At 39.1% G+C, this 288,358-nt stretch overlaps 16 protein-coding genes and 10 non-coding genes across 34 annotated transcripts in view; 16 read left to right on the top strand and 10 right to left on the bottom strand.

Annotated features, from left to right (window-relative positions):
* pkn2a (protein kinase N2a) overlaps positions 1-957 on the top strand; it is a 37,596-nt gene extending 36,639 nt beyond the window's left edge. The window contains exon 22 of the mRNA XM_026935004.3: positions 1-957. This exon is cut by the window's left edge and continues 896 nt beyond it. The gene's annotated coding sequence lies outside the window, so the exon portion shown is untranslated.
* Positions 958-1,908: 951 nt separating this feature from the next.
* Positions 1,909-13,759, bottom strand: gtf2b (general transcription factor IIB). Its single transcript, XM_026935030.3, has 7 exons — positions 13,632-13,759; positions 11,453-11,559; positions 6,910-7,043; positions 6,622-6,768; positions 5,209-5,338; positions 3,403-3,684; positions 1,909-2,394 (listed from the first exon to the last, which is right to left on the bottom strand). Exons 1-7 carry the CDS (start codon positions 13,646-13,648, stop codon positions 2,261-2,263), a joined length of 951 nt encoding a protein of 316 aa, XP_026790831.1. The 5' UTR covers positions 13,649-13,759; the 3' UTR covers positions 1,909-2,260.
* A 2,164-nt stretch (positions 13,760-15,923) lies between these two features.
* trnak-uuu (transfer RNA lysine (anticodon UUU)) lies at positions 15,924-15,996 on the bottom strand. Its single transcript has one exon. It is a non-coding gene; the product is annotated as a tRNA-Lys (tRNA).
* Positions 15,997-16,129: 133 nt separating this feature from the next.
* trnak-uuu (transfer RNA lysine (anticodon UUU)) lies at positions 16,130-16,202 on the top strand. Its single transcript has one exon. It is a non-coding gene; the product is annotated as a tRNA-Lys (tRNA).
* A 1,227-nt stretch (positions 16,203-17,429) lies between these two features.
* Positions 17,430-17,502, bottom strand: trnak-uuu (transfer RNA lysine (anticodon UUU)). Its single transcript has one exon. It is a non-coding gene; the product is annotated as a tRNA-Lys (tRNA).
* A 177-nt stretch (positions 17,503-17,679) lies between these two features.
* On the top strand, positions 17,680-17,752 carry trnak-uuu (transfer RNA lysine (anticodon UUU)). Its single transcript has one exon. It is a non-coding gene; the product is annotated as a tRNA-Lys (tRNA).
* A 1,473-nt stretch (positions 17,753-19,225) lies between these two features.
* Positions 19,226-19,298, top strand: trnak-uuu (transfer RNA lysine (anticodon UUU)). The gene has a single exon. It is a non-coding gene; the product is annotated as a tRNA-Lys (tRNA).
* A 1,492-nt stretch (positions 19,299-20,790) lies between these two features.
* Positions 20,791-20,863, bottom strand: trnak-uuu (transfer RNA lysine (anticodon UUU)). The gene has a single exon. It is a non-coding gene; the product is annotated as a tRNA-Lys (tRNA).
* Positions 20,864-21,040: 177 nt separating this feature from the next.
* On the top strand, positions 21,041-21,113 carry trnak-uuu (transfer RNA lysine (anticodon UUU)). Its single transcript has one exon. It is a non-coding gene; the product is annotated as a tRNA-Lys (tRNA).
* A 1,672-nt stretch (positions 21,114-22,785) lies between these two features.
* On the top strand, positions 22,786-22,858 carry trnak-uuu (transfer RNA lysine (anticodon UUU)). The gene has a single exon. It is a non-coding gene; the product is annotated as a tRNA-Lys (tRNA).
* Positions 22,859-25,448: 2,590 nt separating this feature from the next.
* Positions 25,449-25,521, top strand: trnak-uuu (transfer RNA lysine (anticodon UUU)). The gene has a single exon. It is a non-coding gene; the product is annotated as a tRNA-Lys (tRNA).
* A 446-nt stretch (positions 25,522-25,967) lies between these two features.
* trnak-uuu (transfer RNA lysine (anticodon UUU)) lies at positions 25,968-26,040 on the bottom strand. Its single transcript has one exon. It is a non-coding gene; the product is annotated as a tRNA-Lys (tRNA).
* A 7,021-nt stretch (positions 26,041-33,061) lies between these two features.
* Positions 33,062-40,034, top strand: lrrc8da (leucine rich repeat containing 8 VRAC subunit Da). Its single transcript, XM_026935005.3, has 2 exons — positions 33,062-33,316; positions 36,583-40,034. Exon 2 carries the CDS (start codon positions 36,585-36,587, stop codon positions 39,072-39,074), a length of 2,490 nt encoding a protein of 829 aa, XP_026790806.1. The 5' UTR covers positions 33,062-33,316; positions 36,583-36,584; the 3' UTR covers positions 39,075-40,034.
* Positions 40,035-42,464: 2,430 nt separating this feature from the next.
* On the bottom strand, positions 42,465-55,629 carry znf644a (zinc finger protein 644a). 2 transcript variants are annotated; one of them, XM_026935000.3, is made up of 6 exons: positions 55,491-55,629; positions 49,903-52,294; positions 48,184-48,741; positions 46,059-46,184; positions 44,151-44,250; positions 42,465-43,666 (listed from the first exon to the last, which is right to left on the bottom strand). In XM_026935000.3, exons 2-6 carry the CDS (start codon positions 52,277-52,279, stop codon positions 43,495-43,497), a joined length of 3,333 nt encoding a protein of 1,110 aa, XP_026790801.2. In that variant the 5' UTR covers positions 52,280-52,294; positions 55,491-55,629; the 3' UTR covers positions 42,465-43,494. The 2 variants fall into 2 exon arrangements, with proteins under 2 accessions (XP_026790801.2, XP_053095570.1); XM_053239595.1 differs by lacking the exons at positions 42,465-43,666; positions 44,151-44,250; positions 46,059-46,184 and adding an exon at positions 46,397-46,981.
* Positions 55,630-55,673: 44 nt separating this feature from the next.
* hfm1 (helicase for meiosis 1) lies at positions 55,674-90,530 on the top strand. The gene is made up of 39 exons (XM_053239575.1): positions 55,674-57,444; positions 58,337-58,449; positions 58,635-58,878; positions 59,290-59,516; positions 61,154-61,195; positions 61,270-61,340; positions 61,442-61,574; positions 62,476-62,627; positions 62,717-62,794; positions 62,887-63,042; positions 64,365-64,565; positions 64,881-64,969; positions 65,139-65,182; positions 65,303-65,404; positions 66,236-66,381; positions 68,279-68,373; positions 69,885-70,018; positions 70,101-70,148; positions 70,235-70,315; positions 71,990-72,081; positions 72,299-72,405; positions 72,499-72,546; positions 74,610-74,707; positions 74,861-74,995; positions 77,130-77,215; positions 77,633-77,716; positions 79,472-79,629; positions 79,725-79,828; positions 80,447-80,635; positions 81,753-81,830; positions 81,913-81,932; positions 83,811-83,893; positions 84,840-84,898; positions 86,549-86,641; positions 87,288-87,527; positions 88,736-88,793; positions 88,893-88,950; positions 89,766-89,902; positions 89,999-90,530. Exons 1-39 carry the CDS (start codon positions 57,371-57,373, stop codon positions 90,060-90,062), a joined length of 4,221 nt encoding a protein of 1,406 aa, XP_053095550.1. The 5' UTR covers positions 55,674-57,370; the 3' UTR covers positions 90,063-90,530.
* Positions 90,531-92,038: 1,508 nt separating this feature from the next.
* cldn18 (claudin 18) lies at positions 92,039-97,445 on the bottom strand. Its single transcript, XM_026935032.3, has 5 exons — positions 96,022-97,445; positions 93,930-94,094; positions 93,644-93,797; positions 93,417-93,527; positions 92,039-92,519 (listed from the first exon to the last, which is right to left on the bottom strand). The coding sequence occupies exons 1-5, from the start codon at positions 96,239-96,241 to the stop codon at positions 92,438-92,440; spliced, it is 732 nt and encodes a 243-aa protein (XP_026790833.3). The 5' UTR covers positions 96,242-97,445; the 3' UTR covers positions 92,039-92,437.
* Positions 97,446-101,428: 3,983 nt separating this feature from the next.
* On the top strand, positions 101,429-130,013 carry septin2 (septin 2). 2 transcript variants are annotated; one of them, XM_034310453.2, is made up of 13 exons: positions 101,429-101,542; positions 104,471-104,514; positions 105,326-105,431; positions 109,624-109,710; positions 110,018-110,141; positions 114,873-115,007; positions 116,731-116,848; positions 117,407-117,508; positions 117,969-118,114; positions 118,792-118,875; positions 120,413-120,473; positions 121,173-121,269; positions 127,294-130,013. In XM_034310453.2, exons 2-12 carry the CDS (start codon positions 104,491-104,493, stop codon positions 121,257-121,259), a joined length of 1,074 nt encoding a protein of 357 aa, XP_034166344.1. In that variant the 5' UTR covers positions 101,429-101,542; positions 104,471-104,490; the 3' UTR covers positions 121,260-121,269; positions 127,294-130,013. The 2 variants fall into 2 exon arrangements, with proteins under 2 accessions (XP_034166344.1, XP_034166343.1); XM_034310452.2 differs by having other exon boundaries at positions 118,792-118,914.
* A 2,724-nt stretch (positions 130,014-132,737) lies between these two features.
* Positions 132,738-144,000, bottom strand: stk25b (serine/threonine kinase 25b). The gene is made up of 11 exons (XM_026935029.3): positions 143,079-144,000; positions 140,772-141,002; positions 139,466-139,522; positions 139,235-139,343; positions 138,325-138,482; positions 137,848-138,033; positions 137,622-137,767; positions 135,636-135,744; positions 135,041-135,112; positions 133,756-133,892; positions 132,738-133,019 (listed from the first exon to the last, which is right to left on the bottom strand). The coding sequence occupies exons 1-11, from the start codon at positions 143,103-143,105 to the stop codon at positions 132,974-132,976; spliced, it is 1,278 nt and encodes a 425-aa protein (XP_026790830.1). The 5' UTR covers positions 143,106-144,000; the 3' UTR covers positions 132,738-132,973.
* A 2,932-nt stretch (positions 144,001-146,932) lies between these two features.
* On the top strand, positions 146,933-152,961 carry bokb (BCL2 family apoptosis regulator BOK b). The gene is made up of 4 exons (XM_026935033.3): positions 146,933-147,915; positions 149,809-149,937; positions 151,230-151,393; positions 152,232-152,961. Exons 1-4 carry the CDS (start codon positions 147,711-147,713, stop codon positions 152,349-152,351), a joined length of 618 nt encoding a protein of 205 aa, XP_026790834.1. The 5' UTR covers positions 146,933-147,710; the 3' UTR covers positions 152,352-152,961.
* Positions 152,962-155,193: 2,232 nt separating this feature from the next.
* thap4 (THAP domain containing 4) lies at positions 155,194-159,170 on the bottom strand. The gene is made up of 5 exons (XM_026935036.3): positions 159,005-159,170; positions 157,658-157,814; positions 157,108-157,217; positions 155,869-155,972; positions 155,194-155,770 (listed from the first exon to the last, which is right to left on the bottom strand). Exons 1-5 carry the CDS (start codon positions 159,027-159,029, stop codon positions 155,633-155,635), a joined length of 534 nt encoding a protein of 177 aa, XP_026790837.3. The 5' UTR covers positions 159,030-159,170; the 3' UTR covers positions 155,194-155,632.
* Positions 159,171-159,927: 757 nt separating this feature from the next.
* On the top strand, positions 159,928-168,599 carry zgc:161973 (uncharacterized protein LOC556635 homolog). Its single transcript, XM_026934686.3, has 10 exons — positions 159,928-160,178; positions 161,061-161,171; positions 161,255-161,359; positions 161,494-161,724; positions 163,740-163,934; positions 164,093-164,219; positions 164,327-164,409; positions 165,438-165,583; positions 166,739-166,863; positions 168,037-168,599. Exons 1-10 carry the CDS (start codon positions 160,048-160,050, stop codon positions 168,313-168,315), a joined length of 1,533 nt encoding a protein of 510 aa, XP_026790487.3. The 5' UTR covers positions 159,928-160,047; the 3' UTR covers positions 168,316-168,599.
* Positions 167,265-176,760, bottom strand: agxtb (alanine--glyoxylate and serine--pyruvate aminotransferase b). Its single transcript, XM_026935028.3, has 11 exons — positions 176,411-176,760; positions 176,098-176,290; positions 174,844-174,908; positions 174,606-174,706; positions 172,900-172,970; positions 172,706-172,790; positions 171,616-171,714; positions 171,450-171,519; positions 170,351-170,446; positions 170,145-170,273; positions 167,265-169,822 (listed from the first exon to the last, which is right to left on the bottom strand). Exons 1-11 carry the CDS (start codon positions 176,678-176,680, stop codon positions 169,715-169,717), a joined length of 1,287 nt encoding a protein of 428 aa, XP_026790829.3. The 5' UTR covers positions 176,681-176,760; the 3' UTR covers positions 167,265-169,714.
* A 5,146-nt stretch (positions 176,761-181,906) lies between these two features.
* On the top strand, positions 181,907-241,478 carry kif1ab (kinesin family member 1Ab). Of its 7 annotated transcripts, XM_053239593.1 has the most exons (49): positions 181,907-182,383; positions 187,962-188,120; positions 191,172-191,245; positions 191,561-191,740; positions 192,587-192,652; positions 192,806-192,984; positions 193,792-193,903; positions 194,759-194,836; positions 197,951-198,016; positions 198,142-198,159; positions 198,387-198,465; positions 199,152-199,230; positions 199,951-200,093; positions 201,303-201,341; positions 202,961-203,094; positions 203,696-203,775; positions 204,745-204,820; positions 204,914-204,993; positions 205,069-205,259; positions 206,489-206,669; positions 206,830-206,902; positions 206,983-207,076; positions 208,701-208,849; positions 209,517-209,695; positions 211,083-211,220; positions 214,094-214,333; positions 218,479-218,597; positions 219,118-219,203; positions 219,298-219,433; positions 220,201-220,375; positions 221,609-221,699; positions 221,841-221,959; positions 222,394-222,449; positions 222,643-222,751; positions 222,836-222,902; positions 223,306-223,390; positions 223,729-223,834; positions 225,261-225,284; positions 226,585-226,699; positions 227,821-227,954; positions 228,384-228,445; positions 229,165-229,310; positions 230,675-230,854; positions 232,152-232,223; positions 234,113-234,231; positions 234,398-234,511; positions 234,747-234,939; positions 236,130-236,248; positions 236,969-241,478. In XM_053239593.1, exons 2-49 carry the CDS (start codon positions 188,015-188,017, stop codon positions 237,009-237,011), a joined length of 5,304 nt encoding a protein of 1,767 aa, XP_053095568.1. In that variant the 5' UTR covers positions 181,907-182,383; positions 187,962-188,014; the 3' UTR covers positions 237,012-241,478. The 7 variants fall into 7 exon arrangements, with proteins under 7 accessions (XP_053095568.1, XP_034166299.2, XP_034166301.2 ...); XM_034310408.2 differs by lacking the exon at positions 201,303-201,341 and having other exon boundaries at positions 181,909-182,383; XM_026934992.3 differs by lacking the exon at positions 214,094-214,333 and having other exon boundaries at positions 181,912-182,383.
* Positions 241,479-241,626: 148 nt separating this feature from the next.
* On the top strand, positions 241,627-261,683 carry espnlb (espin like b). The gene is made up of 10 exons (XM_034310562.2): positions 241,627-242,667; positions 243,454-243,644; positions 245,167-245,353; positions 246,495-246,677; positions 248,311-248,436; positions 257,133-257,279; positions 257,664-257,781; positions 258,262-258,374; positions 258,871-259,044; positions 259,345-261,683. Exons 1-10 carry the CDS (start codon positions 242,377-242,379, stop codon positions 260,824-260,826), a joined length of 3,012 nt encoding a protein of 1,003 aa, XP_034166453.1. The 5' UTR covers positions 241,627-242,376; the 3' UTR covers positions 260,827-261,683.
* Positions 261,684-263,563: 1,880 nt separating this feature from the next.
* On the top strand, positions 263,564-280,391 carry rab6bb (RAB6B, member RAS oncogene family b). The gene is made up of 8 exons (XM_026935037.3): positions 263,564-263,783; positions 267,730-267,788; positions 267,866-267,919; positions 272,790-272,895; positions 274,223-274,334; positions 276,002-276,095; positions 276,754-276,820; positions 277,430-280,391. The coding sequence occupies exons 1-8, from the start codon at positions 263,714-263,716 to the stop codon at positions 277,492-277,494; spliced, it is 627 nt and encodes a 208-aa protein (XP_026790838.1). The 5' UTR covers positions 263,564-263,713; the 3' UTR covers positions 277,495-280,391.
* Positions 280,392-284,353: 3,962 nt separating this feature from the next.
* Positions 284,354-288,358, top strand: part of aire (autoimmune regulator) — a 13,713-nt gene continuing 9,708 nt past the window's right edge. The window contains exons 1-8 of the mRNA XM_053239607.1: positions 284,354-284,752; positions 284,907-285,058; positions 285,431-285,605; positions 286,368-286,514; positions 286,649-286,714; positions 286,839-286,937; positions 287,204-287,343; positions 288,071-288,192. Coding sequence (XP_053095582.1) covers positions 284,912-285,058; positions 285,431-285,605; positions 286,368-286,514; positions 286,649-286,714; positions 286,839-286,937; positions 287,204-287,343; positions 288,071-288,192 — 896 coding nt within the window. The 5' untranslated portion in view covers positions 284,354-284,752; positions 284,907-284,911. The remainder of the gene's footprint in view (positions 284,753-284,906; positions 285,059-285,430; positions 285,606-286,367; positions 286,515-286,648; positions 286,715-286,838; positions 286,938-287,203; positions 287,344-288,070; positions 288,193-288,358) is intronic.

Here is a 288,358-nt window from a genome sequence, read left to right as displayed (position 1 = left end):
TTATAGTGAATTCGTCGTATAATAGTAACACCGATGTTAATGTTAGCTACGTTGCATTAGAACTTTTGACTTGTGGTCAAAATAATTTACCCAACATTACTTCAGTAGATCACTAAGTTAGCTAGCTTGCTAACACATTGCTAGGAGATCTGATTTTAATTTTTTAATTTACCCGTTTTAATAGTTAGCCCAATGTTAGTTAATTTGCTAGTGAATTTTGTTTTAATTACATGAAAAATTTTGCCGAATGCTAGCCAGATTTGTTTAAATTACATACAAATTATTTGTGTGTATTTTCATAATATAATCATAATATCATCATAATAGTTTTTACTAGCGCACTATATATAAATAATTTCTGAAAGTATCCGGATGTCCCACAATGCACTGCAGCAGGTTGGCATCTGATTGATATACTTGGAGCATATAATGCACCCACACTAATACAGCAGTATGCTAGCTAGTAAATTTAGCTAGCTAGTACATAGCTACTACTGAAACATTAAAGTTGCGTGTTAGCTGGCTAATGTTAGTCCGGTGCTGCGTTTAGCTAGCTGGCTAGCTTAGCTAATGTTGCTAAGCTATTGTGTTGTGTAGTTAAACAGTATTTTATGGTAGTACACCTGAATTAGCGTAACCTTGCTCTTGTTGACGCAGTCGCTTAGCGAAATCAGGACGTAGATAAACAGATACAGCGACTCCGAAATCACGGACAGAACTCTCCGCTGTGGGTCAAATCGCCACGGCATGAAGCGATGAGTTTATTCCGGCTGGTAGAATGTAAGGATTAGCGGAGGATAGCGTATGTTGGAGTAGCTGTTGGCTATAATGTAACATTCTAAGCAAATACGGAAAACATTATAAAGTTTTGGATGTTGATTGATTATTATTATTATTATTATACTGTGAATGTACACCGAGTCATTGAGAATCATCATGTACGGGGTGGGGGAGGGGGGGGGGGGTCAAAACATTGTACAGAGCAACAGATTGTCAATAAACATATAAACGTAGCTCCGAAGTGAGTTAACCTAAAACTTGTACTTCCATGAAATTCTGAAATAAACACTTTGTCATCGTTTTGAGTCACGAAGCTTTCTGAACACTGTTTATTGAATGAAATGAAGTACGAATTAAGACGTAAAGACCTGAAGATCAGCTGTGTTTTTATCGTCTTTGTGAAAAAAACGGACCGTGTAAAAGTTCTCCAGGAGACCGCTAGTACATAGCTACTACTGAAACATTAAAGTTGCGTGTTAGCTGGCTAATGTTAGTCCGGTGCTGCGTTTAGCTAGCTGGCTAGCTTAGCTAATGTTGCTAAGCTATCGTGTTGTGTAGTTAGGAGACCGTAGTGTTACGTTGTTTATTTCCACGTTGTAAACTCCTCCTACACACGAATACGTAAATGTTTGAAAACGATTTTTTCTTTCAAAGATAGTTTTAGTTGTTTTTTTACGCATTTCCGCCTCCTCTCCTGCTCAATACGCACCTGTTAGTGTTATTTCTGAAACATTTAACGTTTAACTGTTTATGGCACACTACCGCCACCTACTGGACCGACGGACTTTCAAATCGTTTTCATGTGAACAGAAAGTTTAAAAACATATTTAAATTAAAAAACTTGTTTGTGTGGATGGAGATGTTTTCAAAAGAGTTCACATACACAGATTCTTCTGAGAAAGTGCTGTTCTTGTGCGTGGAGAAGTTTTCAAAAACACATTTGGTGCTTCACTGCATGAAGATTTTTTTCAAAATACTTTGAGATGTTTTTCGAAAACGCCATTTGTGTAAACGTTTTCAAAAACGTAAACGAGGGGTACCAATGTGGATGGGGTCGTAGATGTATATCCAACATTTAAAAATAAATAAATAAATAAATAGATAAATAAATTCACCAGACACTTGATGTGCTTTTCTGAAAAGCATTTATTGTTTTAAATTACTAAATACAATGCAAACACACTAAACAAAATAACTCACTCGTTTCCTACAAAAGAAAATGTTTACAGTATGAAATCGGCTTAGTTGTGTCCACCAATTAAATTCTCACGTGATTTCTGTACAGTAATATATACACACAAATGAAACGTGGTTTCAGTACGGTCTGAGCTACGGTTAGCGCTAAACCGTGGAATGTGTCTCCTGTAAATCTCAAAAATCGCCACATCGGGGTAAAGAGCAAAACCTTCGCAATCAAATACAAAAGAAAACCAGAATAGAAAGAACAGTGTGTGTGTGTGTGTGTGTGTGTGTGTGTGTTTCACAGCTGAGGCAGTTTATCCACTGGCGTATCGAATTTGAAGTCTGGAGGGAAGAGATCAGCGGCTCGTGGGTAGATGAGACGGTACGACTGGCGGATGGTGACGTCAGCTACTCCGGCTATATCTCCGATTTCTATACAAGGGGAAAAAAATATAAATAAATCGTAAAGTTCCTCTACGGTTCTTATCTTAACAGCTTTCACATACAACGTAATGCAAATGTCACGTGACGGGATGGTGTGATGAGGCGGAGATACTGTTACTTTCCTATAAAAGCACATCCACCGGGGTTTGATTCCTCTTACACCACAGCAATTTACCAATTATCGCAATTTGATTCGCTTACGTTATAGCAGCTATAAACAATCTTTTTTCTCTTTAAAAAAAAAACAAAAAAAACCGCAGCTTGTCATCGTGGTACCGAGAAACGTAACATGCGTAGCGTAAACTCCTGTCCTGAAGACGTCGGAAAACTTAAACTTACAGCTTTATCTCTAACACTGGAGACTCCTTCCATAAATGTGATGAAGCAGAGTTAGTGTTACTGCTCTGAATTTAATTATTTTCCTCTAACAGCACGTCCCAAAGTGTTCTATTCCTCTTACTCCACAGCAATTTACCAACTGTTACACTTTTTATTTATTAACAAATCAAAGGTCATAGTTTTCATACATTTATTCTTGTGGAAGCTAGTTCCTGTTCTCACTTACGTTATAGCAGCTATAAACAGTCGTTCCCTCACCAGCTTTTCTTTCTTTCTCTCTCTCGAATTTAATAAGACAAAAAAAAAAAAAAACGCAGCTCGTCATGTTACCGAGAAACCGCGAAGAAGCGTAAACTCCTCTGTCCTGAAGATGTCGGAAAAACTTAACATTTTTTAAAATCTGTTTATTATTAGTGCAGCGTCTGCTGTACACGTCCCCGTGAATGAGCTGTTACTATAGAAACGATAACGTATCAGAACGAGCGCGTTAATATAAACCCGCGCTACTGTTAGAGCTGCTGTGTTAGAAAATTAATCAATGCCTTCTGACCAATCAGAATCCAGAATTCAGCAGCGCCGTGGTGTGGAAATGCCGTCTACTGGTGCGGTTCTTAGACCAGAAAGACTAAAATCAACAACCTTTGTACGGAGCCTCACCTTTCTGCGTCTTCTTCTCGGCCGAGGCCTGAGAGGCCATGTAGATGGCGGCGGCGGCGACGCTGATCGGGCTGCGTCCCGGGACCAGGTCAAGCTCCACGGCCTTCCTGGCGATGAAGGTGGCCGCCATCTGCACGTGCTTCGGCAGGCCCAGGTTGGAGCAGAAACGGGACATGAAGTCTCCGGTGGTGATGAGGTCCACGCTCGTCTCCAGAGCCTTCAGGATGAGCTTAAAGCAGCGGCCGATCTCCTTCTTGGAAATCCGGGACACGGCGCAGATCTCTGGACAAGGAGGAATTACAGACAGCGAACGTTAATGATGCTATAAAATATACTCAGAATAAAGTGACTATAAATATATATATATATATTTTACTATTTTGCTAATTAGCAGACATTCACACAACAATGACTGATTAGATTCAAGCCTCAAGACATAAAGATATAATATGAACAAACCACACAAACCACGCGCTCTTTTCTATAAAGATTACAGAGTCTTTCGTCGGATTTGTTGCCATGACAACAAATCTTATATAAAATAAACATGATTAGCTCGTTCATTATCATGCGTTTTTACTTCCTCGTGCTGTCGATCGCTACTGCAAGTCCTTGAGTTAATAAGTTTGGGCCACATTTTTGGTTGCGTTACACTCATCTAAAAAAAAAAAAAAATCGTTGGATGAAATGCATAAAACGCAAGTCACAGCTCGAGATTTATTTATTTATTTATTTATTTATTTTTCTTTTAATGCCATGTCAGCAACAATGGCTATTTTCATGGCAAGATCACGGTATGTAAAACAGGATATTCCGTAAACTCTTACAGTATTACAGAGATAAAATTTTACAACATTCCAACAGTCTCAACAACAGCAGCAGCTATAAAAGGTCCTTCACTTTGCTCGAGCTGTAAATAAGATTTTATAGAACATGGGGATGTTAGACATATTGTGAGAAGACATTTTATATATATATTTTTATATATATATATATAAACTAATCCAGAAGTCTCAAACTAGCCCATCGTCAATTATCTTTATTTATTAGTAAATAAATTGAATATACGTACCACCAATTTTTTTTTCCATCCAAACTTCCAAAGCCTTTATAAACACTTCCACCGTTGTAGATGTTCACCAGATTAATGCTGTCAACCAATCAGCATCACGCAGCACCTGCTATGCTGCCTTTTCATTGGCTGAACATACATTAACCAGAGAAAATACTAAACTAACAACTAGTAAGCTGATTAGTAATATCGATGTCAGGACTAGAGGAGTTAAACCCTCCACTAACCATCAAACCCTGAGAAATAAAGTTCTCACAACAGGAAGTTCTTACGTCTTATTCGAATTTTGTTCACATACTTTTAATGTGGATTAAAGATACATGCTCTCGTGTCATAAAAACAGCGACAGCGTCTCATTGGGGATTCAGCGTCATGTTTCACAAACCTTTCAGGAGTCAAGAAGCTCTAAAATAAACTCTACAGCCGCCTTCAGTACAGATTTAATTCAGGAACATTTTTAAATGTGCGATATTAATATATATATATATATATATTTCGTCTGTTAATTAAAACTGTAGATATTAGGGTGACGTTATTTACAGGCTGCTTATTTTTAAGTTTGGATTCAACAGATTCGAGTGACAATAATAAAAATAATCGTAAATATAATACTGTGGATTGTGGTTTTTTTTTTTTTTCTCCCGCCGCGTCTATACTGTATCACGTTTACGATAAATTGTTAAAAAAACAAAATAAATTAAAGTATTTCCTACAGAGACAGGATAGTTTCTTACCTTTAAACGTTCGGGGGACTCCCTCCTGTCTGCACGCGATGTAGAGGCATGCTGAAGCGATAGCGTCGTTACTCCTGCCCTTCAGACTCTTCTGTTCATAAACCTGCTTAAACAGGTTATTCGTACGATCCTAGTGGACACACACAAAAAAAATTACAAATACCCTTATTTCTTTGTTTAAAAAATTAAATTAATTAATTTATTGAATAAATAAAATAATTAATTAAATATTTAAATTAAATAAACTAATATTTAAATAAAAAAGTTAATTAAGTAATAAATTATTTAATATTTAATTAATAAAATATATTCCATTTCATTTTTTAACCATGAAAAAGAAAAATTAGAAATTAAATAAACTAATAAAACTTGAAATATTTACATTTTTGTTGTTTTACACTTTAAAAATATTTTTAACTTTTTGAAAAATAAATATTCTATTTTCTATTTCATTATTCACCATTTTTTATTTATTGAATTTTTTTTTTCTTCATTTTATTCCATGTATTTTTAAAAAATTTAAATAAAAATTTTAATTAAATAAATAATTTAATATTTAATTAATAAAATATATTTCATTTCATTTTTAACCATGAAAAAGAAAATAAATTAGAAATTAAATAAACTAATAAAACTTGAAATATATAAATTTTTCTTGTTTTACACTTTAAAGATATTTTAACATTTTGAAAAATATATATTCTATTTTTATTTCATTATTCACCTTTTTTTTTTAATTTATTGAATTCTTTTTCTTCATTTTATTCTGTGTATTTTTTAAAAATCTAAATAAAAATTTAAATAAATTAATTAATATTTCATTAATAAAATATATTCTATTTCACTTTTAACCATTAAAAAGAAAATGAATTAGAAATTAAATAAATAAATAATTTAATATTTAATTAATAAAATATATTCCATTTCATTTTTAACCATGAAAAAGAAAATAAATTACAAATTAAATAAACTAATAAAACTTGAAATTTTTACATTTTTCTTATGTTTTACACTTTAAAAATATTTTACACTTTTTGGAAAATATATATTCTATTTTTATTTCATTATTCACCATTTTTTATTTATTGAATTTTTTTTTCTTCATTTTATTCCGTGTATTTTTAATCATTTCATTTTACTACTTGACTGTACAGCACTTCAACTTACCACCATGTGTATGAGAAGTGATCTATAACATTATTATTATTATTATTATTATTATTATTACTACTACAGTCATTAATATAGCAATTAAAAAGACTCTTTTTTCCTCCTAAATATTTCTAAAGCAACAACTTCCAGTTCTCAGAGATCTCACAATAACTGAGAAACATTTAGAAAATATTGCTAAATAGTGCGCGCGAGACAAACGGCACACTTTGGGGTAATTCTAAGGGTCTAGACGACACTCACGACGATGTTTCGTGGCAGGTTTATCCTGTCCGCCATGGTGCTGATCTCTTTAAAGGCGTTCAGCATAGCTCTGTCCGAGCTGCTCATCGTCCTCCGGTTCTGATATTTCGAGTTGCCGAACTCATCGAAACTCGCAGCACCCGTTCCCTGAAGAGGGGGGGAGATTAAAATTTTTTCATACGACAGCATTTTTATACCATAATCTGATTTTTCGCAAATGACACACACACATTAAGTACAAAAAAAAACACTACGTAGCTAACAGACGTCTTCTCCGAGTGTTCGTACCTTTCCGATCATCGTAGTGAGGTCTCCTCCGTTGAGGAGCGGGTTCTGGGCGTCACCGACACGTGACGGGTCTTTGGTGGCTTTTTCGTTCGTGAACGTCCTCCACTCCGAGCCGACGTCGATCACGCGGTCACCTGCCGAGGATGAGGAACACGGAGGGGGTTACGCTCGCACATCCACGTCGTTTTAAAAGCTTTAAACGGAGGTGTGAAGCGTCTCGTACGCTATTGGCTACTGGGGAAATCCTGTAAGATCTTCGACACGCTACTACGTGCTAATTTACACGCTAATTTCCAGCACACGTGGAACCCTTTATCATTGTTTTAAACACATTTGATGCATCATCGGTTGTCTTGACACTATCGTAACATAAAAATGTCGTAAAGACAAAATTATTAGCCCCCTATGAAATATTTCATTATTTTTCAAACAATTCCCAAGTGCTGTTTAATGGAGTGAAAAATTTTTTCAACACAGCATTTCTAAACATGATAGTTTATTTAGGAAACTTGGAGTTTTTGTAAAACGAATAGAAACGAAATTATAACCAAGAATTAAAAAAGTCTACAGGTCAAAATTATTAGCTTTCTGATGTTAATAGTCAATAGCGTATCCCTTTTGTGGATAACAGCCTTTAGTCGTTTGCTGTAGTTCTGAACAAGTTTCAGGCATGTCTCCTGAGCAGTTGCAGCCCATTCCTCCATAGCAAATCTCTCAAGATCCTCCAGATTTGTTGGTCTCCTGGCATGGACTCTGGTCTTCAGTGTGTCCTGCAGATTTTCTATTGGACTCAAGTCTGGGCCAGTCCAGGACGTTCACTTTGCTCATTTGGAGGTAGTTCTTCACCAGAAGTCAGGTATGCTTTGGGTCAATATCATGCTTGAAGACAAAACGTCGACCCAAACCAAGTTTTGTTGCAGATTGTCTTTCAAAATCTTCTTGTAGTCTTCCTTTTTCATGTTTCCTTCGACCCTGACGAGATTCCCAGTTCCAAACGCACTGAAACATCCCCACAGCATTATACTCCCACCACCATGCTTCACTGTGGGAACGGTGTTCTTCGGGTTGAGTGCCTCTCCCTTCTTTCTCCAAACATAGGCAACATCTCTATGGCCAAAGAGCTCTAGTTTTGTCTCATCTGACCAAAGGACGTGTTTCCATTAGTCATCATTTTTATCCAGGTTGTCCTTGGCAAATTTCAGTCCAGCCTGGAGGTGTCTCTTCTTCAGAAGTGGAGTTTTTCTTGGTCGGCAACCTCGCAGTCCATTCCTGTGCAGGGCTCTAGTGACCGTCTTCGTTGAGACATCAATCCCAGACTTGAATAAATCATTCAGTAGTGTCTTGGAAGTTGTTCTTGGGTCTTTGGAAACCTCTCTCACTAGTTTTCTTTCCAAAGTTCTTGAAATCTTTCGCTTCCTACCACTGCCAGTCTCGTTCTCCACGGTGTGGGTGTCTTCAAACCTCTTGATAATACTTCTCACGGCAGTTCTTGACACTTGACAACACTTTGATAAACGTGTATATATCCTTCTCCTCCCTTGTGAACATTAACAATTCTAAACTAATTTCTTTTGTCTTTGCCGTGATGACAGTACAAATTATTTTACAAGTTGTTTTGCAAGATACTAATCCTCAGCTTAAAGTGAAATTTAAAGGCTTGAAAGATTAATTAGGCCAGTAATTGGAAGTAGCCAATCAAACATCATTTCTTAAGGGGGCTCATAATATTGACCTTAGCAGTTTTTTATTTTTGTTAAATAATTCTTTTATTCCAGGCAAATTAAAAGAAATAAGGCTTTCTCTAGAGGAAAAATATAATATGAAATACTGTGATAAAATTCCATTACTCTGTTAAACATCACTTGGGGAAATATTTGAAAAAGAACTGAAATTTCATAGGGGGGCTAATAATTTTGTCTTCAACTGTATATCGATATTATTGCCGTGCTGACGTACGACACGAAGTGGAGTCACAACCAAATACAAACTGCATTATTTTCGTATAACCGCAGTCTGGAGATGTTGGTCCATCTATATCATGGCAAAATGTCAATAAATACAATGTTTAATTTATTAATGAAATGAAATGTCACACATTTTAACAGTTTATAGTTAGATTTAATGTTGTGGAATGTCCGAGAGACGAGTTAGTTTCTGTTCTCATTTACGTTGTAGCTGCGATAAACAGTCAATCCCTCACCAGCCTCTCTTTTCTCTCTCTCGCTCAAAAAAAATAAAAAAGAAAGTAACAAAGAAAGAAAGAAATGCAGCCTGTCGTGTACTAAAAAACCGGAAAGCGCAAACTCCTCTGTCCTGAAAACTTTCCTGTGCTGTGAAACTCTGAATGTTACAAGCGCAGCTCCTATGCGAGCGGCAGTGTTTACATGCTCGCTTACGTATCTTACGTAAATCCAGAGGATTAAAAGCGGCGTCCCCTAGACGCCACGTCAGAGCCGAAACATCTCTGTGTGTCATCTGGTTTCCAGGTCGAACTGTAATGTTTAGCGATTTCGTGCGCAGTGACGTTAAACACGAGATCTGTTTCTCTTTAAAACTTTCTGCTGTCGTTGTGATTGTCGTCATGATCCGCATCTGAAATCAAAAACACTCACCGTACATTCAAAAGTATTTATTTATTTTAAAAAATCCAGAAGACTAGCATTCAAAACAGAGCTTTTGTTAAGATTAAGAGTATTTAAAATTCAAACACTACCTGTAATAGGAAAGCCGTTAGCGTTAATGGTTTGGAATAGTATATAAGTATGCGAGACATGATGTTAGTTTGTTCAGTAGTGGACACAGTGTCACATGATGCTACTCTGCCTCCACTATTTAATTTGGTATTGCATCATGCGGACGTGTCACGTTCATTTCTTGCAAAGAGACACACCAAATGACTGTGGCGGCCATCTTAGGTCACGTACACGCAGATAACAGCACGTATAAATCAGCTTTAACCCTGTAACAAGCAGCTGAGAGACAACAGCATGCATCCATCCGGCGTACAATAAAGCAGCTCATTCTGAGAGGTTTTAGACGTACCTTTGCGTGAACTGCGTTCAAGGTAAAATCATTAATGAGGGTTGGAGCCCAACTACATCTCAAGAACCAGACAAAAGCCTGACACTCGCCCAATGCTACAGTGTTAGTACTCAATAACAGTCTAGAAGAGTATATACTGTCAGAACGCGATTTGAGACAAGACGTTAATTTGTTTATTCGGTATTTATTTTGGTATTGCATCACACGGACGTAACGCATCACGTTCATTTCTTGGACGTACCAAAAGAACGCAGGATACATGCGGCGGCCATCTTGCGTACGCGTAATTAAAGATGCATTAGATAAGATTAAGTTTGTTTTTTTTTTCAAGATTATGGCTCAAGATTTTTTTTCAAGATTATGGTTATATGGGTTCGACATTTGGATGAATCCCGCCCACGTTCACGAAGCTCCGCCCCCAGGAACTTAAGTGTCTTCCCAAACAGGTTTTATTGTCGACTTTTGACTACGTTCTACAGATCTTCCAGGTTATTTCTACAAGTAAGGAATAAAAAAATTGACCACTGCACCTTTAACAGCAAGTATAAATCGGTCTTATGATCTATCACAGTGGTTCTCAACCTTTTTTTTTTCAGTATCATTTACATACGACGTCACCAGTGCAAACTAACCAGATATTAAGGTATCTAAATGCTTACAATTAGATTTATTATTATTATTAATAGAGAGTATAATTCTACTTACCATTAATGGGACACCTGGCGTTTGCATGTGTTCTTTCATTAGTATTTTCCTCACATCTTTTTTTCTCCACTAATAACAAATTTGTCAAATTTTTGATCATAAATTGATGACTGTTTTAAATCTGCCAGAGCGCGCTCTTGTAATTGTGTGCGTAAAATGTGCGCGTGTCTGAAAACAATACGTGATCACCAAAATTATTTTATATGATAAAAATTACTGTTCAAACTTTCATTTGTTTAATACATTTAAAAATATATGTATGAATTGTAAAACTATAAGTTATTAATTAATTTTTTTTTACGTGGTCAGCGTCTTGGGCCGCATTTGCATTTGCGACGGGCCGCGGGTTGCGAACCACTGATCTAGCAGCCGTTAATTCATCGTAGCGCGCTATACAGGGCGATTAGGAACGAACCACCGGTGAGTTTATGAGACGTTTTCCAGACATCTTCCCAATTTCCCTGAATGTACACTGAACACTTTTTATAGACACACACTCTCACACAAAGACTCAGTCTGATAATATATGTTTACTTGTTCACTGCACTACGCGCTGCTTCCCCTAAAATATCTCTTTTGCACAATTTCATGTAAAGTATCTTATGTAAAGTTTTGAATAGTTTTGTAAAGTTTTTGTAAAGTGTGTATAGTCACCTAAATTGATTCTTATACTTCTATGTTTAACTTGTACGTAGCACCGTGGTCCTGCGAGACACGACATTTCGTTCCACTATAAGTCCACACGTGTATCAGAATGACAATAAAGCTCGACTTGACTTGACATCTGAGTACGTACCGACGACGAGGCCACACTCGGGGCAGATCATGTCGCCGGCGCGGTAGTCCTCCACCAGCAGGGCGTCGGGGTGATTAGGGCACTGCACCTTAGGAAGAGCATCTCCACTGAGGTAAAGAGGAAGAGACACGATCGTTTATTTATTCATACGACACACCACGATGTCTAACACAAGGACACTTCGGGTCAAAATCAGTGGAGGTCACATGACCCTGGACATCCATATCGTATTTATATTTGCATCTGATTTACAGGATTTGTATTTTTCCCTTTACACCCTGTTCACCTCATCACAGGACGTTCGGCCTGTGTGCTGCACAGCTGTCATTTTAGCACATTTTATTTCTGTATTTATTCGAATGCAAGTTTTATATCTTTGTGTAAAACATTTAAAAATGTGAGAAAAACACTAGGGCTGTTCCTAAAGAAAATGAAATCGAAACCAAAATTATAAGTGCTGATCAGATCGTTATGTCTGTTGTCTAATGAGCGCTAATTAATATAAATTATCAGGATGTATTTTTGTGAAAATGTATTTATTCCATTTTTTTAAATTACAACTTTATTTTTTTTTTTTTTATTCTAAATAAAGATAAAACAATATTTCATATATTCTAATATTACATATCTCACTACAGTGGAGAAAAAAAGAACGTATTTTTATTATTTCTATTTATTTATTATTATTAAAATGTAGTTTAAATATTAGTTTTGTTATTTATTTGATATTTTATTTACACATTATATATTTTTTATTTGTGCTTAACAGGACACATTTCTCTTACATTATTAGTTCTATTTATTGGTTTATTTTAGTGTAAGTTTTTTTTGTGCTTAGCAAGACACACTTCTTTTAAATAATATTTTTTATTTACTTATATTTTAGCATTATTACTTATTTTTTATGCTTTTATTTGCACTTAGAAGGACAAATTCCTCTTTTGTATTAAAAAAAAAATAGATAAAGTGATCCGGATCTAAAAAAGAAATTAAAAAACATCTTCGTAAACATTTTTGATTATTATCATAATAGTTAGAGGTATTTTATAGAATTTATTTAATTTTATTCTAATAAAATCTGCTGTACATTTTCAGCCTGTCAGTCTATTGTACTTCTCTATTGACGACAGTGACAGTGGCTGTGTTCCAATAACCCTATTACGGATCACGTAGTGCACTTAAGTATGTAACGGTTGTTATTTAAATGTAGTGCACTATGTAGGGCGCGAGCGGACATTTTGAGACGCAGCCACGGGAGTTGCGCATGAAGAATGTAATCACGTAACGCCAAACAAACACACAAATATATCGGGGTGGGGAAAAAAAACAACACAAACAAAACTACAGACGATTTATAATCATGTTTAGCTTCCTCGAGTTTTTCAGATTTTCATCTTAAAATGTGACATATGTAAATATTTCATAAACGAGTTTATTTAATGTGAAGTTAGCCGGTTAGCCATTTCTTATTAGCCACGTTAGCAAGCTAGCAAAAAAATAAATAAAAAAATACAACAACAACAACCGGGTTTGTCGCATATCAGCTCTCATTAACTTGTCAGACAATTTCCTGAAAATAAAAAAATCAATAAATGTACATAAATTTAGTTATATAGTTAAATATTAACGTGCACGTGCATATTTGTTTAGCTAGCCGCTTAGCTTTTTTTTTTTTTTTTTTTAAACACATCTTTGCGTAATATTTATAAGTTTGTTAGCTAGGTTTTATCGTTTTATTCGTTTTTTTTAGTCGGATTTTAGTTTAAATACAGGTGCCTCTGAATTCATTCTACACTATACTATTTTCCTATTTTTAAAAATATATATATATTTTAAAACAACTACCATTAGAGTAGTACAAGCCGAGACGATGGCTGAGTCCCAAACGGCTCCGCTATTAGCCGCGAGTGCACTAGATAGGCTGCACGCGCCATTACGACGCGCCCTACATAGTGCACTAGGATAGTGCCAAAGGAAGCCATTTGGGACACGACGCCGTTCCTGTTGTTCGCCACGACATCCTAGCTCTTTTATTCCAAACAGAAGCACCACTGATTCTCATAATCACCACGAAGACAGAGGTAAATGTCTGTATTTTTCCTAATAATATCAGATATAATGGGAAAACAAACTATTAGTAAGAAACCTGGCATAAAAGAATGTTTAAAAATGTACTAACCGGCTGGTGGACGCCATACTGTCACTCTCATCTGCGCTCGAGCATAGACGGCTCGCGCTGCACCTCTATTTATAACTTTTCTAGACCACGTGACTCGCTTCCGGAAAGCCAGAAGGACCAAAAAGGTTTTGTTTTTTTGTGTTTTTTTAATTTTTCGCTTTCGTTTCCTGAAAGGTTTAAAAATTGCACTCATTTGTTTGACTTTCGTTTCCTTTCCAAATAATGAGACTATCCAACTGGAAAAAAGCCCAAAAAACTAATGATTTGATAAAATAAAATAAATATCGCATAATATTATGTTTGATACATTATTAAGGAAAATGTCTTTTCAGTATTATCTATCTAAATTTACAAAAGTATGTGCACCCCAAGCAATCTCCAAACTGTTATCACAAAGTCTGAAGCTCACAATTGTATAGAATGTCTTTGTGTGCTGTAGCTTTACAGTTTCCCTTCACTGGAACTCAAACCTGTTCCAGCATGACAATGCTCCTGTGCACAAAGCGAGCTCCATGAAGACATGGTGTGTGAAGGTTGGAGTGGAAGAACTCGAGTGTCCTGCACAGAGCCCTGACCTCAACCCCACTGAACACCTTTGGGATGAACTGGAACACCGACTGAACCCCAGACCTCCTCGACATCCCAACATCAGCGCCTGACCTCACTAAAGCTCTTGTAGCTGAATGAACACAAATCCCCACAGCCACGCTCCAACATCTAGTGGAAAGCTTCCCAGAAGAGTGGAGCTTATTATAACAGCAAACACAGGGGAATAAATCTGGAATGATGTACATTCTTTTGGCCATATAGTGTAATTTCCCTATTGATGAAAATAAAGGGAAAGAAAAAGACTAAAAAAAAGACTCTTTACACCAAAGGCCACATCACCTCTGCTGTTATTCAGTATTTAAAAGTGCAATTCATGGAAGGAAGATTGACAGGCAAGTGAGCATTTAAATAAGTTTAAATATTGAATATATCTGTGGAGTGGGTGTTACCGTTTTATTTAACATTGTTAAAATAAGCTATTCGTATTTCATTGTTTTGGTTTTTGTTGCAATGGATTAAGACCCTCTTTTTCAACCATTTTATGGGTTTTATATCCTCAGCCAGGTAAAATGTCAAGGCATTAGTGATTCCAGTACTTACTTGTTTTCTTTGCTTTTTTTTCGAGTGTGTTTGTTTACTTCAGTGCTGTTTCTGACCGCGGTGTTGTTCACATGTTCTCCATATCCTTGTCTGCACACACACATAGTTTGGGCATATAGTGTAAGGACATAAGTGCGTAAAATCATTCATGTGAATCTCTCTAAAACAGTATGGTACATTGATAAGCTGCTTATATAGCAAAGTTTTGGTCTTTCTGGTAATAAACTAGCAACAATAACAACCACATTTATCCATATATTTAATTATTTGTTTTATATGTTCAAGGTCAGTTCTGTGAAGTCAAGCGTGGCACACACAGAGGGTTTAATAAACAGGATATGAAATATACAGTTTAAACTCTTACTTCCGGTGTTATGGTCGAGGTGAACAGCTGCAGTGTTTCAGAAATGAGATGTAAAGCAGCTTAGTGTGGTCATGTGTCTATCACTTTATATGGCTTGAAGGACACTTTATAGTGCACTGCATCACGTGTTCTGTATCTATTAGAAGGCAATAGATTAAAAAAGGCTCTAGATTTGACCAGATCCTGAGTCATTACAAAATCCCAAACCAGTAAATACAATTTTACAGAAGATGTGCTGCTTGTAAAGTTGGGAAGAAAAGTGAAATATTTTGACCTACAAGTGATCATTCTCACACACTGTACTGTATAATCTTTTTATATTCATTTCTTCTTTTTACATAATTTTGCACTAATGCATTTTTTTATATAAACGTTCATGTCATCTGTCTTTGAAAGTTTTTTTTTTTTTTAATATTTAGAATATAGTTAAGTGTTCTTCATTTTAGAGCTCCTCAAACACTTTCTTTAGACGCAACTAGAACCTGGATAAGAAAAACAAAAACTGATTTTATCCAAGAGTCGGTGTTTTAGCAAGAACCCAAGAAAAACTGCATTAAAATTACAATTTAATAAATTAACAAAAATATTAATTGAATATGTTCTGGTTAAATGATCATATAAATATTATTAGAGACACAGATTAAAGTCTCATTTCCGGTGTTATGGTGGAGGTGAACAGCTGCAGTGTTTCAGTGTTTCAGTGTTTCAGTACTGAGATGTGAAGAAGCTTCAGCACTGTGAGTTAAAAGTGTTATGGTGGAGGTGAAAACTGTAATTTCCGCCCGAACAGGGACTTGAACCCTGGACCCTCAGATTAAAAGTCTGATGCTCTACCGACTGAGCTATCCGGGCTCGTGCATGAACGGAAACGGGGAGTGCTCACGTACATGACGCATATATATGACGCTGTATCTCACAATATCACACAAACATACTTTAAAGAGGCGTGACCACGTGACAAATCCCTGTTTCCGACCCGTCACGAGCCCGGATAGCTCAGTCGGTAGAGCATCAGACTTTTAATCTGAGGGTCCAGGGTTCAAGTCCCTGTTCGGGCGGAAGTGACGTCTTTTAAATCACTTCTAGAGTAAAAAGGCTCTAGATTTGACCAGATCCTGAGTCATTACAAAATCCCAAACCAATAAATGCGATTTTACAAAACATGTGCTGCAAGTGATCATTCTCACACACTGTACACTGCTGCATGATCAGTTCTTCTATTGATTTCTTCTTTCTACATAATTTTGCACTAATGTATATTTTTATAAATGTTCATGTCAACAATCTTTAAAAGATTTTTTCTATAGTTTAGGGTTATTTAAGGCTTTCTTCACATAGTTAAAGGGTTCCTCATTTTAGGGTTCCTAAAACATCATTTCTAATATGGAAAAGTTTTGTTTGTTTTATACATAAAATCTTTAAGTGTTCTGCCGGAGGGACAACCAGAGACAGGGTCTAGATTTAGTTATTTTTCCCTAAGAATATGACATGATCATACAGTAGTCTACATTGCTGGCTTTTATTTTCGCCTCTGAAAAGTGTGTTTATGTGGCAAAAAAAATTTAATCTTCATATAAACGAAACGACGTGTGATTGACACGTGACCATGCATCACGCACACGTGAAATGCACGAAAACAAAATAGCCAACTGATTTTATCCAAGATTCGGTCTCTTAGTAAGAACCCCCCAAAAACAGCATTAAACTTACATTTTAACAAATTAACAATAATATTTATTGAATATTTTCTGGTTAAAAGATCAGATTAAACTCTTGTTTCCGGGGTTATGGTTGAGGTGAACAGCTGCAGTGTTTCAGTGTTTCAGTACTGAGATGTGAAGAAGCTTCAGCACTTTTGGAATAATAAAATGCATAACATAGTTTGAAAGGAAATTTAATTGCTCAGAAAGATATATATATATATATATATATATATATATATATATATATATATATATATATATATATATATATATATATAATCATCTCATTAAAATATTGTCCCTTAAAATGATTCCTGAACTGCTGATCAGTGAACTATCCAAGATAAATTAGATTAGAGTAGATTAGATAAGAAAGATTAATCTCTTTAAACTCTTATATCTGGTATTATGGTCCAGGTGTACAGAGGACAAAAAATGACTTAAGTATAAAATAAATAAGTGAATAAGTGCATAAATGAATGAATGAATAAATAGTACTGATGTTATCCAAGATAGACAGAAAGACTGTACTCTTGAAAGTCTTATTTCCGGTGTTATGGTCGAGGTGAAAAGGGTCACTCCCGCCCGAACAGGGACTTGAACCCTGGACCCTCAGATTAAAAGTCTGATGCTCTACCGACTGAGCTATCCGGGCTCGTGCACGAACAGAAACGGGGATTGGTCGCGTGGTCACGTGCCCCATTTGTTTTCTGCGCTATAATGAGCACTAGCTTCTACTTCCGCCTCTGTAAAGCGTGTTTATGTGAGATCTTCATATATCGTCATATATGCATCGTGCACGCGGGCAATCGCCGTTTCCTACTGTGCACGAGCCCGGATAGCTCAGTCGGTAGAGCATCAGACTTTTAATCTGAGGGTCCAGGGTTCAAGTCCCTGTTCGGGCGGAAGTGGTAGCCTTTAAATGACCGACCTGATCCTTCTAGATTAAAAAGGCTCTAGATTTGACCAGATCTTGCATCATTACAAAATCCCAAACCAATAAAGGCAATGTTACAAAAGATGTGCTGCTTGTAAAGTTGGGAAGAACTTTACACTTTGTGGTAAACCGTCTGTATTTACATTCATGAAAGCGTCTCTTGATTGTAGATTTTGACAATGATACCCCTACCTTCTCCAGAGTATTCTTGACTTCTGTTGATGTTGTGAAGGGGTTTTTCTTCACCAAGGAAAGGATTCTGCGATCATCCACTTTAGTTGTCTTCCGTGGTCTTCCAGGCCTTTTGGTGTTGCTGAGCTCACCAGTGCTTTCCTTCTTTTTAAGAATGTACCAAATTGTTGATTTGGCCACTCTTAAAGTTTTTTCTATCTCTCTGATAGGTCTCTTTTGTTTTTTCAGCCTAATGACGGCCTCCTTCACTTGCATTGAGATCTCCTTGGACTTCATATTGGTAGCTCCAGTTGAACAGCTGCCAAATGCCAACTCAATACCTGATATCAACTTCAGACCTTTTATCTGCTTCATTTATTTTGAAGTAACGAGGGAATGGACCGCACCTGGTCAATTAACTTCTTGTCAGTCAATCGTCCAAATACCTTTGAGCCCCTGAAAATGGAAGTACTTTGCTTAAAATGGCTGTAATTCCTAAATGGTAAATGCCATATTTTTGTGGAACCTCTTAAAATAAAGCTGAAAGTCTACACTTCGATCACATCTAGGTTCTAGATTTAGTTTTTTTTTTTTTTTTTTTTTATCTATCTTGGATAACATCAGTACTATTTATTTATTCATTCGTTCATTTATGCACTAATTCACTTATTTATTTATACTTAAGTCATTTTTTTCTTCCATACGCCTGGGCCTAAAATTCCTTCTTAACTACTGTATGCTGTGGATTTTTTTATTCTAAAAGTGAACAGATCCTAAGAGTCCTAAATTCTTAATTAAAAAAAAAAAAACACACTGTTGTATGAATAAGCTGGAGGTGTGAAAAGAACAGGATGGATTCATCTGTCTGAAATCATGCTTTGGAAATTTGAGCAAAGACTAAAACACATTATTCAGCAGTAACTGAAACTGAAAAGACAGAAAAGCATAATGATATTATCCAAGATAGATTAGATTAGATTAGATAAGAAAGATGATGACTTAAGTATAAAATAAATAAGTGAGTAATTGCATAAATGCATAAATAAATAAACAAATAATAATAATACTGATGTTATTCAAGATAGATAGACAGATGAAACTCTTGAAAGTCTTATTTCCGGTGTTATGGTGGAGGTGAAAACTGAAGTTTACCCTGGACCCTCAGATTAAAAGTCTGATGCTCTACCGAGCATATCTATGTGATATCATCATATAGCGTCATATATATGCGTCATGTACGTGAGCAGTCCCCGAAGCGCCTCGTGCACGAGCCCGGATAGCTCAGTCGGTAGAGCATCAGACTTTTAATCTGAGGGTCCAGGGTTCAAGTCCCTGTTCGGGCGGAAATTACAGTTTTCACCTCCACCATAACACTTTTAACTCACAGTGCTGAAGCTTCTTCACATCTCAATACTGAAACACTGAAACACTGCAGCTGTTCACCTCCACCATAACACCGGAAATGAGACTTTAATCTGTGTCACTAATAATATTTATATGATCATTTAACCAGAAATTATTCAATTAATACTAGTTACTTCTAAAGAAAGTGTTTTAGGAGCTCTAAAATGAAGAACTCTTAACTAGTGCATAAATGAATGATTGAATGAATGAATAAATAGCACTGATTTTATCCAAGATAGACAGAAATTATTTTTTCGAAATATATAATCTTTCGATTCAAAATATTGTCCATCAAAATGATTCCTTATTGTTACCAGTGAACTTTTGATGAACCCTGGCAAGCACTTCATCATGTTTCATCACCTGGAGAATAAGTGATGCAGTGCCCTATAAGGTCCCCATACAAGCAAGAAAATGAGATGCAGCGCCCTCTGTGCTCCTGATCTTTATGCTTTTTGCCCCTCAGACAGCTTGTGTGGTTTGTGATTATTCATAACAGCTGTGAAAATGTACTGATTCATTGTTAACAATAAGGAATTAATTTAAGGGACACATCTATGATTGTAACAGAGAGATTTTATTTCTTTCTGAGCAACTAAAATTCCTTCTTAACTACTGTATGCTGTGGATTTTCTTATTCTAAAAGGAAACAGATCCTAAGAGTCCTAAATTCTTAATAAAAAAAAAAACACACACACTGTTGTATGAATAAGCTGGAGGTGTGAAAAGAACAGGAAGGATCAGCAGTAACTGAAACCTGGATAAGACACAAAATCTTACTGATATTATCCAAGATAGATTAGATTAGATTAGAGTAGATTAGATTAATCTCTTTAATCTCTTATATCTGGTATTATGGTCCAGGTGTATGGAGCACAAAAAATGACTTAAGTATGAAATAAATAAGTGAATAAGTGCATAAATGAATGAATGAATGAATAGTACTGATGTTATCCAAAATAGATAGGAAAAAAAATAAAAAAATATCTAAATCTAGAACCTGTCTCTGGTTGTCCCTCCTGCAGAACACTTAAAGATTTTATGTAAAAAACAAACAAACAAAACTATGAAGTGTTTCCATATTAGAAATGGTGCTTTAGGAACCCTAAAATGAGGAACCCTTAACTATATATATATATAAAACTTTTAAAGACAGATGACATGAACATTTATTATATATATATTAGTGCAAAATTATGTAAAAAAGAAAAGAAATGAATATCAAAACAGATCAGTCAGCAGTGTAGAGTGTGTGAGAATGATCACTTGCAGGTCAGAATGTCTTGGGTTTCTCCCCAACTTCACAAGCAGCACATCTTTTGTAAAGTTGCCTTTATTGGGTTGGGATTTTGTAGGGACTCAGGATCTGGTCAAATCTAGAGCCTTTTAAATTTAGAAGCTTCAGGTCGGTCATTTAAAGGCTTCCACTTCCGCCCGAACAGGGACTTGAACCCTGGACCCTCAGATTAAAAGTCTGATGCTCTACCGACTGAGCTATCCGGGCTCGTGCACGAATGGAAACGGGGATTGCTCGCGTGCACGATGCATATATGACGATATATGAAGATCTCACATAAACACGCTTTACAGAGGCGGAAGTAGAAGCTAGTGCTCATTAATGCGCAGAAAACAAATGGGGCACGTGACCACGCGACCAATCCCCGTTCCTGTTCGAGCACGAGCCCGGATAGCTCAGTCGGTAGAGCATCAGACTTTTAATCTGAGGGTCCAGGGTTCAAGTCCCTGTTCGGGCGGATGTGACCCTTTTCACCTCGACCATAACACCGGAAATAAGACTTTCAAGGGTACAGTCTTTCTGTCTATCTTGGATAACATCAGTACTATTTATTCATTCATTCATTCATTCATTTATGCACTTATTTATTTTATACTTAAGTCATTTTTTGTCCTCCATACACCTGGGCCCGTATTCACAAAGCTTCGTAAACCTAAAAGTTGCTCATAGTGAAGAAATTCTGAGAAAATTCTTAGAATTATGACGTTTTCTTAGAATTTCCCCTTAAATTTAGGACTAAATCTTAGTAAAGATAAAAATGATTCACGAAACATCTTAGCCCTAAAAACAGCTCCTAAGGTAAAAATTGTTAAGAGTAGAGAGGAGGACTTTTAAGAGGCTGAAGAGTTTCTAAAGCAGAGGACAAAATGGAGGAAAGAAGAAATATTCTCCAAACACTGAAGGATTGTGAGTTAATTAAACGCTACAGATTGGATGGTGATGGGATAATGTTTGTGGTCGAACTTATTGGAGATGCGCTCACATCTCCCACCCAATGTAGTAATGCCATGAGGCCAGAAATTAAAGTGATTACAACACTGAGGTATTTGGCAACTGGAAAAATGCAACAGTGCATTAGTGATATAAATATAATAAATAAATAGAAAAATAAATATAGTAACTACTGTGTGGAAATTGGTTGCTTCAAAAGTAGACACATTTTCAACATTTGGCTGTTTTAAATAACTTTAAGATATTTAGCCGATAACAGAAACTTTGCATAAAGTAGCCTGTATTCATTATTATACAATTTCTTAATACAAACATTTTATGATTTCACTGTCCATTCTATTATCATATATTCTATTTTCACAAAGAGCACATTTTAAGACCTTTACAGATAGTTTTTATCAACCAATCACAGTCCTTGAATTGCTGCGTCATCCCTAGCAATGGGGTCAACCACACCTCCTCACTAAGATAAAAGAACAATAAGGAGTCATTTTAAGGGACAATATTTTAATGACAAGATTATATATATATATCTTTCTGAGCAATTAATATTAATTAATCCTTTCAAACTATGTTATGCATTTTATTATTCCAAAAGTGAACAGATATCCTAAGAGTCTTGACAAGAAATTTCCTGTTAGTAAAAATTTTACTGAAAATTAAAACACATTCTTTAGAAGTAACTAAAACCTAGATAAGAAAAAAAAAAAAAAACACTCAGCTGATTTTATCCAAGAGTCGGTCTCTTAGCAAGAACCCCCAAAAAACAGCATTAAACTTACATTTTAACAAATTAACAATAATATTAATTGAATATTTTCTGGTAAAATGATCAGCTGGTAAAATGATTGCTCCTCAGATTTGCCCCTCAGACAGCTTGTGTGGTTTGTGATTATTCATAACAGCTGTGTAAAATGTACTGATTCATTGTTAACAATAAGGAATTAATTTAAGGGACACATCTATGATTTTAATGGAGAGATTTTATTTCTTTCTGAGCAACTAAAATTCCTTCTAAATTACTGTATGCTGTGCACGACACATATATTTGAAGCTATATGAAGATCTCACATAAACACGCTTTAGAGAGGCGGAAGTAGAAGCTAGTGCTCATTATAGCGCAGAAAAAAATGTGGCACGTGACCACGCGACCAATCCCCGTTTCCTTTCGGTCACGAGCCCGGATAGCTCAGTCGGTAGAGCATCAGACTTTTAATCTGAGGGTCCAGGGTTCAAGTCCCTGTTCGGGCGGTAGTGGTAGCTTTTAACTCACAGTGCTGAAGCAGCTTCACATCTCAGTACTGAAACACTGAAACACTGCAGCTGTTCACCTCCACCATAACATCTGTGCCTCTAATAACATTGATATGATCATTTAAATAAATGATGATCAGTAAATAAAAATATACATTAGTGTAAAATTGATCTAAAAAGAATAAATGAATATAAAAATAGTTTAGACATTACATATTCTCAATCTCAATCCTTCTCATGGAGAATATGTGACGTAGTGCCCTATAAGGTGTCCTTCTAATATTGAATACATTCACTGCATTTAGCAGATGCCCCCTGTAGCTTCCTGCACCCTATCATCCCTTCCAGACCCTGACTGGAGTTAGCCACAGACACTTTCCTCTCCTCACTTTCCTTATCTATGGACCTCCTCTGCCCTCTATCTTCTAAACCCAGGAAAATTTCTTGTCCTGTTCCTTGGCTGTCAGATGTGTTGCACAGCAATCAGAGAGAATTAAGAACAACAGAGAGAAAATGGAAGAAATCACAGACCTTGCCTCTTATCACGCTCTCCTGTCCAAATTCTTACCTGAGGTAGCTTGTACTAAGACTGCCTTCAACAAGGAAAAGACGGAAACTTCTGCACAAGACCCTTGCAAGCGCCACATCTTTTCTTCGCTACTTAACCTGCTGGTTCCTCCTGCTCTGTCCTCCCTAACTGCTGAAGACTTTTTATGATGGGAAAAAATCTGCCAGAACTTCGCATTTTTCTAATCTAGCAACAGAAGAGATCTTGCAAGTCATCTTGTCCTGCATTCCTACCACCTGCCTGCTGGATCCAATACCTTCCACAATGCTCCAGACCATCTCACGAGACCTCTTCCCCTTCATCACTACTATCATTAATGGCTGCATAACATCTGGTCATGTACCAGCTGCGTTCAAGAGAGCAAGGGTTATTCCCATCCTGAAGAAATCCACTCTGGATCCCTCAGAAATCAGCAACTACTGAACAGTATCACTTCTTTCTAAGATCCTCAAACACACCATCTACAATCATCTGTCTCTCTACTTCTCACAGAACAAACTCCAAGATCCTAACCAGTCTGGCTTCAAAGCTGCACGTTCCACTGAACCTGCCGTTGTGGCCATCATGGAGAAGCTCCATGCTGCTGGATCAGCCAAATTGTCATCAGTCACCAATCCTCAGCCTTTCAGCAGAATTTGACAAAGTCAACCACAAGACATTCTTGTCCATCCTCATGAGTTTGGAATTTGTGCCACAGGATTCCAGTTGTTTGCTTCCCACCTGGAAAGTCAGTCATTTCAGGTGACTTGGAGGGGATCAACGTTTGCTCCACACAGATGGTATTATGGTCGAGGTGAAAAGATCTTGTCCTGGCAGTGTGTAGTTTTCTTCAGTGTGCAGTTTGATTCAGTGTGTAATTTGACGTTTTGTGCAGTTCATTTTTTTAGACTTTCAGCTTATGGTCGGGCTGCACACTGGTTTTGTGCCACAGTAACTGATTGAACTTCTGATGTTTTAAGATCTGCCACACCTACTTTGATCAAAAAGTACAGGATCTTTGTTGGTACCTTGAATGAATGAAGGCTACAGCAGGGGGCAGAACTTTCTCTTACAAAGACCCACAATTATGGATCAGCCTTCCAATTAGTGTTCAGGACTCAGACACAGTCTCAGGGTTTAAGTGTAGGCTGAAACCGTTTTTGTTAGTCAAGCCTTTTGTTAATAGTTTTTTCTTAGGTAAAGGAGCAGTAAAGTTAAAACTATAATGAATTCAGGAATGACTCTGATGCTCCTACTCAAGTTCCTGTTAACACGCTTAGCACTTTTTGACTCTATAGTACACAGTTATAGAAGGGAATTATTTAGAATCGTGCTATCCAGTCACCCAGATGAGGACGGGTTCCCTGTTTCCTCACCACCGTCGCCTCTGACTCGCTCATTAGGGATAAAATATTAATAAATTTGAAGTTTATATCCAGAATTTATATATTTCTGTAAAGCTGCTTTGTGACAATTTCCATTGTTAAAAGCGCTATACAGATAAATTAGAATTGAAATTGAATTGAGTTAACTACGCCAAATCTTTATCTTGCTGTCTATCATCAACTAAAACATTGTTTTTAATATTTAATATTTCATATTTTTACTTAATTTTTTAAGAACAATTAAATAGTATAGCTTTTAATTGCTTTTATTTATTTATTTATTGAAGAAACACTTCTTGTGATTTGGGAGAAATGGTTGAGAATCGTTTAATGTCAACTGTATTTACATTTATTTTTGGCATTTTTATATTCATAAATGAAGTTTTAATTGCATTGAATTAGAAACTAATGCAAAAAAATTGTTTTTGTTTTTAGTTAAAATAAAAATATATATAATTAAAGAAAGATAAGAAAGAAAGAAAAACTTATGGTAATTATTGCGTAATTATAGCACTGCTTGCTAATTGCTAAAGAGGAGTAGGTCAGGTTTTCAGTTCCCTGCAGGTTACATACTGTATATACTGTCTGAGGGTGTATGACAGGTAGGCAGATACACGTGACCACGTGACCACGTGACCAGGTGGTATGCGCGTGAGCCCGGATAGCTCAGTCGGTAGAGCATCAGACTTTTAATCTGAGGGTCCAGGGTTCAAGTCCCTGTTCGGGCGGAAATGGCAGCTTTTAACTCACACTGCTGAAACTTCTTCACATCTCAGTACTGAAACACTGAAACATGTAACAATAAGGACAAGAAAGATAAAAAAAATTATATATCCTAAGAGTCCTGTTAGTAAAAATTTTACCGAAGATTAAAACACGTTCTTTAGAAGTAACTAGAACCTGGATAAGAAAAACAAAAAACCAACTGATTTTATCCAAGAGTCGGTCTCTTAGCAAGAACCCCCCAAAAACAGCATTTAAATTACAATTTAACAAATTAACAATAATATTAATTGAATAATTTCTGGTTAAATGATCATATAAATATTATTAGAGACACAGATTAAACTCTTGTTTCCGGTGTTATGGTGGAGGTGAATAGCTGCAGCGTTTCAGTGTTTCAGTACTGAGATGTGAAGAAGCTTCAGCAGTGTGATTTAAAAGCTGCCGTTTCCGCCCGAACAGGGACTTGAACCCTGGACCCTCAGATTAAAAGTCTGATGCTCTACCGACTGAGCTATCCGGGCTCACACAATACAACCTGGTCACCTGGTCACGTGGTCACGTGTCTCTGCCTACCTGTCGAGTTTTATTTTTTTAAACGATTCTCAACCATTTCTACCAAAATCACAAGAAGTGTTTCTTCAATAAATAAATAAATAAACAAATAAATAAAAGCAATTAAAAGCTATATTATTTAATTGTTCTAAAAAATAAGTAAAAATATGAAATATTAAATATTAAAAACAATGTTTTAGTTGATGATAGACAGCAAGATAAAGATTTGGCGTAGTTAACTCAATTTCAATTCTAATTTATCTGTATAGCGCTTTTAACAATGGAAATTGTCACAAAGCAGCTTTACAGAAATATATAAATTCCGGATATAAACTTCAAATTTATTAATATTTTATCCCTAATGAGCGAGTCAGAGGCGACGGTGGTGAGGAAACAGGGAACCCGTCCTCATCTGGGTGACACTGGATAGCACGATTCTAAATAATTCCCTTCTATAACTGTGTACTATAGAGTCAAAAGTGCTAAGCGTGTTAACAGGAACTTGAGTAGGAGCATCAGAGTCATTCCTGAATTCATTATAGTTTTAACTTAAAGTCTGTTGTATCGAACTGAAGTTATTAACTGTTCACTGATGGAGACTTGAGTGCAAATTGTTCTTAGCAATTGCAGTCCTGAGGCTATACAAAGAGGAACATCCAGTCTCCAAACATCCAGTTCACCAAAACACTCTACGCCTGTGAGTCCTCCAGATCTGCTCCTTTACCTAAGAAAAAACTATTAACAAAAGGCTTGACTAACAAATACGGTTTCAGCCTACACTTAAACCCTGAGACTGTGTTTGAGTCCTGAACACTAATTGGAAGGCTGATCCATAATTGTGGGTCTTCGTAAGAGAAAGTTCTGCCCCCTGCTGTAGCCTTCATTCATTCAAGGTACCAACAAAGGTCCTGTACTTTTTGATCAAAGTAGGCGTGGCAGATCTTAAAACATCAGAAGTTCAATCAGTTACTGAGGCACAAAACCAGTGTGCAGCCCGACCATAAGCTGAAAGTCTAAAAAAATGAACTGCACAAAACGTCAAACTGCACACTGAATCAAATTACACACTGAATCAAACTGCACACTGAGACAAACTGCACACTGAATCAGATTACTACTCAATGTGTTATCTGATTCAGTGTGTCAGACTGTACAATGAATCGAACTGCACACTGAAGAAAACTGCACACTGAATCAGATTACGCATTGAGTCAAACTGCACAATGAGTCAAAATGCACACTGAGTCAAACTGCACAATGAATCAAACTGCACACTGAATCAGATTACACACTGAGTCAGACTGCACAATAAATCAAACTGCACACTGAAGAAAATTGTACAGTGAATCAGATTACATACTGAGTCAAACTGCACAATGAATCAAACTGCACACTGAATCAGATGACACAGTGAGTCAGACTGCACAATGAATCAAACTGCACACTGAAGAAAATTGTACAATCAATCAGATTACACACTGAGTCAAACTGCACAATGAATCAAACTACACTGAATCAAACTACGCACTGAGTCAAACTGCACACTGAGTCAAACTGCACACTGAATCAAACTATATACTGAATCAAACTGCACACTGAATCAAACTGCACACTGAATCAAACTACACACTGAATCAGATTACACACTGAGTCAGACTGCACATTGAATCAAACTGCACACTGAGTCAAACTGCACACTGAGTCAAACTGAACAATGAATCAAACTACACACTGAATCAGATTACACACTGAGTCAAACTGCACACTGAATCAGATGACACAGTGAGTCAGACTGCACAATGAATCAAACTACACTGAATCAAACTGCACACTGAGTCAAACTGCACACTGAGTCAAACTGCACACTGAATCAAACTATATACTGAATCAAACTGCACACTGAATCAAACTGCATACTGAATCAAACTGCACACTGAATCAAACTACACACTGAATCAGATTACACACTGAGTCAAACTGCACACTGAATCAGATTACACACTGAGTCAAACTGCACACTGAATCAGATGACACAGTGAGTCAGACTGCACAATGAATCAAACTACACTGAATCAAACTGCATACTGAGTCAAACTGCACACTGAGTCAAACTGCACACTGAATCAAACTGTATACTGAATCAAACTGCACACTGAATCAAACTGCATACTGAATCAAACTGCACACTGAATCAAACTACACACTGAATCAGATTACACACTGAGTCAGACTGCACATTGAATCAAACTGCACACTGAGTGAAACTGAACAATGAGTCAAACTGCATACTGAGTCAAACTGCACACTGAGTCAAACTGCACACTGAGTCAAACTATATACAAACTATACAAACTATATACTGAATCAAACTGCACACTGAATCACAGCAAGGTTCTTCTGCTATTAAACATGCATCTTAATAAAAAATAATGTTAAATTCAGACATGATAACTTTACAAAACAAACCAAGACATCTTGATTTTATTTGTTATCATCCACATTAGCATTGCTTTGAGCATACCATCTTTCTGGAAATAACCCAGCATTAGGTTTTCTGAATAAAAAAATAAATAACAAATTATACAACACTGAGAGACACACAGTGATGCACTTCAGCAGACGCTGCTTGTGGCTGCTTTCTACTTTTAACCAAATTTGTAATCTGATCTGGAGGCGTACAGATATTTCTGTTCAGAAGAAAATCTGCCTAAATATAGTTCCACACATATTAAGATGTTTCTCATCATCTTATCAGCTAATATGTGTGAGATATCAGACATGCCCTCATTTGACCTTTTAATAAGCCACTGTTCACTAGAAAAGATAATCTGACAATATATTTTTCGACTTATTTATTAATAATAATAATAAATCCATGCATTTTTTTTTTTTTTTTCATCAAAAAGGTAATTTCCAGCAGCTCTTCACATTTAAAGGTGCAGTCAGTGATTTATAAACCCGAACACTTTTTGTAATATTTGGTAAAATATTAATGACATGTACACTCAGGAATGATTTTTTTTTTTTTTGCCTCTGTTGCACCTTGGACTCTGCAAACAGGAGAAAAACACATGATGTCATCCAACCAATTCTACTGATTATTCACAGCACATAGCTGGAAACCACTGAAGGATCAGGCTGTACTTCTTTAATTTCAGAACAATTATATTCAACTAACGTTGACAACAAGTGTCTCATTATACAAAGAAAATTCAACTAAAATCTGTAAAGGTCCAGAACAATAATTTTTTTTACTTATAAAGATCTGGAGAAGTGACTGAAAGGCCTTTTTATTTGAATGTTTCACCATTATTAGTTTATTAGTTGAATAAGACAGTTTAAAGTAGTTGGTTTCGCTTCGTTTGTTTCGTCTTCTGCGGTTGTTAATTGTTGATTGTGCCTGCCTGTGATACTTTCGAACAAACCTAGTTGGTTCTATTTCCATAATATAAGCAAATTAGTAATTTAAGCCACTGTGACTCACAGACCCGCACAAACAGTCTCATGTTGAGATGATGAACGTGGCCTCGTCCACAGCTGTTTTGTCCAGATGCACGCCTTTACTCTGAGACACGTTTGTTTTAAGCTTAAATGTATACATCTCTGTTAATTTGTCTTTAAACATTCTGCCTTTGTAAAACCTTCCCTTTCTGACCTCTCTAACACTCTCTGGCTTGATGAGCTGCCTTCAGCTAAATGATTTACATAAATGCATCTGATTGGCTGCAGTAGAGGACGTGCTACAGAAACTATGATGGACTGTTTAAAAAAAGCTGCTTCTAAACTACGAAATTTTTTTTCATATGTTATCTGGCTTTGCGTCTGCCAGTTGACAGTTGACCTGCATTATAGCCTTAAAACACCAGGTCTGTTAAGAAAACAGAAAGTGCTCGGTTTGTAGAGGTGTGAAATAAACAGTAAGAGCAGTGATGGTGCTGGAAACTTCCAGAAGCCCCTCAGGAGACGTGCCAAAAGACGTCTCTGTTACCTGGACACCTTCTGCACCATCGCAACGGCCTTCCACTGAGACACAGAGGAAGTATGATGCATGTATTAATGCAGGCTGTTCTGTCCTCCATCCCTTTAGTTCCATATTAAACAGTTTCTGTTGTCTCACGTTACTGAACAACAGCTTTAGAAGTCATGAGGTCACAGTTTCACTCTCAGTCTTACTCTCAGTCTGTCTCAGTCTCAGGTTTTGTCTAGTTTTTGTTTATTATCTCCATTTTACAGGAACAGAACAGTCCCTACAGTCCTCTTATTAAAATTTAATCACAAAATATTCTTTATCAGTTAAAACAAAAACTAAATAACAAAACTAACCTAAATAAATGAAATTACAGTCAGCGCAGTCAAGCCTTAACACAGCATCTGTCAGAAGTGAGCAATGATTAACTGAAAGCTATAAGGTTAAAAACTCATACAGTACGGATTAAACATTCACAGTGTTATATTAACACCTTCAGCTCTGGATTATTGCAAAATTAACACATATTTCTAAATTAACACCTGTGATGCTCATCACTGCAAGGTAGAATTAATTCGTAATTAATTAAGTCGTGTTTATTAAACACCTTTGTAGTTTATTTCAGCTTACAAAGTTACAGAAACACTTTTGGTGCTGAATTAACACATATATTGTCAAATAAGCAAAAAAAAAAACAACAAAAAAACACACAACAGGGCTGAATTGACACCCACACCGTGTCAAATTACCAGCAGTAACACAAACAAACACCTATAGTGCTGAAATAAAGCCTACAGCATTGAATGTGCCAGAACTGTGATAAAGAAACACGTATAGTACTGAATTTATGCTTACTGTGCTGACTAACACTTTAGCTGTTGAATTACAGTGTTGAGTTAGCAGCAAAAGAGCTGCATTAATGCTTACTAACGCTTAACACCTTCAGTCTCTAACTCTTATAGTGGTAAACTAATATGAGCAGCACTTAACACCTCCGTACATCAGTGAATAAGTCTTACAATGCTGAACAAACACCAGTAGTGTTACTGAAACACGCAGTGCTCTAACACCTTTAAATAAAGTGCTAAAAGAACACCTACAGTGCTGAATCAGCACATACCTGCATAATGTTAACTCAGCTCTGTAAGTGTTAACTCAGCTCTGTATAATGTTAATTCAGCTCTGTATACTCTGTATAATGTTAATTATAACTCTGTCAGTGTTAATTCAGCTATTTATTATGCTAATTCAGCTCTGCATAATGTTTCAGCTCTGTATAATGTTAATTGAGCTCTGTATAATGTTAATTCCGCTATACAGGTGTTAATTCAGCTCTGTATAATGTTAATTGAGCTCTGTATAATGTTAATTCAGCTCTGTATAATGTTAATTGAGCTCTGTATAATGTTAGTTCAGCTCTGTATAATGTTAGTTCAGCTCTGTATGTGTTAATACAGCTCTGTATAATGTTAATTTAGCTCTGTGGGTGTTAATTCCGCTCTGTATAATGTTAATTTAGCTCTGTGGGTGTTAATTCATCTCTGTATAATGTTAATTCCGCTCTGTATGTGTTAATACAGCTCTGTATAATGTTAATTCCGCTCTGTATAATGTTAATTCAGCTCTGTATAATGTTAATTCAGCTCTGTATAATGTTAGTTCAGGTCTGTATAATGTTAATTGAGCTCTGTATGTGTTAATTCCGCTCTGTATAATGTTAATTCAGCTCTGTATAATGTTAGTTCAGGTCTGTATAATGTTAATTGAGCTCTGTATGTGTTAATTCCGCTCTGTATAATGTTAATTTTGCTCTGCAGGTGTTAATTCATCTCTGTATAATGTTAATTCCGCTCTGTATAATGTTAGTTCAGCTCTGTAGGTGTTAATTCCGCTCTGTATAATGTTAGTTCCGCTCTGTATAATGTTAGTTCAGCTCTGTATAATGTTAGTTCAGGTCTGTATAATGTTAGTTCAGCTCTGTATAATGTTAGTTCCGCTCTGTATAATGTTAATTCAGCTCTGTATAATGTTAGTTCAGGTCTGTATAATGTTAATTGAGCTCTGTATGTGTTAATTCCGCTCTGTATAATGTTAATTTTGCTCTGCAGGTGTTAATTCATCTCTGTATAATGTTAATTCCGCTCTGTATAATGTTAGTTCAGCTCTGTAGGTGTTAATTCCGCTCTGTATAATGTTAGTTCCGCTCTGTATAATGTTAGTTCCGCTCTGTATAATGTTAATTGAGCTCTGTAGGTGTTAATGCAGCTCTGTATGTGTTAATTCAGGTGTTAGTTCAGCTCTGTATAATGTTAATTGAGCTCTGTAGGTGATAATTCCGCTCTGTATAATGTTAGTTCTGCTCTGTAGGTGTTAATTCCGCTCTGTATAATGTTAGTTCAGCTCTGTATAATGTTAATTGAGCTCTGTGGGTGTTAATTCCGCTCTGTATAATGTTAGTGCAGCTCTGTATGTGTTAATTCAGGTGTTAATTCAGCTCTGTGTAATGTTAGTGCAGCTCTGTATGTGTTAATTCAGGTGTTAATTCCGCTCTGTATAATGTTAGTTCAGCTCTGTATAATGTTAGTTCAGCTCTGTGTAATGTTAGTTCAGCTCTGTGTAATGTTAGTTCAGCTCTGTATGTGTTAATTCAGGTGTTAGTTCAGCTCTGTGTAATGTTAGTTCAGCTCTGTGTAATGTTAGTTCCGCTCTGTATAATGTTAGTTCAGCTCTGTGTAATGTTAGTTCAGCTCTGTATGTGTTAATTCAGGTGTTAGTTCAGCTCTGTATGTGTTAATTCAGGTGTTAGTTCAGCTCTGTGGGTGTTAATTAGACATTATGCCCTACACACCCTCTTCTCTCCGGCGCGTTTGGACGTTGAACTCTGTTTATCATCCACTACTGTCACGCACACGCACGCGCGCAAACACACACACACACACACACACACACACACTCGAGCGCGCGCGCAAACACACACACACACACACACACACACTCGAGCGCGCGCGCAAACACACACACACACACACACACACACACGCTCGAGGGCGCGCACAAACACACACACGCGCGCACACACGGTGGCAGGGCACGATGGGGCGCTCGCGCCAGCACTTTTATCCGTTTGTGTGTGCAGCTGCGGGTGACATGGTTCGACGCAGGACCCGCAGTGGAACCGTTCCGCGCTTCTGACGCGTTCTTACACTCGGAGTTCGGCGGAAAGGCGGTTTGGGTCGCAGTTGTGTAACGTGACAGCAGGAAACGACACCCGAGACGCGGTAAGTTTCCTGTTTCTGTGGCGTTATAAGCGCTTTCTGAACTTTCTGAGCTTGTTGATCGCGAGCTCGGCGGTCTACCAAACAAAAGTGTAACTCCATCCTCCGCTCTGGTTAACTCTAAAATATAATTTAATGTGCTGGTGTAAGTCGTCGTGTAGCTTAAGCATGCGCAACGGTATGATGCTTATTCAATAAAACGCCGGGGGGAAAAAACGCACGCGGACTAAATGAGGGTCAATTAACGCTTGACTTACGCACGCGCCCTGATCAATTACAGTAACGCCGTGTAATTGTTACAGCAAATTACACAACACAACATCCGGTGTTTTTATGTTCTTAAAGGAGCAATGTAATCATTAATACCAGTCAACTTTAACACGTGTGTGTGTGTGTGTGTGTGTGTGTGTGTGCCCTTGTAGTGACATTTTACTCAAACTGCAGCTTTGCTTTCGGTTATTGAGGTTAATATTATGTTTAGATTTGGGTAAAGCTGCATTAAGAATTATGTTAGTCCTCACAAGGATAGTAAAGCAAGTGTGTGTGTGTGTGTGTGTGTGTGGGGCCACTTCACCTTTTTCAGTAGCTATAGAGATCCTACAGGTGTGTGTGTGTGTGTGTGTGTGTGTGTGTGAGCTGCCTGTTTCTTTACAGACACAGTGGAGATGTTTATATTATCAGCTCTCACACATGTTACACTTAACACCAAACTTGACACACACACACACATGTACACACACTTGTCTGTCTTTTTCCCCCCTCACACAGTTTTATCTCAGTTTAATCATTTCCAATTTCCACCCTTTCTCTCTCTCTGTCTTTCCTTCCATCTATCTCTCATGACTCAGGTTTCTCGTAAACAATCTGGAAAACTCCAGAATCCAAGATTACTCATTTCCAGACATGGAACAATATAGTACTCTGCATTCGCACTAGCAAGTGACGGGTCTCTCGTGTCGCTTGTAATTTGGCTCAAGCCAACAAATTACAGCCTTCAGCCCACTATATGATCTATACACCACTATATGATTTATACACATCACTATATGATTTATACACATCACTATATGATTTATACACATCACTATATGATTTATACACATCACTATATGATTTATACACACCACTATATGATTTATACACCACTATATGATTTATACACACCACTATATGATTTATACACATCACTATATGATTTATACACACAACGTTAAATGTAACATTAAATGTAAACAGTTAAAAAGTGCAATATGTCGTCTTCAAACAGTGCTGTTATATGAAAATACTCCCTGGCATGGATTATTTTTGTACAACAGCACGGTCTTGTGTGTTATTCCTTACACAATGCACATCTGATCTTAACTTTACTTCCACAATGTGTATAAATCATATAGTGGGCTGAAGGCTATAATTCTTTTTCTAAAGACAAATTACAAGCGACACGAGAGACCCGTCACTTGCTAGTGTGAATGTAGAGTAATATACTGCTCCATGTGTGGAAATGAGTAATGCTGGATTCTGGAGATGTATGTAAGTTTGATTCACATGTTACATGCTCGTCTTTGTACTAGCTTCGTTGTCAGATTAGATTAGCAAAGTGAGCTAACCGTAGCTACGTACTAACTGTAAATACACACACTCCAGATGCACCAGCGATCTCTGCTGCTTCTTTCCAAGCTTTATTTTTCTTTGTAATGTTTCTACACACGTTTAATGACCAGTCGTATGTGACAGGAGAAGATCAAACCAAGGCAATACTGTATGTTTTTCTTCAACATTTTCAATAATCCATGTCAGGGAGTATTTTCGTATCACTGTCGGAAGTGTTTTATTCCTCTTACACCACCTCTTACAACTACTCTTACAGTTTAATTCATTAATGAACGACATATTGAACTTTTTAACTGTTTATAGTTACATTTAGAGTTGCAGAACATCCTTGAGAGAAGTTAGTTCCTGTTCTCACTTACGTAATAGCAGCTATAAACAGTTGTTCCATCACCAGTCTCTCTTTTTTTCTCTCCCTCTCTTGAAGTTAATAAAAGAAACAAATAAACAAACAAACAAAAAAAAAACGCAGCTAAATGATTATAACTTTTTAAATTCATTTCTTCTGGGTTGGTTGGAAAGAGGTTAACAATGTAAAAATTATTGTCTTTGTACAAATAATTACAGTCATTCTTGCAAATAAAAAAAAATAATAATTAAAAAAAAGAATGAGCACATTAATATAAACCTATAGTTTATCTTACAGCAGGAAATACTGTCCAAGTTGTGCGGTTATATAAAAATAATTCTGAGCAATCAGATTAGAAAAAAAATTCAACCATGCTTTGCTATAAATATACTTACACCACACAAACTCAGCTCAGTGTATGTAAAAGAAGAACTGTTGTAGCTTGGCTCCATCTCCAAACTGAAGTAGTGAACATCTTGTTTGTGTAAATTCTTAAAAAAAAAAGGATGTTGCGGGATGTCTTCAGGTTTCACACTTTCTTGTTACTGGGTATACACACATCTTCTGTGTGGCACGGCTTCTTTAAAAAAAAAAAAACATCTCACTGCTGCTTTGTCATTTATTCTGGCTACTGTAAGTAATTACATTTTCATATGGAATTAATTAATTAAGCAGAATTAGCTCATTGCATTCTTCAGAGCGTTGTTCTGCCATCCATTTTACTGCTCGTTTTTGCATTATGATAATCTGTGTTCATTTTACACAGTTTGTGTTGAAATGAAATGCAGTTTATTGCATTTGTATGGTTGAGAAATCACCTGAGCAGCTCATGTGACCTTGGAGGACTCCAGCAACACGTTTTGCTTGTTAGGCATTAAAGCACACTTGTGTGAGTAAATCATATTCTCTGCAGTTTTCAGTGGCAAATTACGGAAGCCCTGAACCACAAGTTGCATTTAAGAAAAAAAAAGCTGATGTGCAGATATTATGACATTATTTCTTAACTTAACATCTCACAATTCTCTCTTAAATATTCGTTATTTCAAGATATTACGTTATTATTTTGATGTAGCATCTATTTTTAACATCTACAACTTGTTATTTCAAGGTTCATTATTACAACTTAATGTCTCATTTTGACTTAATAAGTCAAGAAAATAATCTTTCAATGATTCCTTATTCTCTGGACTACCATCTTAAAAAGATTCAGTCTAGCGCCCTTGACAGTTGTTCAGTTTGTTTCTGAACACAGCATTGATGAATCATGATATAACTGATTGTGATTTTATTATTATTATTTTTTTTTTTGCAGAGATGTTTACCCTAACTGAAGTGGCCTCGCTTAATGACATCCAGCCAACATATCGAATACTGAAGCCATGGTGGGATGTCTTCATGGATTACCTCGGTTTCGTCATGTTGATGATAGCCATCTTTGCTGGGACGATGCAGTTAACCAAAGATCACGTGGCATGTCTTCCCATTCTAGAGCAGAGTAATAAGACATCAAACACAAACTCGTACACGACACCTAGCCCAGTGGAGACCTCCACGTCATCTTTAGGAACTGTCCCCGTAGCCACTCGGGATCTTCCAGACAGCGCAGTGCACGAAATCAGCGTCACTGCTGAGCCTCAACCCAAAGGACGCAGAACAAACTTGGACTTTCAGCAGTACATTTTTGTCAACCAGATGTGTTACCATGTTGCCTTGCCCTGGTACTCTAAGTACCTCCCTTACCTTGTCCTGATACACACCATCGTGTTAATGGTAAGCAGCAATTTTTGGTTCAAATACCCAAAGACCAGCTCAAAGATCGAGCACTTTGTGTCCATCCTTGGCAGGTGTTTCGAATCACCCTGGACTACAAAGGCATTGTCCGAAACTGCATGCGAAGACTCTGAAGAAAACAAACAGAGACTCATTGCTGGTCAGTCTGGTTCTAAGCAGCTGTCCTCAGATAGCCGAGACGAGCGTGCCGATTCATCCCAGCCTATATTAGGAAACAACAGCGTGAAGTTCTCAGCTGAGAAGATCATTCCTGAAGGTCCAAGTATGACCATTTTGGACAAAAAAGATGGTGAGCAAGCAAAGGCTCTTTTCGAGAAGGTTCGGACTTTCCGAGCTCATGTTGAGGACAGTGAGTTCATCTACAACCTCTATGTGACGCAGACAATCATCAAAGCGCTCAAGTTAATCGTTATCCTGGGTTACACATCAACATTTGCTGCAGACATCAAATTTTCTCATATATGTGAACCCAAAATCGAGCACTTAACCGGGTATGATCGATTCTTCTGCACCCACAATATGGCCTTCATGCTGAGGAAGCTCCTTTTTACATTCATGGCTATAATTGGCCTTTATTGCCTCATGTGCCTTTATGCACTTTTCTGGCTGTTTCGACGTCCACTCAAGGAATACTCATTTGAAAAAGTCAGAGAGGAAAGCAGCTTCAGTGATATTCCTGATGTCAAAAATGACTTTGCATTCCTCCTCCATATGGTCGACCAGTATGACCAGTTACATTCCAAACGATTTGGCATTTTCCTATCAGAGGTCAGTGAGAACAAACTTCGAGAAATTAGCCTTAATCACGAATGGACTCTGGAGAAACTGCGTCAGCATGTAATCAGCAACGCCCAAGACAAGCAGGAGCTGCACTTGTTCATGCTCTCGGGACTGCCCAATGCTGTATTCGATCTCACTGAGCTTGAAATTCTGAAGCTAGAACTCATCCCCGAGGTCCGGATTTCAGCCAAGATTTCCCAGATGACCAATTTACAGGAACTCCATCTCTATAACTGTCCTGCCAAGGTGGAACAAACAGGTTTCACTTTCCTCCGAGATCACCTTCGGTGCCTTCACGTGAAGTTTACCGATATCGCAGAAATCCCTCCATGGGTTTATCTGTTGAGGAGCCTCAGGGAACTGTACCTGATTGGTAGCTTAAACTCAGAACACAACAAAATGATTGGTTTGGAATCTCTGAAAGACTTAAGGCACCTAAAGACATTATATCTCAAAAGCAACCTCAACAAATTACCCACCAACCTCACGGATCTCTCTCCACACCTCGTCAAGCTGGTTGTGCACAACGATGGGACCAAACTGCAGATGCTGAACAGTCTTAAGAAGATGACAAGTTTGCGCGAGTTGGAGCTCCATCACTGTGACCTGGAGAGGATCCCTCATGCTATTTTCAGCTTGACAAACCTGCAAGACTTGGATTTGAAATCCAACAGCTTCCGGACCATCGAAGAGGTCATCAGCTTTCAGCACCTGAAGAGACTGACGTGCCTCAAGTTGTGGCACAACAAGATCGTCAATATTCCGCCAAACATAAATCAGGTGAAGAACCTTGAGTCACTCTACCTCTCCTACAACAAACTGGAGACTCTACCAGCTGCTCTGTTTTACCTGCCAAAACTCAGGTACCTGGATCTCGGCCACAACTCCATTTTGTTGATTCCAGGCGACGTGGGATTTCTCCAGAATCTACAGCACTTTGATATCACAGGGAATAAGGTGGAGGTTCTTCCCAAACAGCTGTTCAGATGTACCAAACTGAAAGTCCTCTGCGTAGGGAACAACAGCATCACCATCCTTCCTGAATCCATCGGACAGTTAACGCAATTAGTTCAACTCGATGTGAAAGGGAACTGCTTGGATCACCTTCCGTACCAACTTAGTCAATGTCAACATCTTAATAAAAGCTTATTCATTGTGGAGGATCACCTTTTTGACACACTTCCCCTTGAGGTAAAAGAGAGTATGACAGAGGTGCCAACATTTACAGTTTAGCTATAGAATTTGCAATTTTTGATCCCTTGTTACTGTGTTAAGGGAGACACCTGAAAACTACACTTTTCTGTTTTTTCAGCTAAAGCAGTGTTCAGAGTGAAAGCATTTAAATTCACGAGGCAGAAAAGCTAATTCACTGAAGGGGAAAGGACACATGATGTAAAAGAAGCATATTTGCTTCTGGTTACTAATTCCATGCCGACTTTTATATAGAACCCTGGTTTTGTTAGCCAATAGAAAATAAGTGGAAGGGACTGTGGTTTTATTTGTTTGTTTAAAAAAAATGGTGGCTTGGCACATATCTGAAAGAAAAAAAATAGCCGTCTCATCCCCCACCATCCGCCAGGGTTTTTTTTTTTTTTTTTTAGCAATGTTGGCATCTCTGATATGAGTACAGATAATAGCATGTCCTTTATCAGTGTATAATTGTTAAGCACTTGGAAAATATCAACGTTGATGATAAATGAGATCCAGATCCCTCATTTTGTATGGATTTTGTACTTTTGGACTTCAAGGAAATATGCTGATGCAAAATTTTTGTATCAATCTAACTTTTGCTGTTTAGGATTACCTATGGTCACATTTGGTGATTATTATTTTCCCCCCCATTTTGGTCACCTGTCAATTACCAGGTGCTTCCTCAGAGGTACGTGAAGCCAGCTAACCACATATTAACGATCTTTTGCTGCATCACAGAGCAGCGTAACACTCAGCAGAAAGTGCTATTCACCCTCTTCTGCATACCTGAGCTCAGAGACCCCCGTGACTCCTAGTGTCACTGTGATTGACAGGAGAGAGAGACCATGCCGATCTTGCTCCCTTGACTACCTGTCATGGATGGCTGTGGCATTGTTGGGATTTGAAATTGTAATCGTCTGACAATAGGGTGGACCTGTTTTCTGTTACACCACATGAGTTTCTATCAGGTGACATTTTAAAATTAAACAAATCTCGCCAGTGTCTCATTGTACATCATCATTGCTACATGCCATTCCTGTGATATTTATTGATAGATAGTGCTTTCCTCTGAATGTGTTACTCAGTGCTCAGTGACTATAATTTGTAATAATAAGGCGTTGAATTATGCGATAAATTATCTGACCGATTATCAGCACATGCTTGTCGCTAAAGCCAGTCTGCTTGCTGTACACTGAGGAATTTAATCTGAAGAACTTGAACTCGTGATGGTCAGTGCTTCAGCATGTATTCATTTAAACATTTCGAATGTGAATTCTGCTTTGGAAATGTGTTTTCTTACAAAAACCTGTTTTATTTTTATACACAAGTATTTATCTTAACTGAATCCTTCGGTGAAAAATCAAATGTAGACAATTTTAAAACACTTCAGGACATGCTGTCAGAGGAAAATAATCAACTTTGATATGGTAACAGTAACTCTGTTTAGTCACAACACCGTCTTTGATTATTTTATTGTAACAGTATCACACACAGTTGTTTATTTCTTACTTAGAAACATGAACAAAACATCAGCAGTTTGGCATTACGCCATCCCTGGAAAATTTTCCCGAAGCTATAATAATAATAATAATAATATAGTTCCACTTTAGACTTGTTTGTTATTATGTATTATAATGGTTATTGTACATAATTGCTTATGTAAAATCGAGACAGCATAGGTTTGTTACAATGACGGAAGAAAGTATATGAAGATTTTGGCTTGCATTTATGGAAAAGATTTTGCGTGCTTGTTAGCTACATTAACCTAAAGCAATGAACGACAGATACTGAATATAGTGAAGTGACTTGTGGCCAAGTATGGTGACCCATACTAGGAATTTGTGCTCTGCATTTAACCCATCCAAGTGCACACACACACAGTAGTGAACACACACACACACAGTAGTGAACACACACCCGGATAAATATATCTACATTGGGCATAAAGGAGAAAATTGTGTATGTTTTAAAACGCTGCTTTAAATTACTGGAAATGTTAAACGTGACATGTAATGATGATCCAGGTTATCTATGATGATTTGTGATTTCCCATCCGGGTGCGATGCTTTTTACGACTTTTTATTACTTCTCTTTACAACTTTTCACTCCAAAAGCTCAGTTTAGGTTATTGTTCTGGCCGCCGTGAACTTTCTCTGACAGTTCATAAAGGCGGCAAAACTGGTGGTGGCTGATAAGGAGGATATCTGAAACTGGAAAGGTCACAGAGTGAACACACACCCTTTCACACTCGAAGGACTCGTTTCATAAGGCAGTGTTTATGTTTGTTGTATATTTAAGACATCTGGTTATATTTTAGCTACACAATAATCATAATAAAATAAAAAAAGATAGTTTAATTTCAAAACCAGTTCATTCAACGTGGGTTGCTTTGTTTTTGTTTTTTTTTGTTCTAACGTTTCAGTATTAATGTGATTATGATCACTGAACAGCTAACGAACCGCAACAGTGTTTCACAAACTGTTGTAAATAAGTTTTTGGCAGAACTGAGAATTCATAGTTTTGTTGATCACTTTTGTGCTACCAGCTCGTGAACGGAAACACAACAGGAAAGAACCAGCACGGTGCTGCAGGGCAGGAAACCATTTCTTCCTCTCCCAGAACTCAGGATTGTCTGAACCTGTTGTTACGTTGAAATAACGCAACAAGTTTGTTACAACTAAAGTGAGAAATTGAATTAAGCTAAAGGAACGGGTTTCAGATGAAACGCTGCATGGTTAATTCAGTAATTTTATGTTTATGTACAAATTAAATGATGTTACTGAGCCAAACGATATCTTTTAAGGGCGAGTGTGTGATTAAAGTGTGCTTAACTGGTAGCTATAAAAAAAAAAGTACTATGTAAGTTAAAAATAACACTTTGGGGCTTGCTATTATATGCAAATATTCAAGGACAGGATAGAGTGATAGTTGATTATTTTCCTTTAACAGCATGTCCCCAAGTGTTTTATTTCTCTTATACCACAGCAATTTTCCAACAATTATTATTTGTACTTTATTTAATATTACTGAACATCCGAGAATCAAGTTAGTTCCTGTTCTTACTTATGTTATAGGAGCTATAAATACTCGTTCCTTCACCAGCCTCTCTTTTCTCTCTTAAACTTAACAAGACAAAAATGCAGTTTTTCATGCAAACTACTCTAATTACAGCATTTCCTTCCATAAATGTTAAATAAACGTCTCCTTACAGAAAACTTCACCCTATCACTATTAACACGTTTATTTAATCTGTTTATGTGGCACGTTTGTCTTACACGTCCTGGTTACTATAGAAACAATAACGTATTAGAACAAGCCCATTAACATGTTCTGACCAATCAGAATCCAGCACTCAACAGTGCTGTGGGATAATTAACATTAACACGATAAGGAGGTCAGTCTGACTGTTTTCTATCCAGTAAGCAGAAGACATCGAAAAATTCTTTTTATTCCTCACAACAAAAAAGAAAAATCTTTCAACATTTACATTTCAACATAAATTATTTAAAATTGTTCATAATAAAAAATAACAGTAAAAATAACTGAGCATGAGTAACAGTTGACGGCTTTTTTTTTTTTTCCAGCACAAATGGCAGAACGTTACGTTACAGATTCATGGATGATGTTCCAAATGAGGGGATGAGACCAGCGTGAGCTGAATCTGACAAAAAAAAACCTGGAGTCATAACTAGGAATGTGCTGATAATAGTTTGTACGATACATCACAATATTTAACGTATAAGTATAGAGGTATAAAAACTAAATTTGCAGAAAATTCTGGAAAAGGCTGCAGAGGTTTGTCCAATTCAGCACAGCAGCCATGCTCTTTATTTTGAAAAAAAAATGAACAGTTGTGATAATATCGTAAATTGCGATAAAATATCCTGCAGATTCTGTGATATGATATTTATCATCAGCACATGTCTAGTTATAACACACACTACAAGAGTGACAAGTTTTTTTTTTAATTTCACATTAATCATAAATCATATGAATCCAAAAAAAATTTTATATGGAAATATATCTACTATTTATTTTTATACATTTGCACCATACATGTTCAACAAGTGTGAGGGATAAAAGGTTAAACTGGGTCAGAATTTGTATTTAAAAAAAAATTTAACCGCAATAAAAATCCATACAGGTTTTATAGCGCCTTTTTTCTTTTCTTTTTTTTTTTAAAATTCCTTAAATAAAACCCACCGTATGTCAAGCGTCTGAGGTAACAGTTGTGTTTTGGTGTCTTGGTCGCCACTGAAATCAGAATATTGTCAATAAATGAGTTCTATAAAATACCAGGACGATGTAACGCTATATAAAAAACGGTCGTGTTAAAGAGCTGAACGTCACCGTGAGCTGATGAGTGGAAAAATTCATCGACTCGTTACTCAACACGTAGAAACTCCCGCGGAGGTAAAATTGAAAAAGTCGTTTACACGAATGACACTAGGGTCGGTCATCCTTAGGAGGACGTCTGTGGGTGCGTGTGCGTGTTTGCGTCTTTCGGGAAGCAGGTGACCTCCACCATGGCCGCGCCCGTGTGTGGCACCGCCGTGTTCATGATGTGTCTCTGTAAATGCTTCACCCAGTCCTCCTGCACCGAGAGCGGGCCCTGGAAGACCAGATCACAAAACCTGCACACAGAAAAAAAAATGCAGGAAAAGACATTTATACTGAATTAACCAAGAAACCAAAAATTCATGAAACTAGTAAAGCTAACGTTAGAGATAAAAGAGATAAAACACTGCGTCATGCTGTTATACGAAAAGTATTTTGAAAAGGAGTTTTTAGTTTCCTATTACAGCACATCCCCAAGTGTTTTATTCCTCTTCTACCACAGCAGTTTGCCAAAGATTACCATTTTTATTTATTAAAGAACAAGCCATACTTTTTATATAAATTAGCTCCTGTTCTCACTGTGTTATAGCAGCTATAAACCGTATAAGGCTATTTCCTGCTGATTTAAAATAAGACTTTAAGATGGAAATAAAACTTATAAATGTTCTTAGGTTGACGGAATAATTGTGATCATTATGATTCCAGCATAACAACAACAACAAAAAACTCTATTATATGTTGTTGTTAATATGTTAAAATCATCATCATCATCCACAGTACCTGCAGGTGAGTCTATAAATCTCCTCAGGTGTGTGTAGCAACGGATGAGTTTTCTTCTTAGACCCAGACCGTGACCTCTGCTTCCTTTTACAGTCATAAGCTAAAAAAAATAATGAGAGACATTAACAAAGAAAAATATACAATGTTTAGTTTACGTTTTACATCATTAGGGGTCAAAGCCCCGCGACGCGCGTCATTAGGGGGTCCAAGCACCGCGACGCGCGTCATTAGGGGTCCAAGCACTCAGATATGGGTTCTGTCCCAAATGCTAAAATTCTAGTTAGTGTTCTTACTAAAACATAAAAAACATAGGGCAGAGAATTCGATTCAACATCTGACTTCCTGATGGATGGATTTTTTTTGGCAAATCCAAAAAGTTCTAGTCATTTAACTGTATTAACTATAACGCACTTAACGTTTCTGTGCCATTTGTTAGACTTTAGCTGAGTATGTTGATCTAGGTAAAATGTTAAATCTTATATCGTTTTCTAAACAACCATTGCTTGCATTTGGGATAAAACCTTACTTGCTCAAATCCACTTATCAATAATCTCAGTTTTAAAAAAGTATTTATAACATTTGTTGGATTTTACTTTACGACATGCCAGCAACTCAAACAAACAAATGTATCTAATGTATTATTGTCTATGTATACATTTTTAAAATGTACATATTTTTGTAGTTGTTACTGTGTCCTTTTTAGATTGTTATAAAATCTAAAAGATAGGGTATAAAAATCACTTCGCTTTAATTTTTTACTTTGCTTTACTCACTTCTCAAACTAATTCTCAAAACAATACAAAAAACAAAATTCATTCTGATAAGCAAACTGCAAATAGTATATTTAATACACAAGTATGTTATATTTAAAATAAAATAAGGTAAAATATAAGGAATGTCCTTATATTTTTGTGGACAGGCTGTTAGGATGCACCTTACAGATGTAGTACATTCAAGTTATTATGTATTAAAACAAAACAAAAGCATAAATTAATTCACACTGGTGCTCAATGTACCAGAAAATAAATAAATAAATAAATAAATAAATAAATAATACAAGAACTAATGGGAGATTGTACCAAATTGGGACAAAAATATCTTCACTGTACTCTGTCTTCAGGTTAATGTAAACTACACCACAGAAACATTACTACTAGGCCATTGTGCTGTTAAGACATTTTTCTTGTCACACGTGAGAATGGCAGAGAGGAAGTGAGAAGTTATATGCGTTAGTTCTCCTCCAACTGCAGACTCACATCCGTTCACCAACGGGATCTGAACTCATGAGCTTCAGAGGCAGGTACACATCCTGATACAGACTCTAAACTGTATACTGCTGTCAAAGATTGATCTAAATTCATCATTTTCTACAAATTAATGTCAAGTCTTATATTATTTTTACAACACGAGATATATGTCTCATAGTGTCTTTATAACATCAAGTCATTTTTACACAAATGAATTAATAAATAAAATAAACCTTATAATTTCAGGGTGTTGGTCATTTGAATTTTAACTTGAAAATTATAGTAGTAATCAAAAAAATTACAGAACAGTGTCATTATGTACATAGATAGGTAGAAAGATATTGGTGAAAATTGAAAAGATTAAAACTTCAAGGTTTTTTTTTTTTTCCCCCCGAAATCCATAATAAAGCTGATTATTCATATGATCTCTGAGATTTACAGATATCCTTTTAATCTAATGATCATCACATATCTTCTAGCTCCTGTGTTTGTGACCAAAAGGCTACGAGTTCAAATCCCAGGACTGCCCGAGATCCACGACCGAATCTTTATTCAGGGTGAACAACATGGCTAACAACAAATCAAAGCATACCTACATTCTCAGGTTTACATTCTCACGTTATAGTGCTATTAGATTTCGTAAAAATGTAAAACGACTCACTTGTTCCTTCCAAAAGTGCATTTCTTTTTCTTCGTGCGTAAGCCCGTAAGTGATTGGAGAGGCTAACTCCGCTGTGGAAAGTCGCGTTACAGTGAACACAAACTTTTCTGTTTAGTTCACTTTTCTCTGAAACAGAAAGAGAGTCAGTCGTTAAAAAAACAGCCAAATTCTTACATTATATTAAATAATAATAAATCATTTCTGCTGGTGTTCCAGAGAATAAACTCAATATCAGAGATTTTTTTTTAAAATAAATGTGTTTGTGTTTACTCTGGCCGCATCGTAAGTCTTTATTCTTCCTAACAATAATTTTAAATAATAAATAAATTTACAGTTAATCCAAATTAATCCCATCAGTCACAATTGCAATCAAAAATTTTTTTTGGTTTGTATTGTCTTGATTCTGTGATGCAATTGGTCACATGACCACAGTCTGGCCGTTAAAGCATTTTACAGCTCTATCAAAGGAAGTAAAACATGTTATAAAACAAATACAACTATCAGATTCTGTATATATAACCTTTAAAAGTCTATTATTGATATTTTACTAAGATAAATGAGAGAACACACAGCCCATTGTGACTATAAGAAAATAAAAAGGTATAGAAATTAAAGTTTTATTATGCTTTACTTCATTCCCTTCTTGAGCGTATGTTGAATTTTAAGTATAAATCCAAAAAAAAAAAAAAAAAAGGTGTACAGTCCTAAGAGAAAAACTCGTGTATTCAAATAGGGAGGAAAAATTCAGAATTAAATGAATTGACTAAATACGAATTGTAAAATCCTATTAACTCGCTCTAACATGAATATCTTGTTTAAATCTTGGGTTAGTACATGGCTCATTGTAAATGTAACAAAATTAAAAGTTGCAAAACTTACATTTTTATTATGCTTTATCCTTTCCTTTCCTTGTTGTGTGATTACTGAATTTCAAGAATAAAATTTTGATTTTTATTTACATTTTCAAAACATTTTGTAAAAAGAGGGCTGTCATAGGAATAAAATTCAGATACTCGCATATGTCAAAAAAATAAGAATTAAATTAATTACTAAGTCAATCATTTTAGACAGATTACTTTAGCATGAATATCTTGTTTAATCTTGGGATAACACATAGCTCATCATAACCGTAAGAAAATGATCAGTTATAAAACTATTCTTAAAACAAGAATAAAAATTTCATTTCCGCTGACATTTTCAAATTAATTAATTCACAGTTAAATTGATTAATTATTAATAGCTATAGACTATTTAATTCATGCCCCTTTAGCATGGACACTGTTTATTCATTATGGAACAATGAGTTAGTTTGGACTTAAATTGATAAAATGTTTATATTTATATATATTTTAAGGGACATATATTAGAAAATGAACCTAAAATTCTTGCATGTTTTCAGTCAAGTTTAGCTTGAAAAAATACATGCTGTGCAGTTATTGTTCTGAGTTTCTCAGAGCAGCTGCAAACAAATTTTGTCATGTTGAATTTGACTAAACAAATCAAATGTTCAGTGCTGAGCATACAAATCAGAGCAAAAAAAACAAAAATCCAGAAGTTTTAGGTCAATATAGTGTATACAGGATTTTTTAAAGTGTTCATATTAATGAAACAACATAAGATTACACAGAATGTCCTGTGTTATTAATAATACTAAAGGTTTTTAAAGGTACTTTTAAAACCATAAGTGCTGCATGGCCTTATAGTAGACCTTGGCAGCACTTTAATTTACATAAATTTACATAAGATTTAGATAATCAAAGCACTACATGAACAAATAGTTGCTATAAAAACAAATGCAAATGTATTTTTTTTTTTTTACTAAAAAACACCCTGCTCAACTTAAAAATATTTATATCCAAAGAGTTTATATAAAACTGTTCCTGATCAGGTGATGATGAACTTGATTCCTTACATCTGTACATTAAACAAGGATAAAATAAATCTACGGATGGATATATTTAAAAAAAATACAAAAAACTACTAAATCTAGTTTTCTCTTTGAATTAAAAAGTTAACGTTAGCTATTTAACGTAAATTTAACATAGTTAAACATATTAGCGTAAACTTTAGCAACACCAATGCAGTATGAATTTTCCAAAATAAGAAAAAGAAATGAAACAAATACCTGATACTGAGTTTGGTAGTTGTGCTGATGCATCACGCTCTTTAACTGCGTTAACAAGAAGAGCTTTCCTCGCAGTCTGGGGCAAGGTTTTCACTTTGGCCTCCTCGTGAGCTCTCCTCTTTTTTAGAATTCCTATCAGATCGCTCGATGGTGATCCTTTCATTGCATCTTTATTACTCTCTGTCCTTTTCTTTTCCTCCGCCGATCGAGAGGAAACATGTCCGTGTCGTTTGCCGCCTTGTGCAAAACGCTGCACTTTCGCTGTAGAAATAATGAGGCCGTTACTAAATTTGAAGGGATATATAGAGTTCCTCGAGCGGCACTTCTTTTCAAGGGCTTGTAATTTAATCTGGAACTGCTTCTTGTCACGCATCAGTTCCTTCAGGATGATCACGGGTGATTTGGTCGTAGACGTCGAGCATGGCTTCCCCAGCCTCTTCAGATGGCCCCGAACGTGATTGGATAATCCGGTCTTGGTGTCGAACCACTCCCTACATAGTGGGCACGTGAGCTCAGATTTCGGCTCTGAAGGCTGCTCGATCAACGGCAAGTCAACCTCTGTTACAGCAAGAAATAAATAAGTCATAGGAGCACGTAATCAAATCATTAGCACTACATTAGTTATGAATTTAACGGTTTTGTAAACACAAAAGATCCTCTGTTGTGGCATTTACACTATATGGCCAAAAGTATGTGAACCTCTGACCTTCACACCCATATGTGGTTGTATAGAAGATTGTCTTTGTCTTTGCATGCATTACAATTTCCCTTCACTGGAACTAAGAGGCCCAAACCTGTTCCAGCATGACAATGCTCCTGTGCACAAAGCGAGCTCCATGAAGACATGGTGTGTGAAGGTCGGAGTGGAAGAAATCGAGTGTCCTGCACAGAACCCTGACCTCAACCCCACTGAACACCTTTGGGGTGAATTCAAACAACAACTTTGCACCAAGCCTTCTTGCCAGACATCAGTGCCTGACCTCACTAATGCTCTTAGGCAAATCTTCACAACCTAAACCTAAAACTCGGCTTCAAATCTAAAACTCATCTGTTCACACACTATGGCAATAGTCAAAGGTGTGTAACATGAAAAGTGAACGTAACCACTCCAAGCTGTCTTCTTTATAGCCATAAACTAATCATTAATGGTTACACATTAAAAAGGAAAAAGTTAAAAGGTAAAAGGTCACCATTTAGACATGTTAGTTGCTTATCCAAACCTTTGTAAACAAGGAATTTTAGCTAAATACACCTGTCCTATTGCATTAGTAGTATTCTCATGATATAATCATCCAGAATTTGTACCATTCATTAACTCACTGCCTGACTGCCTGAGGGAACAGGTTAAAACAACCAAAGATGTACTGTAAAACAATGTTACAATGGGAAAACAAAAGGTTTTTACCAAGAATTATTTGATTGCCCAAGTCTTATACTTGACCAAACTTTGAGAAACCATGGGAAACCTTGCAAGCAAGTTAAAAAAAAAGGTATTATGGGAACAGTAAAAGGTCACCAGGATTTACCATGCATGGGGAAAGACTTTGCAAGCAAGTTTCTTTTACATGGTGTCTAAAGTATGTATCTTCATTATAGCCGAGCTGTACAGGATACAAGCCCTTGAATTGGAAAGCCCAAGTCTTGGACGTGACCGTACTTTAAGTGAATGGGGCAACTGGAGAAAACTTAAAGGTTAAAAAAAAAAAAAAAAAAGCTTACCTGTTTTAATTTGAGGTATCGCTGCCATCCTCCGTCGAACAGGAGGCACTTTATCTTGGGAAGCCACTTGGGCTACAGACACAACATGACGTGCTTTATAGCTTACGCCCACCCTGTGCAGATGCCCTCGTATATGGTTGGAGAGACCGATCCCTGACTGAAACACAGCGGGGCAGTAGGGGCAAGACTTTAGATCGACCTTGACGTCCCCGTTTTTCACTACGGGATCCGATATGTTGGTATCACCACAGACTTCTGTTTCCATGCATTCTTCTTTGATAGAAACTGTCTGCAGCAAACCTGATTCTTGCTTGGAGAGCTCACACGAGGCATCTGGGCTTCTAAATGTGGTGTTGCTGATATGTATGCCATCTTTAGAATCACATTTTTTAATAAGATAAAGATTAGAGTTTTTCTGGAAGATTTGCCTGCATTTGGGAAAATCTATCAGAATATCTTGGCCTTGTAGGTTGTGGAATGGAGTGGACATTTTTCTTTTGGAAGGGGACTTCTTTAAAGTCAGCTTCTCCGAAGGTAAGCGTTTGTGGTTAGTGCTCGAGTTTTCTCCTTTAGAACAGTCATTATTACAGCTGAATCCTTGACCATTACCATCAGATTTTAGAGTGCAAACCGAGTTGTCATCCTTTAGTGCAAATAGTTTCCCCTTGCACTTGGCAGGAGATGGTGATCCCTCTTCTGGATTGAGGGGATCATCAATGCAGCATTTACCAAGGTCTGGACTCTCAGCCCTAACACTAATTTCTTCAAAGTTTGGAGTAGACTTGCTTTCTGAGTCACGATTCCTCTTCCGGGATAGCAATGTGTGAATCGATTTGTCAAGTTTCGATTCACTTTTGTCCATTTTATCATCGGCAGTGTCTTTTGATTTTGGTTTATCCGTTTGTAAAAGACCGTTCGAGTCTTCGGGTTCCATGGATTGTTGTGTATCGCTCTCAGGTGAAGATGAACAGTTGCTATTTTCTGAGTCGTGTAAGAATAGCAAATCTTTGTCCAAAGATTTGTGATTCCTTACCAAGTTTGGTTTTCTACCTGACTTACCAACTTTTTGTCCCTGTAGTACATCTTGCCTTCTGATTATCGTACACTGAGCATCAGTGACAGGATGCTTGCTAAGCATATGAGCAATTAGCTCATGTTTACTCGCTGCCAAGAAGTTACACTTTTGACAGGGATAATATCGCTTGTCTTTCTCGTGTGTTTTTGCGTGTTGGACAAAGGTATTGGGGCAGTTGGTTCCGAAAGTGCACTGTGGACACTGTAACCTTGCGTCTTTGCCCTCGTTTGTTATTTCATCTGTTCCTGTAATTTCCTCAACAGTTTGACGTCTTTTTGTCTGGTGAACAGTTATGTGTTTCAAAAGTGAGGTGTGATTATAAAAGTCCTTTCCACACTCTTTGCATATGAATGGCTTTTGATTCGAACAGTTTTTTGTGTGCGTTTGTGAATGAGCTTTGTCCTTAAAACTGCTATTGCTGGGAAATAATGCAGGCTCTTCCTCCGAACCAGAGTCTCTAGACAGATTTTCTCTAACATATCCAGACTTTTGACTATTCTTCACGATTTTTGCTGGTTTCTGTAAAAGGTGTTTGAAGGCCACTGCTGTTCCGTTTGAGTACTGTGACTTGTTTGATCTTGATGAATGCATTTTGGATTGTTTAGTTTCAGGGTCTGCTTCTTTTTGACTGGCCTCTCCAAGGTGATAGTTTTTTGAGTTTTCTGTGGGACTTACCATCATCACCTTGTCCAATTTACACTTCCTTCTAGATGAAGCAGCAGGTATTTTAGCCTCCGTTTCAGAACAGTCCTGATCCTCCAGCAGAAGCTTCATGAACTCTTTCTGGGGAGTCCACTCAAGATCATCTCCATCATCATAACTGTCCAATGAATTCTCTGGAGAATCCACATCAAAGCCCCATATGCCCCGATTTTCCACATCTTCAGCCGTTACCATCTGTCTTAAGGCCATTTCTCCATCTTTTCTAAGCGTCTCGCAGTCTTCTAACTGGATGATTGGTTTGTTGGTAGAATTTTGTGTGTGCATTGACTTAGGCAGCAATCCCGTTACATTTTTGGAGATGTCCAATAACATTTCTTGTGAAATGCTGGGTGAAGCTGATCCATTGACATAGGCAGCTTTGGCAGGTCCATCAGCACATTTGGAGTCAATAAAACTAACATGCTTTAGAAGATCTGCTTGGTCACTGTTTGGTGTCATGTTCTCATGTGGGCACTGCATTGATGCTTCTAATACACTTCCTTCAGAAGAGAACGCTGGCTTGCTCGTTAGAGGCCCAGAGATTTCTGACATGGGCTTGTCATTTTCCTCTTTCTTGATATTCTCCTTCAAAGCAGACATGCCTTGGGACTATGTCTGGGAGATTAAATAAAAAAAAAGGCAGAATTTAATTTGGATGTAGATCAAATTTTACCTTTCTGCACTAATAGAAACTGATCAAAATCTGATCCGTGCAACTGAAATTAAATGATCAGAATCAGTATTATAATTTTATACCACAGCACTGTTGAATTCTGGATTCTAATTGGACAGGAGGTGTTGATTAATTTTCTATAACAGCAGCCCTGACAGTAGTGCAGCCGCGAATCACAGGTTTACATTAACACGCTCGTTCTAACACGTTACTGTTTCTATAGTAACAGCTAAACCACAGGGACAGTACCTCTGCCTCATCACACCACCCTATTGTTGACTATTTTATTAGCCTATTGTTAGAGTTCATGCTAGCTAACGTGTTCAATTAGGGCTCATTTAGCAGCTATCTGCTAATTACCAATTACTTGCTAAATACTGCACTGGAGGGTTTCACTGTAAAGACTGATTGTTGATTCATGTCCTAGATTCTAGCACAGCGACCATATCTATAGCCGTGTAATACTTATAATACATAATTATGACTTTGTGTAAAGGTCTAATTTTTACAGCTCAGTATGAAAAACATGGATTAGGATTTTAATTTCTGAACAATTTATCACAGTTTGGTGGTAAAATTTCCAGACATGTGTGTTGTCAGAGGACGTCTGTAGCAAATCTGATCAATTCATATGGAATAGGCCCTGTTCAGAACCTGGTATTAACATCCGTCTCGAGTGATTCGATCACAAGTGGACAACCGAAACGGACAGCAGTTTACACCTGGCATTATGAATGCATCTCTAATGAACACTTGTGGTTAGATTTCAAATATATCGCTTCCGCTGGGTGAAATGTCGCACACATTTATTATAGCAGTCTTCTACTGCGTTAGTTTTCAGGCAGAAACGTCCAGCGAATCCTGTCTCGTGTACCTATACAGGCTGTTTCTGCCAATGAAACTTATAAATGAACGCAAGATGAGATGACAAAAGAAGCTACAAAAAGCAGCTGCTTTCGTATCTGCTGTTATAGCATCGCATTTATCCATTAAACTAGTGATGGAGAACTCTACATTTCAGCGCAATTTCCACGGCTCGGGCAATGATGCAGTCGATTAGGGGATCCTTGACTGCTGTCCGTGATGCGTCGTTACATGTTTGTGTTCAGGCTACAAATGTTATGTGTTCAAATACGTCCTAGATCACCTCCGAACGTGGTTTGAGTGAGCGGATCAGAGTGCGTCTCAGACACATTGGACCCCGTTCACACCTGTACTTAGTGTGGTCCACTTATGATCCGATCACCCAGGACACATGCTTTTTGCTTTTTCTTTTCCCCCCAATTTTCTCCTTAATTTAGTCTTGGCCAATTCGCACCCACCAATTAGGTCTCCTCTATCATATGAGGGCTACCAACTCGTGAAGGTGAAGACTATCACATGCTTCCTATGACACACGTGAAGCCAGCCAACCACATCTTTTCGAACTGCTGCTCATGCTGTGTCATGGGGCGGCGTAACACGCATGGAGGAAAGAGCTATCTGCCCCCTTCTGCATACATGAGCTCACAGATGCCCATGATTGGTGCCTCACTCAGGAGCATAAACACATATTAATGCCTGGTATGAGAGGGACTCAAAGATAGGTGTGTCATACATACATATATACACCTACATATTACATACGCCTACATATTACATACGCCTAATTTTATTAAAAACTGATTTTGTTCTTGTCCTTTATTATAAGCACTTGTCATAGGGGGCGTGTCCATGCAAATCATGCTTAATCACGAGTAGGTAACATGTCTGTATGCTGTACCTGTGCTAGGAACACAATAACTTACCTAAAACTCTCGGAAGCGTCGCTTCTCCGAGACGTTGTCTATAATTTATCGTCGTGCATTTTAAACTCGCTTTCGTTTTGGTTTCGGTGGCAGATGATAGAAAAGTGCAAGCACTCCCTGGAGTGTCTTTATACTAATGAAAAAGCCCAAAACCTCTTTTCCCACAGGATATAACGCAATCTTTACCAACATGTCAATTCAGACGGGATATATAATACTGCTGATTTTAGGTAAAATACAGCGTAATCATTTGAGACGCTTATACGCGCAGCCCGTAAGAAATACTGACATGATGGAATCGGATGATCCCAGAGATACCTGGGTAATAATTACATTACCCATCTCCACGTATAAAGCTAATCCCGTGCAAATAGGGCTATTGTCTGAGGAGGATTTATGTTGCCATGGAAATGACGCTGTCAATCAAATGTGCAATCTGCCATCTGACACAGTCCTGATAACGTAATAAATAATAAGAGGTTTTAGCCGGTTTATTATAATGACAATTGCATTGAATGCATGTTGTGACATCGTAACATATGTATGTATGATGAAATCATCTTTGCAGCATCTTTAATTAATCTAAATTAAAATTCAGTTCATATTTGTTTAACGCCGTTTCGGTGCATAGAATTGTATTGACTTAATGCATTCATGTTTTCAGTATTTTTAGGATCAATTACTGCACTAGTACTGTACCTGGAGCTACAGAAATGCTATACAATGCCAAAAATGGATCAGTTTGAGTTTTCCATCAGTTTCAGAATGTATTATACCATGCATTCATGTTCCCCACTGCCATCTGATTGCAAAAATCAACTTATATTGTGGTTTTAATGTGAAAAAGAGTTTTAAAAATTACAATGGACAGCAAAAGGAAAGTTTACGCTCCCGTGCTATAAATCCCCTGTCATGAGGAGTTAAAGAACTTAGTGCAAGTGCATAAAGGGATCATAAATAAGCATGCATGACGAATTCACATGAACATTGCACTCATTAATCGCATGTCTTGTTGATCAAGTCACATTTGCCATCTTGTAGAAGAGCATTCAGTCCTGCATCTTGTACCACGTTAAACCATGCAATTCCCCAGCATGCAAAAAGTCTGGAAAAAGCACCACAGCATCTTTAATTGTTCTTAAGGCACGTCTGACACATGAGTTTGTTTAGGTTTATTTTTATTCCTACTGCTAATGCATGCTGTGAATAAGAGCACTAAGTGTTAGCAAGGTAGCAATGATTGCCTATTATCTCTCTATATCAAGGCTAAGAAAACAGCTATTCCAGAACCTGGACAAAAGAGGGATCTTCTCACTCTAAAACAAACAATAAAATTACTATTTTAGCATACCTTTCTGTCGCTGAAACCGAGAACAATAACACCGAAGTGAGATCATTTCATTTTTTTGAAATGCCTTCCATCCATTTCGAAGCCGCCATGTTTGCGCCGATGGTCCACGGACGATACCACTGTACGTCCTTATGGGGGAAGACGTGTGGATGTAAAAGAAAAAAGTACGCCATTTTCACTTTTAGAATTCGCAAAGTAAAATTTATAACCTAAACGCGGCTTAAACATGTTATGACATGTATATATTTTTACTGAATGTCCAACGGAATCGTAGTGTTACGGACAATGTTAGACATGGTATCACCTAAAGACAAGTGGAACAGTCCAAATAGCTGGCACTAAACACCCGAGTCGAGAGAGAGACCAGTGTGGCTAGTACAAGACACGACAAAGAAGCTGTCATTTTGTCGTTTTTTTTAATCAAATAACATTGTACTAACGCATTAAATATATATTGTAAAGTTAAATTAGCGTTAGGGATTGGGTAAATTCACAATTAAACCAGAAAAGGTTGTATTTTTTAGGGTGAAAAGGCAACTCGCCGGTGCCCCTAGCTAGCAAACCATGAAGCTGACTTTAATAAGATAAAAACTGAAGCGAGGTATAAATGCTCTCAGAATATTTTATAGCGATTTCCTTGTAATATTACACGCAAATATATATTTATATATATTTATACAATTGGCTGAGGTACAAAACTGAACGTTTATTACATCTTTCTCTCTCAAAGTTCTGTCAAGCTTTATTTATTTATCTCCATAAATTTCCAAACTCCTTAAAGATGAGGTTTATGATCTGTTTTATTACCAAATCTAATGTAGATGACAAAAAGTGCAGGTTAATATAATATATAATATAGTATAATAAGTTAATTCATCAATATAAATGCTAATTAACCTTAATCAAGGGAAGATGCTCAAAGGGTTTGTGCTTTTTTTTTTCTTTTTCCATATTGTTTTATCCCAACAGCAGTCTTCACACGTTTTACAACGCTGATCTTTCCTTGTTTAATTCAACTTTTAGTGTTTTAAACATCATTTTTTCGGACATTGCTTTCAAAATAGGATTTGTGCCTGTTGTCAATCTCTGACGGGCCGCGTCCCAAATTGATCCCTACTTCTCCTAAACGTACACTACGCAGTGTACAAACTCTAACGGTGTACACGTCATATCTAGTGCACTAGGAAGCGGTTTGGGACACAGCCACAGGTTTTTCTCCCCTCAACCTCGCCCTTGGCTTGATTTTAAGCCTTCAGTACCCTTATTTATGTATTTGTGACTGTTCATTATGCCATTTGACACTTAAAAGCTTTATTAAAATGAAATAAAACTGTTTTGAACCGAATTAAGATTTAAAATCGTTGAGCTAACGTTACACATCCTTGCTAGATAGCAAAATTAGCGTGGCGCGAGATCGCGTCGCGAGACCATTAAAAAAAGACAAGCTAGGTAGGTTAGCTTAGCTAGCTATTTTCATGAAACTCTCACAAAAACTTTAGTAAGGTATTAATAAATGATACATTCAGCATCAGAATTACGTCCTACAAGAAATATATCGTGTCTCAACTGTAGTGCAGTCACCAATTTATGTAAAATATGTATAAAAATGATATAAAAATATTTTAATAACTTTTTGACGGTTGCTAGCTAAATCTGAGTTGTTAGCTAGCTATTATCAAGTTTACAGGTTTTATTGAGTCACTCAAATCTTTAAAGGCCTGTTAAATTTGAAAATGGTGCCTCTTTATTGTATAAAATGGTTCATATTTGAATGTCACCTCTATTTCTAGAGGTGTGGGAGATTTTAGGAATTGAAGGCTAGTTGAAATAATCTAGATGCACACCTGTGCTTTGCTTTCAGATTACTCTGAACCCAGAAGATGGTAGACTCATCCTCAGAGTTCTCCTTTTCCCTGGATAACCTGTTCTTTGACAGACCAGTGGTTCATAAAGTGTGAGCTGATGGTTATATTTAAAGTGTCCCTGAAATCAAACTTGGTGTTTCAGTTGGTGTTATAGTGTTTTACTTCCAGAAAAACCATTTTTGATGACTCATCCTGTACTTGTCTTGTGTTCGTCCAATTAAACACTGTCTAGAAAAACGATATGCCCCGCCCCTGGGGGTGTGTCTCGCTAAGCTTGTTAGCATGTAACATGGTTTGTCGGTGTGTTTTTTGGCGGCGCACGCTATTCCTTTTTTCCAAACATCACTTGAGAGAGAATAATTGTTTGGAGTGTGTGTGAGTTGGTGGTTCTGTGAGCCGTAAGAGTCAGTAATATGATTTTATCTCCCATTCAGACTCGTTAGATGTCTTTTGTTGATGACCCTTCGACTCTCCATCACCTTCAGCAACGCTGATGCTCGACTTCACCTCAAATAACTCCAAAAACACGCAGCATGTTGCCATTTATCGTCCATATCGTTCTGGTTAATGTGGAAAGGCGTGGGTGAAGGCGGTGGTGAGAAATCCTCCACAGATGAAAAAAAACACTCGTTATAAACTCTTCTTAGCTAGCTCGCTAAGCTACTATCAGGTTTTATTTAGATTGGGCAGGGGGGAGGGTGTGTGTGTGTGTGTGTGGCGTATCTTGAATGCTATTGGCTGTTGTGTAAATCAGTCAAGCACTTCGACACGCCATCGCTCTGACTTCCTAAAGAAAATAAGTCTACGTACGGTAACAGATCACGTCATTTTATGGTGAATTTCAGGGTTCATGCTGACAGCTGATGCATCCATGATACGTTTCTGGTTCTAGAGCTCTGTAGATCTCAATTCAGCTCTAAATCTTTATGTAGGTGGGATTTTTTTTTGTATTTGATCTTCTGGTTGTTCGTAATCGTACAGGAAGCCACTATGTCAGGAGCAGAGGGTGTGGAAACTGGATGCCGCCCCTGAAATTTCAGCAATCCCAGCGACTCAGGAGCTCCAGAAAGAGGCAGAAAGCTTGGCTTCTGCTGGTCAGTGTAGTTACATCAGTGTCTCATGTCTCAAAAAAAAGTCATTTATACATCATCATAGTTCAAATCTTAAGAAGTTCGGCTTTAGGTAGCGCAAGGTTAATAGCTACCAGGCTAACATTGTGCATTAACTGTATGCTAAATTTTTTTTCTCTAATGATTAACCTCACTCGCTCCCTATTAAGCTTACTCTCAGAAGCCAAAGAAGTTTTTCCCGCCTTTCCGAAGACCAGGCGTCAGCGTAGGACGGTGTGTCCAAAGTCAGACAGGTGAAGCAGAAGATCAGCAGGTGATTGAAGTGTGGAAATCTGAAATATCTGTGTCTGGGTTCCATCCCAGTGTGAGTAGCCATCAGAGCTGCCCTGCTGCTTCGCAGAATTCAGGAGAAACTAGACATTTTCATCCCACCGGCGCTCAACTCAAAACCCGGTAAACGATTTAACGCGACATTTCTGTTCACTTCTGCTCAAACAGATCATGATTTTTAATTTATTTTGTTAATCGTATACTAAAATACACAAGCATTACAGCTTACGTAAATGTCACCCAGATCGTTACACGTTACTGACTAGAGTTTGCGACTTGTTGCTATGGTAACCATGGTGACGCCTAGCTAGCTCAATTACCACTTTGATATGTGCTGTCTATCTTTCTGTGCTGATCGAAGTGTATCACGGTTCTCAAGCTATACTATAAATGCAGATTTAAATACTATGGTATTTTAATACTTAGGTAATACCAAGGTAAGCTACTGTTATTGCTCTGAAGTTGATTCATTTCCTATAATCGCACATCCTGGAGTGTTTTATTCCTTCCGTATTCCTCTTTACAACCCTGTAGGTTATTTAAACCTCCCATGAGGAAGTTCGACAGCGTTTCCATTCCAGCGACGAACCATCGCAGCGTCAGTTCGGTCGCTATGGTGACGGACTATCCGCTCCCGCCTCACGCCGTGGCTGCTTCCTGTAGCCCTTTCGGAGAGCTCAGCCAGACGGAGGGATACAGCAATCCGCAAAAAACCTGCTCTGTTGTTCGCCCTCTCATTCCCAAGCCTCTTCAGATACAAGGTGATATAGAATCAACATGCACAGGGTGTCTAATAAAGTGTTTAAAAACCCAACAGCGCTCCTGAGTCTGATACACACACACACACACACACACCATGTCAGTGTCACCAGTGAGGAAATAGCCAATCACTGGTGGACAAGTCATAATTTAATTATCTGGCTCACTATAACAGTGAACTCTACACTGTGTTGCCCGGAACCTTAACTGACTAATTGGCTTAAAAACAGAGGTAGTTAATGTAAAAATGTACAGTGAGTACGTTTAGCTAATTAATCATGGTTTGGTTTTCTGTCCTTCCATCACACATAAAAGAGACCATTCTAGTCTTTAATAAAAGGCAAACATCAAATCAGTGTATGTGTTAGATAGATAGATAGATAGATAGATAGACAAAGAAGTAGGATGGATGGATAGATGAATAGATGTATAGATAGACGAAGAAGGAGGATAGATAGATTTATGGATACATTAATAGATTTATAGACAGACGAAGGTGGATGGGTGAATAGATAGATAGATAGATAGATAGATAGATAGATAGATAGATAGATAGATAGATAGGCAAAGAAGTAGTATGGATGGATAGAGAGATAGAAAGACAGACAAAGGTACAGAATATATGGATAGATGAATAGATGGATAGACAGATAGACAAAGAAGGAGGATGAATGGATAGATAGATAGATAGATATACACAAGTAGGATGGATGGATAGATAGACAGACAAAGATGGAGGATAGATAGATAGATAGATAGATAGATAGATAGATAGATAGATAGGCAAAGAAGTAGGATGAATGGATAGAGAGATAGAAAGACAGAAAAAGGTAGAGGATAGATGGATAGACAGATAGACAAAGAAGGAGGATGAATGGATAGCTAGCTAGCTAGCTATATAGATAGATAGATAAATAGATATACACAGAAGTAGGATGGATGAATAGATAGATAGATAGATAGATAGATAGGCAAAGAAGTAGGATGGATGGATAGCTAGATAGATAGATAGATAGATATATAGAAAGACAGACACAGGTAGATGATATATGGATAGATGAATAGATGGATAGACAGATAGACAAAGAAGGAGGATGGATGGATAGCTAGCTAGCTTTGCTAGCTATATAGATAGATAGATAGATAGATATACACAGAAGTAGGATAGATAGATAGATAGATAGATAGATAGGCAAAGAAGTAAGATGGATGGATAGTGAGATAGATAGAAAGACAGACAAAGGTAGAGGATATATGGATAGATGAATAGATGGATAGACAGATAGACAAAGAAGGAGGATGAATGAGTAGATAGATAGATAGATAGATAGATAGATAGATAGATAGATATACACAGAAGGAGGATGGATGGATAGATAGACACACAGATAGACAAAGAAGGAGGTTGGATGGATGGATAGATAGATAGATAGGTAGACAAAAAGACAGAAAGACAGACAAAGATAGATAGATAGATAGATAGATAGACAGACAGGTTAAGCGTGGTGTGGTAAAAACAGACCATTCTAGTCTTTAATAAAAGATGAACATGGAATCAGTGTATAAGTTACTTACAAGTTAATAAACGAGTGTCATAATGTTGAGAATTAAATAAATCGTTTTTTCCACGTCGTTTAAGGCGAATCCGGATCAGAAATCCTCCGTCCCGTGTCTGAAATTCGTATCCTTTACCAAACTGCCTACTTTATAAACGTCTCCTAGTGTGTGAAGATTCCCTTAGTGATACCTGCACAGCTGTTAAATTCAGGAGCATCTTCAGCGACTTCCCGTACTTCAACTACGTGCAGTCTAAAGCACTGGATGATGTGAGTGTCGTTCGTTCCTTCATCACTTTCATTACGTTTACTGATAATACACTGCTTTTTAAATGTATTTTTATTTAGAGCTGATTACTGCTGTGTTTCAGGTTCTTTACAGCAGCAGGAACTTTGTTGCCTGCGCTCCCACCGGCTCGGGGAAAACGGTGCTGTTTGAGTTGGCTATCATTCGAGTGTTAATGGAGACGACTGAACCTTGGCGTGATGTCAAAGCCGTCTACAGTGGGTCACAACGTGTTTAAAAAGGAATGCATTTATTTTTTTTTTTTTTAAATCTTTTCTTTAAATTAAAGCAATCACCTCACAGGCTTTACACATGTACAAGTCTGGATGTTTGTTTACTCTGTTTTTATTTTATTAAATTAACGTGAAATAGGTTTGAGGAAGGGATGGTTTTCAACAAGCTAAAACCTTCAATAATTAAGGAATAAAACACAACAGAGCGCGCTGTTATTGGAAAATAATCAACGACAGAGTCTTGCAGTGAAGTGGAGTTACTGTTACCAACCCAAAGTTGATTATTTTCCTTTAACTGCATGTCCTGAAGTGTTTTATTCCTCTTATAACTCAGCAATTTACCAATGATTACGTTTTTTATTAATTAAAAAAACGACACTTGAAACTTTTTATCTGTTTATTGTTGCATTTAATGTTACAATGCAAGTTAGTTCCTGTTCTCACTTACGTTATAGCAGCTATAAACATATCTGTCTTTCTTTCACAAGCATCTCTTTTTCACTCTCTTGACGTTAATAAGACAAAAAAAACCCTGCAAGTTTCTAATGTTACCGAAAAACCTGAAGCTGAAGATGTCGGAAAACTTTACCTCTGACTGTTACAAACCGCTGACACTGGAGACTCCTTCCATAAATGTTAAATATAACATTTGTAACATTTGATAATAATAATGTAACATTTAACGTCTCCTTACAGACGTTAAAACTTCATTGTATCAACGATCTCACGTTTTTTAATCCATTTATTTGGAGCGTCCGTCGTCCGCCGTACACGTCCCTGTGAATGAGCTGTTACTATAGAAACGATAACATATTAGAGCAAGTGCATTAATATAAACTTGTGATTTGCAGCAGCATTACAGTCTTCTTTCTTTTTTAACCCTCAGTGGCACCCATTAAGGCTCTTTGCAGTCAGCGATATGAAAACTGGAAGCAGAAATTCGGGCCACTGGGACTGAATTGCAAAGAGCTGACAGGAGACACCGAGATCGACGACTATTTCGAAATCCAGGATGCCCATCTCATCATGACAACACCAGTAATATAAAACTAACGAGATTTATTTCAGAATAAATCAAAAACCTGACAGAGTGTGCGTCATTAACGCTCCATGGTTCCTCTGTGAAGGAAAAGTGGGACAGTATGACGAGGAAGTGGAGAGATAACGTTTTACTGCACTCGGTCCGGCTCTTCCTGATTGATGAGGTCTGCAGGATTTACGTTTTTACCAGTCCTTTGAGCAACAGTGGCAGTGATTCAGAGATTTAATCCCTCTGCGTTTTGGCACTGTGTTGTAGATACACGTGGTGAAAGACGTGACCCGAGGAGCGACTCTGGAGGTCGTGGTCAGCAGAATGAAGACCATGCAGTCGTACCGCACCGCTGAAGATCCACACTCAAAGACCTGCATGAGATTTGTAGCAGTTTCAGCCACCATCCCAAACCTACAGGATGTACGCAGCATCAACAATGGATGAGTGGATGGACAGAGACAGACAAATAGATAAAGATGAACAATAAATAGACAAACAGACTGATAGATAGATAGATGGACAGACAAAGATAGACAAAGACAGGATGGATGGATAGATGGATAGATAGATAGATAGATAGATAGATAGATAGATAGATAGATAGATAAAGATGGAGGATAGATGGCTGGATGAATAGATGGAAGGATAGACAACGAAGGAGTATAGATGGCTGGATAGATACATAGATAGATAGATATATAGATAGACAAAGACAGAGGATAGGTGGATGGATGAATAGATGGATGGATGGATGGATGGATAGACAAAGATGGAGGCTAGATGGATGGATGAATAGATGGATAGATAGACAAAGATGGAGGATAGATGGATGGATGAATAGATGGATGGACAGACAAAGAAGGAGGATAGATAGATAGATAGATAGATAGATAGACAGACAAAGATGGAGGCTAGATGGATGGATGAATAGATTGATAGATAGACAGACAAAGATAGAGGATAGATGGAAGGATTGACAACGAAAGAGCATAGATGGCTGGATAGATAGATAGACAGACAGACAGACAAAGATGGATAGATAGATAGATAGATAGATAGATAGATATACAGACAAAGAAGGAGGGTAGATAAATGCATGAATAGATTGATAGATAGACAGACAAAGATAGAGGATAGATGGATGGATGAATAGACAAACATATAGACAGATATACAAAGATGGATGGACAGACTGAAAAAAGAGAGATAGACAGGTAGGAATGGTAGCCAAACACACGGATGGATGATAGATATATGTAAAGATGGATAGACAAATAGAGTGATGGATGGATGAATAGAAAAAACACAGATAGATAGATAGATAGATAGATAGACAACCATGGATAAGAAGCAGATTGAAGGACGGGTAGCCAAACAGACCAATATATAGGTACATGGATTTAAAAGATGGATGTTGGATAGATGTAAGGATGGATGGAGTGATGAATGGATGAATAGAATGACAGACAGACAGACAGACAGACAGACAGATAGATAGATAGATAGATAGATAGATAGATAGATAGGCAGAGAGATTGGAAATAGATAGATCAATAAAAGATAATGTATATAACTCCAGTAAATGATAAAGTAAAAAATATTTCCACAGTATATTCTTATTTTTTAAAACTGGGATAAATGCAGCCGACTGCAGTGTACGTGTGTTGTACGCTGTAGAGTAGATTGAATGTGAATGACAGTTTATTAAGAAGCGTTGCTGCAATGATGGACTGATTGTGCAGATATCCGAGTGGCTGTCGGATGACTCGGGTCCAGCCGCTTGTTTGAAGACGGACGAGAGCCACCGACCGGTGAAGCTGAGGAAAGTGGTGTTGGGGTTTCCGTGTGGAAACAACCAGAACGAATTCAAATTTGACCTCTCTCTCAACTACAAGATGGCCAGCATCATTCAGACCTACTCCGACCAGAAACCTACGCTGGTGGTGAGAGAAACCGAATCAGTTCTTCAGTCATCACGTTATTGTTTCCACACATTACGTAGCGCTGACACTGGAGACTCCTTCCATAAATCCTTCATTAAATAAGCATCTCTTTACAGAAAACATCACCATATCGACGATTACACAGGAAACCATAACGTATCAGAACCAGCGCATTAATATAAACCTGTGATTTGAAGCTGAACTAATGCTGTTATAGAAAATTAATCAACACTTTCTTCTGACCAATCAGAATCCAGAATTCAGCAGCGCCGTGATGTGTAATGTTATTATTTTTTATATATATGTGCCTCAAAGTTTTGTTCCACGAGGAAAGGAGTTCAACAGTCTGCTGCTGTGCTCGCCAAGGACGCCAGATTCATTATGAGTATTGATCACAGACAGAGGTGCGTTTACTTTCTCACACTGTCTTCCTTATATATCATTTTATATATATATATATATATATATATATATATATATATATATATATATATATATATATATATATATGTATATAGAGAGAGAGAGAGAGAGAGATTCATAATCAATATTAATCACTTTATTCGCTCACAGGCTGATGAAATATGCCAACTCTATTCTCGATACCAAACTCAGAGGTATGTGTTTGTAATTTATTATTCCTTGAGATAGAGATCTGTGTGTGTGTGTATGTGTGTGTGTGTGTGTGTGTTCTGTGCACTGATGCTAAATTTTCTTTCCCGTCTGCCCGCATTAAGATCTAATAATGTGTGGTGTGGGGTATCACCATGCTGGTGTCAGTGTGTCGGACAGAAAACTGGTCGAGGATGCGTTCACGGTCGGCGACTTGCCCGTCCTCTGTGAGTGCAGCTTTCACTTCAACACATTGTTTCCTTTTCTTGCTCTAAACAATATATATTTATATTTATAAACACCTATAAAGTTCATAGTATAAAAAATGCATTAGGTTACATTCCTTTATACCACAGCACTGTCAAATTCTCAATTCTGATTGGTTAGAATGTGTTAATTAATTTTAAAAAAACAGCAGCTCGGACTTATTAATGCGGATGTTTTATATATGTTATCGTTTCTATAGTAACAGCTCATTCACAAGGTGCTGTATGGCAGACACTCCTTACAAACAGATTAAAAACCCTGTGTAATGGTTGATATGGTGAAGTTTTCTGTAAAGTGATGTTTATTTAACATTTACTGAAGGAGTCTCCAGTGTCAGAGGTTAAAGCTGCTGTAACTTTAAGTTTTCCGGCATCTTCAGGACGGAAGAGTTTCTCGGTAACATGACAAGCTGTCTTATTTTTGATTTATTAACTTCCAGAGAGACTGGAAAAGAGAGGGAACGAGTGTTTATAGCTGCTATAGCGTAAGTGAGAACAGGAACTAACTTGTTTCATGGACGTTCCACAAGAATGTACATGGAATGTAACTATAAATGGATAAAAAGTGTCATTCTTTAATAAATAAAAATTGAATCATTGTCAAATTGCTGTGGTGTAAGAGGAGTAAAACACTTCCGGATGTGCTGTTAAAGGAAAATAATCAGCTTCGGAGTCGTAACGGTTACTCTGCGTCATCACACCACCCTGAAGTTGATTAATTTCCTGTAACTGCAGGAAATTACACAGTCCTTTTGTGCAAACATATATAGTGTATGTTGCGTACTTTCTCAGTCACTACCAGCACTTTGGCGATGGGTGTGAACCTGCCCGCTCACCTGGTGGTGATCAAATCCACCATGCACTACGTCGGCGGAGCGTGTGAGGAGTACAGCGAAGCCGACATGCTGCAGATGATTGGTAGAGCAGGCAGACCACAGGTAACGACAGTAGAAATAACAATATGGCTTACACTACATTCACATCATAGTAACCTACAGACAATATACAGTTTATACACACCGCATTTGTTTAAAATATTTGACGGTTGATTTATATATTTCATACTTGGCTTCATTCTAGCTTCGTTTTCAGATTAGATTAGCAAAGCAAGCTGACTGTACTAGCGACATACACTCACCAAAGGCACCAATTATCTCTGCTACTTCCTTAAAAGCTTTATTTTAGTTCGTTTGAGACAGGATGACGTAGGTGAAACTACAATTATACGTTTTTCAACATGCTTCAACAGTAAATGAGAACTAACTGCAGGTAGGAACTAAAGTCGTGAGCGGGGAACTGAAGAAACGACGGACCGCACGTGTCACGTATCATTCAAGTCACTGGTTTGGATTTGTCGCTTTACAGTTTCGTATGTTCAGATGTCGCTTGTCGCTTAAAATCATCAGCCACAAAACAAGTTTCCGCTTCCAGTGAGAGTACGCTGTGAACGTTTTTGCTGCCGCTTCCTTGCTGGAACTTTTCGTTGGTTTGTTTTGTTCTGTCGTGTTTCGCGTCTATCGTTTCATCTCCTTTCCTGCTCTTCCGGATACCTGACTTTACTGGATTATAGTTTGGACTTTAGTGTTGTCATTTTACCGTGGATTATAACTCTGACTGGATAACCCGTGCTCATCGCTGGCTATTCATCCACCTAATCACACCACTCTGCTGCCAAACACAGCATTAAATAAGCTCCAATATATCCAGAACTCTGCAGCTAGGGTTCTCACTTTTTCTAAGAAATCCTCTCATATTACTCCCATCCTACACAGGCTTCATTGGCTACCTGTTCGCTTCCGTATTCAATACAAGATTCTCCTCATCACCTTCCCCATGCATTTCTGATCTCATTCATACTTACTCCTCAGTTCGCACATTACGCTCTTCAGATCCTGCTCTACTGTTAACTCCACGCCACAGGATAGCATCGTTTGGTGGACGAGCGTTTTGTCTCTCTGCCCCCACACTCTGGAATTCTCTTCCCAAAAACATACGTGAGCTTTCTTCATTACAGGATTTCAAAACCCACCTTAAAACACATCTTTTGCTTTCTTGTTTTTCTGATCTCTGACTGTATGATCTGATTCATGGCATGGATTTCTTGTTTATTTCCCTTTGTTCTTTGTCTGCTGTCATGTTTATCTATTTTCATATTGTAAAGTGACCTTGATTTTGCAGAAAAGCGCTATATAAAATAAACTTTATAACTTTATAACACGTATGTAGAAAACGATCACCTTTTGCTTTGTCGCTTGCTAGTGTGAGAAGAGTTACACGGTGACGTTCAGGATGCATAATATTGTTATTGTTATATGTTCTACTTCATTCTGTTTATGGTATACAGTGAAACAACAATAAAAACACTTAAATAAACGTCGTCGTATTTAGAATGCAGCCAAATCCTTTGCAAAATTGCCAATACGGTTATTCAGTTTGGTAGAACTGCTCCTCATGTTAAGGAGTTTGTTGTAATATTGTAACGTGTGATAAAATAATTTTAAGGATTTATTGTAACATACACTAACTAAAACTAAAACCGCACTAAACCTCAGGATGCGGAAAATAGAAATCACATCAAATACCGTCTACAGAAATACATTGTGCTCTTTAACACACGTGCGTTTATTTATTGTAGCTGCTTATAGCTGTTGTTGGTAAATAATTCATGAATTTATAAAGTATATATTTAAAACAGAGAATATACTGTGTGACTCCTCATGTGTTTCATCATGATAGTAATAATATTCTGAAACACAATACTAATGATCGAGTGCTAGTGCTCATAACCTTTTATCCTTGTTGTTGTTGTTGTTGTTTTAAATTTATTTGTTTTAGTTTGACACATCAGCCACTGCTGTGATCATGACTCGATCTCAGACTAGAGACAAGTACCTGCAGTTAGTGAGTGGTTCAGAGACCATAGAGAGCAGGTACGGCCGCATGTGGACTGTCTCTTTGTGGTTCTACTTATATCTGTGATCATTAGATAAGGAAAAAAAAGGACACAGAAGATGTGTCTCGCCTGTTGTGGATGATCTAAAAAACATTTATGCCAAAGTTTCACTTTTTCTTCAGTGTATAAGCTCAAATGGATTCTGTAGATTTTTACACAAGCGCTGCTGCTGTAATCGTAAAGACAGTCGTGTGCTCATGCCAGGACACACAGGAACATCCTTTAAACACACTCAGTACAGTTTGTCTTTACTCTTCTACACCTGGGTCAGGGATCTACACAGAATAATCCATAACAGTAAAGTGGGAGGAAAATTTAATATAGTTTACCAAATTATTTACAAATCAAAACACATAAAACTGTTCAGCGCTGTTGCTGTAAAACCCCTAAATGAACTCAATTCAATTCAGTTTTATTTGTATTGCACTTTTCACAACGGACATTGTCACAAAACAGCTTTACAACAATATATAAATTTAGGATATACATTTTAAATTTATAAATTCATCCCTAATGAGCGAGCCAGAGGTGACGGTGGTGAGGAAAAAACTCCCTGAGATGATATGAGGAAGAAACCTTGAGAGGAACCAGACTCAAGAGGGAACCCATCCTCATCTGAGTGACACGATAGTGTGATTATAAATCATTCCCTTCTATAACTGTGTACTCTAGAGTCAAAAAGTGGAATTGTGTAACCAAGAAAATTCATTATAGTTTTCACATGAAGTCTATTTTGTTGAAGTTATCAACTTATTAGGGAGACTTGATTTCAAAACTGTTTGTGGGAATTGCAGTTCTAAAGCCTTAGTAGCAAAACTGTTCATATCAGTTGAAGTAAATTAGTTCTGGTGCAAGCAGTTTCCATCAGAAATCATGTGATTAGTTGAATGGAGTTGACTTGTGTGTGCTTAGAGTGTCAAATGATCTCAGGATAAATACTCCTGTTGCCAGAAGAACCTAGAATTTACCTAAACAAACAGCATCATGAAGACCATGGAGAGATTAAAACAAGTCCAGGAGTTTAAATTTGGTTTTGGTTTAAAAAAAAATGTCTCCAAACTTTGAACCTCCTGCAGAGCGACATTATATCCATTATTACTCTACAGCGTCCTGTCTAGAGGATATAAGAGTCAGGTGAGCGGGTAAAGAGAGGATTAGTCAGAGAAGCAACCAACATCATGCTACCACCACCATGCTTCACTGTAAGGTGGTGATCTCTAGGTGATGAGTATCGTTGGCTTTTTCTGTCGAATATCTCACTATCCAGAAGAGCATGGGTTCCCTTTCCATCTAGAAATGCAGATTCTATGAATATGCAGATAGGAAACGCCCCCAGCCCTACACACTGGAGCATGATAGACTGTTATATACAATCACGTGTTCAGTACTAGTTAGATTTTCTGATTTTTATAAATCATTTAAAGCTCATTTGTTGTGTATTGATCTGTATTCCCATTATTGTCTTCTAATTCAATAAACTGTCTTAAGCTTGCACACAAACCTGGTAGAGCATCTGAATGCTGAGATTGTCCTTTACACCATCTCTGACGTGAACATGGCTTTAGACTGGATTCGTTCCACGTTCCTCTACATCCGAGCTTTGAAGAATCCCAAACACTATGGTAATATGGAAAATTGTTATAAAAGAAAACCTAATATACACTTAGCATGTTGTGAAAATATCGTTCAAATTCAACTTTCCAGGTTTTTCTCCTGATCTCGACAAATGTGGAATTGAAACCAAACTGCAAGGTGTGACAAATCTCTCACATTCTTATCTCCAGTGATTAAAGATTGCTTGACTTACAATTACGGTTGTAATTTGTGCCATATTTTAGAGCTTTGTCTAAGAAACTTGAACGCACTGGCTTCCTATAATTTGATCACAATGGATGAGGACATAAACATCAAACCTACAGGTGAGGTATTGTTTTCAGGGTTGTGTTGAATTGTGCTGCCTTCTTGGCTAGGATTGGGTTGTAAAATGGATTTGTTCCTCCAATGTAACCACCTTGGTTAAATTAAGGATAAATAATGATATTTATTTTACAGCCATGTCTGTTAAACTTGCTCCTTATCTAACTAACATGACTTCTTCAGGCAGAAAGTACAGGCAGAGTTAAAGTAAACAAAAACATTTCTGCATCATTTTGTTTTTTATTAAACCGTAGACACCTGACCATCACACCCATATGTGTTTGTTGAACGTCCCATTCTATTGCTGTTATAATAAGTTCCACTCTTCTGCGAAGTCTTTCCACTAGATTTTGGAGCGTGGCTGTGGGGATTTGTGTTCATTCAGCTACAAGAACATTAGTGATCAGTGTATTCAGTGGGGTTGAGGTCAAGGCTCTATGCAGGACACTCGGGTTCTTCCACTCCAAACTTTAACTGTCACTCATTAAAATAGGTGATGAAAAAAATATTTAAACATAAATACCTATTACTAGAGCACCAAATAACAATGTCTAACAGTTGTTTTTTTTTTTCATAACTTGACCCTTTTTTAGAAATTATAGACCACCGTATGGTTGAGGTCAGTTTATGGTAAAAGATGCTATTCACAAATTGCTATATTTCTTAACATTTTTCATGAAACACAATCATTTTAATCTCTCTTTAAAACCTTAATCAACATGTTGTTTTTGGCCTGTAAATGTCCCATCAGTTACAATGGCTGGGTACACACATCTGTATATATTGATATATACTTCATCATATGGCATTTCTGCTTTAAAATCAGGCATTGTTTGTCATTTTATATGTTTAAACTATTTGGATTCTATGAACAAAACTGTAAAAAAACAACATTAATTTCAGGTATCACTGAGTTCATTTTGATTACAGATTTCATATCAAACATATCAATAACTGCAGTTTGGAACAAACATCTGTGTTTACTAACATATCTATGTTACATAACATATATCTGCATAATAAGGCATATGCTGACATACAATGTAATAGGATAATATTGTGTTTTAGTAATATAATCTAATTTCATTGTATTTGTTTGCTTTTTCCACTCAAACATCTTCCTACCATACCATCTACTATGCTAACACCTGCCCTGCCTCATGGTCGTTTCTACACTTTACAGACATATCGACCGCACGGTTGAGCATGTTTTTGTAAAATTCTGGCACAATGGATTTAAAACATTTTTGATATTTAATATCGTATTCCTATTCTTTAAGGTCTCTCTTATCTGAAAAACATCATGCTTTATCCCTTACCTATCAAATTCCTGCTTTATGCGCTAATCTTTGCGGAGTGATTTGTGGTGTTGCCCCTGTCGTAGTGCAGGAACTGCTGCTCCACACAGTTGTGATGAAATGAGATACTCTTTATGCACATTGATTAAGGGGGGATGGAGCCCCATGCCAATCAGGATGCTGGGCAGATTCTTCTCATAGGTTTTTTTCACTGTCGAAGTCAGCTCTACTGCATGGTTGAGAAGTCAGTTAAAGGGTTAACACACCATGTCAGCAACATCTGATGGGTTTTCTCAAACTGTCACACATTTAACAGTAGCGTTAATTACTAGTGACAGATTTTGCTGATTAGATAAATGAACGGTCTCTTGTGCACAGAGAGTGGGAAGCTGATGGCGCGATACTGTGTTGCATTTGACACCATGAAGCAGTTTATGAAGGTGACGGGTACAGAAACCTTGTCTGAATTGGTGAGCCAGTCGCCATTTTATTCTCACCTACTCCAACATATCAGGCTGTTATAGCATTTATTATATCACAGCTATATTATTGTATATTATATATGACAATATTGATTTGTTAATCATGGTAGATGAAGTTTTTCATATACTGTCTGTACATTAGAGTTCACACAGACAAAACTTCACTTAAGTACCAAACATGTCGTTTAATCTGTACTTGTGGCAGGTTGATATAATATCGAAGGTGAAGGAGTTCAGTGATGTCCAGCTGAGAGTCAGTGAGAAAAGAACCCTGAACATGCTGAACAAGGATAAGAACAGGGTCACTATCCGGTCGGTACAACTATTTCTACACATTCATCTTAGAAATTACGCTTCTCGGACTCTAATTAAATAGTAACGAACTCTCTCAATCTGTTTTTTTAGCTATCCAATGGAGGGAAAGATCAAAAGCAATGACATGAAAGTTAACTGGTATGAATCAAATTCTCCATTTGTTTTGAGTACAGCTTTTGAATTACGTTTATAGCCAAAGATTTTCCCCAATCTGAATGAATTAATTCTGAACAGGATTTTGAACGATCTGTTTATATGGATTCTGTTTATACACATCGGATTACACGTGAACATTATGTGTAATCCGATCCAAAGTTATGCACAAGTGCTCCCATAACAACTATGGAACGTGTGAGTCCAGTTACCATGTTCAGCTTTTAAAAATTTTAAATTTCCATCACAACAAAAATTCATCCAAGGTTGATTATTAAACGGACAGCAGGAAGAAGCGCTTGTGAGTGCAGTAAAGTTACTCAGCATTTCATATTTTCCAGAGATTCAGGAACAGGATGCTGTAGTTGTTGAAAATAATTTAAAATGAGCTTCATTCATTGGTATATTTCCTCATCATCTAATGTAATATTTACATCTTCTATTGTTACCAACATTAAAAAGCCACTGTCTGGAAATTACTGCACAAGAAATATAGATTTTATTCAAATTTTTACCTCCTTTTATACCGTGTGTATGTTCTGCATCCTCACTGAATTTCTGACAAACTTTGAGCCAAATTTATTGAGGTGAATTCCCATCCTACAGCTGCAATAATTTGGTGCCTATCTATCTATCTATCTATCTATTTATATATCTATCTATCTCTCTCTCTCTCTCTCTCTCTCTCTATATATATATATATATATATATATATATATATATATATATATATATATATATATATATACATACATATATATGTATGTACAGTACTGTGCAAAAGTCTTTACATCCTGTATTTTTTTTTAGTACAAACTTTGTTATAGATGTTTATTTTCTGACTTCTACATTATTGATTCAGTACAAAACCATTTTAGATTCCAAACATTAGTTTTCCAGCACAAAATGAAATGTTACAGAAAAATGTTTGTATGTCAGTAAAGAAAGCAGCAGATTCCATAAGAGACACTTTTCAGATAAAAACATAATGAAGGCTGCTGGGTTTCGCTGCAGAAATAAGAAGCGAGTCGACAGTCAAAGTCTCCAGAAGAACTGTGGCTGCTTCTGCAAGATGCTCAGTAACACTTACAGCTCATTTCCTTATAAAACTGCACACACTGCACCTCAGATACTGCTTTATTTATTTAAAGTGAAGGATCGTCACATTAAATACTGACTTTGTTTCATTTATTACAGTTTACTGCTCTTTATAGTATTTTTTTTATGTAGAAACATTTACAGAACAAACATATACAGCATTTCTTTGCATGTGCCTAAGACTTTTGCACAGTGCAGTATCTATCTATCTATCTATCTATCTATATATATATATCCACCATTATCCACATGCACAGATTTCGATAGTCAAAGTAGTCAGAGAAAAACCTTTACACAGTGATTAATCTTCTATTTAACAGATTATTAAAAGGATATTATCACACCTTGGTCAGTTGGATAGGAATTTAATCTGGACTGGCCTCAATCAATTTACTCTAGTCTGATTGAGGTGTATAAATGAAAGTTTTTGTTCCAGTAGAGCTCTGTGTTGGATTATTAACAGATTATTAGGCTGCAGGTAAAAAAGGACACTGCCTAGCCTCAGCTTAGCTTAGCGTCATTAAGACAGAACACATACTTGGTCATGTGACCTTGTTCAACATTATGATCTCCAGTTGACATTTATAAAAAAATGTGTTGTTAAACAAATGAGTCGTTTCCAAGCCGATTCATTCCAAGTTGGATGACTTTGAGAAATGGCAGTTGTCTTACTGTACTTGTGGAAATTGTCATGAAAGTTTAATAGCGCCACCTGCAGTACTGGAGTACATGTATGCTACGACCAGAACGAATCCGCAGAGAGTATGTGAGCTTTTAAGTAAGTGAAGATGTCTTCGTCTTTGCGCAACCCTTGTAGACATCGTCTCTGCATTAAATAGTGCAAGCAGTCATGCAATGAACTGACTTTTAATACTAATTCAATACTAATTTATTTCTGATGCCATTCATTTTGTTCTCTTTTATTTTTCTGATGATTCCCTTCTCACCAGTTTGATTCAGGCTCAGCTGGGCTGCATCCCGATTCAGGAGTTTGGACTCACACAAGACACTGGGAAGATTTTCAGGAGTGGAATCAGACTAAGCAGATGTAACCTGCCTTTACTGAAACTGCAGTGTGATCATGTCTTTAGTAATTGCCCTGATAATGTGGTTTTAATTGCCTCAGTCTGTCAATGTCGAATCGATCGGCCCACATGATCGAGTGTTTGAGCAGCGTGGTGTTTTGTGTGCTCTGTGCCAGGCCTGGTGGAGTTTCTCGCTCAGCACTCCAAGAAGAATTTCTCAGCCCAACTTAACGCCGTGATTCTGGCCAAGTGCTTCAGAGCCAAGCTGTGGGAAGATTCACCCTACATCTCCAAACAACTGGACAGGATTGGTGAGATAATTATACAGATAGATAAATAGGCGGCTGCCAAACGCTTTAATAGATGGATGTATGGATGAATGGATAGAACATTGGGGTAGGTTATCTGGATGACAGATGGAAGATGGAAGGATGGATTGATGGAAAAATCGATGGGTGCATGGGTAGATAAATATGTGGCTGCCACATGCTGTAATAGATGGATGTAAGGATGAATGAATAGATAGATGAAGGTTGGAAAATGGAAGAGAAATGGATGGATGGATGATACAGTGGATAGAAAATACATACCCTTTTAAATATGCATGTGGTTGGCATATAAGCTGGAATTAAAATATAATTTTTTTTCTAGCTAATCTACACACAACACTTAACAATGTCAAAGTGAAAAGCTAACGATAAAACATTTCTAATATTATTTCAAAATGAACAACTACTATATCTTGGTTTGATAAGTTTACTCCCCCCTTTAATATAACATCCCTTAATCAATCTCAGGAATAACCAAGGTTCTTCAAGGTCATCCAATAACCTTCAAGGTCACATAGTCACTAAATTTTCAAAATTTTTAAAACATTTTTCACCTGTGTGGAAAAGATGGGCTCCAAAGACCTCCCAGAACAACTCCACAACAAAGTCGTGGAAAGGTACACATCATATAAAACGTTTCCAGGCTTTGAAGATACTGCGGAACACTGTGAAGTCCATCATTAAGAAGTGGAAAGTGCATGGCACCACCCGGAGTCTGCCAAAATCTGGGCGTTCATCAAAACCAGATGACCAGGAAAGAAGACACTTGGTCATAGAGGCCACCAGGAACCAAATGGCAACTTTGAAAGACCTACAGGATTTTATAGCCAACAGAGGACCACATGTGCAACACACAACAATGCCGAAGTTCTTGCACACATCTGGCCTGTATTGAAAGGTGGCAAGAAGAAAGCCATTTCTCAAAAAGGTCCATCTGGTGTGCTGTATGAAGTTTACACAAAGACACCTGGAGGATTCTGCAACAAACTGGCAAATGAAACCAAATTAGAAATTTTTGGCATGAATGCCAACACGGCTCATCACCAGAACAACACCATTCCGACTGTGAAGCATGGTGATGGAAGCATAATTTTGGGGATTGTTTCTCATCTGCAGGGACTGGAGAACTTGTCATGATTGCGGGGAGGATGGATGGAGCCAAGTACAGGGAGATTCTGGAGAAGAACCTGATGAAATCTGCAAAATGTTTGAAAATGGGTCAGAAATTTATATTCCAAGAGGACAATGACCCCAAGCATAAGGGCAAAGCTACCATGGAGTGGATGGCTAGGAACAACATGGATGTTCTGGAGTGGCCTAGTCAAAGCCGTGACCTAAATCCAATTAAAAATCTATGGAATGACTTGAAGGTTGCTGTCCATCAACCAACCTCTTTAAAACCAACCAGCCAATGGGGGAAGATCTCCAAATCCAGGTGTGCCACTCCAGGAGCTACCAAAAAAGACTGGTAGCTGTAGTTGCTGGTAAAGGTGCCGCTACCAAGTATTGAGTCTGGTGGGTGTTCCTTCAGTTCTGTCAATTAAATGCTCTTTTTTTTTTAAATTAAAATAATTTTACTGCATTTATATCGTATGCTTGTTGTTTGGATCGGGAAAAGAAATCTTATTTAAATTCATGAATTTTACAGAACCTGGTGCAAAAAAAATTTAAAGAATTTGAAAGAGTATGTATGTATTTTCTATCCAATGTATATGGATAGACAGAGGACAGACAGATGGATGGATGGATGGATGGAGAAGTGAATGGATGAATAGATAAAAATGGAGATGGAGAAAGGGATGGATGCATGGTTAGATAGAGAATTGAGTTGGTGGGTGGATGGTGAAATGGATGGATGGGCAGTATGTAAGTTGGTAGATGGTTGTAGATGAATCATGTGTCACTGAATTGGTGTGGATTAAAATGGAAGTTCATCAGTTAAGTGAGACAGGTGTGAGAGAGGTGTGAGACAGGTGTGAGACAGGTGTGAGACAGGTGTGAGACAGACAGCTTAAATGCTTCTGACATACCTTTTGGAGTGAACTGGAATTACAATGATGTGGCATCGTAGATCATGTCTTTCAGTTAAATATTCAGAACATATTTTGTGTTCTAGGTTTATCTCTGGCTAATGCAATGGTGAATGCAGGACTGACTTCATTCAGCAAGATTGAAGCCACCAATGCTCGAGAACTGGAGCTGGTACAGACTAACCATCACAAACCATCACTAACCTTCACTAAACATCACAAACCTTCACTAAACATCACTAACCTTCACTAAACATCACAAACCATCACAAACCATCACTAACCTTCACTAAACATCACAAACCATCACAAACCATCACTAACCTTCACTAAACATCACTAACCATCACTAACCATCACTAACCTTCACTAAACTTCACAAACCATCACTAACCTTCACTAAACATCACTAACCATCACTAACCATCACTAACCTTCACTAAACATCACTAACCATCACAAACCATCACTAACCTTCACTAACCTTCACTAAACATCACTAAACATTCAAACTGCTGTCTCCTCTAAACACATATCTAATGTCTCAGTCCTATAACCGTGTAAATGACCGATATGTGTTTTCGTCCAGATCGTGAACCGACACCCTCCGTTTGGAAACCAGATCAAAGAAGCCGTCAGCAGACTCCCAAAATATGAAGTTAGTCTGGAACAGGTGACATATTTATGTTTATTTTTAATAGCAACTCATATAAGTGAACATTTCCACTGGATTGGGTCAAATTTAATCATACAGACATTTACCCTATTTTTAATAACGCATGTAGGGCTGTGTATATTATTCTGCAATGATTCGATGAACAAAAATCATAAGATTTGTTTATGCAGTTTCAGGTTTTTTTAAACCTATTTTTTAAACACTTTTTTTCTCACATTAGTGCTTTGGCAGTTCTGAAACTGCTGCAATGGTCACAGCAAAAAGCTCACTGATTTGAATTACCAGGATTAACAGACTTAGAGACCACACCCTGCTGGACAGAGGCCACGCCTCCATTACTGCGTTTGACATGAACTTAGGTCACAAGTACTTCGCTGAAACTCAGAGACAGAGGCCGTGCTTTCTTTACAAGGACTGACAAGCACAGAAACCACACCTCTTTTTATTTATTTATACACACAGACATCACACCTCCTTTACTCTGACTGACAGGCACATAGGCCACGCCTCCTTTACTAGGATTGTCACACATGCGCTGAGGCCACACCTCCTTTACTCTGACTGACAGGCACATAGGCCACGCCTCCTTTACTAGGATTGTCACACATGCGCTGAGGCCACACCTCCTTTACTCGGACTGACAGGCACATAGGCCACGCCTCCTTTCCTGGGATTGTCACACATGCGCTGAGGCCACACCTTCTTTACTCTGACTGACAGGCACATAGGCCACGCCTCCTTTACTAGGATTGTCACACATGCACTAAGGCCACACCTCCTTTACTCTGACTGACAGGCACATAGGCCACGCCTCCTTTCCTGGGATTGTCACACATGTGCTGAGGCCACACCTTCTTTAGTTTGACTGACAGGCACATAGGCCACGCCTCCTTTGCTGGGATTGACACACATGCACTGAGGCCACACCTCCTTTACTCAGACTGACAGGCACATAGGCCACGCCTCCTTTCCTGGGATTGACACACATGCATATTGGCCACGCCTCCTTTACTAGGATTGTCACACATGCGCTGAGGCCACACCTCCTTTACTCTGACTGACAGGCACATAGGCCACGCCTCCTTTACTGGGATTGACACACATGCACTGAGGCCACACCTCCTTTACTCGGACTGACAGGCACAGAGGCCACGCCTCCTTTTCTGGGATTGACACACATGCACTAAGGCCACACCTTCTTTACTCTGACTGACAGGCACATAGGCCACGCCTCCTTTACTGGGGTTGACACACATGCACTGAGGCCACACCTCCTTTACTAGGATTGTCACACATGCGCTGAGGCCACACCTCCTTTCCTCTGACTGACAGGCGCATAGGCCACGCCTCCTTTCCTGGGATTGACACACATGCATATTGGCCACGCCTCCTTTACTAGGATTGTCACACATGCGCTGAGGCCACACCTCCTTTACTCTGACTGACAGGCACATAGGCCACGCCTCCTTTGCTGGGATTGACACACATGCACTAAGGCCACACCTCCTTTACTCGGATTGATATGCACAAAAGCCACGCCTCCTTCATTAGACCTGGCATACACAGAGGCCACGCCTTCTTAATTGTGACAGACAGGCACAGAGGCCACACCCAGTTTACTGGGCGGGACACACACAGAGACCATGTCTCCTGCACACCTCTTTTACTGGGATTGATGGATACAGATGTCATGCCTCCTTCCCCGGACTGACAGTTCTCAATGCATTAAAACAGAATTTTGTTTTTTTCTAGCTTCCCCGTTACAGTGTCTCCACAGCAGAGATCGTTATCACAGTGAACTTGAAGAACTTTGAGGAGCTCATGTTGAAAAGGACTGCACCGGACCATCATTATATCACACTCCTAATCGGAGACCGTGACAACAATGTCGTCTTCCAGCAGAAGATCTCGTGAGAGACGCAATAATTCTTCATCTTTTTGCTCAGAGGCCTTTTTAGTAAAATGTAATGTAATATAATATAGATATTAATGTTTCAATGAGCAGAGACACTTTACTGCTGAAGTCTGGAAGCTGGTCGAGAAGGATCGAGGTGACGAGAACACCTACTGGAGATGAGATCAGCATCAATTTAATCAGCTCTGAGTACGGTGTGTGTGGTTCAGTCACTCTTCTACACATTTACACAGCTCAGAAGTCAGAAGGTTAACTGATTGATTAGTTTTCTACAACAGCAGCTCTGACAGTAGTGCAGCTGCACATCACAGGTTTATATTAATGCGCTCGTTCTAATACATTATCGTTTCTTTAGTAACAGCTCATTCACAGGGACTTAAAAATGTAGATTTTTTTATTATTAACTTCAAGAGAGAGAAAAAAAGAAAGGTTGGTGAGTTTATAGATGCTATGACGTAAATGCAAACAGGAACTCACTCCACAACATTAAATGTAACTATAAATGGATTAAAAAGTATGATGTGTTGTTCTGTAATAAAATTAAACTGGCAATTGCTGTGGTGTAAGAGGAATAAAACACTTCACATCATGCTGTTATAGGAAATTAATCATCTTCGGGGTGGTGGATATAATGGAGTAACTCACATCACTATGTTGTTGATTATTTTCCTCTAACAGCAACATGGAGTATTTTATTCCTTATATAAGCCTCGTATAAATGTAATTTTTCTTCACTGCATACTGTAAAATTAAGTGATATATGAAGCAGTGTGTGTATTTCTGAGTGTGTGTGTGTGTGTGTTGATGTGCAGTGGGACTGGATATCCAACAGAAATTCAGTGCCTTCTACTCAGGAGCAAAGACGTTTAGAGCTGAATCGTGTGGAGCAGAGAGTCCAGCGTTTATGAGGAACACGAGAGAAACCCCACAGAGAAGAAACACCTCCACTGAGAAACCTGCCACAGCACGAGCTCCAGTCCAGAGAGATCGATTTAAACCAGGCAATACAGACGTGGTGATCTTGCAGATACATACCTTTCACATACACTCACTTATATATATATATATATATATATATGTTTAATATCTGGATCAGAACACACTCAGCAGGTTGTTGCATATCCATTTCCATAAGTTCATTTAAATACAGGATGGTGATAATGTCCAGGGTTTTTATCCATAAGCAGAAATCCAGGAAACTGAGAGCGTGTGTAAGACCTAATGAGCTTCATGAGGCATCACAATTTGAATAATTGCATACTATTCTAGTAAGAAATGTAGTACAGTAAATGAAGTCCTGAGGGCGCAACGAAAAGGGGAAAAGCGTTTGCATTATTGTCCAGAAATGGCTTCATGTGTCTCGGAGGCATCACATGTTAGCCTTCTCCCACCCGGGTTGGTAGTTGTCGTATGATAGATTCGTATGAAATAGCCACGACTAAATTAGGGGGGAAAAAAACCCCAAACCAGTGGACACTTTTTATTTCTGTGACATCAGAATGTATGCAAATACACACGCTTTTCATGCTAGACAGAACCGACATGGCTACCGATTCATTTGTAGCATTTACAGTGTGATACAAGAGACACCAGAAAACAACAAAATTAATTCCAGTTCACTGAGCGGGAAAGGACATGGGACGTGAAACGTTTGTTTCTGTTATTCTTTACATTTACATTGCATTGACTCGGTCTTGTGAGCCAATAAGAATTAATAAGGCGAGACGGTGGTCCCTTTGGTTTTGTTGAAAAACATGGAGGAGCTTCTAATTATTACTTAGCACCACACCAGGCTTACGCTCGACGTTATCAGGACATCAGTTAGCGTAGCTGGATCTAAGTGGGATTGAAATTGTCCATCAATTGAATTGAAATGTCCATCAGGGTGGAATGTATTTAGCATTTCTGTATCAACAGGCAGGTCGTTCAGTAATAAACACACAGGGTACGATGTGTAGCTATTTAATATTTTTCTTATTGCCCTCTGGTGGACAGAAGAGGTACTGCAGTATGTTGTGTTTGTGCATCAACAGCATAATTGCGCTGTGCTCCAGGACAGTCTTCTACTAACTGTTAAATACAAACTATAAACTATTTAAAACTCTGTCCTCACTGCAGATCCCGCTCAGATAGATCCCAGCAAACGGCAGTGTAACCATTTTTGTAAAAACAAGCAGCTCTGTGGTCATGAATGCTGTGAGTACCAGAACAAGTAGATTTAGATTATTAAAATGAAATTTGGTTATCAAATGAGATGAATTAACTCCTCTCACTTCAGGCAAATTTGGCGTACAGAAAAAATAATCTGAGTGATTTTTTTAGCTCCAGAATTATTGGCCTCCTTGTTAGGTTATAGGTTAAAAAAAAAAGTTTATGAAATAAACATTAGAGAAATCTAAGCTTATCAAAATTTTAACAAAATCACATGGTCCAAATATGGGCATTCCTGTATTTTGTACTTTGTATAACCACCATTTCCCAAAATAACACTGAATATTCTCCTGTAATATATATACACATATACAGTATATACAGTGACAGTATGTATTAATCAGAGGGCTTAGTCCACAAACACATGGATATCAGTTCTGTTTTTCTTTGTACTGTCTTTATACAGATTTGAAATGAATCAATCAAGATGTGATTGAAGTGTAGACTTTCAGCTTCAAATCAAAAAATATTGCATTAACCATTTAGGAATTACAGCCATTTTTTACAGAGTCCTTCCATTTTCACAGGCTCAAAAGTAATGGGACAAACTAAAATAATCATAAATATTAGGATTATTTTTATTACTTGGTTACAAATCCTTTGCAGTCAATGACTGCCTGAAGTCTGGACCCCGTGGACATCACCAAATGCTGAGTTTCCTCCCTTGAGATGATTTGCCAGGTCTTTACTGCAGCCGCTTTCAGTTGCTGCTTGTTTGTGGGTCTTTCAGCCTTCAGTTTTGTCTTCAGTAAGTGAAAAGCAGCTCAGTTGGGTTGAGGCACAGGTGACTGACTCGGCCATTTAAGAACATTTAATTTCTTTGCCTTATGAAGCTCTTGGGTTGCTTTTACGGTATGTTTCAGGTCATTATCCATCTGTATTGTGAAGCGCTGTCCTATCAGTTTTGCAGCATTTGACTGAATCTGAGCAGAAAGTATAGCTCTGTACACTTCAGAATTCATCCTGCTGCTTCTATCAACAGTCACATTATCAATAAACACCAGTAACCCAGTTCCATTGCAGCCATACATGCCCATGCCATAACACTGCCTCCACCATGTTTGACACATGATGTGGTATACTTTAGAACATGAGCCCTTCATTTCCTTCTCCATACTTTTCTCTTCCCATCATTCTGGTAAAAGTTAATCTTGCATCAGAACTGGTCAGGCTTTTTTTAGAGGTTTATTTAGCAAGTTTAGTCTTATCTTTCTGTTCTTGAATGTTACCGGTGGTTTGCATTTTGAGGTAAACCGTCTGTATTTACATTCATGAAGGTGTCTCTTGATTGTAGACATTGAGAATGATACGCCTACCTCCACCAGAGTGTTCTTGACCTGGCTAGATGTTGCGAAGGGGTTGTTCTTCAATAAGGAAAGAATTCTACGATCATCCACTTTAGTTGTCTTCCATGGTCTTCCAGGCTTTATGGTGTTGCTGAGCTCAGGAATGTACCAAATTGTTGATTTGGCCACACCTAAAGATTCTACTATCTCTCTGATGGGTCTGTTTTATTTTTTCAGGCTAATGGTGGCATCCTTCACTTGCATCAACACCTCTTTGGACCGCATATTGAGAGTTCCCATGAACAGCTGCCAAATGCAAATTCAACACTTGGAATCACTCCAGACTCTTTATCTCCTTAATTTGTCATGAAATAATGGGGAAACAGGCCACATCTGGCCATGAAACTGCTCATCAGTCAAGTGTCCAATTACATTTGAGCCTGTGAAAATGAAGGACTGTGTTAAAAACGGCTGTAATTCCTGAACGGTTAATGCAATATCTTTGTTAAAGCCCTTGAATTAAAGCTGAAAGTCTACACTTCAATCACATCTTGATTGCTTCATTGCTTGATTGCTTCAAATCCATTGTGGTGGTGTACAGAGGGAAAACTCTGCCCAAATACTTGTGGACCTGACTGTATATCTATCATTTTAGTAAATTGCATGTATTTTCTCATAGATGAAGATGAAGAGTGAGGAAGAGGCCATCACCCTGCAGCAGTTCTCCTATACACCGAAAGAACCAATGCCTGCTGCTACATGGTATCTGTGATTAAAAACTCCTTCCTGAACAACTTGAATATTAATCATTATATTTCACACCTGATCCTCAGTGGCATCCAAGATTTATTTTATAATGACACTCAGAGTTGGGTTTTTTAGTTTAAACTTCTTTCATCGACATATTGGTCTCTTTGGTTAACGGTTTCCTACATTACCCACAATGCCATTCGACTCCCTGCTGATAGTCGTCCAGTGGTATTAATGCTGCATTCAGCTAAAACTCGTAACCGGGAATTTCCAACCCCCCGACTATGAAAAACACAAAGAAACGCCCTCTCATCTGGGAATTCCTACTTGGGAACTCAGGATGGTTTCCTCAACCCCGAGTTCAGTGAGTGATATCAAATCAACATGGCCGCCTACAGTAAAAAAAAGTAGCATTGCTTACATTTAAGTTATTTGAGTTATACTGTATATACTGTATAAAGTATTAGCTTTGGACCCATCAACATACAGACATTCACTGGTTAAATCTAAATCTGAATCTTAAATAAACCTACATCACGCATCACAGTTAGCTGACCAGCTTGTTGCTAACAAAATACGAACATGGAGCGATATATTTTATCGCTGCTTTGCAGCTTGAAGGCACAGTCGTCGAAAATGAATAAATCGAATGCAGCATTAGTCCCCGACCTAACGAGAACGATGCAGCGGTGCTTTAGTCCTTTAGTCCAGCTCTCTCACCTCCTCATCTGTGCAAAGCTTCAACTTTCATGCTAATATCGCTAATATCAGCATCATCTCATAGATCGTTAACTAGAATAAAGAATAAAGTAGGTCCACTGTGTAAGCATCAACTCCTGAGTAAATAATGTCCTTAAAGTTTAATGTCTGTATAAATCTAAATTCCTTACTGAGTAAGATGTTTACTGCCTTGGAGTATTTAACAGTTTGTTGCTTGTTTTGATGTTTTTTCCTTTAGGATTCAGAAACGTCTTGCTACACCTCAGCAGCAGGCGTATTTTGAGCCACATCATGATGGTAAGCGTGTATTTTAAAAGACAGTAAGAACTCCAAAAGTGTTTCGAAGAGTGAGATATAAAGCAGGAAGATGAGCTTTTTGTCCAGCAGGTGGAACTCTAAAGCATTGACCCTGTAGTTTTACCGGCGACTCTTTATTCGGTGTATAATTAGGGGTCGTATTCGATCTATAATTAGGGGTCGTCTAATGGTGGACCAACAAAGTATTTCAGCAGATTGAAGCGAGCACTTAGAAAGACACTGTTCAACATCAGGAACAAAATCTGTCCATAATTCAGCCACTCCAACTTTCTAAACATGAACCATCACGTTTTCTGTAGCAGATTATCTGTTGTGGCATTTATAAAAGTCATTCGGTAAGTAATTATAGTATTTAATATTCATTAAAGAAGGAAGTGCTCACAGACTTCCACTGGTTTGCTCTCTCTTGTTTAATTAGTGAACTGACAACATGGTTAACTAACTAACTATCTAGTTTGCTAACAAATGCTTCCAAAGTGATGTTAGTCTTAGCCCTTTAATGTCTAATACCTTGTGCAAATGCTTAAGATGGCGGCAGGGATTCAGATAAAAAAAAAATAGGATGGAGTCAAGGACATGCTAGCTGAGTACAAGCTTCAGAATCTGATTGGCTATCCACAATTTTCATGAAGCACTTTTTGGCAAGTGGGCTCGGGAAAAATCTGTGATTGGTCATCTCCAGTATCAGTTAAATGGCCTTTTTTGTGAAAGCAGGACGTTTTGTGGTCACATTTTTAGTGACAAAAGTGTCAAAAGGAATGTTAACTCAATCCCTAATCTAAAGAATGACTCAGAAATGGATAATATTGACAGCTACAAATGATCTGTAACAGAAAACATCCCCTGTACTTGTATATCTAAACGTAAAGCTGGCCGTCTACAATCCGACTACTGTGCAAAAATAGCTTTCATATGAAGAATATAGTGACAATATCAATAAAAGCTGCATGTCATCATTCAAAGTAATAAAATGTCTATCTGCATGTGAAAGTTGAGCTTTCTCTGTCTCTATGTTGTGGAGCGCTCAGTAACTGAACAGACGTGTCGCCTCGGGACTCGTTTACAGACCGCCGGAGCTCCTGATGTAACGTGGCAAACACTTTTATAGTTAAAAAAATCAAAAGTGTTCCAACAAGACAACAATAAAGTACAGCTGATGGGTACAAACAGTTATATCATAGTTTTTTTAGTTTATTAATCAAATGAAACAGTTTTAAACCATGATCTATTTTGGTACATGTCTGTCCTTTCATTTAAGGTGTCCATCGCTTACATTTTCAAACAGTAAGACTTAAACTGCATTGTTGAAAAACAAGAAATTATAATATTTTGCCCTCTGAATAAAGAAACTGGTATAATTCTGTATTGTTGATGTGTTATATAGAAAGCTACTGAATGAGAAGAACTGATGAGAGTGTAACTGTGTTGTCTTCCCATTTTTACTTTCATCTGTTTTCTGTGTTTCATTTTAAATTTCTTATAATGTTCACAAACTAAAGAAATCTCAGAAGTAAAGTAGCAAAAGATAAAGAAATAAGAGTTGCTCTTAAGACTTTGTCAGTAGCTCTACATCTTGCTTGTTGTTTGTTGCTCCGTCATGATGCGTGGTTTATCCGAACCAATCTGCAGAATACAACGAGAACACTGAAGATTTTTATTCCGAGATGCACGACGCAGTGGAGGAGCAGGTCTTCCAGACTAACGCTAACACTGCATGTCACAGTAAGTGTTTAATTTTATTTTTTTATTTAATTTATTGTGTATCTGGAAATCCTGAGACTGGATTCCACTTAGCCGACATGCATGTTATTATTTATTATTGCGATAACCAGCAGTTAGTAGAGTGTTAATGAGAATACATCAGTTTAAATATTGATCAAATATATCATGAGTTTATCTTGTATTTAGTGGCTCGATGCTAGTCTCTAAGACTTAAGGAATAGTTTAATAATATATATAGTTTAATAAGGAAACTTCCTCGTATTCAGAGTCGGGTTATGCAGCTGCTTCACTCACATTTTGTTTCCTTAATTCGGAGGATTAAAATCGCCTGTGTGTAGTTCACGCCTCTGTGCCAAACACTCACCTTTATTTATTTATTTATTTATTTTTATGTATCATTTTTTTATGTGGCCGTGAGGTAATAAAATTGAGGTCTTGAACTTTTAAATGTGTATCATTGTACTCATGAAGCATCACAAAAGTGTGGGAGAGAGAGAGTGTTCAATGTAATGCTCGCTCTACCATTTAGCGATGATCTTTGGGAAACTCGACCCAGATCATACGCAATTTTCCCCAAATTTAATTCACCTGTAAAAGCGTTTGTGTGTTTGAGTGCCGAGCTAACCCGTGCCGGTCGTTGATCTAGATGTTTCCATGAGGACAGAAGCCACAAAGAGAGCACTGAGCAGAATCCCTCCCAGTGAAGCCACAGCTCACGGCTCCGTCTCACACGCTGACCTCAGCACCGACAGCGGCTTTTCACCCGAAGTCCTCAACGTGACCTTTGACCTAGCGCTGGACGACTGGGATGATTTCAGTGATGATAACTTCATGACAGCTTGTGAGGATTCGTACCATCAGGGGCGTGGCTCTGCTCAGACAACAGGTGCTTCATTTTTTTTGGATTTATTTGGTTTGAATAAATCTGTAATGAAAATATTGGTGACAATACCAGGGCTGGGCGATATGACGATATTGTTAGTATCGATATCTTAGATATCATGAACTTTTTAATGATTTTTTTTTTTTTAAATGGTTACAAACTTCTGTTTTGCCGGCAGTTTGTTATCGTGATACATATGGGGCATTCTTTACAAATGTTTTCAAGTATCATGATGTGATATGAGGAGGTTTGGAGAGACGTTTGACCCTTTTGCTGTAAGATTGTGAGGTTTAAATCCCATCAATAACAGAGAATATTAATTAATTATTAGCCATTTAACAACAAACCTTCAAACAATTAGTCAATTAGTAAAATAATAGCATGATGTGTGTGGATTAGGGCTGAGCAATTTGACGATATAATATCGATGTGATCAATTATGTCGCAATACAATTTTCTGATGATGATGATAATAATAATAGTAATAATAATAATAATAATAATACAGGAAAAAAAAAAGAAGAAAACATTTTTATGCTGTGCTTTTCATCTGAGACAAATCTCAAAATGCTATAAATTAAAACCAGAAGATAAGACAAACTTTAAAACTAAAAAAAGCTAAATATTTGGAAGGTGTACAATTACAATAAAATGCCGAAATTATACTTAGATACTAAAACAGGCACTGTAAAATTTATTAATACAGCAAATTATAAAATATTAAAGTTAGAAGTAAGCCATTTTAAAAAGAAATGTTTTCAAATTTCTCTTAAAAAACATATTATGGTATCATTTTATAATATTTTCATTAACGTTTTTAGAAAATGTTAAAGTTTTGTACTGATTTGAATCTTTAAAATGATAAACGTTAGAATTTTTTTAATAGATTTTTAAAAGAATTTTTCCTCCTGAAGTTTTCGGTGTTAATTTGCGTATTTGTGTAGAAATAAAAAAATAGAAAAATAGAATAAAAATAGAAATCATTAAACTCAGTTTTTCAGACTTTTTAAAAATAAACACTGTGATTTAGCTGGTGGTTTGTTAACAAACCTGAATATCATCATATATATTGTGTATTGTAGAAATGTCGAGTATCATGATATGATATTTTTGTCATAATAATTATGATCAGAAGGAAATTAAAAAATGGCATGTCTAAAAAGGTGAAAGGAAAAGAAAAGGTTTGTTAAACATTTAGTTTGTGTGTTTAGATCGTCTGATTTCAGCTTCTCCTAATCCAGGATCACTGAGACCTCAAACACCATCAAGGTCAGATTTAACAGATTTATTTGTACTGCATTGTTTTGTTTTGTTTTGTTTGTTTGTTTACTTTTTAAGAGCAAATCAGATTTTCATTTTTATTTTCAGGGTTGGATGTGCAGCTCTGTCGCCACAAAATACCACAAAAGTGAGTTTTACTACAAAGGTACGCTTTAGCCTTTTTTTAAATCTGATATAACACACCTCAGTTTATTAACACACTCATCAGCTACCGCAATGTTTTAGCAATTATTTTTTTTAAAATAAAGTTCGCATCTGGCACTCATGTCCTGGTTAGACTGTGAACCGTGAATAAGTATTAATTACCTAAAGAACAAAATTCTTCTTCAAGATTCAAGATTCAAAGAACTTTATTAATCCCAGGGGGAAATTGCTTTGCCATGTTACAGTTGCTCTCAAAAAGAAAGAAAGAAAGAAAGATAGAAGAAAATAAAATAAATATATACCTATTTTATAAATATATATGTATATATACCTAAATTTGTATTACACATGAAAGTCCCTTATTGCACATGAATCTCCCAGCACTGCTGGATTCTGATTGGTCGTCAGGTGTGGATTAATTTTCTATAACAGCAGCTCTGACAGTAGTGCAGCTACGTTATCGTTTCCATAGTAACACCCATTCAGGTGAGGTGTTCTATAAGGAGAAACAGGTGTCTATTTAACATTTAGGGAAGGAGTCTCCAGTGTCAGCACTTTGTTATAGTCAGAGGTGGGGAGTTTACGATCAACGTTCAATAAACAACTTTAAATAAATTGTTGAAAAGTGTAAGAGTTGGGAAATTGCTGTGGTGTAAATGTAAAGGAGTAAAACACTTGGGGACGTGCTGTTATAGGAAAATAATCAGCGTTGTTGTGGTAACAGTAACTCCACCACCTCATCACTCACACATTTCATGTCTGTGAAATTACAAATGTGATTAATGTTATTAAAAATTGTTTTTATTTACCTGACAGAGAGCGTGTCCGGAATTTTCTGTCAGCTCGGTGAAACAGCCGCTAAGAAAACAGAGCGAAAATTTCTCCCAGGGGGAACGACTGAGGTTTTTCACAAAGAGAGATTCAGCGGACGAGAAGCACAAAGACACCGGCAGGTATTTAATAAAACTCTGTCACTCATTCAATACTTACGTAGAAATTACTGATTTATTTATTTATTGTTCTAATTATTATACATCTGTTTTGTTCAGGAGTCAGACGGACGAGGACAGAGAGGTCGACATGTTCCTCGGTATATTTGATGGAATTTTCTAGACTGTCTTGTGGTTGTTGGTAAGGTTTATTATCTTAAACAGTAATAAAGTTGTTAGTTAATTAATTAAGTGGTTAATTGGTTAATTAGTTAATAGAAATGTTCTATATTACTATACAAGCATACAGTATTTCTATAGCGAAAATTATTTTTCATGAATTTGTTTATTCAAAATGTCATGTAAGTTCTTCGCCTGTGAAATGAGTCATGTTGTAAAGTTCATAAAATTTTGTAAAGTTTGTAAAATTAATGCATTTATTTATCTAAAAATTTTACGCTAGGTATGGTGAGGTTATGTTTACACGCAGCAAGGATAAAAATACATAAATAAAAATTCTTTTATGTAATATAACACTAATTTCACTGGATTAATTTAACATTTTACGTTGTTATTGCGTTACGTAATTTTTAAAAATTTAATAAATTGCATGTTTTAAAAGTTAAATAAAAGAAATAAATACAGCAAAGTTGTGAAGAACCTGAAATCTAGGAATGAAATGAAAATCAATTTGAAATGAATCTTTTTAACATAAAAAAATAAAAATAAAAAAGATGGCCAATTCCAGAAAAACACTGCACTAAAGTAAAAAAAAAGAGTAAAAAGCATGTAAATGTTACTAATATTACATTAATTATTATATTAATATGAATATAACATTGATGTGAATCGTTATATTGTGTAGTGAAAACAAATTTATTGTGATTTATGTATTGATTAATTATACAGTGTATAATATCGTAATGATTTATCAACACAAAGAGAACACACTGTTCACACTCTGCACCTGACATCCAGGGTGTTAATGTGTGTTAGAGTGAGGTGTGAGGTGTGAGGAATGAGACACACGACCACGAATTATATTCCAATTTCATTTACTGTTTACAAAAAAAAAAACAAAGCAAACAAAATATTGATTATGAAAATACATTGAGAGGAAAGGCAGTGTGTTAGTGTGAGCAAAGAAGCATACAGCAGTTTACCACAATGACTCATTTAATATCAAAGCATGACTGAGAGAGAGAGAGAGAGAGAGAGAGAGAGAGAGAGATGGGGAGGGTGGGAAGAGAGAGAGAGAGAGAAAGAGAGAGAGAGAGAGAGAGAGAGAGAAAGAGACAGACAGAAAAAAGAGATTAGAGAGAAAGACAGAGAGAGACAGAGAGACAGGAGGATAGAGAAAGACGTAGAGATGGGTAGAGAAAGACAGAGAGAGAGACAGAGAAAGAGATTAGAGAGAAAGACACAGAGAGAGAGAGATTAGAGAGAAAGACAGAGAGAAAGACAGAGAGAGAGAGAGAGAGAGAGAGAAAGACAGAGAGAAAGACAGAGAGAGAGAGAGAGAGAGAGATTAGAGAAAAAGACAGAGAGAGAGAGAGAGTTTAGAGAGAAAGACAGAGAGAAAGAGACAGAGAGAGAGAGATTAGAGAGAAAGACAGAGAGAGAGAGATTAGAGAGAAAGACAGAGAGAAAGACAGAGAGAAAGACAGAGAGAGAGATTAGAGAGAAAGACAGAGAGAGAGATTAGAGAGAAAGACAGAGAGAAAGACAGAGAGAGAGAGAGAGATTAGAGGAAAAGACAGAGAGAGAGAGAGAGAGTTTAGAGAGAAAGACAGAGAGAAAGAGACAGAGAGAGAGAGATTAGAGAGAAAGACAGAGAGACAGAGAGAGAGTTTAGAGAGAAAGACAGAGAGACAGAGAGAGAGTTTAGAGAGAAAGACAGAGACAGAGAGGGGGGGAAGAAGGGAGACAAGGTTAAGGGGAGAGAAACGGGGGAAAGGTATAGAGAAAGGAAGGAAGGAAAAAGGCGGATGAGTGAGAGAGATTAGAGAGAAAGACAGAGAGAAAGAGACAGAGAGAGAGAGAGATTAGAGAGAAAGACAGAGAGAAAGAGACAGAGAGAGAGAGAGATTAGAGAAAAAGACAGAGAGAAAGACAGAGACAGAGAGAGAGAGATTAGAGAGAAAGACAGAGAGAGAGAGTTTAGAGAGAAAGACAGAGAGAAAGAGACAGAGAGAGAGAGATTAGAGAAAAAGACAGAGAGAGAGAGAGAGTTTAGAGAGAAAGACAGAGAGAAAGAGACAGACAGAGAGAGATTAGAGAGAAAGACAGAGAGAGAGAGTTTAGAGAGAAAGACGGGGGGGAAGAAGGGAGACAAGGTTAAGGGGAGAGAAACGGGGGAAAGGTATAGAGAAAGGAAGGAAGGAAAAAGGCGGATGAGTGAGAGAGACTGTAGAGAGAAAGACGTGTCTGTAATGAATATGTTTATTTCCTGATAAATTCTGTGCGTATGTTCCAGATGAATAAATGAGTAAATGAAGGTAGAAGAGCACAGAGTCAGTAAGAAACATAAGTCTCAAGTCCTGGAACAAAGGAGGTGTTTTATACGTATTTCTGCCCGCGCTCACTGCTCTCGTCCGCTGATCTCGACTGAGCTGGTACTTTATACGCCACCGACTTATAGCTGCAAAAATAACCGAGAAAAAGAAGAAGAAGAGAAGAGTAAAGTGAGCATTCGTTCACCTTTGGGTCTGTTCATATAAAGCTGATTTACAGCAGTGATTTATAGAAAATTCTACACTTACGTTTTAGGTCAATATTTAATTCATTATTGAATTATTATTCAAATAAAAAAATTATTAGATGTTTATTTTTTAAATTCTATTTAAATTATAAAAAGGTATTTAAAAACCTTTGCCATGTATAATTTAAACTCTAACTAAACAGAGCAGTTTGTAATAAATCAAAGATAAAATAAAAAAAAATTAAAAATCCTTTAAGGAAATTTGTCTATTTAAATACTTTCTGATTATTATTCTGATTATTATTTTTGTAATTATTATTATAGTCCCTTTTAAACTTTTATTATTAAAAAAAAAAAACTTTTAAAATTTTATTATTATTAGTCATTTTACTATAAACACACTATAAAAATTGTCTACATTCATAATAAAAATATAGACAATAACAGCACTTTTATTTTAAGATAATTTGTTTTATTTATTAATTATTAGTAATTAATAACAATAATAATGATTATAAATAACTATAGGTAATAATTTATACTACTTCTTCTTATTATTATTATTTTAATTTTATTAATTATATACTCTTGCATAAAGTAATAAATTATTTTATAAATATACAATGTATAATTAAGTATAATAAATCATTCATTGTATTTATTATTTTTACTTCTGTTATTATTTTAGGATTGAAATATTATATTTTTATTGAATAGTATTAACCAAGTGATCAACAGCACAGCCGATCGTATTAGATGTTATAATGAAAGATAATTTTATGATCATTATTTTTGCTTTGTGGAATTATATTGTTATTGTGAGTCGTCGGTGCTTACGGTGTCGACTCGGCGTGCAAGCCTCTGAAAGCCACACACTTCAGAACTCCTCCTATGAGCAGCATGCCTCCTCCGATCCAGGCCACGAAGAGGGCCGGTCCGAACGTGAACCTGTCCGTCAGATAACGTACAGCACGGTGAGGTGACTCACTGAGACGACGCCCTGCCTAAGCAGATAAGCACAATGTGTTACGCTGGAGTGGAGCTCTGCTTCACTCTCTCATTACCTGTTAGCCATGGACATTCCCATTCCTCCCATTCCTCCCATTCCTTCCATCTGCATCTGGTTCATCCCACCATAGTTAGGGTTGTAGGTGGTCATCATGAAGCTGGCGACGATCTGATTGGCATAAATGGAAGCTCCGATGATGCCACAGATACCTAAAAACACATAAGTTGCATGTATTGCTTCATTAATAAGCAACTAATCATGCGGTGACAAATGAATATATCCATGTGTAGATGTCTGGTTGATTTATTTATTTGTTTGTTTGTTTGTTTGTTGTTGTTTACCTGCAATGACGAACATGATGCCTGCCGTGAGCGTCATTTTGGCTTTGGTCGAATCCTCCGTGTTTCCCATTTTGAAGCATTTCAGAGAGAACAACGAGATCACGCTTGCAATCACACCCAAGATCACGCCGACCACCATCATCGCTCTCACGGCCTGGAACTGACCTGAGACACACAAACGGGATCCGTTATGAAATATAACTAATAATAATTTCATTTCATTTACACAGTGTCTTTATGAAAGCCTGAGAGTACTAAATAGCAGTTATGAGAAGAGGTTTAGGAAACTCTGTTCTCTATACAGGCCACATTAAAAGCTGTTAACGATATATTATATACTCTACATTCAGTAACTATAACTGTAATAGACTGTAATTTAACCGTTTTAGCAGACTGTATAGTTTGATATAAGTTGATAAAGCATAAAAATGATTTTGTATCCAGCAGTTTTGTTGTAGTTCGGCGAGTAAAAGCTTTTCGAAGGGGAATTTTTTGCGCTTATGAGTCAGCCTGCTGTGTTTGTTTTATTCCTGATAACAGTGTTGACCGAATGTGGACGTGGACGTGGTTGCTTTAGTTCTGCATTCATCATCTCGATGTGTGGAGTTTGTGCCTGACACAATGAGACGACTGTTCTTTAGGTTCCTTGACGTAAAACGTTGACTTGCACCGCCATTTTCTGTATGAGAACTTTTCACATATTACTGAGCATTGAGTCCAGTTGTGAAGGTAATGTTTTTAATATTTAAGCGTTGTGTTTAACTCACATCAGACAACCATTGAATTAAATATCCTTGTGGATTTGGGGTTTTCCACAACAACAACAACATCACCAGCTGTGTTCAGTTAATCTCCAGTGCGCACTTTAAAATGTCTCCAACATCCACTTTTAGTCCTTTCCATCGACTCTTTATTTACTCAAACTGAACTGTTCCGCTTTATTCTACGTCAGGGAGTGTTCAGACATGAGCGAGAACAGGAAGTGTTCAGTAAAAATCTTTGGTACATTCAGTTGAGTGTAAAAGCTGTTTTTGAACCCAGGTGTAGTCCTGATTTCTTGCTCACCTGACCACAGTAGACTTCTAGTGAACTTTGGTGCAACCTCATCATGAGTGTCCACCTTAGCCCAGTTCAGTCACTTAAACCCACCTTAAACTCCTCTTAAGTCCAGTTTAGTCCACTTTCCATCCCACAATCCACCCCATCTACACCCACCCAAGTCCAGTTTAACCATTCTAACCCATTTAAATTGACTTTAGCCCACTGTAGTCAGGCTCAGTCACTTAGACCCACGCTCTATTAGTTGAGTGTAAAAGCTGTTTTTGAACCTGGGTGCAGTCTCAGGAGCTGAACTCTGTGAATCTGAACACGTCGGTCTGGAGTCTGAGTTTCACTTCAAGTGAAAACCCAATCACTCTGGGGACCAATTATTATTATTAAGTAATGATAATGAGTAATAATTAGTAGAACATGCCAGGTTATTTCCTTGTTTAAGTTGCACAGTGGTGATCCTTTGTGATGCTTAAAGTGAAGAAACTCATAAAAAGGCTGATTTCTTATAAATAAAGTATAACATTGTGCAGTTGCTCCACAGCTTGGAATGAATTCAGCTGAATAAAAAACAAAGATGTGCTGGTCACGCCCTTCTCCAATCAAGCTTAGAACTGATCTCGGGTACAGAACTGAGTACTGAGGCCCGGTGTGAAAGTGGCCTACTTTACTCTGTAGTCCACTATCATTCACTTTAGTAACTCAAATCAACTTCACTATACTTTAGTTTAGTTTATTCACTCCTACCCCACTGAGTACACCGTAGTTTGCGCATGTTAATGTTAGTCTACCTTAAAAACCAATCTGTGTCCAGTTTAGTCCAGTTTAGCCAATACAAATGACCTGATTTTAATTTAATTCAGTCACTTAGACCCACGCTTTGACCCAGTTTAGTAACTCAAACCCACTTTAGTTGAATTTACTCCCTCATATCTATCTGAGTCTGCGTTAGTCCAGTCACTTAAACCCATCTTACTTCACTTCAGTCCAGTTTTTCACTCAAACCCACTTTACTCTTTACAGTTCAGTCCCTTAAACCCACCTGAGTATCCCAGAAGGCCGTAGAACGGCCGGCACTCGGTGAACCCAGACGTGGACACCTCGCAGTCCTGCCACAGGCCCTTGTACGTGTACACGGCGGTGACGACGTCGCCCTGGCGGTCCTGTGTGCTCCAGTTGTTCATCGCGGTCGCGGCGATGACCGCAGCCACACCGATGAGTCCTAACAAGAATCCGCCGATCTGTAACCCGGAGGTTGCCATGTTTAATCTTCTCTTAGTCTCCTGTGGACAGCTGAAGTGGACAGCGAGAGACTCTCGGATAAAGTAAGGCTGAACAGGGAGGGACCTCGAGGTTTAATCTCGGAGTGAGTGCGAGCGTTCATGTGGACGTGCACGTGCACGCTCGTGTGTTCGTCTGAACACTTTTGATTGACACTTCATGTGAAATCAAAACTGTATTATTTCTAGACAGTGTGCACACATTTCTACAGTGTACACACCTGGAAACACACGTGAGTCAGGATATTTTATTAAAATATACATTTTTAAGGTCAGGACTAGTGTTAATGTGTTATTTGTTGAGATTTGACTCAGTGAGTAAACAATTCTGTTCAAACCAACTTCACCTTCCCTCCAGTTTCAGTCACTGCTCATGACACACTGCTCCAGGTTTCAGTACGAGCAGCTCGACGGTTAAAGAAAAGATCTGGCACAATTTTTCCCTTTAACTTACATGTTTCAAGATGTCTCGTGTCCAACATTCAGTTTTTCAGTTTTGCACTTGAGCAACCAGGCGAATGTGAATCTAACTCACCTAAGATCTTTTTCGTAATTGAAGTCTGTCTCACCCCAAATATTTTTTGTAAAGATCTCACCCAAAATCTTTTCCATAATGAAAGTTTACCTTTGCTAAAATCTTTTCATTATGGCATTCCCTGTCAAGCAAAAGTCAAACTCACCCAAAATCTGTTTGTGTAATAGCAGTCGGTGTCACCCAGGATGTTTTATAATGGAAGTCAATCTCACCCAAACTCTTTTCCATAAACACATGCCCAAATCTTCCCTCACCCTCATAATTTACACTACACAATTAAAGACAATGTAATGTCTGTATTGTGAGCTGAAACGTTTCTGCCTCTTGCTGTCTTGTGTAAAATGATACCAAACTGCACAGGAACAAACAATTTTTCTGGTTTTCCAAGATGGTGACCTCCGTAAATAACACTTCAGCATTTATCTAAACTAAAGGATCAAATATCAGACGCTGAACGTGTCTTGGCTGATCAACTGCACTGGAGGAAAAGATAACGTTGTGGAAATATAGATTATTTTTGCCAAACTATTTTAAGGATATATTCTAGTGACCAGAAGGTTGTGAGTTCAAATCCCAGGACTGCCAAAGAGCCACTGCTGGGTTCTTAAACAAAACCTTTAACCCTCAATTACTCAGTTATGTGTTTGGACTGGATTTTACACCTTACACATAAGTTTCAGACAGTGTCTGTTAAATCAGTAAATGTCGTGGACATTTCCAATAGTGTTCTCTTTTGTAATTAATTTTTAGATTTGTGGTGAAGATATTTTTTAAAATACTCCATAAAATAACCTTTATGCCCATCAGTAGAAACGTCTTTTCATCATTTTCTCGTCTGTCGGACTGAGAGCACGTCCTGAAACATTAAAGAGGAACTCAAACAGGTATTTGCAGAAACCATAATTGTTTTTTCTGCAAATAAAAAAAATCACATTAAAAAGCTGGCAGGTGCAATGATTAGAGAAACTAACAGCGAAAAAGGAACCACACGTTCATCCTTATCACAGTATCAACAAAGAGCGAAACAGAGAGCCGGCCGTTTCTTATCAGCCGTGTTACATTGTGAGAGTGCGACATGCTGTTTCCAAATCGACCAATCAGAGTGCTGGCAGGGAGAACAGCGCAGCCGATTGGCTCTCCATCAGCTCCATTCTCTTCAGCATGGCAACATTCACAGAAGCTAACAATGGAAGCAGGTTATTTTTCAACGTCATGGACCGTGAGAAGGTTTTTATTTGAGTGTAAACCTACCCACTGGTGTATCTGATGATAAACTACACACACTGTGTACACACAGCGAAGAACAAACAATGTCCAAACCTTATTTCTCTATGACTCGTTAATGCTAAAAAATTTAAATTCATGTCAGTACACGCAAACCACATAGCTGAGGCAAACTGATAAATCATTTTTATGGTAAAACATGATAAAACAACAACAACGTGCACCTATTCATGAAAGTTATGTCTCGAAGTTACACTGCTACAACATATTTAGCACTTTGATTTTTTCTAGTTGTAATGATGTACCTAGTTACTTTGCTACAGCGAAACATTGGTAATCAGGGAACATTGTTTCTACCTAATGAGTAAGTAATTTGGTTAGCTGGATCAGTGAAGAAGTAATAAACACAGTATGTCACGCTGTTCTAGTAAAATACTGAGTGCCGGAGCGGTGTGATGTAGAGCAGTTACTGTCACAAAGGTGATCATTTTCCTACAACAGCACGTCCCCAAGTGTTTTATTCTCCTTGTACCATAGTCATTTGCCAATGATTACAATTTTTTATAAGAATGACACATCATAATTTTTATTTGTTTAACTCTTTCAGAGGTCAAAAAATGGAATTTGCGTCTGTCTTGTGTATGCCCGAGTTCAGCACTGAATTTATTTGCGATGTCACACTCCATGGTAGTTCATTGTGGCTGTTGTTTACGATGTTTTACTATCAAAAAAGCTTTAGTTGTGCTGTCCGTTTATCTCTGTACCAGTGTTATTGTGAGAGGTGTGAATTGTTTGCTCAGCAGGAGGCTCACACTCTTCCCTTTTCCCATCGCCTTGCTCACCAGCAGCTGATCACTGAGTCATGATACTCTACACACAGAAACCCAACAGTGTCCTGACTAACCTTATAACAGACTTGCTGCAATAAAGTAGTTCATTTGTTTATACTGATTGAAAATGTCTGATAAGTCGAGTTCCATTCCACCGAATGGAATGAAACGCCAGTGTTCTGCTAGACAAGATTAACAGCAGCTATAAATAGTCGTTCCCTCACCAGCCTTTCTTTTTATTCTTTCTTTAATTTATCTCTTACGAGTGATCTCTAATGAGTGATTTAAAAAGTGTTGCTTTTTTGACAGATATGTTGTCGAGATGTTTTGAGATGTCGTGCAATCGTGGAGCAGAAAGCTCTCTGCCCCTTTTAGCTCCATACACTTATTGTTGCACCTAGTGGTCAGAAATAGGAACTGCAACAAGCACTGGTCTTGGCCACTGGGGCAGGAATCACGCTGCCCCATTCTCAATCTATAGACGTTTTCACTGGGGGAGGAGCAGTGAGATTTTATAGAAAATCATCTATAAAATCATCATTTTATAGAAAATTGAAAATCTCAATTCAATTTTATTTGTATAGCGCTTTTAACAATGGACATTGTCACAAAGCAGCTTTACAGAAATATATAAATTCAGGATATAAGTTTTAAATTTATAAAATCATCCCTAATGATTGAGCCAGAGGCGGCGGTGGTGAGGAAAAACTCCCTGAGACAACATGAGGAAGAAACTCTGAGAGGAACCAGACTCAAAAGGGAACCCATCCTCATCTGGGTGATAACGGATAGTGCGATTATAAATCATTCCCTTCTATAACTGTGTACTACATGGACAAACAGTACAATTGTGTAAACAGGAAATTCATTATAGTTTTCACATGAAGTCTGTTTTGTTGAAGTTATCAAATGTTCACTGATGTAGACACTGATGTAGATGTAGCTATCATAGCAAACCAAAACCAAATCTAATAAATTTCTGCAACAAGGCAAAGTGTAAGTGCAGACAGTGTGTGTATGATGAACAGATCTATTTCTATTGTAAAATGTATTACAAAGATTGGGAGAAGGAAAGAGGGATTATGGAGTGGATAATGTATGTACATCAAAACTATGTGAAAAATTCTTGTTTAAGCATGAAAAGACTGAGAAAGAGAAGAAAAAATGCCTCCCTTTTCCAATTTCTGGGTGAGTTTTCCAACTTTTTGGGCGAGTGTCAGGCTTTTGTCTGGTTCTTGAGATGTAGTTGGGCTCCAACATGTCAACCCTCATTAATGATTTTACCTCGAACGCAGTTCACGCAAAGGCACGTCTAAAACCTCTCGGAATGAGCTGCTTTATTGTACGCCGGATGGATGCATGCTGTTGTCTCTCAGCGTGACCTAAGATGGCCGCCGCAGTCATTTGGTGTGTCTCTTATGCAAGAAATGAACGTGACACGTCCGCATGATGCAATACCAAAATAAATAGTGGAGGCAGATTAGCATCATGTGACATTGTGTCCACTACTAAACAAACAAACTAACGTCATGTCTCGCATACTTATATACTATTCCAAACCATTAACGCTAACGGCTTTCCTATTACAGGTAGTGTTTGAATTTTAAAAACCTCTTAATCTTAACAAAAGCTCTGTTTTGAATGCTAGTCTTCTGGATTTTTTAAAATAAATAAATACTTTTGAATGTACGGTGAGTGTTTTTGATTTCAGATGCGGATCATGACGACAATCACAACGACAGCAGAAAGTTTTAAAGAGAAACAGATCTCGTGTTTAACGTCACTGCGCACGAAATCGCTAAACATTACAGTTTGACCTGGAAACCAGATGACACACAGAGATGTTTTGGCTCTGACGTGGCGTCTAGGGGACGCCGCTTTTAACATTTACATAAGATACACAGGCAAGCACGTGAACAGTGACGCTCGCTTAGCAGCTGCGTACGTACAAAAGTGAAGTATATTTCCAGCGTTACGCTAAAGATTCACTGGATTGTAGCCTGTAGCGTACATCAGGTTGCCGATAGCCTCTTGACTTCATTTTCTTCGAGGCTTTCATTGTCGTCATTAATGTCGTCCTGCGACACCAAAACACGTCCACGAGTCGCTGCTGTTGTCATGTTACTGAGAACCGCAAAGGCTAAACTCCTCTGTCGGAAAATTTAAAGTTACAGTTTTACTGTTACAAAGCGCTGACACTGGAGACTCCTTCCATAAGTGTTCAGAAAACTGCACTATATCAGTGTTTACGTGGGGCGTCGACCGAACAGCGCCGTATCTGTGAATGAGCGGTTACTATGGAAACGATAAGGCGAACGCATTAGTATAAACCCGTGAGTTGCAGCTGCTGTTATTGGAAAACTAATCAACATCTTCTGACCAATCAGAATCCAGAATTCAAATGATTTTAATTGTTGAAATCTGATCAGTTTGAATGCTTTCTGTCTCACAGGCTCTCTCACACACACGCGCGCGCGCCCTCTTGTGGCTCTGTTACGTATTGCTGTTACAGTTTCTCCCAGCGTGGGCGGGCTTTCCGTGAGCTGGCAGCCAATCAGAGCGCAGTGTAGCCCACCAGCGCCTCTGATTGGTCGGCCACAGCAGACGCAGGAGATGAAGCTGAGAACTTCCGCAATCTGTGGAATTTGTGCAGTTCGCAGCTTCGTGTCTGATTCCCACCACTCCAAAGTCTCGGTATGTCACCTTTATTTCATACTTTCGCCTTTATTTATGTTATTATATCATTATTTAACCCTTGTCCTGATCTCCCTGGTGTTCTGGAAAGCTTTAGCATGTCGGTTACATTGGAAATTATTTGTTTATTTTAGTTCATTTCCTTTATCGCTTTTTTCCCCTCGAATCATCATAAAGATTATTTTTTTAACCTAAATCACTCTTTTAACTAATGCATTAGTGCTTTAAAAAAAGAAACCCCTCATTAAATGATTGTGCATGCTCATTCAGTGAACTAGCTAGCTAAGCTAACTGTGTGTTAGCATCAGTTTTATTTGAAACAGATTAAAGTTGCATTATTTTACACCTGTAACCTTTCATGCATGTTAGACTATCTTACTGATTAAAGACTATCCAGGTGTGGAAGTGTTGAAAAGGAGCACATTTCTCTCTGACTAGCCCACTTCCGGTTCTCTTCAGGCTTTACTTCACACACTTCAACTGCATACCAAACATTTTTCTCCAAATAACTAGAATAACATGTGTGCTTCCTGTTTATTTAAAGATATAACTGTGTACACATGCTCTTTATAATGCACATCACCATGCCTCATTAGCATAATCAGCCTAGTAATTTAAATAAAGGGAATTTAAATAAACTTCATGATTTATTTAAACCTATGTACATGTGTATGATAAACTTACATGCACTAAGTCTTCAGCACAGGACTGAAAGATCAACTTCTTCTTAAATAAACCATTTTTTTTTGCGTTGGAAGTAAATGTACACAGAGTAGAGTCGCTGTGGAGTATTTGCATTTCATCTGCATCAGCTCAGACCCTAAAACAAGTTAAAAAAAAAAAAATCTGAAGGTTTGCAGCTGTTGTGAAGAGTGAATCCAGAAGAGCTGTTCAGATGTGTGTCTGTTTCTTTAGTTTTATAAACTGTTTAACGTTTAGGACGTGCACATGTGATGAGGACGTGTAAAGGGTACGACGTATTCAGCGGTATTCGGATCAGTTAAAATGAAGTGCAGGATGTGTGTTTTTCTGTGGTGAGACGCTTTTACACGCTTCCTGTGTGTGAGGACTTTCTGTGCTTTGTGACAGTCTGGATGGCTGATTCTTATTTTTCACTAATACAAAACAAATCCATTTAATCCAACAGAAATGTTTTTAATCTCCTTCACACACACGGGTCTTTCCACAAGTCTTATTCACATGCAAAGAAATGCTGTAGAGCAAAGATCCTTGAAAAATAATGAAATTAAATGTTTCTACAATTTAAAAAATCCTATAAAGAGCAGTAAACAGTAATAAATGAAGCAAAGTCAGTATTTAATGTGATGATCCTTCACTTTAAATAAAATAAAGCAGTATCTGAGGTGCAGTGTGTGCAGTTTTCTAAGGAAATGAGCTGGAAGTGTTACTGAGCATCTTGCAGAAGCAGCCACAGTTCTTCTGGAGACTTTGACTGTCGACTCGCTTCTTATTTCTGCAGCGAAACCCAGCAGCCTTCATTATGTTTTTATCTGAAAAGTGTCTCTTATGGAATCTGCTGCTTTCTTTACTGACATACAAACATTTTTCTGTAACGTTTCATTTTGTGCTTTAAAACTAATGTTTGGAATCTAAAAGGTTTTTGTCCCGAATCAGTAATGTAGAAGTCAGAAAATAAACATCTATAACAAAGTTTGTACTAAAAAAAAAAAAAAATAGGGTGCTGATACTTTTGCACAGAACCGTATTTACTCAGTTGTTGTTGCTTGGTGAGATTTTTCTACTCGTACATTTGTCCTGTTTTGCCGTGCTGTACTCTCGCATATTCAGCTCTGTGTCTGTCTGCGTGAGTGTCTGATCTGATCTGATCTCAGTAAACGTCTGCTTCCTTCACACACCTGCAGTGAAATGCAGAAATTACAGAGCTTTCTGTTTTTACACACAGTCGACATCCCCATGCACTTCAGATACAAGAAACAGCAAAACTTCAATTGGATTTATTTTTATTAATAATCATTATATATTTATTTGACTGAGTTTTATCTACATTATCATTTTTTAAGCTTTTGAGATTAGATTTGCTTTTTATTTGTTTAATTATTTATAATTTGAGAGGCTTTTATTTATTTATATATTCTTCTAAAGTACAAGGGGGAGTCAAATGAAGACTTTAATTATATATATATATATATATATATTTTATTTTGCATTGATTATTGCAAATAGAGGACACAAAATTATATAGTTTTTGTACATAATCTCCATTTTGTTCAATGCAAGTGTTCCAGCACTTAATGAATATTTGGATTCTTCAAAGTTGCACATTTGAGGTTCTCCTTCATCTCACTCTTTATATTTTATATATTATATTTTGCCCGCTTATTATTTCTCCCTAATTTGGTCACCTGCTAAATCCCACCCACCAGCCAGCTCTCTAATAATGTGATAATAAACACTTGATAATAAACACTCCTCTTATCACGATAATAAACACATGCTTCCTCTGAGACACGTGAAACAACCTCCACATCTTTTTCGAACTGCTGCTCATGCTGCATCACAGGGCTGCGTAACAGACTCAGAGGAAAGTGCTGTCTACCCTCTTCTGCATACATGAGTTCACAGACGCTGTAGTGCAGCTGTGATTGGCAGGAGAGAGAGAGAGAGAGAGAGAGAGAGAGAGACTCTGGACGATCCGCCATGTGAAAATGAAATGTGCATTTAAAAAAAACTGTTATTGTTTTATCAATGCAAATGGAGCTGTATAAATCTGTAATATTTTTAAAATTAGAAAAGATAGATACTTTAGTTTATAGACTGTATCTGGGTTTTCTGGAAGTCCTCTGTGTAAGGCTATATGTTCTGGATGCTGTTATTATTATTATTATTATTATTCTCCTCGTACCGCTCGTCCTGACGGCTGAAAGTGCTTGCGATTGTGTTTTTCAGGTTTTGGATTGCAGCTCATCATGTCTCAGGCTGATAAAGCGAAGGTAAGTGCTTTACCATCCGTTCAGCTTCCTGTAACAGCGCTCAGCACGTTCCGTTCCAGCTAGACTGTGTGTCTGTAATCAGCTTTACATCATCATTTCATCTTTATCCTGCAGAATAATACCTGAACACTTAAAATGTCTCAAAATGACTGTTTAACATTCGACACGAGGCTGCTTAGGTAGCGGATGTTGTTCTTCGCTCCATCGTTAGATCAGTTAAGACTAAGTTATATAGTCTGCTCTTTTTAAAGACTTCTGTTAGACTCTGATTTATCAAAGCAAGTCCTAGGAATTATAAGGTTTTATCTAAAAGTTAATAACAGAGATGCTACTGTGTACATGACGATAGTTTTACATCAGAAGTTTCTGCTTTGTTCTTATTGAGGCTCAAAACTTTAAGGCTCATGATCGTAAAATGACAGAAATGCCACATCAACCCCCAGGTTTTGTTAGTATAAGTATGAGAACAAAACCCCCAAATTATTAACTCTCACTCGTTACAAAATGGCGGCCATTTCAAAATTTGGCCTAGCCACGCCCCTTTTCCTTAATAACTCACAAAGTAGAAATGCTATGAAGATGAAGCTTGGTATGTTTATGTAACTGATGATGAAGAATCAGAATCTGTGATCAGTCTGTAGCTCCTTTTTGGTTTGCTTATCCTGCTTTAAGCTCCTTCATGAGATTTTAAAGAATTATTAAACTTGGCATATCATGTATTTATGTCTGTGAACATGTGATGTCATGGTGTGTGTGTGTGTGTGTGTGTGTGTGTGTGTGTGTGTGTGTGTGTGTGTGTGTGATGGGACAGTTCACCAACCCGGAGACTCCTGGCTACGTGGGATTCGCCAATCTGCCCAATCAGGTTCACCGTAAATCGGTGAAGAAGGGCTTTGAGTTCACGCTGATGGTGGTGGGTGAGTAACGCCACACACACACACACACACACACACACACACACACACGCACACGCACACAGTCAACATTCTGCATGAAACCAGAGCGTGAGTGTGCTGAAGAGGAGACATACATCATTGTGTGTGTGTGTGTGTTGGGGTGACATTCCAATGTGGTTTTTCCCTCTGAGTGGTTTCCTGATTATGGGAGTCAGTGTGGGAATCCATCCGCTGCCAGATGTTTGTGTGTGTGTGTGTGTGTGTGTGTGTGTGTGTGTGAGAAAACAGTGGAACGTTGTTTGTTTAAGGCCTTTAGGGCTTCATTCCTCTGACTGACTGCCTGCCCACTGCAGATCTGCTCTAAAACACACAGAGAAAAGAGATAAGATTTGACTGTTTTAAAAAAAGGAGGGATTTGATTGGGTGAAGGATTAAAGGAGGGACAGTGGTAGCTCAGTGGTTAAGACGTTGGACTACTGATCGGAAGGTCATGAGGCCACTGCGACTGCCAGCTTAACCCTCAACTGCTCAGTTGTATAAATGAGATAAATGTAAGTCGCTCTGGATAAGGGCATCTAAATGGGCTGATGGAGAAGTTTGTGAGTGAATGATTGGAAACAAGGGAAGAAGGTGCAGTAAGGGAGGAGGATAAGTAAAGGAACAGACAGGTGAGTTAGGGAGGAAGTTTGTGATGGAGGGAGTGATGAAGTGAGGGAAGGAAGGAGTGAGTTTGGTACAGGAGGGAATGAGTGAGGAATGTGCCATGGTAGGAAGCCAGGGAGTGAGTGAGGGAGTGACATAGTGAGGAAAAGAGGGACAGCGTGAAGGAGGGATTGAGGGGTTCAGAGGTGAGAGAGAGTGTGTTACAGAGGTGAGAGAGAGAGAGGCACAGAGGCAAGCTATAGAGTCATAGAGGCCCAAAGGTGAGGTGCTGAGGCGGGGCACAGTGGCACATGGTTGAGACGCAGAGGCGAGGAATAGATAGACAGGGGCGAGGCGCAGTGGTCCATGGACAAGGCATAGAGACACAGAGACAAGGGACAGAGACACAGAGGCGAACCACAGTGGTGTATGGGCGAGGGATAGAGAGACAGGGGCGAGGCACAGAGAGACAGGGGCGAGGGATAGAGAGACAGGGGCGAGGGACAGAGAGACAGGGGCGAGGGACAGAGAGACAGGGGCGAGGGACAGAGAGACAGGGGCGAGGGACAGAGAGACAGGGGCGAGGGACAGAGAGACAGGGGCGAGCCACAGTGGTGTATGGCTGAGGCACAGAGATGCAGAGGTGAGGCAAAGAGAGACGGGGCGAGGGATAAATAGACAGAGGCGAGCCACAGTGGTGTATGGCTGAGGCACAGAGAGACAGAGGCGAGGTGCAGAGAGACGGGCGAAGGATAGAGAGACAGAGGCGAGGCGCAGAGAGGCAGGGGTGAAGGATAGAGAGACAGAGGCGAGCCACAGTGGTGTATGGCTGAGGCACAGAGATGCAGAGGTGAGGCACAGAGATGCAGAGGTGAGGCACAGAGATGCAGAGGTGAGGCACAGAGATGCAGAGGTGAGGCACAGAGATGCAGAGGTGAGGCACAGAGATGCAGAGGTGAGGCACATAGAGACAGGGGCAAGCCACAGTGGTGTATGGGCGAGGCACAGAGAGACAGGGGCGAGGGATAGAGAGATAGAGGTGAGGCACAGAGAGACAGGGGCGAGGGATAGAGAGATAGAGGCGAGGCACAGAGATGCAGAGGCGAGGCACAGAGATGCAGAGGCGAGGCACAGAGATGCAGAGGCGAGGCACAGAGATGCAGAGGCGAGGCACAGAGATGCAGAGGCGAGGCACAGAGATGCAGAGGCGAGGCACAGAGATGCAGAGGCGAGGGATAGAGAGATAGAGCTGATGCGAGTTAACGTGAGAGGGAGTAAAGCGGATGCGAGTTAACGCGTGAGGGAGTAAAGCTGATGCGAGTTAACGCGTGAGGGAGTAAAGCTGATGCGAGTGAACGCGTGAGGGAGTAAAGCTGATGCGAGTGAACGCGTGAGGGAGTAAAGCTGATGCGAGTGAACGCGTGCGGGAGTAAAGCTGATGCGAGTGAACGCGTGCGGGAGTAAAGCGGATGCGAGTTAACGCGTGCGGGAGTAAAGCTGATGCGAGTTAACGCGTGAGGGAGTAAAGCTGATGCGAGTTAACGCGTGCGGGAGTAAAGCGGATGCGAGTTAACGCGAGAGGGAGTAAAGCTGATGCGAGTTAACGTGTGAGGGAGTAAAGCTGATGCGAGTTAACGTGTGCGGGAGTAAAGCTGATGCGAGTTAACGTGAGAGGGAGTAAAGCTGATGCGAGTTAACGTGAGAGGGAGTAAAGCTGATGCGAGTTAACGTGTGAGGGAGTAAAGCTGATGCGAGTTAACGTGAGAGGGAGTAAAGCTGATGCGAGTGAACGTGTGAGGGAGTAAAGCTGATGCGAGTGAACGTGTGCGGGAGTAAAGCTGATGCGAGTGAACGTGTGCGGGAGTAAAGCTGATGCGAGTGAACGTGTGCGGGAGTAAAGCTGATGCGAGTGAACGTGTGCGGGAGTAAAGCGGATGCGAGTTAACGTGTGCGGGAGTAAAGCTGATGCGAGTTAACGTGTGAGGGAGTAAAGCTGATGCGAGTTAACGTGAGAGGGAGTAAAGCGGATGCGAGTTAACGTGTGAGGGAGTAAAGCGGATGCGAGTGAACGTGTGAGGGAGTAAAGCGGATGCGAGTGAACGCGTGAGGGAGTAAAGCGGATGCGAGTTAACGCGTGAGGGAGTAAAGCGGATGCGAGTTAACGCGTGAGGGAGTAAAGCGGAAGCGAGTTAACGCGAGAGGGAGTAAAGCTGATGCGAGTTAACGCGTGCGGGAGTAAAGCGGATGCGAGTTAACGCGTGAGGGAGTAAAGCGGATGCGAGTGAACGCGTGAGGGAGTAAAGCTGATGCGAGTTAACGCGTGAGGGAGTAAAGCGGATGCGAGTTAACGCGTGAGGGAGTAAAGCGGATGCGAGTTAACGCGTGAGGGAGTAAAGCGGATGCGAGTTAACGTGTGAGGGAGTAAAGCTGATGCGAGTGAACGTGTGAGGGAGTAAAGCTGAGGAGTTAACGTGTGAGGGAGTAAAGCTGATGCGAGTGAACGTGTGAGGGAGTAAAGCGGATGCGAGTGAACGTGTGAGGGAGTAAAGCTGATGCGAGTGAACGTGTGCGGGAGTAAAGCTGATGCGAGTTAACGTGTGCGGGAGTAAAGCTGATGCGAGTTAACGCGTGCGGGAGTAAAGCGGAAGCGAGTGAACGCGTGAGGGAGTAAAGCTGATGCGAGTGAACGCGTGAGGGAGTAAAGCTGATGCGAGTGAACGCGTGAGGGAGTAAAGCTGATGCGAGTTAACGCGTGAGGGAGTAAAGCTGATGCGAGTGAACGCGTGAGGGAGTAAAGCTGATGCGAGTGAACGCGTGAGGGAGTAAAGCTGATGCGAGTGAACGCGTGAGGGAGTAAAGCGGATGCGAGTTAACGCGTGAGGGAGTAAAGCTGAGGAGTTAACGCGTGAGGGAGTAAAGCTGATGTGAGTTAACGTGTGAGGGAGTAAAGCTGATGCGAGTGAACGTGTGAGGGAGTAAAGCTGATGCGAGTGAACGTGTGAGGGAGTAAAGCTGATGCGAGTGAACGTGTGAGGGAGTAAAGCTGAGGAGTTAACGTGAGAGGGAGTAAAGCGGATGCGAGTTAACGTGTGCGGGAGTAAAGCTGATGCGAGTTAACGTGTGCGGGAGTAAAGCTGATGCGAGTTAACGTGTGCGGGAGTAAAGCTGATGCGAGTGAACGTGTGAGGGAGTAAAGCTGATGCGAGTGAACGTGTGAGGGAGTAAAGCTGATGCGAGTTAACGTGTGAGGGAGTAAAGCGGATGCGAGTTAACGTGTGAGGGAGTAAAGCGGATGCGAGTTAACGTGTGAGGGAGTAAAGCGGATGCGAGTTAACGTGTGAGGGAGTAAAGCGGATGCGAGTTAACGTGTGAGGGAGTAAAGCGGATGCGAGTTAACGTGTGAGGGAGTAAAGCGGATGCGAGTTAACGTGTGAGGGAGTAAAGCGGAAGCGAGTTAACGTGTGCGGGAGTAAAGCTGATGCGAGTGAACGTGAGAGGGAGTAAAGCTGATGTGAGTTAACGTGTGTTCAGTGCTTTAATGGTCACTGATCAGACTGTGTGTTATTTTCAGGTGAGTCGGGTTTGGGGAAGTCGACTCTGATTAACAGTCTGTTCCTCACTGATCTGTACCCAGAGAGGATCATCCCCGGGGCCGCAGGTCAGTGACACTAATCAACACCACACTCAGAGCTAGGAGATGATCTACATCACAATGCACAGATTTACTGTCGAACTGCCAGCAAAAGAAAATAGAAAAGTATGAAAATATTATTTACCATTTAACTGCTGAAAAGGAGAGAAATAAAAAGCAAACAATAACGAAATCTCTATCTAAACAGCAGTTTATTTAAGTTATCAGCTGATGTCGGTGTGTAAGAGACGCTGGACTTGTGTTATTACGCAGAGACATGTGGGTTGTCCTGTGGCGTCCTGACGTCTGTGTGTGTTTCCGTGGTGTGTTTTAGAGAAGATCGAGCGCACGGTGCAGATCGAAGCCTCCACCGTGGAGATCGAGGAGCGCGGAGTGAAGCTGCGTCTCACCGTGGTGGACACGCCCGGATACGGAGACGCCATCAACAGCCAAGACTGGTACTGATCCTGTTCACGCTTTAATACAGAGCGGATTAGAGTGTGTGTGTGTGTGTGTGTGTGTGTGTGTGTGAGCTGATTTCAGGTTTGTAGTGATGTAATACAGAAATGATAAGCAGACTCTTTACTTCACTTTTTCTGTTTTTCACACTCCGTAACTGTCAGGTATCACAGTCACGATGTTCAAGCTTTGTCTAATTTACCTTGAACTTTGACGTTTTAAACTTTAATTTTCCCAGGATGCACTTGTTCACGCAGGACGTGATGTTTATAGTCCCACGTGCAGCACGTCTGGTGGATTTTCAGATATTTGTGTTTGAGGATTAGCTTCTCTCAGCTCGTGATGCAGATGATGTGCTCGTGAATAAGTGCTTCCCTCTCACAGTCTGGAGCTTGGAAGCTGACTAAAGAGTTTTATTATGAATTTTTGTGTATTTGAATTATGTACATGTCACTTTAATTAGTTTTTTTTTTACTGTGGTGTATTTAATAAATGTTTTTTTTTTATCTAGTGGTAAGATTGAGATTTTTAAAAAGTCAGAACCATAAATACAAATGTCAAAACCTCAAATCTCAGAAATACAGATTTTATGTAAATCAGGCCAAAAACGAAGCAAGTAAACAAACAAACAATATATTGATGTCCTACTTAAATACCCAGTTTTCCACAGAGATGTTAAACACTCGATAAGTATTTATGTAATGTTGTAGCTAGCTAGGCTGTGATGATGTTAGCTAGCTGGGAATCATTAACGAGCTAACAGCCAAAGTTAATAGGAATTGAGCTACTTCAGCAGAAATAAAAACATTTTTATTTGTTTTTATTTCGTTTGACCAATCTGAAAGCGTTTACTTTTCCCTGGGAATTGTGGAAGCTTCATCTTTGAGCTCATTTACATTAAATCTGTTTTTTGTTTGTTTGTTTTTCTGAGATTGGTATTTAGGTTTCTGACTTTATTTTTTTTGTTTTTAAGATTTTAAAAAAGTTTGTAACCTGTAATTTGAATGAAATGTTTTTAAAGGCAAATTTTACTAATATAGCAAGTTTAAAAAAAAAAAAAAGTTTGGTGAAAATTTTAAATACACCACTGAGGAAAAAAAAAAAAAAAAAGATTTTCTATAATGCTGAGTCAGTTTCTACACGTACAATACAATCACGTCGTAATGCTCTAAATCAGACGCTCGGTGCGGCACAGGATGAATATTCATCAACATCTCGTCCTCTTTCCCTGCCATCATACACCTCGACTTTCATCTACATCACATAACCGCGATCAGTGATTTCTTCATCTTCATCATCATCATTTACTCTGTTTTCTTTTATAATAGAAGTATAATGTCGCTGTAATAATGCGCACACACACACACACACACACACACACACGTTTCTCAGCACTGCTTTCTGTAGTAACGTTACGCAGGTGATTGTGTCGTAATCGTGATGTTCATATGCTGCTTATTTTCAGCTTTTCATGCTGAACCACTTCCTAACAACAGTTCAGTTCCTACATACAAGTGTGTGTGAAAAGTGGCGATGGCTCTGATCCGATACTCAGGATCAGAATCAGAATCAGAGCGAAACCAGCAGAAAATGCCGGATCAGAATCAGATATCATACAAACAGAAGAAGGAACTGGATCCAATCCTGTAACAAATGGAAAAGACTGGACTGGAAGATTTTTTTTTTTTTTTGAACTGGAAATTTTTATGTGTATAGAGACTTGATGACTGTATTATTTTCTTAGAATTGATTTTTTTTATATATTTATACCATATAATTTATTATATTTTAGTTTTGCAATGTACACAATTTTTGTGAAAGAGGGAAAAAGCTGTGGTTTTGTGTAAGTTGTGAATTTAGCTGTCTATTTTTTTTTTTCCTGCATTTTTTTTTAAAGTGCTTCAGTTTGAGAAATATTTTAAAGCTTCGTAGATTTTTAAAGAAATCAGTATCGGTTGAGTCTGGATGTGGGCTCATGCTGAAGGTTTCGGTTTCGTAAAGCGCAGTCGTGTCGTCTCTGTTAAAAAGCAGTTCAGACAGTAGACACACACACACAACGAGTTCAACCTGCCAGGAAACGTTTCCTGAGAGCCGATCAGCCGTACAGCGTGTGTGAGACGAAGCAGGAAACGTTCACTCATGTTTCCTGTCTTTGTTCTGCTCTGAACTTCCCAAACACAGCCGTCATGCAGATCGTCCTCACTTCCCGTTTTCTCTTACTGAAAAAACACCTCGTATTTTAATATTCTAATTCACTGTAAACCTCATATGCTCATGTTATCAGCGTCTACACGTCCAACACTTCTGCTTTTCCTGATAAAAAGTCTTTTTTTAACAGACAGGAACAACGCTGAAGCTGCAGAACCTTTAAAAAATGGAAGCAATGCATTAAATCGAATACACCGCAGCCCTGTTGAATTCTGGATTCTGATTGGTCAGAAGGTGCTGATTAGTCAGTAGTGCAGCTGCAAGTCACGGGGACGTGTACAGCGAACGCTCCACATACACAGATTACAAATCTTTTACTATGGTGAAGTTTTCTTTAAGGAGAAATGTGTTTATTTAACATTTATGGAAGGAGTCTCCAGTGTCAGCGCTTTGTAACAGTCAGACGTAAAGCTGTAACTTCTCAGACATCTTCAGGACAGAGGAGTTTACACATTTTTGTTTCTCTTATTAACTTTGAGAGAGAGAGAAAGAGAGGCTGGTGAGGGAACGACGGTTTCTAGCTGCTATAACGTAAGCGAGAACAGGAACTAACTTGCTTTACGAACATTAAATGTAACTATAAGCGGATAAAACACACCATGTATCATTCTTTAATATATAAACACTGCATTCATTGACAAACCACTGTGGTGTAAGAGGAATAAAACACTTGGTTGTGCTGTTATAGGAAATTAATCAGCTTCAGGGAGGTAGCAGTAACTCCGCTTCATCACACCGCCGTATCACTTATTATTTTCCTTTAACAGCACGACACACACAGTGTGTGTTTCTTCCTTATCTTGGTGCTGGTTAAAATTTACCTGAAGTGGTGGAGCTGATAAAAAAAAAAGTCACCTTGAAAAGAAAGCACAAATGAAAGCAAACCTGTGACTTGGAGCACAAACATTATTTCAGTGTGCGCTAGTTTCTCAGGGATTGGCTACGCTTTGCTAGCGTAAATATGATGATATTTTTGCTAGCTAATCAAATGATGTTTTCAGGATCGATACTGAAGTCTTTACGTCTGCAAAAATTTTATATGTGCATTTATTTTTACGTGTAGAGACGCCACTGAGACGCTGATGTTGTGATGCGCTGTGATGTGCTGTGATGTGATGCACTGTGATATGTTGTGATGATACGTTGTGATGCGTTTTAATGTGATGTGAGGCGATGCGTTGTGATGTGATGCGATGCGTTGTGATGTGGTGATACGTTGCGACGCATTGTGATGCGATGCATTATGATGTGTTGTGATACGATGTGATGTGATGCGTTGTGTTGTGATGCGTTGTGATGTGGTACCTTGTGAGGCGATGCGATGTGTTGTGGTGATAAGTTGCGATGCGTTGTGATGCGATGCATTATGATGTGATGTGATACATTGTGATGCGTTGCGTTGTGATGTGGTACCTTGTGAGGCGTTGTGATGTGACGCGATGCGTTGATGCGATGGGTTGTGATGTGATACGTTGCGACGCTTTGTGATGCGATGCATTATGATGTGATGTGTTGCATTATGATGCGTTGTGATGTGTTGTGATGTGATACGTTGCAACGCATTGTGATGCGATGCGTTGCGATGTGATGCGTTGCGATGCGATGTGATGCGTTGTGATGCGATGCGATGTGATGCGATGTGTTGTGGTGTGTTGTGATACGATGTGATGCGATGCGTTGTGATGTGATACATTGTGATGTGTTGTGTTGTGATGCGGTACCTTGTGAGGCGTTGTGATGTGATGCATTATGATGTGTTGTGATACGATGTGATGCGACGCGGTGTGATGTGATGCGATGTGTTGTGATGTGTTGTGTTGTGATGCGTTGTGATGTGGTACCTTGTGAGGCGTTGTGATGTGATACATTGTGATGTGTTGTGTTGTGATGCGGTACCTTGTGAGGCGTTGTGATGTGATGCATTATGATGTGTTGTGATACGATGTGATGCGACGCGTTGTGATGTGATGTGTTGTGTTGTGATGCGTTGTGATGTGGTACCTTGTGAGGCGTTGTGATGTGATGCGTTGTGATGTGGTACCTTGTGAGGCGTTGTGATGTGATGCGATGTGTTGTGGTGATACGTTGCGACGCGTTGTGATGCGATGCATTATGATGTGTTGCGATACGATGTGATGCGATGTGTTGTGACGATACGTTGCGACGCGTTGTGATGTGATGTGATGAGTTGTGATGTGGTACCTTGTGATGCGATGTGTTGTGGTGATACGTTGCGACGCGTTGTGATGCGATGCATTATGATGTGTTGTGATACGATGTGATGCGATGTGTTGTGGTGATATGTTGCGACGCGTTGTGATGTGATGTGATGAGTTGTGATGTGGTACCTTGTTAGGCGTTGTGATGTGATGCGATGTGTTGTGTGGTGATGCGATGCGTGATGTGATGCGTTGTGTCGTGGTGCGTTGTGATGTTTCTGATGTTAGATATTAAGTGCTCAGCATGGCTCCTTGAGGAACTCGTCTGATAAACTCTCCACATCTCTGCTTTTTATGTTTCAGCTTCAACACCATCATCGCGTACATCGACGATCAGTTCGAGCGTTACCTGCATGACGAGAGCGGCCTGAACCGCAGACACATCGTGGATAATCGCGTCCACTGCTGCTTCTACTTCATCTCTCCACTCGGACACGGGTGAGGAATTAAAACATTTCGGTGTGTGTGTGTGTGTGTGTGTGTATATATATAAAACTACCACACAGCTCCTGAATCAGGGGTCAGTGTGTGATTTACAGCTTTATTACAGCTTTATTTACACACACTATTTTATTCTGAAGTAGCGATGCGTGTAATGTGAATAATCAGTGCTGAGTTTAGAAATGTTTCTGTTTAAAGCAGATTAAATACAGAATATTTACATTTCCAGGCTGTTTGAGCAGGAACCGGGTTTCACTTTCATATTCACACAATCAATAAATAAGCAAATAATTAGGAGTGTACATAAATAAAAGAAATAAAAAGTTTCTTGTCCAATTTCTTTTTAAGTGAAAAAATAAGTACACACATAATTAAATAAGTACATATATAAGTTAAAAACTAAGTTTGTCCATAAGTAACCAAATAAAAAAAGGAAATAAGTACACAAAAGAGTGAGTAAATAAATAAGTAAATAATTAGGTACAGAAATAAAAAGCACTTGGACAAGAAACAAAGCTTCATTAAATTTGATGCTTCAATTAAATTTCAGTAAATAAATGAATAAATAAGCATGTACATAATTAAATAAGTAAAAAAAAATAAAAGTAAACAAATAAATAAGTACATATATAAATGTGTGGGTGAGTAAATGAGTAAATAAATATATGCATAAATAAGTAAGAAAATATGCACGTTAGTAAGTAAATAAATACGTAAATAAGTGAGGAAATAAACAAGCAAACAAAGAAGTAAATAAGTATGTACATAAATTAAGAAATATGTACATTAGTACATAAAGTGAGTACATAAATACTTAAATAAGTGAGTAAATAAATAAATAAGTAAACAAGCAAGTGAATGCATAAATAAGTATGTAAATAAATATATAAATATGTACATATATAAATATGTAAATAAATATGTAAATAAATGAGTAAATAAATATATAAATATGTAAATATATAAATATGTAAATAAATGAGTAAATAAATATATAAATATGTAAATAAGTATGTAAATAAATAAGTAAAGAAAATATGTACAATAGTAAGTAAAAAAGTGAGTAAATAAATAAATATATAAATATATAAATGAGGGTGAGTGTGAGGGTGAGTGTGAGGGTGAGGGTGAGGGTGAGTGTGAGGGTTCAGGTGAGTGTTCAGGTGAGTGTTCAGGTGAGTGTTCAGGTGAGTGTTCAGGTGAGTGTTCAGGGTGAGGGTGAAGGTGAGTGTTCAGGGTGAGGGTGAGTGTGAGGGTGAAGGTGAGTGTTCAGGGGAAGGTGAGGGTGAAGGTGAGGGTGAAGGTGAGGGTGAAGGTGAGGGTGAAGGTGAGGGTGAGTGTGAAGGTGAGGGTGAGTGTGAAGGTGAGGGTGAGTGTGAAGGTGAGTGTTCAGGGGAAGGTGAGGGTGAAGGTGAGGGTGAGTGTGAGTGTGAAGGTGAGTGTTCAGGGGAAGGTGAGGGTGAGGGTGAGGGTGAGGGTGAGTGTGAGTGTGAGGGTGAGGGTTCAGGGGAAGGTGAGGGTGAGGGTGAGTGTGAGTGTGAAGGTGAGTGTTCAGGGGAAGGTGAGGGTGAAGGTGAGGGTGAAGGTGAAGGTGAGGGTGAGGGTGAAGGTGAGGGTGAGTGTGAGTGTGAGGGTGAGGGTTCAGGGCTTTGTGGTGTTAACAGAGAAGTTATTCTGAGCTCTGTAACTCAGCGCTTTAAAGCTCGTGTCTCTTCTGCAGTCTGAAGCCGCTGGACGTTCAGTTCATGAAGGCCATCCACAACAAAGTGAACGTCGTCCCCGTCATCGCCAAAGCCGATACGCTCACTCTGAAGGAGAGGGAGAGGCTCAAGCGCAGGGTAACACTCCTCCTCTAATCTCCTTAAGCTCTAAAACCTCAGCTCTTCATCAGGCATCAGACAACGTCACGACGTCTTCATGGCGTTATTTACAGCACAGGCTAATTTCAGTCCTGCTTTCACGCTAGCAAGTAACAAGTCTCTTGTGTCGCTTGTGGGCGTGGCCTGTCCAGCTACATACACTCACCAGAGGCACCAATGATCTCTGCTACTTCCTTCCATGCTTTATTTTTCATCGTAATGTCTCGCAGGATTGAACCGATTTGTGACGTTTGTTTGGATTTGTTTCTTCTTTACAGCATCGTACCTAATTTGTGTATAATTGAGAAAATCTCTCGGTGTCACTTACGCATGCACGCAAGTACGTAAAAAATAAATAATCATCATTCTCTCTGTGGCTTGATAGTGTTACCAATTCTACATTCACACTATGTTCACACTAGACAGCTTTCTCATCAGAAAAATAAACAGCCTGGTAAGGCCACGCCCACAAATGACACAAGCGTCATGTGACTCGGTTGTGAGCGTAGAGTCCGACTTCCTGTTTCCCACCTGCAGATTTTAGACGAGATCGACGAGCACGGCATTAAGATCTACCACCTGCCCGACGCCGAGTCAGACGAGGACGAGGAGTTTAAGGAGCAGACGAGGATTCTGAAGGTACGTCACGTGTTTAGCAGCTCTGCTCAGACGTCTGCGACGAACTCGTTTCACGGACATTAAATATAACTATAAACGGATAAAAAAACGTGACGTGTCATTCTTTAATCAATAAAAAATATTGTAATTGTTGGCACACTGCTGTGGTATAAGAGGAATAAATCTGCTTTAGGAAAAGAATCAGCTTCAGGGTGGTAACAGTAACGCAGCCTCATCACTCCACCCCGTCGCTGATTACTTTCCTCTAACAGCACGACACGCAGTGCTTTAGTTTAGTACTTCCTTAATGTTTAATCATATACAAATATAAGATGATGAACAGTATAACCATGACTGGACACTTGTGGTCTGTGGATAACTCTCTCCCTCTCTCTCTCTCTCCCTCTCTCTCTCTCTCTCTCTCTCTCTCTCTCTGTGTGTGTGTGTGTGTGCGTGTGCGTGTGCGTGTGCGTGTGTTCAGACCAGTATCCCGTTTGCAGTGGTGGGCTCTAACCAGCAGATCGAGGCTAAAGGGAAGAAGGTGCGAGGGCGTCTGTACCCGTGGGGCGTGGTGGAGGTGGAGAACCCCGAACACAACGACTTCCTCAAACTGCGCACCATGCTCATGTACGACACACACACACACACACACACACACATGTACACACTGTCCATCATAGAGACACCAGTGTAGAGAGACATTGATGGATGGATTAATAGGCAAATGAATAGATGGATTGATGGATGATTAGATGGTTAGATAGACAGACATAAATAGACAGATAGATGGTTGGATGGACGGTTGGATGGATGGATGGATAGGTAAATAGACAGACAGATAGACTGTTAAATGGATGGATGAATAAGTAGGTTCATTGACAGATGGATAGATGGGTAAATAGATAGATAGATAGTTGAATAGACAGTTGAATAGATAGTTGAATAAATAGGTGTATGTCTTGATGGATGGATAGATGAATAAGTAGGTGGATGGTTTGATGGATAGATAGATGGATAATTAGATAGACAGACTGTTGGTTAAATGGATGGATAGGTAGGTGGATGGACTGATGGATGGATGGATAGATAAATGTTATATGGATGAATAAGTAGGTGGATGGACTGATGGATGGATGGGTGGGTAAATGTTATATGGATGGATGGATGGATGGATGAATAAGTAGGTGGATGGATAGATAGATGCATGGATAGAATGTACCAATGTAAACAGCAGTCAATACAACAAAATAACAGTGGCTGCAATGCACAATGTTTACCTGACGTGTGTGTGTGTGTGTGTACAGAACCCACATGCAGGACCTACAAGAAGTGACCCAGGACCTGCACTACGAGAACTTCCGCTCCGAGCGCCTGAAGCGAGGCGGCAGGTTGTCCTCCCACGGTTACATTCTGCCTCTGTCGCCTGCGTACGTACTGCTGTGTGTGCTTTATTCCTCCTCCCCCACCTCAGACCATCAGAGAGACCATCAGAAACCATCAGAGACCATCAGAAACCATCAGAGACCATCAGAGACCATCAGACTTCACTATTCAGTCAATATCTCATCCTAAACCCTCAGACACGTCTGTATGGAGAATATCTCATTAACCAGCACACAGCTCTAAACCAGATAAAGCTGTAGACTTGAGTACTAATGAGTCGTTCATAAATGAATCGACTCTTTGAACCAACTCCTTTAGCTGAACGTTGAGAGCTGACTCGTGTACTTGAGCGTTTGTTTCTTCTTCTTTTATTTAGATGTTACTCCTGAAGTGTAATTTAATCGCAGCGCCTCCATTTTCATATGTTCGTTAGTGTGAATTCATCGTTCGTCTTCAGTAAGAGTATTTTCCTGGTCAGGGTCGCCGTGACGACTGATGCTTATGATAATTAAATCAAACAAAACTTTTGTTTCTTCTCGATCTCGACTTCAAACCTGATTTGTGTCACCTGCGTTATTATGAACCGAAAAACCCGTTCGCGTGCTTTTTCTGGTGTAGGACAAAATGGCAGTGAGCCGTTTGGGAGTCGAAGGAGTCGACTCTTATTGGTGAGTCGAGTCAAATGATCTGACTCACTGAAAAGAGTCAGAATTCACATCACGAGTAGATACGAGACTTATTCCGCTTCGGACACAAATGAAACAGGAAGTCGTTTATGTTTAACGTAGAGTCACACAGGGAAGCAGGGAGCACTGTCTCTCTCTCTCTCTCTCTCTCTCTCTCTCTCTCTCTCTCTCTCTCTCTCCGATTGCGGAATTTTCAGATCTGATCGGAAAGATTTTAATAAAACAGTGTCTCGCTGCGAATAAACTAGAACTGCATCACGACTGCCACTAGGGGGCGACTGCTGGCAACTAAACCCGGTACATCGGAGTACAGTAGGTGTGTGTAGGTTAGAGAACAGGAGGGGGAGGTCTGTCTTTCAGCTTAACGCTTGTGCTGCCACCACATCTCTCACACACACACACACACACACACACAATACGAATGCACTGTGGTTTGCTAGCTAACACACTTACTTGCAACGCTCTGCCTCACAAACTTCACACGTAACTGTTCACACTGCTGTGCACACACTTATTCTTCCACACTGTCTGCTGCTTCTGTTTGCACTAATATATCTCTCTCACTCACACTCACTCACTCACACTCACTCACTCACACACACACACACACACACACACACACACACACGTATACTGTGGTGAATTGGGTTGATTCACTTTCATGTTCACTGCGAACAGAATTCAATAACTGAAATTAAGAGTGTTTATCGTGTCTGTGTGTGTGTCTGTGTGTGTGTGTCTGTGTGTGTGTGTCTGTGTGTGTGTGTCTGTGTGTGTGTGTCTGTGTGTGTGTGTCTGTGTGTGTGTGTCTGTGTGTGTGTCTGTGTGTGTGTCTGTGTGTGTGTCTGTCCTACAGGAAGGGTCCGGAGCCGGAGGAAATGGACAAGGACATGATCCTTCAGGAGAAGGAGGCTGAGGTACAGCATTAATATTAATAATAATAATTGATAGAGAGAGAGAGAGAGATCTTATCTCCAGTAGTAATAATTGATGATAAATAGTGTTACTTTCTGTTTAATTTATTCATAAACGCTGCAGTAATTTGTTAGATATGATGCAGAAAATAAAAAAAAAACATACATTTCTACAAATATGAGGTAAAAAATAAAAAAGCAACATGTCAAGAAATGCTTTAGAAAAAGCTTAATTCTGTAGATTTGTGAAAATGTGGTGATTAATTTTATACTTTTTAACACTTTTTTTCAGTATCTTTCAAATATGTCACTGTCTTAAAAAAACAAACTGATATAAATAATGTATATAAAATACATGAAATAATAATATAACATTCTGATCCTATAAAATACTGACAACTAAAAAGTGCATAAAACTACAAATAAATAAAAAAGCAAAATAGATTTCATATAAATAACAGTAATAGATGACGGATAAAACAAACCTAAACACTAAATAAATAATCAAAACATAAGTAAATAATTCTCAAAATATAAATAATCAAAATAAATAATTCTCTGACTTGTTGATTTTAAAGGAAATGAAGGCAGTGAGAATGTGTTCAGTGTGTTTCTAAAGCTTTATATCATCAGTAGTAAAGCTCTAAAGAGTTAAGACTGGAAGTGTGTGTGTGTGTGTGTGTGTGTGTGTGTGTGTTGTAGTTGAGGAGGATGCAGGAGATGATTGCGAAGATGCAGGCGCAGATGCAGAAGCAGGGTGATGGAGAGGCAGAAGGACAACACGTCTAAACACCCCGAGGTAAAAAACCCCCGAAGTTCGCAGCACGTCACACTTCACACAGATGTTTTCTTTTCCAGATGTTTTACACAGCAGCCATGAAAAGCTCACGTGTGTGTGTGTGTGTGTGTGTTTGTTCATGCGCTTATGATGCTAGACTCGTTCTTTATAACACTCGTGATTTTATTTCTTTATTATTATACACTATACAGCCAAAAGTTTGTGGACACCTGACCATCAGATCAATGTGCTTGTTGAACATCTCATTCCAGATTTATTCCCCGTGTGTTTGCTGTTATAATGAGCTCCACTCTTCTGCGAAGTCTTTCCACTAGATGTTGGAGCGTGGCTGTGGGGATTTGTGTTCATTCAGCTACAAGAGCATTAGTGAGGTCAGGCGCTGATGTTGGGATGTCGAGGAGGTCTGGGGTTCAGTCGGTGTTCCAGTTCATCCCAAAGGTGTTCAGTGGGGTTGAGGTCAGGGCTCTGTGCAGGACACTCGAGTTCTTCCACTCCAACCTTCACACACCATGTCTTCATGGAGCTCGCTTTGTGCACAGGGGCATTGTCATGCTGGAACAGGTTTCAGCCTCTTAGTTCCAGTGAAGGGAAACTGTAAAGCTACAGCAGACAGAGACGTTCTACACAACTGTGTGCTTCAGACTTTGTGGCAACAGTTTGGAGAAGAACCACATATGGGTGTGATGGTCAGGGGTGCACATACTTTTGGCCATATAGTGTATATAAAGAGTGGGATTTGTTTCACTTCTGTTCAGCTGGGAGTGAAGTAGGATTCCTGTCGGAATTCCTCGACAACCGATAACGACTGATCATCAGGAGCAACACACTGCATCAGAGCTGTTACGTTCACTCACCGAGTTTATGTTTAAGATGTTTTATCAGGTTTTATTGTATCATTAATGCTGAAATACGTCCAGATTTCTGTCATTTCATGTCGTTTGTTCATTAACACAACGGTAGAATTACGTCACTTTGCATCACACAATATCGGATTTTAATATCAGAGCATATTTTACAAGCATGAGGATATGAGCACGGTATCGGACCAGTACCCGATATCAGTATCGCTGCATCACAGTATCGGACCAGTACCTGATATCAGTATCACTGCATCACAGTATCGGACCAGTACCCGATATCAGTATCGCTGCATCACAGTATCGGACCAGTACCTGATATCAGTATCACTGCATCACAGTATCGGACCAGTACCTGATATCAGTATCACTGCATCACAGTATCGGACCAGTACCTGATATCAGTATCACTGCATCACAGTATCGGACCAGTACCTGATATCAGTATCACTGCATCTTTACATCACAGTATCGGACCAGTACCCGATATCAGTATCACTGCATCACAGTATCGGACCAGTACCTGATATCAGTATCACTGCATCTTTACATCACAGTATCAGACCAGTACCCGATATCAGTATCACTGCATCACAGTATCGGACCAGTACCTGATATCAGTATCACTGCATCACAGTATCGGACCAGTACCTGATATCAGTATCACTGCATCTTTACATCACAGTATCGGACCAGTACCCGATATCAGTATCACTGCATCACAGTATCGGACCAGTACCCGATATCAGTATCACTGCATCTTTACATCACTGTATCGGATCAGTACCTGATATCAGTATCACTGCATCTTTACATCACTGTATCGGATCAGTACCTGATATCAGTATCACTGCATCTTTACATCACAGTATCGGACCAGTACCCGATATCAGTATCACTGCATCTTTACATCACTGTATCGGATCAGTACCTGATATCAGTATCACTGCATCTTTACATCACAGTATCGGACCAGTACCTGATATCAGTATCACTGCATCTTTACATCACTGTATCGGATCAGTACCTGATATCAGTATCACTGCATCTTTACATCACAGTATCGGACCAGTACCCGATATCAGTATCACTGCATCTTTACATCACTGTATCGGATCAGTACCTGATATCAGTATCACTGCATCTTTACATCACAGTATCGGACCAGTACCCGATATCAGTATCACTGCATCTTTACATCACAGTATCGGACCAGTACCTGATATCAGTATCACTGCATCACAGTATCGGACCAGTACCCGATATCAGTATCACTGCATCACAGTATCGGACCAGTACCCGATATCAGTATCACTGCATCACAGTATCGGACCAGTACCCGATATCAGTATCACTGCATCTTTACATCACTGTATCGGATCAGTACCTGATATCAGTATCACTGCATCACAGTATCGGACCAGTACCCGATATCAGTATCACTGCATCACAGTATCGGACCAGTACCCGATATCAGTATCACTGCATCACAGTATCGGACCAGTACCCGATATCAGTATCACTGCATCACAGTATCGGACCAGTACCCGATATCAGTATCACTGCATCACAGTATCGGACCAGTACCTGATATCAGTATCACTGCATCACAGTATCGGACCAGTACCCAATATCAGTATCACTGCATCTTTACATCACAGTATCGGACCAGTACCCAATATCAGTATCACTGCATCTTTACATCACAGTATCGGACCAGTACCCGATATCAGTATCACTGCATCACAGTATCGGACCAGTACCCGATATCAGTATCACTGCATCACAGTATCGGACCAGTACCCGATATCAGTATCACTGCATCACAGTATCGGACCAGTACCCGATATCAGTATCACTGCATCACAGTATCGGACCAGTACCTGATATCAGTATCACTGCATCACAGTATCGGACCAGTACCCAATATCAGTATCACTGCATCACAGTATCGGACCAGTACCTGATATCAGTATCACTGCATCACAGTATCGGACCAGTACCCGATATCAGTATCACTGCATCACAGTATCGGACCAGTACCCGATATCAGTATCACTGCATCACAGTATCGGACCAGTACCCAATATCAGTATCACTGCATCTTTACATCACTGTATCGGATCAGTACCTGATATCAGTATCACTGCATCACAGTATCGGACCAGTACCCGATATCAGTATCACTGCATCACAGTATCGGACCAGTACCCAATATCAGTATCACTGCATCTTTACATCACAGTATCGGACCAGTACCTGATATCAGTATCACTGCATCTTTACATCACAGTATCGGACCTGTACCCGATATCAGTATCACTGCATCACAGTATCGGACCAGTACCCAATATCAGTATCACTGCATCTTTACATCACAGTATCGGACCAGTACCTGATATCAGTATCACTGCATCTTTACATCACAGTATCGGACCAGTACCCGATATCAGTATCGCTGCATCACAGTATCGGACCAGTACCCGATATCAGTATCACTGCATCACAGTATCGGACCAGTACCTGATATCAGTATCACTGCATCTTTACATCACAGTATCGGACCAGTACCCGATATCAGTATCACTGCATCACAGTATCGGACCAGTACCCGATATCAGTATCACTGTATCGGATCAGTACCTGATATCAGTATCACTGTATCGGATCAGTACCTGATATCAGTATCACTGCATCTTTACATCACAGTATCGGACCAGTACCTGATATCAGTATCACTGCATCACAGTATCGGACCAGTACCTGATATCAGTATCGCTGCATCACAGTATCGGACCAGTACCTGATATCAGTATCACTGTATCGGATCAGTACCTGATATCAGTATCACTGTATCGGATCAGTACCTGATATCAGTATCACTGCATCACAGTATCGGACCAGTACCCGATATCAGTATCACTGCATCACTGTATCGGACCAGTACCCGATATCAGTATCACTACATCTTTACATCACAGTATCGGACCAGTACCCGATATCAGTATCACTGCATCTTTACATCACAGTATCGGACCAGTACCCGATATCAGTATCACTGCATCTTTACATCACAGTATCGGACCAGTACCCGATATCAGTATCACTGCATCTTTACATCACAGTATCGGACCAGTACCCGATATCAGTATCACTGCATCTTTACATCACAGTATCGGACCAGTACCTGATATCAGTATCACTGCATCTTTACATCACAGTATCGGACCAGTACCTGATATCAGTATCACTGCATCACAGTATCGGACCAGTACCTGATATCAGTATCACTGCATCACAGTATCGGACCAGTACCTGATATCAGTATCACTGCATCACAGTATCGGACCAGTACCCGATATCAGTATCACTGCATCACAGTATCGGACCAGTACCCGATATCAGTATCACTGCATCACAGTATCGGACCAGTACCCGATATCAGTATCGCTGCATCACAGTATCGGACCAGTACCCGATATCAGTATCACTACATCTTTACATCACAGTATCGGACCAGTACCTGATATCAGTATCACTGCATCTTTACATCACTGTATCGGACCAGTACCTGATATCAGTATCACTGCATCTTTACATCACAGTATCGGACCAGTACCCGATATCAGTATCGCTGCATCACAGTATCGGACCAGTACCCGATATCAGTATCACTACATCTTTACATCACAGTATCGGACCAGTACCCGATATCAGTATCACTGCATCTTTACATCACAGTATCGGACCAGTACCCGATATCAGTATCACTGCATCTTTACATCACAGTATCGGACCAGTACCTGATATCAGTATCACTGCATCTTTACATCACAGTATCGGACCAGTACCTGATATCAGTATCACTGTATCGGATCAGTACCTGATATCCGTATCACTGCATCTTTACATCACTGTATCGGATCAGTACCTGATATCAGTATCACTGCATCTTTACATCACTGTATCGGATCAGTACCCGATATCAGTATCACTGCATCACAGTATCGGACCAGTACCTGATATCAGTATCACTGCATCTTTACATCACTGTATCGGATCAGTACCCGATATCAGTATCGCTGCATCACAGTATCGGACCAGTACCTGATATCAGTATCGCTGCATCACAGTATCGGACCAGTACCTGATATCAGTATCACTGCATCTTTACATCACTGTATCGGATCAGTACCCGATATCAGTATCACTGCATCACAGTATCGGACCAGTACCTGATATCAGTATCACTGCATCTTTACATCACTGTATCGGATCAGTACCCGATATCAGTATCGCTGCATCACAGTATCGGACCAGTACCCGATATCAGTATCGCTGCATCACAGTATCGGACCAGTACCCGATATCAGTATCACTACATCTTTACATCACAGTATCGGACCAGTACCCGATATCAGTATCGCTGCATCACAGTATCGGACCAGTACCTGATATCAGTATCACTGCATCACAGTATCGGACCAGTACCTGATATCAGTATCACTGCATCTTTACATCACAGTATCGGACCAGTACCTGATATCAGTATCACTGCATCACAGTATCGGACCAGTACCTGATATCAGTATCGCTGCATCACAGTATCGGACCAGTACCTGATATCAGTATCGCTGCATCACAGTATCGGACCAGTACCTGATATCAGTATCACTGCATCACAGTATCGGACCAGTACCTGATATCAGTATCACTGCATCTTTACATCACAGTATCGGACCAGTACCTGATATCAGTATCACTGCATCACAGTATCGGACCAGTACCTGATATCAGTATCGCTGCATCACAGTATCGGATCAGTACCTGATATCAGTATTGCTGCATCACTGTATCGATATCGACGAGTACCAGAAAACATGTAGCACATCTCAGTCTGAAAAACTACGGTATTGAGGCGTCTCCCTAGTCCTCACTATTTTTTAAGCTGTGGTGTATAGGGACTAAATTCAGTACGGGTACTTGCGTGCGTGCGTGCGTGTGTGTGTGTGTGTGTGTTTAATGCTTAGTTGTAGAAATAGCAACAAAACAGAGGATTAAATCTTGGCTTGGATTAATTGTCCGAGCCGCGGCATTGAGTGTAAAAGTGCTAATGGACGTGATAATTGTCCAGTGTTTATTAACGACACGACTTTTTGTTTCTCAGGTGCAGAGCTGTGGAGGAGACGATCCGAGACACCGAGAGAGAGAGAGAGGGAGGGAGAGGGAGGGAGAAGAGAGAGGAAAAAAAGAGGCGTGTCTGGTGTCTCGTCACGTCTCACTGTATTTTGCCACTTTCTTAGTTTTTTTCTACTTTTCCTTGGGATACAAGTTTAGCTTTTTTCTTTTTTCTAATCAGTATTATTATTATTATTATTATTATTATTGTTACTTTTTCTATCTATCCACGGAGACATGTGCCGATATGAAGCGTCTTACTCGATAACCGCCTAACCTTCTTATCACAGTTTACGATATTATCACCACGTTGTTTTAAATCATTTGTAGCTCCTGCTCTTGGATCGAGGTTTCTTTGGGATTTACAGAAAAAGATATTTTTTCCCTCGATGCCACTTTTACACATTTAAAGTGTCCACAATAACAATATTTAGTTGAATATCGTGATATACTGTATACCGTATAACTGATTATCGGCACATGACTACACAACGAGCTGTTTGTTATTTCGTTGCACCATACTGACGTGTGTAACCTCTGTGTGTGTGTGTGTGTGTGTGTGTGTGTGTGTGTGTGTGATCAGAAATGAAGTGATTTAAGGGTTTTGTAGGTGTGTTTGGTAACAGAAGGACGCTCGCTGCTCTAGAGGAACGATTTGGGTTCAAAGTGCTAGCAACAACAAATTAGCTATTAAATTAAACTAGCTAATGGTGAAATTATTTACGTTATTTGCAGAAACATTCATTCTGGTTTATGATATTATCATGATTTTGTGTTTAGAAACGATTTAACTGATTATCAGCACATCTGTTAGCAAATGTAGCATTTCTGGCTGAATCATTTCTTCAGAAATGTATTTAATGCCACAAATTTCTCCTAATGATGTAAAAACGGCAGCAGCAGAACTTTTGTGTCCGTATTGCGTGAGAAATCCTGCGCTCACACCATCAAGAGACACTTCCACAGATGATCGTTATGTTCTTTTGCGACACAGAGTTAAGATTCCAGTGAAAAATAATTTTAGATTTTGTCAATTTTATGCAAATTAGCCACAAATCCACATGATTGGCTCTAGTAAATTCTTCTGCTCATTTCAGTCGCATTAAATTCTTTACAACTTTAGTTTTACTTTCCTGTCAGTGTTTGGGGCGTGGTTTCATGTTTTAAAATTTTATTATAATATTAATACATTTAAAACTTCAGGAACAGTCACATGTAGAAATTATACATTTCAGTTTGGTTTGTTTCTCACAGGCCACGCCCACAAGAGGCAGTACTACCTGTTAGGCCACACCCACAATGGCAGTGCTACCTCACAGGCCACGCCCACAAGATGCAGTACTATTGGTTAGGCCACGCCCACAAGGAACAGTACTACCTCTTTGGCCATGCTGACAAGAGGCAGTAATACCTCTTAGGCCACGCCCACAAGAGGCAGTACTATATGTTAGGCCACACCCACAAGGGGTAGTGCTACCTCTTAGGTCACGCCCACACTGGACAAACCTGCAGTGACATCACTGACTTGTCGCTTGCTGGTGTGAACACAGTGACAGGGTTATTCTGCTGTCACACTTAGTGAGAACTTTTTGTGCTGATGTGGGGGGGGGGGGAAGCAGCTCACTGTAACCATGACAATGCTCATAGCAGTCCTAGCTAGTATTGGCTAACTAGCCTAGCTCACTCTCTATTATTCTAACTAATGCCCAACATACACAGTTACATTAGCTACAGTAACGCTGGAGATTGGAGACTCAGCGTGTCGTAAATCTCATCTTCGACTCATTTTGTCCTCCATGTTTGATTTTCGCGTTCGTCCCCCAAACACGTGACCTGATGTACCTCAGGACTTTTCTGAAAAGATTCATATTGTAGTTTCGCTGTAGAGAAAAATGCTGCCGGCGATGCACAGCCTTACAGCAACCTTCAGAATATCGAGTGACTGATGCAGAGAGTTGCTTTGTGCCGCTTTAACTCGAATTGACCTGAGCAGGTGAGTGAGAGCGTAAACACGTGGACGTAGACGAGGCGTGTGTTCAGCAGCTCTTTGTGATGTTATAATGTACGTGTGAATGCTGTCACGTGAAAATGACTCGCGCAACGACTAGGCATGTGCCAAAATTAAAGGAATAGTTCACGTTCCCCGTTTTCCACTTTACGCCAAATTGCGGTCCAGCAGCGAAGACGGCTACGTTTGGGTTTAGAGGGAAACTGCAGATTTGTTGTTGTTGTTGTTGTTATTGTTTTTCTTGAACTATCCCTTTAACACTTCATATCATGAGTAATTGTAGTACATTGTAGATATGTTACCACAATATTTTTTTAACTTAAAAAAGAAAGTAGACTGAAATGTGCAGAGCGGTTTAACGTAGCTTAGCTAGATATTTATGCTAGCTCCTGAGCTGCAGCAGTGGTTTATAGAGATAATTATCATCTAATGACTGATTATTGGCACGTGCCTGGTGATGATGTGAAGTTTTAATCCTGTTCTCTTTGCTAATGCATGCTAACTGTGTCCTTTGCAGTGTGTGTGTGTGTGTGTGTGTGTGTGTGTGTGTACACTGTTCTGTAATGTTTAAACCCAGTCTTTGTCCAGTTCTTCCTTAAAATGCTCATCTGTTACCATTTTATAGTTTTATTCCAGAACTTTCTAATAAACCTGTCCACCGTTATCTTGTCTTGTAATAAAGTTTTGATATGAAAGATTCAGTTTGTTGTGTGGATTCAGAAATATTTTCCTGAGCTTTTTTTTTTTCACACCTGATGTTCTCACAGTGACGCCTCAGTCACACCAGGACGTGGCTGCAGTTCTTTAAATTCCACCTGAACGCCATTTTGAACAAACTACAGCATTAATCTAGGAATAATAATTAACTAATGTAAATATTAATACCAAAGAAGTGACTAATAATTGCCTTGAATCATCTCTACATTTTTATCCTCAGTAAGTTCCAGAAATTATGAATATACCTGAATATGTAAATTCATGTATATACATGTATATTGATGTAAAACCACCCTGTCCTCCTGCTGTCTCAAAAAAACCTAACCAGTTAACTAGCTGATATTAAACTAGCTAACCAGTTAACTAGCTGGTAATAAACTAATCGGTTTGCTGTTATTAAACTAGCTAACCAGTTAACTAGGTGCTATTAAACTGGCTAATCAGTTTGCTGACTTATTAAACTAGCTAACCAGTTAACTAGCCAATACTAAACTACCTAACCAGTTAATTAGCTGATATTAAACTAACTAATCAGTTTGCTGACTGTTATTAAACTAGCTAATCGGTTTGCTGTTATTAAACTAGCTAACCAGTTAACTAGCCAATATTAAACTAGCTAACCAGTTAATTGGCTGATATTAAACTAACTAATCAGTTTGCTGACTGTTATTAAACTAGCTAATCGGTTTGCTGTTATTAAACTAGCTAACCAGTTAACTAGCCAATATTGAACTAGCTAACCAGTTAATTAGCTGATATTAAACTAACTAATCAGTTTGCTGACTGTTGTTAATCTAGCTAATCGGTTTGCTGTTATTAAACTAGCTAACCAGTTAACTAGTTGCTATTAAACTAGGTAACTGGTTTGCTGTTATTAAACTAGCTAACCAGTTAACTAGGTGCTATCGAACTAGCTAACCAGTTAACTAGCTGCTATTAAACTAGGTAACCGGTTGGCTGTTATTAAACTAGCTGGGATGTTTGGATGTTGGTGGTGGTGTGACTGGCCGCTTCATGTCTCTGCTAATCGGAACAACTAGTGAGACAGCGAGCCTCGTGATGTGCACACGCCGCCATCTTGGTCTTCAGCGCACCATCATTCTATTTATTGCATTTACCTTCACTGGCACTGGCACTGGCATTACTGATACACGTCACACTGCTCACCTTTACACTGCTAACCTCCTGCACCAGAACCTTGTTTCCTCATTTACCTCGTTTGATATTTGCACTGCTGGTTGGATGTGAACTGCGTTTCGTCTCTGTACTCGTCTTCTGACAACGACAATAAAGTTTAACCTTGTACCCGTGTTACCTTCTGGTTCTCCCTTTAGTTATGCTGTCATAGCTAGTATTACTAGTCCCTGCATACTACCACTCTGCACACTATATACATATTATTACACCATTACACGACAAGAGCACGCCTAATAACCTGTGCTCTCTCCCCCTCCCTTCTCTCTCTCTTCTCTCTCTCCCTCCTTTCTCTCTCTCCCACCTTCTCTCTCTCCCACCTTCTCTCTCTCCTTTCTCTCTCTCCCTCCCTTCTCTCTCTTCTCTCTCTCCCTCCCCACGTTCTCTCTCTCCCACCTTCTCTCTCTCCCTCTCTCCCTTCTCTCTCTCCTTTCTCTCTCTCTCTCCCTTCTCTCTCCCTCCCTTCTCTCTCTCCTTTCTCTCTCTCTCTCCCTTCTCTCTCCCTCCCTTCTCTCTCCCTTCTCTCTCTCCCTTCTCTCTCCTTTCTCTCTCTCCTTTCTCTCTCTCTCCCTTCTCCCTCCCCCTTTTCTCTCTCTGCCCCCTTTCTCTCCCTCTCTCCACCCCCCCCCCCCCCCTTCTCTCTCTCTCTCTCTCTCTCTCTCTCTCCAGATCAGTGAGATTACTGAGGATGGAAGCACCAAGAAACCATGAAGTCGGCTGTGGATGTTCTTCCTGACAACTGCAATCGCTATGAACAGTTTCCACTCAAGTCTCCATCACTGAACAGTTAATAACTTCAGTTCGATACAACAGACTTTAAGTTAAAACTATAATGATATGAATTCAGACATTCACTTCCTGTTAACACAAATTGCACTTTCTGTCCATTAGAAGGGAATGATTTATAATCGCACTATCGGGTGTCACTCAGATGAGGATGGGTTTCTTCTGAGTCTGGTTCCTCTCGAGGTTTCTTCCTCATATCGTCTCAGGGAGTTTTTCCTCACCGCCGTCACCTCTGGCTCGCTCATTAGGGATAAATTCATACATTTCTGTAAAGCTGCTTTGTCCTTGTTAAAAGCGCTATATAAATAAAAATTTAATTGAAATGTTTAGCTAAATAGCAATTAGGTAACTGCTATTAAACTAGCTAAGTCTTTAGCTAAGTAGTGGTTAGCTAGCTGCTATTAAAGTATAAATAGCTGATAAATAAGCTATCCAGTTAAATAACTGCTATTAAACTAGCTCGCTGGTTAGCGAAATAACAATTATTTAGCTAAAATTAAACTAAGCTAGTTAGAAGATGGTCATTAAACTAGCTAGACCATTAGCTAAATATCAGATAGCTAGCAGCTGATAAAGTAGCTAACAAGTTATATCACTGCTATTAGGTGGAGGCCACACCTCCACACCTCCTGCTCTGTGATTGACAGGTAGAGAGCTCACTCAGCAGTAGTAAATTGTAAACAATAATTTGGAAATTCAGAGTTAGAATAAAGGTCGGAGGCAGAATGTAGATGTGTGTGAGGTTTTATGAGGATTTGGGTGTAAGGGGTGTAACAGGTGAACACAGCTCAGTGGCATGGCTTTGTCTCTTAAATATCTCCGCTCTATAAAGAACCTGTAAAAATATTTCATTACAACTCATTAAAACATCTGCACGGTGGAGACAACGGGAACACGGGGTGCACCAGGGGGTCATGAGCAGGCGGGCAGGGGTCAGAGGTCAAGGCCGGGGTCAGGAGGGGCTTCACCGTGACGACGGGGTCGTGTTTCCGTTGCTGTTCAGTGCAAACCTGAGGAGGGGAAAAAAAAAAAAAAACAGGAAGTGACTAAGCACAAAGTTCCACTAATTTTTCATAATAATAATAATCTCAGTCACCTGTACCACAGCGCTGCTGAGTTCTGGACTCTGATTGGTCAGAAGGTGTTGATTAATTCTCTATAACAGCAGCTCTGACAGTAGCGCAGGTTTATATTAATGCGCTCGCTGTAATACGTTTTCGTTTCCATAGCAACAGCTCATTCACAGGGACGTGTACAGCAGACGCTCCACATAAATGAATTAAAACCGTGTAATCTTTGATATGGTGAATTATTTAGCATTTATGGAAGGAGTCTCCAGTGTCAGTGCTAACAGTCAGAGGTAAAGCTCTAACTGTAAATTTTCCGACATCTTCAGGACAGAGGAGTTTAGGCTTCTTTGCGGTTTCTCTGCGTCGTTTTGAGAGAGAAGAAAGCGAGGCTGGTGAGGGAACGACTGTTTATAGCTGCTATAACGTAAGTGAGAAATGTTGGTCTATAATAAATAAGAAATCGTAAATGTTGGTGAGTTGCTGTGGTGTAAGGGGAATAAAACACTCAGGGACGTGCTGTTAGAGGAAATGAATCAGCGTCAGAGTGGTAACAGTAACTGCGCTTCATCACACCACTCCGTCACTCAGCATTTTACTGTAGCAGCGACACTGTTCACTGTTACCGATACAATTTATATAAAGGGCGCCAATATTTATGGAGTGGAGTGGAACTCACCGACACACTCTCTCCATCACGTGTGTGACCAGCAGGTCTGAGATGCCGGGACACGACTCCTCGGCCAGGTTAAAGGCGTTCTCCAGCTCCTCTATGGCCCCGATTCCTCCACCGCTCGCCCTCCGCTTCTCCTTTAACTACACACGCGCACACACGCGCACACACACACGCGCACACACACGCGCACACACACGCGCACACACACGCGCACACACACGCGCACACACACACACACGAATTAATGAGCCGAGACGTGTTCAGCATCAGAAGCTTCTTTACTTCTGCACTGGAGCTACTGAGAACTACTGCGAAGCTAATGCGAGTCTAACACGAGGCTAATGCGAGGCTCATTCGAAGCTAATGCAAGGCTAATGCGAGGCTACAGTGAGGCTAATGTGAGACTCATTCGAAGCTAATGCGAGGCTAATGCAAAGCTAATGCGAGGCTAATGCAAAGCTAGTGTGAAGCTAATGCGAGGATAATGCAAGGCTAACGCGAGGCTACTGCGAAGCTAACGCGAGGCTACTGCGAAGCTAATGCGAGGCTACTGCGAAGCTAATGCGAGGCTACTGCGAAGCTAATGCGAGGCTACTGCGAGGCTCATGCGCAGCTAATGCAAGGCTAACGCGAGACTCATTCGAAGCTAATGCAAGACTCATTTGAAACTAATACGAGGCTAATGTGAAGCTAATGCGAAGCTACTGTGAGGCTAATCCAAAGCTAATGCGAAGCTAATGCGAGGCTACTGCGGCTAACAAGAAATGGAAGTTTATAGCTACCAGTTTAGCACGGTGCACTAAATTAGTTATCTTATTTCTCTATTAATTTGTTAATTAGTTTGTTAATTTTTTAATATTTTTCCAATTATTTGTATTTATATTCTATTTTATAATATAACTGGTTTTTATTTTTAGCTTTTGGACGATAGGTTGAGTTTTAGTTGTTCATTATTTAAAAATATAAAATGATGACATGATTGCTTATGCCACTTAACTATGCATAGCTTTTTTTTAAAAAGGGGGCGTGGCCTAAACTTTTAAACTTATGTATGATTAGAAATGCATGTTTGATTTGCATATTTTTAATAGCGACTATGAAGGCAGTGTAAGCTGCGTTACAGCGGCGAGTGTGTGATGGTTTAGACGTGCAGTTTACACAATGCTAACTGGTAGCCATTAGCTTTCATGATGTGTTAGCGACATTAGCCTGGTAGCTCCGGTGTTATGGCTGTTTCAGATCCGGCGTTTGAGTCTGATATTAAGATGGAGGTGTAGATGAGTGTTACCTCTCTGAAAATGGGTGAGACGAGTGCAGACAGACACTGAGACCTCGGCTGCCTCTTCACCGTCTCCGCCGCCTGCGTGGAGAATCAGTCACATCATACCAGCTTCCTGAACCGCTTTATTTATTCAGGGATATACAGGATTTTACAGCTGTCGTGTGTGTGTGTGTGTGTGTTATCCCTTTTAGTGAGTGTGTGACGTAATCACTTTTACGTCATCTTCATAAACTCAGAAACTCAAAACTGTGAATCATCTGAATCCTTACTTTCACTTTGGGAAGTGGTCACGATAAGATATTTGAGCGCTAGCGAGTTTTTTTGTTTGGACTCTCAGCTGCCCCCTAGTGGACAGAGCTGATAATACTTCAGACATACAAAACGTACGCAGGCAAGTGTGTGTGTGTGTGTGAGAACAATGCTGTCTGGCCATTAAGGACAGTAAGGAACTGAGACACAGGAAGGCTTAAAGCCCGGCCTTTCGGTGCTAATTTGGGGGAAATGACACATATTTGTATCGCGTCTGAATCGGCCAATCAAATCACTCCCCGTTTAGCTTACTGAGCCTAAAACTAAAGACAAGCGTGAGGTCGTGTCTCACCTCCGAGTCTGTGTTAGTGTAGTCTTTCTGTAGTTTATTCATGGAGCTGGGACGCACTGTGGGGAACGTCCACATAGGACACTGGTCCCTCTCGTCACCGTCTCCGTCCCTGTTCACGAGAGAAAAGAGGAGAAGCAGGACTTGGCGTAAAATCTCCTCGAAAACTAGATCAGACTTAAATACCAACTCGATACATAACATAAATAAATATGCACAGACTGATGGGCAAGTTCAAAACTTACTCAGTACATTCACTTAATATCAACACGACGCTACGCTACACGATGCTACGCTACACGATGCTACGCTACGCTACACGATGCTACGCTACGCTACATGATGCTACGCTACACGCCAAAAAAGTGATTTGAAGTAAAGAAATATGAAATGAAATAAGACAAAATTCAGCACACCATCATGATGGAGGCGACAGAGTCAGTGACGGTATTTCCCTCTAAAGCTGTGTGTGGACAGACGGATGGAGGAAACTTAGTGGATGGACAGATTAATTGACAAAGACAGATAGGTTCATGGATGAAAGAATCAAAGCGTAAATGAACAGATGGATAGACGCATGACTGAACGATCAGTGAATATACAAATATATATGATATTTAAGATATATCAATAGGTGGACAGATTTACTGATGGATGGGTGGATGGATGGATGAATATGTGGATGGATATATGAATATGCAGATGGGTGGATGGATGGATAGATGGATTTATGAATATGTGGCTGGGTGGATGGATGGATAGATGGATTTATGAATACGTTGAAGGGTGGATGGATGGATGGATGGATGAATATGCAGATGGGTGGATGGATGGATATATGAATATGCAGATGGGTGGATGGATGGATTGATGGATGAATATGCAGATGGGTGGATGGATGGACAGATGGATCTATGAATACGTTGAAGGGTGGATGGATGGATGGATGAATATGCGGATGGATATATGAATATGCAGATGGGTGGATGGATGGATAGATGGATTTATGAATACGTGGAAGGGTGGATGGATGGATGGATGGCTGGATGGATGAATATGCGGATGGATATATGAATATGTGGAAGGGTGGATGGATGGATAGATGGATTTATGAATATGTGGCTGGCTGGATGGATGGATGGATATATGAATATGCAGATGGGTGGATGGATGGATATATGAATATGTGGATGGGTGGATGGATGGATATATGAATATGTGGATGGGTGGATGGATGGATATATGAATATGTGGATGGGTGGATGGATGGATATATGAATATGCAGATGGGTGGATGGATGGATATATGAATATGTGGATGGGTGGATGGATGGATATATGAATCTGTGGACGAATATATGAATATGCAGTTGGGTGGATGGATGGATGAATATGTGGGTGGATGGATGGATGGATGGATGGATATATGAATATGTGGATGGATGGATGGATGGATATATGAATATGTGGATGGATGGATGTATGTATATATGAATAGGTCATAGGACTGATGAGTCAGTGGGTGGATGGACAGATGAATGGATATATAGGTAGGTGAATGGATGGACAGACATGAACAGGTGGATGGATGAATGGATGAGTGGATGAATGGATGAGTGGATGGAGGGACAGGTGGATCAATGGGCCAAGAGGTAGATTGATGGACAGATGTATGTTTGGATTAATGGATGGATGAATGGATGGATCAGTGGATGGGTATATGGATAGGTGTGTAAATGGATGGACAGATTGTTTGGATGAATGGATGGATGGATGGATGGAGAGGTATATAAATAGGTGGGTGGGTCAAACAGAGGTGGATTAATGGATGGATGGGTGAATGGGTCAATGGTTGGATGCATAGATGAATGAATGGATCAATCAATCTATGAACAGCTGAGTAGACAGACAGATGAACGAACGAATGGACGGACAGATGGACAGATGAACGGACGGACGGACGAACGGATGGACGGACAGTTGGCGTACATGTCCGAGTCGTCGGAGCTGGACTCCTCTCCGTGGCCCTCAGATTTCCAGCGGCGGTAGCGGTCGATCAGCTCCGTCAGGTACGACGTCTTCTTGGTGTAGCGTGTGATGAACTTGTGTTTCAGCAGCTCTTTAGCTGTGGGTCTCTGTGTGAGAGGAGGAATATTCTCTGTAGCGTCTGCGTACCACTGAACACCAGGAAACCTGCTCCTGCGTGAATACTTACGAATCGCGGGTCTTTATTCAGACACGCCTCCACAAACTCTTTGAAGGGTTTGCTGTAGGAGCCCTCCAGCGTAGGGGGCGTGTTTTTAGGGATGTGGAAGAGCACACGCATGGGGTGCAGGTCCGAGTTCGGCGGCTCTCCTTTAGCCAGCTCGATGGCTGTGATGCCCAGCGACCAGATATCAGCCTGCACATGAAGAGAGGAGTTTAACCTTCAGAGCGCTGCGTTGTTCAGCGCGTACACACGTATATTTCTCTAAATCAGTGTGAGCACGCGCCACGACGAGCTCTGCGTCTACAGATTACATTTCACTCTTATTTTACTGCTACAGCTTTATCACCATTTGTTGTTTCATAATACAAATACTAATTTTAAAAAAATTTAGTTCTACTGTAACCAAAGCGACCCAAATACACCTCATGTAGAATGTGTGTGCGTGTGGGCGGAGCCGTTGACCCGAATCGACCTTTGACCCACCTTGAAGTCGTAGGACGACTGTTTGATGACCTCCGGGGCCATCCAGAACGGAGTTCCCACAAACGTGTTCCTCTTAATCTGTGTGTCTGTGAGCTGACCGGCTACGCCGAAGTCCGCCAGCTTCACGTCCCCCTGCTCAGACAGCAGCACGTTGGCAGCTGTGAGACACACACACACACACACACACACACACACACACACACAGATAAGCTAGTGTGTGTTACAAGGCTTTTACACATTAAAGCCCACAGGTTGTGCTGAATTTCTGAATTTAGTTCCCCTTCATGCACGATAACAAAAGAACCAAACAGAGGCATGTGGGCGGAGCTAGAAATGCTGCAGATCACTGATTGGTCAAACACACGGACCGCACGTCCTCATTTCCCACGGTGGATTTAGGGACCTGTCCCGTCACTGTAGTGGCCTTAGTACACAGTACAAGAAGTGACTGTGTTTTTTGTTGCAGTTTGCACTCAAACATCTTCTTAAAGTATTAAAAATATTGGCACCCGTCTTCATTTAGTGGTACCATACACACAACTTAAAACCAGGTGTCTGGAGATGGTGTTTTTATTATTATTATTATTATTTTAGGAGTAAAACGTTGAGACGTTTGCGAGGTTTCTTCTGCTCCAGGCTGCATGTACAGACATTTCATCCTTTTCCTTCATCTCCGCTAACGAGTGTGTTTGTTTGGTTTGCCACATTTCACAAGCCAATCAAATTCTTAAATCCCGCCCACTCAAACATTTCCGATGTTTAACTTGGACACATGCCATTTACGTTACATCCCAGTGCCAGCTGATGTTAGGTAAAAACTGCGACCGCCATTTTTTTATTCTGTAACTAAAATGACAGCGCATGAACACTTTCGTTTGTACGTCACCACGTGTGTGTTCACGAGCGTCACCTTTAATATCGCGATGAATCTTCCTTTCCGAGTGTAAATACTCCAGACCCTTCAGAATTTCCCTAAGAATAGTGGCGATGTAGGTCTCCTCCAACGGCCCAGGGCGGAGCTGCAAAACACACACACACACACACACGTTCACAAGGACAAGTTCAGTCTCTTATTTTATATCCTACTTTTATTTTTGCAGTTTCTATATAAAGACAAAAAAATCTTTTTCTTTTTACTTACAAGATCTAAAGCAGATCCTCCTCCCAAATATTCCATAATGATCCACAGTTTAGTTCCCTGTAAAAACACACACACACACACACACACACACATTACAGACATTTTGCTATTTGCACTTCTAGTTACTGCATTTCAATGGCTCTGTACTTGTACTCTGCACAATGACAATAAAGTTGAATCTAATCTAATCTAAAATATCAGAATATCAACAATCTCGCCTTGTTCACATCTGTTCACCCGAGTCGGGGAAAAATCTGGACTTTTAGATCAGTTTCGCACTACACAGTAACGATGTGTCATTTGCGAAAGAGTCGACTCTTTGAGCCGAATCATTTAGCTGAACATTGAGAGTCGACTTTTTTGTAGATGCAGAGAGTTAGTATATTTCATCCTGAATATGTTAATGGAAATGAATCTTTTTAGTGAAGCACAGACACATGATAACAACGATTACAACAATTTAAATAGATCTTTATAAATGTAATGTTAATTTGTTCATTAGATGGTAGAGTAAGAATTTATTAAACAATTCCAGACATAGTGTGTCAATCAGGAACAATCACTGGTCAAAATATCTCCAGTTTAGGGGAAAATAAAAGTCAGTGAATTATTTGGGATTCAAATGAGTTGACTCTTACTAGTGAATCAAATGATCTGAGTAAATGGAGTCGAAATTCCCATCACTACTGTACAGAAATGAACAAAACATTGGCTGAGCAGCGTGTAGAAAGGGGCGGGGCTTACAAAATATTCCTAAAACTATTCCTACAATTAAATCTTAATTTTTTTTAAAATCATGAAATCACCTGAGCACATTGCTTAATAAACGGTTTAAAAATAATATTATAACTGATTTAATAATAATAGAAATAACTAGTTTTGTTTGTGTTGTATCTCGCACTTATTTTATTGTTTTATTTATTTATTTATTTATTTATTTATTTTTCCTTCATTGCACCAGAGATATGTTGAATATGCAGAATATGTCGATTTCTTGCAGCGCTCTGGCTCAGGGCGTGCCTCACGGGTCAATCTATTAGCCTGAATAAAATACAATAATATAAAATAAAATTAATACAAAAATAAAAAAACTTTAAAAACTTTAATAAATAAATATAATTAAATTTTAAAAATAAAAAGTTTGCATCACGTCCTGCAGTCGGGGTCCGGACTAAAAAAAGTCTCGTTCCATGTGATGAATGAGCGAGAACACTATTTAGCGTTTGAGACACAGCCGATTTCTGTAGATACATTTTAGCTCACTAATGTAGCACCGCTCTGTGTGTGTGTGTGTGTGTGTGCGCACCTTGAGATAGGAGCCATAGTACTTCGTGACGAAGGGGCTGTCACACTGGCTCAGGACGGTGATCTCCTGCTGGATGTCCTCGATCTCGTCCTCGGCCTCCTCCAGGTCGATGATCTTGATGGCCACCACCTCTTTACTGCGGTTGTTGATGCCTTTGTAGACTTCACCGAATGAACCCTTCCCAATTCGCTCCTGCTTAGTGAAGTACTCCTCTGGGTCCAGACGAACGTTCTGCACACACACGCGCACACACACACACACACACACACACACACACACACACACACACGAATAAGAGGCAGGTGTTCCATTCTGCAGTGATCCTGTACCCTACTACCATCAGAACTCTGAAGGGTCCCTTTGTAGGTCCCTTTGTAACAGCCATTTGGAACACAGCATTTTTCAAATCTGAGGTACTTTATATTATAGCAGTTGGGATATCTACACACTCTTGCACCCTCTTACACCCTGCTACACCCACCTTCACCCTCCTACAACCTCTTGTAACCTCCTGCACCCTCCTACACCCTCCTGTACCCTCCTGCACCCTCTTTGTGCCCTCCTGCACCCTTTTACTCCCTCTTACATCCTCTTACATCCTCTTGTGCTCTCTTGTGCTCTCCTACACCCTCTTGTACCATCTTGTACCCTCCTGCACCCTCCTACACCCTCCTACACCCTCCTACACCCTCCTACACCCTCTTACACGCTCTTACACCCTCTTACACCCTCTTTGTGCCCTCTTGCACCCTCTTACATCCTCTTACATCCTCTTGTGCTCTCCTGTGCTCTCCTACACCCTCTTGTACCATCTTGTACCCTCCTGCACCCTCCTACACCCTTTTTTGCCCTCTGGCACCCTTTTACTCCCTCTTGCTCCTGCTTACACCCTACGCCTGGCTCCTACACACTATCTAGTGCACTACATGTCCGATAGGAACTCATTTTGGATTCAGAAAGTTACTTTCTAAAATAGTGACTTCACAGAGTTTTAAAAAACTTGCTTTTGCACTCGATGTCCACCCTATCTAGTGCACTACATTTTAAGCCAGCTGGCATTCAGCACCTTATATACAGACTAAACAACCTTTCTACTGCACTGTTTATCCAATCATGAGCATTTCAGTGGCCTACACCCTACAGAGTGCACTATGCATCTAATATGAAGCTATTTGCACTACTCAGGGTATGAAACAATGGCCTAGCGTTATATATAAAACCTTCCTCCACACACAGGGTACACATCAATGCCGTCTACACCCTATGTAGTGCACTCTATGTTTAATAGGTAGCAATCCAGGACTTTTGGGCTGCACAGGGAATGAAGAATGGTCCCTACACCCTAAATAGTGCACTGTGAGCCATACAATCTACACTACTCCCTAGATACACTATGTAGTGCACTATATGTCCAAAAGGAAGACATTCAGGACCTAAATAGCTAAATAAGGTACAAAAGTAATGAGTTCAAATCCCCTATGTAGTGCACTATTTATCCAAAAGGGAGCACATGACATGCAGCACCTTACTCCCTATGTTAGTGCACTAGATAGGGTGTAAAATTATGGCTGGTGAACTATATATCTAATAACAAGCTGTTTGGGATTCTGCACCTGACAGGAGTTATACAGTTATACATATTCAGAGCCGTATTCACTACATACGGTATGAGAGAATGGCTCCTGGACCCTAAATAGTGCACTACAAACCATACCAAGCTCAGCAACCTCGCAGTGAAGTGCACTAGATGTCCACTCCGGGCTTTAGTTCCCTCCTGTCTACGTCCTACCTTCTCAATAGTGCACTACGGGAAGTCACATGACACACTCCTTATATTAGTGCACTAGATAGGATGTAAAATGATGAAAGTGTCACTTCTGCACCCTATCTAGTGCACTTTTTTAAAGATCAAGAAGACATTTGAGACACTAAACCGTATTGTCCTTATAAACACACTACATAGTGATGATTAAATGATGGCTAGTGCACTATATAGGGTATCAAATGCTGCCGTTTACACCCTATGTAGTGCACTACATGTCCAATAAGCAAGACATTCAGGACACAGCACCCTATGTAGTGCACTACATGTCCATTAGGAAAGCTACATGACACACTTCCTATGTTAGTGCACTAGATAGGATGTAAAATGATGAAACTGAAATGCTGTCACTTCATTAGATCAGGAAGACATTTGAGGCACTGAACCTTATTGTCTTTATAGACACACTACATAGTGACGGATACATGATGGCTAGTGCACTGTATGAGTGATAGAGAGAGTGATTTGGGACGGAGCCCGTTTACCTGGTTGATGGCCCGGAGGTGCGCCATGCTGAAGGCTCAGGGCAGCTTTCAGCCCTTTATTCCCTCAAATACACCAGTGTGCAGCAGTGTAGTGTCCAGCGTTTTAGCCCTGCAGCCTGAGAGAGGCAGAGAGAGGCAGAGAGAGAGAGGGAGGCAGAGGGAGAGAGGGAGAGAGAGAGGGAGCGAGAGAGGCAGAGAGAGAGGGAGAGAGAGAGAGAGAGGCGGAGAGAGAGGCAGAGAGGGAGAGAGAAAGAGAGGCAGAGAGAGGTAAAGAGAAGGAGGGAGAGTCAGAGAGAGAGAGGCAGACAGAGGCAGAGAGAGTCAGTGAGAGTCTGAGAGAGAATCATTGAGAGGCAAAGAGAGGCAGACAGAGGCAGAAACAGAGGCAGAGAGAGAGTCAGAGAGAGGCAGAGACAGAGGCAGAGAGTCAGAGAGAGGCAGAGACAGAGGTAGAGACAGAGGCAGAAACAGAGGCAGAGAGGGTCAGTGAGAGGCAGAGACAGAGTCAGAGAGAGAGGTAGAGAGAGTCAGAGCCAGAGGCAGAGGCAGAGGCAGAGAGAGAGGCAGAGAGGGTCAGTGAGAGGCAGAGACAGAGGTAGAGAGAGTCAGAGCCAGAAACAGAGGTAGAGAGAGACAGAGGCAGAGGCAGACAGAGGCAGAGAGGCGCAGAGAGAGGCGCAGAGAGAGCCGCAGCTCCAGCAGCACAGTCGCCTCTCCGCCGTGTTTTCGGCCTCCGCTCTCTTTCTGTCCAAACCCGGCGATATTCACGCGCTCAGGTGTCCTTTAACTCCATGAACGGCGGCGCTCCAGCACACTGTCAGTGTCCTCAGACGTTATAAGCCGTTATAGCGCGTCGGGGCGAGTCCTCGCTCAGCCTTGTTGCTTTGCGGCTTACGTGAGGACAAAAAAAAATAACAGTGCGGAAAGACGCGCATGCGCAGAACGGCGCTGGTGAGAGAAGACGCGCATGCGCAGTCGAGTGAGGTTTGTGGGAGTTGGAGTTCCTGAGAGAAGAGTCCTTTCCTTCGCAGTAAAATGACTGATTTATTTGTTTGTTTGTTTGTTTAAAATGTGTAGAATAATGAAAGTGAGTTTCAGATTTACAGTGTAAATTTGTTTTGGTTTGAGAGAAATTAATCAAGAATGATTTAAATGACAGACTTCATACTCTACACATATCATCATGCACATGTTTCCTTTTTTTTATCATGTGCAAGTTTTAAAACATCATCAACAATGCTGTACAATTTCACTGAAACTGAAAAACACGTCCTGGCACACTGAAAAAAAAATACTCTGTAGACTTACAGCTTCAACAGGAAATTAGATGTTAAACTCTCATGCATTCCTTCATCACTGTGACATGACTCTGAGGCTGGCTTGGAAAATATTAAATCATTTAAAAAGCTCACTGTGTGTCTGAGAAGAAGCACACAGAGCATCACTCACTGGGGTGATGCTGCAGAGCTCATAAACACTTCACACCTGTTTCTCACAGTCACCGTGATTACTACAGTGGTGTGTGTGTGTATCTTAAAGCCATGTGATATGGGTAAATAAGTATTACATTGGAAGAGATGTACTTAACTGGAGTATTATTGAAATGTAATATTTGTGCTTTTACTCAAAAAAAAAACTTTTTTTACTCTTTACCTTTTCATTCAGATCTTCAAAATGTCCCCTGTTCCAAACCTCAAAGGCCAGTAAACCTTTCTGTTGTTTTTTTTTTTTTCTTGTCAATCAGTGAAGTTCCATGCATTTTAATTTATTATTGATATTTTTATTATTAAAACACACAATCAAATCCATACTAGTGTAAAATGAAACTGCCCACCACTATAATCATTCATTTTTGTGTAAGGTCCGACCCCGGCCTTCATCAGTCGCAGTCTTCAGGAGTCAGACGGGAGATCTGTTGTGTTGGAGTCCATTAACACGGCTTCGTACGGACGTGGACAGGACGCTCGTCTGCCAGGAGCGATATTACACACGGCTCTTTTTGCCCAGGGCTGAGAGGGCTCCATGCCCAACAACTGACCCTCCAGTTTTCCAGTAAAATTTTACATGAGCCTGTAAACGTGTGATACACTTTTGAGATGTCTCATATCTCTTTAAATGCATTCAGTCGTAACTTTAAACTGAATACTCTGAAATGCAACAAAGAATTATTTTATAATCAAATAATCTGTCACCTGTTTGTTCTAATGATGACAACCAGTTCATACAAATGAGGTAATTGACAACATTAAATAATCACACAGCAGGCTAAAATCGAAATTTTAGATTTAACAAAGATTTAAATGGAGCAGTTTATCTCTCTTAAGTGTAACTTCTACGCCTCCATACTCACCTCCTCCATCACCAATCGTGTCTTTCGCTCTGCTGAGAAGGTGACTGGCTGCAATCTGCCACCTCTTCAGGACCTGTACACTTCCAGGACACTGAAGCGGGTAGGTAAGATAGTGACTGATCCTTCTCACCCTGGACACAAACTTTTCGAGGCACTTCCCTCCTGCAGGAGGCTGCGGTCCATCAAGACTAAAACCTCACGCCATAAAAACAGTTTCTTTCCATCTGCAACTGGCCTCATTGACAATACCCAGGACCCACCACGGTCTCTTATCCGCCTCCATGGACATTACACATTACATTAACGCAAAACCCCACTTTTGCGTTACATTAACACACACAACTCAGATTGCTAAACTGCACCTTCTTACTTCAAACTGTGAGCATTTGCACTGACCCACTTCCTGCACTAACGTACAGTTAATGTCTATTTTTATTTTCCCAAATGTTTATATTTCTATATTTTGTTTATTATTATTATTTCTTTTATTTTACTGTTACTGTATTAAGCACCAAGTACACACAAATTCCTTGTACATGTAAAAGTGAGAAATGTTCACACTAAACACACACACAGTCTAAGATGATGATGAAATTTTATTTTTTAACTCGTTACTAAAAACTTTACTCTTAAATAAACTGCCTTGTGTTCTTCAGCTACACTGTTATCTGCTGAGATGGAGACTGTTTCTTTAAACTGAGTCCATTTTAATGAGGATTAAACATGTCCTCTTGACAGGGCGGGTTAAAAATAAGACAAGACAGAGATAATTTTAGATTTAATCCAGCAGCAGCAGCAGAGCATGAATGAACGGCTCACCTCCTGCTGATGAATTGCTTTAGACAAACCCAAAATAAGCTTTTTATACAGGTTAGTTCAGGTTCATGTGAACATAAAAATCTTCAAAACAATCCATTCAAAATGAAATGTACATCAGAACTCATGAGCAGTGAGCTGCGTTACACAATCCTTACACGTCTGATTGAACTCATCAGCTCATTAACACTCTCACTGAGGTTTAAGTGAGTGCGTCATAGCAGGAAGAGTGTAAACTGTGCACTGAGGATCTACAGGAACAGGAGAGTCAGTGAGGATCTACTACAGGAACAGGAGAGTCAGTGAGGATCTACTACAGGAACAGGCCTGAGAGTCAGTGAGGATCTACTACAGGAACAGGCCTGAGAGTCAGTGAGGATCTACTACAGGAACACGAGAGTCAGTGAGGATCTACTACAGGAACACGAGAGTCAGTGAGGATCTACTACAGGAACACGAGAGTCAGTGAGAATCTACTACAGGAACACGAGAGTCAGTGAGAATCTACTACAGGAACAAGAGAGTCAGTGAGAATCTACTACAGGAACAAGAGAGTCAGTGAGGATCTACTACAGGAACAAGAGAGTCAGTGAGGATCTACAGGAACAGGAGAATCAGTGAGGATCTACTACAGGAACAAGAGAGTCAGTGGATCTACAGGAACAGGAGAATCAGTGAGGATCTACAGGAACAGGACTGAGAGTCAGTGGATCTACAGGAACAGGATTGAGAGTCAGTGGATCTACAGGAACAGGATTGAGAGTCAGTGGATCTACAGGAACAGCAGAATCAGTGAGGATCTACTACAGGAACAGGAGAATCAGTGAGGATCTACAGGAACAGGAGAATCAGTGAGGATCTACAGGAACAGGACTGAGAGTCAGTGGATCTACAGGAACAGGAGAATCAGTGAGGATCTACAGGAACAGGAGAATCAGCGAGGACTGAAATGGAGCTCAATCCGTTCAGCAGTGTTTGCTAATCAGACCTCAATCCTGTGCACAAACTGACCTCACATGCCATTTCCACTGATTTGCCTGAGAAGACAGAAATCCTGCCTGGAAGAAAACCTCAGTTCTGGGAATAAAACATCTTTTTCCGGCGTTATTCTCTGAAATGATTCAGTATTTTGGTAGCAGATTATTGTTTTATTAACGGAAATTAACGTTTGCGTAAAAAGTATTTTTGTTCCCGACCGGCGTGTTAAAGGAGCACTGAGCAGAGCTGCTGGAAACCAGAGCCCCCTCATGAGCATAAAGCGGACCGGAGCTTCACTCCTCTCTCCCTCCGAGTGGCATGAAGCTGCAGGCTGTCTGTGCTCAGTCCTGAAGCCGAGCTGCTGACAAGCGACCCAGCAAACCCAGTAAACCCAGCAAACCCAGTAAACCCAGTAAACCCAGCATGGCCTGTGAGAGCTGAGAGCTGAAACCGCTCGGAGACACTGAAAGCGCTGTTCCGCAGGAGTGATGGAGGTGTTGGAGCAAGTGCCCACGGAAAGTGAGCTGGTGTTCCAGGCTAAAGTGCTGTGCCGGGAGTTCATGTACTCCAGAGTAACTCGGGAAGGACTGAGCTGGTCCCGGGTGGAGGCGGCTCCTCGTGCGGCTCCTCGTGCGGCTCCTCGCGCGGCTCCTGCAGCTCTCGCGCGTGCAGCCCTGGTGCTCCTCAAGCTGGGTAAGAAAGCTGACGGTTCAGATCCTGTTCACGAGCCTGGACGAGTTTAGTGTCTGATGCAGTAACAAAGCTTCATTAACTAACCGTTCATGCGGTTAAAATGGGTGGATTACTGAGCAGGGAATTCTGAAGTATGGAGTTAAATATGTGCCAATAATCTGAAATAAAATCCGCAAGCAAAAGATCAAATGTAAACCTACATAATTAATTAATTCAGTCAAGTCTTTAGTGCTTCTTTATATATGAAATGATTACATCTATGCTACATGTTTCTTTTTTGATATGAAAGACAGAAGAGTTTCCATCCCTTCACTCTCAGGGTGTAATCTGGACCTTTCCTTCTCACTGGGCTCGTACCTTCATCTTCATTACCTGCAGTGTGTAGCTCTCACCTGGACATGTGGATATAGTGTACTGTAAAAACAAGATTTAAAGTACAAGACTGGACCTATTCATTCCCTTCAGAGGAAATCTTTATGTGTACACTGCATGCAGGTTTCTGGGTGAAAGATGGATAGTAAAGGAATAAAAGGTGGACGCTTGATGGTAAAAACCCCAGAGACAAGGAATGATACAGTTTAGTACCTTTTTTTTTCTCAGTATTTCATCAAATGTAACGTTTGTCTGTCACTTAACGTCTTCTGATTATTGACTGTACAATTCATCATGCATGTAAAGATGGGAAATAATAATAATAATTATTATTATTATTATTATTATTATCAGTCATTGTTCAGAGACAAATCAAAATCAAGTCATCCATCAGCCTTTCAATTCTGTAAGCTCTCCTGGACATCTGTAAGGTTACTGAAGAACAAATGCCTTCCCAGTCTGCAGATTTCCTTTGGCTTAGATGTGGAGCACATGAACAGCATACAGGACTGAATGATGGCATAAATCTGGCTCACATCTGTCCAGCCAGAGCACCACCAAAACACAACCACGCCTCTACAAGACGTGAGCCTTATTAAATAAAGATAACACGGCCCACATCTGGGCCTTACACGGTATGTTTATAGGACTGATCTCTGGCTCTTATGTGGCCTACAGATGGCTGAAGCAACCCCAGATCTTAACCAAAACTCCTCCAAGCCTTCATGAATCTTATTTTACCTGTGGGTAGGTTAAATATATGGGATACTTGTATTTTTATCAATAACATTTTTTTCAGTAGCAGCATAAACAGGTAAATTGTCATAAGATAAATCTGTCAGGAAGTGGAACATTACATGAGACATTTAACCAAAGGAAAAAAAAGACCGCTTGGATGGATCATGTCTTGTTCAAGAGTTGTCAGCAATATTTCTTTTCTAACAAATAACATTTTTCGAGCTGAAGTTGAACAACTACATCATCCGCGGCTCATCTTCACAGGTGATGTCAAAATCGATCAGTGTCTGTCTCCTTAAACTGCAGTAAAAAATTTAAAATACAGTTTTCAGAAATGGAATCAGTGATTGGACCAACAACAATTATCCCCCGCCCCCTGCTGCAACCACATTATTATTATTATTATTATTATTATTATTATTATTATTATCATCAATGCCATGTACCTCAATGCCAGAAGTGACCCATAAGAGAAATTCCTGAGAAACTTTGTAGGTATGATGAAGCATATATGGCTCACATTTGGCCCAGATGTACATGCTCTCTGGGTTATGATTTCCTTTTCTTGTTGTTTTTAAGAGTTTGTCATTCTGACCATTCAGACTTTATTAGTTACAGTGATGACTACTGCTGCAACTACTACTACAACATGCTGCAATATTGTCCTAATATTGTAGAATGGGATTAAAAATTAGTCATTATGATATGAAACTAATTTCAGCCTACTCTCAGTTGAGTGTTTTTTTTTTTTTAATATGAAATCTCCTGTGCTTTATTTACCAGGTGATGAACTGGAGAACATGCGGCCACACGTCTATCGAAACATCGCCAAGCAGCTGAATATCTCGGTGGCGATGGAGGCTGTGGTGTTGGATGCTTTTCTCTCTGTAGCGACTGAAATCCTCTCCCTCGGTAGGTTGCTGATCATATATTTATTTAAAAGGTTTAACCTTGTTACGTTTACCCTTATAACACCTCTTTACTACAGCAAAACAATGAAATCAGCCACATACGTTTTTAATGTACACATCTTATATTAATAATTAATATAATGCACATAATTAAATAGGATTTTTTTGCAAAATAAACATTTGGTGAAATAACTTCAGTGAATCCTTTCTTCCTAAACCCTCACATATTCCAGCACCTTTTAATTTTCAAGGGAGAAATTGTTATTTTCTGATTCTTTCAGGTGTTCTTGTGAACGAAACCCATAAAATTCATAAAACATTCACAGAAAGATCTGAAGACTTAATGTATAATTAGAAAATGGATACAGAAGTTGAGAATTCAGGCTCAGTGATGCTCGAAGTCCATCTGTAGTAAAGCAGTTGTTGAAAACTGCATCAATGGGACGTCCCTGTAGACCACTTTGGGAAACCCCCTTTCTTGAGTAATTTATTAAATGATTTTAACCACTGTGTCATGATGAAGAATAATTACTTTAACCGTATAAGTTACTCTGCATAAGAACTGCAAACCCATCCTTATTCAGATGTAATATTCTGGAAAGTTCTTTCAGATAAGGCCATATAAGGCTGTGCGGCGTGTCCGCTGTTGGCACTGGTGGTTCTGCGTGTCTTTCTTGGCTCAGGACTCGATTCTCTAAAAGGTCCTCTTTCCCTAAACGATGTGCTGCTCTGTGACCTTGGCAGCTTTTCTTTACTGCCCTCTTCTCACAACCTCGTAACTTTTTTATTCCGTCATCTCCTATTCTAGGACACAGAGACTGGTACTGAGGACGTGCCCGAGATAATCTTACATCACAGTAGGACGACTTGCTCTTAGTCTAAAACCCTGAACGCTCATTTTAACACGTCCTGATCAGCTTACACTTACCGTTTCCCTTCAGGGAACCCCTGACGCCATCTTACGAGCCGCTCTGATAGCTCCAGTGAAAGTTGAGGTCCACTTGGAGGGTGGGTGAGGGATGGAGTCATAATGTAGACTTCATATGACACAATATGGACACAAAATGGAGGACAAAATGGACACAAAATGGAGGACAAAGCTGTTTATAATAAGTATTCTTTCAGTACTTTGAATACTACCAAGAACCCACAAAGTGCGAACTCCTCTATCCTGAAGATGACGGAAATCTTAGTTCCAGCCGTACTGCACAGTACTGAGTGCTGTATTTGAATTAATAACTGTCCTGATTGATTGAATTATTAATATATTATTGCTTTATTTCTTCCTGTCAGGGATCACGTGGGGGAAAGTGGTGGCCATCTTTGCGGTTGCTGGTGGTCTGGCGGTGGACTGTGTGCGACAGGAGTGTCCGGCTGTAGTGCACACTATAGAGGAGAGTCTAGGGGAGTTTGTGAGGAAGAGCCTAGTGCCCTGGCTCAGGAGGAGAGGAGGATGGGTAATTCCTCATCTTTTATGATTTATTTTTATGCAATTCAAAATTGTATGTTTCCTCTGTTGCATAAAAAATTATAGTAGAATGTACAAGAAAGTTACAACATTTTAACTGTTGTATGAGATACTATCTCACCATTATTCCCAATGACCAATCATTCATCAGCATTATTCCTGATAACCAATCACCGATCTCCATTATTCCAGATGACCAATCACTGATCTCCATTATTCCAGATGACCAATCACTGATCTCCATTATTCCAGATGACCAATCACTGATCTCCATTATTCCAGATGACCAATCACTGATCTCCTTTGTTCCCCGTTACCAATCACTGATCACCATTATTCCCGATAACCAATCACTGATCATCATTATTCATAACAACCAATCACTGATCATCATTATCGCGGATAACCAATAACCGATCACTGTTATTCTCAAAGACCAATCACTGATCTCCATTATTCCCAGTGACCAATCACTGATCACCATTGTTGTTGTTCTTCATTTTAAACTCTCTTCCTGGTGATATTTACAGTAATAAAAGCGAGTCATTCCATCCTTTACCTTTTCCTTCATGACTATTTCCTGACTCCGCACTACCACTGCTCATTTAATCTGAGTTCTTGATAGAAATTATAGAGTTTTTTAAAAATATGTAAATAGTTAGTTTGTGACCAAAGACAACTTCTTTTGTATAAGAAATCTCTTCTAAGTGTATTCAGAATATTGTCCTCCTTCCCTTTTCTCTGGAGAAGAGTCAGTAAGACTTGCCACAGCTCATTAACAGGGAACGTGTCTGATTACCTGGCTGGACTCTTCCTGTCTTTTTCAGGGGGACATTTTGAAGTGTGTGAGGAACGTAGAGAGGCGCACTCAAACACACTGGCTCTCATCAGTCGTACTGACCTGGAGACACCTTGTGAAGATGATCTACATCTACCTGATGAAGTAACTGTGAGGCATGAAGGACATTTTACCTCTTTAGCTCTCCAAATGGACAGATGGTTGTGCCCTCTAGTGGCTCCACTCTGTACTACACTCTTAAAATCAGTGCTCAGCTTCAGGTCCACACATTCTGTGCAAATGCAACAATATGCACAGCATATAATAATGACTGAGTTTTAAAGAAAGCTACATTTTCTAGTGGCACTATATAATCACATATAAGAAATATAAATATATTAATATTACAAATTATTTCTAAGCTCCTTTAAGCCACGCCCCTTACCTGAGTCAAGAAAGTGATTTGTCTTCAAGGCTGTCTCTGTTTTTAGCACTTTTTAAATAATATTTATTTTTATATATTAATATTTAAATATATTTTAGTGCAATCTTGTTGCTCATGTGTTGGTCTGGATCCAACACTGACTGACTTTATACCGTGTGAACACTGTGTTTGTTCTGAGTGATGACTTTTTTAACTTTTAACTTGATTTTTATTGCATGAATGAACTTTTATTTATTATCTGATTTCTCACACTGATGTGGAGAACCATGCTGCACTTTTGCTTTGTGTTTGAGCACGTTTGATATATGCATGCTACAATAAACATTCAAATTTCTATCGCTGTAATAGAATTTATTGAACGGACGTAGGATAGAACGGTGAAATGAGCAAAATGGCACCACAAGGAATCTTCAATCCTGTGTTCACACCAGCAGATGAGGAAAAGTGGATAATATCTAATGTTTCATTCTAGGATCGTAATGATCTGTGTTTTTATATTAAGATATTAGGATTATTTATTTATTTTTCCTGTGTGAAGTATTTCCTCAATATTACATTTAGTTTTATATAAGTCTAGTCATAAACCACAAATGTTTTTAACTGTAGTTTGACTAGCTAGGTAGAATTATTCAATATTTTAAAAAGCATCCCATAGTAAAGCATCTGAAGGTAAATTTAACCAAAAAAAAAAAGTATTTTCCTTTATGCAGTATATGAATAAAAAAAACACTTCAATTTGATTTTGAAGTTCTAATTCTTAATTATAACCCAACCCCTTGTAAATGTTCATGCGAGTTGAATTTTTCCACATTTGCGATGTCAATTTGCTGGATTTTTGATAAATAAAGTGTAGGAAGAGTTATAACTGTTAACTCGGCCCCTTGTAACTTTTCCTATGTGCTGATTTCCTACAAATTTGCACTCAGGGTGTGTTGATCATTCTGAATCACACAGACACGTGAAGACTAGTTTTCAGATAGAAATAATTCTGTAAATAATTTATACAGTGTGCCGAGGACTGCGCTATGCCATCTCTTTACGGCATGTTTCAGGCTTTTGTGCCGTAACAGAAATAAAAATTAGCCCAAAAAAAGCTTGTGAAGCAGTTTATTAGTTTCTTTAACTCATCATCATTACCCTGTTTGTGCTAATCGCATTTTCCATCATGTTTACAGTAAACAGGGGACGTGACATCAGGAGAGTTTTCATTGGTTTTAATGGTTTATTATTAATCTGTTTAGTGTGTTTAATATTACAGTATATTCCATTATTCGTCACTCAGCACTCATACAGCAGCTTATAATACTAATAAAGTACAACAGTGTTTACAAAAATAAAAGAAAGCTGCCTACATGTAGAGATTATTAACCCTTCAGTCCAGAAAACCACAAAACGTGAAGCATACAGAAGCCCTGAACTCGTCATCTAACTCATTATATCTCATTATTCCGTGTTATCTCGGATATTAAGGGATCATTTTCACTGTCTGAATTTAATGTACTTGTTTAAAAATGTCAACAAATGTAAATTCTAAATAATTAGAAGTTTTGATTATTTAATTAATCTATAATCGTGCAGTAGTAATGACGTGCTATATCAATATTGAGACATTACGTTCAAATACTGAGATAATATCTTGAAAGAATGAGTTTTTAATGAGATCAGGGTTTCTGTACAAACTAAACCCACTTCCAGTTATACAGCAAATATATATTTCAGTAATCAGACTTATTCACATATTAAGTGCACTTTTTTGTAAACCCGTATTCATTAATTTGAGTGAACAGTAACTCAGAATTTATATTAAAATAAATCTTAATATAATTCCAATTGCAATATTCAAACCCCTTTTTTTTTGTCATTTTGTCCCGTTCAAGTTTTTAAACGTTTAGGTTTTTTAAAAATTAAATTATTAGATTTAAATGCTCAGCTTTTTTTTTGACTTGTGCTTGTTTGTGACAGATTGCTACAGAAAACCCAAATTAAGAGTAAATATTATTTTTTTAAGAATAAGTATTAATTTCCTCCTGTTCAAACTGAAGAAAAAAAACAAAAACAGGTTCAAACATAAAGCAAAAATAATGAAATTCTGCATCACTTCTTCATGTGTGATGTAAAAATGAAGGTTGGACATAAGACAAGAGAAGGATGTTAAATTGTTGCTATTTTATAAAAGCGTTTGTATTTACGGAAAATATTTTTGCTTTTATAGAAACACTTTTATAAAACAGTGACAATTTAAGGAACTTCGAGTATCATTCACATCACTTCCTGCTCCAGTGCCACCATCAAACTTTGGGAGGCGGGGCCTAAGGGGGCGGAGTTGTACCAATCTACATTCTAAGATGGCCGCCTCCATAACATTTTAGTGTTTTGTTCATGTTTAGAGATGAGCGTAAGTTCCACTGCGTCCTAAACCACATCAGTGAGATTTTGGGGGAGATGGACCTCCGTCACTCGTTAGCTACGTTAGCCTCCAGCGCAAAGTAATGAAGACGTAACAAAGTACACTTTAACCACCGAACATGCCTTAGCTGTTTGATGAAATTTAAGACGACACTGTAAATTTCACCAAAACACCCCTTTAATGGTTCTATTTCCACTGGATTTATTACGGCTGTAATTTCGTATAGCTACATTTCCGTCTCTCAGACACACAAACTTCACAAAAATCATCATGTTTAACATTTTAAGTCAGTTCAAACACATAATGCTTCCTCAAAATGACCCTAAACACCACAGTTCCCTGCCACACTCAGCTAATCCTACATTCATGCTAGCAAGTGACAAAGTCGCTCGTGGGCGTGGCCTGTCCAGCATTTTTTTTTTTTTTTTTGAACTCTCTGATGAGAAATGGAGGTAGCTATATATAGCATCTAACGCTAACTGATCAGTGTGAAAATCGCATGTTTCATGCACGTATGAATGTAGAAAATGAAAAAAATTTTGTCGCTTGCTAGTGTGAATGTAGGATAAGTGTGTGTGTGTGAGCGAGAGAGAGATGTTTATTGCTGGCTTTTCAGAGATGAGGAAGTTCGGCGGTAGGTGATGTGTAAGTGCTGGGTCAGGGGTTGGTTGTCCAGCGCCATGAACACCGTCTGCTCCAGTCTCCCGTCTGATCTTAGCTGGAAGACCCTGGAGATCTGATGAAAGATCAGAGTAAAGAAATGTAAAAGTTATAAAGGTTATGTGCAAAAGTTATAAAGTTAGAACTCCTCCACCAGAAGAGCGCGAGACGGACCTGCTGGACGTACGGCTGCTTGGCGAAAGATGTCCTGGCCAAAGCTCGGCTCTGCAGAGTCAGTTTCTGTCCCTCCAGCTCACCTTCCTCAATCTCTACTAGTCCTGTAAAAACACACACATGGCTAGTTATTACTGCAGTTCATGCTAGCATGCAACTTTATAAACTGGCACACACTCTTTCTGAAACTGAGAGAATGCAGCTTGTAGTTCCTGATGCGTCCACTAGGAGGTGAACTCATGACCTTCTGATCAGAAGTCCAACGTGTACGTGTTCTTTTAGTCTTCACTACCCTGACACGCTGCACTAGCATAGTCCAGCGATAAAAATGGACAAATATTCCTGTCCATCTACCTCCACTGAACACACTAGCATTGTGTTTCACATCACACACTTATGTATTATTCTATACGGTTATTGAGCACTAACACTAACCGGGTTTCCTGTTACAGGTAGTGTTCGAATTTTTAAAACTTCTTATGTAGCTTTCAAACCTACTGAAAGCTCTGTTTGTGTATCAGTCTTCTGGATTTTCTAGATTAGCAAATGCTAACCCTAGGTCAGAGATTTTGATTTGAGACGAAGTTCATGACGACAATCACAACGACGGTGGAAAGATATACAGAAAGCCAGAGCTCGTCAGTGTGTTTAACATCGCTGTGTATGAAATCGCTAAACATTTTACAGTTCGACTCGGAAACCTGAGGGACGGGGATGTTTTCGCTGACGAGCTGTTTAGTGAGTGTACATAAGATACGCAGTGAGTGTGTGAACAATGCTGCTCGTTAAGTATACACCAGACTCGTCTGCTTGGCGTGGGGTCGTATGTGGCGTGGATTATTTTCCTACAACGGCACAACGCTTCCCGCTAGAGGGGTAAGACATTGCGAGGAATACTGCTTTGCTTTTTAGTCACCTTTTTTACACATACGTGTGTTACTAACATAAAATGTTTAAATGTTACAGCAGTCCTCTATTATACATCTGGATTTGAAAAGATGCAGGATGTCCATTTGGGGTCGTTTGAAACACTCAGAAGTTTGAGAGTTTGTTTTCCTGCTGAGGTGATCTGTCACCTGTCATGAGAGACACTTAAATAGCAAAACGCTTCCTCGTTTTTTTTTTTTTTTTTTAAGGAAGTTAATAATAAACTCGTGTGCTTGATCTGCTCTGTCAGTAGCTTGCAGCTGAAACTGAATTTGTAGTGCCAGGTTCTGAATTAAGGATCAGGATCCACACCTAAGTTCTGAGCGATGATGAAGGCCACGGTGTTGGTGCCGGGCTGAATCCGGATGAAACCGCTCTCTCTGTGAAGTGGCTTTTTACTCTCAGCATGGAAAGCGTTAAACCTGAGAAAACATATGTTTATGCCATAACACTGTTGGAATCTGGATTCTGATTGGTCAAAGGTGTTTATATGAAATTACTGAAAGAGGTTTATATTAATAAATATAGGATTGTCTCTATAGTAACAGCTCATACATGGGGAATTATACAAATTTAATCAGATTTTTACTTTGATGTTTGTTTTTTTTTTCTATTTCAACCCCAGCAATGCTAAATAGCACAATGTGTAGTGTTTATCATAAAAATATTGTTTAACATAGTGATATAATACAGTTTGCCTACTGTGAAGATATTCCAAGAGGATTGTTTGGTGAGATATTTAGAGAAGATGTAAATAAATAAAACACGGATTATCAGTAGTGACATCATCATCATCATCATCATCATGTGACTGTGTTCTCATGGTGTATGTATTATTAGTGAAATCTGCTGAATGGTTTACATGAAGTTGATGACTGGCTGTCCCACATGAGTGAAATACAGCGTCTCATTGTAGTGGAAAGGTGAGATGGTGGGGAAGGAGCCTTGACCGGGCTCGTCCGATTCCCACGTTCCCAAGAGCCACTCCAGAGGGAGCATGGCCGGGTTCAGATCCACTGCTGCAGGTCAGAAAACGGAATTAAAAAGTGTTTAGCTCTAATAATTACTCTTGGAAATGTAGATATAGAAAATCGGTTAAATGGTTTCCTGTAATGAGTCATGGCTTCTGACCCTGTTGCAGCGCCCAAGACGGACCAACATGGTCACTGCCCGCCATTGTTCCCAAAGACCAATCACCAATCACCATTATTACCAAAGACCAATCACCATTGTTCCCAAAGACCAATCACCATTGTTCTCAAAGACCAATCACCAATCACCATTGTTCCCAAAGACCAATCACCAATCACCATTGTTCCCAAAGACCAATCACCAATCACCATTGTTCCCAACCACCAATCACTGATCACCATTATTCCCAAAGACCAATCACTGATCACCATTGTTTCCAAAGACCAATCACCATTGTTCCCAACAACCAATCGCCGATCACCATTATTGCCAAAGACCAATCACGGATCACCACTGTTCCCAAAGACCAATCACGGATCACCATTGTTCCCATCCACCAATCACTGATCACCATTGTTCCCAAAGACCAATCACTGATCACCATTGTTCCCAAAGACCAATCACTGATCACCACTGTTGTTGTTCTTCATTTTAAGCTCTCTTCCTGGTGATATTTACAGTAATAAAAGTGAGTCATTCCATCCTTAACTTTTTCCTTCATGTCTGTTTCCTGATTCTGCACTACCACTGCTCATTTAATCTGCGTTCTTGATAAGAAATTATAGAATTTTGTAAATAAGTAAATTATGGTGCCGTGACCAAAGACTAACTCTTCCTACCATAAGTAAGTTTAGATATTCTGACAAAACTCTAATTCTAAGTGCCTTCAGTAAATCTTCCTCCTTTATGTAACACGTTTTGATATGCAAAACAAATTATGATGACTCAATGAATATGCAAATTGGGTTATGGCGTCATGTGGCGACTTTTGGAGCAGGGGTTAGCTAATTTCCCCTGAAATGAGAAACACTGTATATACACACACGCAGGGAGTAAAGAGTAGCTCCAAATTCCAAACAAAAATTCTTTGTAAACATAAATTTACTTCAATACCAGTGCATTAATTTCGACTTATTAATAGACTAACTAAATGAGAAATAATTTCGCAAGTTTTATAAAACAAAATTACAAAAGTGCACTTTTGCAAAACATTAAAATATAAACCGGAAGTGCTCACCAGGCTGACTCACTGGACAAGACATCCTGATTAAATTTGACAAAGTCTGACTCAGATGAGTCTAAAATGAAATAAATCACTTAATTCACCACCGCAGAGCTATTTATTTTGTTTCGCTAACAAGCGACCTTGAAACTTATCCCGGAAGTTCGCGCCCACATTGGCGCATTGAACTATGGGAAATGTAGTCAGCACGTTTATTGGGAAATACACAAAACTGAATCTTAAAAAAAAAAAAAACATTGCATTTATATTTATTATTAAATCCTGAGCGCATTACACAGTATGTTAACAATCTATAATCAACAACAGTTAGCAATAATTAACTATCCAAATAAAAAAATGTTAAAAAAAACTTTATTAATGACAAATCCCAAATTGCTCCTTTTGATTAATATAGTGCACTAGGTAGGGTGCAGAAAACCTTATTTTATATCCTAAATAGTGCACTTATGTAGGGATAATAAAGTAGTTTGAGATTCATCCTGAGGTGGATTTTTTTTTGTGGCATAAATTTCAAGCACTTAAACCACACATGTATATAAACTAATATTAATATAATCTAGACATTAAAAATGTTAGTTATTTGATTCACATTCACATAAAAACAAACAACAAACTAGCAACATTAGGATTTAAACTTGTCCACTTCCGCGTTTCGCGGTTCGGTCGCGTGTTTCTATAGAAACGGATCATTCCAATGCTCTGTAGAATGGGGGGGGAGACCAGGAAGTGTTACGTGCTGACAATAAATTCTTTCTTTTACATTATAAAGAGCGAATTCGTGATGGAAAATAGTTGTGGATTGCTTAAAAGATGTTTACCTAACATGTTAATGTGGATTATTATTTTATAACGGGTTTTCTTACGTGTTAGCTAATAAAAAAAAACCCATTGACGATCACATGGTCAAGTCCTAACCAAGTGTTCACCTTTTCATCACCGAAGTGATTCAATTTTCAGAAGAAATTGAGCACATTTGGGTTCCCATTTCACTTGTGTTTTGTAAAACGCCTCATTTCAGAGCTCAGGTTTGTTCCTGAATGGCCACTGGACGTGGTCAGTTCTTGCTGAGTCTGAGGCAGGGGTTAGAGAGGACTCAGCCAGGTAGACATGGAGGAAACTCAGGAGGAGGCAGAAAGAGCAACCCTGCACGTGATGGCCGCAGCAGGAGGTAGCCATCTCTAGCTGCATGCTCCAAAATGGCCTCACCTGGCCTCACCTGGCCTGCTAAATCAGGCCTTCAGTCTTAGAATAAAGCTGCCATCTTACATCAGCATCTTAAACCCTAAGTTGCTTTAGGGTTTATCCCTTCACTCTTCTAGTAGAACCCCAGATTTGCAAACCATCAAAAGAACCCTTGAGGATTTTTTTCTAAGAGTGTAGAAAGTTATGATCCTGTCACACACCACATGATGTGCCACAAGGTTTCATTTATAAATTGTAGATATGGCATATAAAATATAGACTCGCTCAGGGGATCTAGATTATACTTTTTTTTTCTTTTAAGAACATGTGCTTTTGGGAAAGTCAAGAGAGAAAGACAAATACTGTGTGGTTAAGGGGCATTTTGCTCTGGCAGGGTATTTGTGGTTGTGGGACGTTTAAGTTTGGGGATATTTGTGATTATGGGACATTTGGCGTTGGGGCAGGGTATTTGTGGTTGTGGGACATTTATCTTGGGGTGGTATTTGTGGTTGTGGGGCATTTGGCTTTGGGGCAGGGTATTTGTGGGACATTTACATTTGGGGGGGTATTTGTGGTTGTGGGACATTTATCTTGGGGTGGTATTTGTGGTTGTGGGGCATTTGGCTTTGGGGCAGGGTATTTGTGGGACATTTACGTTTGGGGGGGTATTTGTGGTTGTGGGACATTTAAGTTTGGGGGGGTATTTGTGGTTGTGGGGCATTTGGCTTTGGGGGGTATATGTGGTTGTGGGACATTTAACTTTTTTTGGGGGGGGGTATTTGTGGTTGTGGGACATTTGGCTTTGGGGGGTATTTGTGGTTGTGGGACATTTTCTGTAACATTTGCTAGTTTTCCTCTGTTTTAACAGATGTAGGGATGAGAGCTGCAAACCCCCTGCACCACCCCCACAAGCAGTATGTTGTCCCACCCAGTCCTGGTCCTTCCCTGCCTCCTTCTGCAGGGAAAATTACTTTAAAAGGTAAATGTCTCTGAGATGTCAGGCCTGAATGATTTCTTTACTCGTTACAGATCAGTGGACTCTAACATATCGCTTCTCACCAGATTGCCACCTGAGATCATCCTGAAGATTTTCTCCTATTTGGACGCGGCGTCTCTCTTCTGCGTTGGCTTTGTTAACCGTCAGTTTCGCGAACTGGCTAATGACAAGTAGGTGATGTTTTTTCAAGGGCAGCACTAAATTTGCGTTTCTTTAGTGAAATGTTATGCTTGTGTGGAGATAAATTTGATGGAGGGTGCAAAGAAAGAGTGAAGTTTTAAACCGTGTGCTGTGTGTCCTGCAGCGTGATATGGTACGAGTTATACTCCTGTGAGATGGGCAGGAGGAAGTGGAGGCCGAGGCTGTGCGAGACGCCGGACTCTGCGAGCGCTGATGTGCAGGACGTACCGGCGGCGGTGTGGAAGAAGCTGCTGTTCAGTGAAATGGGCTGCCATAAGGACGCGGTGTGGAAGAAGGAGCTGAGACACGTGAACCTGAACACGGGCATGCCGGAGCAAACGGAGCAGGTCCTCAGGTCAGACATGTTCCTCGTCCTCTCACTGCACTGTAGAGTTTTATTCAGGCTTATAATGGAACGTTATGGATAACTTGTTAAGCAAAAAAGAGGCTAAGAGTGACAAATGGTGGCTTCAACCCAAAGGTTATGTTCATATTTATGCATGAAAGGTAATGCATACTAACAGCTTAAGCTGTTTAAGTTATTATGCAAAGTCTCAGAGACGGGGTTTTATACTAACGTCTAGACCACCACCTTTAAAAAAAAACCACTCGCCTTTAAACCTGAAAAAAAAAATCAGGGATAGAAAATATGGACTGAAGAAAGAAATAACTTTTTTTTCTTTGCTGTAAAGTGTGATACATACGTAGAAGAAAGAGACAATTTAAAATGAAAACAAAAAAGACGAATGCAACGATATATGAAAGAGATGGCGAGGGTTGATGCAAATCTAATAAGAGTGTAGTATATTGCCAATGTTTCGCTGCATGAATAGTCCTAGTTGTAATTAACACATTAATCAGCGCTAATTTAACAAAATGGCTTCCACTCTTATTATTCAGCAGCACATAAAATAGCACTTGATCCAGCACATCCTGTTATTATACATTTTAGATTTTTTTTATATTGTGCTCTGACAGTTACTCGTGAAAACAACTTAATGAAACCACAGGATGCATTGAGGTCATGAAATAGTCACGTATACGTAGAGTGTAGGTAATTTATTACGCTTTTAATTCACTGTTTTCAATTATCAGATGAATAAAATAATGCCAAAGTTTGTGTTAATTTGATGTGTTCTCCTGTAAGGAAAACGTGTTCAAGGTTTGAAGGATAAGCTGACCAAGCACTCATCTGTTATGCTTACAGAGATACGTTAAATTAATGAATGATTTTATCCATGAAAAAATCACTCCTTACAATAAGCGATGTCTCTGATTAAGACGCGTCTCCTCTGATGTCCATCATGCAAAAAAAATAAAAAATTGTGGACTTTTAAGGGACAATATTATTAATGAATCATATGTATGTGTGTATTTTATATTGGCCATGAATGGCATTCTGTAGTGTGTTTAAGTGAATTTACAGCTATAGATACACCAAACTGCCAGACAGTGGCGCTGGACTTAATTCTGCTCCTCCCTCGAGCCGATATGTTTACATTCATCAGTACAGTGACATGGTTTCTCTAACTGTTATTCCTGTATTTAAATGAGGTATTTATATAATTCTCTTACTTTCGTAGCTGTCTGCGTACAAAGAAACATACAGCTTGCTCCAGCTCGCTAGAAGGGATTTGTATGTTGCAAATGTTTTTACACACCTAATGAACATCAGGGACCTTCATCTTCAGGAGCTCTTGCAGATGCAGACTGTAAAATACTGCCACTGAGAGTGCAGTGAAAGATCTAGAAACACACGTGTGTTTGTGCAAAGAGCCTATAGTGTTTAAGTCTGAGGTCTGAATACTGATGTGTGTAATTTCTGCACTAAATCTTCAGTATGTGTGTAACTCAATTCTGAATGCTGTCTTTTAAGATTTCATTGTTAAAAGCCTTTGAAATTTTAATATATAATGAAATTTAAATGGCATTGAATTCATAGCTTTGGAATTTGTTACTCTGAAAACCAGACATTTGTATCTATTTGTTTAGAATTAACCTGCATGAAATTCAAAGTAGTTTCAGAGATTCATATTTTAACATTCACATTTCAAAAAAAACAAACACATTTATTCAAACAGGTTTTTTTCAGTGTTCACAAATTCAGATTAAATATTCACTTTTAAAATAAAGCAAACTGTATTCAGGTTACTCGTTCAATCAAGTGCTCAGATTCGCCCAGACAAATTCATTTAGCAAATTCACTTCGACACTGAATATCTGGAAACTGAATTATTGGATCTATAACACTAAGAACATTCAGTCTGAAAGAGAAAGTATTGTGCAAGTGCAAGAGTGAAGTTTATTCATTATCTTGTTTAAAATAGTAGTTAGAATGTGAGTGTTATTTAAACGTGGTGTGTGCTGCAGGAGTCTGCGTGTTGTCTGGGAGATCACACTGACCCATAAGGGAGGGAAGCAGAGCGTGTTCGAGCAGTCTCAGGCCTTTTTCTCCGACTCGTCCGTCACCGTGTGCTGGAGCGGCGGCGTGTGGCCGCAAATTCACCACGTCTTTAGCGTGCAGCTCCACGGAGTCTTGGGTTCCCCCACAACCACGCCAGCCAAGTGAGCAAGCTCCTTTAGTCATGATTAGTATAAATCTGCTACAGGATGCTCTTCCCTAATCAGAAATGTACAGAGTTAAATGTCATCATGGCTTTTTGAAAAGATGAAACTGTAAGCAGATAAGTTTAAAGAAAGTGAAATGTGTTTGTCTGGGCCAGGCCGCAGTGGCGCTCTCTGATCAGTAAAACGGTGCTGAGCAGGAATGAGAAGTGGAGGTATATCGGGACGGACAGGCTGGTGAAACTGATGCAGTTTGATGAAGTGTTCACTGTGGGAGTATGGAGAGTGCGGCCATGTTTAAAATCTACAATAAGAAGTATAACTTCATGCTCAGCTTTTTAACGGGTCTTTTGTGTATTTATTTGTGTATTTGCCTTTATGCTTGGCTGCAGGGCACGTGGATAATCGCCTTCATCATGGCCACCTTACATTTCCACAGACTGGTGGAGAGAAGTGTTCTCGGATCTCTGTTCTGGTACGCTGCTGTTTGTCTTACCTTATTATTATTATTTTATTTTTATAAATCAGTGTTTGTATTTCTTCTTTTAAGGCAGGTACACCTCTTTCATTAGACCTGGGACTTACAGACACAGAGGCCACGCCTCCTTCACTATGACTGACTGACTGACACAGACGCCACGCCTCCTTCACTAGACCAGATACTAATAGACACAGAGGCCACGCCTCCTTCACTAGACCAGATACTAATAGACACAGAGGCCACGCCTCCTTCACTAGAAGTGGAAATGACATTCACAGATGCCACGCCTCCTTCACTAGACCAGGTACTAATAGACACAGAGGCCACGCCTCCTTCAATAGAAGTGTTACTAATAGACACAGAGGCCACGCCTCCTTCACTAGACCAGGTACTAATAGGCACAGAGGCCACGCCTCCTTCAATAGAAGTGTTACTAATAGACACAGAGGCCACGCCTCCTTCAATAGAAGTGTTACTAATAGACACAGAGGCCACGCCTCCTTCACTAGACCAGGTACTAATAGACACAGAGGCCACGCCTCCTTCAATAGAAGTGTTACTAATAGACACAGAGGCCACGCCTCCTTCACTAGACCAGGTACTAATAGGCACAGAGGCCATGCCTCCTTCAATAGAAGTGTTACTAATAGACACAGAGGCCACGCCTCCTTCACTATGACTGACACAGATGCCATGCCTCCTTCACTAGACCTGGTACTAATAGACACAGAGGCCACGCCTCCTTCACTAGACCAGGTACTAATAGGCACAGAGGCCACGCCTCCTTCACTAGACCTGGTACTATATGACACAGAGGCCACGCCTCCTTCACTATGACTGAGTGACATAGAGGCCACGCCTCCTTCATTTTGACTGATAGACACAGAGGCCCCACCTCTTTCGCTATGACTGACAGACACAGACGCCGTGCTTTTTTCATGCGTACGACTGATATTTTTCCTGCTTTATCCTCCCCACCCCAAACACACACACACACACACACACACACACACACACACCAGCCCCTACAGGCCAGAAGAGCTCAGCCCCCTGCACACAGACGTCCCCCCGGGCTTCAGTGTTCATGGTTACACGGTGCTCGTGCTGCTTCACAACTCAGTGAGACGCATCATGCACTGCAGTTACTCACCGGTGCTCTGCACCAGAGGTAACGTCTCGACACACTGCTCATGCTAATAATAGGCTAATAACAGTTAGCCGAGGCTAGGGGTGTGAGCCATCTCGTCAAAATGCGTTAGCATATCCAATTCCAACACACACACACACACACACACACGGGAAGTGTATTTATTTCAGAGATTGCAATAATTTGTGCAATTATAATAATTATGAGATTTGGCTCAGAGATCCAACAGGTTGTTTATCTCTTCGTTTCCGTGGCAACGCAGACAAAGCACATACATTAACTGACACGATAGCTAGAACATAGCTAAAAAAAAGTTTGAGCAAAACTGTGTACAGCACACTTATGAGGTTAGGAGTAGAGAGTAATAAGGAATTGTGCGATCGATTTGTGCATAATTCAGTTAATTCTGAGTTTACAGTTAAGTGCAAAAGTTTACACACCCCAGTTCACAATAAACATGGCAAAGAAATATAACTGATAACAGGACATCTTACTGGGCTCAGATGGATATTAATGATGAAAAAACTAAATGATTTAAGCTCTCTTTTTATTTAAACTTTTGAAACTGTTGATTTTGAATTGTCTTGTTGCAGATCACACCCACATTTCATTTTTAATGTCTTAAAATGTTTTGTTGCTAAATTGGAAAATAAAGTTTTTTTTTTCTTTTTCTATTTTTCATTCAGACTTTTGCCCTCAGCTGTACATTTCTAACTGCCTTCCAGTGTGGAGGCTTCTGCAATCTTTTTTTTGTCTTTTTTTAAAAAAAATATTTTGGTGTCTACAATTTCGCTGAATTCATGAACGCTCTTTGAAAGTTGTAAATATTTTATTCTGGTAAGTCTCATGTAAATGAAGACAAGATTAGCCAAACTGTCTGTGTAAGACGTTTTGTTGCAGAAACAAGTTTTAAAGTAAAAAAAAAAAAAAACTTATATAAAAAAATTATTGTGATTTTACTTTCCTAACTACAAAAAAAACCCAGCCCCCTTTTTGCAGATACACCGAGCTGCAGTAGAGCGAAGAAGTTTCTCCACTCGTTTATCAGGTTTCTTTAGAGCTGAAGGTTCAGTCGTCTTCACTCGCTGCTACTACACCTTCACTGACCTGAACACCTTCACAGACGTAAAAATCAGAATGTTCACTTTAACATCAGCTTTATTTTGTCCTCATCAGATGAGCTCCATAGTGAATTTGTGCAGCTCCGACCTGTTAACACCAGCATGTCTCAGAAACACACTCCGATCTCGGCTAAGATCAGTTTCCCCTGGAGGGCCGGCGAGCTGCAGGGAGACATCAAGGTAACACTAATCAAACACTAATATTTACTGTACTGTGCAAAAGTCTTGGCACATTATTTTTTTTAGTACAAACTTTGTTATAGATGTTTATTTTCTGACTTCTACATTATTGATTCAGGACAAAAACATTTCAGATTCCAAACATTAGTTTTCCAGCACAAAATGAAATGTTACAGAAAAATGTTTGTATGTCAGTAAAGAAAGCAGCAGATTCCATAAGAGACACTTTTCAGATAAAAACGTAATGAAGGCTGCTGGGTTTCGCTGCAGAAATAAGAAGCGAGTCGACAGTCAAAGTCTCCAGAAGAACTGTGGCTGCTTCTGCAAGATGCTCAGTAACACTTCCAGCTCATTTCCTTATAAAACTGCACACACTGCACCTCAGATACTGCTTTATTTAAAAAGTGAAGGATCGTCACATTAAATACTGACTTTGCTTCATTTATTACTGTTTACTGCTCTTTATAGGATTTTTTTAATGTAGAAACATTTAATTTCATTATTTTCGAAGGCGTCTTTGCTCTACAGCATTTCTTTTCCACAGCACTGTATTTTAGCCGTCTTGTACAGAATGACATCCAGTTTATTCAAAATAACACACTGCTCACTTATAAAACACTTATAAAACAAAAAAACACTCTGTGTGATGATCTGTTTACGTGGACCATTTGCTGTACATGTCTCTGTGAATGAGCTGTTGCTATAGAAACGATAACGTATCAGAACAAACGCATTAATATAAACCTGTGATTTTCAGCTGCACTACTGTCAGAGCTGCTGTTAGAGAGAATTAATCAACACCTTCTGACCAATCAGAATCCAGAATTCAGCAGCGCTGTGGTGTAAAGTGTATTTCTGTTTGCAGTCATCAGGAAAGGATGAGCTTTACAAAGAGCTGCGTGTAGCAACATTTCTGCCTAAGAGGTCTCCAGAAGTAACTTACTGCAGCTTTAATGTATTTTAGGTGCTGTTTGGTCATATTTAAAGATTTTAAAGTTGTTGTCTGGACAGTATGTTATATGAAAAGCATTTTAGTGTGTGGAATGAAGCTGTGTTTGAAATGCATTTCATATCTGAAACAGATTAACGCCTGTGTGTTTTTTTGCTTTCCTCACCGGGTTGCGTGAATAAACGTCAGATTATCTTTAACACCTCACGTTGTTTTGTGAGCAGAACTGCTGCGTGATGACGGTGTCGGTGCTGGACGAGGCTCAGAGGCCGGTGTGGTGCATCAGCTCGTCCGCCGCTCTCATCCTCAACCACTCCCACGTGTGTGAAAGCTACGACGGCGAGCAGTTTGCGCTGAGGTACGACGACAGCGACGGCAGGCTGAGGATGACCCTGGTGTGGATGCAGGACCTGCAGCTGTACTTCCTGATCAGCCTCCACATCTGGATCCGCGTGGAGAAAGTAAACGCACGCTTCCACAAAGCCGTTCAGGACAAATTCTGACGCATCTCTCCTTTATACACAAACGTTCAGTCAGTGTTTTACATTTATTTGGAAGGTTTACAGTCGTGACCTGATGTAGGTAGATGTGTTAGAGGGTTTGGTTTATAGCTGGATTGAAGTCCTCTGTTTTTATTTGTTTGTTTGTTGCGTAGTTAAAATGCTTAAGTCTGATTTAGGATCAGTGTCACTCATATAAAGCTCCTTTTCAGCGTTTTTTCAGTCTCACAGCTGTTTAGAAGATTTTTCTTGTGTTACGAAGTGAATAAAGTGAGACTGTGAACACATGACTTGTTCTCTAGGTTATAAAATCAATCTTCTAAAGTACAATCTTTGGATTATAATGAAAATCCCAGGGATGCCACCATGGAGCACTGTGGGAGCATTTTACAGTACATCATCATTTTTTTTTTATATAAGAAATTTATTTAGGAATATTAAGCAAAGCAGGCGATTTTAACTCTCACAAATTTACCATGTCACCTTTAGAAAGTCGTTGCTTCTGAATACCAGAAAATTCTGGAGAACTTGGTTTAAACATAATTGTTTCAAAGCAAGTGTATCATACGCTTGATAAAATCTCCTGAAACCATGCTAGACTTCCTGTTTACACCTCTCATGTCAGTCATGCTATAGACACGCCTCCAGTGACCCTTCACTCCGCCCCATCTGCTCAGAGTCACGAACGTAGCGGAGTTTAGTCCTAAATCGCAGCACAGATACTTCTGTTGAGAAGGAAAAGACTAATGATCTAATGCAAAAAAGTGTAATGACTCTAAAAGAAATACAGATTTGGAGATTAAAGTGATGCCTAATTAGCTACACTGTTTAGCCAAGTCAGACAAATTTATTTAGTGCATCAGTATTTTGTGTGTTTGTAAATTATTAGAGCTGTTATAACAGTGAGAATAAGCCTGAATAAAAATGAAGGGTTTGTCTCCTCAGCCCAGGCGCAGGAAGTTTAAATGTCCGGTTACTTTGTGATGCGAGAAAAAACCCCACATTTGTAGGTAATCCTGCACGATGACATGCTGTGCATCCAAAAACCTCTGTTCTTCTTCACTCGCGTGTTGGGGCCAAAGGAAAATAATGAAAAAAAGCAAACCTGCTTGTACAAACGTGATCCATGGTTCTGAAGGAATTCTTCTATATGAACACAAACCTGAGATTCTAAGCCCCGCCCCCAAACAAGCCCAGGATCGGGCTGAGTGTGGACTCGAGTGCTTGGATTGGTCATTTTGGAGAAAAACGCTTGGCAGAAGAAAAATAAAAGAGAACTTTTTTTAGTTTACTGTACATTTTAAACATCATCTTAACATCTTAAGTCTTCTGTGGTGTCTTTGCCGTCTATACAGTGGTCCTGTAGTCGAGTGAGGAGTCCGGTGTTGCCATGTGTCTCTCTTTAGGCCTTGTGTTTTTTGCAGTGTTTCAGGGCGTCGGCCAGAGCTGCCAGAGCTTTATCAGCGTTAAACGTGCTGCAGTTGTAGCCCATCAGCCCCAGTCGCATCACCTAGAACACATACAGATGTCAGGGGCTGTTGGGTTTTAACATGTGACTGGTTGAGTCTTAACTCCAGAGAGTAGCTGTGTAAAGGCGTTGCTGCATTAAAAGGGGCGGAGCCTAAGTTACCTTCGATCAGCTTACCCCTAATTACGGTAAAATGGTATACATTGCTAGAGAATTTGACTAATTATACAGTAAAATAGTATATCTGACTTTAGCTACTTTGCTAGTTAGCTTTGCTAGCTAATTAACATCAGAAACAGGATGGCTACGTTAGCTATTAGCGATGATGTATACATCTCTCAGTACAGGCAGATGTTCTCCTCACCATGCCAATGGATGGCCCCAGGCCTCCCGTCATCTCCATCTGGTGGTGTTTCATCATGTACGCTAGAAGCTCCTTCCAGTTGTATCCTTCAGGGATGGCGATGGTGGTGACTGACGGCAGCCTCAAATCCTGAACAGAAACGAATCATGTGATCAATGTCTTGTTAAAGATTAAAATGATGATCAAATGAAGAACAAACTCCTCACCTTGTCCTTGATGAAGAGTTTAAGGCCGAGATCTTCTAAACCCTTCCACAGATACTCTGCTACCTCTCTGTGCTGTCTCCACGAGTTCTCCAGGCCCTGTAGGAAAGAGCAGAACATCCTCACTACTGCCTCACTGTGTATGTAACGTATAGACCACAGTGCTGCTGAATTCTCGATTCTGATTGGTCAGGAGGATAAATGAAGGATACATTAGAAGCACCCAGTGATTCAATACGACACAATTTAAAGCTATTTTAATGTAATTGAATTTCTTGCAAACAGCAACATCTGGAACATCAAAAATGGACAGAAGCCCCACCTCCTTCAGTTAAACTGAAAGAGAGGCCACACCTCCTAAACTGGCATAGACAGGTGTAGAAGCCACACCTCCTTCACTGAGATTGACACACACAGAGGCCACGCCTCCTTCACTGAAGCTAAGGCTGACACATGCAGAAGCCACGCCTCCTTCACTGAGACTGACACACACAGAGGCCACGCCTCCTTCACTGAAACTGACACACACAGAGGCCACGCCTCCTTCACTGAGGCTGACACACACAGAGGCCACGCCTCCTTCACTGAGGCTGACACACACAGAGGCCACACCTCCTTCACTGAAGCTGAGGCTGACACACACAGATGCCACGCCTCCTTCGCTGAAACTGACACACACAGAGGCCACGCCTCCTTCACTGAGACTGACACACACACAGAATCCACGCCTCTTTTACTGAAGCTGAGGCTGACACGCACAGAGACCACGACTCCTTTGCTGAAACTGACACACACAGAGGCCACGCCTCCTTCACTGAGACTGACACATACACAGAAGCCACGCCTCTTTTACTGAGACTGACACACACAGAGGCCACACCCCCTTCACTGAGACTGACACATACACAGAGGCCACGCCTCCTTCACTGAGACTGAAATGTACAAAGGCCACGCCTCTTTTACTGAGGCTGACACACAGAGGCCACACCTCCTTAACCGTCACTAAGGCATACAGGCCCCACCAACTTCATGATCACACTCAGACTGACTGTGTGTGTGTGTGTGTGTGTGTGGGTGTGTAGCGTGATGACATCACACTGACCTTCTCTGTGAGGATGGCGAGACTCTCTCTCAGGGTGAAGAATCCGGACACGGGGCCGGTGTGATGATACCTGCAGCACAGAGGAACACACGTCACACACCGTCTCTTCTGAAGTGTGACGCTAACGTTTCCAGCTCATCATGACCTTTTTACTGAACACACTCACATTCGGTCAGGTTTACCGTCGTTACCCCAGTAGTTGGACAGGTGAGTCATGTCCAGCAGGTAGGACACGGGCTTCGTCTTCCTGTTGAACATCTTCTGACTTCATGAGATAAAGGGAAGAAGAGCACACGTTTATGACCCACTTATACAGGCAGCTTCAGGCAGCTATAAAACTCCCAGTTCCTCACGCTTCTGTCCTACATGTTAGCTTCAAATTCTTCCATGTGCTTGTTTCTGATCTCATTAATGAATCATGTTTTAAACAGTGAGATTTAAAGCTGAAGTTGTTCCAGGCTCCTGCTTTGTTTTTCTGTGTCCTGGTTTAGATGCGTGTCAGAGACAAAGATGTTTGGATATTCTCAAATATGTAATATTTTCAAGAATTTGCCACTTTCAAAGTTTTCAAATATTTCCAGATAATTTTAAAAAAGAATAAGAGATAGGAAGTGCCCAGGGGTGTTAACTTCCTCTCTCGCGTCCAGGATCCTGCTTTGTTTTCCTGTTTCCTGGTTCACATGCGGATCAGAGATGGAGGTTTTTAAAGTGTGCATGTATTTTATTTTTATCCTTTAATTTTGCTTCAGCTTGCTTGTACAGCACTTTAAGCTACCACATGTTTAAAAAGTGCTCTATAAATAGGTTTATTATTTATTATAAAACATACAAACATACATTAGAGAGAATTGTGATACTTTATAAATATATAAATATAAATTGAAATATTCACTATATATTTAATACTACAGCGGGTCAAAGACAAAACATTTATAAAACAGCAAAAACCTGGTATTTTTAATTTAATTTATTTTGATTGTTTCCTTCTTATTTTTAAAGAATACTTTCTTCTTTTTCTTCTTCTTAATAATAATAATAATTAAATAATTAATTTTTTATACTACTACTACTAATAAATAAAATTTAATAAATAATAATCAAATAATTTATAATAATTTAATTAATAATTAAAAATCACAAAAAAAAAAAAACTATCAGATTGCAATACTCAGAGAAATTAGTCACAAACAACTTCTTTATGTTTCAGCGTGCACACACACACACACACACACACACACACACACTCACTCACTCACCATGCTCTGTCGTTGAATGAAATAGGTGCTGTGCCTGGAGGAGCGTTTAAAGCTTTCTGTGAGCCCGTGTACAGAATATCGATTTCTGCATCAAGAGAATGGAGACACACGAGATGTTACACACTGAGCAGCACTGCGTCCAAACTCTATACATAGAAATAGAAAGAGAAATTTAAACACAAGTTTCTGATTACTCTGTTTGTCCATGAGAAGAGGTGAAGCTCCCAGAGACGCCACTGAATCCACCAAGAACAAGCAGTTATACCTGTAATCACAAGCAGTTACTCTTATCACCCTGGAGTTGATTATTTTCCTATAACGGCACGCCCCAAAGTGTTTTATTCCTCTTACGCCACAGCAATTTACTAATAATTACAGTTTTTCATTTATTAAAGAAAAGCACGTTGTACATTTTATCTGTTCATAATTACATTTGTGGAGTGTGAAACAAGTGAGTTCCTGTTCTCGCTTATGTTACAGCAGCTATAAACAGTCGTTCCCTCACCAGACTCTCTTTCTGCTGTTATAAAAAACTAATCAACACACAAAACCATACAGTGGATAACCACACGCCATTCAAGCCAAAGCACAGAGAGGTGTAGGTTAGAAAAACTAGTTTTGACGTCTAAACAGATTTAAACCAGGCATGTCCTGACTGCGAGTGTGAGTGTGTAAGTCACAAACTGTCCCGCTAACCCCTCTGTCTTCACACACACACGTCCATACAGGGTTTAATCTTTAATGTGTGTTTGTGTTAAATGTGTTTCTCCGGGTTTACAGTTTAAATACTGAGCCACATTTCCACAGAAATATACGTTACGTGTAAGTTAGTTGTGTGTAAATGAAAGGCGTAAACGCTCAGGATTTTAGTGATGTCCACGCTGCTGAAATGTGACTTCATGTTAAATACACCACAATGCTGAACGTGGAACACACCTACTCCTCATTTCTAATCTCCGTTATCTTAAACCTGTACTGTTAGATAAACTGCTCTGACTCCAGTTGGACTGTGCCACTTGGTCTACAGTTTCTCCACATGAGCTGAGTGGACACTACACCACTCTCAGAATGTCAGAAGAGCTGAGCCGCTCACACTACACCACTTTAACCGCATGTGATCAGTTGTTTGGTGTTGTAGCAGTGGACACAAGCTGAAGTGGCCTGATCCCCAAATCCCACTGGAGTGAAAAAATGCAAGAGATGTCTATCATTGTCTATCATCATGACTTTATAATGTTTTTTTTCAGAAACAAAATGAGAAATAAGAGAAAATGTGAAGAAAAGATTGTTAAGGGAGAAGTAGGCAGTGAGAATTGTCTGTTCTGCAAAGAGAACTGGAGGTATAGTCAAAAGAAACATAGCTATGTTTATACTATATGTATGTTTGTTTTTTATTTATTTATTTATTTTTTGTTGTTCCTAACAACCATTTGCATATGACATGCTAAATAATTTCTTACATAAGAATTATTATTTAATCATTTAAACACAAATAGACAGAAGATTAACTGGATCCAGGGATCTGCTGCATGTGAGAGCAGATCAGTTTGATTTCTCTCTGACTCTCAGTGTTTTTTTCTCAGCGCTGTACTTTAAGTTATTAGCAGGGGGTTTCACGCTACACGATTCTTCACAAAGAAAATCCAACATGGTTGAAAATATCACCTCTGTGATCACATGGCTAAACCGATAATAGAATGGCTAAACCGATAGTACGCTACATTCTGCTGCTACATTATCAGGACGTCGCTCTTTCCATATCGGAAAGCTGGAGATGCAACGTGGGAGGAAAACAAACTTCTGAAACTACTGAGGGCCGGACCTGTGTGTCCTTGTAGCTAGTTATGGCCATGGTGATAGTATTGTGTGTGTGTGTGTGTGTGTGTGTGTGTCTCCTCACTTGCGGCAGATGTCTCCGATGCCGTCTACAGGGTGAGCGAGACCAGCCGAGGATTCTCCGTGTGCGAGGAAGAACAGAACGGGTTTGTGTTTGGAAATCTCCTGTGATATAATACACAATAAATAATATACAGTATATTACAGTATTACAGCATATTATATATTAATAGAGTATACAGATAAATCTGAGGAAATAGCTGAACTAGACCTTTAACTGTAAAAGGGAGTAATCTTTTTACCTTTTCGACTTCTTCATTTGTGAAATAACCACCAGGAGCTTTTACCAGAGTGTGAACTTTGGCACCTGTTTAAATCGAGGCATAAAATGATCATTATTTCATCACTATTTCTTCTAGTAATTTTATTTTATTATTCTGATTTAATGCAGTATCTACTAAAGCACTTTGTAACTATATATTTATTTAACTATGGTATTTAGTTGAATATTATATTAGTTCACACACACACACTACCAGTCAAATGTTTATAGAATGTTTTTTAAAAATAATTTTTCCAAATTTCTACAATTTTAGAATATTAATGAAAACATTAACACTGTGTATCACACAGTTGTTTGTGTTACAGAAGATGATAAAATTATTCATATGCACAATTATCATTTTTGAATTTACTCTTTGTTGTCCTATAAAGGTGTTTACAGACACAAAAGTTCTATAAATTACTAAATTGTCCTTGTGTTTTTTTTAAAAAAAAAACCCTACAAATGAAAACTACAGTCATTTGTGCAGGATATTTTAGGAATACTTTAAGAAAACATTTATTTTTAATTCCTGTATTGAAACCTCTTCTCTTTAACCTATACAATTCACAATTTATAAATATTATAGGTATACCATATTGATAAATTTATATCTATTCTGTAGATATCTATAGATTCAGTTGTGAATCTATACATTTCATAATCACAATCTACATCCACATGTAAGTTTTATATCTACAGTAGCAGGGACAGGTGATATGATATTATATGATATTATTATTTTATTAACGTTGTATCACAGTATGCTTTTCTGAAACATTGCAGCTCAGTTCTTTTATACACACTCTGAAATAAAGCTACTAAACTGTACATTTCCATGTTGCTGGTGTGTACCTTTAGTGTGTATCTTTTACCTGGGAAGGTGTGTGTGGTGTAGAGGTTCTCAAGGTCCAGATATGTACCATGTATGAATTTTTAAAGGTATAAAGATCCACTACCACTGCAGTGACGAGGAAAAGCACAGTTTGCTGGTTTCATTTCAGAGAGTGTATTAGTGTCTGAATGCACTGTTACAGTAGCACATAGCTGACTGGATGTTAAACTGTATTCTTCTAAACAGTTTATATTTTTTGGTTTTGTTTTTTAATTATTTTTATTTTTTGCTGATACTTTGCTATCCATCCCTTAATATCGTGTATTATGATAATGTAAAATATGGTGATATGATATTTTTGCCCCCTGTACACGGTAGTAGCCTGATTTAAAGTGGTACCCATTCTGTGTGCGATTTCAGCCACGCGTTCTCCCCACACGCCGTTAATGGCCACCAGCACGCTCTCTCCCGGTTCCACGATGTTAAACACTGCGCACTCCATGGCCGTGTGACCCGAGCCGCTCATCGCCAGCGTCATGAGGTTGCTGGTCTGAAAGGCGTAGCGGATCCCCTCCTTGATGTCATTCATAATCTACAACAACAACAACAAAGCAGAGAATGAAATTAGTGTGGGTTAAAAAAAAAACATTTTCAACCCAGACTCTTAGGTCAAGAAACAAACAAATAAATAAAATGGTGTATGAGGTCTCACCTCGTACATTTCCGGATGCAGGTGACCGATGATGGGTCTCCCTCCAGCGGCCAGCACGCGGGGCGACACGTTAGACGGTCCGGGTCCAAACAGGTAGCGGTAAGGCACCTCGAGCGGCCGCAGCATGCAGGCAGGAGGGGGCACATGCAGTGAGGATGAGCACGAGGATGAGGATGCACGCGTACACAGCACCGAGCAGCACTCCAGAGCCGCCACATGCTGCTGGGCCAAGAGGCGCACGCCCCTGCAGAGCGAGCTCATCGGTAACATGGTGATAACCTCCTGATACCACTGATCTGAGTTTACTGAGCTCGCTGAGATTACTGAGCTCACTGAGAATGGAGTGAAAAGCTGAAGAGCAAATATTTAAATCCAAACAGGGTCTTTGACCTCTCAGTCATGCGTCACTGCTCATGTCCTCCCCTCCAACCTCCAGCCCACAAACATGAGCGGGAGTGGACCAAATATTGAGAAATTATACTTAAGTGAAAGTACAGCTAGTGCTGAGTAACCACTTAAATCTTCAGCATAAACCTTTAACTGAGTCAAACGATCAAGTTTTCATCACTTAGCCTACTGTGTAGGCTACACTTACAATCATGCATGGGTTTTTATGTTAAAAAAAACACAGAGCCACAATATCTGACTATTGAATTATGAATTCACACATAACACAAAAATGCACCATCATTTTAATTACTAATTACATCATCTTAATTACTAAAATCCTGCTAGCTTGCTAGCGTTACACCGAAGAGTTGTCTCTGAATGTTGTAGCCATAACTAGCTAGCATGAATAGCTAGTTAAATTGCTAATATGGTAGGCAGAAAAAACTAGCCATATTTATTGCATGAATATATTGTGAAGCACTGTTTTGCTAAGGTATCTTTAATTTTTAAATAATAATTACAGGTCTATGTAGAAACGTTTAAAAATGACACACTGCAGCTTTAATCTTGTTGACATTATGAGAGCGATCACGGAGCGATCACAGAGCGAAAGCTCTTCCTCCAGAGCAAGCTAGTTCTGGAGGAAAGCAGTTCTGGAGGAAGGTTAGGCTAGATCTCCAGGTTTACTATAAAGAGGTACCTTTTCATCATTTGCACAGACTTTGGCTCGCATGTGAAATCGAGCCGAGTTTGCTAAGGCACAGAAGATTACGCACTCACATTGATTTCTCATGTCCCTTGACTTGTTTACTGATTTCAAAGAGGAGTTGACCCTGGAGGGAATGGATTGGCTGGTGTGGACATGTGCGCAAACACACACACAAACACTGCGCTTTCATTCATACACAGCATAAACACTGTACAACGCCGTCAATACGTCGCTCAGACACGTCAGTGTGTAGCTCAGGACAAACTGTTGCCTCAGTCATGATGTTTATTTCTTTTTTTTTCAGAAGCTCATATTAAAAACTGGATTGTACGGCTTCAGAAATATCCAGCGATTTAGCTCAAGTGATCTGCATAATTATATACAACCTTCAGTTTCCGTCGTGTTTGGTGTCGTTAATCTTTTGTTGTGTTCTTCGCTAGAACATGAACTTCAGCCTGGTCCACTCCGGCCCTGCGGTCAATAATTAGACGAGCCGGTAAATAAGTCGGGGCCTGTTGTTTGTCTGTGTGTGGCCTTTGCACCATGGTGGGGCTCAACTCCCACTTTTACACTTTTTTGAGGAAGTCATCTTGATTTCAGGCGTTCCTCTAGTCAACAACAGGCTTGATTAAGTTAAATCTGATTAACCAATCACAAAACTCGATTACATCACATCACCACTACAGCCCTTCCTTTCAATTCTTTGGCTCAGTGTACGTGACTACAGCGTATGTAAACTACTGCTTAGCATGACATTCTGTTTTAAAGTTCCCCTAAACACATAACTCTAAACTATTAAATATAAACCTATATAAAACAACTATTGTTTATATGTTTGAAGTCAGGAATAAAACACAAAACTGGCATGCTGCTTTAGGAAAATAATCCACGACACGATGGTGTGATACGGCCCTTTTGAGAAATCTGATTATTTTCCTATAGCATCATGCCAATTTTGTGTTTTATTCCTCTTACACCACAGCAATTTGGCACAGTTTACAATTTTTAATTTGTTAAAGAATAACATTGTACATTTTATTCATTTATTGTGAGTAAATGTTGTGGAGTATCCGCAAAACAAAATAGTTCCTGTTGTCACTTACGTTATAGCAGCTATAAACAGTCGTTCCCTCACCAGCCTCTCTTTTTTCTCTCGTTTGAAATTACTAAGACAAAAAAAAACGCAGCTCGTCAAGTTACAGAGAAACCGCAAAAACTCGCATAAACTCCTCTGTCCTGAAGAAGTCAGAAGACTTAAAGTTACAGCTTTACCTCTGACTGTTACAAAGCGCTGACACTGGAGACTCCTTCCGTAAAAGTTAAATAAACACATTTCTCCTTACAGGAAATTTCACCATATCAATGAATACACACGTTTTTAATCAGTTTTTTATTAGCGGAGCGTCCGCTGCACACGGCATGAATGAGCTGTTACTATAGAAACGGTAACGTATTAGAACGAGCGCATTAATATAACCCTGTGATTTGAATTACACTCAGAACTACTCTCATTTATTCTGTTGTCTTCTTTCTTCATGTAACACATTTTGATATGCAAATTAGTCTATGACATCATCTGGAGACTCCTAGTAACTTTTGACCATGCATTCGCTACTTTCTCCTGAAAAGAGTTGGCAGCGCTGAACGTCTGGACGTAACTTCGGCTCCAGCTGGAGGTTTTGGACAGTGGGTTCCTCGAGGGTTCTTTGGATGTTTGATGGTTGAAGCTTTCTAAACCTGTTCTACTTGAAACCTTATCTGAACAGATCCTCTGTTGTTGGGTTCTACAGAGAAACTTTAAAGTTTTCTTAAACGTTAAAGACAAACTGAGTGTGAAGTAACTTATTGACTGAGCTCGAGGTCAAAGCATATATACACAAACACACACACACACACACACACACACACACACACACACTGTAACTTTATCAGTCGTCACTCGCTGTAACTTTTCATCACGGGCACTAACAGTGGTTTTGCTTTCAGTAGTCAGTTTTCAGCTTTTTGGATATTTTTCGTCTGTAACTCTCAGACGGTGCAGCGCGGTGTCCCCGGGTCCATCCTGTCTCTTAGCACATGAAAATATCTTGAATATAGTCTGATTTATCTAGTTCTTCCTATTATAAGTTTAAAAGTAACCACATAAGATTATTAAACCTATTTTTAGACATTTTTTATGCATTTCAAACTTTACCTTTTCTTGTACTATTGGCAGATGATTTTGCTTCTTTTTAGAAATAAATGCTTAAAATTAGCAAAATGATCTGCCAATAGAACAAGACGATTTCAAGCTTGGAATTAGTAAAAAATGTCTAGAAATAGGTTATAATAATCTTATATTTGGTTTGTTGTAATCTTGCAATAAAAAAATACTAGATATTTTTGACTATATTCAAGATCTTTTCACTCGTTAAGATGGCATTTTTTTGCAGTGTGTGTGTCTGGAAGTTCTGCTCATGTTCTCCCCGTGTCCATGTGGGTTTCCTCCTCCGGGTTCTCCGGTTTCCTTCCAAAACCATGCCTGCAGGTGGATTATGCCTAATTACCCCCAGGTGTGAGAGTATGTGTAAATATAAATATAGAATAATTGATATGAATATTTTATAGAAAAGTCCACCATGTTCCTTGTCTTTCTTGACTAGTGTAGTTTATTCTGACTGAGCTCCCAGAACACAGGCCGAGCTGCTCACACTGGAAGACCTTCTTCTCCCAGCTTCAGTGTACAAATAAACGCAAAACATTAAGTTGAATGCTTTAAAATAGATCACAATTTCTTTTTTTATGTTATTAATTTCTTATCTTACTATGTTATATAATATACAAATTGCAGGTGTCATTGTGTCCCAGACTTGTGATGTACAGTTTGGTATTCAAAATCAAAATCTTGCCCAATTATTTGACTAAACTGTTCAATAAATGTTTGACTTTTGATCTGTAAATGTTTGAGATTTAAAATAACTTCTTTCCACCAGTGTGATCGCCTCAGCCTGCGTTTTAGCTGTGAGGCTAATGTAGCTAATAGCTTCTGGATTAGCGTGTGTAGATGTCTGACATCAGTGATATACTTCACCTTTAACTACATTTACACTGAATTTATACATCAGCAGGTCACTTTGAGATACACAATAAAGCTGAATGTGACCATTTAAACACACACACACACACACACACACACACAATGCTAAACCCAATAGCACGATGCTAAACCGGGGCTTTAAGCTAGCTACATTAGCCTCACAGCTCCAGTACACAACTACAGACACCAAAGACTGTCTCAGCTGATGGACTTTATTGGGGTTAATGAGATTATAGTGGACAAATTGTTTTTATTCCCCATTAATCCAGTTTTTTTTTTTCGTTTGTGAGGTTTAATGCAGTCATTTTGTTTTGTAAGTACCGGACATGACCACCAGATGGAGCTGTTGTACAGAATTACCATCACTCTCAGTCTATCTATCTATCTATCTATCTATCTATCGTACAGCCAGAGTGCTAGAAGGGCACTTTGTCTACTACTATTATTATTATTATTATTATTATTATTATTATACTTTTGTGTATTTTTCATGTCTTTGTCCTAGTCTTCATTTGCTTATCATTCCTTTTATTTTATTTTATTTTATTTTGGAACAGCAACCTTGAGAGCTACAGTGCTAATCAACAACTGGAAGTATAATAATAATAATAATAATAATAATTATTATTATTATTATTATAAAAAATCCCAGGAAATTATTAGGCATTTATAAATTTTCCTTTCTTTGTCCTACTAGTCTTTATTTTATTTTATTTTATTAAAATTAATTTTATTTTTGTATGGTTACCTTGAGTATTACAAAGGTGCTATTTATATGGAACACATTATTATTATTATTATTATTATTATTATTATTATTATTGTTATTATTATTAAAAGCTTTATAAAAGAAAGGAAACAAAATAAAACCAAATGTATGTAATGTAAGTAGACTGAGGTTTAGATTGAACTAGATAGTTATGAGATTATTCACCTATTTTACTTTACTTCCTTCAAGCATTTATTTTTCTAAAAACAGTGAGTAAAAATTTTAACTCATGCTGCTGTTCTGTTCGAATTTGCTGGACAGATATTTGGATAAACATCATGTGTTGTGAAACCTCTTGTGATATATTTTTTGCAGTAGATCTCCTTTCAGCTGAGGAGGAAATGTAGGTGTAATAATGTGAGCTGTTAATGTGATCAGACTCTGAATAAAGATTCGTGTCGTTGTTGGCGCACAGCTGGAGGTGGCGGCTTTTTACAAAGGCTGTATTGAGAGGAGGACACGCAGTGCATGCTGGGATATCAGGCTGCATTTTAAACACACACACACACACACACACACAAACACACAGCAGAGATAAAGCAGGCGTGGCTGTGAAATTGCAGCTGATTTCACCATCAGCACACTGCCTTTCTCCATCTCCTCGCTCTCAGCGACGTGATGCAAGCTCGCACACGTTGATGATGTCATCACTGCATCCTCAGCATCCTCAGCTCCATCATCACAGCCATTTTGTGCTTCTGCTCTCTCCATCCTGCCCTCCCTCCCTCCTCCCTCCCTTCTCCCTCTCGTCTCCTTCCTGAGCCCACACCGAGTCCTGACGCACCACTGAGTACCAGGCCCCTGCAGACAAACACACACACACACACACACACACACATACACACACACTGTGATGCTGTGTCTGATGTGCTGATCCAGGGAGAGGCTGAGACCCTGCGCACACACACACACACACACACACACACACACACAGCGAGAGGAAAACAAGGCAGACGAGGACGACAGGCTCAATGGAATAACATCCAGCACCAGAAGGCTCCCCGGGACTTTCACCATCACGGAGATTGGGTAAGTCGAGCAGCTTTGTGTGGAAAATTGCTGGATTTGTTGGTTGTTATTTTTGGTACGTCAGTCTCCTGAGCTGTACAGGGTGTTGTTCTGTTCCGTTCTGCCTTCTGTTCGGCCTTGATGTTCTGAAAAGAGGAAAAAAAAATTAGATGGCACATAACATACGCTGCTGTTTGCTATAAAAACCTGAGCCTTGTGAGAAATTATAACAAATAAACATAATTCTGAAAGATATTAGCATAAAAAATGTCTAATATTCCTCATCATGAGATGATTTCTAGACATTTTTAATCGGATTATTTCTTATGAAATGATCTCATGTCACTTGATAATGGCAGACGTTACTTCCTTCGAGCATTCAGATGATTATTTATTAAATATCACAGAATGAAGTCACGCTGGATTCCTTCGTAGGATTACTTACGATCAATAATTCTGTCCAGAAACAGGCTCAGTAACCCGAGCAGAGGGAAATGTCAGATATATTAGATGTACATTGTATAGATTATGAGAGATGTTATGATAGATGATACTGAGGTGTCGTGTGTTTTGCAGTGGTTCTGATGTGACCGTGACCAGAGCACACAGGCTCATCCGTGTAAAAATGCGTCTCGATAATGACTCTAAACTCAGATTTTAACAGGATGTCAGTGATTTAATCCTGCATGATGCCTGTGTGTGTGTGCGTGTGTGTGTGTGTGTGTGTGTGTGTGCTGGGGTGAGGCCAGTGCCATTCATTCACTGTCCAAAATGGCCGACGCTCTGTTTACATTCCTGGATGGATTTGATACAGAAATAAAGGATTCGATTGTATCTCCACACACACGCAGATTATTTATGTACTAAACGATGGATTTGTTCTTGCTGTAATGTCTGTCCTGCTTAACATGTGCTTCTTATACATTATACTGTCTTTAATTTAATTTAAAGAATCTGCTCTTCTCTGATTGGTCGGTTTCTGACATTTCTGTGTGTGAGCGATTAAGTGCGCTATGTTGAAGAAGTTGAATTAAATTAAAATAAAGATTTTAGTCAAAAGACTATGCAGCATTTATTGCAATTACTTACATTTACTACGTTGTTAGTCCTCTCAAACAAACAAACAAACAAACAAAAAAATAAATAAACAAACAAATAAGTGTAAGTTGGTAAGTAAATACATAAATTAGTGCATGCATATGTTCGTAACTAATTTAATAAATAAATATATATACAAGTAAGTAGACAAACAAATACAAATAAATAAATAAATAAGTAAGTAAGTGTGCAAATCCCCAGTTTCTCACAGTTCCTTCCTCTGGTACAAATACCTGTAATGTCAAGCAGCAAGTTAAAAAAAAAAACCTTACCAGACCCATTTAATTTAAGAAACTCTTGTACTGCTTATTTTAATTATTTAAATATTTCTAACCGAACATACGCAGGACAAAATCTATATAGAAATCCTGAGAGATTAAATGTGCGCATGAACAAGTCTATTCAAAATTTCTAAATGATAAGAAAAACTTTTACTGCTGTTTTGTTTTCAGATAAACGAACCACCTGGAGCTAGTTCTCATGTCGAGTGGCTGGAGAAAGACAGTTTGAGATCACAGACAGATTGTCCATTTTTACTCATTTAGCAAGAAATTTAGCAAGAAACAGAATTAAGGTTATCAGCTAACACTTTTCGTTTGACTGCAAAACACTACGTCCTGCCACAAAACAGAAAAGTCTCTATAAAACAGTAATCATTAATAAATATATGATTATCTCTAGATAACTGTTAATAATGCGAGGTACCAAAACACATGCACAATCACAAAAAGAACAATTAGCTATAATGATTCATTTTGGGCAACAAGTTATGTTGATAATAAAGTGGGGATATTAAACAATATTAAACAATATTTAAACAATATTAACAATATCAAAGTTCCTCATGTCCAGACTCGTGCACCTGCCTAAGTCGATTTTCACTTTGTTCATTCAAAACTACAAAATGTCAGGGATAGAAAATGCTGACTGAAGAAGGAAGTAGCGTTTTTCCCTTTCCTGTCTGCATAAAAGCAAGAGACCATTAAAAATAAAAAATAAAAACACTAATGTTGAAATAAATCTAATAGGAGTCTCGTATATGTCACTGCATGAATAGTCCTAGCTGTAATGATCACATTAATCACTGGTTTAATTTCATAAGCTTCCACACTCATTATACAGCAGCACATAGAATAGCACTTGATCCAGCACATCCGGTTATCTTACATTTTAGTTTTTTATATTGTGATCCAACAGTGTGCATGAATTAATGAAGCCGTGAGATACTAAATCGAGATCATGAAATCGAATTGTGTGAGATGTAGGACATTTTATCACACTTTTATTTCTCTGTTTTGAGTCAAATTAATAAAACAATATCAAAGTGTGTGTTAATTCGATGCACTTGTAACATGTAAACAGTAAACATTTTTGAAGGATAAGCTGACCGAGCACTCATCTGCTACACTTACAGAAAAACGTCAAGTTAAATCACTTCTTCAGATAAACAATGTCTCTGCTTAAGATGCGTCTCCTCTGATGTCCTACGTGGACTTTAAAGGGACGATATTATTAATTCATTATTAGTGGAATATTTTTGTATTTGATATTGGTCTTGAATGACATTTCATTGTGTTTACATTAAACTGTTAGACAGACAGTGGCACTGGACTTAATTCTGCTCCTCAGTTGAACTGATATCACGCAAGAAAAATGCACTTAAGTTAAAAGTCACATGTAACTGAGACACGCCTCTGTTTTAGGCAAACTCCGCCCCCTGTCCAGAACTCTCACGTAACTTTTAAATAGTGCTTAAGTCTGTAGCTACATGTGAGATCTGAACATCGATGTGTGCAATTTCGTTAATAAATCACACTCACTATGTGTGCATTAACTCACCTCTCAGTATGGCTCGTTATTATCACCAAGCTGAATCTGAAAATGTACAATACTAATAAATAATTCCTCAGTTGGATTGTACAATTTTTCAATCAAATTTGACGATTCTTTGGATGAGACCTTAACGATAATTCGACAAATCCGCTGCTCTGAGACTCCGATAATTTTGGAATAGTATTGGGACCTGAAAAATGTAACATCAGCACATGGCAGATACACTATATTACCAAAAGTATTCGGTCACCCATCCAAAGGATCAGACTCAGGTGTCCTAATCACTTGGCCTGGCCACAGGTGTATAAAATCAATCACTTAGGCATGCAGACTGTTTTTACAAACATTTGTGAAAGAATGGGCCGCTCTCAGGAGCTCAGTGAATTCCAGCGTGGAACTGTCATAGGATGCCACCTGTGCAACAAATCCAGTCGTGAAATTTCTTCGCTCCTAAATATTCCACAGTCAACTGTCAGCTTTATCATAACAAAATGGAAGAGTTTGGGAACAACAGCAACTCAGCCACATATATACACGCATAGTGCAAAGAGGTCGTCGACTTTCTTCACAGTCAATTGCTACAGAGCTCCACACTTCTTGTGACCTTCAGATTAGCCCAAGTACAGTACGCAGAGAGCTTCATGGAATGGGTTTCCATGGCCGAGCAGCTGCATCCAAGCCACACATCACCAAGTGCAATGCAAAGCGTCGGATGCAGTGGTGTAAAGCATGCCGCCACTGGACTCTAGAGCAGTGGAGACGCGTTCTCTGGAGTGATGAATCACGCTTTTCCATCTGGCAATCTGATGGACGAGTCTGGGTTTGGAGGTTGCCAGGAGAACGGTACATTTCGGACTGCATTGTGCCGAGTGTGAAATTTGGTGGAGGAGGAATTATGGTGTGGGGTTGTTTTTCAGGAGTTGGGCTTGGCCCCTTAGATCCAGTGAAAGGAACTTTGAATGCTTCAGGATACCAAAACATTTTGGACAATTCCATGCTCCCAACCTTGTGGGAACAGTTTGGAGCGGGCCCCTTCCTCTTCCAACATGACTGTGCACCAGTGCACAAAGCAAGGTCCATAAAGACATGGATGACAGAGTCTGGTGTGGATGAACTTCACTGGCCTGCACAGAATCCTGACCTGAACCCGATAGAACACCTTTGGGATGAATTAGAGCGGAGACTGAGAGCCAGGCCTTCTCAACCAACATCAGTGTGTGACCTCACCAATGCGCTTTTGGAATATTGACATCATATTGAACCCTATGGGTTAGGAATGGGATGGCACTTAAGTTCATATGTGAGTCAAGGCAGGTGACCGAATACTTTTGGTAATATAGTGTATTATAACAAAGAACTCGAGAGTATTTCACCAACCCTGATCTAAATGAATTATCTCACCTAAATGCAGTTTCAATATGAGAGAGAATCCAAAAATACGATATGTTTTTATAGAAAGGTTGGGAATCTGCAGGAACAGAGTCGGAATCATCTTCATTAAAAAGTACTGAGTAGAGCAGTATATATATATGTGTGTGTGTGTGTGTGTGTGTGTGCAGGAAGACAGTGATGGTAATGATGAGTCATGGTCAGAAGCTCCAGAGCTCCCATTACCTAAATTAAATGTAGGTCACGTGACTCATCCCAGAGCAAACGTATAGAAAACCTCCAGAACATGGCGTTTGCTGCTTTACTGAGACATTTCAAGCATTTTATCATTAATTAATTGCGTTAATTGCGTAATAAAATATGCAATATATCTTTTCTTCATCTCACTAATTATCAAGATAAACAATATGGATAGAAGTGAAACCCCAAAATCTCTTTCTCACACTGCAGCTACAAACATGATCAAACACAGGATTCAGGAAAATGTTGAAAGGGCTGTTGAATTCTGGATTCTGCATTCTGATTGGTCAGAAGGTGTTGATTAATTTTCTATAATAGCTGCACATCACAGGTTTATATTAATGCGCTCGTGCTAATACGTTATCGTTTCTATAGTAACAGCTCATTCACAGGGACGTGTATTGCAGATACGCCACGTAATCGATCGTTGATCGTTGAACTGTTGAAGTAAGGAGACGTTTATTTAACATTTATGGAAGGAGTCTCCAGTGTCAGTGCTTTGTAACGGTCAGAGGTAAAGCTGTAATTTTTTTGACATCTTCAGGAGAGAGGAGTTTATACTTAGCGGTTTCTCAGTAAAATGACAAGCTGCATTCTCTATGTTTTTGTCTTATTAACTTCAAGAGAAAGAAAGACAGTGAAGCTGGTGAGGAAATGAATGTTTATAGCTGCTATAACGTAAGTGAGAACAGGAACTAGCTTGTTTAGCAGACAACATTAAATGTAACTATAAATGGATAAAAAGAATAATGTGTCACTCTTTACTTAATAAAAATAATAATTGTTGGTAAATTGCTGAGGAATGAAACACTCAGGAACATGCTGTTGTAGGAAACTCATCAACTTCAGGGTAGAAACAGTAACTCTGCTTCATCACACCATTTTTCTTTAACACAGTGTTTTATTCCTTATTTAATGTTTTTTGTCCTGAACAGAACATGAGGCTACGTTTCTGTAAATTCACACTGTTTTATATTTTATTTAGGTATTTATTATTTAGTTCACTCTGTCCTCATTTCCCCCGTCTTGCTCTGTACAGGTGGAACTCGGCCTGCGTTTCTCCTCCACCTGCGGCTCTAAACGTCTCTCATCATGGCAGGAGCGTCGGTGAAAGTAGCCGTCAGGGTTCGACCCTTCAACTCCAGAGAGATCAGCAAAGAGAGCAAGTGCATTATTCAGATGTCGGGGAACACCACCAGTGAGTCTCACCACCATTACACTTTCAGTTTCACACTTTACCTGACACACTGTCTACACTTCTGAACTGTAAACACTGCTGAAAGGTTCCAAACACAGTAAACAGAAAAACCTCTCCTTTTCCCTAGTTCTACAAGTTCTCTCAGCTGATAGTTCCTAGTTCCACTAGTTCCACTAGTTCCTAGTTCCACTAGTTCCACTAGTTCCTAGTTCCACTAGTTTTACAAGTTCTCCTATCTGTTAGTTCCTTGTTCCACTAGTTCACCTAGTTCCTAGTTCTAATTTTCCTAGTTCCTAGTTCTGTGAGTTCTCCTAGATGCTAGTACCTAGTTCCATTAGTTCTCCTAGTTCCTAGTGCTACAAGTTCTCGTAGCTGCTACTTCACTGTTCCACAAGTTCAAAAGTTATCCTAGCTCCTAATTTCTCACATTTCTAGTACTTTAATTTTTAGCTTATTTTAATTCCTTAAGGGTTTGCCAGGTTGCAAGAACTCTTAAAGGTTCTAACATGAACCCTACAAGTGTTTCCTTGTCACAAAGTGTTCCATACACACAGCTGAAAAAAAAAAAAGATTACCTCAAAGGTTCTTGAAGAGATCCTTAAAGGCTCTACATTTTCTAGAAGAAGTAAGGGGAACTACAAGAATCGGATGTTTCAGAGGAATTAAATTAAGGTAAATGTGAAATTAAAGCAAAGTAAGAGGAACTATAAATTAGAGAACCGAGAACTAAGAAAAGTAATGGAACTAGGGACTAGGAGAACTACAGTAACTAGAAAAACTATTGGAACTAGGAACTAAAAGAAATAACAGAACTAGTGACCAGAAAGTATGAGATCTACAGACTTTAAGATCAAGATGAGCTGGAGAAACTAAGGGAGGAACTAGTAATAAGTGGAACCAGGAACTAGAGGAACTAGGAGAGGAACTAGGAAGTATGAAGGGAAGTACAAGCTAGAAACAGAACTAGTGGGATTAGGAACCTTTAGAGAAACTCCTCCTATTTTCACAGGTAGAGGTGTGTGATGGGAAACAGCACACATCTGGCCGGGTTAGGGATAGTCCTGGGTTCAGAGCCACGCTGTTCAGTGGAATAGCGCTATAGAGGAACTTGAAGAACTAGAAACTTGGAGATGAAGTGAAATTAGAGGAACTAAGAGTTATAAGAGTCAGGAGAACTAGAGGAAATAGGAACTATGAGAGCTAGTGAAACTAGGATCTGGAATAACTACAGGAGCTAGAAGAAATAAAAACTAGGAGAACCTAGTGGACCTAGTGGAATTAAGATGAGGCTGAACTAGAAGAAATGGGAACTAGAGGAAGTTGTGAACCACAAATTCTCCTCTTTTGTATCTCTGAACATCGTCCCAGAGAATGTTCATGATGGCTGATGCTTGTTAGAAAGTGTTCTCTCTCCTGTTCCACACCAGCGTGTTTCAATGTTTTGATAAAAGGAGTTCAGTAAATTGCTCTGATTAATGGTTGAGGATTCTGAGCTATCTGCAGTGATGAGCTATTTGTTGTTGTTCTGTGAGTGTGTGAGTGTGTGTGTGTGTGTGTGTGGGTGCACAGACAGACAATGCGTCATGTGCTGTGATATTTTCCACACTGCAGAGCTTTGTGTGTGTTTGTGTAGGTTAATGATCTCATACTAGCAATCTGAACAATGCATCACACACACACACACACACACACCCCTCTTCATGCTGCATGAACCACCAGCAGGATGAACCTTGACATCTTCTGACATTTCTGTACAGTAAAATGGATAATGTTATATTTTTGTAACACACACTGAGGCATTTAGTTATTGGATCTGTGTAACTCAGGTTATTACAGAAATGTCACCACGTGTATGAACATTCCACCATGAAGTGTTCACATTTCCAATCATTTCAAGTCGTTTTTTACTCTTTTCATCCTCGCAGCTTTTTCTGTGTCTCACTGTAAGTGTGTGTGCAACTGATTTGTAAAAGAAAGATTCTAGGAGAACTAGAGGAACTAGGAATGTAAAAGGTTACTAGGACAACTAGGATTACTAGAAGAACTAGGGAGTAGGAACTAGGAGAATGAGAGGATCTATGGAGTAGGAGCTAGGAGAATGAGAGGAACTAGGGAGTAGGAGCTGGGAGAATGAGAGGAACTAGGGAGTAGGAGCTAGGAGAATGAGAGGATCTATGGAGTAGGAGCTAGGAGAACTACAGGAACTATGGAGTAGGAGCTAGGGGAACTACAGGAACTATGGAGTAGGAGCTAGGAGAACTACAGGAACTGTGAAGATGAGAGAAAATAGGGAGTAGGAACTAGGAGAATAACTTGGGAATAAGAACTGGTAGAATAGAGGAACTATGGAGTAGGTGCTAAGTGAACTAGCAGAACTATGAGAATTAGATGAACTAAGAAGTAGGAACTAGAGGATCTGTAGGAACTTGGTGATCTAGATGAACTAGGAAAGTTAAAACAGCTAGGCCAGCTAGGAGTACCAGAGGAACTAAAAGAGCTAAGGGAACTAGGGTGTAGGAGCTTTAGGAACAGCATGAATCAGTTTGACTGGAGCAACTCTGAACCCAGGTAGTAAGAACTAGAAGAACTACATGGTACAAACACGGTGAACAAGAGGAACTTGAGAAACTCTTGAAACTATGAGAACAACAAGAAGGAAGGATACTAAAGGCACTTGGAAAAAGAACTAGGAGAACTAGGATCACTAAAGGAACTATGGAGTAGAACAACTAGGGGAACTATAGGGGAACTTGAGGAACTAGGAGAACTGGAGGAAATTGAGTGGCTAGTGAGTACTGTATAAATAACTATTTGAAGTAAAATAAGTCATAGTTTTTCCGAGTGTCTGCAAGAGAACAAAAGGAACTAGCAGAACAAGGGGGTAGGAGCTAGCAGAACTAGCGGCAATATTTGCTTTATAAATGTTCCTGCTTGGGATTGTAAAAGCAAAGCATCATGATCTCTGTCCTATCCAGTACAATGACGACACCTTTTTATCTTAATAATATTTATTTTTTGATGCACTGACTGAGTTTTCTCTGTTTTTTCCAGCGATCATCAACCCTAAACAGCCGAAAGAGAACAAGAGCTTCAACTTTGACTATTCGTACTGGTCTCACACATCGGTGAGTTCGAGCTAACGCCTACGAAGCTACTTTACTTTACGTCATGTAACCAGGCAACCACGAGATCAGATCAGATTCATAAACCTGCAACTGCGATTGTAACGTAATCTTCGCAAATACAGTCCTCATTACAGGGGCGGGGACAAGTGGGTGGGCCCAGAGTGTGGAAGGGGAGGGGCTTAAATAAATAGTTAAGAGCTGCAGAGACAAACTACAGAGTCTGATTTTAGTATTCAAAATGACAGTATTTTTTTTTTTTTTTTTTTCACAATTGAAAGATACAATATTTTACCTCTGTTTATTTTTTCTCTTTAGCCGGAGGATGTTAACTACGCCTGTCAGAAACAGGTGTACAAGGACATTGGCGAGGAGATGCTGCTTCACGCATTCGAAGGCTACAATGTCTGCATCTTTGCGTACGGCCAGACCGGAGCGGGAAAATCCTACACCATGATGGGCAAACAGGAGAAAGACCAACAGGGCATAATACCTCTGGTACGTTTATATTATTATTATTATTATTATTATTATTATTGTGTAAAGACCAACAGGCTCAGAAGGATAAGAGATGTGAAACAGCAGCAGGACCTGATGATCAATTTAACGATTTCTGTGTGTTGATGTTCTAGTAAAATACTGAAGAAGTATAAGAATCACTGTTTCCATCCTTAAGTTGATTATTTTCCTATAATGGCATGTCACCAGGTGTTTTGTTCCTCACATACCACAGCAAATCGCCAACAATTACATGTTTTTTTTATTAATTAAAGCGCAACACATTCTGTGTATACGTATGTTTGTGGTTATATGTAATGTTGTGGAATGTTTGTAAAACAAGCTAATTTCTGTTCTCACTCACGTTATAGCAGCTAGAAACAGTCGTTCTCGCACCAGCGTCTCTTTCTTCTCTCTCTTGAAGTTAATAAGACAAAAAAATGCAGCGTACCAAATTAGAACAAACACATTAATATAAACCTGTGATTTGCAGCTGCACTACTGTCAGAGCTGCTGTTATAGAAAATGAATCAACACCTTCTGACCAATCAGAATTGAGCATTCAACAGCGCTGTAGTGTAATCAGAAAGAACAGATTTTTAAACTCCTTGCCTGACCAATCAGACGTGAGTACTCTACAGAATACTAGGAAAAAGAAATGATCTACAGTATGGATACTAATGGATCTACAGTACACACACACACACACATCTACTAATGGATCTACAGTACACACGCACACACACACACGCACACACACACACACACACACACACATTTTTAGGGGATTATACCATGGACAGGTGAATATTAACCCTCTAACCTCTTCTTGTGTCTTTGTGCTAGCTCTGTGAAGACCTGTTCACCAAGATTAATGACAATGGAGACAATAACATGTCCTACTCTGTGGAGGTGAGACATGTTTCTACACACATCAGGGCTAGAACAATGTGTTAAAATCACACCACGCATGCAGATCTCTCTGTTCTAGTTAACACCCTACCGATTTCAGATACTGATATATCGTCCAGCCTGTAGTACAGATGTTTCTTTGTGTATGTTCAGGTCAGTTATATGGAGATCTACTGTGAGCGAGTGAGAGATCTGCTGAACCCGAAGAATAAAGGAAACCTGCGTGTGAGAGAGCATCCACTCATGGGGCCGTACGTGGAAGATCTGTCCAAGATGGCCGTCACGTCCTACAACGACATCCAGGACCTGATGGACTCGGGCAACAAAGCCAGGCAAGTGGAAGTGGCTAAATACATTATTATTGTATTGTATGTGTTGTACATTGTAGTTCAACAAAGGAGAAATTTGATTAGCTAGTCACAAATTTTGTCATATGACATCAGTGCTAGCTTTTCTTTTCATTTCTTCAGCTTGACATAGTGCTTAGCATAAAGTACTGCTTTTAACTATGCAATATAATAGTTTAGAAATATTACCTAAACATAGCACTGCGCAAACATTAGCTAGCTAACTAGTTAGTTACGTAGCTATCCAAGTTCTAATTTAGCTAATGTGAGATAAGTCTTGTGGTCACTATCATATGTTTGGATGGTATAATTAGATGTCTCCAGAAAAAGGAACATGACTTCTTTAAATTGAAAAAAGAAACAAAAAGTGTTTCTTTACACACATCCTTATTTTTTAATAACACATGTCTCTGGTTCAACAAGGGGCGGAGCTTAAGTTAAATTTGTTTATACAAGCACAAACTTGATCATGTGACATCACCACAGCAGTTATCTAATGTTAACTAGCTAAGTAGTTATTGTTTAGTTTTTAATTTTAAGCTAATTTTATTGTTTAGTAGCTAGATAAGTTAGATCAAGTTTGTGACCAAATGATCAAATGTGTGTGTGAGAAATGTGTGTTATTCACAAAATCAGGAGAGTTTGTTAGTTAGTTTGAGAGTTTGTTAATTTGTGCATAAAGGATTCCTTTTTGTGTTTATTTCATTAGTTAGATCAGATATATAATATAATCAGAATAAATTGCAGAGTTTAAGTAACGCCGTGTTACACAACATCTCTCTCTCGTTACAGAACCGTAGCAGCTACGAACATGAACGAGACGAGCAGTCGCTCTCACGCCGTCTTTAACATCATCTTCACACAGAAACGCTTTGACAGCGACACGGACAACACCTCAGAAAAGGTGCGACCTTATTAACGGGTGGCTGTTTTACAGTGTTCCACCACGAAACCTCCTGTGTGTGGCTCAGTTTCTCTAATAAACATGAATAATCATTCTTTAAAACATGCTCAGCTCCTCTATCGCATGCAGAGAAACGCAGGACAAACTGGCGTATTAGTTTCAAACTCAACAAATAAAGGAAACATTACATTTTCGGTCTTATGAACAGGTTTTTTTAAATGTTATTTTCAAAACTTCAATATTGTTAATGGTTTTAATTTAATTGTATTGCTAATAACTTACTTTAAGTCACAGATAATCTGTCTCTCTCTCTGGCTGACATCAGACGGGGAAGCAGAGGTGACTGTGATTGATTAAAGATGGGAACCATTGAAAAAAGAGAAGAGACAGGGCTTATGTGTTCTTAAAAATGGAAACCTGGTCACATTTTTGGGGATATTTTTGGTGTGGCCTGTGCATTTTAGCCCTACCATATAGTTTACGTACTAAAAAAAGTATGTGCTGTATAATAATTAAATAGCAATAAAATAATAAACATAATAAAAATGGCTTCTGTTTTAAAACATAAAGTGATCTCTTGTTCCCACTTTGACTTCTTATCCAAATAAGGAGCTCCATTTCCCTCAGTATTGTTTCTAATCATTAATGGGATGCATTTTATATTGTGATTAAATCTACAGAGAGGGCTCTGGTCAATGAGACATTTCTAATTCATGAATACAGAATGAAGGTTATGTAAATCTCCCTGGAATGAGAACGCCGACCCTAACCACCACACCAGTGCAGTGTTCATTAGCTCTTCCGTACATTAGTGCATTATTTAGCTGATGCTACTTGTTTTCTCACCGGACGCAGGTCAGCAAAATCAGCCTGGTGGACTTGGCAGGCAGCGAGAGAGCCGACTCAACTGGAGCCAAAGGCACCAGGCTGAAGGTGAGACGCCCATCATTCTGCAGTCCTGAGTGTCTAAATGTCTTACACTGTACATTAATGCACTATACTTTCCTAACATGATCAGAATTTATGGTACTATTACCAATCTGTGTTTAAGCACAATTTTATACATTACAGTTTAAGCATGGACACAAACATTAAGCATGCACCATTTGCAAATTATTGATCATGACAGTACAAAATGTCTGATTAAACATTTATATATATTTTTAAATAAATATAACATAACAGCCTTCTTATTGGTTAGAAGGGCATTATTTAGGGGCGGAACTGCACTTTGTTTCTGGTGGCATTTCGGGTGGGAAAAGCACTCTGACTGGTTTCGGGCATTGGAAGCAGGATCTGCACTCTGATTGGATACAGTCACATTTTATAGGAATATGTGCAGTCAGTTACAATAGCACTGGGGGGATGGACTATGAGCTGATTGGTGACAGTGGCACTGGGGCCACGAGCTGCACTCTAATTGGTTACAGGGCCATTTTGGGTGGGGTCTGCACTCCTGCTGCAGTGGCATTGGGGTCAGAAGCTGCACTATGGTTATAATGACATTTTGGGCAGGGGCCATTTTTTTATTATAAGGTACAGTGGCAATTATTGTTTTCTTTTTTGTTTTTGGTGGTGGCTTCTCTCTCAGTGGTTTCAGTGGCTCTGTGGGCAGAAAATGCACTGTGATTGGTTATAGTGGAAGTTTTGTGGTGGTACTCTGGTGCAATTCATTGCATTTTGGTGGATAAACTGGTTACAGTTTACAGACTGTGGTCTGGTTGTTTACAGTGGTATTGGGGTGGGACTGTGGTCTTGTTGGTTACATTGGTATTGGGGTGGTGACTGTGGACTGGTTGGTTACAATGGTATTGGGGTGGGACTGTGGTCTTGTTGGTTACATTGGTATTGGGGTGGGACTGTGGTCTTGTTGGTTACATTGGTATTGGGGTGGGACTGTGGACTGGTTGGTTACATTGGTATTGGGGTGGGACTGTGGTCTTGTTGGTTACATTGTTACTGGCATGGGACTGTGGACTGGTTGGTTACAATGGTATTGGGGCGGGACTGTGGTCTTGTTGGTTACAATGGTATTGGGGTGGGACTGTGGTCTTGTTGGTTACAATGGTATTGGGGCGGGACTGTGGTCTTGTTGGTTACATTGGTATTGGGGTGGTGACTGTGGACTGGTTGGTTACAATGGTATTGGGGTGGGACTGTGGACTGGTTGGTTACATTGGTATTGGGGTGGGACTGTGGTCTTGTTGGTTACATTGTTACTGGCATGGGACTGTGGACTGGTTGGTTACAATGGTATTGGGGCGGGACTGTGGTCTTGTTGGTTACAATGGTATTGGGGTGGGACTGTGGTCTTGTTGGTTACAATGGTATTGGGGCGGGACTGTGGTCTTGTTGGTTACATTGGTATTGGGGTGGTGACTGTGGACTGGTTGGTTACATTGGTATTGGGGTGGGACTGTGGTCTTGTTGGTTACATTGGTATTGGGGCGGGACTGTGGTCTTGATGGTTACATTGGTATTGGGGTGGGACTGTGGTCTTGTTGGTTACATTGGTATTGGGGCGGGACTGTGGTCTTGTTGGTTACATTGGTATTGGGGTGGGACTGTGGACTGGTTGGTTACAATGGTATTGGGGCGGGACTGTGGTCTTGTTGGTTACATTGGTATTGGGGCGGGACTGTGGTCTTGATGGTTACATTGGTATTGGGGCGGGACTGTGGTCTTGATGGTTACATTGGTATTGGGGTGGGACTGTGGTCTTGTTGGTTACATTGGTATTGGGGCGGGACTGTGGTCTTGTTGGTTACAATGGTATTGGGGCGGGACTGTGGTCTTGTTGGTTACATTGGTATTGGGGCGGGACTGTGGTCTTGATGGTTACATTGGTATTGGGGCGGGACTGTGGTCTTGATGGTTACATTGGTATTGGGGTGGGACTGTGGTCTTGTTGGTTACATTGGTATTGGGGCGGGACTGTGGTCTTGTTGGTTACAATGGTATTGGGGCGGGACTGTGGTCTTGTTGGTTACATTGGTATTGGGGCGGGACTGTGGTCTTGATGGTTACATTGGTATTGGGGCGGGACTGTGGTCTTGATGGTTACATTGGTATTGGGGCGGGACTGTGGTCTTGTTGGTTACATTGTTACTGGCGTGGGACTGTGGTCTTGTTGGTTACATTGGTATTGGGGTGGGACTGTGGTCTTGTTGGTTACATTGGTATTGGGGTGGGACTGTGGTCTTGTTGGTTACATTGGTATTGGCGTGGGACTGTGGACTGGTTGGTTACAATGATATTGGGGCGGGACTGTGGTCTTGTTGGTTACAATATTGGGGCGGGACTGTGGTCTTGTTGGTTACATTGGTATTGGGGTGGGACTGTGGTCTTGTTGGTTACATTGGTATTGGGGTGGGACTGTGGACTGGTTGGTTACATTGGTATTGGGGTGGGACTGTGGTCTTGTTGGTTACATTGGTGTTGGGGTGGGACTGTGGTCTTGTTGGTTACATTGGTATTGGCGTGGGACTGTGGACTGGTTGGTTACATTGGTGTTGGGGTGGGACTGTGGTCTTGTTGGTTACATTGGTGTTGGGGTGGGACTGTGGTCTTGTTGGTTACATTGGTATTGGGGTGGGACTGTGGACTGGTTGGTTACAATGGTATTGGGGTGGGACTGTGGTCTTGTTGGTTACATTGGTGTTGGGGTGGGACTGTGGTCTTGTTGGTTACATTGGTATTGGCGTGGGACTGTGGACTGGTTGGTTACATTGGTATTGGGGTGGGACTGTGGTCTTGTTGGTTACATTGGTGTTGGGGTGGGACTGTGGTCTTGTTGGTTACATTGGTATTGGGGTGGGACTGTGGACTGGTTGGTCACAGTGGTTCTGGGGTGGGACTGGTCTGAATGGTTGCACTAAAATTGCGAGTGGGGACTGTGTAAAATGTGGCTGTTGAATATTGCTGTGTATTGTATTTATATAATCAGTTATTAGCACATGCCTATATAACTGGAGTGAAAGGACTTACATAAAAAGCTTTTTTTTTTGTGGGATGTTATAAGTTTAATTGTGTTTTTTCTGTCTGTAGGAAGGAGCGAACATTAATAAATCCCTGACCACACTGGGCAAAGTGATTTCTGCTTTAGCTGAAATGGTGAGAGATCACTAAATATGGAACAGCTTGTTCTGTGTGCTAAGGAAATGATATTATATTATCTGTATTACTAAGTGGAATTGATTATAATGGTATAATGTTTTTTCCTTTGTATTTATCTGTAGGACTCATTACCAAACAAGGTGAGATACTGCATCAGGTTATATCTTTGCTGAGTCAGTTACACTTTTACCGTGGTATTACCAGTTCTTCTCACTTCCTGTGTTTACTGCTGATCACATGGCATTTCTTAACGAATAAAAATAAAGCATTGAATCACTGAAATAGTAAAAATGATTTACAGATTTACACTGCAATCTAAGCGCTGATGCAGGCCTACAAGCTGATCCCAATTTTTCTCTTTCTGTAGAACAAGAAGAAGAAGAAAGTGGAAAGCTTCATCCCCTACAGAGACTCTGTACTCACCTGGCTGCTCAGGGAGAACCTGGGTATGATGCTTTTCACACCCCATAATAACAATACAGTTATTATTTCTATTATTATTGTATTAAACACGTGGATGTTAGAATGATGTAGTTGTATTGCTTATTTCCAATTCAAATCTGGATGAGTAAGAAATAAAACACTACGTATGTGCTGTTATAGAAATCTGTGAAACGTTAGTAAAAGTTAGTTCCTGTTCTCACTTACGTTATAGCAGCTATAAACAGTCGTTCCTTTGGCAAACCCTGACGTTAATAAGACAAAAAAAGCTTGTCATGTTATCAATCAAAAAAGCAGGAACTCCTCTGTCCTGAAGAAGTCAGAAAGCTTAAAGCTTACAGCTTTACCTCTGTCGGTTACAAAGCACTGACACTGGAGACACCTTACATAAATGTTAAATAAACGTCTTCTTAGAAAAAACAATTACACACTTTTTTAATCCGTTTATGTGGAGCTTCCAGCGTATAGGTCCCTGTGAATGAGCTGTTACTATAGAAACAATAACATATTAGAACAAGCAGAATAATCTAAACATATAAACCACACTGTGGTATAATAAGAATACCAAAGCTTCTGAATCCCACTATCGGTAGTAATTTCTGCCAGCTTATCACTCCGTATGATTATAATTATACTCCAGTTAATATAAAGCAAAACTGTCAGAAAACTGAACTGAACTGTGTGTGATCAGGTGGAAACTCACGTACTGCCATGGTAGCTGCTCTGAGTCCTGCAGATATTAACTATGACGAGACTCTCAGCACTCTCAGGTAAGTCAGGATTCATTAATACAATAAAATCTAAATATTATTGTACACTATTTAGCCAAATGTTTGTGGGCACCTGACCATCACACCCCAATCTGTCGGCAAACATCCCATTCCAAAACCATGGGCATTAGTATGGACTTGGTCTTCCCTCTACTTTTATAATAAGCTCCACTCTTCTGGGAAGTCTTTCCACTAGATGTTGGAGCGTGGCTGTGGGGATTTGTGTTCATTCAACTACAGGAGCATTAGTGAGGTCAGGCGCTGATGTTGGGATGTCGAGGAGGTCTGGGGTTCAGTCGGTGTTCCAGTTCATCCCAAAGGTGTTCAGTGGGGTTGAGGTCAGGGCTCTGTGCTGGACACTCGAGTTCTTCCACTCCAACCTTCACACACCATGTCTTCATGGAGCTCGCTTTGTGCACAGGGGCATTGTCATGCTGGAACAGGTTTCAGCCTCTTAGTTCCAGTGAAGGGAAACTGTAATGCTACAGCAGACAGAGACGTTCTATACAATTGTGTGCTTCCAACTTTGTGGCAACAAGTTGGGGAAGAACCACCCATGGGTCAGGTGTTTACAAACTTCTGTCCATAAAGTTTATCTCTCCTGCACTTCTCCCATCCAAATTGACATTTGTGCAGTAGAACAGAGAGTCTACACTCAGTAATTTTTTACAATCAGTAATTATACACATATCAAGGTTATGTTTGTTGTTATGCACCCAGGTATGCTGACCGTGCGAAACAGATTCGTTGTAATGCAGTCATTAATGAAGATCCCAACAACCGTTTGGTGCGTGAGCTGAAGGAGGAAGTGGCTCGTCTGAAGGACCTGCTGTACGCCCAAGGCCTCGGTGATATCATTGAGAGTGAGTCACCATCATATTATATTATTAATAATGTTTTATTCATGCAGGTGAGTCCCATACCTGCGAATTGGAGAATATAATATATATACATGTATGAAAATTTTAGAAAATGTTAGAATCTGTCTCTTCTTAGAGAAAGGAATGGATTGAGGAAACATAGGGCTGAAACAAAGGGACATGGGACCATGGGGTTGTTTCCAGACAAATTTCAATGAGTGAGTATAGGGCCCTAAAGACATATGACCCTGAGACTTGGGAATATATTGAAAGATACAGCCATAGGAACATCAGGCCCCTGGAACACCATGTGAATAGAGGGCTCTGAGAACATAGAATCTATGAACAAATGACCCTGGGAAGATGGAACCCTGAGAGATACAGTTTGGTAATATAGGACCCAAAGAATGTAGGCCTCTTGGAATAAATGCTCCGGGAATATTGGGCCTTGGGTACATAGGAGTCTGGGAATATATGGCCCTGGTAATACAAAATTCTGGAAACACTGAATTATCAGAATACTTGACTCTTGAAATCTAGGAACCTGGGAACATAGGTCACTGGGAGTATATAGCCCTGCAAATATAGGACTCTGGAAGATAGGACTCTTGGAATATAGGAGCCAGGGAACACAGGACTCTGGGAATTTATGGACCCTGAAACATATAATTCTGGGAATGTAGTACTCTGGGAATATATAGTCCTGGGAACATTTGATTCTGAGAACACAGGACTCTGGGAATATAACCTGGGAACCTTGGAATGTAGGGCTTTAGGAACATAGGATTCTGGAAACATTTGACTCTGGGAATATAGGACTTATAGCATATCAAACTCAGGGAACATATGTTTCTGGGAACATTGGGTCCTGGGAATATATGACTTTGGGAACATTGGACTCTAAGAAATGTAGGATTGTGGGAATTTAGAGCTCTAGGAATATGAGACCCTGGGAACATAGGACCCTGGAAACAAAGGTAGGACTCTGGGAACATATGTACTTTCTTTCTACTTATGTACATATGTATAGTAGAATCCTGGGAATTCATAATTATATTGAACAAGGCAGACAAAAACACAAAGGAAACAAGGACTAGACAAGGAACACTAGATGCATTTATCTTCTTATTTCTGTGGCTAAAGACAGGACTCTGGGTGCCAGGTGATTATATCCGAAGGATGCATCTCTTTTCCTCTCTTTCTTTTCCTCAGCCTATCGAGGTGCTGGTCCTGGAATACCTGCCCTGAAATGTGTGTATTTCTGCACCTTGCAGTTTAATAAGGACCATAGCAGAGGCTCAGGACCACCACAAACACTCCTAGAGTGTAATGTTCTGAAATGCAGTGTGGTGCTCCCGGGTTGCTCTGTTCACTTGTACATGCTTCCAGCTCATTTTTATTCATTAAGGCAAGGCTTGGTAGTTAGCAACTGGCTTGGCCCTTCGCTCTCTCTCTCTCAGCCTACGTTCACATTAGAAGATGAGTCGCTGATATCTTGCTCAGTTTTTACCTTATGACTCTTACACTCTTTGTTTATAATATCTTTAATGCTTCTTTAGCTGTTATAAGATATGTCTTACTAATAGTCGATATTAAACAATGACTCTGATCATGTGCATTCCCACTTTCGCGTAGGAACTAGTCAGGAAGCAGAAAAGCAGGCTATATATTGAATGCTTCTATTTAGCAACAGTAAAGCTGGCTATCCTTCTGGTTTAGCTGGCTATTCTTCATCTCGGGCAGAAAACGGAGCTAGAGAGTGTTTATAGCCATATCGTTATAATTTTAGTTTAAAGTAGTCTCTCAGCCAAGATATGTTTGCTTTTTTGTTTTGTATTGGATCTATGAGACTAATGCTGCTAAGAAGTAATTTGCTACAAAGTCATCATTAAGAACCACAATGCATTTTTTTAATTTTATTTTGAAATACAAGTGATCGTCCATATTCACACACTTAAGCTTTCTGCTATAGTTCCACCGTCAAACCTTGTGAGGTGGAGCCTGATTTAAGATTGGAGTGATATCACACTGCACTAAGGAAAAAAGTGATACTGGTTGTCCAGATGGCTGCGCTCACAACGTACCAGTGTTCAGTTACATGGTGAAGTTCAGTTCACAGGAAGTCCCACTGTGTCCTAAACCACATTGGCGTCACTGAAGAAGTGGACATGACACAAAAGATTTAGCTGTTAGCAGCATTAGCCTTCACAGTAGTTCACAAACCTAAAAGAGATATCACACATGTTTTGGCTGATTGACTAGAGTTAAGGGAAGAGTAGATTTGTGGTTTGAAGAATTTCCGGAGCGAATCATTAGACCTTATTGCTTTCACTATTTCCTAACTTAATCTGTCACCAGAACTGCATCTCTGAGTCACCTAGTTCATGAGTAATCCCTGATCATGTGTCACTTGTTAATGTGAACGTAGGATCCCTAAAGCAGATCAGCTCTGGCCTCATGAACAGCACTTGTCATGGCCCAGGCATGGTTACAACCCTGAAATGAATTTGAGGTGTAAAATTAAAGACTGTTAACCTTTTAAATGTCACACTGTTCTGAATGGCTGGACACTGTCCTGGTCTGAATGCTTGTTGTTAATGGAGAATCCTCAAATTTATGCTCATTGTTTTGCTTTGTACTGCCTCAGTAATTAAATGCCAAAGCTGCATTTCATGATTTTTTACTCTTCCTCTTCTCTCTTGTTCCCTGCATCCATATTTATCCATTTCTCTGACCTCCACTCTTTCCTGTAACTCTCCTGCCTCTTGTTCTCTTTCTTTTTTCCAAAACATTTCGGACAGACTTGTCTAACTACAACCCTAATATGAATAGTCTCTGGGCTGTCAATCAAAGCCGTGATCTCTTCACAGTGACCAATGCGATGACAGGGATGAGTCCCTCTCCCTCTCTCTCGGCTCTCTCCAGCCGAGCCGGATCCATCAGCAACTTACACGACCGGATCATATTCACCCCCGGCAGTGAGGAAGCCATCGAGAGGCTTAAGGTAAAGGAGGGGTTGTGGATGGAGAGATGATTAGAAAAGCATATAGATGGATAAATGGATGGATCAATATATGGATGGCTAAACTAACAGATGTACAGTCATGGGTGGCACACTTGGTACATACTTGATGGATGGATGTACAGATGGATGGATGGATGGCTGGATTGGTGGATGAATAAATGGCTAGATGGTTAGATGGATGGGTGGAAGGTTAGATGAATAAATTACTGTATGATTGAAAAGATGGATGGATAGTTACATGAATGGATGGATGTACAGATGGATGGATGGATTGCTGGATGAATAAATGGCTAAATGGTTAGATGGATGGGTGGAAGGTTAGATGAATAAATTACTGTATGATTGAAAAGATGGATGGATAGTTACATGAATGGATGGATGTACAGATGGATGGATGGATTGGTGGATGAATAAATGGCTAGATGGTTAGATGGATGGATGGATGGATGGATGAACATATGGATGGATGGTTAGATAAATGAATGGATGGATGGTTACAACCAAATTAAAGCAGACTTGGGTGCTAGATTCAGACTTTAAGACTTTAAGCCATGAGTTTTTTTTGTTGCGCTGCCTTTAGGAAACAGAGAAGATCATCGCAGAGCTCAATGAGACGTGGGAGGAGAAACTGCGGCGCACTGAGGCCATCAGGATGGAGAGGTCAGACACATCCAAGTGTCTCATTCCAAATAATAAAAAATTATCCCAGTCTCGGAGTCCTGAAGGACTTGATATGTGTGGCTTCTATCCAGCTTTGTTTATGCAAACTAACAAAAGTATTCTGTGTTGATAGGCGATAAATAACTCAATTTAAAATGAACACTGATGAAGTCATGATGTGTATTTCCATGGTTATATCCAAATCTTCCATACTACTATTTCAAAACAGAGCACTATCTATAGAACGTACTATTTACATTCTTATGAACTGTCTTTCTGCTACAGTATAGGTTTCCTCGTAGCCACGACCAAAACTAAACCACTGTGCCAAAATAATGTGCCATCTCTAGTAGCAGACTGTTATGACCTGCTCATTACATCTGTAACCTCCGATTGTGTTTGTTTCAGTTTCTAATGGAAATTGGCCTAATGGTTTCCATTAAACATTTCAACACTGAATAATAATGGTTTTAATGATCTTTAAAACTCCAATTATTATGGATTCTGTTACAGATCTAGGATATATCCAAGGTTTCATAGTTTGAACTACAGCTACATCAGTTAGAGACATCCATTAGACCACAAATCACCACCGAACCCCAATGTCACCAACATAGACCATCAAAGTCCTGCAGAACCCATTAACATCCCATTAGAAATCCAATAAACAGCTGTAGAATCAGTCCTGGGTCGTGGGTCACCTGTTAAATTAGGACTCTTTACAATGAGATATCATTCCATATGGAAATTGTTGCATTATTTTCTATACATATACTCTGCATATACAATATACATGCTGTCTAACTAGCTATGCATATAGTTTTCCTGGTTACCATGACAACTGGCTACAGCTATATCTAAAACCCAGTCGAAATCAAATAAACTCTAGTCAGATATGTTTTCTATTAAAACCACATATGTTCATTTATCCACTAATATTTGTGTAAAACTGTGAACTTTTCTCCATAGGGAGGCTCTTCTGGCTGAAATGGGCGTGGCCATTAGGGAAGATGGAGGCACTGTCGGAGTGTTTTCACCCAAAAAGGTCAGAGGAAACTCTAGATTCTCAGATCTCAGCATTCCTATTATAACTGATGGATAATTGAGAATATGCATTGACCATGATATGAAATTTCAGACGCCTCATCTGGTCAATTTGAACGAAGACCCGCTGATGTCCGAGTGTTTACTGTACTACATCAAAGACGGAATCACCAAGTAAGAGTTGTTCTATGATGTGTGCAATAAAACTGTGAAATCCACCTCTATCAACCACTGACTTGTTTTTTCCAGGGTGGGCCGTGAGGATGCTAGCTGTAGGCAGGACATTGTCCTGAGTGGACACTTCATTAAAGAAGAGCACTGCATCTTCACGAGCAGCGCTGGACCTTCAGGAGACGGAGTGGTGGTACTGGAGCCGTGTGAGGACGCAGAGACATATGTCAACGGCAAGAGAGTGACTGAGCCCACAGTTCTCAGATCAGGTGAATCCTACTGGATAAGTTCCTGTTATGTGTTGCAGGAACTGTGACACAGTATCCCATGGAGGAGGCTTACAAAGAAGCTTTGGTGTTCTTTTTATTGTTTTGATTTGTCCTGTAAATCCGGTGTTAACATTAATGTCGCTTTTTAAAAACCAAATCCTGAGGTACTAAGAACAATTTTACACTTTGTGAAAATCTTTGTAATTTCCACAAACATCAAGCCACTAGAAATGTACCAACTATAAACCTTTGGTGTTTTGAAATCATATCTTGCATAAAAACAAATGAAACGTTAAAATGTTTTAGTTTGCCAGTAAAACTTTTGCAAGATATTAAAGCTTTGATGTTTTTATATGCTTCTTAGCTAAATGCATTCTGTGAAGTTTGTGTTTGACCAAGCTCCACAACAGTAGCTTCTGGTCTGAAGGAGTAGGAACTACAAGCTCTTTGACCCTGGTTGCAGGAGCTTCTTGTTCCTCAACTGTTCTTCCAGGAGCTTTTACTTCTTCAACTGAGGTTTCAGAAGCTTTTGGTTTTCAAAGCCATGTTTCCAGGAGATTTAAGTTTCTTTAGTGTGGTTCCAGGAGCTTTTAGTTCTTCAACCATGATTTGAGGAACTTTTAAGTCCTTGACCATGGTTTCAGGAGTGTTTAAGTTTCTTGTCTGTGTCCAAGGGTCCAGGAATGAAACCAGGATCAAGAACCTGGTTTCATTCCTGGACCCTTGGACACAGGCAAGAAACTTAAAGCTCCTGGTTGAGGAACTTTAATTGTTCTTTGTTTCTAAAAGCCTGGTTTTTACAGGTGGAGTCCCTTTGTGAGATACAATTTTAAAAAGATCTCTTCATGGGTTCTTTGGATAGTTAAGGGTTTTTTTTAAACTTGGAACCTTGGAACCCTTTCCTACAGGGAAACATTCTGTTGTTCTGCACAGAACCTTTCTGGGTTTTACCTGAAAATCAAACGAAGAACCTTTTAGGGGTATGAGATTAAACTTTTGGTAACCAGTTGGCATGTACTGTATTTGTTTTTCAGTATTGTACGTTTTTGGACAGGCAGTGCAATACCAACATGCTTGACAAAGCTGAATTAATTTAGGTCTAGCAGCAATACCTGAAATATCCATATGACTGGGATCAGGATTTGGATTTGTATCCAAGTGGAAAAAGAAACTTCAAATGATGGTACCTTCAATTGGTAACCTTTAGCTGTGTATGGTGTTCCTCTCAGGGAACCGTATCATCATGGGAAAGAGCCATGTGTTCCGATTTAATGACCCAGAGCAGGCAAGGCAGGAACGGGAGAGGACGCCGTGTGCCGAGACCCCCATGGAGCCTGTGGACTGGGCCTTCGCTCAGCGGGAGCTTCTGGAGAAACAGGGCATAGACATGAAACAGGAGATGGAGCAGAGGTATGGCAGTCACAATAATAATAATAATAATAATAATAATAATAATAATAATAATAAACATCATAATAAGGAAAGCCAAGATAGAGCTGCATGTTCTTGATAAATCAGGCATGGTTTAGTGGTTAACCCCACCTTACCTTGATGTTTGTGTTATCTTCAGACTGCAGGAGCTAGAGGATCAGTACCGCAGAGAGCGAGAGGAGGTGAGCAACCTTCTGGAGCAGCAGAGACTGGTGAGCAGTGTTAACAAGTCTGAAAAAATATAAGGGACTGCAGAAAATGCTAAGTTTTAACTTGCATTTTTGACTTTCAGGACTATGAGAGTAAGCTTGAGGCTCTTCAGAGGCAGGTTGACTCCCGATATTACCCAGAAACTACAGAAGAGGAAGAGGAACTAGAAGAAGAAGGTGAGGAAAGATCATATTGCCATTAATATTAGCATGCTCAGAAAACACAAACAGTAAATTTTGTTCCAGTGCCAAATACACTATATGGCCAAAAGTATGTGGATGCCTGACCATGACACCCACACACACGTCTAGAATGTCTTTGTGTGCTGTAGCATTACAGTTTCCCTTCACTGGAAATAAGAGGCTTAAACCTGTTCCAACATGACAATGCCCCTGTGCACAATGCAAGCTCCATGAAGACATAGTTTGCCAAGGTTGGTTTGGAAGCACTCTAGTGTCCTGCACAGAGCCCTGATCTTGACCCTATTGAACACTTTTGGGATGAACTGGAACTCCGACTGCACCCCAGGTTTCCTCAGCTGACCTCAATAATGCTCTTGTGGCTGAATCGGTACAACAGCATTCCAAAATCTAGTAGAAAGCCTTCCAAGAGGAGTGGAAGCTGTTATAGTAGCAAAAGAGAGGCCACCTCCACATTAATACCATGCCTTTTGAATAGGATGTTCAACAAACACATATGGATGTCATCGTCAGGTATCCACATACCTTTGGCCATACAGTGTTTCAAGTATATAGAGTACAGAGAAAATGTAGTACCTGGGCACATTCAAGCTCTCAGAGTTAAATGAACGTGGTCTTTATTGAGCAAGTCAGAGCTGACAGTTTTAAGGAGAAATTCCCTGACATGATTTGAAGAACAAACCTTGAGAGGAACCAGACATAAAATGGAACCTGTCCTCTTCTGAGTGACCCCAGCATGGTATACTGTCTCTATAGTCAAAGGCCAAGCAGTACAAGCCTCTCAGATGTCCATATGGGAGACGATTCCATGTCTTATGGATCAGTAGTAGTATTTTATAATCAGCTTCTGTAGCTTCAGTAAAAAAGTGGTTATATAATTACACCCTCCTCTTCTAGTATGAACTGGAGCTTGTTTAGGGACCAAACATCCAGACAGCAAGGCATTACATTAATCCAATCTAGAGGTAATAAAAGCACGGCCAAGAAATTCTACATTTTTTAATGATGACTTAGTTATATTTAGCTTCAAACTAAAGACTGGCAGTGATAATCATAGCAATAGTTCAAGAGTTACTACATGCAAAGTTTATTTCTTGCTGCCTGTGGCCTTAGTAGAAATACTTCTGTCTTATCAGAATTACATAAGGGCAAGTTGCTCAGTATGTTTTATTTAATGTCTTTTACACATTCCTCAACTTTATTAAGCTCATATCTTTTGATCTGGTTAAAGCATCTAGCTGTGTGTCATCGCAGTGGAAGCGAATACCATGTTTATGAATGGTTGTAGAACAGGCCCTAGAACAGAGCCTTGTGGAACACCAAACTTTATTTTTGTAGTCACAAAAAGTCACATTTTCTAATCTATCTAGATGAATATAGTGATCTAGAGTTGTAAAATAACACACAAACGTTAGATATGGTGGTTTGTGTTTGGGTGTTTAGCCCAGATTCCACATGCTGAGATTATCTGAAAAATAATATTAAAAATGGTTGCTACTCAGGCACACTTGTTTTGAGTAAGACAAACATGAAGCCATATATGTTAATAGTCTAAAAGTAGTCATGGCTTTAAAGCGTTGCATGTTTCTGTGTCATGCAGTGCCGTGGACTAAGCGGGAAACTGAGCTGGCACTCTGGGGTTTCCGGAAATGGCGCTTCTACCAGTTCACTTCACTGCGGGATCTGCTGTGGGGCAACGCCATCTTTCTCAAAGAGGCCAATGCCATCAGTGTCGAGCTCAAGAAGAAGGTGAGAGAAGATCTCAATTCTGACAGCTTCAGATGATCACCAACACCAACTATGTATTAACTTATAGATATAGTGTGATCGTGTGTTATGTAAGAAGTTGTGTTGTTATAGGAAGATATTCCACAACAGTGTGAAGTGAAGCACAGTTACTGTTATCAACATCAAGTTGATTATTTTCCAATAACGGCACATCCCCAAGTGTTTTATTTCTGTATAAACTATTGCCATTTCTATTTATTAGAGAGCAACAAATCATAATTTTATCCATTTATAGTTACATTTAATGTTGCAGAATGTTGGTGAAACAAGTTAATTCCTGTTCTCACTTACGTTATAGCAGCTATAAACAGTCTCTCCCTCACCAGCCTCTCTTTATTCTCTCTTGAATTTAAGATAAAAGAAAAAACACATCTTCTGTCCTGAAGATGTCTGAAAACTTAACGTTACAGCTTTGACACTGGAGACTCCTTTCATAAATGTTAAATAAGTTTGGAGTTTTTAGAGTTATAAAGTATATAATTGAGTTTCAAGGCTCTCATAGCTTTGACATTTGAACCTGCAGCATAACTAGGTATACAGTACGTGCCATATGGTTTATTGGAAATAAACTTGTTTTTAGTTGTTAATAGCTGATTTTTGCGTTGTGTGTGTGTGTGTGTCTCTCCAGGTTCAGTTCCAGTTCGTTTTACTGACGGACACGCTTTACTCCCCGCTCCCTCCTGATCTCCTGCCTCCCAGCGTCGCTAAAGACCGTGAGACGAGACCTTTCCCTCGCACTATCGTAGCTGTGGAGGTGCAGGATCAGAAGAACGGAGCCACTCATTACTGGACCTTAGAAAAATTAAGGTATTGAATTCTGTTATGAACACTTATGTTTTAATTTTCGATAACTGATGAAAATTTAAAAAAAAATTCATGACTAAAATGCTAATGTTGCTAATTGAGAGTATGAGAGCCACTGAGAGTATGACCACTTTTGCATTTTTAACATTTTTATTTTGCCTTAGAGTTTACTCTTAGAGTTTGGGTCTGATACTGAACACCATCCCTGTAAAATAAGTATTTTAATCTTAAATCATAAATATAGTCCTCAAAAAATTAAAACTGAGCCAAGGACAAGATGTTCAGCTTTTAGTTGTACTATAATTTCAGGATTATTTTAATAATGGAAGCTAATTGTAGGGATGGACAATATGATGATATAATATCCATATCGTGATAAATAATGCCACAATTACACTTTCCCGAGATATTGAGGATATCATTTTATTTTATAATTTATTAATTTATTATTATTTTTAAATAATTATGAGATGATTTGCTGTTAATGTTTTGTACTGAATCTTTAAAACTGTAAATTGTAAAACTTTTAACAGAATATATTTTCCCTCCTTTTCAGTTACAGTTATGCATTTATTAATTGTATATACAATGAATGTACAGATAAATCATTTTAAATATTTAAAAAATGTTAAATATTTTATTTCTGTGAACATAGTTTTATTTAATTATTTATTTCATTACATTTATTGTGGGAATTGATTAAGTAGTTTATTAAATAAAAGTGAAAAAAACTGTTTTTTTCAGATTATTATTATTAATGCAGCAGTGCAGGTTATTATTATTAATGCGGCAGTGCAGGTTATTATTATTAATGCGGCAGTGCAGGTTATTATTATTAATGCGGCAGTGCAGGTTAATATTATTAATGCGGCAGTGCAGGTTAATATTATTAATGCGGCAGTGCAGGTTAATATTATTAATGCGGCAGTGCAGGTTAATATTATTAATGCGGCAGTGCAGGTTATTATTATTAATGCGGCAGTGCAGGTTAATATTATTAATGCGGCAGTGCAGGTTATTATTATTAATGCGGCAGTGCAGGTTATTATTATTAATGCGGCAGTGCAGGTTAATATTATTAATGCGGCAGTGCAGGTTATTATTATTAATGCGGCAGTGCAGGTTATTATTATTATTGCGGCAGTGCAGGTTATTATTATTAATGCGGCAGTGCAGGTTATTATTATTAATAAAGCAGTGCAGGTTATTATTATTAATGCAGCAGTGCAGGTTATTATTTTTTAAAGTTTTCCTGGACGTTTCTTAGTAAACCTTGGTAAGGTGATACATATCGTGTGTGGTGAAAATGAGAATCATTATATAATATTTAGCTTATAGCCACCAGATTAGCAGTGTGCAAGACAGTAACCTGAAGTGAATATTTTCACAGGCAGAGGTTGGACCTGATGAGGGAGATGTATGATCGAGCAGCTGATATTCCCAGCAGCACCGTGGAGGACTGTGACCACGCCCTGACCGGCGGCGACCCCTTCTACGATCGCTTCCCCTGGTTCCGCCTCGTCGGGAGGTCAGTACTGGACTGTGTGTGTGTGTGTGTGTGTGTGTGTGTGTGTTTGTGTGTGTGCCGTGCTTCTCAATGCTTTGGGACGCAGCAGCTGAGCTTCTGCTTTCACCCTGATATACACAACTGAGTTGCTTTGTGCTTACATAAATGTCCAGATTTTATACCAACCTTTAAAAAATCAATATAAGGATCCATTAGTGCCAAGAATGTAGCTGTGTACTTATGTGGATGTTACTTTACAGGAAAATCATCAACGACAGAGTTACTTTTACCACCCAGAAGTTAATTATTTTTCTAAAACAGCATCCGTGCGATTTTTATGCCTTTTATACCACAGTCATAGTTTTTATCCATTTATAGGTACACTTAATGTTGTGGAACAGCTATAGCAGCTATAAACAGTTGCTCCCTCACCTACCTAGAAAATAAACGCAGCTTGTCATGTTATTAAAAAATCGTAATCTTCTCTGTCCTGAAGATGTCGGTCGGTCAGATGTCCAGTGTCTCTGACACTGGAGACTCCTTCCTCCTTTTGATGATCCTTTCAGCTGATCTTACAAGGAAAATCCAGTTTGTTGTGGAAGAAACAAGGAGAACGATATAATGTGACACAGCACAAGAAAACAGCTGACGTATTTGGCACTAATGGTACTAAACGAACACAAATCAGCCTGCGAATGCAACATTGTGTGAGTGTGTGATTTTTGTCTCTGAGACTGTGTGTATATACGTATGTGTGTGTTTATGAATGAGCTGTTATGTGATTGAGGCCCTGATGTACTTAAAATGTGTACAAACTTGATAAACACCTGAAAAATGCACTAGGTGATTTACTGTCAGGGTTTTACGAAGGATTTCAATCTTTCACATGAGCAAAATAGCTTGTGCTGTCCGCTTTGCGTGTCTGCCTTAAAGAACATGTAATTTGGTGTGTTTCTAGCTAGATGTGTAAAATAATGGGTGGAGTAGCTTCAGGAACAGAGATTGTGCGCATATTAAATACATCCGAAAAGGTACATTCCTACAAACCTACATTATGTTCACACTTTTCAATTGAAATCCAAAAGATTGTCTCAAATGATTCCTTGGACCAATCCAATGGCGCATGAGGACTTTAGCTCCTAACTGCAGTTAGTTCCCATTTACTGTTTGACGCAACAATGGAAGAAAAACGTATAACCGCGGTTTCATGTTATCCTGTCATATACAACCTGTCATTAAAGCTTGTAAAGAATTAGCAGAGATCGTTGGTGTCTGTGGTGAGTGCCGTGTGCATAGCGTGTAAATCAAACAGCCAGTTTTCACTCTGATTAGTGTGTTATTTCATTTCTCTTTAACCAGATAGCTTTAGAAGGTATATACACCAATCAATCATAACATTAAAACCACCTGCCTAATATTGTGTAGGTCCTCCTTGTGCCACCAAAACAGCTCTGACCCGTCGAGGCATGGACTCCACAAGACCTCAGAAGGTGTGTGTGGTATCTGGAACCATGACGTTAGCAGCAGATCCTTTAAGTCCTGTAAGTTGTGAGTTGGGTCCACCATGGATTGGACTTGTTTGTCCAGCACATCCGACAGATGCTTGATCTGATTGAGATCTGGGGAATTTGGAGGCCAAGTCAACACCTTGAACTCTTTGTCATGTTCCTCAAACCATTTCTGAACAATTTTTGCAGTGTAGCAGGGAGCATTAACCTGCTGAAAGAGGCCACTGCCATTAGGGAATACTGTTGCCATGAATGGGGTGTATTTGGTCTGCATCAACGTTTAGGTAGGTGGTACGTGTCAAAGTAACGTCCACATGAATGCCAGGACCCAAAGTTTCCCAGCAGAACAGATGCCCAGAGCATCACACTGCCTCCGCCAGCTTGCCTTCTTCCCATAGTGCATCCTGGTGCCATCTCTTCCCCAGGTAAGTGACGCACATACACCCGGCCGTCCACATGATGTAAAAGAAAATGTGATTCATCAGACCAAACCACCTTCTTCCATTGCTCCATGGTCCAGTTCTGATGCTCATGTGTCCGTGTTTTTGGGGGTGGACAGGGTCAGCATGGGCGCTCTGACCGGTCTGCAGCTACACAGCTCCATACGCAGCAAGCCGCGATGCACTGTGTGTTCTGACTCCTTTCTATCAGAGCCAGCATTAACTTTTTCAGCAATTTGTGCTACAGTAGCTCTTCTGTGGGATTGGACCAGACGGGCCTTCACTCCCCACATGCATCAGTGAGACTTGGGCACCCATGACCTTGTCGCTAGTTCACCGGTTGTCATTTCTTGGGCCACTTTTGTTAGGTACTAACCACTGCATACCGGGAACACCCCACAACACCTGCTGTTTTGGAGATGCTCTGACCCAGTCATCTAGCCATCACAATTTGGTCCTTGTCAAAGTTGCTCAGATCTTTACGCTTGCCCACTTTTCCTGCTTTCAACACATCAACTTTGAGAACTTACTGTTCATTTGCTGTCTGATATATTCCACCCCTTGACAGGTGCCATTGTAATGAGATAATCAATGTTATTCACTTCACCTGTCAGTGGTTTTAATGTTATAGCTGATCGGTGTATACTGTAGCTCCTACCGTTTCTCATCAGAACTAAAAAAAAAATGCTGGACAGGACACGCCCACAAATGACAACAGTAGTGGTGACTACATGGCAAGAGGAGATAGGCTAATAACGACACGAGGGACTTCTTGTCTGCTAGTCTGAACATAGGGTTAGTAAATGCAAATTTTTAATTGTTATTTACTATTTGAAGTCTCAGTAAATCAGGGCCGAAGTGCAGATGTGCAAGTGTGTGTGTGTGTGTGTGTGTGTGTGTGTGAAGGCGTGTACTAACCCAGTTCCCGTGTCTCCGGCTGCACCAGCACTCCCATTCTGAACACGTGCATGAGCGAGCGCATGAGAGACCCCTCCCCCTCCCCCACCCTCTCCGAGCCCGACTCGGACGTAACTGAGCTCGCAGACGAGCGGCATTATGGAAAGGAGGAGGAGGAGGAGGAGGAGTTGGAGGACCTGGACGATGAGATCAGTATGGAGGAGGGTCATCAGTGCCGAGGCCAGGACCCCTTTTACGACCGCTGGCCTCTGTTCAGTTTAGTGGGAAGGTTGGTGAGGCTTCAGGAGCTTCGCTGCCAGAGGAAACCAGCTCTTTCACACACAGACACACACACATGCACACACACACACACACGTACATACATACGGGATGTAAACTAATGTGAATACATTATTCAGAAAAACAGATAATGTGTTCTAAACAGATACAAATACAGATATGAATAGCAGGAGCACTATTCGTTTTTGTTTTTGTCCCCAGAAGTTTTTCACAGGGCATCTGGGTGAGACTAGAGGTGCGTATGGGGACTGGGATCCCAACCAAAAAAGTCAAGCAAGCGGGAGGTGTTTACTTTCATGCAGGTGCAAATGAGCGGTCAGATACGAAGCTCACTGGAGATACAAAGCCCAGCAGGGTGTGGTGCATTTACAGCCTTCATTCATTCATCCATCCTTAGTAACTGCCTGGTCAGGGTCGCGCTGGTGTAAATTACACTGCTAGTTTCTTTACATTTTGGGGTTGTATAAACTATATTAAATTTGACATGACTTAAAAACCTGCCTAAAACCATTGCTGATGCCTAAAACTGATCTTTTAAGCTTTGTGGTAGTTGATTATTGATCAGGGGCACATTTGCCTCGCACCTCCAGGGTTAGGGGGTCCGATTCCTGCCTCCACCCTGTGCGCTGGAGTTTGCATGTTCTCCCTGTGTTTCAGGGGTTTCTCTCGGGTATACTGGTTTCCTCCCCCTGTCCAAGGACATTCGCTGTAGGCTGATTGGCATTTCTAAATTGTCCGTAGTGTGTGAGTGTGTGTGCGATTGTACCCTGCGATGGGTTGGCACCCCGTCTATGGTGCCCCCCGCCTTTTGCCCCCTTTTCCCCTGGGAGAGACTCCAGGCTCCCCGTGACACAGTGTAGGATAAGTGGTACGGAAAATGGATGGGATAGATGGATATGTATAGAATGTAGAAAATATATAAAATGATAATGTAGAAAAACAATAGTGTCAAGAAATTCCATTATAGGAACCACGACGTATCTTAATTTTGTAAATTTGTTAAAGTGGATCTACAGTGCTGTGAAAAAGTATTTGCCAATTCCTGATTTCTTCTATTTTTGTATGTTTGTCACACATAATTATATCAATTTATATCAAACAAAGTTCAATACAAGACAGAGACAACCTGAGTAAACACAAAATACAGTTTTTAAATGATAATTTCTTTTATTGAAGGAAAAAATTATCCAGCTCCAACTGGCTCTGTGTGGAAAAATGAATGCCCCCTTAGTTACTTAACCAATTAACTAAATTTAATTTATAATTGATTAATTAGACTAGACACACCTACACTTGGTTACTGCCAGAATCTAAACATCACTTAAATAGTACTTTTCCAGCAATGTGCAGTAGGTTTAAAAAAAAAAAAAAAAACCCAGAAGAAATCAGGAGGGGGCAAATACTTTTTCATGACACTATAGCTAAAATTATTATTTGTACCAACAGGCATGTAGACTTCAATCCACAGAAAATCCACTTTTTATATATTATTTCTTTCTGTGGCATTGACATCAGGACACGTGTTTAGTTTTGGTCTGCGCTTTATCAGCTGATGAAGGTCACGATGAAAGAGCTGGTTTCGACTGCAGCGGTCTCGCCCAGGCATGCCAGAGCTCAAATTTTTATCCCAACGTTTGAATCTTTTTTCGATTGGCTTTCCACATCCTTATTCGCTTGCACACATTAAACACCCAGAGAGCTGTGATGTGTGTTGACTTTAAGTTCACTTTTGAGTTCACGTGGAGTGAAATTCATGTTTGTTTAATGTTGTTTTAATTTTTATTATTATTAATTTTTTAAAAACTTTCCTTCTGTTTCCCTTCTAGATTTTTTTTCTGGTTTGCATCTGATCCGTCAGAGCCAAATTTGAGACTTGTTTTGGATCACTCGACATTTTTGTTTATCTGAGCATGCTCTAATTTTTTGCGCCTCACCAATCTTGTCGTAAGCTCCTCCCCTCTGGCACCCCTCCTGCCACGCCCACGGCCAATCAGAGATGGCCTTAAAACCCATTTAAATTAAGCAGGCAGAATCGATGATAAACAATTTCTAAATTAAAATAAAAAAAACAAAACGAGGACTGTAGTCTGAAGTAAAGCGAATGTGCGAATGTAATCTTTACTCTAGATATAAAGCCTTTCTACGTAATGACTTCATAAGACATGCATAAGCATTGAATAACATTTATAGAAAATGTATAAAAAATGTATGCATATGTATGATAATATTTATTTATTTGGTTAGTTATTTAAACAGCTATTTAAAAAATAGCTATTTAAAAAGCTATTTATTTATTTACTTATGTACTTATTTACTTATCTATCTATCTATCTATCTATCTATTTAGTTGGTTAGTTATTTCAATAGCTATTTGTTTATTTATTTATTTATTTATTTATTATGACTTGAGAGATAAATAGACATACACTGAGGTAAACAAACTTTAATTGCTAATTTTCTTTGGTATATACATAATTTGCTAGCATAGATTTTTTTTATTTATTTTATTTTTAAACGTACATGTCTTACTAGCTCTTTATTACTTTAAATGGTGATGCTTCATAACAATGTTATAAACAGAATAGTTATACATTTTTATAGTAATTAATTAATATTTAATATTAGTTTTACACTACAGTACCTTCACATTTATTTCAATTCATTTTGTATCTCACAATGCTAACTTCTACTCTGCTAACTACATTCGCTTTTTTGTTTTCTGTTGTTTTTCTTAACACATTTTTTGTTCCTTTAATGTTCATCACATGCAGTAGGATTCTTTATTCCTTATTCTCCAATCCAGTGTAATCCAATCAAGCTGTTTCAAGGCGATATTTTAATTAATGTTATATACAGTACAGAGACTGTAACTGACTCGCCAGATAATGTGATATGCTGACTAGCTTGCTAGCAGTGTTGCTTTAAAATAGTTAGCTAAGGTCTCCTTCAATTAAATGTCATTACAAATAACAGAGCAATAACACAACAAATAACGCATATTTGGCCTGTTGTTCAAAAGAAACAGCTTCATTTTCAAATCTACCAACAAAATGCAGAAATTCATGTCGAAGTAAAGAAACTAAAACAGTACTCGCTACTCAAACTGAAATATTTTAACTCCTTAGAAACTTCACCAGCTTGCTACTTGCTAAAGCTGGTAAAGTCGCTACATTTTAAATCAAGTAGTTTGTAAGGAGTTCAGATAATTACTTTGCTGCTTTTAGCAATGCTTCTGTCCTTTACCTATATTTACAAGTACAACGCTAACTAGCTATCATTACTAGACAAGAGTGGACAGTAACACCGGTACAATGCTAACTAGCTAGCAATATTAGACAATAGTGGACAGTAACAACAGTACAATGTTAACTAGCTAGCAATATTAGACAATAGTGGACAGTAACAACAGTACAATGTTAACTAGCTAGCAATATTAGACAGTAGTGTTGCTACAAGTAGCGTAGTTATTTGTTTACCTACATTTACCAGTACAATGCTAACTAGCTAGCAATATTAGACAGTAGTGTAGCTAACTGGATAGCAGCTTTCAATGAGAAATGAGAAAAATGCATGATCCTGGTTGGTTAATCATGTTTCTCAGCTAGTAGTCAATAAAATATGACAAAACAAACTAAAGGATGTGTTGATTTGTCTGGGTGAATATGGAGGAATCATAATGACGCCTTCATTGACCTTTTATGAACATCATTATAGTTCAGTTACTCTGGAAAACAATGTCATAAAATATTTCACGGGAGGCTCAAGCCCACCCTCAGGTATGACTATTGCTCTATAAATGTGTTATTCAGTGTTTATGCATGCGTTATGAAGGTTTTATAAGGGTAACCTGCAAATAAAAGGAAGCATCTGTTCAATCCAATTGAATCTCCTCTCCTTTTTTTTCTGAGAGCGGTGGGGGGCTCACTGGGTTTTAAGAGACGAGCAGCAGACGCTTTGTTTAGTTTTTCGCCTGAGCAGCTTCCTGTTTAGTTGCTTTTTTGCGTGTCAGTGTTGTGTTGTCGTGTGCAGTGGCGGTGTGGCTGCGTAAATAAACATGACCGATTCTGTTCTCGCCCTGCACTCGTTTTTTCCTCTTCTAACTGATCTTCTCTCTCTTTCTCTCGTCCACCGCAGGGCGTTTGTGTACCTGAGTAACCTGCTGTACCCCGTCCCTCTGGTGCACCGTGTGGCGATAGTGAGCGAGAAAGGCGAGGTGAAGGGTTTCCTCCGGGTCGCCGTGCAGGCCGTCTCAGGTACATCACCTCATTTCTACATTTATATTTACCACAGACACACCATATTTGGTCATTAGAACTATTTGATGTAGTGTGTAGGTGCATAAATGAGCCCATATGCAGTGCACTTTTATTTTTTTGTTTAAATCAGTTGTTTTTAGTGATAAATGTCTTGGTAGTGAGGGAATACAAAAAGCCGTAAAAATACAAAATTACTAAAAATTGGAGTTTTTACATTTTTTCTTTATTGTTTCTGAGCAAAACAGAAACAACATCATACAAAACTGAGTAATAATAATGAAAAAATAATGAATGAGGAATCTCTAATTTTAAATAAGTCCCCCAAATTTACAAATAATCTTACACAGAACTGGTGTCTCCTAAAAATGTACAAACCATCTTAAATAGGTCTGGCTCCTCCCCCAAATTTACAAATCTCCCCGATCCTGATATCACCCTTAAACATTCCCTCAAATAATCACAAGCAGTCATATTACAGTAACAGATCTGGTCAGTACCTCGTTCTTTCTCCTCACAGCTGATGAAGAAGCTCCAGATTACGGCTCGGGCGTCAGACAGTCAGGAACAGCTAAGATCTCGTTTGAGGATCAGCAGTTTGAGAAGGTCTGCTATGCTTTGCTTTTTCAGTATCATGATTCCAACATCGTAAGCTGTTTCCACTTTACTCGAGTGACATCGGACTGTTTCGACTGCTCAGTTTCAGACAGAGTCATGTTCAGGGGGAATGTCGCACTCTAACACGTCTCAGGAGGAACTGCGCATCGTAGAGGGAGAAGGACAAAACGCCGACACGAGTCTCTCAGCCGACGAGGTCAACAACAACACCTGCACAAGTACGTGAGAGATGACATGATGTTAGATTAAATGAATTAAAGGAAACTTCAACGGTGTTGACTGGAGCGACAAAGCTAATGTAGCTAATAAATAAGGAAAGTCCAGTTTAATATCGAGTCTGAGATTGGGCCAAGGATATAAGCCCAAAAGTTACCTTAATATTTATCCTGGAAAAGTTCCTCGTATTCAGAGTCAGGTTATGTACCTGCCTGAGTGGATTTTACACCTGTGCGTAATTCACACCTCTGAGGTTGTCAGATGTTTCTTGAGTAATTGTTTAATTACTAAAACAATGCTAACGTTTGTGCTAATTCGATGCGCTCTCCTGTAAAGAAAATGTGTCCACAGTTTGAAGGATAAGCTGACTGATCACTCATCTGCTACACTTACAGAGAAACTTTTAAGTTCATTCATCATTTTATCAATAAAAAAAAAGCAATCCTCTACATCTTCCATTTATTCAATATCAGCCTCAAATGGTATATTTACAGAAAAAACATAAGTTTCAGCGTGACACATGTTGTGGTTACATCAAACTGTCAGACAGTGACGCTGGACGTAATACTGCTCCTTATGAGAGTTAAAACCATGCAAGAAAAATGCTCTTCTCTCCTCCGCCTCTGTGTGTGCAACTCTCAGTAACTTCTGAATAGCTCTTAAATCTGTAGTTACGCCTGAGGTCTGAATACAGATGTGCAGAATTTCAGTATTAAATCCTCACTGTGAATCCAACCTGGTTCCTGATCGTGGTGTTTCTTCCCCTCAGTCACCCCTGATGTTCCTGGAAGTCCTCAGAAGGAAGGTGTGGAGGGTGGAGGGGACGCTGTACAGGAACAAACACTTCCACACCTGAAGATTGGAAGCAGCTTCACCTTCAGAGTCACCGTCCTGCAGGCGTCCAGCATCTCAGCCGAGTACGCCGACATCTTCTGCCAGTTCAAGTGAGTTCACGCTCGTTAATATACGCTCATGGTGCCTATTTATAATAATAATAATAATAATAATAATAGTAATGTTTACAATTTTGTTACCAATTTTGTAACATTTACACTGAACTATACTTAATAATAATACTGTGCTAATAACATTAAGTGTTTACACCACAGCACTGCTGAATTCTGCGTTCTGATTGGTCAGAAGGTGTTGATTAGTTTTCTATAACAGCAGCTCTGACAGTAGTGCAGCTGCAAATCACAGGTTTACGGTATATTAATGAACTCGTTGTACTGTAATACGTTATTGTTTCTATAGTAACAGCTGATTCACAGGGACGTGTAAAGCGGACGCTCCACAGAAACGGATTAAAAACGTGTGTAATTGTTGATATGGTGAAGTTTTTATTTAACATTTATGGAAGGAGTCTCCAGTGTCAGTGCATTGTAACACTCAGAGTTAAAGCTGTAAATTTTTTTTTTGTCTTTGAAAGAATAAAGAGAGGCTGGTGAGGGAAAGACTGTTTATAGCTGCTATAACGTAAGCGAGAACAGGAACTAACTTGGATACGAATCATGACGTCATTTTATAATAAATAAATAAATAATTGTGATTGTAAAATTGCTGTGGTGTAAGAAGAATAAAACACTTGGGGACGTGTAATTATAAGAAAATAATTAACTTCGGGATGGTAACAGTAACAGGACAATAATAAAAGATTAAATTTAATTCCTTGATGACTCGTAAATATAAATTAATATAACTAATTAATTCATTATACACAGGTCACTATCACTCTTTATATTAATTTATATAATATAAATATAAATTAATATAACTCAGAGTGATAGTGACCTGTGCATAATGATACACCATCTTTAATATTTATTTAATAATGATGACATTAAAATTATGATAATCTGAGAGCCTCAGTTACAGTGAGTGATATTTCACTTATTCCTCATTATCAAGTGAAACACTTTCATCCAAACTAATTACAGATTAAATCGTTTAAAATGGAAATATCGAAAAATGTCACAAATATTTCTGTAATTTATGTATATTTATGAATACGATAATAAACAGATCAAACCTGAACATACTGAAAACGAAGCAGAGAAAGGTACAGATAAACTGATTAAGGCACTTATAATAAAGTCTTCCAGAAATGAATTTCAACAATTTTAACAATTTTATTAAGAATTTATTGAAATAAATCTGTATGTTCTCTATATTTCCAGCTTTATCCACCGGCATGACGAGGCGTTTTCCACAGAGCCGCTGAAGAACACGGGCCGAGGGCCGCCGCTGGGCTTCTACCACGTCCAGAACGTCAGTGTGTTTATTTTATTCTTTTTATTTACTCATTCTGTATCTTGGAACACTGTAATTCTTCTTCTTCTTCTGTTTACTATAGCATTTGCAAAATATTGGCGTTTCTGTGTATATGTGTTTGGGCGGTTGTTATTGCAGATCACGGTGGACGTGACTAAGTCGTTTGTGGAGTACATTAAGACTCAGCCCATAGTGTTCGAGGTGTTTGGACATTATCAGAAACAGCCGTTCCCTCCTCTGTGTAAAGACCTCATCAGGTGAGAACCCATCATCTGCAGAACGTTCTCTCTTCAGCAGTTCACACACTTTTATATATCAGTAATCTGTGCGCGTTATAATCCGGAGATCGCGGATCCCGAATCCCGACGACGTCACAGCCAGCCGTGGCCCAGAGTCTAAGAGAGCAAACCTGGCCGTGCTCTCTGGGTGGGAGGGGCATTCTCTCTCTCCCCTCACACTGACCAATCGTAGGCGTCTGTGAGCTCATGTATGAGGAAGAGGGCAGAGTGCACGTTCTGTGACGCAGCGTGAGCAGCAGCTCGAAAAGATGTGGTCATGTGTCTTATGGCTGGTGGGCGGGACTTAGAGCAAGACCAGTTTTGGGAGAAACTGTGAAAAATTTTAATATTAAATTTAATAGTAATAATGTGTGTGTGCGTGTGTGTGCGTGTGTGTGTGTGTGTGTTTTCAGTCCTCTGCGTCCATCGAGACGTCAGTTCCCTCGCGTCATGCCTTTATCCAAACCAGGCAAGTCTTACACACACACTTCATTCCACTTTCACACACACACACACACACACACACACTGCTTTTGTCCTGCTTTTCTTGTTATTTTGTCTTCTTCTTAAGCTTCTTCTTTTTGTTATTCTTTCTCTCCTCTTCTTCTTCTTCCTGGTTATTATGATTAGTAAAGCTGTGTGCTGTGTGTTTTCTCTCTCAGTTCCAGCGACTAAGCTGAGTGCGATGGCTCGCTCTTCGGCCGGTCCGTGTCACTGTAAATACGACCTGATGGTGTTCTTTGAGATCTGTGAGCTGGAGGCGAACGGCGAGTGAGTGTCATATGAACACACAGGTTTATGACTCTTTATCACACTGTGCATCTGTTCATCTGGATTTTTTTCTCTGTTTCTCAGTTATATCCCGGCCGTGGTCGATCACAGAGTGGGAATGCCCTGCCATGGAACGTTCCTGCTGCACCAGGTCTGCTTTACACACACACCGTTTCTGCCAAATATTCTGTACAAATTACAGAAATTAATAATAATAATAATAATAATAATAATAACAGGTATATTAAACTCATTAATAAATGAAATGATTTAATTAAATAATTAATTAATTATTCAGTTACATTTAATCATACATTTACAGAGCAACTTTTTACATCAAATGTAAAGGAAAAATTATATAATAAAAAATACACAAATATAGAATAAGGTGTTGAAAAGCAAAGATATTTATAAAATATACTAAATATAACAAGAAAGAGAGTTTAAAAAAACAACATTCCGTTCAAAATTCTCTGAAAAACATGGATTTGATTTTTTTTCATTCATCATTGTCCACATATTTAATTAAATAAAATATCAAATCTTTCCTACAGGGCATCCAGAGGAGAATCAGAGTGATTATAGCTCATGAGACAGGAAATGACATCGAATGGAGGGAAGTGAAGGAGCTCGTTATCGGTGAGTTTTAGTTGCTAAAGCGGCTCCACAAAAAAAACTGACAAAAAGCATGAAATTATTTTAATTTTCATAACAAATACTATATAATCCATAAACTGTAGTTATATTTTAATCTTTAATCTTCTTTAAAATATTTTTAAATTTGCGTTTACATTTATTGATATTAATCTGAGCACTAAGGGAGCTACTGAAATATTGATTTACTGTAAGATTTATTTCTTTATATATATTAAATTATCTTCAGGGCATCACTTAATCTCATCTTCACTTCTTTTAAACTCAGCAAATGTTTTCCCCCAAAGTTTATTTTTAAATTCCGCTCCATTTTTTCCCTTCAGGTCGAATCCGTAACACTCCCGAAGCTGACGAGACCATCATCGACCCCAACATCCTGTCCCTCAACATCCTCTCTTCCTCCTACATCAAACCTTCTTATGATGACAGGTACACACACACACACACACACACACACACACACACAATGCTGCAATGATGTTTAATGATCCCAGCTACTGCTATTACTCATTTTAATGAGATCATGTTTTCACATTTACTAAAAACTTTATAGTCTTTCAAAATGTTTAAAATCTTTTTCTATATTAAATAGCAAGTTTAGACATTAGAAAAAAAAATAATAACGCACAGAAGCACGTATCCTTTTACTAAGGTGCCAACATTTACGGTTTATTCATACGCAGCAAAATCCCCAGTGTCGAATTAACACCGTACAGTGTTTATGTGCGTGTGTTCACTTGGAAACAAATGAACGCTGAAGGTGTTAAATCGACACGCTGGGTGTTAATTCAATTCATCTGGGGATTTTGCTGTATATCATTTCCGATTTTTTGACCAGTTGCTATGGTGATACGAGAGACAAACTACAAAAAAAAAAAAAACAACGCCTTTCTGCTTTTTTCCAGAATCAAACATAAATAAAATTCCCCTGGAGGCAAAACTGATTCACTGAAGGGGAAAGGACTGCTAGTGTTTACTTTCACTTCATGCTGATTTTATCTAGGTGAACTTTGACCTGTGAATTCCCAAGCCTCGGGTTTTGTGAGCCAGTAGCAAGCAGGCAGGCGGGACTGTAGTGTCCTTGTTCGGTAAAAAGTAAATAATAAATGAGATGCTAATTATAACTCACACTGGACTTTTGACTCGCTGTTTTTTATTGTTGCTTGGCACACATCTGAAAAAAAATCAGACATCTTGTCTCTTCCACTGAAATGGAATCGTGACTGCAGATGAAGATTAGCTAAATGCTAACTCTGCTACAAAGCATCTTTTCTCATTGGAGATGTTTTTTTGTAATTGGTCCCTGACTAATAAACTTAATCTTAAATACGCTAACATTTTTATGGTAAAATTCGGTTTGCCTGCTAGGATTTCCTTGTTAGCAATGTTGGCATCTCTGCAAATTTTATGATTCTAAAGAATTGTAAAAAATAAAATAAAAAAAAAGCAAATTTGAAAATGTGGCCACGCCCATTCCCTGATTGTGAGTTTTTATATACTGAAGCCACTGTACTTGGAACTGAGAAAAAAAAGAAAGAGTTCAGAGTATAATCGATTACAAGCCTGTGATTTGTAATTTGTAATTTGCATATTGAAACCTGATTGGATGTTATGTTTTATGATGCAATAACACTTCACATTTCACACATTCAACACTTTCTCTGTGTTCCACTCTCAAATTCATTTCCGCTGAACGGATTTTAAATAAATAAAAAACACATTTGATGAAGTTTAGGTGGCTTTACCACACCTCTAGCGATCTGACTCGTAAATTAACTATAAGTTACAGGTAAATGTAACTGATTTTCACTGCACTCTAACTGTCTAACTTTCCTCTTGCTGTACATCCTCTTAGCGTTTCCTTGGGAGTTGACCATAGGTACTGTCTTTATTTTTCCCTTTTCCATGTTGTAATTCTAGGCATGTGCTGATAATCACTTCCACCAGGATACACCCTACTGCATGCATGAGATGCTTTAAGATGAAGTAGACTGCATTTTTCTGTAGTGTTTGTGCTTCTGAGATTAAATCTGTCCCACTGGAAGGCAGCACGAGGAAAGAACTCTTCTAAGATGTCTTATTTTGGACACATTTTTTGATGTTCATCTTATTTCCTTTGCGAAGAGTCTCATAATTCAACAGCAGATAAAACATTCACTCTGAATAACACCATCTTTTCACTGCTTCTGACACACGACCGGATGTCATTCGTGTGTAACATTCTGTAGAGTCGCACTTTTTTTTTTTTTTTTGCTCGACACTGTGGATGTGATTAGGCAAACATGTGACTGGAAGTTTCAATCGAAAATTATGAAAAAACATATGAAAAATTGTTACCAGTTTTGTTTTCCTAATTTATCCACATTTACCTGATAGTCAAACCGAGTAATAAGTTCTTCAGAGCTTTCTTTTTTTCTCTTAGCTAGCTGATGTTAGCTAGTTAGCATTACAGCAGTGCATAGTAGCTTAGGTTTTCCACAACTAGCTAGCTGGCTAACTACATATAAGTCAGACGTGTATTTTATATCTGTCAGAAATATGCACAGGCAGTAAATTGTCAACATTTTTTTACTTTAATTTCTATATTTTATGTAGCTTAAAGGTTTGAATAAGTTTCTGCTTATGGATGACCGGGGACAGTGACTTGGTGTAAACAAAATGTAAACATAATCAGTGTCAAGTGAAAGTCAAAAATTTGCTAGAAGTCACCAGATAGACTAATTTTGCATATTCATGACCATCATTTATCATAGTATCATCACGATCATTAAAAAGTATCGAAGAAAATTTTCTGAAGACACTGTGATGTGAGCCAGAGAGCCGTAGCAAGACAGGACAGTTGCTCACAACTGCTCTTTTTTAAAAAAGATAAAATCTGGAAAGTTTTTAAAAAGTTGCCAAATCTAGCAAATTGCCAACAAACGCAAAATAACAGCCACTAGGGGGCGACTTCCATTGTATCCACAGGTCATGTACAGTGAAACCACAGCATAACAATTCATTTTTACTTTTATTACTCATGCATTATTGTAATAATGTTTTTTTCAGCATTGTACCGTGATAATTATGTAATGATCCTGATGTGAAAGTTTAATCGGAACACGTTTACACTACAAGACCACGCTCATCTCATTTACGAATTTTCACTTGTTCTTCTTTCCTGTTGCGATGGCCTGCAGGACGTTTTATCGGTTCGAGGCGGCGTGGGACAGCTCCATGCACAACTCCCTGCTCCTGAACCGCGTCACGCCGTACGGAGAGAAAATCTACATCACGCTCTCAGCGTACCTCGCGGTAAAACACACTTCTCTTAAAGTGCAGTTTCCAGCCATAACATTTAGACTGTCACCTTTAAAGGCGTAAATGTGAAGTAGAACGTTTCTCATGTGTACGTTAGGGAAACAATGTAACACAAATTGTGGTTATAGCTAGCACTATAGCCAGCAATATAACTAACTGTGTGACTAGCAGTGGGAGACGTAGCAAAAACACACCATAGGACCACCATAGGTTCAGAGATTTATATTTTTCATTTATAAAAATTAAAGTATTTCACAAAGAAAAATGGAGAAAGTAAAAAAATTGGTACAAAAACAGTTTTAATGTTCAGTCAGTTACTTTTTTCAGTCAGTAACAGAATTATTAAAGCACAAACACCTGATGATAATGACTTAGCAAAGTTTATTTTATCACAATATCATATCAATATCAACATCATATCGTCATATCGCCCAGAGTAATATCTGAGAACACAACCCTGTAATTTGCATACTGCAACCTGATTGGCTGTTATATTTTATGATGCAGTAACACGTCAGATTCAATATGAACTCAGAATTTCTAATGGGCTTTGGTGACTTTTTTTGTATTTTAACACACTGCACACTCAAATTTCCTCTGAAAGGATTATAATAATAATAATTTACATAATTGTAACCTGATTGGCTGTTGTGTTTTATGACGCAATAACACATCACATTCAAACTTTAACACAGATTTTCTAAAGAGATGCTCAGCTGCAGTGACCTCTTTATTTTGACCATCTGTACACTAATAATAAAATTCTAATTTGAATAATTTGCATATTGCAACATGATTGGCTGTAATAATTTTCTATTTAGTTTCCAGAATCATCTCATTATGGATTTTGAGATTTTAAAAACTTCCCTTTTTTAAAAAAAAGTAAATACACCTCAGTTGTGAAATGTAGCCAGTTATTTACAGACATATTTCCAGTGAGCATCAGCATTAAAGAACTCTTTCACAAACTTTAACTGTAAAATAAACACACTTGTTGTTGCTAGTCCTGATGGACAGATCACTGCTTTAGTAGTCTGCATGTTTTCCTTTCAGACTGAGTTTTCTTCTCTCGAGCTGCTGAATAATTTGCAGATTATTTTATTTCAACTCCTCAGATGGAGAACTGCACCCAGCCCACGGTCATCACCAAAGACTTCTGCATGGTGTTCTACTCGAGAGACGCGAAGCTTCCTGCGTCACGCTCCATCCGTAACCTGTTCAGCACCGGAGCTCTCAGGCCCTTAGAGAGGTGAGAACCGCCCTCGCTGAGCCTGTCTGAAAATCTCTTCTTTAAAAAAAAGAAATTAATGAAAGTAAACTCCTTTATTTCTAAATCAGCGTATGATTCGAGAACGTGTAGTGAACCTGCGAGAGTCAGCCAACGTTCTGTAATGTAAAACATGTAAATCATGTAACTGCAGCACAGCTTGTGTGGAATTTATTTTTATTAGTACGTTTACTTAATGTTAGCATCGGTTACCTTACCAACAATTTACTGTAGCATGCTAGTTAACGTCCGTTCCCACCTTCCATACTCCTGTCCTGCACCATCCCATCTGTCCCGTTTCGTTCTTCATTTTCCTTTTATAGTCAGTGGTCTTATCTGTAACTAACCCTAAACTGTGATCAGTGATGACATCAATCCTCTGATTATTTGCGTAATTGTTTTTTTTTTCAGTAATCGTGTGACTGGAGTGTATGAGCTCAGTCTGTGCCATCTTGCAGATGTCGGAAGTCCAGGTAATAAAAATTTATTGTGATTCAAACGAAGAAATTTTTGTGTTCTTATGACTAAATGCAATAGAGGAAGGAAGAACAACACATAACACATACGCAGATGAATGTGTGCCGCTGTTCTAGTAAAATACTGATTATTTTCCTAGAACTGCATGTAGTGAAGATTTTTTATTCCTCTTATACCACAGCAACAGTGATGACCAATGATTGCAGTTTTTTAATTTATTAAAGAACAACATTCATTTGTTTTATTGCTTTATAGTTGCATTTAATGTTATGGAACGTCTTCTTGTCACTTCCGTTATAGCAGATATAAACGGTCGTCCCCTCACCAGCCTCTCTTTCTTCTCTCTCTTGAAGTTAATAAGAAAAAAATTTGCAGCTTGTTACAGTATGAAGCGTAAATTCCTCGGAAAGCTTAAAGTTACAGCTTTACCTCTGACTGTTACAAAGCGCTGACACTGGAGACTCCTTCCATAAATGTTAAAACAAAGAAAACTTCAACATATCAACGATTACGCATGTTTTTTTAAAATCTGTTTATTATCAGTGGAGCGTCTGCTGTACACGTCCCTGTGAATCAGCTGTTACTATAGAAACGATAACGCAGTAGAACGAGTGCATTAATATAAACCTGCACTACTGTCAGAGCTGCTGTTATAGAAAACTAATCACCACCTTCTGACCCATCAGAATCTGCGTGTGTGTGTGTGTGTGAGCAGGAATGCAGAGGAGGCGTCGGCGTGTGTTGGACACCTCGGTGGCGTATGTTCGCGGTGAGGAGAACCTCGCTGGGTGGAGGCCTCGCAGTGACAGTCTCATCCTGGATCATCAGTGGGAGTTGGAGAAGCTCAGTCTCCTGCAGGAGGTATGGAGTTCAGAGATCAGGACGTTCCTGCACACGTTCCTGACTCCATTTTTGTGACATGGTGGCTCTGAATACCAGACTACAAAATGATTCATTAGGCAGTTAGCTGTAGTCATCATACCCAAAACACTCGGACTAACTTTTTATCAAAGCATCTTGTTTTTTTTCATTCAAGTTCAAGCCTCAGCATCACCCAGTTGCTGCTGTTGGGCCCTTGAGCAAGGCCCTTAACCGTATCTGCTGCAGGGGCGCCGTATCATGGCTGACCCTACGCTCTGACCCCAGCTTCCTAACAAGCCGGGATATGCAAAAAAGAAATTTCACAGTGTTGTAATGTGTATGTCGAAAAATAAAGGCTTCTTCTTCTTCTTCAAAAATATATATTGTGTAGTGTAACATATGCAGCTTTGGGGAGAAAAAAGCAGTTTATTTCAAGCTCCACCATTATAGATTATAACATCACTATATTATTAGGTCACTTGCGATATGCTTCAGGATGTTTAAAGCAGGATGGCCTACTTTTTAAAAAGGAAAAAACAGTGATGAGAAATTGCTAAATATTTAAAAAGCAGTCAAACCAGACTGATTAAAGAGGCATGTAAACGTACATGTGCAGCAATGTGACATTATCGAGCTAAATTTAAAACCAAAGATCTAAGGCTAGCTAGCTAAATTCCTCCACACAGATGACAGATTTAACATTGTGTAGCTAAATTTAACCATAGGGACAAGAGATTTGACATCTCGCTAAATTTAAGAACAGAGATGACACATTTTCAATTATCTAGCTAAATCTATCCACAGATTTAATGGTATCTAGTGAAATGTAATCATATGGATGACCGATTTGACATAATCTAGCTAAATTTACCCATAGGACTGAAACTTTTAAGCTGACCTAGCTAAGTTTCACCATAGCAACAACGAATTCAACATCATCTAGCTAAATTTCACCACAGACATGACAGTTTTTGCATGATGTATCTAAATTAACATGTAGAGTTGAAGGGTTTAAGATTAGGTGGGTATATAAATTTTAGCACCGAAACGTCATCTAGCTAAATGTAATTATAGATTTGTCATTATCTGGCTAGATTTACCCATAGGGCTGGAAATGTAAGGTTAGCTAGCTAAATTTAACCATAGAGACAACATTTTCATGTTATGTTTAACCATTTTCATGTTATGTAGCTACATGTAACCAAAAATACACCAGATTGAACAATATCTTAATATAACCATAGGAAATTCAGATATAATGTTAGCTAGCTATATTTAACAATGGTGCTGACTAACATTAGCTAGTCATTTTTAAAGCCTACAGTAACTGATGCATGGATTTGTGTGTGTGTGTGTGTGTGTAGGTGGAGAAGACGAGACACTACCTGCTGTTGAGAGAGAAACTGGAAGCGTCTGTGCTGCTGAGTCAGGAGTCTCTGTGCAGTAAAGACCTGATGGAGTTGCCTAAATCCCTAAGCCCCAATCTGGCAGGCAGCCCCATTCTGGATGGATCCAATGAGAGACAGAGGGAGCTGGCTGCCAAGGTGACCACTGATTCCCTCCAAATTATCTGTTTATTCACACTGATCGACAGATTTGATGTTTTCTGGCCAAATTTAATTGCAGGGCTGAAAAATTTATGGTTAAATAGCTAAATCTAAACCTAAAGAGACATCAGATTTAATGTTTCCTAGCTAAATTTAACTACAGAGTTGACAGATTTGACATTATCTGGCTAAATTTATTCAGAAGGCTGAAAGATTTAAGGTTAGATACCTAAATCTAACTAAAGAGATATCAGATTTAATGTTTCCTAGCTAAACGTAAGCACAGAGTTGACAGATTTGACATTATATGGATAAATTTACCCATTAGGCTGAAGGATTTAAGGTTAGCTAGCTAAATTTAACCAAAGAGACATCAGATTTAATGTTAGCTAGCTAACTTTAACCAAAGAGACATCAGATTTAATGTTAGCTAGCTAAATTTAACCATAGAAAGAATAGATTTTATGTTATCTAGCTAACTTTAACCAAAGAAACATCATATTTTAATGTTTTCCAGGTAAATATGACCAAAAAGACATCAGATTTAATGTTTATTATGTTAAATTTATCCACAGGGATTACCGATTTGATGTGATCTAGCCAAATCTAACCTTGGGTCTGAATAGTTTTAGGATAAATTTGAACATAGACACAACATTTTAGTGCTTTCTAGCTAAATTTAGTCATCGGAACAGATTATTTAAGTTATTTAGGTAAATAAAACCACAGTAACTGCAAATCTAATGCTAGATAGATAAAATTAACCACACAGATGACAGATTTGACATCAGATTGCTAATGAGATCTAATGAGATCTAATGTTAATGACCTACATTCAACAAAAATGGTAACAGAGTTAGTGTTATTTAGATATAATTTAACTAAATGGATGGCAGATTTAACATTTTCTGGCTATATTGAACTAGGAGATGTCAGATATCACATCATCTAGCTATGTGTAACCATAGAAACAGCAGATTTACTGTGATCTAGCTAAATCTAACCATATAGAAGAGTTAGCTAGCTAAACTCAATAATAAGGATTCAATTAGCTAGCTAAATTTAACCATTGCTAAAATAGTATCTTGCTGAGGGGTAGTAAAGGTATTTTGAAAGATTTTTGAAATGATAACATTACTGCATTACATATAGCCCGTGCCTAGAGTGTTTTATTCACACAAAGAATTCATGTTACAAAATTTTGCACACATGTAAAGGTGTAAATTAACATTTAGTAATTTTTAAAAAGCTGGTACTTGTGGTCTAATGGCAACGCTCTTCCTCTGGTCCTCAGTGCCTGCGACTGCTCATGCACACCTTTGACAGGCAGTACAGCCAGGTGAGCAGCAGTGCCAGTGAGAGCAAGGTGAGCCTTTACCACCTCGGTTCCCCATCCGCGGGCCTCACCTCTTCCCTCCTTTCATTCAGACTGGCCCTCTGTCTGCTCTGCCTCTCTACTTCATGAAGAGAGCGCGATCATACAGCTCATCTACCTCTGCCTCATTTACAGACTAGTCTCAAGCTAGCTCTAGCTATTTCTGCCTTTTTAAATGAGGTAGTTATAAATCTAGAGCAGTCAGAAACCTATATTAATAAACCAGCTCTATCGGCTTTCCCTCATTTAGAATGCGCAGTCATAAATCTGCTTTACCTCATTGTCAGATAAAGCCAACATAAATACACTCCATACCTCTACCTTATTTACATTAAGATGTCCTAAATCTAGAGCAGTCATTAATCGGCTCTACCTCATTTAAATAGAGTGGTCATAAATCTGTTCTACCTCATTTAAATAGACTGATCAAAAATCTGCTCTACTTCATTTAAATAAAGTGGTCAAAAATCTGCTCTGCTTTATTTAGATAGAGTGGTCAGAAAAACCCTCCTGTAACTCATTTAGATAGATCAGTCAAAAGTCTGCTCTGCTTCATTTAGATAGAGGGATTATAAATCTGCTCTACCTCATTTAGACAGAGTGGTCAAGAACCCCTGCTCTACCTCTTTTAGATAGAGCAGTAAAAAACTGCTCTACGTTAATTAGGTACAGTGATACTAAATCTGACCTGCTTCATTTAGATAGAGAGGTCAAAAAAACTGCTCTACCTCATTTAGGTAGAGTGGTCAAAAAATGCTCTACCTTATTTAGATAGAGTGGTCAAAAAACTGGTCTACCTCATTTAAATAGAGCGGTCAAAAACTGCTCTACCTCATTTAGATAGAGTGGTCAAAAACTGCTCTACCTCATTTAGATAGAGCGGTCAAAAACTGCTCTACCTCATTTAAATAGAGCGGTCAAAAACTGCTCTACCTCATTTAGATAGAGTGGTCAAAAACTGCTCTACCTCATTTAGATAGAGTGGTCAAAAAACTGCTCTACCTCATTTAGATAGAGTGGTCAAAAAACTGCTCTACCTCATTTAGATAGAGTGGTCAAAAAACTGCTCTACCTCATTTAGATAGAGTGGTCAAAAACTGCTCTACTTCATTTAGATAGAGCGGTAAAAAACTGCTCTACCTCATTTAAATAGAGTGGTAAAAAACCCTGCTCTACCTCATTTAGGTAGAGCCATCATAAATCTCCTCTAACTCGTTTAGAGAAAGTAGTCATAAGTCTAAAGCAGTTATAAGTTTCTGCTTCATTTAGATAGAACAATATATAAAGGTGCTCCTCTTCCTCTTCTCCTCTGGTGGTCGAAATCTACATTTTTAGCTAATGTACATAGAGCAGTCAATGTTCTTCTCTGCATACTGTAACGTTTAAAAAGATTAGTTTTAAATTAGCTTAGCTCATTATTCATACGTTACCTCATTTAGATAGAGCAGTCATAAATCCATTCTATATTTATACTTCATTTAGATAAAATTCATAAATCTGCTCTATATTCATACCTTATTTAATATTTATGATATTAGAGTGGTCCTAAACCAACTAGAGTAGTAAACTTGTTCTGTCTTATACGGATAGAGCGGTTAGAAATCTTCTGGACAGAGACTTCTTTTGGACAGAGCTGTTCAGATTTGCTCTATTTCTTTAATCCATGTGTTCATTTCAAATGAAATGACAACGTGCTGCCTCGCCACTTTCATTTCCTCCTCCACTGTACTCCTTCCATCCTTTAGTTGATAAGCCTGAGCGCTTGCTGAATGCTAGTCCTGGCCTGTCATGATTTCTGCTGTGGTGGCTTTGAGTAAGCTCGAATGTGTGAACTGAAAATATCTGATTATTGACGACGTGGTGTTCCTCTGCTTATGTAGCTTTCAGAGATGTCGGAGTCTCTGCTGAGAGACACTTCCTCCTCTGCTCTGAGCTCACTCACTCCATCCACGACCTGTCCTTCTCTGGTGGACGGTCACTATGGAAACCTCGACCTCAGGTCAGTTTCTTTCTTTTATGCTATTTTTATGGTTTCTTTTGTTTTATATATGTGTGTATTTTGCTATAGATCCATTTGTGATTTTATTGTATGGCACCTCCGTCCTCAACCTTGGCAGAACACAAAAATATGAGTGTGTGTGTGTGTGTGTGTGTGTGTGATACAGTGGTGCAGAGACTCACTCTGGTGCCTCCAGTCCAGATTTGGACCCTTTCAGTCCTGAGGAGAGGAAACCTCGAACCTGCACCTTCGTCCCCAACATCCAGGAGATCCGTGTCAGGTATTCACACAGACCCGGAAACACATTATGACTCTCCTTAACAAAAAAAAACAACACACACACACACACACACACACACAAATAAACGTAAAATACAATATTGCAGATGCAAATATGACATTTAAATATCGTGAACAACGTTATGCATAACTAATGCACATGCTGTGGCAATGACATGAAATGTGATTTGTTGTTGTTGTTGTTGTTGTTGTTGTTGTTGTTTTGGCTCCTGCAGCCCCATAGTGTCTAAGAAAGGCTACCTGCATTTCCTGGAGCCCCACACCAGCGGCTGGGTGAAGCGTTATGTGGTGGTGCGGCGTCCGTACGTCTATCTGTACCGCAGTGAGAGAGACAGCGTGGAGAGAGCCGTCATTAACCTGTCCTCCGCCCAGGTGGAGTACAGCGAGGAGCAGCACGGCCTCCTGAGGGTGAGACTGTCTTACATCCAACCATCTGCTGTCTGTCTTTATCTGTATATACTGTACTGTGCAAAAGTCTTAGGTACTCTATTTTTTTTTTGTACAAACTTTGTTATAGATGTTTATTTTCTGACTTCTACATTATTGATTCAGTACAAAAACATTTTAGATTCCAAACATTAGTTTTCCAGCACAGAATGAAACGTTACAGAAAAATGTTTGTATGTCAGTAAAGAAAGCAGCAGATTCCATAAGAGACACTTTTCAGATAAAAACATAATGAAGGCTGCTGGGTTTCGCTGCAGAAATAAGAAGCGAGTCGACAGTCAAAGTCTCCAGAAGAACTGTGGCTGCTTCTGCAAGATGCTCAGTAACACTTCCAGCTCATTTCCTTATAAAACTGCACACACTGCACCTCAGATACTGCTTTATTTATTTAAAGCGAAGGATCGTCACATTAAATATTGACTTTGTTTCATTTATTACTGTTTACTGCTCTTTATAGGATTTTTTAAAATGTAGAAACATTTAATTTCATTATTTTTGAAGGCATCTTTACTCTACAGCATTTTTTTGCATGTGCCTAAGACTTTCGCACAGAACTGTATGTCTGTCATAATGCCTCATGCTAGTTAAAGATTTCATTTACAATTAAATATAATCCTCCTATCTATCTTCCTATTTATCTGTCTGTCTGTCATCATGTCTGTCTGTCTCTCTGTATGTATCTCTGTCTGTTGTTCTGCATATCTATCCTAGCTTTATGTCTTTCTGTGTGTGTGTTTGTATATTTATCTCTATATCTGTGTCTTTCAGTCTGTCTGTCTGTCCATTAGTATATCTGTATGTTTATTTATTATTCTGTCTGTCTGTCTATGTGTCTTTGTATCTGCTTGTCTGTTTATTGATATGTCTGTCACTAATTCTGGCTACCGCTCTATATCTGTATATTGGTCTAGCTATGCTTTTACTTACACGTCTGTCTATTGTTCTGTCTATCTGTCTGTCTTGTAAATCTTTCAGTCTGTCATTGCATCTGTCTCACTCTCTCTATGTGTTTATTGTATTGTCTCTCTGTGATGTCACTAACGTTCTTCATAGACATTTTATAATATTTAATATTTCATGGCAGCTTTATCATAACAGAGTTACTGAATCCGAACCCCCGGTGTGTTATGTGTTTAATTTTCTCTCTGCAGACCCCGAATGCGTTTGCGGTGGTCACTGAGCATCGTGGAATCCTCCTGCAGGCCAGCAACGATAAAGAAATGCACGACTGGCTCTACGCCTTCAACCCACTGCTGGCTGGAACCATCAGGTAGAACCGCACTCTCAGTGGGTCTCAGTCATTTCTTTATTTCCAGCTCCACAGTGGGGAAAACTTTGGCCTGTTGTTGGGAAATAGTTGAAATAAGCACAGCATTCGATGACAATATTTTTTTAAAAAATCGTTTATTCACATTATAACTCCCAAAAGCTTATATGTTTTGCTGACTTTTGTTTTTTAATACCAGTTTTTCCCGTCCAGCTGTAAAATTCTACACAAAAAACACGTAACGTTCTGTTCTGGACTGGGCATGGGAAAAAAACGAAAGAAAGTCACGCAATGGAAAAACAATAGACACTGACGTTAGTTAACTGAACAACCTCTAGGTGGTGCTGATGTGCACAGTTGTGCTATTAGCTATCATTCGCATTCTGCTTTAAAAAAATCATAATCAATAACAGTAAATCTGCAAAAGGAGTCCAGAAAGGTTGAACTTTTTTAAGAAAAAAAGCAAAGAGGCCTAGAAAAGCCCACATTATATATAATTCTATATCGTAGAACATCGTTTCGTGTTTTAAGAGTATTTTAGTGAAATTTGTTTTAGTGGGCTTGGAATGCACTATAACGTTAGCACTACAGTAACAGTACACAGGCTCACACCTTCTGGAAGCTCTGATAAAGATACAGTTTTCCTGAACAGATTACATCTGGATGACGTGGAATTTCTGTCCTGCGTTAGATCAATTTTATTATCTGTCCTCTCCTCCTCAGGTCGAAACTCTCCAGGACGAAATCCGCACAGATGAGGATGTAAAGGAAATGTTGATGATCCTCCATCTGAGATTAAACGCAGAAACTCAACACACTCCTGTGGTGTAAATACTGGTGTGAAGATAACAATAGCCTGTGCCTGCCTGCCTCCCTCTCTACTGCCCCCTGCCTGTGTGTGTGAGAGTGTGTGAGTGTATGAGTGGGTGTGAATGTGTGTGTATGTCATTAGCAAAAGTCCTAAGTACTGTAACTCGCCGTAACCGCGTTAAAAATCCCGCTTGTTAGTGATAATTATGATAAAAAATCAGCACCATACGAAACGCCTCCGTTTTAAAATGTAAAGAGTTTAGCTGCTGTAAATGCGACACAATGCTGCATATATATATGTGTGTGTGTGTGTGTGTGTGTGTGTGTGCTTCTGTAGGTTAGATGTGAAGTGTTCCCTGAGCTTTCCCTGAGACGATAAAAAAGCGAGTTAATACCATCAGTGAGGGTTTTTTGGTGTTTGTTGTTTTGGTTACAGAAACAATTTAACCCAATAATCGTTCAAATACGGACAATATGAAAGAATAAATTTTAGGCCCTAGGTTTGTGATTACAGCTTTGGCAAATGTAATCCTCATTCCCTTGTTAAATACTTAAAAAAATATTCACTCAGTTTTTTATAGGATTTGTAATTAGGACACTAGCAATGTCTTTGCAACCCTCAGCAAAACTAACATGCACAATATAAACTGTGTTCCAAGCATAAGACCAGCATAATTATAAAAAAGTGGGCGGGGTTAGAATGAATATATTATCAGGAGGTAGTTTGGGCGTGGCTCTGATATCCCAATCAAAATTTCTCTCATTTCCTTTAAAAGTGTGCGACTGTGTGAATTCGTAATGGCGAGAGCTGTGAGGGGGAAAAACAAGACGAATTACAGAAAATCATCGTGTGTGAAGTCGTCTGTTTACAGTGAAGTGAGGAGACATTAACAGGACCCGTGTTCTTCAGCCCTATTCGGACGGGATTGGTTTCTCTGGGTGACATCTGTAATAAATGACATAAGAATAAATAAGTAAATAAAATAAATAAGTTACACATCTCCTCCATCATAAAACTCCCATGTCCAGGAGGCAAATAAATTAATGCGGGAGAAACGAGTTCAAGGTTGTTGTCTCTGCAAACCTGGATGATTGTGTCACATGTGGTCATGTGATCATGTTTATTTTTTGTCCTCATTTAACGTTAGATGATTAAGGAACTTACAGTGCAACAGCTGCTCATTTAATTATTTCTAATTAATATTGAAAAGCAGATAGTGTGTGATATTTTGGTATGTGGCAGAGTTATAGGATCCATATCGAGGAAGTCCAAAGCATTCGTCTTTTCATGATTCAGAAAGTGGACATAGGCAAAGTGACTAAATACAACAAGTAGCAGCGGTTAAACAACATCTGCCAGAAATTCACTGACAGGAATAAAATGATCAGATGACCACAGAAATGGTCAAAAAAAAACCCCAGAAGGTCATTTGGTGTGTAATTTTCTCAGGGGAAGAAGGAAAACACAGGGAGCAGCTGAAAATGATGGAGTTTCTAAAGATCCCCATGTCAGTGTAATCCTGTCTGAATAGGGCTTATGAGCAGCTGTTACTGGCGCAGATGTGCAAAAGATTGGATTGAAAAAAAAAAAAACAACACAACCAAATGAACAATATTCCGGTGATAAACCACTAAAGCACATCTCACTGGGTCAATGTGGAAATAGAGCCTGAATTTTTTGTTAACCTGCGTTTGTAAACGTTTTTTTTTTAACTGTTACTTCTCATTTAAAAAAAATCCTATAAAAATTATGAGTGCCAAAACTTTTGATAACTATTTAAGAAGGGAATGGGAAAAATGCAAGAATACAACTGGTATTGAAGAATCAGTGGAGTTATTGTAAAGCATTTATCAATACGAATAAGAAGATTTTAGTAACATTTTTTACTCACATTACTTAAAGTGTTTTATTTACTAAGCGTCATATGTTTATAACGTTATTTATCTACGTTTTCACGTTGCACTTCACATTGAAGATGAGTTCGGATCATTTTATTAAGCTTGATGTACTTTGTTTCTTCTAGAATTTTTTTTTTTAATTAATATGTTAAATTTGCACAGATGTGAAATCTGGACCTTTGGTGTTATTGATGTTATAGTTTTAATTTCAATCACTAAATTCGGTTAAATGTTAAAGCTATCCATGAGTGTTTGAAGGACACGGAGATATAGTGTGTGTATATCAGAGCACCTGAAAAAAAAAAGATGGTAAGATTATTAGAAATATATTTATTACATATTATATACAATATTATGATTGCTTATAAAATGCAACAAATTCGCTTTTCCAGATCCAGTTTCGGTTTTATAGTATTGAAATGAGAGACCAAAAATGTTTAAAAATCCCCCTGATGAAAAAAATGTAAGATTTCTATTGGGTTTATTGTGTTTCTGGTGGTGTGTAATGGAGGCTTAATGGAATTTGTCATTCCTAATGGTTCCTTATCTAATTTTATTCTCATACTAACCACAATGAAAGAGGTCCTGGTGGATTCTGGAGATATTTTAACCATTTGCTAAAGGAAGCCTTTAGGAATCTGATGGAAACCATTACGCCGATTCCCATCACATAATGGAAACCAATAGAGCTTTTCCAAATGGACTGGTTTTATGTGGAAGTGGATGAATTTGGACTATTTCTAGAGTTTAAAGTCTAGAAATGTAATCGTTCGTTTGTCTAAAACGTAGCTACACATCAGAGACGTGGTAGCGCAGGACGTCATTTGCGTTGACTGACATGTTGACTGAAGGAAAACCTGCTCGTGTCATGTTGGTGTTGGTGGGAGATGATCAGCCAGTCATTCGCCACCACTTCAGATGTGTTTTTGTGTGTTAGAACAGAGCCAGTCCTGAAGTGTCACTCACAATTTTTGTTTAAATGATACTAATTTTAGTAGTAATTTAATAGGAGGCAGTCATTTTCTCTGACAAAACCAGCACAGAACTCTCTGAACTGTGAATTTTCCTCTCCCAGTGTGCTAGTTACCTCTTTAAACAGGCTACTCATGAGCTAGCATTGTACCAAGCAAGCTAAAACCTGGGTCTAGCATTACAGAACTCATTTTCTTACCTAACATGGAGGATGTGATGTGACTGATCAGTAAATTCAATGATATTTTTTCCCTTTAATATCTAGAAGTTGTTAAAATGAACAGTGCTATGAGTTAGCATGAAATCTGCCTAGTGAATCTGGCTAGCATGCTAAATAAACAACACTTTCGCTCGCTTAAGAAGAACAATTTAGCAGTTATGGTGAGATATTTCATGTGTAACTATCCATGTACAAGTTTTTTTTTTATTATTACTGTTTTAAAAATGTATCTCGTGCATTTACACTCAAAACGTTTGCTAGATAATTGCTCTTCAGATCTGAGCTAGCTTGTTAGTTTATACTGTCTAGTCAGTTTTGATTATCAAATCCAATTTTTTTTTAGCACATAACTGACTGGAAAAGATGCTGCATGTGTCTGATTTTTGCCAAAGCACTAGCTAACGACTAGCTAATATTTCTGACTAGCCTGTTAGTTTTAATGAGCATTTTTTTAATCAATCGACTGTTCATGGTATATTATGGACTCAGATTGTAGCACTTATTTAGATTTTTAACCAAATACTGCCTTCTATTATGTAAAATCAGATGCTCTTCTTTAAATAAAGTGGTGTTTGACATCTTCATCTGGCTTTGTTATAATAAAAAAAAAAAAATGTGTGTTATAAAATGTGCCTTGGGCCAGCCAACCCACAGAGCACAAAAAAAAAACAAAAAAACCCACACACACACACTTGCCGGTTTTGCAGGTGGTTGAAATGTCTGTCACACTCCTATCAAGACTCTATGATGTGTGTATTGATATCAGTCAACTTCAGCATGATTGTTTTTTTAAATTGTATATTATAAAATAAGTCCAGTGAAAAATAGTGAGTGAAGGATTTCCAGGTTTGGAGGATTTAGAGGATTTGGAGGATTTCCAGGTTCGGAGGATTCCAGCGATGCGTCTCGGTGCTCAGCTCGAGTTTTGTTCGTCCCTTTCCTGTCTCTTTGCTAATTCTACGTATGTGACAGCATGCTGTATATAATTACTCACCTGCCTACAGTATATCAGTAGCATTTACACGATAATACTAGTTGTATTATTTTGGTCAAAAATGAAGACAGTAATGTCTACTCGAACCTTCTCCTTCTCCTCCATTTCATAAATTCATTCCTTCACCCATGGCAGAGTCTGCAGTGCATCTCCTGTAGCCGCGTCACCGTTTCATGCTGTGTATATAAACCACAACCGGCACACAGGTGTAACCTCTTTGTAATCTTCATGGATAAGCCGTAGTGTATTTAGTGCTCAAGAAGTGTTGGACTTGTGTCTTCTAATGTCTGTGGACACTTAACACTTTGTTGGACGTGAAATAAATGTGCAACACGCCATCACTCGTGTGTGTTTCCTTCTTTCTGTCTTTCTGGCTGAGTGAGAAATCACTTACAGTGAATTTTACACCATGTTATTATGTTCACATGAAGCCACTGAAGCGGCAGACGTTTTCTTTCACGTGCTCGGCTCACACATGAACGTGAACAAGATGTAATGCACCACGACTTAACTTTACATTTCATTGTGGTAGGTCATTAAGTCTTTTTGTTTCCTTTATGCTTTACAGTGTAGAGTTTTTCCCTGGAAGACCAACATCTACAAAAACATCGACTCTTATCATCTGCTTGTGTGTGATGTTAAACACTTCAACAGGGTGAAACCTTTAAATAAGGTTGTGTGAAAAACAGGAAAGACGTATTTTCTTCTAATTCTATTTTAATTTAAATTAAACACAGACAATATGTTGGTTTGTACAATATGTATGTATTTAAATAGATGTTATAGTAAAGATCACGCACATTACAATGATATCCGGTGAATCAGAATGTAGAGTAAGATTTTTGCATTTTAGAGACAGATCATTGACTCTGGGCAGAGTTTGGAAGAGAAAATGCTCCAGGAAGCTGTTTAGGAGCCGGATCTTATTGGCGAGCCGGGTCGATTGGTCTAACTCACTGAAAATAGCTGAAATTTTGGGCCATCAGGATTTGTTATGTATTAGATATTGAAATATCTAAAGGCTACATCATGTTGTGCTGTGTGAGGTCAACGTGCTTCTCCTCTTTCTGCTCAGCGTACAAGCTGTCCCTCCCTCCAGCACTACAGAGGCTCAGGTATCATTATTTGTGAAAGAGAGGGATGGATGGAGGGATGAGGGAGGGGGTGTGGTGTAACAGTGAGTAGACAGAGCTGTACACACTGCGTTCACTTTGCTGTGAGTGCTCCAGCTTCGAGATGCTCCACAAAGCGATCCAGGCGGCACGTGAGGGCGATCTGGAGGCTCTCAGGGTCCTGCGGGCTTCCGGGGGTCTGACGCCGGGCATCGCTGACGATCAGGGGGCCACGCCGGTTCATCACGCTGCACGCGGAGGCCGGATGGATTGCCTGTGCTTCCTGGTGAGAGAGGCAAACTTCAAAGGGAATGCACGTGCCAGAAACGGAGCCACAGCTGCCCACGATGCCGCCGCCACCGGGCACGTGCAGGAGCTGCAATGGCTGCTGGGACACGGGGAGTGCAGGCTGGAGGTGAGGAACAGAACCAGGCTGTGTTTAAGGAAGGCATAAAGTGAGAAGGGGGATATGATCAAAAATGTGTACAACGTTTACTTCTAGATATAATGAAGACTGTATGACTACGTACAATGTGTAAGTGCTACTATTTAAAATATAATTTTTATTAGTTATGGCAAATAAAAGCACAGTATGCACAGATGCAATGCTGTTTTTTTGTTTTACCTCTTTACCCCTTCTCCACTAACCAAAAATGTAGCCTTATAAACAAACAAACAAACAAACAAATATTTACAGAATTTAGTAGAGTTTACGTGGATTTTACAGTATTAATAAAGCAATAGTAATAAACATATCAATGAACTGATTGTGATGAACAAAAATTTACCATAATAATAATAATAATAATAATAATAATAAACAATGCCTAATTCTACAAAGAATTTATGTATTTAGAAATGATCAATAGCACACAATTCATTGGTTATTTTCTGCTTGTGTGTGTGTGTGTCTGTGAGAGAGAGAGAGAGAGCATGGTTTTATATCTGTTTTTTATGGACCAAATGATGTCTGTGCAAGAATAGGAATATCTGACACTTTAGACCTCGGGAGACATTTGGGCCGGTCCCCATGAGAATAAATGCTTTTTTACCAAAAAACCAAACAAAAACCTGTAGCTTTTCAAAAAATGAGCTTAAAACTTTCCCTTTTGGTTACTGCAGTTATGCTAAATTAGATTTAGGTGTAAAGTCCATCTAAGGATAGTAAAATGTGTGTGTGTGTGTGTGTGTGTGTGTATAGGATCAGGATGGTGAAGGAGCCACAGCTGTGCATTTGGCGGCTCGGTTCGGTCGTGCTGATGCTCTGCAGTGGCTCCTGACTGCAGGGGGCAGCGCTGAGCTCCAGACCCACTGTGGGGCTCTTCCTGTCCACTACGCTGCTGCAAGCGGAGACCTCACCTGTCTCAAACTGCTCACGTCCCACTCACCACAGTAAACACACACACACTCACACACACAGACACACACCTGCAGACATGGCTACAGTATCCCAAAACAATTGCATATACACCTACCATTCATTCAGCTCTGACTCAGGTTTCATACAGTGACTGTGTGTGTGTGTGTGTGTGTGTGTGTGTGTGAGTGTGTGTGTGTGTGTGAGTGAGTGTGTGTGTTTTGTCCTTTTACACAAAGGCTGCAGCAGGTGTGGATGGCACTCTGAAGCTGCTCATTAGTGATGGAATGGAGGTGGAGGTTTGGGGGTTGAGGGGAAACATATGCTTAACGGATGCTCATGGATCAGCAGTCAATAATTCATCAGGAGCTTCTTATCTACCATATGTTCCTCCTCTTCCTCCTCCTCTTCCTCATCTTCACACACACACACACACACACACACGGTCTCATTAACCCCTCAAACTCCCCAGAATCGTCAGTGGATCCTCACTGAAACAATAAGGCTTCAGACTTTATAGCAGTTTATATACGACAGCGCAGCTGAATTCTTGATTCTGATTGGTCAGAAGGTGTTGATTAATTTTCTCTAACAGCAGCTCTGACAGTAGTTCAGCTGCAAATCACAGGTTTATATTAATGCGCTCGTTCTAATATGTTATCGTTTCTATAGTAACAGCTCATTCACAGTGACGAGTACAGCAGACACTCTGCTAATAATAAATGGATTTAAAAAAACATGTAATTGTTGATATGGTGAAGTTTTCTGTAAGGAGATGTTTATTTAACATTTAAGGAAGGAGTCTCTAGTATCAGAGGAAAAGTTTTAAGTTTTCTGACATCTTCAGGACAGAGGAGTTTACGCTTTGTGGTTTCGCAGGCACACGACAAGCTGCGTTTTTATTCTTCAAGAGAGAGAAAAAAGAGAGGCTGGTGAGGTAACGGCTGTTTATCACGGCTATAACGAAAATGAGAACAGGAATTAACTTGTTTCACATACGTTCCACAGCAATGAATGAATAACACAAAAAATGTAATTGTTGGCAAATTGTTGTGGTATAAGAGGAATAAAACACTTAGTGATGTGCTGTTATAGGAAATTAATCAACTTCAGGGTGGTAACAGTAATTCTGCTTCATCACTGCACCCTGTAATTATTTTACTATAACAGCACCACACACACACACACACACACACACACACACACACACACACACAGTGGTTTATTCCTTACGTAGTTGTAGTTGAAAATGTAACAGCTTGTGATTTATTCTTATTAAAAGTGAAAGTTTATGATTAGGGGTGGAGTTTACAGTTGTACCTTTTTTTAACCGCTTCTTATTCTTATGAAATTGAAGAAAGTTGAACCAACCTCATAACCCTCTCCAGGTACTTTGTACATTTTTTGTTTGTTGGTTATAAACGTGATCTCCTCCATGCTGTTGAATGCTAACGCAAAGACACAGATCATGACGCTTGGGAGTGATAATAACGCACCTGAAGTCTGTAACCGGTTCAATCCCAGTACACTGTCACATATCCACGACGTTCCCTGCAGGTGTGTGGACCATCAGATGCACACCGGAGCCACGCCCCTTTACCTGGCCTGTCAGGAGGGACATCTGCATGTGGTGGAGTTTCTGGTGAAGGACTGCGGTGCAAACGTCCATCTGCAGGCCCGAGACGGGATGAGCGCCCTGCACGCCGCCGCCCACATGGGCCACCACGCTCTGGTGGTCTGGCTGGTGAGTCAGTGCGTGGACTTTTCCATGGCTTGGAGCATTTTTTAAAGAAAAAATGCTCCAAGCCATGATGTGCTTTTATTTTAATTAATTGTTTAATGCGGTGACATGTTACTATAGTCTTATGGGAAACAAATGCATTAGAAATCTATATAGACACAAGTTAAAAATGGTGATGGCTGGAAGTTTGGGCAGTAGAGGGCAAGACCTGCGATTTCATGATGTATGGCAGAAATCAGAAGCTAAATGCAGAGATATGAATCTACTATACTTTTATACAAATCCTGTTTGTCAGAATGATGTGAAATAAGAACTAAAACACTGTGTGTCATGCTGTTATAGGAAAATAATCATCAACAATGAGGTGGTGTGATGAAGCGGAGTTACTGTTACCACCACAAAGTCGATTCTTTTCCTCTAACAACACGTGTTTTATTCCTCTTATACCTCAGTAATTTATCAATGATTACAATTTTTAGTTCAGGAATAAATGGCACAACATACTTTTTGTCTTTTACATTTACTTTTTGTCTTTTATAGTTACATTTATTGTTGTGGAATGTCTGTGAAACAAGTTAGTTCCTGTTCTCACTTACGTTATAGCAGCAATTAACAGTCGTTCCCTCACCAGCCTCTCTTTTTGCTTTCTCTTGTCGTGTTTCTGAGAAACTGCAAAGCGTAAAAACTCGTCAGTCCTGAAGATGTCAGAAAACTTAAAGTTACAGCTTTACCTCTGACACTGGAGACTCCTTGCATAAACGTTAAATAAATAAACTTCTCCTCACAGAAAACTTCAAAACAAACACATGTTTTTTAAAACCTGTTTATCTTGAGCATCTGTCTAACGAGTCCCTGTGAACGAGCTGTTACTATAGAAACGATAACTTATTAGAACTAGAGCATTAATGTAAACCTGCGCTACTGTCAGAGCTGCTGTTATAGACATTTAATCAACATCTTCTGTCCAATCAGAGTCCAGAATTCAGCAGCGCTGTGATGTAAAGCTAATATACGGTATGTGTAGGTGATAGAAGTCAGACAGATTTACTGTTCAGAGTATTTCATCGGAGTGTCTCACACTCTCCTGCCTCGAACCTTCTGTTAAATCTCAGTGTCTGATGGTGATGTGGTTTGTGCTCCTCAGGCGTCGTTCACAGACGTGGACTTGTCGTGTCAGGATGTGAACGGAGCCACAGCTCTGCACTTCGCTGCCAGTGAGGGACACCATCGCATCCTGGAGCGTCTGCTTCTCATGGGCGCCAAGATCCTGAGAGACCACTGGGGTGGAACACCACTGCACGACGCCGCCGAGAACGGAGAACTCGAGGTGCCAATCTACAAACCAAACCATCTAATAAAAGCATCAACCCTTAAAACCCTCGACCTACTTTCACACTAAATGAGTTATACATCAAGAGGTGTAGAAATCCTTAGCTGTTATTCATATGAATGAAGCTGTAATTAAAGCTTTAAGCACTAACCCCGCCCCTCATCCTGTCCTTAACCAATCAAAAACGTTTACACAAGTCAAATCATGTGAATCGTTCTGATTTTAAAATTTGTATATTTAATGCGATAATGAACTGATACCCTCTCTGTTGTAACTGAACTCGCTGTAACGACGTCCTGAAGAAAACAGTACTATTCCTTTATTTACTTATAGTGTATGATTGTTTATTAATTTACATTTATAAATTATTAACATATAATTTAAAGATGTCTAGCCAACTAACTGAAGTTTTAGCTACATAAATGAATATTGTATACGGAAACTCTGAACTGCAAGGTCTGAAGTTTTTGTGAAGTGCTATTCATTATTTTGACTTAATAACTCATTGTTTCAAGATATTATCTTGTTATTTTGTCTTAGTAACTCGTTATTTTGACTAAGAAATAAGTTATGAAGTCAAAATAATGAGATAATATCTAAAAAAAATGAGTTAGTCAAAATAACAAAATAACAAGACAACAACAAAAATAACAGAAAAACAAGTCACACTAATGGTTCAGGGCTTCTGTAATTCCAACTAAACAATATGTTAAATATGTTAAATACTGTTACTAACTGTAACTATTGTAGTGTCTCTAATATTGTAACTGACAAAATACATCTGACTAAATACTGAAATACTATTAAACGATTAAATAAATATTGTAGACAACAAACCAAACAGTTTAACTAATTATTCAGTAACTACATGCTACTGAATAAATGTGATAACTACTGAATACATATCGTAACTATTCATTAATTTCAATATTTTAAGTACTAAATAATTACATGTAGTAACAAAATAAATACTGTAGGTGCATTGTTATTAATTCAATTTTGTGATTGGCAACAGACTGAATTTGCACCGTAACTGTAAGTAAGCAATATTCTCCATACTGAAAACAAATAAGCAAATAAATATTGCTACCAAGTAACTTAATATTGTAATTAACGACTTAAATATTATGAAGAACCATCCAGGTAATTAAGGTAATTAAACATTTTAACAACTATATAATTAATTATTGCAAGCATTATCAGAATAAGTCTATTATACCCTTTACTAAACTATTGTAAATAGGTAACGATCTTCTTATTAAGTATTATAACTAAATACTGAGTCCTAGCTCTTTTTAAAAATGATGAAATATTTATTTATTTTTTACTGTTTCTTATTTCTCTGTCCTTCTCTCATTAATTCTGTCCCATTTCCAAATACACATAGTATTGGATTATGGGAATATATTTGTGATTTAAGACAATAGGGAATTTTAAATAAACACAGAAATAAAAGGTTTGGGTTGTAGAATTAATTACAGTAAAAAAATTAATTTGTGCTAGGGTTGTTATATTAATGTGTGAGTGTGTGTGTGTATATGTGGGTTGGGGGGTCTGGGGGGTTATACATGTGTCCTACACCCCTGTAACTAAACTCAGTCTGAATTAATATAAAGTAATATTCCGTCAGTGTTGTCGGATCCTGCTGGAGCATCACGTCAGTCCACTGGAGAAGGATGTGGACGGATTCAGTGCAGTGGAACTGGCAGAATATAACGGCCACCGTGAATGCGCCGCTCTCCTCCGATCAGCTCAGGTGTGTGTGTGTGTGTGTGTGTGTGTGAGACCAACCCCAAAATGAAGCACTCTCTCACTACATTATAACATTTTACATTATTAACTCCCTCAGCTTCAGTGACTCGACACTGCCGCCTGCTGGACTAACACAGTGTGCAACTTTCATTAACTCTTTACATTAAGGTTCCCTTAACCAACATTATGGAACTTATTAGTTAACGTGAACAAACAATGACCATAAGGAACATTAGCAAGGTAACTAACCCTCATAATAAATCAAATAAGCCAAATATGCAACATCTACATTGATGGTAAACCGTTCAGGCAGTAAAATGAAGCCCACAATGACCAGCATGAACAGCTCCTTCAGGAACACAGTTAGCTAGCCAATCTCAGTCCTGAGGCTGAATAAGTTCCAGGATTTACACCTAGAGACCAGAGATCAGGAAGTTATCGACATTTAGAAACATGTCATTTTATTTATTTATTCTAATTTATCCCTTCTTATTTTTTTAGTCATGGATTGAATAAGCAGTTATTCTAGAGTGCAGGCAGATTTTAACAACATTTAAACAAATGTCAATTAATACGTGTTAACGTAAGTTCTGACTTAACACTACTCATGGTTTATTTCCTTATGGTGAAAGTTACATCAATATTTACGTGGGGAAATTTGCACATATTCAGATTTTGGCTGTTTAGTAGATTGTTAATGAGAATACAGTACTGTGCAAAAGTCTTGGCACCCTATATTTTTTTTAGTACAAACTTTGTTATAAATGTTTATTTTCTGACTTCTACATTATTGATTCAGTACAAAAACATTTTAGATTCCAAACATTAGTTTTCCAGCACAGAATGAAATGTTACAGAAAAGTGTTTGTATGTCAGTAAAGAAAGCAGCAGATTCCATAAGAGACACTTTTCAGATAAAAACATAATGAAGGCTGCTGGGTTTCGCTGCAGAAATAAGAAGCGAGTCGACAGTCAAAGTCTCCAGAAGAACTGTGGCTGCTTCTGCAAGATGCTCAGTAACACTTCCAGCTCATTTCCTTAGAAAACTGCACACACTGCACCTCAGATACTGCTTTATTTTAAAGCGAAGGATCGTCACATTAAATATTGACTTTGTTTCATTTATTACAGTTTACTGCTCTTTATAGTATTTTTTAAATGTAGAAACGTTTAGTTTCATTATATTTTAAGGCATCTTTGCTCTACAGCATTTCTTTGCATGTGTCTAAGACTTTCGCACAGAACTGTGTGTCTGTCATAATTTACTCACAATGTAGAAGCCCTTTATATTCTCTTTGTTAAATCAATTCTTTAATCTGTCATCATTAATCTTTCTTTAATGATATCCAGAGTTGAGTTACGCACACAGAGAGGGTTTAATACAGAAATTGCACACATCAGTATTCAGACTACAAACATAACTATGGACTTAAATGCTATTCAGAAGTTGCGCAAGAGTTTACGGACATGGGGTGGAGTTTGAGCAAAAAACTGTGTTTAGTGATGAGTGTTTAAATGCAGTGATTTAGAAAAACGCCGTCTCGTAAGCTTCTACTCATGAAAAATCTGGCAACATCGGAGGCATGAAACTGCACGCAGATTATTTTATTCATCTGAATATGAAAATCGAATTAAGATGCTACAGTGGGGTCCAAAAGTCTGAGACCACACTCAAAATCTGAATTCTTTTTAAAATTGGAAATAAACTGAATGTTTTTAGAATTTTGAAAAATGTAAACAGAAAAGGAAATGTTCAGTATCTTGAATCTATGAAATCTTGCACTATTTCTAGGTTTAAACTCAAGCATATTTGTGATATTGGCCATGTTAACTCCACTGTACAAAAGATCAGATTTTCCTTTAATCATATCCCTTAGACTGAAGCACGTGATCAGACGACACTCCTATGGATTTGATCTAACATGCATCATCAGATTTTACACAAACTCTGTGTCAGCTGGAGTGCAAGCTGTCAATAACGCAAAAGGAGGAGGTACCAAATACCGAAACTCGTGTTAAATTCATGTTAAAATTTCTAGATTCTATTTTTCACTTAAGTTACTGCTGATTATATATAATTGTATTTTTAAAAAAAAGAACGCAAAATAGAAGCATTTTCACTTTTGGGCCTCGCTGTACGTAACCCGACTCCGAATATGACTCATTCTGATATATTAGTGAACTATTCCTTAAGTATTAGTTACTAGTTACTGAGCCACTAAATACAAGACAAACTGATCATTCATTATATTAAAATTTAAATTGATATACAGTTCTGTGCAAAAGTCTTAGGCACATGCAAAGAAATGCTGTAGAGAAAAGATGCCTTCAAAAATAATGAAATTAAATGTTTCTACATTTTAAAAAATACTATAAAGAGCAGTAAACAGTAATAAATGAAACAAAGTCAATATTTAATGTGACGATCCTTCGCTTTAAATAAATAAAGCAGTATCTGAGGTGCAGTGTGTGCAGTTTTCTAAGGAAATGAGCTGGAAGTGTTACTGAGCATCTTGCAGAAGCAGCCACAGTTCTTCTGGAGACTTTGACTGTCGACTCGCTTCTTATTTCTGCAGCGAAACCCAGCAGCCTTCATTATGTTTTTATCTGAAAAGTGTCTCTTATGGAATCTGCTGCTTTCTTTACTGACATACAAACATTTTTCTGTAACATTTCATTTTGTGCTGGAAAACTAATGTTTGGAATCTAAAATGTTTTTGTACTGAATCAATAATGTAGAAGTCAGAAAATAAACATCTATAACAAAGTTTGTATTAAAAAAAATAGAGTGCCAAGACCTTTGCACAGTACTGTATATATCTATTTGGCCTTAATACCATTAAGTAAAGGAATACAACTTGATTATCTTGTATCATCATCTAGTCTCATGTTCACTTCGAACACCAACACTGCTGATGTAAATGCTGAAGACAGTCATGTGAAGCAATGCCATATAAATGGAGTGGAAAACTAGCCACCATCATTCCTGGCTTGTCACTATAACAGCAATACACATTAAAAGTAGATAATGTGTAATGATAAGAACCGATGGAACAGTTAGCGTTCTGTCTGTCTGGTGGATATCAGCTATCATTCCTCCATCTCCGGAGCTGTAGAGAAGAAGCGTCATTCGAGCTCCTCTGTATCAGGTTTCAGAGCCTCAGATGTGTGCCAGATTGCCATTCTCCCTCCAGAGCAATCCATCAGGATGATGGCAGTTAGCTGTATCGTGACCTCTCGTTTATATTGTGATTTGGTTCTTGTTTACACAGGCAGAGTTTTTGGAGCTACTCTTTTGTGTGTTCCAGGCACGCTATGGGTGAAGGATGCAGCTGAGCAATAACTGGGAGAAAATGTAGTAGTAAAATAGATGCTTAAGGCCATGTGAATTATTTGTGAAAAAAGCAGAACACTTTGGTCGCATCAGGAGGACCATTAGTCAAACACTTGAACACTTTCCCAGAAACATTTTATATGTTGTTAAAGCATTAATCCACTTGTTCTTGGGGCCAACTTTTGTATATACTTGGTTTCTCTGGGTCTGAGTTTTTCAGAAAACTACAACCACTAACATATTTTACATGAGCAATTTTGAAAAAGCAGAACAGCACTTGTATTAAATGTGATAATTGAGGTTGAATCCTGAATTTCTTGGAAGAACCAGCAATATGAGGAATCTCATGCACCCCCACCACATAGATAGCTGGATCACCCACTGACCATGGCCGCCTTAGACAGCAGAACCCTCGGCAACAAAGGTGTTCATCATGTTCTTGTGACTGCAGTAATGGATGAATGCATCTGGAAAGCCCTTTTCCCTCTTTCCTCGTATTATCCAACTGTCCACCTGTGCTACTGGGGTGTAATTCATGGGTAGGATGGATAAGGTCCTGCAATGGAACCCATGGACTGAAAAAGGCTACCATCATGAACTTAGATGATACCATTTTCCATTTGTCCCCCTTTATTTCATGGAGAAGAAGGATGAAGGTGTTGGACTACCTTGGACCAAACAAGGTCAGTGACATAAGCCAGTTCTAACTTCCACTGATATCCATGGCAAGTGATAAAGCTAGATATCTGTCTCCTCATGTAATGGACTATAGCCATGGTATCTGTGCTCCTCAAGGTGACCTTGTCTCTCTCTTCACCTGAGACTACAGCCATAAATTGAGTACTCCACCGTTCTCATATCTGGTATTCTTAATATATTCACCCTTGTGTTGATGACCATGACCTGTCAAGAACCAGTACCAGCTTCACTACTGTCCACAGCATACAACCTGCTCTATGTGGGAACCATTTTTACCAAGCTGAACCTCTGCAATGTCTACGGTCTACAATCAAGGAGATTCATACATTCAGTTTGTCCTGCGTAATAATTCTTGGCCACATCTTTAGGGCTACATCATCTAGCACCTACCAAACTGACTCTGGTCTCATGTACCTTTGGGTTTCTGGTAGAAGTTGGCCAATTATCCAAAACCTGTCTTTTCATGCTGGTCCCCAAACCTCCCACAGTCAAAGAGACAAATGATGTGTTCAGTGTCCGTAAGTCTTCCTCAGAACACCATCTCAGACTCATTGTTATATGTTGTCCTGGTTCTAGAGGGGATTCTCCAAGCTTAGGGCATCAGACATCTTCTTTTTTGTTTCTCACCCCACGTCAAATGGTCAATCCTAGAGAGTTAGCCTAGAAAATCTCGTGGAGGTTGTCCACAGCCATGTCCACTTTCAGGTGTTAGTTTGGGTTCCAGACTATACTGTTTTTGGTCCTTAAAGCTGAGATCAGTGTTCCATCATCTTGTTTCAGGGGTTTGTTTGAAATATCAGTAGCTCAGTGTTCTGCTCTTTGCCAGTGACCTTTCTCAGTGGAAAAATTCATTCCTCAGCATTCTTACGTGAGGCCCAAAATAAAATGGCAGAGAGTATGCAAGCTTGTAAACTCGAGAAGGTGCGTTTGTCTTTGTACAAACCTTGCAAATGTCACCGCTGCATTAAGTATGCTGAGGCCTTAAGGAGTGACAACAGTTTAAAAAAATAATGTTGTGTTAACAGGATGAATAGATAAATTCCAGTTTCATATTTTACAATACCTTTAATCATTTCCAGATAAATTAATTTGTTTTAATGAATATGTTGAGTAAAAACTTGTGCTAGTTTTGCTATCAGATATCATAACTACAGGACTTCTGGGCATGACTGTGCTGTATATATGTTAAAGTGCTGGTCCATAGCACACTGCACACACATTCAATTACACTGTAGGTGTAGGTTGTTGTAGGTTAGGTTTTCACCCTCTCTGTGTTTGGGGCTGTGTTGTGTACATACAGTGCCGTACATCCTATACATGGTCATCAGACCCCTCGTGATTTTGAGAAACGGCGGGACACTCAACCCCGCACATTTAATTATTCAATAACACCTCGCTACGAAGACCTCCTCATAATAGAGCAGAGATGCTTAGGCATTCAGACACTAATGTGATAATCAAGGCATCACTGATCTGAGCTCTACAGACTTCCCTCTGCTCCTTCACTGGAGTCGATCTGCACCCTGACCGCCATTACTGCACGTTACTACTGTAAGTTCTAACATTTACATTTATGTTACATCTACATTCAATATACTTTTTATGCAAATTAATTTACAACTAAATGTAAACTCCTTCGCAAGTACTAGCACCATTTCCCGTGTTAAGTGGTAGCACTAGTACTGCTTTTTTCTAAAAATAAATTGTATATTATTAGGTACTGGTCAAAATTAGATGTAAATAATGGTGCGTAAATACATCTTAAAACTAAAGAAAATGTGTAAGACTGAAAATATCCTTCTTCAAGTGTTATTATTATGACTTTCGTATTTGAGTTAAGGTAGATCTAAATTCTCAGGAAAGAACTCATTAACACTTCTATGGCTTTGCCAGTCAAGTTGTATAATTAGCTTACTAACTCGGCTTTAAATTAGCATCTGGTCCTAATTCTGTGGCATTTATATGTATGGGTTCCATATGATTTTAAAAAAAGGCTGCTTTGGAAACCTTTGTGAACGTTACTATACAAAAGGAGGCAATAAACTGGCCCATTTGTTAAAGTAAACTGCTGTTACGGTTATATGTTTATTATTTTGTACTGTAGAGCAGCACAGTCTCTAGTGTCTGTTATCAAATGGAGCTTTTTTATTCTCTGAATATAAATTGAGAAATACTATGAATTGTCTGTTACGCAAATGAAAGATGTGGGAGGAAAAACTGATGAGAAAAAAAAACAAGATGTAAATAAAACTATAATAATACTATAATAATGAGAGTCCTACTGGTTTTGCACACTCTTTATTAGGATATTATGTGATATTTTTTGGTCATTATTATATTCCCTGATTATGTGCAGCATGAGAAGGTGTATCTCTTTAACAGCATTAGGTTTAAGATAGTATAAAGCATTAAGATCCTTTAATCACTGCAACCGCAGGTCCAGTGTAACCCGACTCATCCTATTCAGAGGCAACCTGAGCCTAAAATATCCTGCTCTGTAGGCTGCCTTCGTCTAGTGCACTACTGGGTTGAAAGCAGGATACGTTTCATTCATATTTCCCTTTTCTTCCATCTTTATCTGCTTCCCGGAGGCTCTGCTTTTAATGAAATTGCTTCACAGTCGAGGACTTCATTCTAATTCTACTGGATTTGACCTCAGGACATTTTTCTTCTGCATTCATGAGTTGTGAGAGTTTCAGTGAGTCAGTTTCACAACAGAGTGTCTGTGATTTTATTACGCACGATCCATGGATCCGCATTAGAGTTTAGGACACTGACGGACAGCTGAATGCAGTGTTCAGTAGTGCTTACTCTTCCTAATCCCTAGCTTTTATAGTCCTTAGTCATGTGTGTATTATTTTTCTTTTTAATTCCCAGATCTCAATAATTACCCACATTTCTAATTACACTTCACAAAGTTACCTTAATACTATAGTTGTAGAAATACTACATGGCTTTTTTTCCCCAACTTTTCAAATTTTTAACCTTTTTTTTTAATTTGTAATTATGTTATGGAAAAGACAATACTGTTATATAGTGATTTTTTTTAAAGGGGTACAAGGATTTAAATAAATGTAAATAAAATTATTGTAATAAAAGAGCTATATATTGACCAAGTTCCAATTGTTCCAATGAGGCAGAATACAATTTATTGTAAGTTTGTAAAGTTTTAAAGTTCTTTGCAAATACACAGTCATGTTACGTCATTTTCTAGTTTTCTACTTCTAGTTCTTAAGACCATTGAACAGCAAAATACATGGTAATAATAATAACAATAATAACAACAACAACAACAATAAGAACAAGAAGAAGAAGAAGTGTGGCATAGTGTGATGAAGTGCAGTAACTATTTTTACTATAATAACACATTCCCTGTGTTTTTTTTTTTGTTGTTGTTGTTTCCTCTCTTACAACAGCAATTTAGCAACAACTGCATTTTTTCTTATTTATTAAAGAATGATGTCACATGACATTTCATCCATTTATAGTTTCATTTAATGTCGTGGAACGTCAGTGAAAGAAGTTAGTTCCTGTTCTCACTGATGTTATAGCAGCTGTAAACAGTCGTTCCCTCTCCAGCCTCTCTTCCTTCACTGTCTTGAAGTTAATAAGACAAAAAAAAACGCTTGTCATGTTACTGAGAAATCGCAAAGTGTAAACTCCTCTGTCCTGAAGATGTCAGAAAATTTAAAGTTACAGCTCTACCTCTGACTGTTACAAAGCGCTGACACTGGAGACTCCTTCCATACATGTTAAATAAACACATTTCTCCTAACAGAAAATGTCACCAATAAACATGATGATTACACACATCTTTTTAATCCGTTTATGTGGAGTGTCCGCTGTACGAGTCCCTGTGAAAGAGCTGTTGCTATAGAAACAATAACGTATTAGAATGAGCGCTGTGATGTAATGCAGGAGGCGGCGGATACGATTGCAGACTTTATTAAAGAAACATGCAGTAAGAAACCAAAACCATGAAAACAGGAATCAGAACTAGACCAGAGAATATACAAACAATAACCGGGGCTGTGGACCACACGAGGACACACGAGGATGACAGCAACAACAGAAGCTTGACAAAGAAACCCACAGAAGCTAGAACTTAAATAGGGGTGCTGATTAGGGGTAACACAAACAGGTGTGAGGGCATGGTGAGACATGTGACAGGGTCATGTGACATGCTGGGGCTGATGGGTGATGTAGTCCAGCGCCATGTTCGGCACCCTGACAAGTGCATTAATGGACCCACAGATTTGGACAACATGGTTGGATTCCATCAGCTTATTCAATAGCTTAAACCTGAATAGTATTAGAGTCTCTGCTGGAAATATTGGCACCCCACATTATATATATTAAAAAAACACACACACAAACTCCTAGGCCCTCGTAGTTAACTAGAGATGATGTGCTTATGAATGTTTTCTAATTGGTCCATCAGATTATTCAGCTTAATACATTTGACAAAACAAAAAAATGAAACTTGGCTTTTATTTGGTCTTTGCTAAAGACTTTGCCCATGATTTTTGGATCAAACCTGCTATAAATACTCTATATATACATTCTACAGCAACTGAATATCTGAACACACTGTGGCCAATTATATTCTGTGGAGAAATGTATAGTGATATACATTTTATATATGCTTGCTATGTCATGTTCTATAGCTTTATGAGTCAGAGGACCATCTTCTTCCACCGGAGATCATTCTGATAGAAGAGGAAAGGACACCGTTTGGGACAGAAGGTCATCATCTAAACGTTACTGAGCAGTCCAGTGAGCAAAGTTGTAACACTGCTATGGAGAACAGCAAGGTAAAAAACACAAGAATAATATTACCTCTCCTTTAAAAGGAAGAGCATTTATAAGTAGGCATGTCCTGATATAAATAATGAACATTTTATCATGGTTTATGATATTTGCTCGATACTAAACTCAAGGCTGTGCATTAGGCTTGTAGCTTACATTTACATTTATGGCATTTGGCAGATGCCCTTATCCAGAGCGACTTACAATTATCTCATTTATACAGCTGAGCAGCTGAGGGTTAAGGGCCTTGCTCAAGGGTCCAGCAGTGGCAGCTTGGTGGTGCTGGGAGTTGACCACTGAGCTACCACTGAGCTACCACTTCCCTTGTAACTTTTTAACATTCAAAAGACAGACTCTTACTTCTTGTGTTTGTGCTGTGTTCCTAGCAGCCAGTGAAGGAGGTTCCTCCTCAACCTCGTCTCTATCCATCGACCCCCGATTCTTCAGCCTCACAATCCACTAGAACTGGAATCAGCTCCATTCAACATGTCCAAGTGGCATCAGCAGGTCAGAGATCTCATCTAAGCTTTGCAATCAATTTGAAATTCTCATAAATTTTCAGTAACATACTATAGAGGAGCATCATCAGTCAGGACACTATATGGCCAAAAGACTGCACCCGAGACCTCCTCGGCCAACATCAGCGCCTGGACTCACTAATGCTCTTGTAGCTGAATGAACACAAATCCTCACAGCCACACTCCAACATCTAGTGGAAAGCTTCCCAGAAGAGTGGAGCTTATTATAACAGCAAAGGGGGAACAACTCAATATTATATGGTATTATGGTTATATGGTATATAGTATAATATAATATTATATTATATGGTTTTGGCCCATGGTTTTGGAATGGGATGTTTGGTACTCATACTTTTGGCCATATAGTTTAATTTGTCATCATTGGAACCTTATTGTATTAGCTAAAAATTTTAGTTTTAAATTTTCTGACCATAAAATGGCTTCTGACTCCCTATGTTTCTTCATGCAGTTGTGTCCACCATGAGAATGTGCTCAGAGGAAAGCGAGGCACCGGTGCCTCAGATGAAGTCCTTAAGATCCTGGAGACATGCAGGAATAACAGCAGTCTTTACTGGACATGTGGTGAATATGTTTGTCGATTGCAGTTTTTAAATGGAATGCTTCAGCCAAAAAAATCAGATATTCCCTTTACTTCAAATATAATGGACCAACTAAGACATGCACTGGAGCTCTGAGGTTAATGTAGCGGACGAGTTAAGGAAGTCTATCTCATGCACGATCATGTCTGTAAATTTCACAAAGACTTGCTGATGGAGTTTAGTTCACAGTAGGAATTCCTGTCTACTATAAACTTCAAAAGATCACCATGTACCTGAACGCTAGAATGCTATGGGCCGGCTTTCTTTTTTAGTCACTCCAAGTCAACAAGTGATCAACATGTGGTTAATTGGTGATCATACACTCAGCATTTTTCAACACATCCACATGCATGTGCTTATAAAAAGACAAAAGAGAAGCAAATGCATATTGGCTGATCAGCTACATTTGAGATCAGTAGGTGATCCAAACAGAACAAAAGGGTTATTATAGTTTTTATTCTCAACTTTGTTTTTTGTAGAAAGGTGAAAATGGAATGGTCGCGCTCCCAGCAGAGGAGGTGAATCTCGCTGATATAGACTCGTTGGTTCCTACACATGATGAACATGGAAGGCCCATTGCAGAGTGGAAGAGGCAAGTGATGGTGCGTAAACTTCAAGCAAGACTTCAGGATGATGAAGACCAATGGAGAAAGGTAGGCATCATCTCCAGTGATCCAACATAATCCCCCCCCCCCCACACACACACACAAAAATGTATACTTCACAAACTCCATCACTTCATTGATATAAACAGTGTCTTCCCTGCTTGAGTTGATCAGGAGCCCTTCTTTTCAATTGTTTGAAAGCCTCACACAAATGGACCCACATACATTATCATCCTCTCTGGACACTCTTGAATTACAGTTCTCTCATTCCAACATCAGATTTACAAATCAAATAATTACTCACAATCTCTGATAGATAGTCATTTGTTATGCTCTCATTCCTGCCAGGATGACAAAGCTATGGATGGCTGGAGATACTCCAAGGTTCACAATGCTATTTTGGGCCCCTTTGGCGAGTTGCTAACGGAGGATGACTTGGTGTACTTGGAGGGACAGATTGAGACTGTTTCCCTGCAGAAAAAGTGTCAGGCCTACGAGCTGGAGTTAACGCGTCTGGCCAAGCAACTCCAAACTCTCTTACCTGCTCCCATTGTTAACATCACCATCAACACTCAGTTTCAGCAGAAGCCAGAGATGGTGGACGCTCTTGCACTTCCTGTCTGGTGCAACCGTATCTCAGGCATCGTGAAGAGCATGTCCCTGCTTCTGAACAACCTCTCAGACAAAAGCATAGAGGACGGTATCTCCAAAATGCCCAACAAAGAACTGGCATCGGTATTCTCAACCCAGCCGGAAAGGCATAGGGGCAAGCGAGAGAAGGTGGAAATGGAGATCCAGCTCTCAGGAGTTTCTGTGAGGAATCTAAGGTCCACCTTTGAAGGTCAGATTGGGAACATCTATCCATTTTCAGGGATGTTAAACAACATGTCTAAGTCCAATCCCAAGCAGCAGAATGTGTCTAATCCCTCACAAACAGGGGTTGTCCTCAATCAAGACCTCAATCTTGTTAATGACTGCAGCCTAAATTGCAAACATACCACCAGCGAGGAACCAGCTAAGGTTCTGGAGACCACCAGCTTGCGCAAAGAGCGGATCGTTGTCTTGTTCTTGGGTCACTGGAAAAAGTCTGCCTATGCAATCTCAATGAGAGCTAAAATGAAACAAGAACTAGATACGCAGAGATCAGCTGAGACATGCATCAAAGATCACAGTGTGCCGACAGTCCATCAGTCGACCGGTGGCTCCCTGTATCATCTCTACAGACAAAGGACAGCTATAGACAAAATGATTCGCAACTGGAGGGCCATCAACTCAGGGGTTCCCTCACGCCAGATCCGGAACCTCCAGAGAAAGACGGTCACTTATTCCCCTGAGCACTTCCTCCCTCGAGTAGATGGTGCACCTGTGCCTTATGAAAGCTTGACCCTTGACTTGTTCATGCTGGGGTACTTCCACATCCTGGAGCAGGACCTGCCCGCTGATGAGCGCAAAATGAGACACCTGCTCTGCTTTGAAGTATTCGACCACGTGGGGGACTTCCCATGGGAGACAGTTAGAGATTTCCATCGGGCTGTCCTGAGAGACATAGAGGACGGGAGAAGGCAATGGAAAGACGGCTTCGAAGACATCAAGGCCCGTTTCTTTGGGACAAAAACAAAGGTCCCAGCCAGAAGGCCTTTGAAGGACTCTGAGGTGAGGACAGTTCCTAGAGTTATGGTTGAGGATGTTGCACAAGATGAGAGAAACCACAGGGCAGATGGGAGCACAGACTGGTCATATTTTACTAACGATGAAATCTGTAAATACATTGACCGGAGCTTTGTTTTCTGGAAGGAGAAAGAAGCAGAGTTGTTTGACTTTGAACATTAGTGTTTGGTTTGGATTGTTCTGTTATTATTGTTACTAATATGCTTTGAACTGCAGATGAACTGTATGCTTGTGTTGCTGTTTGTATTTAGACTTGTATTAAGATTGTAATAAGATAACCAGTCACATTAGCTTGAAATTAATGAAATGTCACATGAAATGCCACAACACATTCAACAGCCTAAATATTTTTGATACTATAAGAACATGGTGCAAAGAACATAAACGTTGACAAGCTTGTATTGTAGTTGCTTCTAAATACTGTACCTGATACTTCCTTGCCTACTCGATGCTACATTTTTCAAACTATGGACCGAAAAAACAGCTTCCATCAAGTCTTCCATTGTTAAGGACATTGAATAATGAATGCCTTTAGAGATACTGAAGACAACATGAAACTGAAAATTTGAAAGCATTTTTATGCAACATGACACATTTCCAAATGAAATGGCATATTTGGATAGGTTTTATTCATGCAAAATCTGGCCAAGGACACAAGCTAACAAGGTAAAGGTCAGCTTTGATTTCAGGTTGTCTTTAGGGAGTAAGGAGAGAAGAGGTTTTGATAAATATTAATTAACTTTGTAATCACATTGTGTCCTGTTTGTGTAAGACCAGTGACAGACGATACTGAGCAACGAGTCATCAGTAAGTGACACTGCTTCAAAGTGATGTTTCAGTGAGCAAGAATGTCTCATTTGGAATACATTTGGTGTCAAATTGTCTGTCCTCACATCCTGTCATTGCATCCTCACAAGGAGGAACTAAGGCCGAACAAATTTGTCAAACAAAGAAATAAATACTAATTTATTTTTAAAAATAAAGAGCTCATATGGCTTGTTAGAAAAGGATGTGAATGAAACATAACATCATACAGGTATGTCTTAATGTAATCATTTTGATATCTTTAATAAACATAAATTTGGTTTGAAATATTAAAATTGTTGTCACCAATTCACTATCAGCAGTAGCCTTGGTGTGTTTACATGTACGGGGTTTATTACACACAAGAAGTATATGTGCTTTTATAATAAACTGCAGCTCCACATAGTGGCCAGCAGAATAAAGCACAATCTAACTGCCAGTGGAAGGTAATGACTTGGCTCGACTGATTTGTTGCCACCATATTGGTTATTTAACATTTATGGAAAGAGTCCTGCCAGAGATAAAGCTGTAACTTTACAGTTTCTAACATCTTCAGGACTGAGGGGTTTTTACTTTGTGCTTTCTCTGTAACATGACAAGTTGCTTCTTTATTTCTGATTATCATCAAGAGAAAGAAGAAGAAAGGCTGGTAAGGACTTATTGAATGTCCCATTCCAGATATATTCCTCTTTTTTCCTGTTATAATGAGCTCCACTCTTCTGGGAAGCTTTCCACTAGATGTTGGAGCGTGGCTGTGGGGATTTGTGTTCATTCAGCTACAAGAGCATTAGTGAGGTCAGGCGCTGATGTTGGGATGTCGAGGAGGTCTGGGGTTCAGTCGGTGTTCCAGTTCATCCCAAAGGTGTTCAGTGGGGTTGAGGTCAGGGCTCTGTGCAGGACACTCGAGTTCTTCCACTCCAACCTTCACACACCATGTCTTCATGGAGCTCGCTTTGTGCACAGGGGCATTGTCATGCTGGAACAGGGTTTGAGCCTCTTAGTTCCAGTGAAGAGAAACTGTAACGCTACAGCACACAGAGACGTTCTACACAACTGTGTGCTTCAGACTTTGTGGTAACAGTTTGGGGAAGAACCACATATGGGTGTGATGGTCAGGGGTGCACATACTTTTGGACATATAGTGTATCATGAATCTTTCTTGTTTTATGCTGAAAAATGATTTGAACCCTTTCATGCGTACATTTTTTATATGCATGTTCAGATTCTTTTATATTTTCTCTTTTTTTAACTTAAGATTGCATGATAGATTAATTTTGACTGTCTAAATATTACTCATATTAAAAGTAAATGGGTTGGCCATGAGTAAAAAAGACTAAAAAAAACTGCCTGAAATAATAATTTTAAAAAATTATATCTTTCAATATCATATAATTTCATTTCAACATACAAAATTTACACAATTTAGGACTGTTGTATGACGCAAGGAGATTAAAAAAAATTCGCTTCTCAAAAACACAAAACCAGATTAAAACATACCAACAAACGAAAGTTTTTAAAAATCTCTTAATTTTGTGTTATTTATTTATTTTTTAATTTGATGTAGAAAGTTAGTAAAGACTGAGAACAACAAATAGTCTAGAGAGCTTCAGAAGTCTGCGTTAATTACAGTAAAGCTCTCAAGTGATTTGCGGGAGATATAAGATTTACATCTTATGTTTTACTAAAATTTAAAAAAGAGCCTTAAATTGACTGTTCCTAAGTGTAGTCATGATGCATGAAAGGGTTAAAAATAATAAAGTTTAATTGTTTGAGAGTTGCACAGGGTAAATGTGAATGTAATCATGGATTTTGTGCACTTTTAGCACAGAACTAAAGAGTAAACTGCACACAGCACACTGAGCCAGCTGACTGAGCAGACTGGGGAAAGGGTTAAAGTGGAATACATTTCATTTCTGGTGGAAATTTTCCTGTACAGGAATTCACGGAATGACAGGAATGCTGCTGGAACAACAACATCTACACCAACATCATCATCTACAGTAAGAACAATGGCGGCCGGGAAGCGGCGCGCGCAGGCCGGACCGCAGGCGGGCGTGAGGCGGAAGTCGCGCATGCGCACTGAGACGCAGGACTGACATCGCAAAGCAGTGCTGCAACATCCAGCGCGTCGGGACTCAGAGCTTCATCTCCACACACTGTCCATCTGCGGGGGGTCGCTGCTTTACCGGACAACAGCAGTGGAGACCTGAGTAAAGAACAGCACAGGAATACACTGCTAGCCGACATGTCTGTGGGGAACGACTTTGGAAACCCTTTACGGAAATTTAAACTTGTTTTTTTAGGCGAACAGAGCGGTGAGTCCCTGTGCTTTAACACACACACACACACACACACACACACACACACACACACACACACATGAATCACTCTTAATGTCAGTCTCCATTTCTGTCTTTTTTTTTTTTTTTTGATTAGTCATGTGAATCTATAGCAATGCACCATCCATAATAATAATAATAATAATAATAATAATAATGATAATGATAATAATAATGATAATGTCAACACACCTGATAATGATATAGATTTCCACATTTCTTTAAATCCTCTTTATACACTTTACATTTCCCTTACAGTGACATCAGACATAAAATAAAGGTGTTGTTGTTGTGGTGGTTGTTGTTGTGATTGTTGTTGTTGTGATTGTTGTTGTGGTTGTTGTGGGTTCTGGTGCAGTGGAACCCGGAGAATAAATCACACACACACACACACACACACACACACACCCTGAAGGTGTACATTAATATAAAGCCAGGGTTAAATACAAGGCAGAATGATGTGTTCTCTGTTATAAAAAAGGACAGCAAGGAAAAAGAGAGAGAGACAGAGAGAGAGAGAGAGAGAGAGAGAGAGACAGAGACACACCCAGACTGGTAGGGTGGCATTCAGCAACCTGGCAACCCTCACCTCACCCTTCTCACACACACACACACACACACACACACTACATCATCATCATCATAATATAATGTAATATAATATAATGTAATTGCAGGCGACTTTGAGCTACCATGGTTTCAGCTCAGAAAAATAGCTAGTAAATATGTTCATGTGTTTTTAATTTTTACTAATGCATATTTTAAGCTGCAAAATGAAAAATCTGAAAAAGATGTTAATCTATTAATCTATAAGCTGCTACATAATTATTAGAAATATTCAAATACTATATAATGCTATATATTACTATAATACTACTACTATCTCTCTCTCTCTCTCTCTCACTATATATATATATATATATGTGTGTGTGTGTGTGTGTGTGTGTGTGTATATATATATATATATATATATATATATATATATATATATATATATATATATATGTATAGTAGTATTAGTATTAGTATTAGTAGCAGTATAGTAGTACAGATTTTATTACCCTGTTAAGCTAATAATGATGATGATGTTGATTATTATTATTATTAGTAGTAATAGTGTAACATGATGATTATATATACAGTTATCATTCTCTACGTTCATTCTCTACGTACGTGCACAACACAGAGCCATGATTTCTACGACAAATGACATTCGGATTGAGATTTTCTCAATTCTATGCAAATTAGGCATGACACAGTAAATTGACAAATCCAAACAGTCATCCCAAATGATTCCTCGGACCAATCATGTGGCGCGCGTGGTCCGACGTTTCTTCAGTTCCCTTTAGTTCCCTTTAGTTCAGGTAGGAACTTTAGTTTGGAAAACATATACCCATGGTTTCATGTTATGTACAATCTCTCTTTAAATGTATATAGAGACGTTATGAAGAAAAATGAAGCTTGGAATGAAGTAGCAGAGATTGTTGGTACCTCACTTTGCTAATCTGATCTTCCCAAGAAGCTAGTATGAAACCTAGCATTCCTAGCATGTAAATCAAATATACAGGATAATATCTGAATGTGGATTGTCCTACTGATAAAATAAAGTTTGTTTATGGCTTGGACAAACACTGAGATGTTCCTGAAGGAGCAATATTGAGTTCGCGTGAAGACCTTCAAGGATGGCGCTGCTGTCCAAGGTCCTGAACCTCAGTGTATCTTACGATTTGATGACTTTCCTGAAATGAAAATGAAATGCCATCGACAACGAAATTGACTGAAATTTACTAAATCTGACAAAAAAGATCATTTTTTAAGTAATTTTACATTATTGTGATGTCCTTTGTTCAAGTTTGCAATCACATTGAACTCAAGCTCCTCCCTTTTCGGACTCCTCCCTCTATCCTTTCCTCCTGTAATAGTGCCCATAGTTACATTGTCATTTTCTCCATTGAAGTATATCAAAGACAGTCGGCGAGTGTGTGTCGTGTCTCTTTTTTTTTAAGCTGGCTTGAGGAACAGGACTGACCTGTACGACGTGAACACGCCCGGGTGTGAGTGCCATTCAGGAACGTAGGCGTGTCCTGTCATGCTGCCAATCCGAATGAATTCCTAAAATACCCTACAGCAGTGCGTAAACCTCACTATGGACAGATAATATTAATATCATCACTAATAAGTGACTAGTCTTCTGTTTCAGTGCTTTTTAAATGTACTTGTTCACCACAGTTCTGGCTTTGCCTTCTCTGAAAAGGACATGTGACACGCTCCATCGAATGTGTAGAAGATTTTTTTTGGAAGATTTTTTTGTCCTGATGCTGCTTTGTGGAAGGGAGAACAGATGCTTTCACATCTGCAGTGTTTAGTCTGATTGAATGGAACCCTGGTGTGCTTGCCGTTATATGTTTTTGGATTTCTGACCAGTGAATGAAAGCGTTATTATGAGGAGGTTTTCAGCCCTACACGGCTCTCAGCCAACCTTTTCCTTGCTTTGTGACTGCATGGTTTGGTTTGATGCTAAACTGGTGGCTAGAAGCATTTTCTCAGGAGATAGCCTCTAACATCACGCACTACACTGCAGAACAGTGATATTTGTTTCTTTGCAGATCCCAGCTGGTTAGGAAGCTGAGGTCAGAGTACAGGATCAGGGCCATGATACAGCGGCTCTGGAGCAGGGAGGGTTAAGGGCCTCTATAAAGGGCCCCTCATTGGCAGCTTGGCCATGCCTGAAGCGAGCTCCATGAAGACATGGTGTGTGAAGGTTGGAGTGGAAGAACTCGAGTGTCCTGCACAGAGCCCTGACCTCAACCCCACTGAACACCTTTGGGATGAACTGGAACTGGAGACTCCTTACCTAACATCAGTGCCTGACCTCACTAATGCTCTTGTAGCTGAATGAACACAAATTTCCACAGCCACGTTCCAAAATCTAGTGGAAAGCTTCCCAGAAGAGTGGAGCTTATTATAACAGCAAAGGGGGAATAAATCTGGAATGAGACACTCAACAAGCACATATGAGTTTGATGGTCAGGGGTGCAATTACTTTTGGCTATATAGTGTTGTTCCTTTTGAAACAGGAAGTCCAGAGTGATGGCATGTTGAAGTGCCTGACTGATTTACACAACAGATAGTAGCTTTGGAGATACGTCAAATTCTCCGCCAAATAGAATCAAAGCTGACAGTAGCGTAGCGAAGTAGCTTAGAAGAGTTTAAGAAGAGCGGAGGAGTTTTTCAGCTGTGGAGGATTTCACCCACGCCTGTCCACTTTAACCAGGATGATCTCCTAGACGACAAGATGCCACGTGTTTCTGGAGTTATGACGTACGTGTTTGAGCCAAGGATGAGTGTCAGTGACGTGGATGATGATGGAGAGCTGCAGGGTCGTCAGTGGAAGACATCTAACGCGTCTGAGTGGTAGATAAAATGATATTACTGACTCTTACTGATGGAGAAGCCTCATCGGTTTGTAAAGAAGGAATTCTCCATCAGTCTGAGGTAGCCACATTCCGGCATTGAACAGACCCACACTTTCTAGAGAACATTTCATTGGATGAACACAAGACTAGTACAGGATGTGTCATCAAAAAGTTATTTTCCTGGAAGTGAGGAACTTCCAAAAATCAAATTAAAATGAGAAATTCTCAAAATATATATATTTTCTGTTTGTTTCTAGGTTACTGTCATATTGGTAACTATAACGCTAAGGGACAGAAAAAAAGGCCTGATTTTAATGTTAGGGTTTTAATGTTAGGGTTTTAATGTTAGGGTTTTAATGTTAGGGTTTTAATGTTAGGGTTATTTTAAACACGCAGGTGCAGCGCTAAAGAAAGCAAACTGCACACACGTCTGATTGTTTCTGAATCCATGAGAAGCTTTTTACGTACGTATCGTCGGTAACATTTTCTCTTGTTTTATGTTTCAGTTGGAAAAACATCCCTGATAACGCGATTCATGTATGACAGCTTCGACAACACGTATCAGGTACGCTGTAAAATCCACGCTGCTCTCCGGATATCTGTCGCTCAGACGTCACTGACGTGCTGTTTTTCTGTCTGTAGGCAACCATTGGGATCGACTTCTTATCGAAAACCATGTACCTGGAAGATCGAACGGTAAGAGTGAGCTCGTTTCAGTGTGTAGGCAAGTGCCAGTATATTCAACTACAGGATACACCGCAATATTCATGTGTTTTATTTATACATTTTATTAATGTAGCCCCACCCCCAGTTATTATAAATCATAGCTCCACCTCATCACTATAAATCATAGCTCCACCCCCAGTTATTATAAATCATAGCTCCATCCCTGTCACTATAACTTGTAGCTCCACCCTGTCACTATAAATCGTAGCTCCACCCCCTGTCAGTGTAAATCGTAGCTGCACCCCCTGTCACTATAAATCACAGCCCCACCACTGTCACTATAAATCGTAGCTCCACCCCATTGCTATAAATCGTAGCTCCACCCCCTGTCACTATATAAATCCTAGCCCCACCCTGTTACTATAAATCGTAGCTCCACCCCGTCACTCTAAATCACAGCTCCACCCCTGTCACTATATAAATCCTAACCCCACCTGTCACTTTAAATTGTAGCTCCACCCCATCACTATGAATCGTAGCTCCACCCCGTCACTATGAATCGTAGCTCCACCCCGTCATTATAAATCATAGCTCCACCCTGTCACTATAAATCACAGCCCCACCCCGTCACTATAAATCATAGCTCCACCCCCCATCACTATAAATCATAGCTCCACCCCCTGTCACTATAAATCATAGCTCCACCCCCTGTCACTATAAATCATAGCTCCACCCCTGTCACTATAAATCGTAGCTCCACCCCTGTCACTATAAATCATAGCTCCACCCCGTCATTATAAATCATAGCTCCACCCCCGTCACTATAAATCATAGCTCCACCCCCATCACTATAAATCATAGCTCCACCCCCCATCACTATAAATCATAGCTCCACCCCCCATCACTATAAATCACAGCCCCACCCCCCATCACTATAAATCATAGCTCCACCCCCCATCACTATAAATCACAGCCCCACCGCCTGTCACTATAAATCATAGCTCCACCCCCTGTCACTATAAATCGTAGCTCCACCCTGTCATTATACATCATAGCTCCACCCCCTGTCACTATAAATCATAGCTACACCCCTGTCACTATAAATCGTAGCTCCACCCCATCATTATAAATCATAGCTCCACCCCTGTCACTATAAATCATAGCTACACCCCTGTCACTATAAATCGTAGCTCCACCCCATCATTATAAATCATAGCTCCACCCCTGTCACTATAAATCATAGCTCCACCCCTGTCACTATAAATTGTAGCTCCACCCCGTCATTATACATCATAGCTCCACCCCATCATTATAAATCATAGCTCCACCCCTGTCACTATAAATCGTAGCTCCACCCCTGTCACTATAAATTGTAGCTCAACCCTGTCATTATACATCATAGCTCCACCCCCTGTCACTATAAATCATAGCTACACCCCTGTCACTATAAATCGTAGCTCCACCCCATCATTATAAATCATAGCTCCACCCCCTGTCACTATGAATCGTATCTCCACCCCCCATCACTATAAATCATAGCTCCACCCCCTGTCACTATAAAACATAGCCCCACCCCCCATCATTATAAATCATAGCTCTACCCTGTCACTATATAAATCCTAACCCCACCCTGTCACTATAAAACATAGCCCCACCCCCCATCACTATAAATCATAGCTCCACCCCCTGTCACTATAATCATAGCTCCACCCCCCATCACTATAAATCATAGCTCCACCCCTGTCACTATAATCATAGCTCCACCCCCCATCACTATAAATCATAGCTCCACCCCTGTCACTATAATCATAGCTCCACCCCCCATCACTATAAATCATAGCTCCACCCCTGTCACTATAATCATAGCTCCACCCCCCATCACTATAAATCATAGCTCCACCCCTGTCACTATAATCATAGCTCCACCCCCTGTCACTATAAAACATAGCCCCACCCCCCATCATTATAAATCATAGCTCTACCCCCTGTCACTATAAATCATAGCTCCACCCCTGTCACTATATAAATCCTAACCCCACCCTGTCACTATAAAACATAGCCCCACCCCCCATCACTATAAATCATAGCTCCACCCCCTGTCACTATAATCATAGCTCCACCCCCCATCACTATAAATCATAGCTCCACCCCTGTCACTATAATCATAGCTCCACCCCCCATCACTATAAATCATAGCTCCACCCCTGTCACTATAATCATAGCTCCACCCCCCATCACTATAAATCATAGCTCCACCCCCCATCACTATAAATCATAGCTCCACCCCCTGTCACTATATAAATCCTAGCCCCACCCTGTCACTATGAATCGTAGCTCCACCCCCCATCACTATAAATCATAGCTCCACTAGCTAATGCCAACATGAAGCAGGAATCATGGGTAAAAAAACAGGAAATACACACAAAGTTGGTACCCTGACAGCTTATAACATGTGCACAAATAAAGCCAGTAGCTCTGCTTTTAATTCAGTAAATGGCTAATTGTCTCTCATAGCTTTTTCTTTTCCTTTTATTTTATCTAACAATCATATTTGTGTTTGTAGACAGTCGTCATTTGTTCAAACGATTAGCTGAGGAATAAAACACTCAGTGTCATGCTGCTGTAGATAAATAATCAACAACAGGGTTGGAGTGGATGAAGTGAAGTTGATTATTTTCCTCAAATGTTTTATTTCCTCAGCAGTTTATCAACACTAACACTTCTTTATTTATTAAAGAACACGTCATAATTTTCATCATTTCATCGTGGAACGGCTGTGAAACAAGTCACTTCCTGTTGTCATTTACAGTTTCATCGCAGAGTTGGTGATTTTTCAATATGGAGCAGCTCAACACTAGTTACAGTCTTAACTATAAGAAGTTTTTTTTTAGTAATTTATAAACAAATCTATACATTATTCTTATAAAAGATGTAATGGCGAGTTAAATTGTTAGCCTCATTTCTGGTGAAATAAAATTTAGGAATCTATATTTGTTAGTTGCCTAGCAACAAAGATCCATGTCAGAGGAACAAATTCACAAGTTCGATTTAAACTCTTTCCACAGCCTAGCTAGCGCATGATTACGTGTGAACAAATGTCACGGTATATGAAGCTAAATGCCAAATAAGACACAACTAAAATGACACAGTAGTAGTGCTGCACAATATATTGAAATTATTGAAATATCGCAACTGTAAATATCACGATATGCATGTTGCAAGGGTTTGCGATAACTGAATGATTTTAATACTTCAAAAAGTTCTGAAAAGTCAAAGTTTTAGGGTGATGCAGATAGCAGAGAATGCTTTTTCTTTTCCTCAAAAGAATAAGAAACGTACGTTGGTTATGTCATTTTCAGCTTTTAAATATATAAATATATATATAAATATAATTTAAATTGATTGTACACAGTTGTACTGTTATCGTATCACATATTGCATTATTTAACAAGTTATGGCATATTGCATTTTTCTTCAATCGTGCAGCCCTGCACTGTAGCTACAGACACTGGACTTCATTCATCAGTCTTTGAGTAAAGTTGTGTGCAAATGTTTGTGTAAGCCAAACCGAGCTAAAATGTCGGCCGGATTTGCAAAAGTTTCAGAAAGTTTGATTCTTCGTATTCGTGTGTTTGTTGATAAATGGGAATCACCGGGCGTGTGCGTTCCACAGATGTTTTGCGTTTGGTGACAAAAGTCCATAAAAAGGCCAAGTTCACAGAACGTAAAGCGCAAAATGGCGAATAAACGGCCAGAAAAAGAAGAATTTCTCTAAGACAGAAGTTGAAGTTCTTTTGATTCACGTCTACGAGAATAAAAAATCTTATTTAGCAGCATATGCAGCGAAGTCACAGCACCTGAAAAGCCCAAAACACGTAGAGAAATTACAGAGGTGAATTCAGTGTCGTCCATCCAGCGCAGTATAAGTGCAGTCAAAAGAAAATCGTTTCACACAAAACCTAAACATAGAGTTTCTCTGCTAGCGAAGGGCCAAACCATGACAACGCTTTTTCAATGGACCGGATGCAGAAAGAATCGACTTATAAGCCGGCTTTTATCCTGAGAAAAAAAATCATAGTGGTCTCTAAATATCCCTCGCCTCCTAAAGGCATCATGCTCTAACTCTTCAAGTAATATCAATTCTGCACCGCCTACTGGCCCCCGTCCGCACAGAGCTTGGCCCCGCCCTCCTTTTACACGCCCACATTTCACTTCAACTGAACAACGAGCCTTATTTATCTTACAATAGATTTAGTTGAACTGCTGTTTTTTTATATACTGTAAATGTAATATTTCCTTAATGTCATTTAGGCTCATATGAAACGAGAGGTCTAAAAAATATTTAAATTGTGTGTATTTGAAATAAATAATCTTAAATAAATAGATTTGAAATAATAAATAAGATTTGACCTTGACAGCGTAATTCGTATATAAAAATGCTGTAACTCATTGCAGATTGTCAGATTCAAAATCGATCGAGTCGAGGTTTACATTACGTAGTCTTCTTCTGCATAAATTTACACATAAGCACGAATAGGATACAAAAGTTTTTCCAATGATGTATAGGATTTTTATGAATATCAATTTTGTATTTGTGTGTGCTTGTATTTTACATTTGTGTAAATGTTTATAGGAAATATTTACGCATAAATCTGTTCATATCCAGCTTGATCAATGAGGCCCATTGAGTGCTAGCTAAAGTGTTCATTTATTTCAAAAATGCCACCCAATGCCATAGAGTTACCATACTGTGATAAAAGGTCAGGCAATGTGAAAATTGAATATCACTACATGAGTACTGATATTGGTCCATGTGTGGAATCCATGTGGATGTGGATGTGGATGTGGACCTAAGCGCTGGCTTGAGAAACACTCGTCTAAATGCTCTGTGGTGCTGCAGGTGAGGTTACAGCTGTGGGACACGGCAGGTCAGGAGCGCTTCAGGAGCCTCATCCCCAGCTACATACGAGACTCTACCGTGGCCGTGGTGGTGTACGACATCACAAGTGAGACACACACACACACACACGCACACACACACACAGTTCAACAATAGACCCCACCATGAAGTAGATTAAAATCTCATTATTTTAACATCGCTGATATGTTTCCGTTACATCCTCAGTATTTCAGTAGATACATTTAAGGCTAGTGTAGCTAACAAATCATGGAAGTCTGGTTCACCCAGAATCCTTTGTCACATCCAGTTCCTCAGTGATGCTGATGTGGTTTAGGACACTTCCTGTGAGACTTCCTGTCATCTTTAAACATGAACTAAACTTCACTGTGTAGCTGAACAGTGGAGAGATGTTTATGGAGGCCGCATTCTCGGACAGTTGATTCACTTTTTGTTAGTGTAACTGAGTGTCTGTCACGTCCACCCTGGACAATTCCTCCCCAGACCACCAGAGTGCACCCTCACTCGTTTTTTTAATTTCTGCTTTTGTTGTCTGCCTTACTTCCTGTGTTTGTGCACACCTGTTTTGTGTTTCCCTGTTTAGTCACGCTGTTTCTGTTCTGTGTTTTCCATGCTTAGTTGTGAAGCATTGTGTGAAGTTTGTATCGTTGCTGTTATTTTGTATTTGTACTGCGAGAGATTTTTGTAGTTTTCATGTTGAGTTTTCTTTTCTTTTCTTTGCCTCACCTCGCTTTGCCTCAGTCTAGGCCTATGTTTTAGTTTTTCTAGTTTTTGGTTCTTTTTTGTCATTTGTTTGTTAGTTTTAGTTGTTTATCATTAAAGACTTCTGCAATTGCATCCAACTTCCTGGGATTTCCTGACAGTGTCGCTCCACCCACCAGTGTTTGAAGGGAGGAACTGAAATAGAAAGCAGCTGCTGTTTTTCAAAACTGTTTATCTTAGAAGTGATATTGTGTAGTGAGCTACATTATTCTTGCAGGTTCGGTGCAGAACTGAAAAAGAGAATAGCATGACTGAGTATATTTAGGGTAATTCTACTGTACGAGTTTCATCATGTTGAAGATTTTGAACACAAATCACACAAATCGTGAAAGAAATCCTTGGTGGTGTCAGAATGCTTAATACAGCTGGTTCAGCACCTTTATTCCAAAATAATTAGAGGAAAATCTCTGTGATCGCATGTCGTTAACGTTATCAGTAGCAGAATGTTGTCACTTTATTGCATCGAGCACTACTGTAAGAGAAGCTGTGATATAAATCCGACTTGGAGCACACAGAAAAATAGTATATTTGACCAAGATTGTTTGACATCATCACAGTTGACAAATGTCGTAAACTGGACTGTGTGCTGAATTGTTCCCTGAGCGTATTCCCTGTTAGCGTGACGCTGCCGTTGTTGCTCCTTCTGCTTTCAGACGTGAATTCCTTCCAGCTGACCTCCAAATGGATCGACGATGTCAGGACGGAGAGAGGAAGTGACGTCATCATCATGCTGGTCGGCAATAAGACAGACTTGGAGGAGAAGAGGTTCAGCTCTCAGATTTGCATTAGAGAATTTCACAGCTGTTTTATTTACAAGCTGAGCTACGAACATGGTTTACGGATTATTTGCGTCTTTCACACGAGAGAATTCGCTGTTTGTTTAAGCGTTTGCCTTAATGAACATGTGATTTAGGAAGTTTCTACCAAATAGTGCAAAATAGTGGGTGGAGTCAATTCAAATGCATGGATTTATTACCTGCAGTGTTAATTAACCCAATGATTTAAAACTCACTTCTGGAAAAGCGATTGTGTGTAAATGAATACAATTGAATGGCAGGTATTAAATTTGCGGAAGCCCGTTTCTGCCATTTTACGCAAAATACCTTCCAAAAGTTTATTATTTTTTGTAGAATACCATGTCCCATAGTATTTTATTCCTTTTATACCACAGCAATTTGCCAATGATTACAATTTTTTTCTATTTATTAAAGAACACTTTAATTTTTTTCCATTTATAGGTACATTTAATGTTGTCCAACATCCAAAAAAACAAGTTCTCTCTTACGTTATAGCAGCTGTAAGCAGTCCTTCCCTCACCTGCCTCTCTTTCAAAAAAAAAGTAGCTTATCATCCGATGAAGCATTTAAATCGCATCTGAGAAAGTTCTCTTGATGTTTATATTAAGAACAGACACACTTTCATGTCCACAGTTTTTTATTTTACATTCATATTGTAGCAAGACTTTTGATGCGTCTCATCGCCGTTAAGCTCCATAATACCAATTTCACTCTTCTGGGAGTCGCTTAGAGATCTGAACTTGTGTCGCTACTTAAAGGTGCAATAGCTGATTTCTTACTAATAATACGAATAAGCTATAATAATATGTAGAATATGATTAAAAAAAAAACAAAAACGATGGTTTAAGCTGTAACCTCAGGAGAAAAGTATTAAGTGGCTGAGAAAAAGCTGCCTTATGGACTAGAACGTATGTTTGTGTTTACATAGCCATCCTGTCAATCATTTTATAGCCACACCCTCACACTTCTTCACTCCGCCCACTCCTGCTAACATGTTAATACGCTTATTATGAAGAAAAAAAGGACAGCGACTGCGCTTGTGAACATTCTCCTAAATCATCATGAGCTGGATTTTGAGTGTTTCTAGTGTTATATAGTGCGCTTGAAAGTGATGTCATGACGATCCTGAGTGCGTGGGAAATGTCGAGCGGGCCGAGAGAGACCTAATCTTGGCAAATTTTGAGAAATCTTACCTAATGCACAATTTAAACCATTAAACACATGCAAAAAAAACTAATTTACATATTGGGTACTCCTCCTACTTCATGTGACATCATTTACACAACTTTTATTAATTATAAATCAGCTGGAACACCTCCTACTATCTACATGCAATTTAGTCTTTTTAACTGAGAGCTTAATAAATCAGGGCCTTGATTTCAGAGCCTTCACGCTGTCCAGCTCTGCTTCGTATTCTCGTTCTTATTTTCTCCCAAAGCCTGAAGTTACAAGCACCAGAGGTTTTTTTTTAACAAATTGTGCCATGTAATAATTTCCTCTGTGACCTCCCCGTCTGAGAAACAACATCCGCTCAGGGAGAAAATGGGAATTTACGTTCTTCCTAACTGCTGAAATGTGAAGAGGTGTTTAAGTGATTTATGTATTTTCTGATATTTTTTATGCCCCATATCTCAGACAAATCTCGATCGAGGAAGGAGAGCAGAGGGCTAAAGAGCTGAACGTGATGTTCATTGAGACGAGCGCTAAAACCGGCAGCAATGTGAAACAGGTGAGGCTCTTTATTCTCACTCGCACTGCATGTTCTTAATAAACAGCATTATTCCGCTCAGAAGTCATTTTATTATTTATCATTGTGTGTTATGAGCCAAATACATACAAATATAAATATAACAGTTAAAAACATAGAAATGTGGAGCCTGTGATTCAATGCACCAGAGTGTGATGTGGATCAGCTGACTCGCTCACATCACTAATCTCAATAAAAAAACTCGCTTTTATTTCTAAATTATTTCATTATTTTATTTCCATTTATTTCCATAATTTTAAATAACGTGTTTAATTAATTGAAAACTGCTTTATAAATTATTGTTATTATTATTATTGTTAATGTACAGATATGAGAATTGATTTAGCTAAAGAATCAGCACAGTTTTAGCTAAGATGGTTAATTGTGGGTCTCTCTTTTTGTCTCTTTCTTTCTTTCTTTGTCTCTCATTGTCTCTCTTTTTCTCGACGTCTATCTATCACTGTCTGTCTCACTTTCTGTCTTTCTTTGTTTCTTTCACTGTCTCTTTTTCTCAATATCTATCTGTCTATCTATCACTGTCTCTCTCTCTCTCTCTCTCTCTTGCGCTCTCTCTCTCTCTCTCTCTCTCTCTCTCACTCTCTCTCTTGCGCTCTCTCTCTCTCTCTCTCTCTTTTCTCAGTTGTTTCGGCGAGTGGCTGCTGCTCTGCCCGGAATGGAGAATCTGGATGAGACGAATAAGGAGGGCAGTATCCTTTTAGACAGCTGATAATGAAATTAAAAAATAATAATAAGGGATAAATTCACATATTTACAGTATATTTTTTGTAAATCCATCTATTTCTATAAAGTTGCTTTGTGACAATGTCCATTGTTAAAAGCGCTATACAAATAGAATTGAATTGAATTATTATAAAACAATTTACATCATCATTTCCAGTGAACTATGTGCACATCATTCGCAGTAAAGGAGTAGAGGCGCGTGTGTTAAGTGCAGTAAAGGAGGCGTGGCCTCTGTGCCTGTCAGTCCTAATAAAGGAGGCGTGGCCTCTGTGCCTGTCAGTCCTAATAAAGGAGGCGTGGCCATCACAATCCTTTTTTAACATTAACATCGAGCTGTTAGCACAGCACGAACTCAGGTTTTATCACATAGTATTGCATTATAACTAAATTATATCGTACAGAATCTACGGATTGACACATGAGGACGTTATTCCTCACATTCGTATTCGCCGGTTCTCGTATTCATGTTCATGTGGATATTCTCTTGGGAAGATAGATGCACCGCTAGCATTTAGCAGCTGTTTTTATGTTTAAGAAAGCAGATTGTACATTTCCTTTAATGCCGAACCTCTCAGTGATTGACATCAAGCTGGACAAAGCCCAGGAGCCTCCTGCCAGCGAGAGCAGCTGCTCGTGTTAGTACAGCGCCCCCTCATGGACACCTCCACTCACACACCTGCTCGTTCTGTTGCTTCCTGTGGCTCGGCATCCCGACTGGACGCAGGCTTTCTACATCCGACTGAGCTGAAAGTGATTAAAGCTCTCAGAAAAAAAATCACATCCATATTGTCGATCCAATAACAACATAATGTAAATAACTAAAAGAAAGACGAGCTGTTAGAGTGATACAGGACAACAAGGAAGTGACGCGATTATAATGTTTTGAGAAATGTTAAGTTCTCTTGCGTTTTGTAGTTTTCTACATCAACTGAGATTTGGAACAGGAAGTAACAGCAGGGCGTAGGGTCATTTCTTTATTCTTACAATGCATGTAGGCTGAGTTCTGGAGTCCGTCACGTCTTCTGGTCCCCTGCATATCGTCAGCAACTACAGAAAAGGCCTCAGACGGCCGCTCTAATCTTAATGATGCGATACGGAATCACCTTGCACCAATTGAATTATTTATTTCAGCCAATAATGAAATTCTCTTTCGCATGTTTTGTCTACTTTCATAATTTAAAGTACAGTAGCACTGTTTGAAAAGACCCGATGCACTTTCATTAGCGCCGAGTGTCCACGCTGAGGTCTGCCACGCTGTACTGTATTGTAAATAGTATTTCTATTATCATGAACACCCATCATTAGACGTGGTGTGTGTGTAAAATTACTTTTCGATATAATAAGGGCTTCACTCCGTTTCGTTCTCGCCCACAACATTAACGTTTTTCATTATGTTTTCTTCTATTTCAGCTCCATGTCAGCTCTGATACCGAAGAACATAGACAAAGAGAACAGCTAAAATACTCAAAATTGTTCTTGATCACGCCCAAATATCAAGAATAAATCAGTCGGTGATTAAAGATAAATTATAAACTCTACAGTAATCCATTGCAATAAAATGGCGATGGTGGACAATGAGATTCGTAGCTATGTTTCTCTTTATTTATTTTAACTAAACAGTGTGTCAAAATTTGATTCAGTAAAGTTAAAAGAAGCAGGTAATATAGTCGTTAAATATTTGCACATTTGGTACAGTCATGGCCATTTCTAGCTACAAATGGTATAAACAGTGTCTTACGGCCTCCGAGCCACCAGGGGGCCCCGTAAGATTTTATTGTAATAATATCTTTTGCCAGTTGTTATCATGGGTCAGGCGCCCCCTAGTGGTCTGCAATTTGAGAAGTATGATTGGGGTGGTGGGGTAGTTCAGTGCTGGGTACACCTAACATACATGTTTATTCCATCTTTTGTCAGATGAAGGCTAGCTAAGGTAGCTAGCTAGCTAGCAACATGCCGCAAATTTGCGTGTTTTTAATTTTACTCAAATATTGAGGATGTATTGATGTGATTAGTGACTCTTGTTAAATATTTTATTTGTTCATTTAGTAAAAACTTTCACTAGCTGAACTTTTTGTGTTTGGCTAAATTAGCCATCTAGCAATTACCTCCTGTAACTTTCGAGAGCTAGCTACGTTAGCATTGTAATACATCATGGATTGTGAAGCTGAAAGCTGCTAGAACTGACTGAACAAATTAACTCAAACATTGATGATGTCTTGTTTTATAACTTACCCATGAAGACAAGTAGATTTGTAGTTCTTTTTTTTATTTTAGTTAAATTAATTTAGCTAAACTGTGCAGTCAAATCAAATTCTGCAAAAAAAATAAGGCAAGATTTTGGGAATACAGTCATTGAATATTTGCTAATTTGGTACAATGCTGTCTGTTTAGTCAAGTTAGCTAGCAATAATGTCCTGTGGTAACTGTAGCTAGTGAGCTAGATATGCATCGTGAACTTGAAGCTGCTAGTACTTAAGCTAAAGGCTAGTACATACACACTGCTGTGTGTTTTTGATCCAACTCAAATATCAAAGGTGACTTGATATTAGTGACTCACAAAAAGTCCAACTCAAAGAACCAAAATTTATAGCAACATCATAGCAACAGTGGACAACGTGAGTTTTCGGTACTTTTATTTTAGCTAAACATTGTGTTATGCGTAATTCTGGAAAAGTAAGACGGGAAATAAGTAATACATACGAGTTAAATACACAAACAATGCCTAATAGGAGCTTTAATATGGAGCTAGTTAGCTAGTTAGCATTTTATTTAAACATTCATCAGGAGATAGCTACCTTTACTAGCTATCAAATAGCTAGCTAAGTTAGCATGTTAATTAAACCTAAATTATTCATCAAGAGACGGCTCCAGTTAGCTAAAAAATTCGGAGGTCATTTCAGCTAGCTAAATCATCAGTCAGTTAGCTGAGTATAATAGATATAAATTGTGAAAACTAACGATGAGTATACGGCAAATCTCAAGTTTTTACAAATTTTGTTTTATTGAAAAATACCCCTAATCTTAAAAAAAAAAAAAAAAAAAGCTTAAGACAAAGACAGGCAAAACATGGCTAACTGTATCCTACAGCAACATTTACCTCAGGTTAGCATGAGCTACGATGTGCCTGAGTTAAAGGAAGATTTTAAGCTTTTTGAACTTTTTTTTTTTAACTTCCTTTGTTGTCGTATTTGCACTCTGACACACGGTGAGTGATCTTTTTTATGTTGCACTTTGTTTCAGTGTCATAAAGCAAAGAATTATGTAAAGATTAGCATCACATCAAGCGCACTGGAGTAAAACCAAGATGATCACTGTTTGTCAGATGAATGTTATGGTACTTATGATCATGGAGAATGTACAGAAACGTCGTGGCTCAATTCCACGCTGTAATATTCAGGTCGTTGCACCGATATGTTAAAGGAATGTGAAATGTTTACTTACCGCAGTAGTAATAGTATCTTTAATATTTTATGGTAATGTTGTCTTATGTTTACCTGAATGCACTGACGCCACTGTGTGTGTGTGTATATATATATATATATATATATATACATATATATATATATATATATATATATATATATATATATATATATATATATATATATATATATGTGTGTGTGTGTGTTATTTATATATATATATATATATATATATATATATATATAATTTAATTTTAGCAATTTTATCCCAGGTTGTTTAGTCAGTCTACTAATAGATAAGATATTAGCATTTTAAAAATGGCCGCCATTGTGACGGTCATCAGGAATCATTAGGAAATCTCTGACATTGTATTTATGAACACAGCAGACAATTAAAGAAAGCCACTGAAGTAAACAGAGTTTAGATTAACTTCTTACTATGTAATGGTTCATCTCTCGCATTTTAATTTTTCAACATTTAACCTGAAGCGTGTGCTTTCACTTTATCACCTTCCACTTTTTTTGTGACACTAGTGTGCCTTCTGTTAAACAAACACCAAAATGCAAATGTACGGTAAACTAAATACGGTGCGTTCAAATGGAAGCCGTGAAAGCAATCCTGCTAGGTGCGAGCTAGCGAATGACTGAGGTTAACGATTGTGCTAGCCACCACATAGTCGTTACGTCGTTTATACATATGATGTAAAGATGGAAATAATGCCAGACTATCAGGAATACCAACATTTCTCTCAGATGTGTAGGTAAATTCCTTAGAAATAATATGTAGGACTGAAATTACGCAGTATTTACACTTAGCATCACCTGCTAAACAAAATTGCATTTGTTATGAATACCAGAAGAGGGAGCCATTCATAAACTCGGTGGGTGAAGACACGACTCCATCTGAACGCAGCGTAAGACACACGATGAGCGATTGTCATTTCTGAAGCAACACTGATATATTTGTGACTTAAACATATATTTTCATGACGCACCAACGAGGTGTAGAGGCATTTCAGGTTAGAAGTTTTTTTATGTACAGTCAGTGCGAGGCCGTTATTGGACCTGTCGGCGTGGGGTCGAGCTGAACACTACAGTTCATTCTGTAAAGCCATTTATGAGCATGACACCTGTCTGAAAAGATCAATAAACTCTATGTGTTGAAATCACACACTGATACTGACTCACTGGTTTGAATTATCTTTATTCCTTTGTCACATATTAACACACACTGAGTGCCAGAATTTATGCAAAGTATACACTGATCATCCATAACATTAAAACCACCTGCCTAATATTGTGTAGGTCCCCCTTGTGCCAACAAAACAGCTCTGACCCGTCGAGGCATGGACTCCACAAGACCTCAGAAGGTGTGTGTGGTATCTGGTACCGAGACGTTGGCAGCAGATCCTGTAAGTTGCGAGGTGGATCCTCCATGGATTGGACTTGTTTGTCCAGCACATCCCACAGATGCTTGATCTGATTGAGATCTGGGGAATTTGGAGGCCAAGTCAACACCCTGAACTCTTTGTCATGTTCCTCAAACCATTTCTGAACAAATTTTTGCAGTGTAGCAGGGAGCATTAACCTGCTGAAAGAGGCCACTGCCATTAGGGAATACTGTTGCCATGAATGGGGTGTATTTGGTCTGAAACAATGTTTAGGTAGGTGCTACGTGTCAAAGTAACAAAGAATGCCAGGACCCAAAGTTTCCCAGCAGAACAGATGCCCAGAGCATCACACTGCCTCCGCGAGCTTGCCTTCTTCCCATAGTGCATCCTGGTGCCACTCTTCCCCAGGTAAGTGACGCACATACACCCGGCCGTCCACATGATGTAAAAGAAAATGTGATTCATCAGACCAGGCCACCTTCTTCCATTGCTACATGGTCCAGTTCTGATGCTCACGTGCCCATTGTAGGTGCTTTCGGTGGTGGACAGGGTCAGCATGGGCTCTCTGACCGGTCTGCAGCTACGCAGCTTCATACGCAGCAAACTGCGATGCACTGTGTGTTCTAACACCTTTCTATCAGAGCAGCTTTAACTGTGCGTGACATATAATTATGCAGTCACAAATTTTATGCTTATTTGTAAATAATTTTGCTAACTATATTAATTTTTATCCCTCATTTCCACATTAGGGACTATTTTATCTAGATTCATGATATATAATTCACATGAATTCCATTTACTCACAAGCTGAAATTATAAATTGTGGAAATGGTTTTGGGAAGTAATTTGGAAATTTGGGGGTTTCTTTGGTAATGAATTGCAATCTGTTTATCTGTGTTGTAGGCGTGTAATCCGTTAAACACTTACAAATGAAGACTTTTTTTTTATATTAGACGAAGTGTAAAGTAGCCTTTAATTAAAATGACTTTGAAACCTCTCATCTAAACTTTTAACAAAATTAAAGAAAGATATGATGAATTTCTGATCAGTTTGAAATAAGATCAATTTCCTTGTGTGTTTCCTTGTGCGTTGAAGGAACATTTCTAAGATTCATGACCCATTATGTTAGAAAACATTCTGCTAAGCTAAAATTGTAAGCTGGACATGAGCTTGTGTTCTGGTTAGACCAATAAAACTACAGTGATGTTAGTAAGCGACAAAGCAAATGTTGATTATTCATTTTCTACTAACAAGTGAGACATGGAGCTGCGATTTCAGCAATGGTGTGGCAAGCGACAATTTCAACTGAGATATTCTTAATGTTCTGCAAATTAGGTATGACATGGAAACGTGACAAATCCAGACGATCTGCTCGAATCATTCCTCTGAACAATTCTATGGTGCATGTTGTTGGACGTTTCTTCAGTTCACTGCTCACTTTAGGAACTGTACTTTGTACCTGCCGTTAGTTCCTGTTTAAGTGATCGCTACATGTCCACAAGATATGAAATACAAGAGACATATTGAGTGACTCGTCACTTGCTTGTATGAACAGATCAGATACATTGTGCCATGTTCAGAAGCTTTCTGAGCTTTAAATTGTTTGATAAATTCGAAGGTTCCTCACTGGTTCTTTGGATAGGTAAGGATTCCTATTCTTCTCCTAAGAACCGTGTCTGATGAGGAAATGCTGTTTTTAACCCTGATTTTCAGCATGGCCATGACCACTGTTCAAAAGACCATCTATAATCTGAGAAAAGTTTCCATCAGGATGACAAAAGAGCCTCATGCAGTGCCAAAGTTCACACACACCATCAGAAAGCTGGATAATTTCAGTGTACAACTGCACAAAATACACCAACACACCATGCAACATTCATGGCTCATTCCTGCACTCTTTTCTAGCACTAGCACTTCAGCAGTTATTTACATTGCTGGGGAGACACAGCTGTCAATCATTATGCAAGCACACGCCCACAAATTTATAATCAAGCATTAAAGAGGACTTTTTCTTGCTTTTAGTTGTAATGAAATTGTTGTGAGTGATAGATATTTCTTTAATCTACTACTAGTAAATGTGTATTTAACGAGTTCTTTATCGCAGCAAGTTTTAGCCTTTAAGTTTTTGTTGCTAAAGGCTTCAAAAGTCTGTTGGTCAAATGCTATTTGGAGCAAGAAATCATCTGATCCTTAGCCACCCAACAATTTGCAAAAGAAGTAAAGAGTTGTTTTATTTAACTGTTTGCAATATAAATTTTTTGATTATGGTTATATTTTGCTTGTGAAGTTGTTTAAAACTTTTGGAATAAAATTAACTTCAAACTCAACCACCACGCAGTTCTGTAAAGAAAGAGTTCTGTAAAGAGAAGTCTGAAAAAATATTTAAATTCATGTAGAAGACTGTATTTAAAAAATGCAGTGATTCCTGCCAAAACCACTATCAGGGTGTAAACTTAATTTTCTCCACAGCAGACATTTTTTTAAAATATTTGATTATTTTTATTTGTTAATATCCTTAAAAAATGATGGCAGACACACAGATGTTTCATGGGGCATATTTACTTTCATTATATTTTTGCCACTGACCTTTAGTTTCTGTTGACCGAAACCAAAGTGTTTATCCATATAATTTGGCGCTAAGTGTGTGAGAGCGCAGCTTTGTGTGTTGCGGAGAGTGTGTGGGGTTCCCCTGACCAGAACACACACTTCAGTTAGTGCTATAGAGGAACAGGTGGGCAGTAAAGACCGAGAGAAAGGTCAAGACCTTTGCACAGTAAAAGTAGAAGTGTCTTATTGCCCAACTGTGGACTTTCCAAAACTACACCCAGAAATTAACTCAGTAAACTGTGATAGACTTTGACCGAGCATCGGCGTGTTAGAATGCCTCCCACAGGATTTCAAACTGAGCATTCCAGATGAATTTTCCCATGCACCACCAACATCGCTGGGTCCCTGAAGGGCTGCGACTTAAAGGCCAAAGGTCACCAAAGAGCTTCCCACTGGTCACGATACACAGCAGCAAATAAATAGCAACGATGGAGAAAGTAAAGCACCATGTAATCACTTCTCGTCACCTGCGACTCAGGTAAGTAGTCTTACACCATCCCAACAAAAGTTCTTTATATGAGCACAAGCCATATAGACTCATCATATCCAGTTACATTTTGGTTGAACCACACACACATGAACATTTGAGAGAAGCTAGATCTCTGAATGCTTTTCTGTTTTTCACCTTCCAGGCAGCATGACCCAAGTGGAGCCTTTTGGAGAGTCTGAGCTTCGATCTCAGCTCAGAGCATCCAGAACAGAAATCGCAATGGCCGTCCATGACCCTTTCCCACTGCTGTATGGCTTGGCAGATCATGACATCATCTCCGACCGACTCCTCGGGGTGAGACTAAAGATCTTATCTTCATTTTTACTAAAGGTGTCCCACATGGCTCAATTCTGGGTCCAGTTTGTTTTGATAATGATTAGAAAAGCCTACCTTCTCAGAAAAAAATGGGCACCTGTAATTTTTTTATTTGCTAAGGTGCAAGGAGTGTAAAGGTATCTTCAGTGGTATAACACTAGTTCTTATGATCCAATTACATACCTAAAATCCATGCACTCTCCCAGGCAAAAGATGCAAACTGAGGTACAGAAAAGATGTAAATATGTCTCCTTGATGGTTCACTGTGCTATATATCTATTCGGTATTGCACTACCCGGTGCATTTCTAGGAAATATTATGATTTAAATCTGTGTTCTATGTATTTCTAAGGAAACTCTGGAGAGAAAGAAAAAAGATGGGATCCATAAGGCGGTGTATTCCCTCCTAACATGGCTGCTGGAGCAGGACTCCTCTGTCCTTCAGGCCTTCTGGAGCAATCTGTCCAAAGAGTACAATCAGGAGAGTTACCCTAAACTGCAAAACCTCTTCACTAATTTACCTAAAGGTACTTCAGTGCGTGTGATGATAACATATAGCTACTGAATATGAAAAGCTAGCTGATGCTTAAGTGTAATCAAAGTAATCATTCTATTATGTTATATTATACAACAGCACTGTTGAATTCTTTTCTATAACAGCAGCTCAGACAATAGTTTCGGCTATAGCATAAATCACAGGTTTATATTAATGCACTTGTTCAAATATGTTATTGTTAACCTAAACAAGTATTTAATCATTGATATGATTTCTGTAAGGAATGTATTTAACATTTATGGAAGGAGTCTCCAGTGTCAGTGCTTTGTAACCGACGGAGGTAAAGCTGAAACTTTAAGTTTTCCCACATCTTCAGGACAGAGAGATACTTTTTTTGTCTTGTTAACTAAAAAAGAGAGGCTGGTGAGGGAACGACTGTTTGTAGCTGCTATAACAAAAGTCAGAACAGGAACTAATTTGATTTGTTTACATTAATTGTAACTATAAATGGTTAAAAAGCACGGCATGTTGTTTTTTAACAAATTAAAAATGGAAAGTGTTGGAAATTGCTGTGGTGTAAGAGTTGCTGTGGTGTAAGTTGTGGTGGTTGGGCTGAATCACACCACCTCAGCATGGATTATTTTCCTATAGCAGCACAGCCTGTCTTGCGTTATTCCTTACATATTAATATAAAAGTAGTGCTCAAAAACAAACAAACAAACTGAAAATGAGTGTAGTATTGTTAGTTTTGACATTAGAGATTTCTGCCTGAGGTTGTCTTGCTGTCTGGCAGGTCTGAGGTTGGGAAGCAGGCCTGTTAGAAGTCCTAGACCTGAGGTACAGAGTCGTCCTCATCCCAGCAAGAAGAGGGGAATCGGAGAGAAACAACTGGCACTTCGACCTCAGAATTATGGCAAGAAAGCTCTGCACATCCGCTCAGGTACCACCGTCATCATCAGAGTGCACAGGATGGAGGATCCAGAGTCTGGTTTTGCTCTAACTGACATAATTAAGCTAAGGGTTTGATAATTATCTGATCATTTGACTGGAGTGAATTTGTCTGTAATGTTCCAGGAGGCAAAGGCAAGCCCCTGAGGAAGACAGACAGCGCGTCTCTCTCTCAGGTTTCAGTAAGCAACGGTAAACACCTTTTCCTCTTTTTTGTTGTTGTTTGTGAAGAATTCAGAGTGTGTGTTGGTTAGTGAATATAGCAGTAAATCACACGCAGAGTGTGGTGTGTGTGTGTGTGTGTGTGTGTGCGCAGGTGTGCAGTCGGTGTCCACGTCAGTCCAGCGTGCTGTCACTCTGTCTGCTGGAGAACTTCCTGTGGAGGAGATTCTCATCCAACAAGTCATCGAGAGTGGTGAGAGGAATGGATGGATAGATGGATGGATTGATAGACAGACCCCAGGCTTTTTTACTCATTTCTTTCCCAGCATTGGGAAACTGAAGAGGTTGAACATGATGTTTAGCTCTCTATCCTCCACACTTACGCATTCAGCAGTCTTTTTTTTTTTTTAAACTATTCCTTGAATCCTCTCCAGTGGCTTGCTGAGTCCTGGGAGTCCTGGGATTTGAGCTCAGCAGCACATCCATTTAAACCACTGACCTTCTGCTTTCCTCTCACAGGAGGAGCCAAGAAGTGCATCAAGGTCGGGGGAGAGTTTTATTCCTCCTCTACGCTGGAGGAGACGCCGAGTGGTCACATGACCCAGACGGGACAAGGTCACAGTCACCAGCAGGGGGAGACACACACCCAAGTGATGGATGTGCGTAGTGCAGTCTGAGCCTTTAATCCATTACGCTCTGCTAAGAATGTGTGTGGTTTTATTTCACTTCATCATTTTATATCAACACCATACACCTTTCCTCAAGGTGTACCCTAACCCTGTATTCCTTCACACAGATACATCTCAGTATCAAAACGTCATTCTATACACTATCCTATAGATAGATAGATAGATAGAGAGAGAGAGAGAGAGAGAGAGAGCAAGAGCAAGGCAGAGATCGAGAGAGAGAGAGCAAGACAGAGACAGAAGGGGAAGATAGATAGATAGATAGATAGAGAAGGGGAACAGAAGGAGATAGATAGATAGATAGATAGATAGATAGAGAAGGGGAACAGAAGGAGATAGATAGATAGATAGATAGATAGAGAAGGGGAACAGAAGGAGATAGATAGATAGATAGATAGATAGATAGATAGAGAAGGGGAACAGAAGGAGATAGATAGATAGATAGATAGATAGATAGATAGATAGATAGATAGATAGATAGATAGATAGATAAGGGGAACAGAAGGAGATAGATAGATAGATAGATAGATAGATAGATAGATAGATAGATAGAGAAGGGGAACAGAAGGAGATAGATAGATAGATAGATAGATAGATAGATAGATAGATAGAGACAGTAAGACAGAAAAAATGAGACAGAGCTTTAGCACTGCTTTGTTCACTATTTTGTGTGTGTGTGTGTGTGTGTGTGTGTGTTCAGGTGGAGCGTAACGATGATGAGTGTGCAGTGTGTAAGGATGGTGGTGAGCTGATTTGCTGTGACGGATGTCCTCGAGCCTTTCACCTCACCTGCCTGGTGCCTCCACTCACCTCCATACCCAGGTGTCCAACACACACACACACACACACACACACAAACAAACTTCATTATATTATTAATAATGTTTTAATAATCAAATTTACAAACAAACAATACTATACTATGTAGTTGTCTTGGAATGTAACAATGACAACGATCATCAATAATAGTCTAGGCCAGATCTATATT

The sequence above is a fragment of the Pangasianodon hypophthalmus genome, chromosome 14 (genome assembly GCF_027358585.1).
Source record: "Pangasianodon hypophthalmus isolate fPanHyp1 chromosome 14, fPanHyp1.pri, whole genome shotgun sequence".
Lineage (NCBI taxonomy): Eukaryota > Metazoa > Chordata > Actinopteri > Siluriformes > Pangasiidae > Pangasianodon > Pangasianodon hypophthalmus.
Note: the sequence above shows the minus strand (reverse complement) of the source record. Positions and strands in the feature narration are given on the sequence as shown.

Excerpts from the sequence above, each read along its gene's own strand:
- gtf2b (XM_026935030.3), bottom strand. Across the intron at positions 6,769-6,909 it reads TCACTACGATGATCGGAAAG|GGAACGGGTGCTGCGAGTTT; the intron begins GTACGAACACTC and ends CCCCCTCTTCAG. Across the intron at positions 5,339-6,621 it reads ACCTGCCACGAAACATCGTC|GATCGTACGAATAACCTGTT; the intron begins GTGAGTGTCGTC and ends TGTGTCCACTAG.
- lrrc8da (XM_026935005.3), top strand. The coding sequence starts at position 36,585 with ATGTTTACCCTAACTGAAGTGGCCTCGCTTAATGACATCCAGCCAACA.
- znf644a (XM_026935000.3), bottom strand. The coding sequence starts at position 52,279 with ATGTCTGCTTTGAAGGAGAATATCAAGAAAGAGGAAAATGACAAGCCC. Across the intron at positions 48,742-49,902 it reads GATACCTCAAATTAAAACAG|AGGTTGACTTGCCGTTGATC; the intron begins GTAAGCTTTTTT and ends TTGCTGTAACAG. Across the intron at positions 43,667-44,150 it reads ATTTATAGACTCACCTGCAG|GTTTTGTGATCTGGTCTTCC; the intron begins GTACTGTGGATG and ends TTCTGTGTGCAG.
- hfm1 (XM_053239575.1), top strand. The coding sequence starts at position 57,371 with ATGGTAGACTCATCCTCAGAGTTCTCCTTTTCCCTGGATAACCTGTTC. Across the intron at positions 72,406-72,498 it reads AAGAACAGGGTCACTATCCG|CTATCCAATGGAGGGAAAGA; the intron begins GTCGGTACAACT and ends CTGTTTTTTTAG. Across the intron at positions 74,996-77,129 it reads CAAACAACTGGACAGGATTG|GTTTATCTCTGGCTAATGCA; the intron begins GTGAGATAATTA and ends TTTGTGTTCTAG.
- cldn18 (XM_026935032.3), bottom strand. The coding sequence starts at position 96,241 with ATGGCAACCTCCGGGTTACAGATCGGCGGATTCTTGTTAGGACTCATC. Across the intron at positions 94,095-96,021 it reads CGGCCTTCTGGGATACTCAG|GTCAGTTCCAGGCCGTGAGA; the intron begins GTGGGTTTAAGG and ends TGTGTGTCTCAG. Across the intron at positions 93,528-93,643 it reads GGAATGTCCATGGCTAACAG|GTTCACGTTCGGACCGGCCC; the intron begins GTAATGAGAGAG and ends TCTGACGGACAG.
- septin2 (XM_034310452.2), top strand. The coding sequence starts at position 104,491 with ATGTCTCAGGCTGATAAAGCGAAG. Across the intron at positions 105,432-109,623 it reads GTTCACGCTGATGGTGGTGG|GTGAGTCGGGTTTGGGGAAG; the intron begins GTGAGTAACGCC and ends TGTTATTTTCAG. Across the intron at positions 109,711-110,017 it reads GATCATCCCCGGGGCCGCAG|AGAAGATCGAGCGCACGGTG; the intron begins GTCAGTGACACT and ends GGTGTGTTTTAG.
- stk25b (XM_026935029.3), bottom strand. The coding sequence starts at position 143,105 with ATGGCGCACCTCCGGGCCATCAACCAG. Across the intron at positions 141,003-143,078 it reads ACCTCCGGGCCATCAACCAG|AACGTTCGTCTGGACCCAGA; the intron begins GTAAACGGGCTC and ends GTGTGTGTGCAG. Across the intron at positions 139,344-139,465 it reads GAGGATCTGCTTTAGATCTT|CTCCGCCCTGGGCCGTTGGA; the intron begins GTAAGTAAAAAG and ends TGTGTTTTGCAG.
- bokb (XM_026935033.3), top strand. The coding sequence starts at position 147,711 with ATGGAGGTGTTGGAGCAAGTGCCCACGGAAAGTGAGCTGGTGTTCCAG. Across the intron at positions 149,938-151,229 it reads GACTGAAATCCTCTCCCTCG|GGATCACGTGGGGGAAAGTG; the intron begins GTAGGTTGCTGA and ends TCTTCCTGTCAG. Across the intron at positions 151,394-152,231 it reads TCAGGAGGAGAGGAGGATGG|GGGGACATTTTGAAGTGTGT; the intron begins GTAATTCCTCAT and ends TGTCTTTTTCAG.
- thap4 (XM_026935036.3), bottom strand. The coding sequence starts at position 159,029 with ATGTCTTGTCCAGTGAGTCAGCCTG. Across the intron at positions 157,218-157,657 it reads CAGCCAGTCATCAACTTCAT|GTTTAACGCTTTCCATGCTG; the intron begins GTAAACCATTCA and ends ATGTTTTCTCAG. Across the intron at positions 155,771-155,868 it reads AGCAGCCGTACGTCCAGCAG|ATCTCCAGGGTCTTCCAGCT; the intron begins GTCCGTCTCGCG and ends ATCTTTCATCAG.
- zgc:161973 (XM_026934686.3), top strand. The coding sequence starts at position 160,048 with ATGGCCACTGGACGTGGTCAGTTCTTGCTGAGTCTGAGGCAGGGGTTA. Across the intron at positions 161,360-161,493 it reads CGCGAACTGGCTAATGACAA|CGTGATATGGTACGAGTTAT; the intron begins GTAGGTGATGTT and ends TGTGTCCTGCAG. Across the intron at positions 165,584-166,738 it reads ACCGGTGCTCTGCACCAGAG|ATGAGCTCCATAGTGAATTT; the intron begins GTAACGTCTCGA and ends TGTCCTCATCAG.
- agxtb (XM_026935028.3), bottom strand. The coding sequence starts at position 176,680 with ATGTTACCGATGAGCTCGCTCTGCAGGGGCGTGCGCCTCTTGGCCCAG. Across the intron at positions 174,707-174,843 it reads CAAATGAAGAAGTCGAAAAG|GAGATTTCCAAACACAAACC; the intron begins GTAAAAAGATTA and ends ATTATATCACAG. Across the intron at positions 172,971-174,605 it reads ATCGGAGACATCTGCCGCAA|GTATAACTGCTTGTTCTTGG; the intron begins GTGAGGAGACAC and ends TTGTGATTACAG.
- kif1ab (XM_053239593.1), top strand. The coding sequence starts at position 188,015 with ATGGCAGGAGCGTCGGTGAAAGTAGCCGTCAGGGTTCGACCCTTCAAC. Across the intron at positions 205,260-206,488 it reads GCCCACAGTTCTCAGATCAG|GGAACCGTATCATCATGGGA; the intron begins GTGAATCCTACT and ends TGTTCCTCTCAG. Across the intron at positions 206,670-206,829 it reads AAACAGGAGATGGAGCAGAG|ACTGCAGGAGCTAGAGGATC; the intron begins GTATGGCAGTCA and ends TGTTATCTTCAG.
- espnlb (XM_034310562.2), top strand. The coding sequence starts at position 242,377 with ATGCTCCACAAAGCGATCCAGGCGGCACGTGAGGGCGATCTGGAGGCT. Across the intron at positions 246,678-248,310 it reads CCGAGAACGGAGAACTCGAG|TGTTGTCGGATCCTGCTGGA; the intron begins GTGCCAATCTAC and ends ATATTCCGTCAG. Across the intron at positions 257,782-258,261 it reads TGTCCAAGTGGCATCAGCAG|TTGTGTCCACCATGAGAATG; the intron begins GTCAGAGATCTC and ends TTCTTCATGCAG.
- rab6bb (XM_026935037.3), top strand. The coding sequence starts at position 263,714 with ATGTCTGTGGGGAACGACTTTGGAAACCCTTTACGGAAATTTAAACTT. Across the intron at positions 267,920-272,789 it reads TGTACCTGGAAGATCGAACG|GTGAGGTTACAGCTGTGGGA; the intron begins GTAAGAGTGAGC and ends GTGGTGCTGCAG. Across the intron at positions 272,896-274,222 it reads GGTGGTGTACGACATCACAA|ACGTGAATTCCTTCCAGCTG; the intron begins GTGAGACACACA and ends TTCTGCTTTCAG.